The sequence below is a fragment of the Emydura macquarii genome, unplaced genomic scaffold (genome assembly GCF_026122565.2).
Source record: "Emydura macquarii macquarii isolate MOO-44397 ecotype Brisbane River unplaced genomic scaffold, CSIRO-AGI_Emac_v2 contig_705, whole genome shotgun sequence".
Lineage (NCBI taxonomy): Eukaryota > Metazoa > Chordata > Testudines > Chelidae > Emydura > Emydura macquarii.
This window is the reverse complement of record NW_027130842.1, coordinates 2,504,498-2,719,817: the sequence shown is the minus strand read 5'-3', so window position 1 is coordinate 2,719,817 and position 215,320 is coordinate 2,504,498. Positions and strand designations below refer to the sequence as shown.

Sequence of the window (215,320 nt, the reverse complement as noted above, 5' to 3'; positions counted from 1 at the left end):
AACTCTTCACCTAGTGTTCCAGCTGATTTAATAAACAGCTTGACTAGTCATAGCCAGTAAAGAAGTGGATTTTCAGCTTCCTAGCCACAAACTGTTAGTTGTAAAATCAATTGGGACATGTATTCTATTCTGAAAGCCTTTTAATTATGCAAGCTATCTTTCCCGTAAATCATGAAAATGGACAGTATCCCTGCACTGACCTTTTAGAACATAGGAATTTCCATATTGGACTGACCAGTGGTCCATCTACTCCCAATACCCTGTCTCTAACGGGCTAGCTTTCGAGGCTGTTGCTAGAAACGGAAACCCTTACTGAGTACTCAGTTGTGGAATAAGCTAAATAGAAAGGAGCTTTACCAAAACTCTCAGCAATTAATGCATGGCTTATGCCCTAACCTTTTGAAGGCTTAGTGATGGATGACAGATTTTTTCAAAGGAAATGGAATAATTTCTCTACTTATTCTAAACATAAAGTAACAAACTGCCTTATAAATATATCAGTGCATGTCTGCCTGGACAGCAGCAAACTCATTGCTATGTTGTCTGCTGACTTTGGAAAAAATCAATAAAAAAATCCATCTGCACCAGGAACAGTATATGAAACACTTTATATACGGTAGCATTTTCACTCCAAAGGGCTTTACTAACATATATGTAAATGTATACACATGGGGAAACTCAATCTGCCACTGAATTGCTGCTATGTTTGGAGCTACATAGATAATTTTAAGCAGTTCTCAATACTACAACAGCAGAAGGCAGAATAAGTTAAAAAATTCCAAGTTAAACAGTGCAAAGGCCATTTACGGGGAATATGTTGTACAAGGACAAAAGCAACATCTATTGTCACTGAGGCAACTATAACTGTTTATGTGGAAAAGTAAAATTAGAAAAGTGGTTTTGGTTCTTTTTTTATACTGTCTTAATTTAATTTGCCTGCTGGAAGCAAGATGACAACAATATGGCAACCTATAAATAGCCAATTCTCCACTGACTACAGTTGGGAAATCTCGAATTTAGACTTTGTTCAGGTTGTGCTGTGTAATTGCATTACCTTATTTCCTTTATTAGTACTTTTAAAACATAGCTTAGTGTAATAAACTGGAGGCTGGGAAGGTCCCAGATGGTCCTGGCAGTACACTGAGAGAGGTGATCTCCCTAACAGCCGGGACCCCAAACATCTCTCATCCCTGCAAGCCCCAGAGAATCCCTTTACAGTCTGCCTCTGCAGTTCACCACAAGAAATATGAGTGAGGAGTGGTCGCTGCCCATATGTTGAGAGTGAAGCAGTGGATCATATTCACTATTACTCCCTGTACCCAGCGGCATCTGATAGAAGCTTGATTGCAGAGGTATCCAGGACTCTGCTTCAACCATTCTTGCAACTTACTTGGGGTTTGCTCATACACTCAGGATTGGGGTCAGTGAAAATAGCTGAATTTCATTTTTAAAATATAGTAAGCAACTAATAAGAAATTCTTTGTTAGGGCAGTAGCAAGTCAAGATCAACTGTGGGGAGGGGGAAGGAGGAATTGATAAAAGTATAGAACTTATTTCCAAAGCTGTAGCCCTTGAATGTGTACAACACACCCGTATATGGTAGAATATCAATGTCTTTCATATACACAAGGAATACTACAAATTCTTAATATAGCATTAAGAAGCTCCTAACAAATTTATGATAGCGTTAAATACATCAGGTGAAATCCTGGCTCGGCTGAAGTCAATGGAAGTTTTACTGGTAAACTTTAAAGGAGCCAGGATCTCAAGCATATTTTTCCCTTCAATTGTGATTCATGAATATATTTCTCAATGATCATATATAATGATTAATCATTTTTCTGGAAGCAGGGATATCTGTCCCAAGTAATTGACAGCTGTGTCAGCACCAGGTTGTTCCTCTTTACTGTACTTTGACTCCAGTTTAAGTTATGGTTGATAGTCCACTCCTTTGATTCTGTTTCCTTGATTTGAAGCTTCTCCTGAGTACCTCCTTCCTCAGATAGTAAAAGAATGAGAAAATTAACAAGTTGTTAAACGAGGGTATGAGTAAAGGGCTAGAACAATTTTGGTACTGAGTAAATGATATTTTGCTGTAATATACAATGGCTGTTTGTTGTGAAGAAGATTTATGTTTATTTCATTTGTGTCAATGGCAGGGGAATTGTTTGTGTGTTTGCGTGCATGTATGAGATTTCTCTCCATTTGAATAGTGGGAAGAGATCTCTATTATGGAGATCTTATTGTCCCTACCAAAGGAGTGGGGAGAGGAAAGTATAAGGACCTCCCATTCCCGGTAGTGGAGCAAAATCTTCCTTTACGTATGCATGTGTTAGGTCCTTATTTCTAAAGCCATCCCTTGATGTTGAAATTGCCTACTATTGCTTTACCTATCTTTTTCTGGAAAAGCTGATGGAGAACGTACAGTGTGGCAAATTTGGTCCCACTTGCAATTCTGAGATTTCTTTGAAGCCTTTTTAATTTGGCTTCACTTTATTTATACCTTGGTATGATGATGAGACAAAACTACCATCTTCAGTTAACTGTCTCCTAGCAACTGGTGATGATCAGGCTTATTGGTTCGTGGGTCCTCCGTGCTAGACACTATTCAAACATAACAGTCCCTGCTCCAAAAAGTTTACTATCTAAATAATCTTTATGCTGATCTAGGTGTTCATACTGATTCTTTCAGATCTGTCAGCAGCCTTGGATATATTTTGATAATGAGGTTTTGTTGAGATATGTGGACCTTAGTAGAAATGGACAGACTGTCTGGCCAATTATATAAGCATTATCTCTTGAGTAGTTTTGTTTCTCCTATCTGAGTCCTGGAGGGAGGTTTTGGGTAATTGTTCACCTTTCCAACATGGGGCCAAGAGGTTCTGTTTTGTCCTCTTTCCATGTATAGTGCATGTTTGAGGCTGCTGAGAGAGACTGTGAGTTGATTCAGGCTGAGTTGTCATCAGAATGCCAATGAGACACAACTTGGTCTTGTTTTCAAAAGACTTAAATGGTGTGATGTTTTTGTTTTCCCAGTGTTTGGGCAAGATGGGAATGTGGATGAGTATGAGCTGGGTGAAACAGAGGAGACACTAGCAGAGTAAGGGAAGGATCATGAGGAGGTTCCTTCTCCCATTATTAAAGGATTTTGTCCCATTTTTGAGAAATTCAAAGTTTGGATGTGCATTAGGAACTCTGGCTGCTTCTGTAATCTGTGGTGCCTTTCCTACTCATCTACAGCTGCCTCTCTCTCTCAGAACAGTACTCCATTACATCTATCTATGTCTTTGTGACCTCCAGATTAAATTATTGCAATGTACTCCTTTAAAAAGGTAGAAGAACTAAGACCTTGTATAGCTGCTTCTGCTAAGTCCATGTTAGGCTCAGAATCTAAAACTGCATTAAGATTTCTGGTAATTAGGTTGGGATCCACGAAGGAACTTAGGCATTGCAGTGCTGAGTGTCATGCTCCCTAACTTTTCAGTTGCCTAGAAAATCACAGGAATAACACTGTAATCCATAAAGCCAAGCTAGGCACTAGGCTCCCTATACAATGCATGGAGAGAGATTGGTGCCTAAGAATGTGATCTACAAAAGCCAACACAGTTGGCCACTGGCAGATGCTAAGGAGAGGGGTGTATACTGAGCACTGCCCCTGTCTTGGAAATAGGTGTCCAGCTCTGCTTAGGGATCTCACGAAAGGGAACACATTACCCGGAGTCAAGCAGCTTAGGTTTTTCTTGCAGAACTGAATTAGATGCCTGCTCACTCCATGCAAAATGGCCAGAGGAGGAGATGCTGCCTACCTTATAAGCCCAGTGGTTAGAGCACTTGCCTGGGATGTGGGAGACCCCCAGGTTTGATTTCTTCCTCTCTGCCAGAGAGGGTGAATGGATTTGAAGAGGGGTCTCCCATGTCTTAGGAGAGGGCTCTAACCACTGAGCTATTGGATAGTCTGATGTTGCGGCTCCCTCACTTTCTCCTGTTGAAAAATAGTGAGAGTGATTGGAGCAGGAGGACTGGACCCTGGGTCTTCTACTTCCAAGGTAGGTGCCTAAACACTAGACTATAGAGTCATTCTCTTGCTCTACCCCCAGCCCAACCACTGTTCACTGGATAAATAGTTAGTCATTCTGCCACAGAAGAGACTGAGGAAGACCCACATCAGAATATCCTGTAGCTCAGCGCTGGAAGCCTCTTCTTGAGATTTGAACTGGGGTCTTCCCACTAGCAGAGAGGGAGTTGAAGCAGGAGCTCCCCCCATCCCATGTCAGTGCTCTAACCACTGAGCTAAAAGTTAACCAGCTGGGTAGTGGCACCACCACCACCTCCTACTGGATTTTGAATGGGCCCATTCCTGTAGGTGTGCTCAGAGTGCCTACCATAGCAGGACCTGCACCCAGGATAGCTGGCAAAATGCCTATCTTCCCTGCTTTGTGATTCACTGTAGGGGGGTAGGCAGGAGATAAACATCTGTACACCTAGAGGGAGACAGCAGTGTAAATGTCCAGAGACAGAAATTTAGGTGCGGAGGAAACTCTTACCCTGAAAACTTAGGTTCCAAGTAAGTTTAGGTGTCCACGGCATTCAATGGGAGTTTTGTGGATCACAATAAAGCCAAAACTGGGATTTAGGCACCTAAATATCTTTGTGGATCCCACCCTGCTGCCTCGACATGAGGGCAAGTAGATCAAATCAGCTTCAACCAGATTGTAAATCGTTGGGGAAGAGGGCTGACAGGGAAGCTCGTGGAACAGCCAAACCTGGACAGCAAGCTTAGGGTACGGTTTATGTTGTGTATAGACCAAACCCCAGGAAGGGGCAGAGTCTGAAGACTGGCCCAGGTCTGTGCTCTCTGGGGCGGACATTTAAGACCAGGGGGAAGTTGCATCTAACTCAGTGCCGCCATCCAGCCGCTGAGCGGTGTTTTGCAACACTGAGCCTGTCCCAGCGGCCTTTAGTCAGTTGCATTACCTTCCTCGTCCCTGCCGCGTGCCAGGCAAAGTTCTTTCTGTGCTGAACGAAGCCACGTAGCTATTGGACTCGGAGCCAGACTACCTCTCCTCCTCCCACGTCCTGCCCCACGACAGGCGCCATCAGCCCGGCCGTGGGACCGTACTCAGCCAGCGTCAATAAAAGAAATGCAAATCCCCACGCACAATCAGCACAAAGTCTGGGCTCGGCTCTCCCAAGCTGGCCCCCCGGCTCCTTCGAGGCCAAGCCCGTGGGAAAGCTGGGCCGCTGGGCTCTGGGAGCAGCTGCAGGGGGGTCAGCGTTAGGCGATCCCCAAGGGGGCTGGGTGTGGCCCCCCGCTGCCGGAGCACACGGGCAGTGGTAGGTCCCTGCGAGCGATGCCGACACCCGCCGGCCCGCGGCAGCCCTACGGGGAGGCAGCTCCCCTCTGCAGGAGATTGGCAGAGCCAGCCCGGCCCGCCCTCCGTCGGGGCCCAGAGGCGGGCTCATCCCCGCCCAGCGCCGCCGCACCTGCCCGCGAGGTGGGGCTGCCCCTCCCGGCTGGTGCGTGGCGCGCTCACCTGGGGCCGCCTGCGGCTCCCGGGGGCGGGGCGGCTGGGCTGGGCTGGGCTGTGTGAGCTCACCGAGAAGACATGGCGGAGGCGCGAGCGGCCGGCGGCGCTGCTCCCCGGGGCCCTGCAGGTGAGGCGCCCCCTGCCCGGGCGCTGCACGCGGGAGCGACGCAGCTCGGGGGCGGGCGGGCTCCCCCCCCGGAACGTTGAGGGCGCCAACATTCCAAAGATCATCACCTCTCCCCCCCCTTTCCCCGCGCGCGCCGCCTTCCCCGGGTCAGAATCCGGCTCCACTCAACGCAGCAGCCGCCTCCCGGCTGAGGCTGGGCATGGGCCAGGCGGGCAGAGCCCGTGCCTAGGGGTTGCTGCTGCTGTAGCTTCACCCGCACAGCGCCTAGGGGATGGCCTGGCCTCCGCCTCCCGCTTCCTGCTCCTGCCGCAACAGGTGCAAAACGCGGCCCCCGCTGGCTGCTCCCTGACTTCAGGAGAGGCTTTGTAAGGAGGGCCGGATCCGGCCCCGGGAGGGGGGGAAGATCCGGCAGGACTTGCGGGTGTGTGGAATTAAATTAAATCAAACCACCCCTTGCAAAGCTACGTAAGCGTCTCCCGCCAACAGCCCCCACAGGGCAGGGGAATGGATATGTTGTGCATGGATCCCAGCTCCACTAGGACTGCTCTCTCCATCCGCTTGCACTCCCACCAGCCATCTGTTGAGGTGATCATTTCCTGCTGCTCGAAGTCAGGCTCAGACTCTGCGCCAATTTAGACACACTTGTCCCTTTTTAATTAAAGTGGCATCAACTCACATCACTGCAGCTGACTTGCAGGTGTTTCTAGTCCAGAGCGGTGTATTTTAGGGATTCATTGCTCAACTAGAAAACGTTCGTTGCAGCTTTACTCTTAGCATACAGCGCTGCAGGGTGTGGGTTTAATTTACGTTGAATGGTTTCTTCTCAAAAGTAGTTGTGCGAATGCAGTGGATTGCCATTAAAACTGGAGATTGCAATTGGTAGTTGTTAAATTTACTGTGATGTTTGCAGCGTTATTCACCCTAAGCATATGTAATACTCCAGTAAAGGTATTCTAATGTAGTAAAGTGCTTCGGTTCAGTCTGTTTTTAATGGTGAGTGCTATACGTGTGTGTGTGTGTGTGTGTGTGTATATATTAATATTTAAAGATGCTATTTCCATGTCTAAAATCCAAAACCAGTGAATCTGAAGTTTGCTGGTCAATATCCCATAATGTGGACTAATACCATTGGGTATTTTAATATAAAACATTTAATATTAAAATATAGCTGTTTCCCCAAAAGTGTAGTTAGTTGCAGATGCAATAACCTGAATACTGAGCACAAGCTCCCTGTGTGATGTGATGACTTAGAGACCTAACCTGATCCTTGAATGTGTAATCACTGGAATATTGAGTGAAAGGAAGGGAGCTTTAGTCAGAACATTATTGGAATCCATTTTTGGTGTCAACACTTCATAAAATTGCAAAAGGTACAACAAAGTTACGATAATCATTGGAAATGTGAAAAACCAGTTTTACAGTGAGATACTAATGGAACTGGATCTATTTAGTTTATCTGAGGGGATTAGGAGGGGTTTGATCATAGTCCTTAAGAACCTGCATGTGGAGAAGATTCTGATAGATTAAAAAGCTCTCCACTATCAGATAAAGGCATAGCAATATCCAATGGCTGGAAACTGAAACTAGACAAATTCAGTCTAGGAATAAGGCATAATTTTTTTTAAACTGTTGGGGTGTGTTGGATTCTTCATCACTTGAATACAATCTTTAAATCAAGATTGGATGTCTGTCTAAGAGATGGTCTAGCTCAATCAGAAGTTATGGACTTGATGCAGGAATAAGAGGGTGGGGATCTTTAGCCTGTATTATACAGGCGATCATAATGGTTCCAATCTGGCCTTGAAATGTATGGATAATTAGATGTGGATGTTCTTCCCTTAATTTGTCAACTGTATACTTTGTGCAGAGGGAGGTGGAAAGTTGGCTTTCTTCTGATTAGGGTATCTCCTATAAGGAGATATATCCACCATAAGAGCATTTAAAAACTGTTCTATTTTGGTTTAGGAGTGAGGAGGATAGGACAATTTGGTTGACATAATCAGATCAACTGCTGTTACTGCTTTAGGCATAGAGGTGGTTTATAATCAGATGGAGGAAAGGGTTTGCCTCTTTCACATGTTCAGGGTGGTATATATTGAACTGAGTGAATTAAATTCTTCCTTATTTTTCCCCTCTCCAAAGCAAGTTTTACCAAGTTTGTATTCACTTTATCAGTAGGATATGGCTGAGTTCCTCAAATACTGAAGTGAAGATTTTGCTTAAAACAGTGTACAATTAGGACATTTGCTGCTTGTTGATTGAAACTGTTTGCGCAACAAACTAAATATTTTAAACAAATATTTTATGTAATGGTATGGTGATGTGATTGTAAATAAGCAAAGTGTAAATATCATTGAGACCTATTCTTCCTTCCCTGCTTTTGTAAAGGCATTAGGGTGGTGCCTCTGTTCAGAATTTTGGTTTATTATAGACTTACAGCCATCAGGCTAAAGTTCAGCTTCTGAAAGGGCAAGTATTTGTTATGGTTTCTGTGTGTAAAAGCAAAAACCAAAAACAAAACAAACAAACAAACACACCCAGTTACCCATGCCCACACGCACGTGCACACACAGCCCCTTTGAACAATTTTTTATTTTTTAAAGAATGTGTTAAAAGAAAATTCTTAATTTCAAAATGAATTATAAAGTTGCTGACACAAGATTCTCATTGCATTATTGTTGCTATTAAAACGCCTTTTTCCTCTATGTATTTTTAGAAACTAACTGCAGAGAAAGTATTTTGAAAGTAAATACATTCTGAGTGCAAATTACTTATAGCTTTTAAATGATGTTTAAATCATGTGAGTTTGCTCCTAAGTGATATTTCTGGTAGTTCTATTTACTGTTGTTTCATATTATTGTATTTAATTTGCATTTTATCATTTAAAACATTGTTTATAGATAAGTAAATCTGTTTGCTTTCCTTGCTAGAAAGATTAATCCTTAAACTTGCTTGCAGTATCGAAGTTCATCCAAAACTTGTTCATGTGTGAAGAAGTATCTGAGTTAAACTTTAGCAATTAAGCTGTTTATATTCTATCTGTCTAGGTATATGTAGGTCCCACTCTCATCATAGTATCTGAGTGCCTCCCAAGTATTTAAAATATTATAATCTCCTTTCCTTCCATCTCAATCAGTAGGAAAAATAACTCTGATAGTGTATAGGGTGTGTTTTTGTTTTATTTATGTGAGTGAGTGGGCAGGTGAATGGGTGTTGCATGTGTGAAAAATTTATGCAGGGAAAGCTGAGTCAAATAAATGAATTTTCATTTAGTTTTGAAAGTCAAATTTCATAGTTTAGGTCCAGCTCCTGTGACAGTTCTGTCTCTTGTGCTCATGAGACTCCCCCTATTGGTTGACAATTTTATTGTTTTGGTAAAAAGTAGCTCTTGTGGAGGAAGATGCAATCCATCAGGTAGCTAGGACCAGTCCCGGGTAGGGATTTGAATATCATGACAGAGATTGTGAATGGGGTGATGAGATCATAGTGCCCTTTACTGTTAAGCAGATGGGCTGCTGCAGTTACCATAGATGACCAGGTCTGGAACTGGTAAAATGGAGCATGGTCTTCTGGCCAGTATTAGATAAAAGTGTAAGTTGGGGGGGGGAAAGAGGTTTTTTTGTTGTTGCTATAGGTATTTGGTCATCTAATAGCATTAAGAAATTCAAAAGGAACCCAAGCCTGCAGACCAACATATCAATCCAAGAGGAGAGCCCCTTAATAGTGGGGGAGGTCAGAGGTGACATTTTCAGAAGCCTTTCTCTTTCTTTGCCATCATCCGTCTCATTTTTGTCTGGTTTCTGCTTAGCCAGCTGCTGTTGAACCAGGTGCTAATTTTGGCTCCCTGTTGCTAGACAAGGAGAATGGTGCTCCTTATGTCTGAGGCAAAGGAGATGCTATTGGCATTATGTTTAAATCTCTGATCTTGCAGTAAAAATGTTCTACGGTGTAACTGCTTTATTCTAACGTGTCCTCGCTTCTGTCAAGAACTGTAAACTCATATTGTTAATTTGGATAAGAGTTCCTTGCAAGTCTGGTAAAGCAAACCATTTAAACTTTCTCTCTATTAAGCTTGGTGAGAAGTCTAGTCTATTATTTATGCTGTTGTTACAGTGTGGAAAAAATACTGTGATCTAACTTGGTATGATACTTCAGTTTGACGAGACTCTTTTAAAACATATATTGTCCTATTATTAAGGTATTTTGAAAAAAATACAGTGGATCTATTCCTAAAGTGTACCTGATTATATATGGTTGCTTCCTAGGCTTCATTTATTCGCTAGTTAAAATGTTTTGAAAGATAGGTGGTGTTATAACACTATAGGATTTACATGTTATTTTGGAAATCTGATTTTCTCTTCTATCTGCACAAGTAAATCCCATTTACACTAATAGGAGATACTCTGCATTGAAGGGGAGACTGGACCCCTTAATATATCATATAGTATTGTAACACTTTCCTCAGGACACCCAGAATTGTAAGCCTCAGCAAGAGTGAGCTTTACTGGAGATCAGATTGTGTGTCAGCTTCCTGCTGCCCCAATCTGTCCACATCACCAGCAAACTCCTTGAGATTCTGTCAGTCTTAACTTTGCCTTGAAGGTAACAACAGCCAGTGAACCCCGGTTCCGAACTTCCCCAGAGACATCTCTCTGCAACGTCCAGTCCCTCTCACTGTCCACTCTTAGAAATTAAGTTCGATGCAATATAACAGCACAGAGATGGTTCTTAGTAAAACTAAGAATAAGTTTACTAATAAAAACACAGATTTAAATGATACTTAGCAAGAGAAAAAGAGACAGATCTAGACCAACAAAACACACTTTCCAGTGTCCAAGACTTAACGTTAGCAAGCTACAATCTTTGCCTCAACAGCTTTCTCTTATATCAAGCTACCACATCTTCAGCCCTCTAGCAGGGGGATCCAAGGTTCACAGAACCAGAAGGTACTGTCTCCTCCCTCCCCTAAGTGATGAGTAACTGAAATATATTTTTGCTCCCCTTATATTTCCCAAAATCCATTGTCTTTGTCTCAAGAGCCAGAAAGACCTCTTGGGGGATCAGATTTTGCGGTGTCCCCTGGCGTGCTCACCAAGCTGTTTCCTCTGCTGCTAGTTAGCTTGATTGCTTTGTTTACCCTATATGTAAATGTACTTTCATCTTTATCAAGTCTGCCTCCAAAAGGATATTTTAGGAACATACTTCCAGCACATCTATAACTCTTTACACACTATCCATACATACATCATACAGTGATACTCATGAGCAGCATGTTGCTAGTTTTGAGATACCTTATTAAATACACTTTTATAGTATAATAATATTGTATAGTCAGTTTATTTAATTGCTAATTCTTTGTGGTTCAGACCCCTTTTTCCCTTTGTGGCGTTTGGATCCTGATTGACACAAGTATCTGTCTTAGTATAAGAATCTGAATGAAAAAATCTGTTTTTGGTGCTAGCTATTCCTCTCAGTAACGTATCACTTGCTCTAAATCCAAGCTCCTCATTATTTCACCACTAGGAGGATCTCCTGCACTTCCGCTACTGAGGGTCTGTAGGAGTCCAGAATATTGGTGTATAATTATTCACAAAAATAATTCAGATGAGGCTTTTTGTGTGTGTTCTTTAATCTTGCACCAGAGATGTGAGGACTAAACCTGACACAATAGAGTGAAAGGTCTCTGAAGTGATTTACAAACCTAATCCCCAAAAGCAATGAAGTGTGAATATAGTGCCTTAGTACTAATGCAGGACAAACTTGATACGACAAAGATACTTTTAACATGGAAACTAAACAGTCACTTGCTATGAAGAGCGATTATGCAGAGGAGATTACACTCATTTTTTCTCTGCCCCAATCTTTTCAGTTTTGTAAATTTATTTATTTTTAAATGTCAACTATATCCCCATTATGAGGGCTTTCCTACCATTTCATTTGGGAATTAATTCAGGTTACTGTCATTCTTCCTTCATGTGAGGCAGGGTTTGATGATTTATCTGTATAGGATTTTTTGATGAAGAGTTTTGACTTGAGCTCATTTCTAATCAAAACAGTTGATCAGGCTACACTGAACTTTGAAATTCTGGATTTCAGATATGGCTCCAAACTACTCAGTTGGCCTCATGTTTCTAATGGGCTGAACCGAAACTCTAGTTCTGAATGCTTTAACGTTGACCCTCAGGTTCATCTGCAATGCATGGGTATTATTTTCTATAGCTGCTGATTTTCATATAATAAATTCTGGATTAAATGTAGTAGAGATTTAAAAAAAAAAAAAATTTAAGGAACCTCTCCTTCCTCCTTTCTTCCTTCCCCCTCCCCCATTTTGGAAGGTGGACAAACTAGTTCATTAGCGTTTTCTCTTGGTCAGTAATGTATATGCAGAGACCATCCACTGGGGGGAAAATATGAGGCCATTTTAGATATACATTGTGTAATGCAGACTATGCTATTGTTTATGTTCTGCCTCATACTATAGTTTTCTTCTCAAACAGGGTTAAAAAACTCTGCAGTTCATGAAAAATAATATCTGTGCCAGGTGTGGCATGGACATTTGGCCATATGTGCTTCCTTCTTCAGTGCAGGTATAGAAAGAGAAACCTGTTAACATAATTGAAGTTCCATGCACACTGTCTGTACTTTAGAAGAATACCTCCATTTTCAATGCAAAACTATAAATTATTTCCTGAAATAAAAAAATTATAGCTTGCAGTAATTTGAGAGTACCTCAGGCTGGCATTTTAATATAATTTATATATTTCTGAGCACAGATTGATGGATTATACAAGAAAACAGGAAATACACATGAAGGAGTTTAGTTGCTTTAAAGATGAAAATTATTTGTTGCATTAAATAATTAAATCTGATCACTGTAATAACTGTCTCAATTAAGCAGGCATTATGTAATCTTTAAACATTTTCCTTCTTACTTGAAAAATATGAATAAACATGAATCCAAAATGCAAGCCAAAGCTTCTTGTTAGAACTGAAGTGCCAGTACTCTTTTGCACACCCTCATCTTTTCCAAGGAAGAGAAAATCTCAGAATCCCTGACCTTTATAAAGATAGAGAACCAACCTCCTAGGAGAAAGTGTGTGTGCATGCAACCTCTTTCCCTCATCTTCTTCCCCCCCCCTGCTCCGGACAATCTGTTTCGGGGTGAAAAATGTTAGGACCCAAAGATGCATTTGTCAGCATTTGTCAAATTCACTGAGAGCTCAATCCCACAAATTTAGGCATGTGAGTCAGTGTTGCCAACTCTTGCAATTTTATTGCAAGTCTTGTGGTGTTTGGTGTTTTTCTTAAAGCCCCAGCTCCTGGAGTCATACTATTACATGAGAATCTCAGCGCTCATTAAAAATAAATAAAAAAGGTAAATTTCCAGCCCACATGGTTCGGGGGAAAAGCATGAAAACATGAATCCTAAAGGCTCCAATATCAAGGCAAACAGCACAAGCCCAAGTGTATTATTTTTTTTAAATCGTGAGATCTTAACCCCAAATGTATTATTTTTAAAGCCAATCTTATTCTTTTGCGGGGCCTGGTTTATGATTTGTGAATGATCTGGGTTTGCAATGCTGGTGACGTTACTCATGGTAGTCCTGTTTCCTGTATGTGACTACTCGCCTGAGTAAAATTACTCACATGCACAAGTAGTCTCAGGGTTGTTGTGTATGTTTGTTAGCAAGGTGAGGATAGCTATGAGGAAAGAAAAGTGTAGTCCTCAGTGCTTTAACGCGAGATTTTTTTTTTTTTTTTTAAATCATGTATCCTGTCCCTCTGAGAAATGCTGCCACCTATCCAACAGCTCTAATTGGCTTAAAGAGTTTCTCCCTAATTATTAATGCACTAGGAAGTTAACTGCTGAGTGGGTGATAGCAATTAACAGAAGGGTAAGTCATTCATAGGATTTCATGTATATGATATTATTTGTGTGGTAATGTGATGGAGAAACTTTAATTTGACGTTGGCACATTAAGATTCCTTTTGAAGTATGTTCTCATTTCTCTAAAAGGGCTTGGTACACATATAGTGCCTTTTGTTTTCAAACTGCTTTGCAAATATTTAATCCACTGTGAAGTAGGTAGGTCAACATTATCCCCATTTTACAGCTGGGGAAACTGGGATAAAAGAGGTTAATTGAAGTGCCTACGGTCATGGAGGGAAATGGTGTAAGAGCCAGGTTTAGTCGCTTATATTAGTTCAGGCTTGCAGCCCCATGCTCAATCCACACACCATGGCCTCTTTTCTTTAGTGAACCAAGGCCAGCACTCTGAAGTCAATTAAAGGACTTCTCTTGATGTCAGTGAGAGTTGGATCAGGCCCTATATGAATAAAACTATTTGACTGATGGCAATGTAATATATATTTTATGGTTAACATTACAAATTTGTGTCATTGGTGGATTGTTTAAAATGTTGTTTAATAACAGCATTGTATACTATGCACCCCACTTTAATTAAAAAAAATGTTGAACTTGATGTACAAGAACAAATGTTAATAAAATAGTACTCAGTGTCCTTGAATTCTCTGACTATTTTCTGGGGCCCAATGATCAAAGATTCCTGGTTCTTAAATTCACATGTATTTTGCACTGGTGTGTGCATAAGTAGTGTCAGAACAAGGTAGGACTTGTTGGCTTCTTCTGTTTTGACCTTTGTCCATTTGAATTGTACAAGGTTTAACCCCCTTGAAACAGAAAATAGCTAGTTCTAGACTTCTGGTTTGTTGTTGCTAGTACCTTTATAATTTTGGCGGTGAAGAGCCTCCTTTATTATTACTTAGATTGGCGTATAACCTCAAATGTTCATGGTCCTTGCCTCTAACTTACAGCTGTAAATAGATGGGTAAGGTAAAGGAATAAATGTACAATCAAAGTGATCAAGATGATGTTAGTTCTATATTTTCCTGAATGTAAATATTTACTCTAACTGCTGGATCCAATTTAAAAATATATATAATTGGCAATATTTTATATTTTACATATATACACTCTAATATTTTGTAATTCAGACCTATAGGTTGATATTGACAATTTACAGCTTAAACTGTATCCAGAGTCTTATTTATTAGAAAAGATGTGTTAGGACAAGAAATAAGAATTAATAAATATTATTTCAATCCCAACAGAGAAGGTTCATATGGTTAACATGACTTTTTTTAAAACAAAACAAACAAACCATACTCTAATTGCTCTGTGTAGGAAAGGAGACAGGATTTTGATTTTTTTTTTTTTTTTTTTCAACAAGCACTTTATCTCAATACAAATCTTTCCTATTTCTGTAAGAGGCAAACTACTTGTTTAGTATTTCACTACTTTTGAATATTACTGAATAAATTGAATATTTTCAAATGTATACAGTCTGTTAAATTTCTGTTTTTAAAGTTGTACTATGTCTTCCCATCTCTCTCTCTCTCTCACTTTACAATCTCTATTACCTAAAAATGGCTCAGGCACTTGTTTGGAAAAAATATTTATATTGTCTGCTGCTGACTTGGATCCCTGTCCTGCAATCAGTCATACACAAGCTTAACTTTCATGTGAGTAGTGCCATTGGAATCAGTCAGATTACTCACTTGTGTAAAGTTAAGCACATGAGTAGCGGATTGCAGGATTGGGGCCTTAGATGTCCAGTTCCAACCCATTGCAAATTTAAAAATTAAGGTATCGAGACCAAGATGCATGGAGCTTTATTACACAAACAGCCATTAACACTCTTGAATATATATAAGTATTGACATCTCCTAGCATAACACTTAATTTTCCTGTATTCTTTGTTTCAGTTGCTACTAATGTTTGTTATACATCAGGCAATATACTATGTAGATAATTATGCCTGTGGAATCTGGTAATGTTTTTTGCAAACAATAGAAAATAAGTATGCTAAATTATCCATGCTTTCTTTCATGAGAAGACATTACATTCAACCCAGAATCCATAAAGAAGCCTCCATATACCTAGTCAAGTGAGGGCTAAAATCTACTGGGTTTACTTATTGGAGATGCTCAGTAAGTATTACCATTTTAAAGGAGTCCAATCCATGTTGTTAAATAGTCTATTTTTAAGCAATCACGGTACTATATTTTAGCTGATAACACTGTCATACACTTATCAGGAAGAGAAAGGGAACAGAGCACGAAGTTTAGTGTATGTGATTTTACACTTTAATTATTAAAATGTTATAGTTGGTTATATTTGTATAACATGAACAAATGGTCTGTACTTCTTGCCAGAGGAGAATTTTTTCATTTCTGGATTTATGCATTTGGAGCAGAGGTTGGCAAAATATGGCCCGCGGGCCGGATCCTGCCTGTCTAAAATTTCTATCCGGCCCGCCATGCAGGAGCTCTACCCTGGCGTGTCAGGCAGCTTTCGGCCAGTCAGTACCTGAACTTCTGGCTTCTGGTCACATGACTGGAATCAGGAAGTTCAGGAAGTGACCATCTGAGAATCACTGAGCTGCCGTATGCTGCAGTTCGGGCAGCTTAGTTTCTCGGACTGGTCACTTCCAGAACTTCCTGCTTTCAGTCACGTGATCGGAAGTGGCCCAGGCCTGTGACAACTTACCAGAATTCGTGGAGTGGCCCCTCTGCAAAAATTATTGCCCATCCCTGATTTAGAGCATTTACACTATAGTTTAGTTTAGTTTTTAATTATTAGTTGCATTACAGTAGCAGGTAGAGACTGTAAGGGAGATTGGGACCCCATTGAGCTAGGCATTCCCAAACATGTAGTGGGGACAGTTTTTGCCACAAAGAACTTTGCTGTGTATATAGACAAAGCAGATAAATACTTGAAGGGGAAACAGGAGCAGAGAGATGAGGTAACCTGCCCATGGTCAAACATCAGGTCAGTGGCAGTGTGGAAATAAAGTCCGGGTCTCTTGATTTCCATTCCAATGCTCTATCAGCTAGATCATGCTGCTTCTCCAAATAATGATCATTCTCCTTTAATAATTATTTAAACAAATTAATGCACTTATGTGTGAGTTAAGTATGTATGAAAGATGTCCTTCTCAACCCTAAAGCATGCTATTTTTTCTTTTATCCACCATAGTGGTAACACATGAGAAGTAACAGTGCCAGCTTCCCCAACTTCTATCATCCCTGTGGCCCAGTCCTGACTGGAGGGAGACCACCTGTAAGAATGAAATTGTACTTAAGTCTGTATGGCCCATTCAACCATTGGTGTGTTCACTGAAACTTCCTGTAAAATTCCTGCCTTTTTAAATTAGTGGTTTCAATAGAACAGGCATTGTAGGTGGTTATTTGATGGTTGGTTTTAAAATATCTGCTAAATGAAACTGTTAAAAGGAACTGGAGTTTAGTTTTATTAACATACGTATTTATACATATGAAAGGAAGTGAAATGTTATTAACCAAGCAGTCATATAGTACAAGCAATTTTCTTATGCACTTTAAATTCTTCTGGCGTTTTGGAAACAAACCCTAGCTATGTGTGGAAAATTATGAATGGTACACAAAAGGTTACTCACATTCCAATTTATGCGAGTGTGTGTGCACACTTGCATGCATACCACAACAAAGATTTATGTATGTGGACAGGATTTCAGCAACTGAAGCTTATTTCTCTTCTCCAATACAAAGCAGCAGCCTAAATAAACACTGGAAGGCAAATCGCTGAGGTAGGAACAACTTGTGGCAAAAGATGATTATTTTTTTTCTGTTTTTTTTTTAATGCTGCTTTTGGCCAACACCTTTCAATACAAAGCCCCAAATGTTGTCAGTCTCTAACTTCCGTGACACACCCAGATAAGCTGGGATATTGCCAAGAGCAAGGGCCCTGGTCAAGAGGTAATATGGTGCTCAGCCAAGCAAGATAGTGGATCTGGCTGAAAGCATGTGCTTTTGTGAATGCCTTACTGTTTCACTTAGGTACCTTTTTCTCTTGCTTGGATACAGAGTGTGAAGGCTGTATGACTGTCCTTTCTGAGCTCAATTTATGCTGTGCCTCATCATCCACCAGTTTTTCCCTGTTAAATTATATGACTAATGTGTGTGAGAACAGAGTTGTCACCTCTTGCTCACCTCCCAATGCCCTATCCTTAGAGAGAATGTGAGGTAAGATACATTATACTGCTATTTCCAGGCAACCAATTTGGATGTGCAGTTTAAAGGCAACTCAAATTACCTTAACTCTGCCCTTTTTCTTCACAAAACCTTCATCCATATAGATGAGACACCCTTTCACCTGCATACCTCCTATCATCTGCATTGGCAATATGAGCCCCTTATTGCTACTATATTGTCTAATATCATTTACGTTGCTATGTATTTGCCATCTACATAAGGGCAGGAGGTACATTTTAGACTAGATTTCTGATTCTGAAATTTAGATGTGAAAAGAACACCTACCAACTTCTGAGAGAACAAACATTGTTCAGGATTTGGTTGAAATTTAAAAACGAGTAGTATTTGATGAGGCAACTGTGGGAAATGGTGGAAGTATTAAAGGAGGCTAAGCTTTCCTGCAAAACCAGCTGTTCAGGGCTTTGCGTATCAGAGCGATCATTGGATCCTGTACAAAAACAGTTAAAAATAAATTAGAAGATTGCAAAAGTGTGAACAGGTCCTCCATTGTGGATGGTGAATGAGAATCCAGAATTACTATGTTAAAATTTCACCATCATGATGGTGAAAACTGCTGGTTATAATTGATTGTATTTTGGCCTTTCGGCAGATGTGATTGTCATTCATTAATGACTTCTTTACTGTAAAACTGACATTGCAATAGGAATGCTCACTGTACATTAAACTTAAGCGGCCTTCTCTTTGCCCTAATCGTCTGTACAGAAACACACATGTACATTAATTTACATTTTTCCAAACAAGAATAACTCAACACTTGCCAGTAATCGTGGGTGTATGTACTCTTATTACAAAAGTATGCAATGCTTGTGAAGGTGTTAAGTGAAAAATCTCACGTTGTTTTAGTTTTGGTTAGGCTGGGGATTGTAAACTTTAATTAACAGAACAGCTGGCAAAATGCAAGCTCATGCCTGCAGCCTTTTAGGCTTTTCTTCGTTTAATATTCAGCTGCTTGTGCAAGCAGAACTCCATCCTCCTACCGCCCTGCGCAGAGAGAAGGAGCAGCCCAGTGGACTAGGTGGTTACAGCTTTTTACACTGTAACCCTTTGCAAGCATGCAGAAGCAAGCATTCTGGCAGGCTCCTTTCTGCAGCTGAGACGACAACATTCATAGACTTCCTTTGATTAGGATATGTCACTGTTGTCAGGGCAACTGTTAACGGTGGCGTATCGTATTTTTTCCTCCTGTGTTGTATGCTGAATATTTTAGTGTGCTGTAGCTGGAAGAAGCTTGGAGAAGAGGTGCTGCTGCTGCTAGAAGCTGCAGCAGCTGTGGGCTGGGATCTGATTGAACAGGTTAAAGCAGTGAAGAGAGGCATCCAAACCAATGTGCCTTTAATTAGGGCTTTTCTCGAAGGTGGGTGAAACTGCAGGCCCTCAGCTGCCAAGTGGATGTTGGTATTTGTCAGCTCCTTGCATACCACTTACCCATTAGGGATCTAGAGCAAGTGCTGAAATGAACAGGCAGCTTTTCAGCTAGCTGCTACACAGGGGCTGCAGTTTCTTTAAAATATATATATATATATATTTTGTAATAAGCAAGCTGTAGCAGCAACATGCCTGGGGCAGCTACTGCTATCCGACAAGAGAGATTGAAGAAGACAACACCAAGGACAAATCCCCCTGGTTTATTCACCATTAATGAAGAAGAGGAGCAGCAAAAGAATGGAAATTCCAAAAGACTGCAAGGTATGCCTTAGTGTTGTCTTTAGTATATATACTGCGGAGCACGCAGTACATTTTGCTAACTGTACTGCATGCCGTAAAGAGTGGCTGTGACCTATCAGAGCAGTTTGTCAATGGATGTTTTCATACTATATTCATTTATGCGTAGCACAGTATTAATGGCAGATACCTTTAAATCACCTGGATTACTGGCCAACCAATTTAATTACTACTTCTGTTTTGAAATCTTATTTACCAGAAAAATCTGACTTTTAAAGAAGTTATTCCTAATCCCTTTATCAAATAGAGATTAGGATTTTATATTATAAAGGTATCAGATACATTGCAATTCATCTTCCTTATAAAGATCCATTGGTTTGTTTGTTTTTTAATTTTCATATTCTGATGAGGTGAATGCCTTTTTAAAACAGGTTGTTGTAGGCATACGGAATAACGAGTGAGGCTATAGCAGCTAATGTGGAAGGCAGCCTTGCCGAAGACACATGAAGTTTGCTGTATTCCAGTTGTTGTACAGCATACGAAATGCCTTAGGACAGAGTGCAGAAAAACAAGTATATTCGACTGCCATAACTTCTGATAAGTTTATGACCAAAAATGTGGCAACTCCCATTAAGATCTACTTGGTGAGAAAAAAGTCTTTTTTATTTATAAAAAAAAAAAAAAAAAAAAAAAAAAAAGGCGGTGGTTGATTATAACAGAGTTTTACCAAGCATTTGTAGCCACCATATCTTCAGCCAGAACTCCTAGGGTTTAAATTCTTTTGGTGTGGCAGCAATCCTGCATCTTTGAATTGGACTGGAATTTTAAGTTTGCCCGTCACAATTCTAATTCTCTTTGCCTGCTCAAGGGATTCCCTCAATACATGAAAATTCCTTTTCCGTTCTTCAGGAAGCAAATAAAACAATTAATTATGTGCCAGGGTTTTTTTGTTTTTTGTTTTTGCTTTTTTTCTTACCAAACAGGTATTACTTGATAAATGTCAGTCACTGTATCTTGAGGGTATCGGGTTTTTTCCATTCAGCCACGCAATTGAAAAAGAGAGCGTAACAGGCAAATATTTAAATAATCAGAGTCGGGTTAGGTTGTTTGGGGCTGACCGTTATTTTCTTGTTCTTGAATGAATAGCTAGCTGGCTTCTGAAATGTCCAAGAAAAATTACCAACTATAAAACACACATTAAAAACTCGAAGATGGTAAGAAACTCTCGCACAAAACTGAGTTTCACAACAATATATTATATTATTAGTCATTGCTAGCACAACAAATGTCAGGCTCTTACACACAGCAGAGCAAATAACTATATACATGTATGTTTGAACAAGTCCACATATATTCCAATATGAACACATTTTTTTCAGTATTCTAAGAAGCCAGTTACATTTCTTATACTTGCTAGGAGAGTTTCAGAAGCAATAGTACACAAGGCTCTGTAGTAACAGTTTCCGTGTTTGTTTTCTTTGAGTGGCACTTTCTGGTTTTTCAAGCTATAGGTTCTTGTCTTCTCCTTGCTTGCATAGGGGGGATGTTTGGTACGTGTGCCCTTATTCCAAAGCGCTTATATAAGATCTTTTTTGTCAGGATTGATTGCCATTTTTTTTAATCTCACTTTCCCCTTCTCTTGTTTTCTCATTCTCCTCCTTCCTCCCCTCTTTTTCGTTATTTCTCTCAGACAGAGTGGGGTGAAAAAGTCCCCCATTCATATCTGTGACTGCTTGTATCAGCCAGCAGAGGGGGGCAGAAGGATGTTGGGACTGGCAAGTTCCCACACTCCCCCAATTTGCTGGAGTGAAAAGTCTTTCAGAGTGTATCTAAAGTATAGTCTGTTATATTCCAGTTCTGAGTACAGTAAAACATAAACCAACAAGCGTGGGTTGGTGGGGGCATAAACAAACAAGTATGTGTGGACCTGCTCCAGTGATATAAGATTTATTTTGTGAATAAATTTATTACTTGTGAATTTGTTCAGATGCAGTTGGTAAATGGTGCATGATATACGAGACATTGTTGAAAAAATCTTTTGGAAGACTAGCTCTTTATAATCATTTCTCTGAAGACACAAAATGCCCCTTACTACTTCTAAAATACAGTTTACAGCTCTGTGGGGAGGAGGGGGGAGTTGATGGCTGAATCCTTGGTTCTATGAAACACAGGTATCCAAGTTTGTGTTCTCCTGCACCTACCTGATACCCAGCAAGGCCATATCCAAATGGCTCTCAGCGCTCGAAAGCTGAAACATAAGACACCTTGATCAGTCCAGGTGGGATTTACTTAGGTTTTCAGTTACCCATTAATTCTCTGTCACCATTCTCTTAGTGCTGCTTAATCCAATTCTCTCTCTGTTTTATCAGCTATGTACTCAGCATGCTCCTGCAGCTGCTGAGATGCTTTTCTAATGCGTAGTAGGGTCAATATCATCTTCTTAATGGAGATGGGCAAAATAATTTAATAGGTTTTTTCCATCTCTAATTTCTATAATCCGTGATGGAGATCTCTTGTACAGCACTTTCCAACCCAGGAGGTCTCTCATGGACCTGTTTTTTTTAAGGAAATAATGCATTTAAAAAACTAATAAGGCTAAATAAGGGTTTTGTAACATCATTGTATATTTTTAAAATACTGTTGTGTATGCTTCAGGACTTCTCAGTAATATTTAGGTTTGCTTAGAATATGATTTCATATAGTAATTGTTCCAACCCTCTTGGAAAGAATACATGTTTAATAGAGAATCTGAAACAGCTTTTATCTGTGAGGGTTTCAGTGGGTTGACTTCAAAGGTAACTGTTTCCTTTCACTGGTGTCCTTGAGTGTCCTTACTTATTGTAATGTGAGAAGAGGTCTGATAGACCTTGCGTTTGCTCTTTCAATGCAAACAGTCACAATGAAAATGTTTAGCATGGATTTTTTTTTTTTTTTTAATCGAAGGTGAAAACACACAAAAGTCCATCCAGCTTGACGTTCCTGCTCTTATATTTTGTTTAATCTGAATCCATTTTTTTCATTTTACCCTTTAATGTCCCCTCTAGAAATAAATGTAGGGATCTTTTTTTCTTTTTTTTTAGGAAAAGGTGGCAGTGATTGACTGCTGGGTTACTGGTGGTAGCCACTACTTTTCTCTGCCCTTCTCACACTGTCAGATGTCAGTTAGCTAATTGCTGGTTAAAAGAATGAGAAAAGTGGGTTTTGTCCTTTGGTCCCTCACTGAGAATTTCCTGTAAATCCGCTTGTGCTATGTTCTGTGTTTCTGAAGACTGGTTTAGGCTGGATTATTTTACGTAATTTCTTGCCAGTCAAGAATTCTTCCTCCCCCTCCCCCCTTTCTTTAATCTGTTTGTTATTTATGTTCCTAATAACTAGTTAATGATCCAGGTACTATAATATGCTCCTTGGAAGCCCTGAATTTGTGTTCACAGGAGAGTCTCATGTCAGGAAGTATGAGTATCACCCTCAGAATCATTCAAGACACAGCTTTTCCTCTTTTCTTGTTCCTTTTGTTCTGGTGGACTTTGACTATTTCCTTTGTCTCAAGTTTTCAGTAGTTTTATTGATATCTTCAGTATTTGTGCCAGGCCATTAGTTAAACAAAGCTAGTTCTAATAAGATATAAAACGAAACAGAAGTGAACTCAAATGCATGTCTAACAGGAGGAAGTACTTTTTATTTTAAACTCTGGATATTCAGTTTGAGCTAAAATAGCAATATAAGAATTAAAGATGAACTGAATATATACATCTTCTAAAACTTGTTTTTAAAGAGATGTCTGTACTTTAACACTATAGCTGAACGAAGAGTTTTTAACTCTCTTGTTGTAGTGGCCCAGGTTCTGTGAAGCTAATCACAATTTTGTATTAGCTAGGAGTTTCCCAGGTGATAAATCTTAGGCACTATTTGCTTTAGAGTTAAAGTCTGAACTTGAATTGGTGTCAGCTTGCTACTGGGATCAGCACATATCTAAACTGAATCTTAAACTGGAACCATTGTTTCTTCTTTCCGCTACATATGGAGCCGCTGTTTCTTTATTCTGATATGTAGCCTTAGAAAATGGTGAACATTAAGCAAGGTGATTCCTATACGCCCCCTGAAGCATCCCTTTTGACATTTAGTACTTAAATTCTCAAATTGCCCAGCCATTCCTTTGGATAGAATGCAAGTCCTTAAAGGGTTTTATGTTTCAACAACAATTGTGTTAATTTTATTTCAAAAATAGTATTTTGCTGGAAGATCTGATTGTTGTAATGTCTGGATTCACTTTAGAACGAAGTCCTGGGATGCCCAGAATTGGGCAAGTTTTTCATTATTTTTTTTACTTCTGAAACATTTTAAGTGAGCTCAGCTGTAGGTTATTACAACCTGAAAATGCCTACCTTAAGCTAGAGTTCAGGGAAGGTTACTTAATCCAGGATTCCATATCTCTAATATCAAACTTGTGGAAATCCGTATTGTGTGGCATTAGTATCAGGCATACAGTGTATACTTACTCATGGTGATGTGCAGAGTACTGACACTGCATGCCCAGCTAGCACAGGTATAGATAGCAGTGTAGATGGTGAGAGTTTGCTTAAGTGAGTTGAGTAGAGAGACACCTGAAACCTAGGGTATATACCTTACACAGCTCTCTGCGCCCCAAGCAATGCTTCTCGTGACAACTCTGTGTCTTTTCGGAGTGTAGTGTCACACTACCAGAGCCTTTTACATACCCTACCCTACGCATCACCACAAGTGTAGACAAGGCCTTAGAACGTAAGCTGTTTGGGGCGGGGACTATCTTTTTGTTCTGTGCTTGTACAGCACCTAGCACAATGGGGCCCTGGCCCATGACTGCAGCTCCTAGGCACTACCCCAGTACAAAAAATAATGCACCTTCCTTCCTCCCCGCTTTTTTTTAAGTTTGGTGAATTGCCTGTTTTATTTGCTTATTAATGGCAAAGAAAAATGAAAGTTACTGATAGTATACCGGAGGCTTACTGAACAAATAAACTCCTTTCAAAAGAATTTACATATGTGAAAGGCTTATAGGAGTCTTTCTAATCAAGTTGTTTTGTACTGATCATCAGTCAGCTCTCCAGCAGTGCTTCTTAGGCTCCAACTGTATTTGCAAAGAAACTAGATAAAATGGGCACAGAACTACCCATTTGTAGCTTTATAATTCCCCTAACCTCCAAACTTGTGCATGTCTTGTATAATGAGTATGTCTGGGTGGAGTTGCCAATTTGGTTATTTTCAAACCCCCCCCCCCCTGTAAATTCGAACACCCCAGTTCACCATGTCATGTTCCATCTTTCTCCACTTTACACATTCTACATTTCTGACCATATATCCTTTTTGTGACTTATTTTCAATTTAATAAATCATTTGAGCGAAAAAGCAGTGTCAGAACTGGTCACACCTTTTAAGTGCTGTAGCTGGTATGATGTTGCCTTTTGAAACTGGTAATGTTGGAACCACCTACAAAGTTACATCCATATGTCTGGCACTTGAGTCAATGCTAGAAACATGTCAGTGGGCTTGTGCCATAAATTGGCATAAGTAATCATCCAAACCTCTACCCTATAATTTTGACATGCCTATGGTAAACGAATGGAAAGACATCTCCATTAAACTAACGACGTAATCCTTCACCTGCTCGATGTTTTAAAACTATTAAGGGAGGGTACCTTTAATCTGCTGAGTAAGTAGAGCTGCTTGTTCTAGGGCCAGTCAAGTGCTTTAGGTCTCTGAACAATAACCCTGATTCTCTCACTGGTCTTGAAAACAAAACAAGAAAAGGGCCATTTTTCCCCTTTGGTGCATGGCCGTGATGTCTCTGATGATCACAGAAAGATTTTGCATCTGGTGCCTAGATGGTAATGTTGCTATGTAATGTTTATTTTTCAACTGCAGGCTTTATTTTGTTTATCCAGAGAGGTCAGATTGATTTCCTCCAATACAACTGCTTATACTTTTAGTCTCATTTTTCTGCAGGTGCTAGGGAAAGGGAGGAATTTCTGTTACTTGTTAAATTTTTACAGTAGTCTAATGTTTAATTTCATTCAGTTTTTGTTCCTTGTTCATTGGATTTGTGTGCATATGCGCATACATGCATGAACCAGTGGGGGGGAGGGCAGCCAGCTTGAAAGAGAAGGGAATTTAATACTCCTGAAACGTGCCAAACTGATAGTCCTGGAAAGTGAAATCTAATATCCACAGAAGAGTTGCAGCATGGTGTCTTGAAATGTGAACTTATCCCACACTGCTGAGTCAATGTGCCCCTACCTGGACATGTGGTGACAGTTCAGACTTCATACTGACTGAGACATTCAGTGTTACTGCAACTTCTAACGGTGCTGCATGCGGTGGTGGTTTTTGGAATATGAACTAAAGCCACTGGTCTGAGACCTCAAACTCATTTCCCACGGGCCATCAAGCAGCTAGCAAATACTAATAATCTTTGGCAAAGCAGACAAATGTCAAACATATTGCATGGCATTCACACATTTGGTAACCCTGCCATCCCCATCTCCATAGAGTCATAGATCCTAAGGCCGGAAGGGGACAATTGTGATCATCTAGTGCAGGGGTGTCCAACCTATGGCCCACGGGCCTTGCACCAGAGCATTTCATAAGGCCCGCAGCCTGCTTCAAAACAATACGCTAACAGCTGATTCATTAGTATTTTGTTGTCATGTTTACCTCATTTTAGTTTACACAATTGTGTAAACAGACAATACTGTACATAGAAACAGCTTCTCTAAATACATACAAAAGACGCTGACCTTAAAATATAAATCAGTGCAAGTGGTTTAAATCTTATTAAAATGAGTAGAATCTGTTTGTCCCATACAAGATTATGCTTATGTTTATGTGGCCCTCCTGTGTAATAATTCTAGTCTGACCACCTGTACAACACAGGCCATGGAACTTCCCCCAAAATAACTCCTGTTTGAATTAGTTTATCTTTTAGAGAAATATCCAATCTTGATTTTAAAATTGCCATTGATGGTTATGGTAGATTCTTTGTGCTTTATTTCCAGTTTGTCTAGCTTCAACTTCCAGCTATTGGATTCCTTTCTCTTCTAGACTGAAGAACCCCATTATTAAATATTTGTTCCCCATGTAAGTACTTAGAAACTGTAATCAAGTCACCCCTTAACCTTCTCTTTGTTAAGATAGATGCAAGAAGCTCAATGTATTTATCATTATAACACATTTTCTAATCCTTTAATCATTCTTATGACTCCTCTCTGAAACCTCTCCAATTTATCAGCATCCTTCTGGAACTGTGGACACCAGAACTGGATGCAGTATTCCAGTGATGGTTGCACCAGTGCCAAATACAGCAGTAAAATTACCTTGCTACTCAAGATTCCCCTGTTTATGCTTCCAAGGATTACATTAGCCCTTTTGGCCACAGCATCTCACTTGTGAGGTCATCTTCAACTGATGATCCACCGTGATCCCCAAGTCTTTTTCAGAGTCACTGCTTCCCAGGATAGAGTCCCCCATAATACAAGTATGGACTACATTCTTTGTTCCTAGGGGTATAACTTTACTTTGTCCATATTAAAAGGCATATTGTTTACTTGTGCCCATCTTGCCAAATGATCCAGATTGCTCTGTTACCAGTAACCTGTCCTCTACATTATTTACAACCCCTGCAATCTTTGTGTCATCTGCAAACATAACATCATCAATGATAAAATTTTCTTCCATGTCATTGATAAAATGTGTAATAGGATAGGTCCAAGAACCAATTCCTGTGAGATTAGTAACACACCCACTGGATGATGATTGCCCATGTACAGTTAGAATTTATTACCTGTCAGCCAGTTTTTAATCTGTTTATTCAGACAAAGGGGAAAATGAGGAGAAGAAACAAACTCGAATGATTACCCACAGAAAACCCTTTGGCCTGGGGGGAAGGTGCATTGGGCTGGGATTCAGGAGACCAAGATTTCTGGTCTCTCATCTTCTTCTGAGTGCTGTTACTGTATTAGTGCAATTCATCACCTTTGTGTCCCTACCCCAGAAAGCCAAAAATGTCCATCGTTTTATTAGTAAATATTTAAAACAAACAAAAATCCAAGAGTTTGGGAAGAGAGAAAAGGCCTGAAACTTTCAGGCATAAACCACATCCAACTATTGGGGATTAGAAGAAAGCTTGCTCTTGAGGAAAGCTATTCCTAAATTGCCTACACTGCAGAGGTTCTTCATCTGAAGCAGCTGATACTGGCTACTATGAGAGAGAGGGTACCGGAAACCACTTGTCTGACCAGTATGACAATTCCGAAGTTACCTTATTTGTAAAATAAAAACAAAGGTTGCACAAGATCACTTCAGGCATAGCTGGGCGTAGAACACAGTTCTTTAGTACAATGGACCAAGTCAGATTCAGTCAGCCACACTAACTGGCTTTCAGAGTGAATTGACCAAATCTGTGTACTTGGCTATCCTGTCTGTAGTCACTGATCCATCCCCTAGATCACACTGTTCGCAACTAGCAAGGGAATCGAAGGACACCTGGTAACCAACATGCAAGTGCTATCTAATGAATAATCATGTAACCCACTGTCAAAGTGTGTGTTGTGTAGTCATCCTCTAGAGGCTGCTTCACACAGATACTAACAACCTACTACTGTTACATGTTAGGCTTGATCTACGCTTAAAACATATACTGGCACAGGTATGTTGGTATGGGGTGTTAAAAAACCACACCTCTAGGAACACCGCTATGCCAAAAAACCTCCAGTGTAGATGTAGTTATGCCAAGAGAAGGGCTTTTGTCGGCATGTCTAATATGTTTGGGGAGGTTGTGTTCCTGCACTGGCAGAAAAAGTTCTTCTTTTGGCATATGCTGCGTCTACACTAGGGGAATATGTGGGCATAGGCTCTGTAGTATAGACATAGCCTTAGTTTTTTAGCTCAAGTGCAAGAGTTCTGTGCTGTTGATCTGAAGGCCCTAGGTTCAAACTCTCCTGATCATCCATTTGGGGAAAAATAGTATGTGATCATGGAATTAGACTGTCATAAAGCAAGGGGACAGAACTGAAGTTGGACAGTAACTTACTTTTGGCATTTTCTAACATTTGGTTGCTTTACTTTGCAACACTGAAGCTCTTTTAATTTTAAGTTTTTTTTTCATTTAATAAATATGTATCTATAGGACTCCCCTCTTAAATTAGTGAGAGGACTTGGAGTAACTGTAATTTACTGAAATGATTTTATATTGCAAAGCATTGCATTTAGAAGTGAATTTGGATGTTGTGATATTTGTTTTATTGTTGTATTTTTATCATTTGTTATCTTGGTTAATGGGAGCTTTCCCTTTAAGAGCAGGAGGGGACAAATGTGCTTGAAGATGATAGAGAGCAATGTGTAGGATCTTGCCTGTGTGGCTGGGGAGTAGAAGACCCTGCCTATGCACATTTCAAAATGGTGTGAACCTGATTTGGTAAAGTTCAGTTCCAAGAAAGCAAGCTTTTTTCCTTGGAAGGTGTAATATCAGCACTTTTATTAGGGGACAGAATGCCTCAGGACATTGCTGGTGATCTAGACTCTCTGCCCTGTAGATCACTTATGTAATCTTTTGTTGTTATAAATTATTTTCTTTAGAAATTCTGAATTAGGAAATTGATGCTATAGAAAAAGTATTTATGCTAAAGAAATGGCTTCTAAGCTATTTTTAAGGTCTTCCTGCGCTGTTTTCTTATGTCTCTTGTTTGAGATCTGTCTCTCATGGTAGAAATCAAAGGAGTGGTAGGTAATTGTGGTCAAGAGGCCAAACTGTCTTCAGTTTCAGTCGTCTTCTTTCGAATGGATTGGGTAGATAGCAATGATTACAAATTTATATCTAGGTTTGATAGCCAACATGTTGCTGCAGCAGTGAGCTGGTGAATGTCCTTCATACCCCCAGCGAAAGAACGAAGGGGACGCTCCATCGTTTGTGACTGGTGATCACAACTGCAGATAGGTGTTTGCCTCATTTTCCATTTAAAGAGGTGTTGTCCACATCTCCCATGAGATGTCCTGATGCAGTTCAGTTCAGCTTCAGTGTAGCTGGTGTTTCTGCTAAAATGAGCAGCGGTGAAATAACTAACAGTATTGACACTTAAATTCACTTCAGTAGGTTTCAGAGTGAACACGCCATTGAGATAAATGGGGTAGTTTGCATCCCTTAGAGCCTGTCTGCACTACAATACAACCATGTAAGACAGCCCAGTTGCAACACAGTTCTGTTTTGTGATGTGGACAGGACCTTAACTATGTTCCATAATTTGGCAAAGTTTTGCAAAATGGGAGTATATTGTAACTGGGTCTCCTGACATAGTTGTATTTGTACTGCTGTTAGGGCCTCAGAAATATTGTTCCTGTTTGCAGACTCACCCAAGAAGCACTGCATCACTACACTCAGAAGGCTACCTTCACAACAGGAAGACTGCAAATTTAAAAAAAAAAATTCTAGAACTTGATGGGATTACCAGGGGATTGCCAGTCTGCACTCAGTTTTACCTCTGGGTGAGAGAAGATAATTATGGAGCCCTATTTTTTATGTAAGCCAGGTGAATCTATGCAATAAAGCCATTCCTTTTTCCACCTTAACACACCTATATGTATGCTGCTTATTCAGCTACCCACAAAGTCCTTTTTGAATCTTTAAATTTGATCTCCACCTCACATTTTAGAATAACTTGTTTTTCTGGTATTTATGAATTAAGAGTTCTAAGTAAAAGGAACTCGGGAATGGTTAGTCATGACACTGTCATAAATCTCTAAGGGACAATACCTGCAATTTTTGCATAATAGGTCTTTAATAATTCTTTAGTTCAGGGCAATCCAAACTTTACCCAACTGAAGACCATGCTAGCAGCTTGCCAGGAGAATGCGTATCATACCTATTTTTCATAAAATGGAGCAGATTGCAACTACCCATTCTGAATGGATATGAAGGCATATCCCATGATCCGCTAAAGTTGCAAGCATGCAATAATCTACTGTCATCCAAGCAGCCTTCCACTTGGATTGAGTTGGAGCACTGCATGCTGGGAACTGACTGTCTGAGAGCCAAGCCTGTATATTAAAGATGAGGGAGACCATGGGCTACGTTTTGACTGCTCTTTTACTAATTAAAGGTCAGAAAGGCTTTTAAAACTCTAGTGTCCACATTTTATCACTCAGGATGTTACCAGCACTGTAGGTGGTACAGGATATAATTGCAGCATGTGTAGACATACCCCCAAAGTACCTTTAATCATGTTAGCTCAGGTACTAATAGTAGTGAAGCTGTGGCAAAATGGGCTTCAGCACAGGCTGTATAAGCTCACCTGGGACCTGGAGTTTGTACTTGGGCAGCTGTCCTATGTGGAAGGTTGTGCTTGTGTGCGCTTCACCACTATTGGTACCTAGCTCACTAGATCAAAGCTATCTCAAGTATTTCTACATGTGTCGCAGTCACGCCCCCTGATTGTAATATCGTCATACCCTCAGAGGACAGATAATTAATCATTCAAAGAACAGCAGGCAGTTTTAGCAGTTCTTTAATGGAGATTCTCATTAAACTGCAGTTCATAAGTCCTTGCTCTCTTTACCATGTGATCTCATCAATGTACAGGTTTGGTTATGATAGCAATTGAACATCTGAATGAGTTATTAATACAGCAACAACAATCCAGTGCACAGTAGGTGTCAATTAAGCAATCTCTTAATTAAAATCCATGCAAAATTGTATATAGTAATATATGGGAAGTTTGTATTTTCTTTATAAAGTATTTGTTTTGAAGAAGAGGCACTTGAATGATTATCATTTTACTGCCACTTGTAAATAGCCAACTCACTGATTTGGCTGGACTAAACTAGGGCTCATGTGACTGTGCCCTGCATGTTCAGAGTTCATTACAGCTTGCCCAGATCATCATACTCTCTGATTCAGAGGACAGAAATTATTGCAGCTAGTTAGGGAATCCAGTCCACATCAGCAGAATGCTACACTGTCATGTCAGTGCTGGTGCAGACCTGTATCTGCCTCAGTTTATGCACCTATTTGGTATAACTACTCATTTATTTCAGGCTGTAGTAATGTCATCAGCAGCTGTAATGGAATGAAGATTCAATAAGATTCTCTCTCTCTCTCTCTAAAATAAAAATTTAGCCAGGAAACCTTTTAAAAAAATAAAAAAATAAAAAAAAATTCAGGGTAAATTTTTGGTTCCTCCTTTTTATTCTGCACAAACAAATGTCTTCCAGTAATATCAGTGCTGTTAAAGCTTCATTGTACAATGAACAGCACGAACCTCCATTCTGCAACTGTGATAAATAAGTTGAGACTTGTGGGGTCAGTTATTGTCTTCATGGGAGTAGTAAACGGAAGTACTAAGTTTGTTTCGGATTTTGGTGCTATCATTTCTTTCCCTTTTTTGTTCTGCCTCACCATTGGGGAAAATGACATCTGCAAAAAGGCTACTAATTCAGTTTTTGTAAGTAAAAGTTAATTAAAAGAAGCCTTGCCACTTCTCTAGTTCTAATGAACACACAGCTAGGCTGCAGGGAAAGCTGTGGTTTTCTTGTGGAAGGCATAATGGATTTGAGTTCAGCTGTGGGACTTCATAGGAAACTGTTTCTTCCCCTCTGCATCTGCCCCTGCTTTATCTTCTATTAAGATTATTAAGGAAAATCTACAGCCAGAGGGGTGAGAACTAAATTTAAAGCTGGTTAAATCATTCCTATAGTGAATGGCAGTTGTTCAAAGTGGAGAACAGCGAATTGGCAGGGCATTTTGGGGCATGTGTATTTGAGTCCAGTGTGTCTTGAGCAAGGAAGTGGACAACCAATTTGATGAAGTCTGTTAATATCTCTAATCTGTTTGTAAGTGAAAAATACAAACTATAGAAGATGACTCCTAGCTGGACTTCAACACATTCAGAGACTGGGAGGTACAATGGCAGATTAAATTTATACTGAGATAAGGGTGAGTAATTGCCCCCCCCCCCCCCCCCCAAAAAAAAAAAAAAAAAATCTCATCTGTGCTGCTGGGCCTTGAGCTTTGCAGGTGTGGATAGTCTGATGAAATAAGATTAGCATTAAACCTACTTACCATAAAAAGGAAAAGAAAAAAAAATACCACCAACAGAAAAACTTCCCATTGCTTGTTGAGGGAGGGAGCAGAGCAACAGAAGTTTGCGGAAGCGTATACGATTTTTGAGTGCCGATTAATGCCTTAGCCTGTTGGCTAGGAATGTGATAGCCATTGCAGTACCAGTGGTTCAAACTGGTGCATCTAATCAGCTGAGGTCTAATTTTCCCCATTTTCTCCTCCTTTAGAACACTCTCAACATCTTCAAGCATGAAGGCTGCATTTTGCATTGCCAAGTTTCAGAGGAATTTTTTTCAGTTTAAATGTAACCCCCCTGAAAATGCAGGGCTTATTCTGGAACTGCTGGTAGAACTTTATGTTGGTGTGACTCAGTGTAGTAAGCTACTGTCTTTTATTTCTGAATTCTGCTTCAGAAAGCTTGCCAGAGAGTTTCTGGAAATGCAGGTTTATCCAGTTACCTACCCTTGACATGGGAAAAAGCAATGCACATTACGAAGCAGCTCTATAAACACATACTGAGTAAATTTGCCTCTAGTGTATTACATCATTGCTTGCTTTTTGATTTATACAGCGATAAAAGGTCTGCCTCTGAAATGACGACAGTGTATGTTATGACATAATTCATTATTTAAATTGTACCTAAACAGCATAATACCAAGATGTATTTAATGATAAATTACTAATTTTCACAACAGTTGTGCACATTACTCTTAGACCAATATGCAATAGCAAGAAAGACCCCTTCTGCATACACTGATTACATAAACCTCTAATATGCTATTTGTGAGTTTTATCTAAATCGGAATCCTGGGGAAGGTGTGTGTGTGTGTGTGTGTGTGTGGTATATACATATCTATTTTTATAACATACAATTCTATAAACACAGAATATCTCTGTATACGTGGGAAGCCCCGCCCAGTTGGATTCTCCCATACACACCGTTAACTTCCCAGACTATCTGTGGAGAGATTGAAATAGACATCTCTTACCTTGCCTACAAATTAGAACTAAACTTGACACTTCTGTTTAAAGTGATGTCGGATGCTGGGGATGCCATTGCAGGAAAACAGTAAAGAGGCTACTGGGAAACAAATCATGTCTTTCTCATCTCTTACTTTTCCTCTAGAGATGTAACTCCCACTAGTTTGTTGAAAAATTTTAAGTACAGAATATATTCATACTACCTTTTTAGGTACACGGTATACTCCAGGCACACTCTGGATAGTGCTATTTTAACATTTTGCTCATTCACTTTTTTTCTTTTACTAAAATACATTGCATATTTTCCTTGCTCTGTGTCTTCTTTTGCTGGAGGGAGTGGAAAGAAGAAAAGGGTTTGCAGGAATGCTTCTCCATTCCTCTAGCTACATTATCAACATGTGTTTAGCTGCAGGCAGAACTGCATAATAAAAAAAGAAGGGGGGGTGAGTGGGAACCCCATGTAGTAGCAGCCAACTTTAAGTCAAAAAAGGACAGCAATAACAATCTGCAGAATGATATATTGTCAGGGAATCCATCCTGCAGATCCAGGGTCTAATACCACACCATCATGTCTTTTTTAGTAGGAACTTGTAGTTCCCCACACTGTTGTCTTTTCTGAAATAATTCCTCAATATATTATTTACTTTTTGTAGCAGGGTTATCTTTCATCCACTTATTTACAATTGAAATAACTAGCAAAATAGCCAGCAAGCATTTATATGATGAGAGTTTTCTCTGCCGCCTCATTCTTATGAGATACAGTGAAACCAAGGACCGACACTTCTAGGCAAACTCAAGTCTCACAGGGCAGTGTAACTGAGGTTTTCAGAGTATCCAAGGTTTCTCGGACAAATATAGTCTGATTTTTTTTTCCTGGTCCCTTGGGTACTCACTGAATACAAATATTTCACTCTATATCTGCTTTTTAATATCCCTATCCTTGCAGATTCTTAGTTCAGTGCACCTGTGCGATGATAGCCCTTCAGTGGCTCAGAAGAGGTATTAAGATTGTTGACAAGCTGACCATTTTCCTCCTCTTTCCTGACAATGGAGACCAACATCATGAAGATGTTGTATTCAGTATCTTCCTGAATGATTTGGATAATGGCAGAGAGTACACTTATAACATTTGCGGATGATACCAAGCTGGGAGGGGTCACAAGAACGTTGCAGGACAGGATTAAATTTTTGACAAACAGGAGAAATGGTCTGAAATAAATAAGCTGCAGTTCAATAAGGACAAATGCAGAGTGCTGCACTTAGGGAGGAATAATCAGTTGCACAAATACAAAATGGGAAATGACTGCCTAGGAAGGGGTACTGTAGAAAAGAATTGGGGGATTACAGTGGATCACAAACTAAATATGAGTCACCAATGTAATACTGTCGCAAGAAACGCAAACATCATTCTGGGACATATTAGCAGGAATCTTGGAAGCAGGGGAGTGCACAGGAATAAAAATTTGACCGCTTTTGGAGGGGCACGTTCTGGGGCCCTGGGGCTCTGGAGAAGCTTGCTCTCCCTGCTGCAGCCCCACTGGGGAACCAGTGCTTCCCCCTTCTACCCATTCTCAAAGGCTCTGCTCGCTGCCCTACTACTAGTGATTAGGAGGATTGTCACTCGATATTCTCAGCTGCTAATTGGTGGAGGCAGAGAAGGGGGTAGGGTAGGTGATCTCTAGAGAACACTGCCTGGCTCCCCTCTGGGCTGGCTGCTGATCAGCTATTGAGTGGCGGGCTGGCTGCTCGACATCTGATCAGTGGTAGTGAGGGGGTTACCAAACAGCTGATTGGTGGCTTGGAGCTGCAGCTGCAGCCGGGGTTGTGGGTAGATGTAAAGCAGGGAGTGCAGATTGTGGGTTGGATAGATGTTGATGCTCACAAATGAGGATCGGCTGCAGATCCACGTGTTTGTATCCGTGCAAGGCTCTAGATACAAGGTTTTGAAAAAGAGTATGCTGACCCTAAAATTTAATTCAAGGATGACTACATTAAATGCCAATAGAAAGTTCTCAGTTAATTTTTGTCTCAAAGTCAACTAAACTATTATGACTAAAACAAGTTAACTAGACTGTTGTTATATCTACTGATTTCAGTGGGTTTACATTGGAGATTAATTTAGCTAGCTTGTCTGTGTAAGCAATTACATTAACACCTACAAGAAAAGAGCCAGTAATGGAACGGTTCTTGTTCTTTGCACTCATAATAGCAGAGCCTATTACAAATACAGCTGAATAGAGATCACTGCTTTTTCTGCATTATACCATTTTTCTGCATTCAATATATTGTTTCCCAGTCTAAAATGTTATACATCTTGAATCTGTAAATATGGCATTTTCCAGTTACCAACAAACCTCCATTATCTGGCTGTGCCAGAAGGACAGCAGACACTGGATGTGGTTTAATTAGGCCAAAACCCTATTCTTAAATATCTGGGAGTTCCAGGCAGATAAAAGCATACTGTGCAGGTAATTTCATAATCATTTCAACATATACCCAGGGGGCTTCCATCAGCACTCTTTCTTACCCATCCTGATCCCCAGCCAGCATGCTGCTGGGACTTCAATATCCCCCCCTCGAATTAGGGTTATGGGCTATAAAGGAAGGGGGTGGTGGGCTCTGCCCTACCAACCATAGGAATCCGCCCCCACTCCATTTCTGGTCCTTTAGAGAATACATCCTTTTATATCTTACAAATCCATTTTATCTGATCTCTGTCTCTTCCCTACAGAGTACCTGCAGAATACATTCGTCCCATGTTTATGTAATGAGTCGTGACGACATAGCCTAATTCCTGTTTCGTGTTCGTCCAACTAGGCCCTCCCCCTGAACATGTTGTGGGGAAGGTTTAAAAAAAACAAACCACACTTCACCTTAGCCAACCTGGTGGTGAGGGAAAAATTCTTTCCCAGCCCCCTGAGGAAGGAGCAGCTAGCACAGTGTGGTGAGGTCATTATCCAAACAGAACAGGGTACAGTTAAGGAAGAGGAGGTGACATGCTGTGGTAGCTAGGTATTGACTCTGACAGTATGACAGCTAGCTTGTTTGTCTTTCTTGTAAAGGGTGGTAAAAGAAGATTTAATGCGGTATCAAGAGATGAGGAAAAAAGGGAGAGGTTACAATGCAAAATCAGGAAAGGACATGTTGAAGAATACCTACCAGTATATAATTTGAACATACTCAGATGAGCACACCTTGATGTAATTAACAATATCAAGATTACCCTGGCTGTTTTTTTTTTGAGGGAATAGAGCAGAACTAAAAACCCATTGCTGTTGTTTTTTGAGAACTAATGGAGGGAAGGTGAAATCCCAGAGGATTAGAAAAGGAGAAACATATGAACTATTTTTAAGAAAGGCACAGAGAGAAAACCCAGCATATTACATGCCTATATGTTCAACTTTTGATAATTAACTAGATACTGAGCAGTAGCTTGCCCAGAGAAAATAAAAATTTGTGAACCCTGAAGTCCTAGCTTAGGGACTTATGCTGTAAAGGCTGCCATTTGTGCCTATTGCCATGAGAACTGTCTCTATATAAAAAAAAAAAAAAGTTACTTAACATACTTTTTTACATTCTATAGGTTCTAAGAATAATTGGGACCCCAAATTGTTCATGCTGTATAAAGTACTTTGTCTTTGATCTAGTCTATGTGTACTAGTCTGTTAGTGGGCTTTAAAGCAGTGTCACACAGAATCTTGGAAACAGTTTGAATTTCTTTTCATAAACATACCAGAACACCATAGGCATGCTACTGTATGTTTTAATGCTACTTTTGTCCTGTCCCAATCAGCCCAAACAGTCACAAATACTGATTGCAATTTACTGAGAATCTTCCCACAATCTGTTCCATCCAAACCAGACATTGTTCTGTAATAGAATGCGATACACGCGGATAGATGATACTGGGTTTCTAAAAGCAATGGAAGCTGAATCTCTTTTGATTAGACATATATCTGCTGTACAAATTCTTTGGGCTGTTGATTCTCTTCAGAGCCCATGGATTCCTCTAATCTGCATAGCTTTGTTTTTGTTGTTAATGTGTCAAGTGATATGACTCAGCTCATTCTGTTCCCTGAACCTTTTTGAAACTTGAAGCTTGCTTCTAGTGCAGCACTTCCATTCCTATCCTATGCAGCACAGTAAAGCTCTACACTCGGAGTAGAACAGTGGAGGGCAAAAATTGCCTTCCGATGCTGCAGAAAATTCTCCTTCTTATAGATTCTTCTCTGGTGGAACTAGCCATTATTTTCACATGTTGAAATAAAGGTGTATTGCAAGGTGTCTCAGAGATATCAGCTACTCTTTGTGAACTGGGTATTTGATGGGAAAAAGGGATAGAGAGACGCTTTTTCTTTTCAAATGGAACAGACTAGGAAGCTTATAAATGGATTGTTCCTGAAAAAGGACAGTTGGCATGTATGCCAGTTGTTATGGTTAACTGGAGAATGCAATTGTTTGCTTCATGTTTGTATTTTGTAGCTCTCAAGTACGTACAAGTAGATGATTACTCTAGATCCTGCTCTCATTTTCCATCAAAAAGTCACATTTTCCATCTAAGTGGGAGAAACCTAGCAAGAGAAAGACTTGTAAGAACTAACATGGTATTCAAGTGTAGACTTTTGTCACTTTCTCAGCCAAATAAACACAGTAGGAAAGGCATCCAGTGGTATCCATAGAAGCCAGCATATTAAACACTTGAGCTCCAGGTCATTGACACTTCAAGAGAAGTTGATTTCAAAAGCTTGTCACAACCTCTTCAGAAGAATGACAATGGTTTGACTAGCCTTGAAGATTTTAAGGTAGCTTATGGAAAGGTTGCAGTTTCATTAAAACTTTTCCCTGCCTTGTGAGCTCCTGTCAATGTTTTGTACAATTGTAATCCCCTATTCCATAGTTACAGCTAATGCAGGTTATGCATTGTCAGTTTTGGGTTGTAAAAAGGGGTGCTGTATTTGAGCAGTACAAATTACAAACATTAGATTGCTGTAAGAAGATGCATGGTAGATCTTACTGAAATCCAATACAAAGGCTGGGCCAAATTTGTCCCTATTGTAACTTGTGAGAAGCAAATGCAGTTAGATGAAGGATGGATTCGGATTTCTGAATTTAACCCTAGAGGAATATCCCTTTTTTTTTTTTTTTTGTAATAGATTGAAAGCATCCATTAGATTTCTGCTTTGGTTTACCCAGTGAATTGTGTTTTAACATGAATAATAACTGTGCTTACTGGGGTAACTTGTACTTAAAGGGAAGTGGCCATACAAAATCACTGTAAAGGAATGAACAAGTCATTCTGGTTTGGAACTTTAACATGGCCTTGAGGAGACTGATTTAGTTCTAATTGGTCTTTCGATCAGATACCTAAACTTAATTTATGAACACTAATAAAAGAGTCTGTATTCCTTGGCATGATATACTTCTCAAAAGCAATTGGACTCTTTAAAATAATAATGATCACTTCATTCTGCAGGTGTGTCCAGTACATACAGTAGGTTTAAAAAAAAATCCTTCTTGAAAAGGTTATGCTAGAACCTATTACAAAAAGGAATACCTAAGTAGGATACTCCTAAAATCATCCCTATCTGGGTGAAGACTGGGGCACACTTGCAAGATAGCTTGTCGTGTTGCTATTGCCCATGTTTTGTCTATTTTGTGGATGAACAGAGGACTTCAGTTTTCAGGACACACATGGTCTTACCTTTCAGGAGAACTAAGTTTGCTTTTTTTAATGGAAGTATAAAATAAAGGAGTACCCTATTAACGAAAATGTATCAACATTATTATGTCTCCTGTTAGGATTTAAAGAATAAAATCTGTTTTTTTTCCACACTTCGATACTCTATTGAAATGTGCCATTTAATTACGCTTGCCTGACTATAAGCTGGACTGTTTGTCTTAAGGAAGTAGTGTGAGTTTGCTTGCCATGTAACTCTTCCAGTAATCTTTTGCATGATCAGTAGCTTCTCATAGAGGAAAGCAGCAGTTGTGAGAAATGCCGTAGCATTACTGTGATAGACTGGGTCCAGATTCCTTCAGTTTGTTCCATTTCATTGATGGCATATGACTAAATCAATAGTTTGGCTGTGGAGCATCCTGTCAACAGTGTTTAAACAGAGCAACTTAGCTCTGAAATGTTTGAGCCAAATATTTTGAAATCGATATATCATGAATGGCTGAGAGAGAGAGAGAAATATTAAGATAATGGATTGTGAACTTTTAGTATGACTAAAATGACTTTTTACCTCTAAGCAGAAAACTACTACACAGATGCAATCTATGCATACCCTAAGGAAATCATTTACTATTCTTTGTTCACAGCAAAGTGCATTAGAACATTCTCTGCTCAAGTTAGTTTTATTTCTGAATCTGGTGAACGATCTAATAATAAACCAATTTAAAAAGTTCTGGATACTGAGCTTTGTTAATGTGTTTCACCTCCTGTGATGAGGCTATTTCAAGCTATATGTTTTTGCTTGTGCCTTAAAATAGTTTTCAGTTTGTGGCATTTTAGAAAGTGTTTTTCAGTGTTGCACCTATTCTGACTTTTGAGCCAAATATCTGTTGTACAACTGCTACTCAGTTATTGTTGATGATTATCACAGTTTTAATAATTGAAGTATTTGCCTCTTTTCTGTGTGTGTGTGAATTTTCTTTATAAAAAGGCTTTTACTATATTGGTTCTCAATCTGTTTGTCAAAATGCTGCTTCCTTAATGAGCAGTTGGGCATGAATTATGCCAAAGTTCAAGTCCCTACCTTCCACTTGGCTATAATATCTTAACCATCTTATCAGTATAAAAGTAGATAGATATAAATTTATGGATTCCAAGACTAGAAGGGACAGTTGTGATCATCTAATCTGACCTCCTGCATAACACAGGCCATAAAACATCCCCAAGATCATTCTCAGAGCATACCTTTTAGAAAAAAAATCCAATCTTGATTTAAAATTGGTGAGTGATGAATAATCTACCATAACCCTTGATAAATTGTTCCAATGGTTAACTACCCTCACTGTTAAAAATTTGCACCTTATTTCCAGTCTGAATGTGTCCAGCTTCAACTTCCAGTCACTGGATCATGTTATACCTTTCTCTGCTAGATTGGAGAACTTGTTATTAAATATTTGTTCCCCATGTAGATACTCAGAGACAGTAATAAAGTCACCTCTTAGATTGAGTTCCTTGAGTCTATAAGGCATGCTTTCTAATCCTTTAATCATTCTTGTGGCTCTTCTCTGAACCCTCTCCAATTTATCACTAGCCTTCTTGAATTGTGGACACAGTATACCAGCAATGATTGCACCAGTGACAATACAGAGGTAAAATTACTGCATTGGCCCTTTTGGCCAAAGCGTGGCACTGTGTGCTCATGTTCAGCTGATTATCCACCCTTATCCCCAAATTTTTCAGCGTCACTACTTTTCAGGATAGATACCCCATCCTGTCAGTTTGCCCTACATTCTTTGTTCCTAGATATATACATTTCATTTAGCTTTATTAAAACTTGTATTGTTTGCTTCCACCCAGCGTACCAAGCGATGACTGTGTATCAGACCCTGTCTACACTTACCTCCGGGATTCAGCAGCAGTCGATGGGAGTTACGCAAGCTACACAGAAAACTTGCGTAACTCCCGTTGACTTCTCTGCTCCTCTCCTGCACGCCGTCTTCACTGCACAGGACGCAGTGCTACGCCACTTGCGAAGGTGGTCTTGGTACATCAGTTTTTGGACTGATTGAGTGGGTCTTCACTGACCGCTTAGTCGATCCAGAGAAATCGATCTGATGTGGCGACTTTGCCTCTGTCAGTGTAGCCATAGCCTCAGTGACCTAACCTCTTCATTATTTACCATTCCCTCAATTTTTGTGTCCTCTGCAAATTTTATCATTGATAAAATTGTTTTCTTCCAGATCATTAATAAAAATGTTAAATAGCATATGTCCAGGAATCTGATCCCTGTGGGACCCCACTAGAATCATACCCATTCAATGACGATTCCCCATTTACATTTTTGAGACCTATCAGCCATCTTTTAATCCATTTAGTATGTGCCTAGTTAATTTTATATTCTAGTTTTTTAATCAAAATATCATGTGGTACCAAGTCAAATGTCTTTCAGAAGTCTAGGTATGTTACATCATCACTATTATTTTTATCACTCAAACTTGTGATCACATAAGAAAATTAAGTTAGTTTGAGGGGATCATTTTTCATAAATCCATGTTGACTGGCCTTAATTATATCACCCCTCTTTAATTCTTTATTAATCAAGTACAGAATCAACTCCATTATCTTGCCTGGGATTGATGTCAGTGTGACAAGCCTATAATTACCCATGTCATCCTATCTACCCTTTTGAAATATTGTTACAACATTGGCTTTCTTTCAGTCTTTTGGAACTTCCCCAGTGGTCCCAGACTTATTGAAAATCAACATTAAGGGTCTTATCTGGACCCGCTGATTTAAAAATATTTAGCATCATCCTGAGATATTAATGGAATGGAATGGAAAGAGTGTTATCGTATGGTATGACCGCATCTGATTTTTTTTCCAGATACAGAACAGAAATATTTATTCAACACTTCTGCCTTTTCTGCTTTATTGATAATCCTTCCATTTCCAGATTCTTTTTATTCCTATTGCACTTAAACGTCTTTTTATTTTCCTTAACTCTGCTGGTCAGAGATTTCTTCTTGTGTCCCTTTGCTTTTCTTATCAATTTTCTGCAGTTCCTAGCTTCTGATTTATATTCATTGCTATCAGCTTCCCCTTTTTTTCCGTTTGTTATATATTTTTTAAATATTTTTTGTAAGTGCCTTCACTTCCCCTCTAAATCAGGTAACTTTTAACCAATATGGTTTTCTTTCTCAATTATAGGGTTGTGGCTTTTTGGGCATCTAGTAATGTATTCTTAAACAATTCCTAATTATCATTCACATTTTTCTGTTTAAATGCTTCTTCCTGCCTGATTTGACTCATAATTGTTTTCAGCTTTCTGAAATAGATATACTTGGTGCTTTAAAAAGGCCACTCACTGGTCTAGACTTTATTCTGTTTGCACATTATAAACGTTATTAAGCCATGAGCACTTGCTCCTAAGTTACCATTAATTTTTATTTCTATGATTAGTTCTTCTTTATCTGTCAAAACAAACTCAAATACAGAATTTCCCCCATGTTGGATGCAACACTTTTTGAGTTAGGAAATTGTCATCTATAATAATTAAGAAATTCCAAGGCTGTTTTAATACTGGCAGCATAAAAGATTCGGATAGGTAAATCAGTTCTGCTGAAAATTGGGCCCTTTTCAAACCATAACCCTTTCCTTGAATGGCAATTGATCTCCTTTAATGGATGAATAAATGCTCTCTCCTTACCATTCTTCATTTCCCTGACTGCAAACAAGCCATTCCGTTCCTCTCTGGATCTCCTTTAGGTTTTAAGGCATCTTTTTTCAATGCCCCATCAAAATACTCTGGCATGACCACAGGTGTCTCTTGACTTCCTTATTCTCTCACCACCCCCAACCACAATTCTTGATTGCCACTCTACACTCTGCTTCCAAGTTTCTTTTGCCTTTTTGAAGGTCTTTGCAGGGTCCAAATGATTCAGCAGTGCCTGTAGAATCCCTGGAATGCTCTTGAATTCATGTGTGCAGTAGGGCTTTTCCTGTCTTAGTGCTTTGTTTGCTAAGGTCAGGAGAAATTAAACCAATGTCTAAGGAAATGGCAATAGTCCAGAGGCCCAAAAGACACATCTGCAGACGGCTGGACTCCTCAAGACTCTTCAGAATTATGGCAGGGCAAGGATTCAGAAAGAGAGGAGGAGAGGCCTGGGTCATCCACTAAAAAAGGGGTTTAAAAAAAAGGGGGGGGAATGGGGTGGATGGAACTTCAGAAGGTTTGTATACAACTTTTTTCATGGCCTGCCTGAACCACTAGAAGTTCACACATCATTCTAACAAAAAGAGATTGGATGAAGAGCTTGTTAGTTTAACCACTGTAACCTGAGTTTTAGAAGCTCCAAAGGTGGACTGCTAAGAAATTAAAAAGCAAAACAAAACCCCAAAACTGCAAATATTTATCACAGTGTTAATGGGCTGTTCTGTCAATTCCAGTTAAATAACAAGCAAATGCTGCAGTTCCTTAGGCCTCAGTTTCTCTGAGCAGTCATTATTTGATTGCTAATGATGACTTTATCACAATGCATTGTTGTGTATGCAAACCTGTAACCATCAAGAAGCATATCCAGTGTTGCTTAACAGTGGAAGTGAGGCCCTTTCTGATAGCCACTTAGCACATGGCACATTGTTACTTCCTTGTTATGCAGATGAGCCCTAAATCAGGGAAGTCACTCCATATACTGGTCTATCCTCTTCCAGTGCCTTATACCCTTTTGTGTGGGAGAGAGGCAAGTCTGTCAGGTGCTGGGCTTAGGTAGTCATGCCTAGTAGTTGGCGCAGAGGCTGAAGCCAGACATCGGGTTGAGATTGGGCAGAGGATGGTGCTGGAACTGGGATCTGGGCACAGACTAGGGTTGGAACCAAGATCGGAGTCCGTAGACATGTCAAATCAGTATCGTAGCCAGGGTCCGGGAGCAGGCCATAGGTTGAAACTGGGAGGTCAGAGTCTGAGTGTCTGGGGGAGAGGCGGTGTCAGGAGGTCGATGCAGGGCTGGAGCGGGTCAGTAACAAGGCTGGAGCAGGTCAGAGTAGAACAGGGACAAGACTAGAATAGCGCTTGGGCAAAGGTGGGGCAGGACCAGGAACCAGATGTAGAGCAGGTTTGAGTCTAGATAGTCTGCGAAGTAGCAGGAGGATTCTGGCAAGGTACTGCTGTTGCACAGACTCAGGGCAGTCTACACTATCACTTAAGTCAATCTAACTTATGCTGTTGAGGGGTGTGAAAAAGACACTCCCTGAGTGACGCACTATGTTGACAGAAGATGGTTTCTCGTCGACATAGCTTCTGCCTCTTGCAGAGGTGGAATAATTTTGCCGCCAGGAGAGCGCTCTGCCGTCGGCATACAGCATCTTTACCAGACTCACTTCAGCACCACAGCTGCATTGGTGCAACTGCGTTGCTGTAGCACTTCCAGTGTAGACCTGCCCTAACTTGCAGGACTGAGGAAATACCAGAGCCTGGAGATCATCTGACCTGGGCTCTGTTCAGGGATTGGCTGCGGCCACATGCCTGAGGGCTGAGTCACTGCATGCTCTGCTGGAAAGGTAGGTCAGTGCAGCTAAATTGCTGCAGCATGCCCGAGTGATTACTGACTGCGATTCTGTGTAAGCAGCCCTGGTTTGGCTGCGAGTTTGCCTCTCAAAATCATAGGTTCCTTACAATGAGAATAGTTTTCTTGTGCCGTATTTTTAATCAAATTACTCGCAGAGATGATGAATGTGGTAATCAACGCGTATAACTGAAATTCAAACTCTTGTTAATTAGCATTTTTGTCGTGATCGAGCCTAGAGGCCAACAAGGTTAGGACCCCATTGTGCCAAGCACTGCAAACAGAGTTAATGCAAATCCCTTCTCTAAAGGCTACTGAATTCATAAATGGTGAGAAAACAACTTATTCAGCACATCTACAAAATATCCTTTGGTAAAATGTTCAGCACAGAGGTGTTCATTCAGAGTCTAATGAGCCTTCTCAGAATGCTAGTGTCATATATAGACCTCATCACTTCCGGCAGATTGCTCATGAGTTGAAAGCTATATTAACCCTCCCATTGGACCTGCTCCTATATCCTTCAAACAAAGTCCAGTTACCCTGGTAATATCTTTTCCTAATGGTGGTCTGCCTAATAAAGGTTCTCCAGGGCAATCCTTAAAGTGCTTAAACTTTGAAAAGGGCACGAGGGACCCTATAACATTCTAGTCCTCAGACGTCATGCTGTATAATGTTCTAGCCTCAGCCTCAGCAACAAGAATGTTGTCAGTGTTCATTATAATTTGCTCTGTTAGTAACAAAGCTGTCCTCTAGATTTTTCTGAGTATTTTACAATTTTGGACATCATCATACCATTTGGCTCTTCGGTGACAGTGCTTTTAGCTTGCATCCAGGGCTGGCAAAGTTATCTCGGCTCCTGAAAAAGTGAGGACAGAGGAAGAGCCACTGTTATCAGCTAAGGGCCTTCCTAACAACATGAAAGAAAATTTGCATTCAAGAACAAAATGTTTCTATTAACTAAGATTTGCAACATCGTCACTGTGCGGAAGGCTATTACTGTTCTCCTTTAATAGATGAGGTAAATAAAGCACAGAGAATTCACACAGTGAATCAGAAGCAAAGCTGGAACGAGTCCTGTCTTCCACTCACCTGCTCTCACTACTAGCCAGCCCTGATTCTGTGGGGGAAAAAAATTACAAATTAACTGTATTGTTTCATCATTAACGCATGCCATTTTGCCACTCATTTTGCGTTGCCCTCCCATGGCCAAGTTATAAAAGGCTTTGCAAAGGAATCTCTGGCAATGCTAAACAGTATTTTTCAAATGAACTGTTTAATTGCCAAAAAAATGCAGCTTCAGTTGACCCAAAATTATTCACAGGTTTCATAACAATTTGCTGAATAGTTGTGCTCTCTCCTCCCAAATATTTGGGCTGGATTCATGAGGAGACTTTTGGCCACATTCACAAAATGGCTGGAGGAAGTAGGCAATCTCCTATATAACTTTTAGTCCAGTGGTTAGGGCATTCACCTGGGATGTGGGAGACCCAGATTCAATTTCCTCCTCTGCCTGATGTGGAAAATAGGTTTGAATTTGGGATTCCCAAATTGCAGAGAAGTGCCCTCAACACAGAACGATGGGATATTCTAGGGCAGTTCTCTGTCAATCTGTCATGTTGAAATTGTTTCACTTTGGATAAATAATAAGTCATTAGAGCAGGAACTTGATTTTGGGTGTTGTCCCTGAGTGCTTTAACCATCGGGTGTGCCTCCATCTTGCCTGCTCAAGTTGTTCCACTTTGTATAAAGTACTTGAATAGTCATTGGGCCAGAGTCTTGAGGGGAGTGAGAATTTGACGCTGTAGTCTGGTGGTTAGGGCACTCCTGTGGGATGTCACAGTTGAAGTCCCTATTCCAGTTACTAATTACTTATGCACAGTGAAACAGCTTCAGGAGGAGAGACGGAGAGAGATCTGCCCTGCGATACCCAGGGCCCAGTGATTTGGGCACACTCCTGCAATGTTGGGAGACCCAAGTTCAAATACCTACTCCACATCAGGTAAAGGAGAGAACTGAATGTGGGCCTTCCATATCTCAGGTAAGGGCTCTCATCGCGGGGCTAGAGGTTACACAGAAGGTGATGGCACCACCAACACCTTCTTCTCCTCAGGTTATTAATGAATCTAGCACTTCTTCTCCTTGGCTTTTTATTTTAAAAAGTGCCCTCAGACAAACCAAAACATTTCATTTTGTTTGACCTGAAACAAAATACATTTTTGCTGACTTTTTCAATTTCCCAACATTTTTCAGAATTTTCAGTTCAGGTTAAAGTGTAATTAAAAAAAAATTCAGAACTGCCAGTGAACTGAAAAATCATGTATTTGCCCAGCTCTAAACTATAACAAATGTGCCATTAAAATCTGAGTTTCTGAAAAAATTAGGCTACGTGTGTACTGCAACAGATGAAAGTTATCTATTTTCGTTCTTTCTGTGGTTATATATGCAGACTGTCTACAATTTTCCATTTGCATGCCTGTAATGGATTTCAAAGGACACTCAAATCTAGGGTTGGAAGTAAGTTGTTGGGAGAGGTTATAGTCTGGCAGGTCTGATCACTTCTGTTTTTGGTAATTAGATGGCATTTTAAAAAAAGTATTTAAAAGTATTTTTAAAAAGTATGTTTTACCTCATGAATATCTGTACCTGATGTATGCTAAGTTCATTTATGCAATATAGACCCCAGATGAGTTTAAATGGTATGTACCCATTTATAGACACAGAAAGGGAAAAGAATAACACCCCAATCCATAAATACTTATGCATGTGTATAAAATTACTCACATGCTTGTTTGCAGGATAGCTGCCCAAGTTCCCAAAGACAATGCCAAAATAATGTTATTTTTAATGCGTCTTAATTTATAATGGTGAAGTGTAATATGATCAAAACTACATAGCTCACATATAGGCTTTCCTGTTTTACAGTACTTGTTTATGAAGAATATTATTTTAAAATTACATGGAGAATTTTAAATGTGTCTTGGGGAAAAAGGTGCCGTAATCATTTTTACTAAAACTTTGTTAATCTGCTAAAAACAAAAATTCCATTTTCATAACTTAAATGCAAGGTGCAGATCCATGAATTCTTCATCACAGAGTTGTAATCCTTAATTATGAAAATGAGGGCAGGTCAGAGCTATCATGTATGGGCAGCCCAGAAGACAGCACCTGCTATATAACCTTCCCACAAGAAATCCTGCCTCTGCAATTAGAGGATTGCACCATTAGATGTCAGCTTAGAATTTATGGGTTGCTCCTCCTCTTCCACTGCTGAGATGATTTATGGCAAGACATCTCTGGTATTCTCCCTGTTTAGCTTCCCATTTTGATCTCTTCCTCCTCCCCACCTGTATCTCACTGAAGACAGCTGGCAGCAGAATCAGCTTCTCTCTGTTCAGTGTGAGATTCCCTAGACATGTTATGGGCTTGTCAAAAATGAATAAAGGCAAAAGTGCCAATTTTATGATGCTGCTTGAATGACTTCCCTTTCCTTGCAGTCTCTTCCTTATATAGTTTGCTCTGGTGGTGACTGCTCATAAGAAGAGAGCTACCAAGGTCAGCTGACACCTTGGGCTACAGTGGTCATGATCACCAACTAAATATTTGCTAGTGTAAACCACACAGTTACCATAGTTATGTCCTATTATAAATATAGAGTGACAATGAGATATTGTAGAAACCATTGTTTGGGCAAAAGCTGACATTTTAAGGGTGGCCAGTGTATTTATTGCCATATGTAACAGAGGAAAGTGCAGAGAATTTGTTTTCCTCATATGCCTTCTGTGATGCTAATATAAGAAAGGGGATCATTTGTATCACTGTTGTTACCACTGTTACACTCTGTCTAAGATTTATGGAAATTGTATATCACGTAAGGTGTCAATGGAAAAGTTATGATTGGGTAAGTATGATTATCCTGGTTAAATCCATGTATCATCTTTGTATCTAAAGTTATGAATATTGGCCATATACTTGTATCTTAAACATGTTTGTTCCTGGGTGACACCCATAAGATAGCTGTCTAGCCCTAATGTAAATTCTATCTGTTGAAGGCCTATCAAGGACACTCCAATAAAAGGAATTACCTCACCTGCCTTGTCTCTCTAATATCCTGGGATCAACACGGCTACAACAACACTGCATATGACTCACACTTGGCAGTCATATAAAGCAAATTGCACTTGGAGCTGAAGTGTTTTTTTTCTTTTTTCTTTTTTCTTTCTGCGATCCCTTTGCCCAGTCTGGTACATCTTCTAACTGTTAAAACAGCGGTGGCATAGAGGATAATATCCAGTGAGACAGCAGTTGCTCACTATTGTAAGAAAATAATAATCTTTAGCTCCTGTCATGCACATATATTATTGAGAAAAAAGAATTTGTTGTAGTTGCCTTTCATAAGGTTCTTGAACCTCAAGGGATGGCCAGAAAATTAAGACAGAAGGCCCTTGAAAATCTAACTTGTCAGATAATTAAAACCTTCCAACTATCAGGTGCCTCCCACTTCATCATGTGCTTAATATGTGAATTCACGTCACTTTTCACAGTACTATAACGATCTTCTTTGGACGCTGTCTTCTAGCTTGTCTTTAGCTAAAACCTTTGCATAGAAGCCTTATATAGGACTACAGTGCCACTCTGTTTTTCATTTAGGTATACTCCTCCCTTTATTGGTCTGCTCCCCTCACCCCCACCCCCCTGCAACACAGAGTGTTCAGTTCAATTGAGTCAGCCTACCACATTTTTCAAACTCAGCTAAATCATTCATATTAATAAAGTCTATAATAAATGCCTTATGGAAAGAATATTTCCCTCCTCCTCCCCTCCCCAATTTTTTTTCAGTTCTAGCCCTTTCTAGGAGCAAGGCTGCTCATCTGCATGGTCTAAATCTATGCAGGACAATCTGCAGCAGCTATTCCATAGCTGTGTGGCTATTTTTGGCATCATACCTTCTGTCTAGTGGTGTTATAGCAGTGGGAGGCTGCATATGCTTACCGTACGGATGCTGTGCATGTGATTGTTTTGTGGTGTGATTGAAACTATTTGTCTGGCAAAATATTAACAAAACACATATACCCATAGTCATAAAAATACTTTTTAAAAAGATGACTTCTTAAAATTAATCTGCTTTATTTATATTTATTTCATGTTTCCTTTTTACTCTCTATACTTGCATGCTAAGTGGACAGTGTGTTAGATGGTGAGTTAGCAAATTAATTTTCCCTACATGTCAGTGAGAGAATAAATTCCTATGTTTGACTCTTGATGATCTTATATTGCAATATTAATAGGTAAAAATTTGCAACCACTAGTTTTTACGTCTAGTGGGGGACAGATTGGGCTGACACCTTTATAGTAAACAGGCTTTAGTGCTGAAATAATGCTTTTCATTAACCTTTAAAATAAAAATTCTGCATTATAGTGATCACCAAAGTCTTCATTCTGTCACCTTTACTCACATTGAGTCTGTACTTTACTATGAAAGTAGCCCCATTGAACTCAATAGAACTAATTGTAGAGGAAGGTATTGTTCAGTGGTTATAATGTATTGCAGGAAATGTTGTCCTCATGCCACTTGGAATGGTTATAAATAAAATAGTTGTTACAGCTCAAGAGGACATTTACTGCTCAAGTGCAACACTTTTAAAGCTCTGATATGGGAAAGTTGAGACCCAAATGCTATAGCACAATCATGTCAAGTTAACAGAATTACATTTATAAATTACAAATCCCTTATAAACTGATAATGGAAATTTTAAAAGAATTATGTGCAGTCATTTTTTCTTGAATGTCATAAAATATGAAACATCCTTTTTAAAAAAAAAATATTACTGAGACAGCATACAACTTTGTAGGATGGCTTTTTTGATGTTACTTAAAATCCATATTTTTGTATCTAGTCTTTTTTAAAATGAATATTAACTGTTACTCTAAATTACTAGCATATTGGCATGCATAATACTGGACTTCAGTGATAGCACTGCACTCAATAAAAAACACACTGTTCAATAATGATAAACCAATCAAAGAATTGAAGAAATATCCTCCCAAAATTTTACAGCCCGCAGTACTAAGATGTTACATATGCAAGAAAATGTTATATTCCTCTTTAGAAAACAAGTGTTGAGGTCCATCATTGAAGCTTAGGTGCCATGCTAAATTAAGTAAAGTTCTTTGCTCTAAAACTCTTAAATTTTTCAATATTTCAGCAAACACATTTTTTTCATTATGTAGTTAAAAGTAAAACACCTATTCTTTCATTTTAGTGAAGAGATTTGTTCAGGGCAAAAATTGGAGGCTGTGCTATGTTCCTTTTTGTTGTTGATGTTTTGTGATGTGTTAGAGCTATTAGACCAAAACATTTATTAAAAAGAGTGTGTTTTGAACTGGGAAGTGGGGCAGCGTGGTAGACAGATGCCAGCACCAGTAACCAGTTGCTTTGGGCTTAGCTTCTGTTAAGCAGCTCAACCTATTGACGTCGTGCACAAGGAAGTGCTCAGCAGACTTCTCCCCCTCCCGGTCCTCATGAATAATCTCATGTGCTGTGGATGTGACAAACTCCATTTTAATCAGATGTTGGGCCTGAAATTGTAAGAGCAAGTCAGCTTTGACCTGAAAACTGTATTGTGTTTGCATATATTTTTGCCGTTTCTGAAGTTGCACAGTAATTTTTACATTCAGCAAAGTCTCTTCGTTCCTTTTTGGGTTGCTTAATTGCCAACTTGGTTTATATTTTTTTTAGCATAAGGTGAGAACTGAGGAATGTTAGTCGTGCAGGTGTTATGAAATGGATCATGCTATGGATTTATGATAGATCCTCTGAAATACACATGAATACAATACTTGTTGTAATGGAAGAAATAGGTAAGCACCTCATTTTTCATGTTCCTTGAGATAATATATTTCCTTTAAATGTTTTTCTAATTTTAAAGTATGTAAATGGAAATATTGTTATCCACAGTAAGGAAATGAATGGCTATCATCTTTCTCCTGCAATTTTGTTTCCTAATCATGTTTATGGAGTCTAATGTAATGCATCAGTTTGTAGGATGATTTCAAATTACATTAATCTTCCGTTGATTTTATTTTTCTAAAATACATCAGCAAATCACAAGTTTTGTGCTATCAGTGATGTGAGACAGTGAGTTATGAAGCCTTGTTTTGATGTTGTAATTTGAATGGAAAACTTCATTTTTGTAAAAATTGAATGGTATCTTTAACAATTTATGATAAACTACCAATTACATAATATTTAATGTGCATAGCTTTCTCAAAAACATATTTAATACTGAGTTGTACTTTTATTCTAAAACCTTTTTGATTGGCCTTAGTCTACTTTTTGGATTTACTTTTTGGCCAGATCCTAGGAGCATAGCGTAGATATCTTCTTGTTCAGAACAGCACAGTAATTTAATTTGAAAAGATCAGACCTAAATTAAAGCAAATTTGGAAAGACTGATAAATGCAAAGAATAACTATGCAGAGCATGAGAAGATCTGCTAGTTTATTGTGAAAGATTTTATTACAATACAGCCTTGTTGGGGGTTGTTAAAGTATCTGATACATTTGGGATTAGGATGTAGAACTGACAACATCTCCATCAATATGTTTCCTTCTCCTCTGTTGCCCTATGGTGGTAATACTGATGAAAGAATGTCTAAAACATCTTTGTGGAGGCTTATTCCTAGCTAATTAATGGGGTTAACTGGTTATTCTTCTCACTTATCTCACTTTTAAAAATATATCGAGACAGCCAGGTGTATTAGTAGAGAAACTTCACTTATCTTTCTGTTTTAGTTTATCCCCTCCTAACTCACCTTCTTTCTCCCCCATGCCCCAAAATTATTGTGGAGCTCACATGATATTTTCTGCTATTCTGTCCTGTTGTTCACTTTGTTTGTGTGTTCTTCCTCTCCCACACCCAGTGTCTGTCTTGTGTATTTAGATTGTAAGCTCTTTGGGGCATGAGCCGTCTGCTTCCCTGTGTTTGTGCAGGGCCTAGCATCATGAGGCCCCACTCTTGGTCAGTCCTTAGGCACTGCCATGATAAATGTGATTAATAATCATGTCTTTTTTTATGAACAGTAGTGCATTTTCAGAATGATTTCTTTCCACCATAATTTGTATTTAGTGTGCTTAGCAGTAACCTATCCTAACTGCTATAAAATACTGGATTAATACTAGTTGGCTAGTACATGTAGCTGCGTGGTTGCTGCTGGCAAGAAACCATTTTAGATACTGTTGTAGCATTCTTAATGTGTGGCCACCATGCTGGGGTTGCCCTGAAAGTGATTTAAAGGAAGATAGTTCTTGCTAAAGTAAAAATTGAACTTTAATGCTACAGATAAATTATTCTGATTTATTCCTTGAAATTCATTTTTTTTAATGGGGATAATTAGAAAGGAAATGTAATGCTCTGGAAAATAAGGAATGGATAGCACCAGTTAGAGGCCATAATGCTGTAGGAACTTTGGTTTATTTCCCCATAGCTACAGCACCCTACTAATCTAGTCGTGAGCATAGACTTCAAATCATACCAGGTTTTATGTGTGCGGGGAGGAGGGGGCAGAGGGGGGAATCATTCAGTGAACAAACATCCCCTAGGAAGTAGGCCAAGACCACCAACCTCATTTTCATTTTTGACTTAATCCAGATTTTCAGATGTGAAAGGCTGTTGCATTCACCTCACTACACCACCACCAAACTCTTCTTTAGATAAATTCCCTTGGAATATTGATGTCACAGATAATGCTGTATTATGTTAGCTGCAACATTCCGAAGTGGAAATGGAAGTACACATTAATAGAATATCATGAAAGGACATGAAATCAGAGACGGTGCTTTTGGGCATAAGGCCTTGATTGAATTGCAGGGAAACAAATAGGTGCTCAGAGGAAATTGGGTGTATGTTTAAGATGTCATAATTTATGTCAATGAGATTTTTTTTTTTTTTTTAAAAAGAGTGAATTTAACTTCTAACTGAAGCACATGACAATAAAATTAGTCCAAATTATGTGGAAGGTCAGTGTGTTTTGAGAGCCAATTTGTACAAAAGAAAATATGTAAGTATGAGAGGATTTTGGTGGTGGTTGTGATGGGCTGTCATGAGTATATGAAAACCTGAAGGGTTTCGTTGTAGTCAGTAACAATGAGAGATCTGAGGGCAAAAGGAATCATATAACACTTTGTCCTAGGGAGTGATGGAGATCCGGAAGCAGTAAGATTGACAATTTACATATGGTGATCAGAATTCTTTATTGGGGCGGCAAACACAGAGGCTGTGAAAATGAAGGCTGTATAAAATGATATGAGAAAAAACGGATTTGGTGTAATCTCTGTTTTTGCATGCAGCAAGGAAACCTTTAAATATGTGCCAGATATTTGTGTATTCCCTAGCCAAGTTGTGAAGTAGCTGTATATAAAGTTTGAATAACCACCTGAGACACAGGTGTGTAAGGTATGGGTTAGGGAGGGGTTTCTATGAAACAGAAGAGTTTGCTACATTTATTATTTGCATCATGGCCATTCAAAGTGAAGAGGTTATGAAGTGAAGTGTATTCAAGAGAAGAATGGAGTTGTGGACAAGATAGTACTAGAATGAGAAAAGCCCATGTAGACAATCATGTGAGCACAGACAAATCATTTACCCTCTGTTTCAGTTCCCCATCTGTAAAATAGGGATAATAATATTTCCTTTCCCCCAACTTATGTCTGCCTTGCCTCTATGCATTCAGAGACCATGGGAAAGGGTTTGGTATAAAAACCTGAATAGAATATTCAGTGTAACTTTGTCACTGTCCAGGGTCCTTTCAGGAACGGGATGATGGAACTATTTTTTAATCTGTATAGAATAAGAGAATGAAAAAGTATGGGAAATATATCTGAAGTGAATTGAAAGTGCTGCCTTTTTTAGTCAGTAAAAGATTTACAGTATTTCTGCAGAAGGAAAAGGAAACTCGCACACCTATGTAAAGTGAATTCATAAGAATGGCCATACCAGGTCAGATCAATTGTCGATCTAGCCCAGTAACCTGTCTTTGACAGCGACCAGTGTGACTGACTCTTCAGAGGAAATGAACAGAACAGGGTAATTTCGAGTTATCCATCTCCTGTTATCCAGTCCCAGCTTCTGACAGTCGGAGGTTTAGAGACACCAGGAGCATGGGGTTGCATCCAACAATCCTGGCTAATAGCCACTGGTGGAACCTACCCTCCATGAATTTGTCTAAAAAATTTCTTCTTTTAACCCAGTTATACTTCTGGCCTTCACAATGTCTCATGACAATGACTTTCACCAGTTGTTTGTGTGCTGTATGGAGAAGTACTTGCTTTTGTTTGTTTGAAACTTGCTGCCTATTAACATTTGGTGACCCTTAGCTTTGTGTTCTGTGAAAGGGTTAATAACATTTCCATATTCACTTTCTCCACACCATTCATGATTTTGTAGACCTCTATCATATTTTCATCTCTTTTTCCAAACTGAATACTCACCGTCTTTTAAATCTCCGCTCATATGGAAGCTGTTCTGTACCCCTAATCATTTTCATTGCCCTTCTCTGCATCTTTTCAATTCTAATACATCTTTTTTGAAATGAGGCTACTGAACTGCATACAGTGTTCAAGGTGTGGGTATACATGGATTTATATAGTGGCATTATTATATTTTCTGTCTTATCTGTCAGCCTCCTCAGGGTTCCTAACATTTTATTAGCTTTTTTGACTGCTGCTGCACATTGAGCAGATGTTTTCAGGGAACTATCCACAGTGACTCCAAGATCTTTCTTGAGTGGTAACAGCTAATTTAGACACCATCATTTTGTATGTATAGTTGGAATTATTTTGTGCAGTGTGCATTACTTTGTATTTATCAACATTGAATTTCATCTGCCATTTTCTTGCCCATTCTCCATGGGTATATAGTAAAAATGCTTGAAGCAAAATGTAGCTTTTAGGTTTTGTATAACATTGATTTTTGGAAGAATGACCATACTGCACTTAAGTAGGGAGACGGGACATTGTCTGGCTTGCTGGGGGAAAGGATATACCTCTTTAATGGCAGAAAGGCATGGACTTTGAAGCAGATGCAGGGCAGGAATGCTGACTCATCCCCCCAGGTGTCCCAAAGAGAAGGGAGATTATATAGGTGCAAACTGGATGGGAGAAGCCGTCTTTTAACCAGACCAAGAGGAGCAGCACCCACACTCCCACACTTGAAAGTGGCAAAATACCAGCTTTGGTTAGGATCCGTTGTGAGCACTGGGCTAGCCACTCCTTTCTTAGGGATCTGGAAGGAATCTTCCCTCACTGCCAGATTGACCAAGGCAAAGGGGGGTGGGTTTTTTGCCTCCCCAAGAATGGGCTGGGGGGGGGGGGAGGGGACCACTTAGTTGGGACAAGCAAGGAATGGGAATTAAGCTATGATGTCACAACTCGTGTATGCATGAGGCGTTATCTAGTGCAGGTACTCTATAGGGAGGAGGTACGGTGATCAGATAAATGGTATGGTAAAGGATTTAAAGGAGGTGTTTGTTAAAGGAGGGGAAACCGGGGGACGGGGGGTTTCTGGTTTCCTATGACTGGAATGGCAGGGAGCCAACCATCCCTCCTTTATAGCCCATCTTAATCTTCATTCGAGGGAGTGGGATGGTGAGGTCCCAGCACTGAATTGGCTGGGGACTGGGATGGAAGGGCTGAAGGAAGTCCCACAGGTAGGTAGGATCATGGAGTTACCTGCACTATACACTTTTATCTGTCCGGTACTCCCAGACAGTTAATAAAGTTGCAGCTTAAGTAAACCACATCCAGTGTCTTCTGTCCTTCTGATACAGCCAGACAATTCAGTATTAGCTGAACAGTAACTGCAGTGTTGCATGCATGACATTTTAAGTTGTATTCTGTTAGAAACTGTTAGTGTTCGTCCATTAAAATCAAAGCCTGCAAGTGGATGAGGCTCATCCAGTGACTAGTAACTAGATATCTTTTTGTAGAGATGGTGGAAGTATTTAGTAAATAGATTATAAGCCTGAGTGGTAGCTAACTCAGCACATTAGAACTTCAGCTTTTTAAAGACCTCAGAGGATGCCGGTGAACACAGAGGATTAAGGGAGTGTACAGCTTTGACTTTCAAGGTTAGGTAATATTTTTAACCAGACTGAGCTGAAAAAGCACTCGAAACCGCCCAACACTATTTTTAACATGTCTAAAAATTAAAAAAAAAAAAAAAAAAAAAAAAAAAGAGAGAGAGAGAGAGAAAGCAAAAGCATCAGAATCTACGTAAGCTTCTTGAACCAGATGGTTATCATGGGTTAAAATCCCATGCTGCAATTCAGGCCTTTAACCAGTGTTGAAACCACAATGCAGTGTCAGGGGGATGCATCACTGACTATGGTGGAAGTTAAAAATCCCACAGTAGCTTTTGGGGAAAGAAAAAATAAATAAAGGTGGGGTCTTGGCCAAAATCCTGCTTTCTTCCAGTACAATAGGTTGTGATGTGTAATGCTTGTATGGAGAGCTACTGCGCTGAGGTGGAGGTTCCATTTCTCTGCACAGTCAATGAACTAACTCTGCTTTACATGTTAACCTGTAAACTGCTGTGAGAAAACTTGAGCATGAAAATCAGCAGCACATTTTCAGACCTTTTAGCATATAAATTGAGAGAAAGATATGTAGCCAACTTCTTTAATCTCCACTCCTGCATACACCTAAACAAGTACATACTTGAGGGCAGAATTTGAATTGTGATTAAAAATAAGAAGTCTGTAAAAAGAGAGACAGGTAAATATTTTTGTGGGTGGTGTGTTGACTACTTTGCCTTCAAAAAAAAATTAGCTCCTTGTGTATGCTAATTTGATGTCTCTAGAGATGGTGACAATGCATTGATGTTCTCAGATAACTGGAAATAATTTATTTTGTTGTTTAGTGGAGAAAGAACAAATTAATTAAATGGGCTTGCTTCCTGCATTTATGGGGGTTTTTGTTAGAGTAAATCCGGAATAAAGTAGCATACATTTAAAAAACAAAAGCAAATTATGACTGGGAAATTGAAGAGATTGAGGGCAAGTCATAAAAACCTGCAATCTGTGTACAGCCTTTTATCACTCAGCATGTTCATTTTATCCCCGGTGAAATCCAGTGGAATTAACTGGAGAGGAATTTGGTCCAACATGACTAAATGCAAGAGTAACCCTCTTTTGAGACTGGCATCTTTACTGTACTGAGATTTATTAAAATGTAGCAGTTATAAAAGGCTGTTATGATTGTCCTACAATCTGTGCTATGATTACAAAATATCTAGATTTGAAGAAAAATTGTTTGTAATTCAACAGTCACAAGAAGATTGCAGTTGTTATAGTTTCATTGGATACTGTGCAGCTATTCGGATAATGTATATTCAGACTGTGCTTTTCTCTAATGCTGGTTCTCTGTAAGAAGACTGGAGCACTTGCAGATATCCACTTCTGTTCCTCACTTTATTTTTTCTCATTGCTGTGCCAATCCTTTGTCACCTGATAGTAGGCCTACGTTATCTGAGTGCTGAGAGATGAAGAAATCTAGGAATTTTGATCTTCTATTTTCCTGCCACCAGACTATGGGGGGGGGGGAATGTTTTTCATACATATTTGTTGTTACAGCCTTTTACAAAACAGATTCCACTCTTTTTTATGGTGTTAATAATAATAAGCATATACTGCCTCCATGACAAGATGGGAAAAAAGTGCAATGTTATTGATAAGTTCATTATATGGAGGAAGCAGAGGAAGAAACTTTAATACTAAACTAGACTTTTCATTATGAGTCCCAGAATTCCTTGGAGAGTTGGTAGCTCTCACCATCCGGGTCTTCCAGGTAAGGTGACCAGATAGCAAGTGTGAAAAATCGGGACCGGGGTGGGGGGTAATAGGTAACTATATAAGAAAAAGCCCTGAATATCAGGACTGTCCCTATAAAATCAGGACACCTGGTCACCTTACTTCCAGGGCTCTTACTATAAATCTTGCTTCAGTGTTCTTAGAGTTGATTGTTCTAATGCCTAAAAATAATATTTAGAAAATATAGATAGTATAACAGATAAGTAGTTCATCAATAACATCTTGCATTTGTTTCATCACCTTCTTAGAGAGTCACTATATAAATTAAATTATTGTTTGCTATTCTGGGAATATTCCTGCTTTGTAATCCGATCCAATTATGATATCACTGGACATATTTTAAGGGAACAGATTTGAAGAGGAGCTCATTTTGAAGATGCTGCTACTGCTTCAGAGACTTGGTTTCCAAGGACCTTTAGTGGCAGCTTGTTTTGTATGGCTTTTTGTGTATGTCAGCACATGTTAGTTTTAACCTTAAAAATGGTAGCGATGTGACATGGAATCTTTTTTGGTTTTGGAGTTTTTTTCCCCCACTACTTTGCCCACCTCACCAAGGAGAAAGTGTTCCTTCCTGGCAACATGCCCAAACTGACAGCACTTTAGCAGTGACCTGATTACAATTCCTGATGTTCAGCTCCAGATGGTCATTGCACTGAGCTGCTGTGCAAGTTAAACCCAACTGTAAGAGGAAAAAGGAAAACTGAATGTGTCACACACAGAAAAGTATGGAACAAATAGGACTTCACGCTGCTGGGACTGCAAAATAAACTAATAAATCAGTCAGTAAACTATTGTCTAAAGCAGTGGTTCTCAATTTCTTTCCACCCTCGGAACCCTTGCCCGACCATGCCATGCCGTCCACCGAAAAGTCAAGGAAATCTTCCTCTTTTCAGCGGCGCGCTTTCAGGGCCGTTTTCGGCGGCCCCATCAGCTGTTCGGTGGCGCACGAGCAGCTATTCAGCAGCACCAGTTTTTTTAACATTTGGCGGCGCGGTACGTCTTTTTTGCGGAACCCTTCCGCTCAGCCCACGGAACCCTAGGGTTCCGCGGAACACCATTTGAGAACCACTGGTCTAAAGGAAGGTAAATCTTGGCAGTATCAGAGGTACAGGTTATTTATTAGTGGGGGTGGGGTTGAGGGATACAATCAGTTGTATTTGCACTCATATCTATAAAAATAATTAATAAAAAGTTGTCTTCCCTGTCTTTTTTCAAAGGCATCACTGAAACAGTGCATCTTGAGGGCTGATTTAGAAGGAGACATTAACATAGCTATTTTTAATTAACCACAGATGATCTTTACCGCACTGTACAAAACACAAATTCAGGTCTTGCCCTGCAGGCCTTTCAGTGTAATGGTTTGACTACATCCGTGATAGCCATGATGGAACACCACTGGGCCACAAGCGATTTTAGAGCACTTGTTTAAGCCTGGTTTTAAACTTGGTCATTTAGTACGTAGCTAGAATCTTCTGGGGTTAATCCCAGTTGTCCCAGAGTGGTACAGAAGAACTCAGTTCCAAGGGAGGGGAACCTTACATTTTTAAGTTTGCACACAGAGCGATTACAGTGCTGTAGCTGTGCTGTTTTAGCACTAAGCTACCTATGCCGACGGGAGAACGGTACTCAACTTCCCTGAGACGAGGTAGTTATATTGCTGGGAGAAGCCCTCCCGTTGACATAGCACTGTTTACACTGGTAGTTTGGTCGGTAGAACTGTGTCGCTCAGGGGTGTGGCTGAGCGACGTAGTTATACCAACATAAATGTGTAGCATAGACTGGGGCTTAGGTTAAGACTTTTAAAAGTGCTCAGCATTGGCTTGAAACTGTTCTCATTGAAATCAGTGGGTACTACTGGCTTCAGAGGGACCAGAGTTAGACATTTGCTGAGTGTTTTTTCAAAACCCCACCCATATTTAGTTACTGATTTAGAATCATCCACAGTTTAAAATTTAAAAAAAAACAAATGAAAGCTTCAGTTCACTTTTAATATCGTTTTACTGCAAAAAAACATAGCAATCTCATATTTGAAAAGCAGTCTCATGGGAAACTTCTTTGGAGGCAGATTGGTGTTATGAATAAGATTGCTGCTACACTTTATTATATCCCAGTTCTCAGACCCTGCAATGTGCTCAAAGCGTCCATGACAGTAGCTAACAAAAAGATGTGGTCAGTCAACGTCTCCTTGACAAGCCAAACTATAAAACCAGTGAATTGTTGCAGATGCTTTTAACAAGCACAAAGACAAAGCAGATCACATATTCACCAACTGCTATATGAATATAGAGAACTCCTTTAAAATCTGCACTAAAATGTGTACTTGTTTTTATTACAGTGTCCCATCAAGCCTGGCGTTGGGAGCCCCACATGAGGTTTCTTTCACAACTCCTGATGCTGTGTTGATGGTTTAGCAACTGTTTCTCAACCAGGCTTTCCCCTTGCCCCTCAGTTTGAGCCTGACTGCATATTTTGAAAAGAGCTCTTTCTTGGTTTGAGCTTGGTTCAGTGAACAAGGTGGCCATTTGAAAACAGTGGGGTATAGTTGTATGTCTTGTCACCCTTTGCTTTTACCCTGGCTGACCTTCAAGCTGTGTAAGAGACAATACGTAGGGTGATTAATCAGTCTTCCCTTGTTACTGGGGGTAGCTTGCCTGGTTTAGAGAGAAGGGTGAGAGAGAGAGAGAGAGAGAGAAAAGGAGAAGAGGAATATTAACACACACATTTTCTAACATTTGGTTTAGAGGGGACAGTGGGATGGAAGACGCCAACCTGAATCAGCTGCTAGGAAGCAGTAAGTTTCTGAGTTATGTTCCATTACAAAGTGCAGCATTGTTTTAAAAAAAAAAAAAAAAATCAGCTAATTGATGTGCTGCCTTTTTAACCAGAGTGGATTTAGAACCTCTTACAAGCGGTTTTCTGTAGAGAGAGTAATGATTGTCATAGAAGCAGCGAAGAGATGAAAAGGTTTGGGATTTTTCACTATACTATCTCCAGCATGTGTGTGTTAACAAATTATGGTGTGCAATATTCTTTAGCCATTTTAAGTGTTTAATAAAAATAATACTTTAAATCCCCAAAGTGCTTTTATAAACCAATATTAACATTGCATTAGACATTAAAGCTGTTATTTGTTTGACAAGCATTTTATTTACATAGAAAATAAAAGGTATTTTAAATCATGTAGTATTGAATGTTTAGGGAAATTTTTTTTTGAAAAATACTTTAGTAGTCTTTTTCATATTAGTCCATCCTTTGGCCCCACATCATTTTTCAATCTGCCTTTTTGCCAGGAAGAATTCCACTCATTTTGACCATTATTAGATACGTAGTAAAACTGTTCTTTATGCTTAAGGGCATGGTCCAAAGCCTGTTTTGTTTGCTTTAACCTTCACTTATTCTTCTGGTTTAAAAAAGTTGCATGAAACAGGACATTGATACAGGGGCACAACACATTTGTAAACATTGTACATTCTACATTATGAATACTGAAAAATTTTAACTGTTTTTAAATATCTTCCCCAGTGATTTCTTTTACTATTTTGCTGTATGGTAGTTGTGCTTCACTGTGGAGTTAATACATTTCACCGGTGCAGTTCTGGGCACTTACTTTCATCAGTACATTTGCATGACTTGTGAATATTTTTCCAATTACATCGTAATTAAAATGTGTTACAGTAAAATATTATCTTTTCTGTTAAAACATTTTTACAACAAAAATAACCAGTTCAATAGTATTACACACTATTATATTTATGAAGTATGGAAGGGCTTGTCTACACAGTGGGCTAATGCACTCTGCAGGGGTGTGATTTCCAAAGCCCACTCTCATGTGCATTGATGGATCCATGTAGACCCTGCTGGTGCACTTTAACTTAGTGCTGTTTGAAACAGACCTAGGCTGAAGTGCACTAGGGCACCTTTAGATCCTGCTGGTGTGCACTAAAAGTTCCTTAGTGCACTTTAACCTAGTACAGTTTCAAACAGCACCACAATAAAGTGCACAAGCAGGAGCTACACAGACCAGTGAATATGCAACATGTGAATGTGCTTTGGCAGTCACACCTCTGCAGTGTATTACCCCACTGTGTAGACAAGTCCCCAGTCTCTAGCTGGATTGTGTTATTGGGATTTAAAGAATTATTTGGCATAACTTAGTTAGCTAACCAGAAATTCCCCTTCACCTCACCGTATTATCTTTTATTAGAGTGGACCAATGTGATTATCTAGTCTGACCTCCTGTGTAACACTGACCATAGGACTACCCAGCAAGCACTTACGCATGTGCTTGACTTTACATTTGTGAGTAGCCCCGTTGCCAGTGGAACATATGCATAAAGTTCAGCATGTTTAAAAATGTTTGCAGAATTAGGGCCTAAATTAGCACAGGAATACACCATGTGCAATGGAAGGCTTATATAACTGATGCATATAACAGGTTCATTTTCTACATCTCCTCTGTGAAGCAGGAATTAATTCAGGGAAGTCTGGTGTCCTGTGTTATGCAGGAGATCAGACTAGATGCTGGGCTCATGTTAAATAGATCTAATCTGTTATGTAAACTTCCGCTGTACATGGTACATTCCTGTGACAATTTAGGCCCCAGTCCTATAAGCACTTTTGATCATGTTTAACTTCATATATCTATTTTATTGGCTTCAGCAAGGCTACTGCCATGTAAAGTTAAGCATATACGCAAGTGCTTCCAGGATAGAGGCCTGATATATTACTGTAAAGAAGGATAAGTTAACATATTTAATTGGAAACTAAATGGTTTAATTGCATTTGCTTATAGTATAGCAGCATCTAAAAGTACTGCGTGCTCTAGAGGCTTATTGTAGCCCATTTAATACAAACAAGAGGAAATACTTTTTCACAGAATGCACAGTCAACCTGTGGAACTCATTGCCAGGGGATGCTCTGAAGGCCAAAAATATAACTGGGTTCAGAAAAGAATTAGATAAGTTCCTGGAGGATAAGTCCATCAATGACTATCAGTGACCAAAATGGTCAGGCATGTAATTCCATGCCTGGGATGACCCTAAACCTCTGACTGCCGGAAGCTAGGAGGGGAAGACTGAGTGGATCTCTCCAAATTGCCATGTTCTGTACACTCCCTCAGAAGCTCTGGTAGTGGTCACTGTTGCAGACAGGATACTGAGCTAGATGGACCATTGACCTGACCCAGTATGGCAGTTATTGTTCTAGCATTGAACCGTAGAGCCAATCACAAACACACTTTGAATAATCATTTAAATATAATTTAACTGTCCTCCATACTGAAAAATCATCTGGTTCCCCAAAAAGAAGGTTGCAACATTATTGAAATCACTTTCTTGGGTGGGCTGATTCACGGGCATCTAATCCAGTATACTAGATCTCTTTCCAAATACAGATATGCTCATCATGCTATCCTCCACTAGGCTTGTTCTGTTCTTGTGAGCCAGTGTAGTATTGCATTAGTTTCAATACCTGTGGAGTTTATAAAAGGAAAGGAATATGCACATACATTGTGAATTGAAACAAAGTAGATTGATAGAGTTAAAACTAGACCTTTCTTAAGACCATCCTTTTAATTTCTTTCATGTCACTGTGAAATTTCAAACAAACAAGAGTTGGAGGCAGCCAACCACACAGGCCTGCAGAGAAAAGCTAGTTCTTCAGGTGATGGTCTCTATGTGTTTTTCCCTCGTGGTACGCATGTACACCATGCACCTGAATGCTGGAGTATAGCATTTTGTTTTTCTAAAAATAATCGATGTTAATATTTTTGTTACAGGTTTTCTGAATCTCTTTTGCTCCACATCTTTCTTTCTACCTATTGGGTACCCTTTTAATAAAATCATGAATGTTCATGGACTAGTCAGATAACATATAATAATTAGCTAAATGGAGATGAAGTGTCATCCAGCATACGTGGCTCTGATCTGGGATTCAGGAGACCTGGGTTCTGTGTCCATTTCCATCACTGACCTGTTGTATGACCTTGGGCAAATCACTTCACCCCTCTGTTCTTATTTCCCTTACACCCGTTGTCTCTCCTATATTTTTAGATTGTAAACTCTGTGACAGGAAATGTTTCTTGTTGTGTGTTTGTGCAGTAAGAAACATTCTTTAAAAATCTCATGTGTTTGGAGGGCCTGACACATGATTTCTCAATATTTGGGGCTGCAACACTGGTTTCAGTGTATCATTTTCCACGTTGGAGAATTTTCCATCAGTTTGTTTGTTTTTGTTTTTGTTTTTGTTTGTTTGTTAGCATAAATCTTGATTGAAATTAAAGGGATTTTACTTGTTTTTGAAGATATGTTCTAAAGATTTTACCTCCAAATTTTGCGTAGCCACACTGAGTTTCTAAATTAGATGTATTTTACTTATTTAAAAAAGAATTATCTATTCTATCCCAGTAGACCTAGATTGGCAAATTCAATAGTTCATGTATCAGAATTACCATTTATGGGGATCCAATACTATTTTATTACATTCCTTTCAATCCAAATACAATAAAACATTGTGGAAAAAATAGCATATTCAATTAACACTTTTTTCCAAATGTAATAATTGTTTTAAAATCTCTTTATAGGCAGTTTTAATAATTAAAGGTACTAGTCCACATTAAAAGATTTTGCAAAATTTTGGATTAAAAAAATGAGGTGTGTGAGTGGTTAAAACATTGTAAAGAGTCATTTTTCTCAGTTTAAAAAACGTTTCTGAATTTTTTATTTAATATTAAAAAAAAATTAGTTTATAGCTAAGGTTTTTGTATACAATTTTCAACACCTGCAGCACTTAGGTTGCTACATGATACATTGCTAGAAGTAGATGTTGATATTCTGAATATTGATATATATCATTTACTGCTCATAAAGAAAATGCAGTGATCACAAAAGGTCTTAAAGACGACAGCGTGTAACAGTGCATTTCGGGACTTCCAGTCTCATACTTTGCCATGTCCAACATACAACATGATCATTGTACAGGGTAAATTTCCAACAGATGGGCAAGTTAGACAACCAAATACAGTGATGATGATTTACTCTTAATTGGACCATCATTGGTGTAATGACAGACACACGTCGTCATCATCACATTACCACTGATATGATGGAGAAGAGTATCAAAGAATAATCTGTGCTGATATAGTTATTAGATACATTGCTTTCTTGATAACTAAATGTTGGGTTTTGTTTTTCTATCAGTTCAGTCTTGCATTTATTACTTCTCCAGAAGAAGTACTTTTGAGGCTTATCAAATACTAGGTACTGCTGCATCTTCCAAAATTGGTTGTGCATCAATGTAGCCTATTAAAATACCGGCTTGTAAATCAGAGGCAAGAGGTTTCCGTGGAGACTTGGGGGTGGGAAGAAAGCAAAATCAATCCCTCCTAAGGCCCAGAGCTGCAAATTATGGCAGTCAGACAATTTAATTACCAAGTTGGTTAACAAATAAATGCTTGGAAAAATAAAGACACATATATGCCCAAGGAACTAAAATGAAACGTGCATAGACTTAGAATGATTATGTGCTCATTATGCATAAAGAAACTCTACTGATGTAAGGATTCTCATGGCAAATGTTTGTGTATTGCAAACACAGTTAAATTACATTTGTAATAGTAGAATAAAGTGCTCTCCCTGGACATGGGAATTCCAAGGAGAAACAAGTTTTACAGTCCTTTTAATAAGCCTGCACAAATATTTGTCCTTGTCTTTCTTTTTGACAATATAAAATGAAGATAGTCATTTTATTATTGAGTATGGTATAAAAGATATGGCTTTCTTTCCAGATATTGAAACTGGAAAAAGAACGTACTATAATGACATTAATATATCTAAAGTGATGAATCATTTGTATAACAAACGAGCCACAGGGAGAAAAACTGGTTGTCGTGCTTTCAATATTTGTAGAATATTCTTATAAATAAATGGAGATATACAAATAAATGCACTGTATATACTGTGTGTGTGTGTGTGTGTGTGTGTTTACAAAAAAAATGAAAGGCATTATGCTTGCAAAGTCAAACATTCAAAGTTAGGAAATACTAGAATTAAGATTGTCTGTGCAGCCCTAGTTCATTCCCTTTGTGCATATACACTATGATACAGTCATTATGATATCACATACTATTTTCTTCATAACACCACTGCTTGTGTTCCATTAACAATAAAATTGACTTTAATAGGACTTTGTGAAAGGACCTTAGGGTATGCCCTGTTATCTTTTTGTCTCGCTTTAGGCCCTTATCCTGCAAACACTAAAGCATATGCTTAACTTCAGACATATGCTGCTTTAAAAATATCAACCATTGAATATGAAGAGCTGAGACAAAACTGCCTAGACAGGCAGTAGCTGTGTTGTAGCTGTGTTGGGTCCAAGGATATTAGAGAGACAATGTGGTGAGGTAATATCTTTTATTGGACCAGCTTCTGTTGATGAGTGAGATAAGCTTGTGAGTTACACAGAGCTCTTCTTCAGATCTGGAAAAGGTTCTATGAGTGTCACAGCTAAATACAAGATACATTCACCTTGAATAGTCCCTTAGATTAATATGTGCTAACTACTTGTGCTGTTTGATCTTGTATTTAGCTCACCCACCTTGTCTCTCTAGATTTGAACATGGTGATTTAGAAAGAATAAATGTATTTTGTTTTGATCCAATGGTCTAAGCAGTGTATCCCTCTCCAACTGTAATCTTTGGTGTGATTTTTTTGGTGGGGCAGAATATTGTTACCGGAGTTTAAATTTTCCAAGGATGCTGCGCTTAGTATCACTATTCTGGTGAAAAGGAGATGCATGCAATCCATGATACCAGTGGAGACACTTATATTAATGTTCTTTGCAACAGCAGGAAAAGTTTGTGAGAGATCCATTTTTTGTCTAAAGTATATTAATGAAAATTAGTAGGTCTCAAAAATGTAGTTTGTTGATTATTTATTTACTTGCAAATGTGTTGAATAATATTCAGGGTTGAATGTCCAAGAAATAGAAAAGCAGCAGCATTTGTTTGTTTTTGTCCAAAAATGTAATTAATTTCTACCGCTACAACCTTGCATTATAGGTGATGGTTTAAGATAAGATTTATTTTTCCTTGCTTCCCATCATCTCACTGCACAAGATAGGGCTAAATCCTTTCTGGATCTTTACCTACCTGACTAAATGATTCACCTTTCTGTTCATTCTCGTGGAGACCAGATTAGTACTTTATTTTATGTAAAAATTGAATGTCTGATGTGCTCTACTGGCAATGAATGGGTGCTTCTTGTCTAGGAGAGTAAAAAGTTGCATAAAGCAATACTGTTCTGTCATCATTTCTTGAAGATACCTTGTGATGGAGGGACGATATTGTGACAATCTGCTGGGGATACACAGAGCTGTGAGACGCTGTGTGCTACCCCACTCAGCCTCAGCTGTGTGACAAATCCCTGTCACAGGAGCTTGTCTGCATTGCCAGCAAACTCCTCAGGCCTCTCCCAGCCCAAATCTTGCCTAGCAGGTAACAATCCTTGAACTCCAGCCCCCTGGTTCCTTAGCGATATCTCTCTGTAATGCAGAGGCTCCTGTCATTGTACGTTCACAGAAAATATTAAGTTTGCTGCTCCTTTAAAGAGACAGAAACAGCAGCTTGTCATCTTGACTGGAGTCAACAATCACTTCAATGCAATCAAAGCACAGGGTTGGTTTAGATAAGAAGTAAAACAAGTTTTTATTTAATCAAAAAGTGAGAGGTTTTAAATGAGTTCATGTATAAGGTATCAAGATAGAAATGGTTACAAACAAACAGTAAAAATACACTTTCTAATGGCTAAGGTCTAAATTAACAAGCTACAGTCTTTGGTCAGGGTAGTTTCCTCACCACTCTTCCATTTCCAGCAATGGCTGACTAGCTCTTAGTCAGGATCCCCACAGAGTCCAAGGTGCTGGTTTGCCTTGTCTCCTCAGGTGAAGAATAACATAGGGCTTCTTTGCCTCTCTCTCTATAGTACAGTAAACCTTTGAAAATAGGGTAACCACCTGTCCTTCATTGGGCAGGTCAGTCCCAAAATGTACATTTCAAGTCACAGTCCCAGACTGAATGACTCTGGGACAGCATTTACCCTCCAGCTGCCCTGAGGGGCAGGGACACGGGTTGCGGGCTGCTCTTTGGTATCCCGCTCAGGCAGGTGGAGGGCCCAAGGTACCTCTCAGCAGCCCGGGCTCCCTGGGCAGCTCTTATCACACCCTGGTTGTGGCTTCTGCCCTGGCCAGAGGGAAGTGGCTCAGAGGGAAGAGGAGGAGCAGGGGCAGGGCCACGAAGTTATTGAAGTCTTCAAATCATGGTTTAAAGACTTTAAGGTACAGAGAATCCACCAGCAAGTGACCCATGCCCCATGGTGCAGAGGAAGGTGAAAACCACCCAGGGCCTCTGACAATCGGGGTGGGGGAGGGCTGGGATCCTGCATGCATCCTATTTTTGTATTTTGAAAAGGTAGTCACTCTATTTGAAAAACATCTTTCTCAAAGTTCTTTGACCCTTTTTCAAGAGGCAGGAAGGCTTCCTAGGAGGGAGGGGAGGGGGTTAGGGAGAGGGATGCAGTCTCCAACCCCCACTAAAACCAGGCGATCTCTTTTTCCCCGCTTGCTCTCCTGATGTTTGTTTGCCAGGTATGCCAATGTACTTTTCTTTGTCTTTGGTTGCCCCCTGTTTAATTTACGTGGGAGACACATTCAAGCAGGCAGACTTGTATTCCTTTGTCTGGAAAAAACAAAAACAAACCTATTTGTTAACTCCCCCTGACACGCCTGGTTTAAATACATTTTAGTCATAATTCCAGAATATCCATATTATCCTTTGTGATCAGCCATACATATATCATATAAAAATGTTAGTGATCAGTGAGTTAGTGTTTCAGCGACATATTACATGACACCTTTTAGATACAGGTTATGACAACAGTGAGTTGGGGTGCACTGAGCTGGTCAAGTCATCTTAAACTTGCTGCTAGACACCAGGGAGCCCCCCTTGCCTTTTTGCATAGGGATGCTCTTAGGGTCACAAATACCTTAGCCATTTTGAATTACATCAGGCTGAAAATTGTCCTGACTTGTAAATGGTTTACATTTAGTTTAACCCAGATTTGTCTGCACTCTGATTATTCGTTAACTTGAAAATTATCAGCAAATAATTAATCTTGAAAAACTATCTGTAAAAACAGCACATAAAATTCAGTGGTAAGAATTATAGATTACAGATTAAAGGAGTCTATAATCTTTGGAACAGGAAAAATAATATATTTCTGCTTACTAAAATATTTATTGTCCATGTTTAATTTCTCTAAGAATCAATCTTAGTAGTGATTGGATTTCAGTTTTGTTGTTTCATTGGGATAACAACTGATCTTCTGTCTCTAGCGGTTCAAATAATTTCCAGGTCCACAGTTTACTCCTGGGGGGACTGTGTTCCACAAAAATTAAAAATTCTATTCACAGTATTTTAAAATTCTGCAAAATTCTGCATATTTTGTCAAAATAACACAATATAATCTCATAGACTTTAGTTCAGAAGGGACCATTATGATCATCTCGTCTGACCTCCTGCACAATGGAGGCCACAGAACCTCACCCACCCACTCCTATGACTCTAACCTATGACTGAGTTACCGAAATCCTCAAATCATGGTTTAAAGATTTCAAGATACAGAGAATCCACCAGCAAGTGACCCGTGCCCCATGGTGCAGAGGAAGGCAAAAAACCCTCAGTGCCTCTGCCAATCTAGCCTGCGGGAAAATTCCTTCCCGACCCCAATTATGGCGATCAGTTAAGCCCTGAGCATGTGGGTAAGACCGGAAAGAATTCTCTGTAGTAACACAGAACTCACCCCATCTAACATCGCCTCACAGGCCATTGGGCATATTTACTACTAATAGTCAAAGATCAGTTAATTGCCAAATTAGGCTGTCCCATCATACCTTCCTGTCCATAAACTTATCAAGCTCAGTCATGAAGCCAGCTAGTTTTTTTGCCCCTACTGCTCATCTTGGAAGGCTGTTCCAGAACTTCACTTTTCTGATGGTTAGAAACCTTCATCTAATTTCAAGCCTAAACTTCCTAATGGCCGGATCCATTTGTTCTAGCGTCTGCATCCATGCTGAATTTAAATAATTCCTCTCCCTCCCTGATATTTATCCCTCTGATGTATTTGTGGAGAGCAATCATAGCTCCCTTTGGCCTTCTTTTGGTTAGGCTAAACAAACCAAGCTCTTTGAATCGCCTCTCATAAAGCAGGTTTTCCATTCCTCAGATCATCAGACTCCTATTGGGCTTGCAATTTCATGTGCCAGTTCCTTTAATATTCTTGGATGGAAATTATCCGGGTCCCTCAATTTAGTCTCATTAAGCTGTTTGACTTTGGCTTCTACCTCAGATATGGTAATTTCTACCTTCATATCCTCATTCCCATTAGCCACCCTGCCACTATCCCTAAGTTCTTCATTAGCCTCATTAAAAACTGAGGCAAAGTATTTGTTTAGATATTGGGTAATGCCTAGATTATCTTTAACCTCCACCCCATCCTCAGTGTTTAGCAGTCCCACTTATTTCTTTGTTTTCTTCCTGTTTATACGGCTATAGAACCTTTTACTATTGGTTTTAATTCCCTTTGCAAGGTCCAACTCTACTTGGCTTTTGGCACTTCTCACTTTGTCCCTACATGTTCTGACCTACAAGAGGTAGCTTTCCTTGCTGATCCTTCCCATCTTCCACTCCTTGTAGGGTTTCTGCTTTCTCTTAATCACCGTCTGAGACGCTTGCTCATCCAGCTTCATCTACAGCTCTTGCCTGTGAATTTTTTTCCCCTTCTTTGAGATGCAGGCTTCAGAAAGTTTCTGCAACATTGACTTGAAGTAATTCCAAGCCTCTTCCATCCTTAGATCCATGAGTTCTTCAGCCCAGTCCACTTCCCCAACTAATTCCCTTAATTTTTTAAAGTTAGCCCCTTTGAAATCAAAGACCCTACTCACAGATGTATTTTTGTTTATCCTTCCATTTAGTTTGAACTGAATTAGCTCATTGTTGCTCGAACCAAGGTTGTCCTCTACAACCAGTTCTTCTATGAGGTCCTCACTACTCACCAATACGAAATCTAAAATGGCATCCCCTCTTGTTGGTTCAGCAACTATTTGGTTAAGGAAAATGTCAGCTATCACATCCAGGAAAATCTGGGCCCTATCATGTCAATTTGGTAATTTATTTCAAAATTTCTGTCAACAAGTATGTCTGTAACATTACAGACACAAAAAAATTCAGAAAATGTTTTTTTTGATTAATAGATTCCTTACTAGGCATATTAATACAGAACTTTGAGTAATAATTCATTTAAACAGTCCAGGAACGTATTTTCCCTCACCCCTCAGAAGCAGTGCAAAAGCTTGGGGGAGTCAGGGATAACAGAGGAGCTAAGGGCGAGGGAAGGAGCCTGGGAGTGAATCTGGAGGGTTGTTGAGTGGGGTGGGATAAGTATGGAACAGGTTTTTTGGAGGGAGGGAGGGATTGTTAGGGAGTCTCCCCCAGGCAGACCTTGGCTGACTTCTAGCCTCTCTCATTCAGTCAGGCACATCTGCCCCTGTTCCCCCCTGCACCCCAACCCCATGTGGCCCTGCACCCCCACTCTCTTTCATCCCCTGCCCCAATCTGTCCCATCCAACTAGTCCTTCTGAACCACAGTCTAATTGACTCCCCAGCAGTCCCATGTGCCTTGCTGTATCTGTCCCCACCATATGTGCCTCCTCACTTGGCCCCATGGGCAGGGTGCTGTGAGAAACGCAGCTTCCTCTTCCTTCCTCCATTGCTCAGTGCTACAGCCAGTGAACAGTGAGCTGGCTGCCCTCTGTTCTGGCACCACAGTGGCCCCTGGTGGGCGAAAGACATAACTACAGTGCTTCTCTGGCAGAATTTATTTTTTGCGGAGGAAAAAAAAATCTGCAGGGGACATGAATTCTGTGCATACGCAGTGGTGCAGAATTCTCCCAGGAGTAATAGTTATTAAAATATGTTGCTCTCTGGTGGCCTACATGAAATTATTTGCAATCTTAGCCTGGTTCCTAGTGCACAGTTGTCCACCTTCGCTAAAACCAATATTGTAAATGGCAACCACATTTGTATTCACAAACAGACCAGAACTGAACTAGCCTCTAGTCTTACAAGTGTTCTCTCCAGATCTGGGTTGGGGCAGAACGGTGTGGGGATGTGTGACAGAGGCCCATTTGTTGTTAACTAATCTTTGTCAGCAACTCTTTTCAGGCCTGACATACTCATTACACCTCGCGCACTGGTGTCATGATATTTATTTGAAAGGTGACATCTGATATATTGTTTGAAATCTAATAACACACTGGCCATTAATGTCACTGTGAAATATTTGTAACAATTCCAGGTAGAATTATGGATACTCTCCGATATGTCCCAGAGACACTAAACAGACAAAAGTGATCAAACAAGTTTCTTATGTATAAAGGGAAAGAAAATATGGTGGCAGATGGCCTGCCCACTGAATAGGGCTCTGACCTACTTCCTATGGGTCAGCCAATAGCAAACCCTCCTGCAACTTTGTAAGAGGGGAAGTGCAGACGGTAGGAGCATCCTAGTGCCAGAGGGCAAGGAACTCAGTGGTGTCAGGTAATGAGTTTCAACTGGCCTGCCCAATTCAGTGTACCTTAGCTCACTATAGTTATCTTTATTTAAAAAGTGCCACGTAATATGTCACTGGAAAACTAATAATGCACTGATCATTAATATTCTTGAGTAGTCACATTTACTTCATCTGGGCCTACTTACAGAGTAAGGTACTACTCAGGGTGAGTAAGAATGACAGAATCTGGCCCTAAATAAATAAAAGGTAGGGATTTTTCCAGTGTCTTACAATGCTCACCCTGCCAGCTCAGTACAACAAAGGAAGACTTTATCCAGCAAATGAAGTATCAAGTGCTCACTGGCACCCGTGGACTTAAATTAAATAACACGTTACCGTATTAGTTTAGTTTACAACTACAGTTGGCTGGTTAGAGCTGTATTTGCCTTATGTCCCTTTAAATATGACTGTTTGCTCCTGGTAAAAGTTTATTTTTGGCAGTGAAGGGAATGGTTTAGGATGCATCATGTAACAACAGTCTCTAAATCAGTGTTTCAACATGGTTTGTCGTCATATGATTTTAGGAAACATTTCTTTTGCTCCAGTGTTTCTGAATGCATGCATTTCATGTCACATTAAATGCTTGTCTTAAGTAGCTTAAGGTGATAGGGCATATCTTTTATGTATAGGACAAGAGGAGAATCTGAAAATGGAACTTTGTACTGGCTCGAAGTGGCTATAGCATCCATTCCATTGAACTTTCATTACAAAGAAGAGTGCAGATCTAGCAGAAAATCTTTGCCTGAGGAAGAGAAGAGCATATTCTGGACTAATTAAATTGGTGGCAAGAATGTAATTCCCAAATGCCTATTGACAATTTTACATTTAACTGTTTCAGAGTAAAAATTTCCATTGACATAAACTAACCTCAATTTTTCTTAACTTCTTCCCACTATATTTACTTAAAAGAGCTTGTTGCTATAGAAAGTGGCTATCATATTATTCATGGCTCCTAGATTTAAAGTCCTGCAGGGACCACTGTGATCCCATCTAGTTTGGCCTTCTGCCTAACACTGGCTGTAGTATTTCACCCAGTAATTCCTGCAGTGGAGGGAATTATTCTTCCTCGCTACATAATTGATCATTAGTGAGCCCAGTAACTTGTGGTCAAATTAGATCATGTGTTTTAGAAAGCAGTCTGTCTCCTTTCAAAGACTCCAAGTGACAATGAATTTACTACTTCCCTTAGTAAGATGGTTCCAGTTATTTCACTCTTAAAAAGTTGCATCTATTTCCAAAAAACTTTGGAGCATGTAAAATGTAAGTCATGAACTTGCTCAGAGCTCTCCTCAACATCCTGATGCAAGGGGCAGGTTCTACTGTGACTGAACTAACTGCTGAAGAGAAAAATTTAAAGGATTGTACCCATAGTCTGAAGTAAACTCTTTCTAACTGAGGTCCAGAAAAGTTGCTGTCAACCAGTGAATGAACCCCAAAGAAAACCAACAGTATTTACTTACTAAGTAGACCTCCAGTATGCAGCTCCCCTAATAATAAACCACAGCAGGTTCCATATGAGGGAACCTTTTTGCCCTCCTAGTAGCAAACCCATCACCAGCGGTTGAACTCAGATGAGGGGCAGAAACTTCCTCCTTAGTAAATGCAGAGAGCTGGTACTCTTGCAGCTTGGGTGAATGTCTCCTGCAGATTGCACAGTGTGGCTTGCATACACCCCACCATGGATGTTTGGAGAAGGTTTGGTCCAGCACAGAAGGGTTGTGGAAAACAAGATGTGGGGAGCTCCTTAAAATGAGCTCTTTCCCCCATCTCATCTTTAAGGAGCAGTTCAACCTTGAATTTTTCAGTTTTACACCTTAGAATTTTTTCTGTCATTTGTCTCTGAGTAAACTGGGCTCTTCTATGAATAAGTCAACTGCAGAGCCAATATTGACAGTACAGATTGCATATTTGGGTTGCTTGACTCATTTATGTTGCATATATTTTTGTAAAAAGTAAAGAACATTCTCTGCCATATTGATTATTCCTTCAGTTTTGTGAACATTGTAGTCTACTGTGCTTTCAAAAATACTTCACTGTAAAAGTATAGCAGCAGTAGTTATTGGATTTACTATTTATCTTTGAGCGTGAGCTACACACAAACATTTATGGTAGTTTACACTTCTATCTATGATACTTATATGGCCCCAATTACTGTAATACATGAGCACCTCAGAATCTAGCATATTTATCTTCACAAGACCCCTGGGAGGTAGAGAAGTGTTGTTAGCCTTATTTTAAAGATGGGGAATGGGGGAAGCACAGAGAGACTAAGTGACTTGCCTGAGGTCACAAAGGAAGTCTGTGGTAGAGATGGGAGTTGAAACCTGGTCTCCAGAGTCCAAGGCTAACATCTTAGTCACTGGGTCATCCTTCCTCTGAGTCCACTTGTCTGTATGGGTACATTTATGATCTCCCCATCACCATTGTTTCTGGGTACCCGCAAAGGATTATTGCCCACAAAGCTGAATAGCTATAAACACTTGTTCTCAAATGTTTAAAGAGATTGTGTTAAAGGACAGCAAAATAGTGAGTTGCAAAGAGTGGAAAGTAAGAACTTAATTTGTATGAGCATACCTTTCCAATGGCACAGCTCCACTAGTTAAACCTTATATCTAAGGCCTTTTTCTTGCTAATTGCAAAGTCAAGTTTATGCATGAGGATTGTTTCCAAACCAAATGTATCCATATGATGAAGTTCAAAGTCTTCTAGTTATCTATAGAATAGGTATAACAAAAACAGTGGCAATGCAGGCCTTTCCACATTCCACCATGAGCCTCAGCTACAACCTGGAGTGGCAAGCTCTGGTGATGAGAAGATATTTCACATCTGTATCCATTCAGTGTCTGGCTTCTCAGCTGAATTGAGAGTGCCAGCAGAGGAACTGTGATGGATAGATTTTGTGATGCAGACACTTGAGCAATGGGAAGTGGACTGACCCTACCAACTCATTTCAAATAAGTTTATATAATTTTTCCTAAAATAAATAAATATTTGTAAGCAAATTCTTGGGAGCTATCTAGAATAACAGACCCCATGTGTTTGCGTGTGCAAAAAGCAGGAAAGGAAAATATGACAAGCAAACATATTTCAGTTTCAGGCTTCCAAGAAAACATATTTTAAATTTATGTGAAATTAATTAATGTATACATCTAAATATGGGATGATCTATACTTGGTTTTACTCTACTGCTTCCTTGAATAAAAATGCGTTGTTTAATTCAAGTAATGGCATGAACTATATAGATACTCTGTATTCCTCTTCTGTTTAGAGCCAGAACTATAATTTGTGCTAATAGCATGCAAAATGTTCTCCTGGGCTCATTATTCTCATATCTTAAAAGAATGAGCAACTTCCACTGAACTGAGGTAAACCTATGTATGGTGATAGAGCTTTTTTTTTTAATAAAAGTCTTTCTAATACAGTAGGTAAAATGACAATAACAAAGTAGGTAAAAACAACAAGCCACTCTACTGACTGCAGCCATCCTGGACTAATCATGGTTTTGAGACTGGCTGGCTGCTTAATCTACTTATGGCATCACCGTAGTATGAGTGCTTGCATTTAATTAAAATGGAAGTACTTCTCTTTATTTTTTAAAAGCTTTAAAGAAAACAAATACAGTGGGGGGAGAGGGGGAAATTACTTCAGTCTTCCAAAAGCACTAAATATGAACCTTCTTCTGAATAGATACAGCTCAAGGTCCCTAATAGATGGTGTAGCAGCATTAGATAGAACCTTGTAAAGCTTTAAATCATCTTATACTGGAATATTTCAAGCTCTAACCATTTGTTTCACAAGGTTTTATAGGTTTATCTATTTATTTAGAGGTATAAATAAACTCACTGGCTTCTGATTTTTGTAATTCCCCACCCTCAGTCCATCAGACTATCTTCAGTTCAAGTAGTAAATGAGACAAGAGTGTCTATAGTTTCTAGGATTGGAGTACATCTCCCTCTGTACAGCTGTACTGGATGGAGTTTAAAAATGATCTCCAAGGTTATGAAAGGGGAATGTTTGGATTTGGATCCAAACTTTTAGGGCTGGGCCCATCATCTGCTTACATCCAGTTACCCAGTCTATATTTATTACTGACTTGTTTTGCTAATTATTCTCAATTGCATTATGGATGTGCTGCTTCTAACTGGAGAATAGATCCAAATGAGAATTGAAATGATTCCAAATCTATCAAAGAGTTTAGGAGCAAAAGCACATTTATGCAGTCCTCACTTTAATTACTTCTCATGTGTCTGTTAGCTATGTCTCATTTCAGTAGTTTTGCTGGTAAGCATGCTACTTAAGAATAAATAATTATTAGTTTATTGTCTCAGTCCATAGCTAGGGAACGTTTTCCTGCCATCTTCTTATAAAATCATTAATATTGAAACGTTATTGATATGCTATTCTGTTAGCCGCATGGATAGGCACAGTTGGTAATATGTCTAATAAGCTATTTCCTGAATTGCATATCACTGCAAATGTAGAAAGTTGCATTCACCAGTTGGGATATCAGCCTTTTTCCACAAGCTACGGAGGTAAGGAGACAGAGACCAGCAGTATTTTTCATGTCCAGTTACTTTTGGTCCAGTGTTTTCCTAGGGTCTTGGCCCCACCAAAGTTTTCAGCCTACTTAAAGGCTTAGTCTTGCCAAAAGGGGGAACTTCATTTCTGCTTGTGGAACTGAAAACAATCAAAAAAGCTTTTCACTACCTTAGGGAATAATTAGTCTAGAAGGGAATATTGTTACACATGGGGATAACATCAAATGGAAGGACCAGGAACAAACAAGCGAAACTTACAACTCCTGAAATGAATGTATAAGGTAGACAATTGTCTGCTTACCAGCAAGCTCAGCAGCTGAGCAGACTTGAGTTTAAAGCACTAGGAAAGCATGAAGCGCCACTGCAGGGACAAGATTTTTGTGGAAATGTCAGGTGGATTCTATCCATGTACTGACTTTTATAGCTAAAAGAAAAGGAGTTTGCAGAAAGATAGAGGGCCCAGGCTGGAATCTACCATTTTGCAGAACATTCTTCTCAGAACAATTGCTCGTTTTCTTGAGGCTGGTGACCAAACAGCCCTTTTTCAGTGGATCTTATAGCACAAAGATCACAGACCCACGCTGTGTCCTGGATAATCTTGTTGTGCGCAAAGTGAGCCTCCTAGGATTCTCCAAATGAATTATCTGCATACAATTCAATTTTTAGCACCTGCTACCAAACCTGTTTAGTGCCAGCCCATGTCCATCTTTTTTATATTTCAAAAAAAGGAGATGGTACTGAGGTGTATTGAATAAACTTACATTTTCAAATGTCCCCTTTGTTTTTCTTACAGAGCTTGCTGTAATATATTGGACCATTAGACTGTAAATTCAGCATTTTTGCTTTAGAAGACAGCGAAATAACCCATGTTGTTCCTAGTTAATTTTGCAGCACTGTAAATATTTGGATTTTCTCCTGACTAGTTCCAGTGACTTTTTCTGCATTATTGTCTGGAGTAAATGTGGGGACACTGTGTGTAAAGTATCTCTGTTTCTGAACTACATCAAATAGCGACCTCAACAAGTAAAGAAGCTGACCAGGTATAAGAATTAGAAGGTAGTTTAAAAAAAAAAGTATGTATTACAACTACCAGCTGTTCTGAATTTCCCAGTACAAGACTGTTTCCTCTTCTCTCCCTGGGTGGAACTTTGTGATATCCTCTTACTGCAGTTTCCACTTATAACACTAGTTCTTTGTTCTTTTCTGATTAACGAGATCTTGATAGGAAGGAGCTACTTGGCAGGGTGACAGACTAGCTGACAAATGACGGTGACAATATTGCTGGAAGAGGATTTTCTTCTCTTATAACCTTGTCCTCTTCCCCTATTTGTCCTTGTTACATTTTCCGTACTTGCTTGCTGTTTCTTTTTGTAAACAGCACTCTTGCCCCCACGTCTACTCACAATTCAATGACTAGGAGAAATTGGAAGGGGACACTTTCTCCTCTTCTTCTCAATACCTATTTTACCCAGTAATGTAACTAACTTGTCAAACAGCCATGATATCTGCATACCCCCAGTTTACCAGCATGTGTATCTTCTCCTATCACTGAACAGCTTCTGAGTACTGTGCTGTACTGTAGTTTCTGGGTTTTGTTTTGTTTTTTTCTTGTTGGGAAGTGGACAGAAATTTATAACAGCTACTTGAGACAAAAGATTTTAACCACAGCCAATGGAAATGGAATGAGTAGTGTTCCATCAGTTACTTAAGAAACATGATAAATGACTAACAAATATTGAATTGAATTGTATTAATAAAAATATTGTTTTTAGAAATCTGTCAAGTTTTTCCACAGACTTTGCGTTTAGGTTGATAGTTGTTAAATATTATATCATGGTTATGTACACACTCTAAATACATAAATATATAAATTGAAATGCTTTTTAATTTAGCTTTGCCAAATGCTGCTCATTTAGCTTCAGTGCCGACATGGAAATCCCCAAAGGCAATCTTAAAATCTTGAATTTTAAAGCCAAAACAACTTAAATAAGAGCTAAAATGACTTAAATAAATCAACAACACAAACAAAAATTCCCTGCTGTGTATTTGTAGCAGATATGATTTCTGTGCAGGCTTGTCCTATACTCAAGCAGGTAATGATGGATTGCAAGGATATTAAAACATTGAAGAGGGGGTTTAGCAGATCTGCAACTTAAGTGTATTTGCCATCTCTCATTTTGCCGAGTTAAAATCTCACCATTGCTAACTTGGAGCTGGATATTGTGCGGAAGTGTGTGTACATGGCAATGAGTACATACTAGGGAAAGTGCATGTGATGCAGAAGGAAGAGAAACTGCACCGTGCAAGTTGTGTACAGAGGGAATTTGACTTATTTGTGGAATTCATGTTTCTTGCAGCCAGTGCAGATTCGTTCACAAATTTGCAGCAGCCTTGTCAAAGCTTATTTTTCCAGTTGTGCAAAGTATGCATAACACACAAGCTAGGGGCTGCAGACCCTTACAGTAGATCTTGAGGTGACTTGGGATGACACTCTAAATAATATTAAATACAAAACCAGTGTTCAAATAACATTAAGAATGTCACTTTAAACCCACAAATTTATGAAATGCAGAGTACAGGCCTTCCTGCTTGTTTCATTATGCCTGTATATTTAAGATCTCCCATGGATTTCAGACCCATGTAGAGGCTATGTAACTGGTGTGCTTTATGCAGGGTCTTATGTCTAAATTTATTATTATTATATTTTTAAATTGTTGGTTTTTTTTAATGAATGCACAGTGTGGCTTAGTGGATAGAGTACTTAACTGGGACTTAGGATACCTGGGTTCTATTCCTGGCTCTGATGCTGGTCTGCTGGGTGACCTAGGGCAAATCACTCTCCTCTCTGTGCCTCCAATTGTCCAACTATAAAACAGGGATAATGACACTGGCGTCCTTTTGTGGAGCACTTGGAGATCTATGGGTGAAAAGCGCTGTATAAGAGCAAGGTATTATTATTTATTATTGTTGCACTGGAAGCTGTTTGAAACAAGGTCTGGCCTTGATTCTGCAAAGACTTAAAACCTAAGCACATACATAATTTTACCGACGTGTGTAGCCATGTTAAAATCAATGGAGCTACTCATGTGGGTATAGTTATGCATGTGTTTAAGTCTTTGCAGGACTGGGCCCTGACTGGGCAAAATATGATTTGACATTGCTATTTGATGCCTCCTTTAAGGGGACAGCCATTGGGGAACCTCTGTTTGTGTAGAGGGAAGCAGCAGAGGATGTGGAGGAAGGCTGGAGCTGGCCAGAAGTCCGGGATGGGGAGCTAATTTGAAGAGGGTTTCATGAAATGGACTTCTTTATGGAGAAGTGTTGGGAGCCAGCCAGGGAGCTATTTGTTTGAAGGGGCAATGAAGCTGCTGTGGGAGCTAGATGTGAAGTCTTTGTCAAGCAGGGAAGCTGTAAAAATCAGAAAGAGAAAAAATGTTGGCAGAAATTGATCTTCAATGTGGTATACTGACTTTCTGTGTAACCTTGGGCAAGTCACCTCATCTCTCTGGGCCTCAGTTCCCTCCCTGTACAATGGAGATAATAGCATTCCCCTCCTTCAGGGGGTGTTTTGAGGATAAATACATTACAAATTGTGAGGTGCTCAGGTACTTCAGTGATGGAGGCAAAATAAGCACCTAAGGTAGGTAGGTAGTTTTCCAATTAATAAAATTCTATTTAATCTGTACATAGCCCTTTTGATTTCCAGAGTGCTTTGGATTGTGAATCACTCAAGGTCAATGGCAGAGCAAGTGTAAGAACTGTCGCAGGGTGGCTGGCCCCAGTAAATGAAGTAAGTCCAGCACCCCGGTACTAGAGCAGATGCTCCCCTTTGGCCAATTAGGCAGCACCTAAGGGCTATAAAGGATTAGAGAGAGCAAGGGAGTTGGAAAGTCTTGGCGAATCAGAGCTGATTGAGTAGGAATCGGGCAGGAGAGAGCTGTCAAAAACTGCATGTTTGGGACCTGAGAGAATGCTGAAGGAGAATAGCAAGAGAGGCTTGCTGGCTGGCAGGATTCCCAAGCCAGAGAGACAGGGCTGGAGAGGGCTGAAGGCAAGAGGAACAGCAGAGGGAGATGCCTGCTGACTCTAAGCTGCAGAGCCAGAGTCGAGGGCTGGAGTTTACCTGCTGCCATCTCCAAGGCTAGAGAGCTGGACCCAGAAGAACCATGAGAGGGGCCATGGAGAGCAGGAATACTCCCCTGGTAAAGGTGATCTCCTAGCAGAGATGACTGGGATTTCCTGCTAGGAAGAGCAGAGACACACTCCAGAAGGAAAGGCTGTCCTGGGACAAGGACAGAGGAGGACTGGCAGAGAGTCTGGGTGCACTCACAACCGTTCGTGTGCGGTTTGTGGGGTGAGATTTCAGGTGACCTTAATGACTGCTTGCACTGGAGTGAGAAATGAACTATATAATTTTGAGATTTACGTTTTGGACCATTTGTACAATGTTATGTAATAAACCAGCCCCAAGGAAGGTGGTATTGTGTCAAGCAAACCTGAAGTGGAGTTACTGGGGGCTCTGAAAGGGGAAACTGAGGCAGGTGTGCCTGTCATGCTGCAGCCTGCCAGAGGAGGGTGTTCCCTAGGTTTTGCCCTATGGTGAGAACTCAGAATTTTCTGGCTCCTGGGTCCATGTTCAGTTGCTAGACCATGCTGCAAGCAATACAGCAGTTCTGTTTAGGTTTGGAAACAGAGCTGTCTGGTTGCAGACAATCCATTTATGGTATAAAGTAATATATCTCATGTGACAAAGTCCCAACAGTGGCTATTTCACATAATGTCACTGCCTTTTCTTACTTCATGTATCGTGCGGTTAAAATTCATGGTTGTGTTGTCCTATTAATTTCAGTATCAGTGCAGTAAAATGAGCATGTATTGAAACTGCTTCTCACAAACACTGTCACAGTATAAGAAACACAGCAGCAAGGTTACTGTTTGTACACAATATCTTATTCCAAGTAAAGCTGGGTTAATAACTGATATTTTTTTGTTTTTGGCCACACTTAATAATCAATCAACAAATAAATAAAGCTTACTTTGGATTTGAAACAAAATAAAGAAAATCTGAATATCTTGGCAAAATAAGCCAAAATTGTTTGGGTTGGAATGACATCATTTGTTTGACCCAAAACAAATTTTTGACACTTTGTTTTGGGGATTTTTTTTTAAATTAATGTTTTCTTTTCTTAGAAACTTTCCAAAACGAAAGTGAAAATGGTTCATGCACATAAGAAAATTTGCCTCGCTCTAATTATACATATGTTATCTGTACTACACAGTCACAATTAAAATACTGATATGGAGTTAACAAGATGTTTCAGAGGTGTGTAATGCAGTGTGGAAAAGGAAAAGAAGTGCAAATATACAGTTCAAGATGTGTAAACAAATAATAGTTGGAGCTATTGAAAGATCAGTTAGTAAGTTTAAATTAATAAACTTAAAAACACCTACTCAGCTGTGTAAAATCAATTTGGAAAAAAAAAACTAACGCCACAAAAAAAAGAACCTAAAATGAATCTGGACTAAAGAATATGAACACCCAGTTTCAAATTGATGCAGTTCATAGGCTCAGTCTTAGGGAACACATGCACATGTTTAACATAACTTATATGAACAGGAGCATAGGACTGGCAGGGAACTCTTGGGTCACTGAGTTCAGTCCCCTGCTTTTGCAACCTATCGTATAAATCCCATTCATAAATTTATCAAGATCTGCCTTATACCTAGTTAGGTTTCCTACCTCCACGATTCCTATTGGGAGGCTGTTCCAGAGCCTCACCCCTCTAATGGTTAGAAACCTTCTGATTTCCAGCCTGAATTTATTCATGGCCGCTTTATACAAATTAGTTCTTATGTCAATATTGTCCTTTACCTTAAATAGCTCTTCTCTTGGTGGTGTTTACTCTCCTGATGTATTTACAAAGAGCACTGACATCACCTTTCAGCCTTAGCTTGACTAGATTAAACAAGACAAGCTCTTTTGTAGTCTCCTGATAAGATAGTTTCTGTTCCCCTGATCATCTGAGTAGCCCTTCTCTGTACCTGTTGGTTTGAATTTATTTTTTGAACATGGGTGTCCAGAACTGTACACAATATTCCAGTTGAGGTTTTACCAGTGCCTTGTACAATAGTATTCATACATACTTCCCAATCTCTGTGGAAGGCCTGTCCCATTGAAGTCAATGTAACTACTCACATGAGTAAAGTTAACCATGTATATAGCTGTTTGCAGAATCGGGGCCTAAAACATTCAACATGCCAAAAGAGAGTAGTAAACCACTTATCAAAGGTTGCTTTGCATGAAAGTTTCAGTACGTTGCTGATATAAATTTAAAAAGATTATAATTAACTAGAGTATATGGCCTATTTCAAATACTGCTTTCCAAATGGTGTGTTTTAGAGGCGAAGTGCTCACAAAGTTGTCTTATTGTTCTGTTGTATTTTTCAAAGTTAGTTTTGCATATCAGGGTTTGCCAAAAAGCATCTGAAATGCTGTAACAATATTTGTATTACTTATTACGGTGGGCAAACCCTTTTGCTAAATTCCCATCCAACGGGTCATTAAAATAGCAAACTCTCTGAGCAGCCTTTTTACAATGGAAATTTTTCCAGGTCCTGACCTCCATTGTCCATCTTTTTACCAGGGGAGTAAAACTGTGGATAGAGCCAGCCCCCTCCAGGTGCTACAAAGGTGACTTCCCTTGACTTTTGGGTGTGTCTACACTGCAACTGAGAACATGCCCCACCAGTACGAGTAGACAGAATTGTGCTTGCTTGATTTAAAAAAAAAAAAAAAATAGTGTGGATGTTGTGATGTGAGCCCGGAGGTCAGGCAGGCTTGTACTTCTGGCCACCCATGCCACAACATCCATACTGCTACTTTTAGTGTATTAGTGCATGTCTGTCTACCTGTACCAGGAGGCATGTTCCCAGGTGCTGTGTAGACATACCCTTGGTGGCTCCATGGTTTATGCTAATTAGAGCTGGTCAAAAAAATTACTAATTATTTTTTGTAGGACATTTTTTAGAAAAATTTGAAATCTTGACACATGATTTCTTTCCAAAAAGCAAAAAATGTTTGATCGTCAAAAAAACACCTTCAGGAAAACTCCTGGCTTTTGAAAACTGAATTTTTTAAAGGAAACATTTTCAGTTTCCATTTTTTTAATTAGAAAACCAGATTTTAGAAGCCGTATAGCACCTTAGTCACCCTCCTTTCTATTTTACCCATCCTAAACTCTGACTGATGGGGGAAAAGCACTTCATGCAGGCTGCAGGATCAGTGAAGAGCATAACAGCAAAGCTATATTGTTAATCATTCCAGATAGTGCTTCAATGATTTTATTTTTTCCCAAGGAGAGTTTATAGAGTCTTCAAGCAAACAAGACTAGGAAACCCCTTCGGGCCTCCTGAAAGTTTTTTAATTATGTTTTCAATACCATCTCTCTGATTAGTTGGGACTTAAAAGCTTCACTTAGGAGAGTGAACCTAATGGGGCAATACCTGTTAATGTTGGCAGCTAAGGCAATCAGATTTCTCTAGCTCTTATTTCGAATGAGATTTTTGGTTAACAATTTAATTTTAAAAAGTTGTACCAAAAGAAATATTAATCTCCCTTTTCCCTTGAGTCAGAATTGGTTCAAACTATTGGAAATAATTCTAAAAACCCTTCCACAAAGTCTGACCTCCTTTCTACTCTTCCCAGATTGTTTGCCTTTAGGAAATTGTATTAATTCATGCAGTAGAAGAGAAGACCACAGAGGCAAACCATTAGTTGAGAAAGGGTCATAAGATCTGACTGACTAGCTTTGCTTTCACCAAATATAAACAGAAGAGCAAGGTTACAATTTTGATTTATGCCTAAGATTAAATACACTTGAAAGTGAAGCTTTCCATTTTGTTCTTTCTGAACAGGCATAAAGGCATTTGTAGAGCCCTGAAGCATCTCTTTCTAGACCAACGAAGGGCCTGATCCAAAGTCCACTTAAATCAGTGAGAATCTTTCCACTGACTTTGGTGAGCTTTCAGCCAAGCCCTAAATTGTCATCTTAACCTACAGCAGAGGTTGATGGTGGGCTAGTAAAATATAAACAGTCTTTGAAGTGCTAGTAATGTTTTGTGCAATAAATACAGGAAGCTCGGACTTTGCATTTGATTCTTAGCAATACAAATTTCCCATTACTTCAGTGCACAGAATTTACAATAGGCGATACATAAGTTGGAGTTAGAGCTGGGAAAAACTTTTCAGACAAATAAATAGTTTATTCACCAAAAAAAGGAAAAAATGCAGTTTCAATCAACTCAAAACTGTTTGCAAATTTCACCCAAGTAGTTTCATCTGGGAAAATGTTTTTCAGAGTCAGCTTCAGAAAACAGTGTGTATTAGGGCAGTTACCTGGGTGTAGGAGACCCAGATTTGAATCCCTACTCAATAGCAGGCACTTGAAGTCAGATCCCGCATAAGCCTCCTAACCGCCAAACTATAGGCCATTCTGGAATGGGGGTTCTCTCAATTCTCCCGCTGAAGCCATTCCACTTTGTACAAATACATCAGTACTCATTGGGTCAAAGAGAGAGTGAGAGTGACTCTATAGTCTGGTGAATAAAGCACTCAGCTCGGGGGTAGGACATACGGATTTAAATCTTTCTTCTAAAAAAATCAAAATCTCTCTCTCCCTTTTCTGAAGCGGACTAGACTTTTCCAATTTGCTGATGTAGTCTGAACGTTTTTGGAACCAATCCAAATGTTTGTTCTGATTTTCTAGTTTGCCAACCGAACCGAAAAATCATTTATTTGCCCAGTTCTAGTTGGAGTGTTATGCTACTCCTAAATCACTCGGCAGCTTCAATCTGTTGTTGCTTCTGCTGCTTTGCTATTGTTAGTCTTGATTAAGAGCTCAATCCAGCTTCTTCTGAAGGAAATGGATCAGGAGCTGGCATCTGAAGGCTGATGATTTGGGGGATATATGGCTGGTTTTGGAAGCAGTGATCTCATCTGCTGGTCAGAAGTAATGACTCAACATGGATTTAAGCATCACTGAGAGGAAAGGAGAAAAAATGAGTCTTTAATAGTACAGCATAGACAATTCAAAGACAGTATTAAAAGGAGCACTCTAGAGGAGGAATTTTGCTATACACTTTCCTCAACCTGAATGGGGAGTTATATAGCTAGATAATCATACATGGCTTTGAAGTTTTATGGGGAAATTTGGAAGGACCATTTGTCTGCACCAAATGTTATAGGATACTTTTTCTAAAATAGCATGCATACCCAGAGTTGTTAATTAAATGCTATATAACACAAGTAGCTTAGTGTAAATAGAGAGTAGCCCAACTGTTTTCTAGTAGTATGGTTAATTAAGTAATCTCTTTCTCTCTTAATTTTAGCACCAGAAGACTCTAAGGTGCAAGACAAGAAAGCTGCTTCAGCGAGCCCTCCCACTTCTGCTGCTTCAGGGCAAGGTCCTGACAACTCTGCAGTTAAAGCAGGTACACTGTTATACACTTCTCACCATCACTACGTGTTTGCCTAGATATTCTTTTAAAAGCTGTTATTTTTGTGGAACCTTTTAAAAATGTTTTGGGCTCTTATACTTCCTCTGCTGCTTCAGTTGAAAATAATTATGAATGATTATTCCTATTCAGCAATGCACAAAGAAGCAAAAAAAAAACCATGTTCATTTTAGTTCTGTTTGCAATACAGGGGTGGGAAAAAAATGAAAAATGGGAAAAGTCTTATCTGGATCTGTGCTTACACCAGGAAAAACATGAAATTATTTAGTATAGGTAGGGTGACCAGATAGCAAGTATGAAAAATCAGGATGGGGTGGGGAGTAAAAGGCACCTATATAAGAAAAAGTCCTGAATATCAGGACTATATCTATAAAATCAGGACATGTGGTCACCCTAAGTATAAGCTAGGCCTCGTGTTTCATAGGATATGTGATACATTAATAGGTATCTAAAAAGAAGCAGATCTACACATACTATGCTGCACTCCTGTAGTGTACTATGCGCAATAGTTAGATGTTTGTTTATTATTATTATTGTTGTTACATTACAGTATGTGGATTTAGTTCATAATTCAATGCTACTGTTACACTGTTAAATTCCTACACTCTGAGATATGCTTAATGCCACATGTTTATGCAGGCCTAGACACTTGGGCCTCGTCTACGTTACACAGTTTTGTCGACAAAAGTCAGCTTTCATTGACAAAACAGTGGGGGTGTACAGACTACAATGCTCCACCTGCTGATGTAACTATTCTGCTATGCCGACAAAATAAAACCACCTCGATGAGAGGGTTAGAGCTTTTTGCAACAAAGTTAGAGCGATGCAGTGTCAGTATAGATGCTGCGCTTGCTTATTATGTCACTGTAAATGGCCTCCAGGAGGTGTCCCACAATGCCAATCCTAATCGCTCTGATCAGCATTTTGAACCCGCTGCCCTGAAGCCAGGTACACATGCATACGACCCTCCTGCTTTAAAGGCCTGGGAACTTTTGAAATTCCACTTTCTGTTTGCCCGGGATGGAGAGCTCACATCACATCTTCCCAGACGACCAGGGTGGCTCCAGATTCTGACCTTCTAATCTCCATGCAAATTAGAGCTTGAAAGAGGCAGCTGTATCTATGCCACTAGAATAAAGTCCCTCAAGGACCTTGCACCAATGGTGGACTGGGGATAGCAGCACTCCACTGCTTCCCAAATGCCCCCTCCCTCTTCTTTTACCAAGCCATAAGTATATGAACACTATACAAAAAACAAAAAAGAAAGTATTATCGTGTGATATCCATAATGAGTTGCAGCAATGTGTTAGTTTCAAACTTTTACATTTTTTTTATTTTATTTTATCTTTTAAGGCTGAATTCACTAGCACATTTTGGCTGTTTTGCAGAACTCTGGAGCAACACAAAATAACTGCAGCATAGTGGCCAGTTACACCAAGTTTACAATTGTTTTGTGTCAGTAGAACAATGCAAAGCACTAGTCGGAGTTTGCTGGTGAATCTGGCCCTTAACTTGCAATCACTTTATTGATTTAGTTATTGCTGATACAGTTGTTTTTCCCCCTATCATGTAAACACGCTCAAAGCATTTTCATGACATGTCGTAAGAATGCCCAAACCCACTCCTAAACAGTGTGTAAGCTGTGAGTGGGTGGAGTGGCAATGGCGATTGTGTTTTTACATTACAATTACATTTGTAAAAAAACATATAGGCACACTTACCAGGTAATCTTCCTGGATGTGAAACTGTGGAACTTGACGGTCACAGCTGAAAGGAAATAGATATTTTTATTTAAAAGTTATCTATGAAAGGCTGGAGGAAGACGAGAGCAGGACAGTGCAAGGATTAGGAGGAGAGAGTGAATGTAGATGGGCATACAGTGCAACTCAAAAGTGCCTCAACATACAGTCCTCCTTTCCCATGGGCCCTCACACGTACCAGCTTCCCCCTATCCTGTCCACTTCCTCATTCTCTCCTCCTGACCTCCCTCACTGTTCGCCTCAGGTCTTCCAACACCAGAAAGCAGCACCATGAGAGTCAAGAGGGGAAGCGGAAAGTGGTTGTGTGTGACAAGAGCTTGTGAGGATTGAGAGGAGATGGGCATGAAGAAAGGTGCATTATCTCTGATGTCTCAATGGCCCCAGCTGAGAGTGGTCTGAGCTATTGAAACTGGCTATTGAAACATAGTCTATGTAGTAATATTAATAATCAGTAACTTAGCATAATTATAACCTAACTTCTTCAAAGATAGCCTATGCAGAAAATTTCACTTAATATTAATTTTATGGAAAGTTTGACGTCTCTATTATTCCATTACTAAGATAGTTGGAGACCAAAAAAAAGTTGACACTGAGTGCTAAATTTGTTAAGGGATCCATTTTAATTATGCCTCCTAAACTAATTTCATAGATTTACTTGTAAATTCTCAGAAAATTCATTCATTCTCTACTCAAAGAGGAAGCACTGTAACTTTTGTAGAGGATTCACTGTATTTTCATACACAGCGTAGGTGTTGCATCCCTTCTTTAAGTTCTAAACTAAACTTTAGCTATGGAGCCATGACCAGCATCTCCCTGCTAACTTCAGAGAACTCCTCTCATTTGGGTTCCGGGATGTGGCAGCCAAAGGGGAGGAGTCACTGGATCTGGGACTCAACTAATTTCAAGGGACAACAAATGAGAAAACAGGAACAGGCATGAAGGTCAAAGGGCTAAATGGAGAGAACCTGAAGGGGACGCTGAGCAGAGAACCCCAGGCAGCGCCCACTGCTTCTCAAAAGTAGCTAAGGAGTCAGCAGATGCGGCCCAGAGGAACTCTGCCTGGTTATGTGATCGGACAGAGGAACGGAAACAGGCCCCACAGTTGCAGAGCATCTCCTCAGCCAACATCCTGTCCCTGGTGTTATAGATGGCCACCTTGGCCAAAGCGAGGAGAAGGTTGATGAGGAGTTCCGTGACTTTATGGGGCCACTCTGAGCACTCCTGTCAGGTAGTTAAAGTATTAGGCATTAACATATTATGCCGTGAAACTCGGAGAGGTATAATTATCTCAGTAATACAATGAAATGGGCAGCTGAGCATAATGAATACAAAGACATCGCAGCATGACCACTCAGCAGCTTCCACACCAACGGCCTGATCCTGCAACATGCTTGAGCATCTTCTACAAGAAGCTGGGCACCCTCAAATCCCATTTAGCTCAATGAGAACTGAGGGAACTTTGCAGCAGCGGCCCCTAGCAACACATCTTCCATCTCGCTGTGGGAGAACCCAGAGCACGTGACCATGATAAATAAGATTTAAGGCAGAGTTATGTTACTCTGAACACACAGATGGGCATTTTTACAAACCTCGAAAATGCTAGTCCCTCTTGGTGCCAGATATGAGTGTATTGAACTGAGTGAGACTGTCTAACTGCAAAGAGACAAGAGGGACAATGGGGGTAACAGTGACCTGTGGAACTTTTCTACCTAACCACATATTTTAAAACTATATACTCTCTGTGTCAATGATCAGTAGGATCCAGAGTGCTATTGCTGGAGATTGGGCATGAGGAAACAATGAAGAGTTGATTGCTAGGCCTAGAAAAGACATTTAATTAACAGAGTAGGATTTGCTCCATTACTCCTGTCTATTCCAACCACTAGCAGAGCAAAAGCAGGTGTGATATTTGGTGTGCCACTAATCTCTTAGGTCTCATAACCACCCTCGTGCCAAATTTTGCTTCCTTTTGCGCACACAAAAAATACAACGGAGAACTGCCTATGTAGAATGCAGACTCACCCCCTTGAACAATTTGGTAAATACTGCTGAATTCCATGAGGTTTTTCTTAGCATATCTGTCAGGATTGTTAAATGTGCAATGTAGCAGGAATAACTGGGTGTTTTTAAATTGAATGGCAGACAGCACTCTTTTTTTTTAAAATTCCAGCCACTGCTCATTGTTAGCCAATCTTGGGGGGAGACTTTCACAGTTCATCTTTCCATATAATCTTTGTGCCTTTCAGAGGAATCCCCCTCCTTCTCTCCTATGTAAACATCTTACAGAAGGTAGAAAAGAACTAGGTAGAGAATAGTGTATTCTGAAAGAAGCAGCATGTGCTCTAGACGATCCTGATGCCCGTGATCGCTTATCATCAAGTTTACGGAATGCTGAAGTTGCTGAAAACAAACTCTTTCCTGGGAGATTTCATATTTATTGCACAATGACCCAAATGTCTCTAGCCTACTTGAGTTGGAGAGATCCATGAAGTGTCCCCTCTGTGCCAGTCATCCGAATTGAGGGGTTTGTTTGCATTCCAGAAGGGAATAAACCATATCCGTGTTAAACCATGTCCTGCTGCCGGATGCTAAAAAGATTGGATAAGAGCCAGCATTTTTCTTAAATCCAATCCAAATATTGAATATCTACCATGCACAGGGCCCAGAATAAAAGCTGGTATAAATCAGCATAGTTCTATTGGCTTCAATAATCTAGGGAAATATACAATAGTTAAGAATCTGGCCTGGTGGGTTTAGGTAAAAATTACCTGTATCCTTGTCAGTGACTTTAAACTTCATTTTAGTAATATTAACCTAATTTTCAGCTGGTAGCCCAATTAATGAATTTATCTTTCATTCTACCAACATTGAGTGTGATTTGTCACTGTTACTCTAGTCTTATGTTGGTATACTCATTGAATCAGGACTGTAATCTCTAACCACTAATCAGACTGGTATTATATCATAATTGTTCACTGATAATATTTTTAAAATAACTAAACTTAAAATAGTCAGCAGCCAATTTTTTCATCCAAGATGGCAAGGGTCTTTCATTCCAGTGAACCAGCATCAATTCAAATGATTTACATCTAAATTATTTCCTGTAACTGAAATAAGCCATCATAAATCAGTTTGTAAACATCTCAACCTCACTTCAACATTTATTTTCCACAAACATGTTAGTTTTGCCTCAACTTTATTCCATGAAAGTGTTATGTTCTATTAAACCGTGGCTTTGAAGATTTCAAAACCAGATTTTCAAAGTTAGGTGCAGTCACATGCAGACATTAACATTTATGCACACACATACCTGATGTGATTGTGTAAACAAGTTTTTGTGCACTCACGTTGCATAATTGCATGTATAAATTGAGTGCCATTTGCTTTGCCTGAAAATCGATGCAGCTGAGATTCTAAATGCACAGAAGGATCTATGTTAGTAGTTACCTTGCTTACATTATTATTTAGATTCCAGTCGTATCCAGAGTGTGGTAGGCTCTTTTCATGATGAAGACACAGTACCAGACCCATTCTTTATTTTAACATGAAAACAATAAAAACCAGGGTCTAATTCTTCCCAATATCAAAAGAACACTGAATGTTTATTATACCCAAAAATCTTTCCTATCTTTCTGTTTTTCTGTTTTTAAAGTGAATTTTTCAGTACTTGTGAGGAGTGTCAAATTAACAACCCTGAAGGCCAAACTCATTTATCTAAAGAACAAGTAAAGAATAGGTAGTGGCAAAGCAAGTTTTCCCACATCTCCCCTGCCAAAATACCTTAACCTTGCTTCAGAGACTGTGTTCTAGGATGAATTGGTAGTTCAGTTTCCATGCCTGTTTAATCCTTGGCTCAACTGCTGAGTATGCCATTTCTGTCCATTATGATTACATGAACACTTAATGGCATGAACACTTGCCCTCCAGGAACTGGACAGGAGCTAGCAACTCATTTCATATATGTTACCAAATAGTCAACAGATGGTAGTTATTTTTGACATTACAGATCTAGGCTGGATTTCAGGCATCAACATAGAGAAGAAAGGCTTCATGTCTCAGTAACAGCCCCCATGGGATCCAGTCCCCTAGAAACACATACATATTGTAAAAAAGTGCAACATAATTCAGTTACAATAACTTTTAGGATCTCTCTGAAATTGATAAAACTGTCTTTTTGTCTAGCTATTGCACCATATTGTTTATATATGGTACATAAGATCCTGCACTGTTCTAATATACCTGCTATACTTAAGGTGAAAAACTAAGACTCACTGTCATGCTAACATAACTGTTACAGACCTCAGAACTGCTCAGTTAGAGCCATTACTTGTTTTTTTTCATGTACTGCACTTCTCAACAGTCCTGAACGAAAGCTATTCAGAGCTATCACCATTTCATGGTCGATGTACTGTACAGTGAGCATACTCTGTGGTTATGCGTCAAGGATGGGTTTCAGAATAATACGCAATGTCTTATTGGAAATTACAATGCAACATGAGTGGAATACTGCACACTATTTTCCTACCAGCTTCAGCAAAAAAATTCAAAATGCATGATGTATGCTTGGTGTTTTGCTTTTCTAACATAGAAGAGACAGGCTATAGACCAGTATGGACATTGATTCAGGAAAGCACTTAAACTTGTGCTTATTTTTAAGCATGCTATCATATTACCTATGTGCTTAAAGTGAAGCTCTGCTGAATCTGCCATCATTTTTTAAAATTCCAAAGATGTTCCCATTACTATACAGCATCTTACAAAATTTCATCCTTGAAATTAGTTGATTGTTTTTTCAAAACTGTACGAACGCACACGCGCGCGCGCGCACACACACACACACAAAACCAGCGCTGACTGCAAAGTGAATTTTAAAGTCTAAGTTATAAAGCTCTAAAAATAAAATCTACGTTTGTTGTAGCAGAAACAGCCAACCTTGCTAGAGGGATCAGGACTTTCACTTTTCTCTAGATTTTTCAGAGAGTATTTATATTGGTTGTTTTCACGTTGGTATAATTAGAATGGGTCCATGATTATACAAAATAGTCTTGGTTTAATATGGGGGATTTTTGGAGTCACTGGATTTTATATGTTTGAGATTGCCATTATAGCTACCATTATAGCTGGTGGTTACTGTTATAGTAAACTTGTATCCTCTAAAATAAGATCTTAATCTCTTTTCACGTTTTTGTTGTTGTTGCAGACCATCCACCAGTACTAAAAGTTGATGACAGACAACGGCTTGCTAGGGTACGGAGAGAGGAACGGGAAAAGCAATTAGGTGAGACAGAATTATTTAAAAGCCATAATTTTCAGGATTTTAATTATGCAATATTGTTCTTTTAGACATCTCATTACATCTTGAGGGTAGACTTTGTGTTCATGCGTATTCTGGTATTTGATCCTATTACATGTATTTTTACTGATCCTATTACATGTATTTTACAGCTCTGTATTGTATTGAACTAAATGGGTCAAATTCGGCTCTCATTTACATCAGTATAAGTGAAAAATAGCTCCATTGACTTCTTCCGTGGAGATTCTCCAGACTTAAACTTGTGTACCTTAGAGCAAAATTTTTCCTAATATGTTGAACACAGTTCCAGTGTTGTGCATAAAATATGATAGCAAAATATGCTGTCAATGTATAGGTTGACTTTTAGATATCAGTGTGTTTTTCTTTCTTTTTTACTTGATCAGGTTCTTTTTTTCCACTTACAGTGTATTGATTGCATCTGTTCATGACACTGAAGTAGTAATGTGTGCATACACAGTACTCATAACCAGAGTATCCAGATGAATTTTCACACCAAAGTTGATTGACAAGCAACTATTTTTTAACTTGATGTATGATAGCAAAACAAATTGCAGATTATTATCTTTGAATTTAACTTACACAAGATTTCTAATAATCAATCTTACTGTTTTCTTTTTAAAAAAAATAATCATTCCATATTCCTGTTAGGTTAAAGTCACATGACTGAAGTCCCACTTTAGTCATCAGAATGGAGCTTAAGTGGTTCATAGATCTTGGTCTGTGGTGAATTTCAGTCATTGCATATTGGCCCAATTTTGGCTCTCATTTTAGAACACTAATCTGAATGGTGTTACTCCATATTTACATGAATGTAAATGAGAGCTGAATTTGGCCCATTCATATATTGTAAAGTTAAATGGATTAACAAAGATTTGTATGGTTAGTGATAGTTGCATGTATTGACCCATTTTTTAAAGCAGCCTGTTGTCAGTCTTCTCAGGAGGTAATTCTTTCTGTAAGTTTCTGCATTTCATGTTTTCCTCTGCTAAATGAAACTCAAAGAATGATAGTTGTGAAATATAAAAGTTTAGAGAAAATCAGAATATATTTTTAGATCCATGCAAAAGTGGTAAAATATTTTGCCATTTCATTCTAGACAATTTTGCCTCCACAAAATTTCAAGAAGTTGCTTATTTTCTCATTTATGCATAGAAAAAAAATGAGAAGTCCAATTCACCATCAAATGTGGTGGTCGTGAATTCTTGAATGGAAGTGAGTCATTTATTTTCTGGGGATTTTTTGGTGTAATGTCAGAAAACATAAGTTTGTGGTACGTGCATATCAGGGTAGGTTGATAAGCAGTCGCACACCACACACCCCATTGTCTCAAATGGAGGTAGATGAGAGAAGTCTGTCAGTTATTCATCCATTGCATTGCTTCCTACGGCCTGTATAGCAGATTATGGACAATGTGTGCTTTTTTTGAAATTGCTCATATGTGATCTGATGCGCTGCTGACCTCTGAAATGCGCCCTCTCTGTAAAAAAGCCTTGATGTTGAGCAGCACTGAGCACCCACAGCTCCCATTAACTTCACTGGGTGTTGCAGATGCTCAGGATCGGGCCACAGCAAATGGAAGTCCAAATAAAATCAAGAGCCAGGATTCTTTTCAGTGTGGTGTTAAACAGAAGGACTGCAGGGAACTATGTTGGAATTTATGCCAGGCAGGACACACACAAAAACCCTTCATAGCAAACACCAGCAGACTCAACAAAAACAAACAGAGTTTAGATTAGAAAAGGATATAGACAATTGCACACACACAACCACTGCAGCTGTAGCTGGAATAGCAGCCACACAGTAAAGGTATGTCTACACTTAGAAGTGGGGATGTGATTCCCAGGGCAAGGAGACGTACCCTCACTGGTTCTCACTGAGCTAGTGCTCTGAAAACAGAATGTAGTCGTGGCAGCACAAACAGAGGGAGGGGCTAGCTACCCTGAGCATGTACTTAGTGTCTCTGAAAAGCACACAGTCTCTCCCACTACTGCTGCCATGTCTTATTTTAAGCATGTTGGCTCGATCAGAGCTAGTGTGGGTATGTCTCCTTGAGCTAGGAATCACCCCCAGCTCAAAAAGTAGACGTGCACTCTGAGGCAATGTTTTGAGTCCAGACAGTACCCTCCTGTTAATGTAAGCAGTGCTGAATGTGACCTGTATGCTTCACCCAGACAGTCACACGACTGGAGCTGTGTAAACAAGCCCACTCCCTCCAGGCTGTTGCCACAGGATGTCATGAAAAAGTGAACAGTAGCTGTAGTGGCAGCATCTGAAGCAACAGTTTGATGGTTTTTCTCTGCTTGCTGAACATTGAAGGTGTTTTCCCTGATGCAGTGTTAGGATCAGGTGGATCACCTTAACCTGTTAGCTGCCTTCTGTCCACCATTTTCCAGAGGTGGGTGTCATAGAAGCTGATATCCCACTACTGAGGGTAAACAAGGATGCAAGGATGTCTCTCCTGCATGGAGACGCTTCAGACTAGATCCACATGCTGCTTGTCTGTGCACTACTTTGGTCCCTGCACAAGAGATTGCCAATTGATGTGGGAAAGTTTCCTACAACGGGGAAGAAATGAAGTAGCTCTGCTGAAGAACCTTTGCCAGAGGATTGGCAAGTACCTCCAGGAAAGTTTCCTAGAGAACTCACTGGAGGATTCCCATGAAATCTCAGTGTGCATTAACACACTTTTACGTTGCACTGCTTACTTGCACAGGGGAATATGAAACACATGCAAACAAAGCTAGTCTTATATATTTCTATCCCTTCACCCACTTCTAGAATGTAACAAAGCAAAGGACAGCTCTACCTCATATAACCGAGCAGCATCAACTAAAAAAGATCACCTCTCCTGCATCATGTGTCCTAGAGATGGAATGCTGGGACTCTGAGGTCAAGAAGAGGTCCTGGCTCCCCATGGTACTGGACAACCTTGTCACCTGTCCCATCTCGTCCTCCAACTCGACCTTCTTGTCCACGACTTCATCTTTGGGATTGAGTCCACTGTCTTCAGCTCTGCTGATGTATCCATGGGACTCTTCAGGGTGGAGATTGGGTTGCTGCCGAAGATGGCATCCAGCTCCGTATAGAAGTGACAGGTCTTCAGTGCAGCACCAGAGTGACCGTTTGACTCCCTTGCCTTCTGGTGTGCTTCCTTGAGCTTCGCACAGCACTGATGCATGTCCCATTCATAGCCCTTCTCCAACATGCCATGAGAAATCTGACCGTAGGTATCGAAGTTCCTATGGCTGGAGTGGAGCTGGCACTGCACAGCTTCCTCTCCCCATATACTCAGCAGATCCAACAGCTCTGGTGTGCTCCAAGTGGGAGCATGTGCATGGAGCCACCATGGTCAGGTGGGAAGATGCGATGTGAGCTCTCCATGCTAAGCAAACAGGAAGTGGAATTTCAAAAATTCCCAGGCCTTTAAAGGGAGAGAGGTGAATGCCTGTGTACCTGGGTGAAGGGCAGCGGAGTTCGAACTGCTGACCATAGTAGTTCAAGATGGGCATTGCAGGACATCTCCTGGAGGCCGCCTATGGCGATGTAAAAAGCGCAATGTCTACACTTGGTCAATATAACTTTGTTGCAAAAAGCTCTATGCCTCTCATCAAGGTGGTTTTATTTTGTCAGCAAAGCAGGAGTTTTGTCAGCGGAAGGAGCATTGTAGTGTGTGCACCTCAACAGTTTTGTCGACGAAAGCTGAATTTTGTCGATAAAATGCTGTTGTGTAGACAAGGTCTTAAATCTAAATTACTCTGCAATCGCTCTTAAAGGTCTGCGGGCAGAACCATAAGGTTGTTGAGAGGCCAGTGCTCAGGATGCTGGGGTGTGTTCATGGGGCCTGTCTCCAGCTGCTGATGCTTAATAACTGTGTTTCCACTGGAGAAATACCTTTTTCTTTTGTGATTGAACCACCAATGCTGCTGCTCTTGTTGACCCCCTTTGTGTTGGGAGGTATGCCTTTGGTGCCCCAAAGAGAACATGAGAACTCTGATCTTCCTCTGTGTGCTATTGAATATTCCCTTTATAAAATGATACGCTACATCAGAATATGCTGTATTTTAAGTAGCTTAAAAAAAAGAGAGTTGTGTGGAAATTTGGCCTTTAGCTGACTTTGAACACTGCTCATTTGAATGCAAAGACCTTGATTTTTTTTTTGCTTAGTAAGAGGGATGGAAAACATAATTCTATAATCCTTTCACAATTTAATTAAAGTAACTCTCCATTTAAACTAGTAAGCATAATTACAACCGTTCATTTTGGCCAGTAAGGCTAACTCCAGTACCGGGCAGATTGGTTGAAACTATAGCAACAAAATTATTAGAGATAGATAAACATGATATGTTGGGGAAAAATCAACTCAGCTTTTGTAAAGGGAAATCATGCCTCACCAATCTATAAGAATTCTTTGAGAGAATCAACAAACATATAGTGTTCTTGGACTTTTAGAAAGCCTTTGACTAGGTCCCTCATCAAAGGCTGTTTAGCATACCAAGCAGTCCTGGGGTAAGAGGGGAAAATCCTTTCATGGATCAGTAACTGGTTAAAAGAGAGGAAGCAAAGAGTAGGAATAAATAGTCAGCTTTCACAATGGAGAGCGGTAAATGGCAGGGTCCCCCAAGGGTTTGTACTAGAAGCAGCTCTGTTCAACATATTCATAAATGATCTGGAAACTTTCTAGATGATACAAAATTACTTAAAATAGTTAAGTTCAAAGCTGACTATGAAGAGCTACAAAGGGATCTCGCTATATTGGGTGACAAAATGACAGATGAAATTCAGTGTTGATACATGCAAAGTAATGCACACTGGAAAACATAATCCCTACTATACATGTAAAATGATGGGGTATAAATTAGCTGTTACCACTCAAGAAAGAGATCTTAGAGTCATCATGGATAGTTCTCAGAAAACACCCACTCAATGTGCAGCAGCAGTTAAGAGCGAACAGAATGCAAAGAGCCATTAGGACAGGGATATACAGTAAAACAGAAAATATGCTGCTATCTAAATTCATGGTACATCCACACCAGAGATACTGGAGGCAGTTCTGGTCGCCCCCTGGAACTCGTTGCCTGTGGATGTTGTGAAAATCAAAATTATAACTGGGCTCAAAACAGAGCTAGATCATTCCTGGAGCAAATAAAAAAATAAATTTTATTGTTATTTTGACAATGTTGTAATTTTTAAGCCATTCATCATTTCTGAGGCCTGACTCAGGGTTTTTGACTGTTTGGGGTTGGCAATATTGGAACATTACACCAAGTGTTGCAATTTTTGTTGTTGTTCTGCGTGGAGTGTGATTTTAATTGTTGGGCAAGGCACATACAGGGATTAAGTAGGTTTCTTTTTGTTATGTCAAGTGAAATAAATGCACAAAGTAAACTGAAAAAAGATTGTATTGCTCTACTCATTTTGTTACAGTAATCTTTACGTGTCGTTTGTAGCAATAGTAGGTTCGGATTTGCAGAGAGGAATGTGATTTTCCAGTTGACAGTGTCTCTTTAAGAAACATCAGAATACTGTATATTTGCTGGATTATGCAAGATTTGTCTTTCTGAGATGGAAGTGTCTTCTACACTCTGGTTATACCCGGAAGATTACCCTATATACAGAATTTCACCTGAATTTTCAAAGCCAAAATGTTATAGCCAATGACCTTTCAGTTAAGGAGGACAGAATGGGATTTTTAGCAGCAGTGCCAGTCATCAGTCAGCTATCGAGGCTCACCTAGAAAATGACATGAAGTGCTCTCTACCTCTGTTTATATCCAGCAGTTTTCTAGGCCTGTGCCAGGCAGGACAGTGAGAAACTAAGCTGAAGAACCCTGCATAGCAGCACATCGATGTGACACTGGAACACTGACTCAGCTCTATGAGGCTGCTTGTGGGAGAATACATACCTCTGCACAGAAAACAATGGGATTTGCACAAATGTGACAAAGGGCAGAATTATTTATGGTGAGGATGCACAAAGCAGGAAGAAAACAGACTGACTGTCAGATGCCAGATCGAGTTTACAATTGTGGCAGTTGGAAATCCCATCTTTTAAACTTGCATAATGAGCAAAATTCATCTGGAAGTCATGAAGTTACAATCATTATGAAAGCCCACCCATGATGTCATTTTATCAGTTCTATATCATATATATATGTGCAATTTTCAGAGTAGAACTGCACTTTCAGCACCTATATTATGTGATATAGAACTGAACCTAACTTTTCAAACGTTTGATTCTAGGTGTCCATCAGAAGGCACTAGAAGAATCTCAGATTGCCCTAATGTCATTCTGGTCTCTAAATTTTAGAGAAATGTGTCAAACACACTCTCCATCTTGCTGAAGATAGAAGAAAAAGCCTTGCTTTCCCAAACAGATCCCATGTATCCGCTGTATGAATTGCTTTTACATGTTCTGCTCAACTTTTCCAAAAGCACTTTAAATGCTGAAGAAATGCTGTGTGCACTTTGGAAGTCTGAAAATAGTTCAGCCTGACTCAGCAAATTCACCAAATAATGTAGTGTTTCAGTACAAATGCTAGTTAAGAGTGTCAGCACTTGCACTCTCAACCTATATGTTTAGATGGAAAATACTCCTTTAAGGTGGCAAATAGGAAGGAATAAGAACAAGACAACATTCAGTGAAAGTGAAAGACAAAAGGGATTGAAGCCAATGAAAGCAGATAGTTTATTACTCTATGCATAAATCAGCAAGTGGAGTTCATTGTTGCTGAGGACAAAAAATTAGTAGGATTCAAATAACACTGGATGTTTAAAAGGGTGTTGAGAACATCCACGGTTACTTTGGATAAGAATTTAAAAAATAGAACAGCTGTAAATCCTCATGCACCTGTTCATAAACCAACCACTAATTTAGAAAAAAAAAACCTCTTATGAGCAGGTTCTTCTATAATTGTGTGCTATAGTATTTTTTGACTTTTCTCTGAATAACTGGTATTAGCCACTGTGAGACAGGATACTGGACCAAATGGAAGATTGGCTAGATACTGTATGGTAATTCATATGTTCTTAGATTCTTAGCAATTAAGAATTTTTTTTTTAGATGACTGCTTTCATGCTATACAAGCTGGAGTTTCTGAATAAGGTGGAGGTTTTTTGGTCCGCTCTCACAGGAGTGAGTAGCAGTAGTAGTCCAACTTGGCACTGACAAAAAAGTTAAGCCAACCATGATTTTGCTGATGTTGTTATATGAGAGGGTGGTCCTTTTGGATCCTGCAAAACTTTCTATGGCAAGTGTGCCCAAGTGCTTGCATGCTGGAGTGATAAGCACATATCATTGCTTTGAAAGATGTTGTCAGTCAGATACTGAATCAGTTAGACATCAGCAATGTTCTAGTTTTTTGCCTTTCCATTTTATCTGTTGTAGTTTGTCAGTGAATCATGGTGATCTGTGAAGAACTAGGAAAGAGGAGAGCTTTGGAGTCAGAGTATTAGTGACTGAGACAACAGAGGTCTGTAGTTTCACTAGACTATCAATATGTTAGTCTTGCAGCTTGACAGTTTTCCTCCTTATAGCAGTCTGGATCCAGGAGCAGAGCTGATCTGAAATGTTCCGGTGAAATACTGATTTGTTGAGCCTGAAATGTTCCGCCCATGGGAACCCTGCGGGGATTCCTGGTGGCCTCCTGGAGACCCCACTGCTTCCAGGGTCCACAGTTCCGGGGCAACTTGCCATGCTCTGCTGTGGAGCCAGGAGCCTGGTAGTCCTGAAAGCCCGTGGGGATTCAGCTTCAGCTGTTGTTCTCAGGACGTCCAGACACGCAGCTCCGGGGTAGGAAGTTGGAAAGCCCTAGCTGGGGTTTGGCTACTGGCTTCGCAGCTGAGAGCCTGAGAACCCTGGCTTCAACTGATGTTCTCATGGCTTCCAGGCTCATAGCTGCAGATCTGGGAAACACCATGTGGTGGTGTTTCAGAAATGATTGTTTTTTTTTTTTTTTTTAAACATTTTCTGTTTTGATTTGAACTAACAGAATTTTTCTTCAGATTTTTTGGTTCAGGGTCATCATCTCCCCCCTCCTCCCCAATGGCTTCTGCAGCCTCTGTTTCTGCTTGGAGGAAAATATAGCCAGAGAGTAGATTTGTGACATCTCCTAAACTTACTCATAGACTGGTCATCAGATTGAGTGTAGGCCTGGGTGAATGGATGGGGACAGGAGACAATCTGAGATTGCTCTGTGGTTTCCATAGTAGACGTGAATTCTTGGGCCAGCATATTGAATTTGTCATCCATGACATTTCCACCTCTAAAATGTATTTGCAGAGGTAACAGGGGTGTTAACTCTTCCTTCCTATTAATCAGACTTTTTCCAGAATGGGGCACAGTCAGGTGTTTTCATCAAGTGTTTCTGAACCCTGGCTTTCCAGCTGCTGACAAATGAACATCTGTTCCTGAAATGACATTTTACATTGTTTTGTGTTGAGGAAAGTTTCATTCTGAGTGTAACATACAACAATAATGCTTTTTGATGTGGTGTTTCATAAATTGATGTGGAATTGCTTCATTCCCAAATGGAGAGCTCAGCGTACCCCGGTAATGTGCATTGTGTATTCTTTCATCAAACATAGTTTAGAGCTTACAAGTAAATTGGAAGAGGCATTATGACTTCATCTGTATATTTGTCCATCAACATTATGATTTGAAGCAGTCTTTGAATGTTGATACTTGTGTGTTATGTTACAACAAAGCAATGACTTTTCTGCTGGCAAACAGGCTGCATTTCTTAATGCAAAACCTAGGTGAGCCATTACTTGTATCCTATAAACCTGAGCCAAGAGATGTCTAATGCTTCTCTGCTATTGGAAAATCAAGTTGCATAATGTTTTATATAACATATTTAGCTCTTACTGCAAACTGGAATTGGGATTTTATTAATACCATGGTATTATGCTCCATTGTATTATTGTACCCAAAGAAAAGACAAAAAAAAACCACCTTTTTCCTAGAGCTAAAAGTTTAAATTAATTTTAGAAAGTCCCTGTAGATTCAGGTCAATGGTCTAGCTTTCAAAAGCTTTTAAAGTGGAATTCAGAATTTTCTTCCACAAGGTAAATTATTTCCTAGCTTAATAAGATAAGGAACAACATTAGAAATGTAGACATGATGTTATCAATTGCCTTTATATTTTTAGCAACTTGAATTACAGGAGGTCACCTTAAATACATCTCCTAATGAGAATTAATCTCACTTTTTCACTCTCCTCTGCTAAGATGAAGTGAAGTATCATTTTAGTATCTTAAATGTTCTTTATCAGGGGATAATATCCTGCCCTTTCGGGGGAGGGGTTTAAGGATCTAATAAGTCTTTTCTATCTCTGAGTCTCAAGCATTTTGGTAGTTCTGTACTGTGCCCTGTTGTGACAATTATAGTCTTCCTCGAGGTATAACGTTCAGCTCTATATGTGCTGCTGCAATCAGATTGAAAGTTTGACTGTCCCTTTCTCATTAGTAATGGTGTTATTTTATGTGCTTAACACAAATACAATGCAGCTAATGCAAGTACCATGTTTACCTTATAAAACCACCTTTTAAGAAAAAAATTAAATTTGATCATATCTGACCTTTGGGCTGGAAATTTTGTCATCTTACTGTCTGTAAAACATCTAGCATACATTTGGCATAATCACAAATATCTGTCTTTCCCATCCTCTTTGATGATCAAGTCACGATATCTGTTCACATGGAACCACTCACTAGCACTGTGTTAAGTTCAGTGAGAGTTCTGCATGTGACACAAATGCATGATGTAGCCTTTCATTGTTTAGATTTGAGGATTTTCTTTAGAACATGTTGAAAGCGTACTAGATCCCATGCACATGACCTCAGCTAATCTCTACAGCAGGGGAAAATATTAAACAAAACATCCAACATGCCAGGCTGATTGAAAGAAAGGAAATTACATGTGAAATGGCAACAAACAGTTTTGAAAATGGATAAAACTATGAATGCTATGGGGATTTTTTGCACGTGACTCGGTATTGTATTTTGGACATACTCTCACTTTTAGACAGATATTACTGATAGACATGTAAAATAATTGTTAAATGGCCATTCTGCAGTTCCTTTATCCTCTCTCTTATTCCCACTACCATTTTGGTAGGCTTTGTCTTGAGTCACTTGTAGATTGCGTATAGACTTGAAAGCTTTCATTTGGGATGATCTGTGACACATTGGTGCCAGCTGGCAAAGGGCTCACTACTCTGTGTCATCTCCTGACACACTCACTGCACCTAACACAATGCTGTCCTGGTATTTATCCATAAGTAGTGTCTGGTCAGGTATCAAATGAAAGCTGGTGTCACATTTCACAATGATATTAATGACCATGGTATGCTCTGGTGTTGTTTAAAAAGTTATGTGTTTACAGTGAAAACATCCTGAGAGTCTGTATCAAGGTATGTCACCAGCAGAGACAGGTTTTCTCTCAGACCAGGAGTGTTTGTCCATCCAGCTAACTGACATGTAAATTAAGTATTGTATTGTTTCACAATGGGCCTACCATCACTAGGAGAACAGCAGGGAAAAAGAGCTTTGTTTGGGTTTGCTCTTCAAAGGTTTATTGGATTATCTGTCCAATTACCTGTCATTCTGCACCCAAGGGAAGTAATCAGGTAGTGCAATTATATTCATGAAAAATGGGACCCGAAGCTGGCCTGGCTGCAAATACTGCCAGGAAGCTTTAGGTGAGAAAGTGCTTTGGACAAGGATTTTAACCTGTTAAATTTAACATCTAAGAAACATGTTATAGTTTTGTTTTATATGTAGTTACTATTTGTTTCCATTATCCCAACTCAGGATCTCTTAATCTTAATCTTTGATAATAAATTTACGATTGCTTCACTATAACTATATCTCCATGCTGTGGTGTTATAAAGGACCTGGTCCTCAGATGTACCAATCAGGTTGTGTGTGTAGTGTTCCCTTGGGAATAGCCGACTTGCTGGTTACTGTCAGTGTCCAGTGACAGGGGCTGGGCACTACAGGGGGATGCTTCAGAGGAACTTCAGGGACTGAGGTACATCAAATATTAACCTGCAAGGCAAAATAAGAGTTGGCGTAGACCAGGGGAGATTGTAGGAGTGGCTGATAAACTGCTGTCAGGGAGTTGACACCAGGTTTAGCACCAGCAAGTCTCTCTCTCTCTCTCTCACAGAGTCAGGGGGATAACATGGTGACTCAGCTGTGGACACCCCAACAAAGTGTCACATGATCTCATTATTTTGGCTTGCTTTATAAATAATCTTGGTTGGCTCTGTCGTCTGCTGTGTCTTTTCTGCTTTTTATAAATGTTTTCCATTCTGCACTGTTTCTGCTAGCATTTTTCCACACCCCACATTAATGCAATTAATAATAGAGTTGAACTTGTTAATTATACCCACTGTGATATAAATATAGGGGTAAGGTTTTTGAGCTGGAGAGCAATGGTGATTACTGTTTTGGTACAATGAAAGGGAAGGATTAATAACTGAGCAGACCTGGTATTCTTTCAATAAGACTGTGTAAAAAGTCCTCAATCTTCATCCCCCTCATACTACTTATGACCCAGATCCTTTACTGGAGCCATGGACTACCTGGTGCAACTGAGGAGGGGAAGCACAAAGCCACCTTTGCATTCCCCTACTCATGGGGCTGTCCCAGCACTAGGCCAGTCTCTGGCATAAACAAAAGCATCCTGAAGGCTACTCTGATCCATGCCAGCTACCAAGAGCCCCCATGCTCTAGCCGTGCCCCCTGTGCCAGAGACTGGAAAGAAGGTTTGGTGTAGGATCCAGACCAGCTCTGCTCTACCAAAGGATCCTGCTATACAGGGGCCAGAAGATTGTAAGAGAGACTATCTTTTTGTTTTGTATTTATACAACGCCTAGCACAATAGGGCTCTGGTCCATGACTGTGGCTCTAAGGCACTGTCACAATACAAATGATTATGACAATCTGCCAGTGGTAGAGTAGCACTGTGGTGGGTGGTGAGTTCAAAATGCTGCAGTATACAGCAGAATCTGGACCATTGTTTCTTCTGTGTAAGCTAAAGTAAACTGCAAAGAGGAATGAAAAGTGGGTTATGCCTGGAAATAAGTGCTATATGCCTCCACTAATTAACAGCCTCCTGTGAACAACTTTTACTTTTAAAAAATTAGTATTTCTTCTGGGAATTCCTCCTGACATGTCCTACTTCCCTGAAACCTTTCAAAATGTGCCATTCTCCAGCATCACTATAATCAAGAGCCTCATTGAAACCAGGGATTAAGTGACATTAGAGAAAGATTCATTCTGGGGTATGGTCAGAAGTACCAGGAGGATTTCTGAGAGGAGAAAATAATTTTTTAAAAGATGAGTTTGAATATCTCTGTGATGTGTGTCCCTCACAACCTGGTTAGTTGGGAGCATTCAACATACGAATCTGACATTAACTCAGCTGTAATTATAACTTTGAAGTTCATCTTTAATTCAGTCAGCAAGCCAGCCACTGGAATTTACCCATGTTTAGCCACAGTTGAACCAGTGGTGCATTTTATTGCTGATGTCACAAGAAGGTGATCAGCATCTAGGAGACAAAAAATGCAGATTTTGACAGCTGAGTTCATGTGAAATTTTGTGAAGAGGAGAAGGTTTTTGTCAATCTTGTAATGTCAGAAATGATAAAAGGCTAGGAAAATGTTAAATGCTAGAGAATCTCCACTCAAATAATCTGCTCATTTAAGACGGCCACCACAACAGAAAATATTAGAAAAGACAGCCATAGGTTGGCCTGCCTCTGCATTGGTGGCAAACCAAGAGCCAAAGACATCAGCTGGGAAGCAGCAGTCCCACCCTCTGTCAGAGCCAGGAGTATATGGGTGCTGGGGACCTGAGGAGGACTGTCAGAGGACAGTGAAGTCTGGTTTTTGTTTCCAGCTGTCTCCATCCCACAGTTTATGGACAACAGGAAGCTCTCTGACCCCTCATATGCACATGCCTCCTCCACCCACACGCTGCCCCCTATGCTCCCTGAGTATATGCACACTCTTGTTGGTGTATGACCTTCCAAACAACAGGTGAGCTAAACATTAAAAGAAACCAACAGTGTAAAATAAAAAATGTGCAGGTGGCTCAGGTGTAAGTTAACCTCACCAAAATGAAATTAGGTCACTTTGGTAGAACTGACTCGTTTCAAACTGACAGTATCCCTTTAAGACCAACACGCTGACTGACAGTTTTCCCTTTCTTCCATTATGCTACATCATTCAGAACAAAGTACAATGTGAGAGTTTCTGGGGTTTGTCATTTTACAGCACAGCTTTAATGTTATGTCCACATACTTTTTGTATCAGATGGGTCATTTTAGTGGGGCTGTGGGGGGTGATCCTCCTTCAACCAAATTTAAATATCCCAAAAATTGAGCTAGCTAAATTACAAAACATCCTTATGAACCCTAGAAAAGACAGATGAAAACATTAAAGACATTGTTCTCCTGTGACTGTAATAACCAAGCCAACGTGATAATATTTGCCAAGTTAATGTTTGTCAGTATTGGAGGGGAGAAGGGTTGGGAGGAAGAATAATGGTCCAATTGTGTTCCTATGTATAATGTAGTATAGTTGTACTGATTTGCATACAGGCAATATCTATTAATAACTTGTTCAGCACTCAACCTCTGATTCATGCTTTTATGCTCTTTATGTTGCAGTTTTGCATTATATGACTTGATTATCATACCTTATCACTTAGCTTGGCACAGTCTTTAATGCAGGTTGGGTTTTTTTCCCCTCCCTCTGGCCTCAACATAAAATATTCTGCCGCTGTTTTTTCAGCATATAAACGTTGTTTGATGGATCAGGATCATGAAACTTTCCTTGAAGGGGACCAATACATTTGTGATGTGATCCCACACATTGCCAAACAAAGTCTATAAATATAATTGATATATAAATGGCTCTAATTTTTACACCAGAGTGCAAACTGTGCACTTGTCTGAGGGGTGCTATAGAAAGAAGTTTGAGAGAAGTCCTTGTATGAAGTGAGAAGAAAAAATCAAATTTTATTTGAGTTTTGAAATTGTATTAATTTTTCATCTCTTGAAATATTAATATATATCTCTGTATGTGTTTCTAGAGCCATACTTCTTTCTATGGGGGGGGGGGGAGTGATATATATTTAATTGTAGCTGAAGCTAAATTTTCTGCATCTCATGTTCTTGTAAAAAATTTCCTTTACGCTTCCAGGAAGGAGTGAAAGCAGTTGAGATAATGTTACTCTGGTGCTAATGAGAGTTAATTTAGGAACAATTACTGCTAAAGAATTGATGGGATTATTTAGAAGTAGGGTTAGATTAAATCTCTTATGGAAAAAAAGTGTGGTTATATTGCAAACATGGCGATAACTGTTTTCTAAGAATAATTTAATGTAAATTACAATACCTAGCACTTATACCTACCATTGACAAGGTAAATAGGTTATCCAGCCAAACATATAATCAGCAAACTTTCCATTAAAATGAAGAAGCTATTTGTTTTGTGAGGATTTTGGTTTTTTGGTGGTTAGTGGAAAGAAATGACTTTTTTAGTTGTTGGTTTAGAAGATTATTTTTATCCACTTCTGTTGTGATATTCCTTATTTTATTCTGACCTCATTTTTATGTGCCCTCAAAACCTATAATCCATTACTACTAAGGTATGTTTCTTTCATCTGGCAACTTTTCAGCCCTGAGAATCCTTATGAGAATTATCATGATCTTTATCAGTTCTGTTATCTCTTCTAAGGATTTACACATTCTGATGTTTAAATGCCCTATCCCTAGGGGCAGAAGGCAAGTGCTAGTGTTGCTAGCAAGTGGAATGGGAATTCTCAGTGTCCACCCAGCAGTGGCTGGAAAGTGTATATGGTAGTGGGCTTTACACCAAGACTTCAGCAGAATTTGTTTTTTCAGCCACCGGCTATGAGAAAACATATCTTAGAAAAGCTCAAATACATCATTTCACTTACTCTCTCTACAGATCACAGCAGGCCAGAGCCCACATCTGTTTTCTTACTACAATCTCCATAAACAAAGTATCCTCAGAGAGTCATGTTATCTGTCTAAAATCACACAGGGGAAGGAGGACCACTGCTTCACTCTGGAAGGGCAAATAGTAATCATTTTCTGCCTCTCAGAAATATTTTTTTTCCTTTTCACAAAAGCTACATTTATTTAGTTTAATATGTACATTAGTGGGAATATCTAGGTAAGCATGTATAAGAAGAAACTTCTTCCTTCTCCCATGATCCTCAGTTTTCTGTGAATATGAGCCTGAAAAGATAAACACATACGACACACACGATAACACAGCCTACTGTCACTATGACTAATTCACACGATGGAGCAAAGGCACCAAGTAATGTACCAGAGACATTGGCAAGTCTTTTTTTCCTTAACTTCCTTTACCTTCCAGAAGTACTTTCAAGAATACCAAATCGAAGTCTCCTCAAACAATGCACATTGTGTTGTCATTGTAAACAGACCCCAGGCACGAGGGATGAGCCAACTGATCTTGGAAGCTATGAAAGTCTTTTGTTACATAGCGTGCAGTTTGTCTCATAAGGCCATGGCTCAGGCTTTTGGAAGCCTGTCTTTACATGCTGATTGAATGAAAGCCAGCACATATGGGGAGAGAAAGAACTTTCAAATGGGACTTGTACTTCTCAGTTCCATTGGTGCTTTTAAAAATCTTTGCCACACTCTGAGGAGAATGGAAGCTTAATTTAGATAGGTTTCCACCTGGTGTGTGCAAAAGCTTTGAAACAGTGGAGAAAGTGATCCAGTAGAACACAGATTTTGAATCATGGTACTGCTGAGGTTCTTCAACTTGTTCAAAGTTGGCAGAAAAGTGAATGGATTATTTTTTTAAATTTGTATTTGTTTATACAATATCATAAGCAACAGGGTACTGAACTGAACTATAAATCAAAATCCTTGTGGAGATCACAATCTAAATTAGACACAATACAGTCACATAGCGATGCGTGAGAAGGAAAGAATCCAGTTTCACTCTTAGACCTTGTCTACACTAGCACTTCTGCTGGCAAAACATTTGTCGCTGAGGGATGTGAAAAAACCGCCTTCCCGAGAATAAATTTGGCCGGCATAAGCACTTGTGTGGTCCACCGCTATATTGGTGGAAGACGCTCTCCCACCGACAGAGCTACTGCTGTGAGTTTAGGTGGTTTTATTATGTTGGTGGGAGAGCTGTACCATAACGTGGTTGTACCAGCACTCTTACAGTGGCACAGCTGTACCTTTTCTTCTGTGACATCAACAAGTAATTAGCCAACTAATTAAGGATAGGTTGAGAGGGGGCAATCAGGGCTAGTGGATATATACTTGTTTATGTTTGTTAAAAATATAAACGTTATATAATATTTTGATTGTATCCCTCTAACCCTTTCTATCTTAGATTGTAAATGCTTTGTAGCCAGAGACTCTTTGTAAGCATTTGTACAGCACAGTGGGGTCCTGATCTTAGATTAATAGATTTTGAGGTCAGAAGACACAATTATGATCTTCTGGTCTGACTTCCCATAACAAAGGCCCAAGAAGCTCACGCAGTAATTCCTGCATCTAGCCCATAACATGTGTTTAGCTGTAACGTCTCTGACTGGGTCTTCTAAGCACTTCCACAATAGAAATGAGATATAAAATAGGGAAGAGAGTGGAAGTCTGTGACTCTGAAGTGAAGGTCAGCAGTAGACACTTCACTAGAAGTAATGGGTTATGAGAAGTGATTTAGAGACTGAGGATATATATAGAATGTTGCATTCCTGCTATTACAGGACAGCAGTATAAACAAAGAATTTGGGGCAGGAGAAGACAAAAGTAGCATTGAAATAGAAAAGGTGACTGTTAAAATTATATGGTGGTGGTCCCTGTTATCATCTCGCAATGATTTCCTGTTCAGATGTGTTTAGTTTAAAGTAAAATGATTTTTCTGTTAGCCCTACAAACTCAGCCTGAGTTCTGAGAGTCAAGGCAAGTTAATTCTTCTTCGAGTGCTTGCTCATTCCATGTCAGGTGTGTGTGTGCCACATGCACCAGTTCTGGAGATTTTTTTTTCCCTCTGTGGTATCCATAGGGCCGGCTCTAGTGACCCTGTGCACATGCGCCAGTATAAGGGGCACTGCCAGCCCCTCCCTTCCTCCAGTTCCTTCTTACCACCCGTGACAGTGCTGGAACATCCTCTTTCTTCGGCAAGCTCTTCCAACCCAGTAGTTCTTTCTTGTAGTAATAGTGTACATACTTAAAAGTTAGCTAGTTTAGCTCTTGGTTTACCTGTTATATCATAGATACGACACCACTGGGGACATAGCCCCGGTCCCTGGGCTTCAAACTCCTCATGTTGTGCAAGAAGCCTATGCCAGTGAATGACCCTCACCAGAGCTGCCTGAAGTGCCTGGGAGAGGGTCCCGTGCAAGACAAGTGCAGGATCTGTAAAGGGTTCAGACCTCGCACTAAAAATAGAATCGGCACTTAGACAGATCTTTGAGCCGGGCCATTCAGACTCAGTGCCGAGTACATCAGCATCGGTGTGGAGCGCCCCTTTGGCACCGAGTTTCTCCTGGCACTGATCACCATCCTTGGTGCCTAAGAAGCAGCACTGGAAGACACATACCAAGAGAGAGCCCTCACTGACACCAAGGAGGGACAAAAGGGACACAGGAGACGAGGCAAGACCCGTGCTGGGCCACTCATCTTTGCTGGGACTCGCGGCAGCCTAACCCCTTAGAGTTCCCAGCCCAATCCTGGACCTGCTGCTGACTCCTGGGAGCAGCAGGAGCGCCTGGCTTACATTACCGTCCACACCCGAGGCATTCCAAAAGGCCAAGGAACTCCTGTCGATTCTCATGCCACCGACACTTCGAGAAGGGAGACTCACACACCAGGACTCCATGTCAGTACTATTGACTGTGGGGCCATCCAGATGCAAGCCTGCAATGGGGCCTTCACAGCGATCTCCAACACTAAGGCGTCATTCCTTCACCCTGCACAGATCGCCAACGCCTTGCCAGCAGTCACCGGACCCCAGAGCTGCATTGCCAACAGTCAGACTCATGGCACCAGTCTCTGGACCCACAACACCGGTCTTTTGAGTCGCGGCACCGGTCCCCACAATGCTGACGCTGATCTCCAGAATCTCGGCACCGGTCCCTGTCTCGCGAATATCGATTACTGGAAGACAGCTGCCGGTCTCTGTACATGCAGCACCCCCCACAGGTCCCCAGTACCGAGACACCACTCCTCCAGGTACAGCGGGGAAGTGGAGGAATCATTGGCACCACTGTGGTCACCAAGAGAGGACTCCTCAGACTCAGAAGGGGATGAAGTGGCCCTGCCCAAGAGACAGATGACCACTGCAGCAGCTGTGAGCTCCCATATGGGAGCTTGTCTGCAGGGGCAATGGCCCATGCCATGTCAGTTTTTGAACCTGTGGGCATTTCCTCCTGCCTCAGGGTCACACACACAGCATTCACTCTCCGGGGCTTCAGAGAGGCAGTCAATAGCAGCCACTCACCCAGCACCTGACCTAGACATGGAGTCAGACCAAGATGCTGTGACTTCTGCAGTAGCCCCAGAAGGGGTCACTTCACTGAAGGAGAAAGAGCTTACTTCTCCACCCTTGCAGGCATCATCATCCTCCTTGCCAAATGAGGCAGTAGTACGCCCCCCATCACTATCCCACAGGACGACTTTAGAGCGCACCAAGAGCTGCTCAAGTGGGTAGCCTCAAACCTGGGCTTAGAGGCGGAGGAGCTGAAGGAGTCCGCTGATGAGCTCTTTGACATCCTGGCAGCAGCAGCCCTATCTAAGGAGGCCGTTCCGGTCCACAGAGGAGTGGTGAAGCTGGTGAAGGCCTTGTGGCAGTCCCTGCTCCCTACATCGGAGTGGGCCGAGAAGAAATATTATGTACCACTAAGAGATTCGAATATTTGTACACTCATTCTTCCATGGGGTCATTGTTGGTAACAACTGCCAATGAAAGAGACAGACAGGCAGGCAAGTTCGACCCCCAAAAATAAAGAAGCAAAGAGTCTAGACCTTTTTCGGCAGAAAGGTTTACTCAATTGCAACTACTCACATTGAACCAGTGAGCTCTGTTGGGGGGATATGATTATAATACGTGGCACTCCATGGCCATGTTCACAAGCTCTCTGCCTCAGGACTCCAAACAGGAGTTTGTGGCTATACTGGACAAGAGCAAGACAGTAGCCTGAGCCTCCCTCCAGGCAGCCTATGAAGCAGCTGATTTGGCAGCTAGAACAATGGTGTCAGCTGTCTCGATGAGAAGAGCCTTGTGGCTTCAGTCATCTGGCCTGTCCTTGGAAGTCCAACAATCCATTCAGGGCCTCCCATGCGATGGTGCAGCCCTGTTCACAGATCAAATGCACACCATGCTGCACAGTTTAAAGGACTGCAGAGCCACACTCCGCTCGTTGGGTCTCTACACCCTGTCGACCTCTAGAAGACACTTCAGGCCCCAGCAGCTTAGCCGGGACCAGTCAGGGAGTGAGCCTTATAAAAGGAAAAATAGGGGTCATAAGAAATGCCAGGGTTAGGCTCTTGCTGCTGCCTCTCAATTGGGCTTAAGCCATTACCTCTCTGAGAGGGTAGGCAGGCCTTTTGAAGGTGCATCCAGGGGTGACCTACCAGCCTTTACTTAGGGTCCAGCCTCCCCTTTATTTTCAGACCGTCTTGCACCCTTCTTCCCAGCCTGGACTGCTATGACATCAGACCTATAGGTGTTAAGTACCGTAGCAGTCGGGTACATCCTCCAGTTCGTTTCACATCCACCTTCTCATCCCCCCTTCCTGTCCCTCTTCAGGGACCCTTCTCAGGAGCAACTTCTCATCCAGGAGGTGCAAGCCCGGGCGATGTAGAAAAAGTTCCCCGAGAGCAGTGAGGGAAAGGGTTCTACTCCCACTACTTTCTGATCCCAAAGGGGGCTTGCGGCCCATTCTGGACCTGCTTTGCCTCAACAAGTATCTCAAGAAGTTGAAGTTTCACATGGTCTCTCTGGCTTCCATCATTCCCTCCCTGGATCCCGTGACTGGTACGCTGCCCTTGACTTAAAAGGATGTGTACTTCCATATTTCTATCTTTCAGAGCTACAAAAGATTCCTAAGTTCATAGTCGGGAAGAAGCACTATACTAGTTCACAATACTTCCCTTTGACCTATCAACAGCGCCAAGGGTGTTAACAAAATGCATGGCATTGGTTGCAGCCTACCTCAGATGATGGGACATACAGATCTTCCCTTACTTGGATGACTGGCTCATCAAGGGACACTTGAAAGCTCATGTCCAGCACAGCATTGTTGTTGTACGGGCCACTTGTCAAGCACTAGGCCTGTTGATAAATTGATAAAAATCAACAATGGTACTGGTACAGAAGATAGAGTTCATCGGGGCTGTCCTCAACTCCACCCAAGCCAGAGCACTCCTCTCCAAGGTCTGATTATTGGTTATATCGTAGCTTATAGCCCAGGTCACAGCTCACCCCCTCATCATGGCACAAGTATGCCTCAGGGCACTTAGCAGCATGCACCTACATGGTCCAGCACACAAGGTTACACCTCAGACCTCTGCAGATGTGGCTGGCATTTGTTTACTCCCCAGCCAGGCACCATTTGGACATGGTCCTCACAATCCCTACACCAATACTTACCTCTCTAGTAGGGGGGTTGAACCTGCATCATATGTCAAAGTGGGTCCTCTTTGTGGCTCCATGACCAACGCTGTCCCTGGTATCAGACACTTCGGATTTAGGGTTTGGGGCCCATCTCAGCACCCTCAGGACCCAAGGCCTCTAGTTCAGGGAGGAGCTGGCATTACATATAAACATCAAGGAGCTCAGGGCAACCCAACTGGCCTGAAAGGCGTTCCTTCCCCAGCTGTCTGGCAAGGTAGTACAAGGATTGACAGACAACATGGTTTCAATGTATTACATTAACAAGCAAGGGGGAGCACAGTCCTCAGCTCTCTGCCAAGAGGCTCTCTGCCTGTGGGACTTCTGTGTGGGTCATGCGATCCACCTAGAGACTGTACACCTCCCTGCAGTCAGGAACATGGTGGCGGATTTCTTCAGCAGGTTCTTCTCTCGCCAGAAGTGGTCCCTAAACCCGGAAATTGCCAAAATAGTCTTCCAGAGGTGGGGAACTCCACAAGTGGACCTCTTCATTCTTTCTTTCTTTCTTGTGTGTCCACCCCAGTAATAACAATTATGAAGGCTCAGTTGTGCCCTTGGTGAAACCCGTGCAACTTCTCAATCTCCAAATTATACCCATAATGACACCTGTGTATCCTCTTTGCCTTCTATAAACCTCTGCAAACCTACTGAATTTAGTAATTATTCTGTTGTTGAATCAAGAAGGAACAGAGTCCAATTTACTGTCTCTTAACTGTGTTGGCTTTTCACGATTAACAAGTAAAAACAAAATACTTATATTTGTCAATAAAGTAAGCCAGTATGACTCTGAATACCCAAAAGGTCCAGTTTAGTGAGTAATATACTGTTTTTGCATAATCAATTTTCAGAGTAAAATTGCTCTAAGCTAGGAGTAATTGGCAGAGTATGGCTTAGAAAAGGAGGCTGTAGGCACAGACAGAGATGTGGGCTACAAGTACTGAGATATAGTCCAAAACAGAATTGTACAGTGCCTTGAAGATGTGGAAAGGAATTTGAATGTGATAGGGAAAGAGATAGGGAGCCATTAAAGAGCTTGGAATAGGTGATCCCAAGAGTCATCTGTAAAAGATCAAAGAATCCAGGGTAACTATCTTAATTGTTCCAATTGTTCAGCAAACACATACTGCTGAGTCTTGCATACTATTTTGCATGTATAGGTGTTAGATTTTTTTGCACCTGTTGATATCAACATTAACCATACATCTATAGAGTTTATTGTAGCTGAAATTATTCCAGCTAAATGCCTTTGTGAAATTTCTATTCTTTCCTTGTTGCATTTTTGTCCTCATCCTTGCAGTAGAATGCTCTCAGATTGCTTGTCACAGTTGAGCAAATATCACTCCTATTCAAAGCAGTCCCTGCTATTTTGCATCTATAGTGAGATTATACATTTAAAAGAAAGTGCCACCCATTGTTCCCAATGCAATGTTTGAAAAGATGACATGGAAAGAAGCTGTTTTCATCAGGTGGAGACTCCGGGATTGACATATACTTAAAGAATATATTCTTTAGCTGTAGATCTTGAGGGGAAGGGAAAATACACGTGTGTGCACACAAAGTTTAGAATGCAAACATGATTTGTTGCTCACAGTTCCCGGGAAAACTCACAGCAAAAGTAAAAGAATTACCATACCAATAAAAAATCACAGCTTTTGTTTTGAACTCGTAAATAGTTTTTATTTTTCCTTTTGGTACATGTTCGTAACTAACAAAAATAATGTTGTATGTGCTGAGTTACCATCTGGGGACAAACTTTTGTGCAGACAGTTTCACTCTCAAATTAAATTTTAAAATTGCCTTTTCTAACCTAGAAAGAGAACCTCCTGACCCACTGGGAAATTAAAGCTCTTGTTGACAGCTCAGTGGGCTGGTCCTCTGTGTTGCCTTAGTGTTATCAGTGAGCTGCTACTCTTTATTAGCCTCCCACACAATTCTCAGTAACATTTGTTGCAGTATTACCTTCATGTATACATAGACACACATGCTCATCAACGTGAAGAAAGTCCTGAAATGTCAAATGTGGAAAAAATAAACAAATGAAAATCTTGAGATCTCTAACTTTCATGACCGCTGTAGGAAAAGTCCAGTCTTATCAGATTGTAACCGTTTAAAGCAGATCCCTGGAGGGGACATATATGAACAGTCAATCCATTGTGCAGAGTAAAGTTCAACTCTATTGCAGGTTTAGTTTGGTTAACACTTCTGAAACAAGCTGTTCAAGACTTTTCAAGACCAGTGATATGTAGCAAGTTAAGGCATGCTCACCTTATTTTCTGAGTTTCTGGTGGATAATTTGTTACTTCATAGAATAACAGAGACAGCTATTGATACAGAGCTGGTCATTAAGGGCCAGTCCAACTCCCACTGAAGTCAGCTGGAATTAGATGAGGCCCTAAGACTGCAATGCCTGCCACCTTTATTATTCTGGAGAACTATATTGATCATTCCTGCAGGTAGATAACTCCAATCTCCTGCTCACTGTTTAACTTTCTTTTTGAATTGAGTGAATGCAGAAAATTATGCATTATTATCCAGTTGAATCTCTCACGTTTACTATTTATTGCTAGTGAGAATCATGAGTAGAGTTGTTGGAAACATTAACAATGAAATCTGCAACCACGCCAAATTAGCCTTGAAACACAAAACTCAGTTCACATTTGTCAACTGTTTGTTTCATGAACTTGTTTCTCACACCTAGAGTGATCTGTAGTTTTGCATGGAACCCCTGTCAAATTTAGCTTTATTTTGAAGTGTTAATATTGCTCTGTTCTGTATCATGTGAGTCTATATGAGACTTAAGGCCTATTACTTTTACAATTTCACTTTTGCAATTTAAGGCAGCTGAGCATAGCTTTTTGCCTGCCATGGGGCCCAGTGTGTGAAACAGCATGAGACATTGCCTCCAATTGTGGGACACACTATAAATATTCGTTCAGGAATTTTTAAATGGCATGGGATCATTTGCATAGGTCAAATTTTCTGAGACCTTAGTTTCATTATTTCCAACTCTGATGTTGATATTTTACAGCAATTAAAGTCACAGCACAACTGGTTAGTGTGCAACCTAGGTAAATACACTGTGAGCATTTAATGAAGCCTGGTTGGGACATATATATATTTGATTTAAGAAAACAAATTGGTAAGTGCAATCAGTCTTGGGCAGCCTAAGCTGTGTGACACAATTCTAAATGGTACAGTATATTTACATTTTATGTCTACTTTTCTTTTAGCTGCAAGAGAGTCAGTCTGGTTAGAAAAAGAAGAGAGAGCACGGCAGCATTATGAAAAACACCTGGAGGAACGCAAAAAGAAGTTAGAAGAACACAGGCTAAAAGAAGAGAGAAGGCGAGCTGCAGTAGAGGAAAAACGAAAGCAGAGAATAGAAGAAGACAAGGTAAAAGGGCATTCCGTACAATTTTTCAGGCAACTTGCTCTCTACCAGATGATGTAGCAACAAATTGACCAGTATGTCATTTAAAGGTTAGCAATAGGGTTGGAATACGAGTCAAGGTTAATGTAGGGTACATTGCAAAAAGAAGGCTTTTTTAGTTTTTTAACTCTTTTTTTTTTTAGCTGTGTCTGCACTGATACAGCTTTTCATGGGTCTCTCCACAAAATTGATCTCTCCAGTCCAAAAATATGAGTTGTTAAAGTACATCTGTGGCAAGGCACAGCAAGTCCAAACCGACATGAAAATCAAAATTTAAAAACCTCTAGAAAAATGAATTGTGTGGTACCTATATTGTTGATTGTAGGTTGCTAGTGCATCAGTGTAAACACAGTTAAGTACTAAGTGCCTAATTCAGAAACTTTCAGGAATGTGAGAGAGTACAGTAAGTGCAGATTTAATAATACATTTATTTCCACTTAACTGCATGATGAGTGATCTGGTAGCTACTTGCTGTGTGACCTTGGGCAAGTCAGCTCACCTCTCTACTTCCCCTCCCACCTTTTGCTTGTCTTGTCCTTGTTGGCTATGTCTACTGCAATCAGAGGTGTGACTGCAGCTCACATAGCTGTTCCCAGGCTAGCCACTCTAGCTAGATAAAAGCTAAAGGTAACAGAGAAGATGCGGCCAGCATGGGCTATACAAACCAGCCCGGCGCCCCAGGTTGCTTGACAACACCGATGTTCATGCCACTGCCTCTTCACTGCTATTTTTAGCCACGTGACCCAGACTAAAGCTAGCAGAAGTACGCCTATCCAAGCTGCAATCAAACCTCTGGTTGGAGCGTAGACATCCACTTCTGTTGTAAAAAATTCAGGACAGGGACTGGGTCATGTACAACGGGGCCCCAGTTTCAGTGAGGAACTACTGTCATACAAATACTATGTGCATTGTTATTGGTCTCAAGCAGATCTCCTATTTTCACAGTTATATATTTGTAATTACCATAAAGCCCTGCTTTGAAATTAGCTCAGTTCTTTGAGTGGGATTCTCACAAAGCACTGCCCATCATTTTGAATTTTACTCCATGATGGCCAGTATCTTTTGTCCAGGTGGAATTCTATGTGCAGGCTGATGGGAAGGTTAATTAAAACCCAGCCACATCCAAACATATTCATACAGTCTCCTGTTGTGCTTAAGGAACGGCATGAAGCTGTCGTACGCCGTACAATCGAGAGGAGCCAGAAGCCCAAACAAAGGCAAAACAGGTGGTCCTGGGGAGGAGCACTTCATAGCAGCAGCAGCATTAATAATACAGGTAAAGGGGGAGACCCAGTTTCTGAGCCAAGCTTCCTGTCTGTATGATATACTTTGTTCCCATAAAGAGGAGGGTGATGCAGTGTTAATTAATTCAAGTTCTTTATTCATGATCTTAGCATTGTTTTAAAGATGAGCATATTTTTAACTCTGCTTGGCTAAGAGGGAGAAAGGGGAAATTCAGCTAAAGCTTAAACATCATTAGGATATTGACTAACCCGTAGCTCCATCTATATCTAGAACTGCTCACTTCTGCTGCTTTGCTGATGTTTCTGTGCACTTGTGTGTGTGCATGCATATGCTGTGTCACTAATCAAATATAAGTTACTGTATGGACGTGTTAGGTACCATAGGACAGCAACAGAAAATTACTTTAAGAATTTCTGGTGGAAATTATAAAATACGAATTTTAAGATAAAAATACAAATAGGAAGAGAAAATGTTCTTTGAAACCTGCTGTATTATATTTAGTACCTTAGTTTGCAAAAGACATACACTGGAACACAAAGTTTGGTGGATATTTTCTCCCCTTTGTTCAGGAGAAATTAGAAGTGGGCAAAAGTAAAGTATAACCAATAAGCTATCCCATAAATGTCTTCTCTGACTGAAACTGCTGATTGATAATATGTAAGTGCCCTGTTAAGTATGCCTCAAACTGAAGAAGAGAATTCAGATGTGTCTTTGATGGATTCTTGCACCAGAAAATAATGTATATATATTAGAAATCTATTTTCCCTTTAATGCATACACTCTAATAAGTGTATTCATTAATCATTCTTTTATCAAGAAGAAAATAAGTGTTTACCAATCTGCTCAGCAAATAAGGACAAGAAATACTCATATGATATATATTTTATTGTGTTGTAAATTCAGTAAACAATTATTTTTCCATAAAATGTTCCGCTTCTTGCTTTGCTTATCTTTGTATAACTCATTTGCTTTTTATTTTTCTTTATTTTGAAAAATCATTTGTCTTGCATTCTGTCCCTAGGTTATTTTGTTGAATCATCATTCACCTTTCTCGATTTAGCAGGCCTGGAACACCACTTCAGATCTCTGGGTGGTGCTAGAAAACCCGGTACATAAATCACTGTGGTTTGTTGATTCCTTCACATGTAGCTAGCTCCTCAAGAAATAGGACTAGTAACTACTTGTTGACCACTAAGCCAACATCACTTAGAAACAGTGCATGCTTAACATCCTATCACATAGACTAGAACAGTTGTTAGCCCCCAGTGTTTTTTGAAGTACAGAGAATTATTACTGGTTGACTTAAAGGATTTGGCACAATTCACTGAACTACTGTATACAGTGTACAGTATATTGTATTGTGTATTCTACAAAGAATATTAACCTGTTGAAAGCAATCTTCTGGAATCCAGTGAGATCTAATTTGAATACATATTTTGGGCTCTATTTTGGCTTTGTTTTACCTTTGACATACTGCGTATGAAAGATATTTATTTGTATTTATTCTGAACTTCTTCTAGGCAGCAGGTCTGCTGCAGTGGCTGATATTTTGGTTTTAAAATATGTTGCCACAACTCTTGCCAACAAATGGTGCTTGGCCTATTCTTTGTTTGCAGGTTACGTTCACATGGAATTCTTCAAAGTGAATGGCATCCATTGAAGAATAGTCTTCATGGGCTGCATGAATTTATGAGGACAGGATGGCAAGACTGATTTAAGAGAGACTTTCTCGAGTAGATGCTCTTTATGCTGCTGTTTCTCATTTCCAAAATACTGCTTCTGCTTTCTTACACATCTTATGCGGCAGAAACATACGCATCCTGTTGATGTAATGGCATACGCTCTCACATATCCAGAACAAGAAATTAGGTCTTAGTTCTCCACCCAACTCACACGTAAAGATTGTGACTGGAGACCTGCCAAGGAACATAGGAATTGCTATACTGGATCAGACCCAAAGCCCATTAAATCCAGTCTCCAACACTGACATGCAGCAAATGTTGTGGAAGAAGGTGCAAGAAATGCCACCGTAGGAAGATGTGAAGTAATCTGCGCCCTCCCACCCCACCCCGAAGGTTTTATCCTATTCCCAATGTTTAGAGAGTGTCTTAAACTCTGAAACATGAGGTTTTTATCCTTTCCAGTACAGTACTCTTTTAGTTAGTGTTAACGGTTCTAACTCTGGATATTCTTGTTTTCCATACGAACATCCAGTCGCTCTTTGAATCCCGCTAAGATTAGATAAAGCAAAAGATAAAACCAATTGCCCTGTGGTAGTGGATGAGAAATCAAATTTTAAAAAATCCTTTTTCCTTTCATTCCCGAGGCCCATCCTGTATACTTTACCATTGATATGAGGAGCCAGAAAGGAACTCTTTCATTAATGGTCAGTGGAGATTTTCATGCAAAACCAATTTGTACCCAACAACTATATTTATTTATATGTGGGTGGTAACATGCGTGTCAAATGTTGATGTACTCAGTATAATGAAAGCATTACTCAAGCGTAGATAATCTCTGAGAAAATGTCCTCTTCAGTGTTGTCAAGGTTATTTAGACATATAGACCTTGATTCAGCAAAACAGCTAAGGACATGTTAAACTCCCATTGACTTCAACTGGAAATCATTATGTGCTAAGGCCTAGATGTTTAAAGGTGTTTAGGCATTGCTACACTCAGCATTGCAATGCCTAACTGATTTTGGAGCCCAAGTCTCATTTTCAAAATGTATTTAGGCACTTAAGATCCTAAATGCCATTGACTGTCAATAGAAAGACAAAGGGGGTAAGGTAATATCTTTTATTGGAGCAACTTCTGTTGGTGAGAGAGACAAGGTTTTGGGCTACACAGAGCTCTTTCTCAGGTCTGTGTAGATCGAAAGCTTCTCTCTCTCACCAACAGAAATTGCTTGAATAGAAGATATTACCTCCTCTGGTAAGAACTGGCATGTTTAGAACAACATTGCATTGACTTTCAGTGGGATTTTGGTTCCTAAGTGCCTAAATCCCTTTTGAAAATGAGAGCTAGACTCATAAATTGGTTAGGTTTTGTAACACTGAGCTCAGCAATGCCTAAATACCTTTAAAAATCTGGGTCTAAGAGTGCTTTGCTGCGTAGAGATGAACTTAAATGGATGCTTAAAGTGCTTTGGTGAATTGGAGCCATAAGTCTAAGCAAGAACAGAACTGAGTTTCTACTAATCTTTTGAGTAGGCGTCACTATCCAAAACAAAAATCTACCTTGCAAGTGATTTAATTTATGTACTCATTTTTCCCCAAACATTTTGGAGAAGAGAATTCATATACATTGTTTGTTCTAGTTCTTCATTTTATTCTGCTATTGCCAACCTCTTTGGACTGTGCACAATCTCTTTTTCACTACTCTTGAAAAATCCATCACATTCTCAGCAGGGTGGCAATGCTGATTTTGCATCATTTGAACAGGAGGGTGAGGTAGTGTGATACTGCATTCTGAAATCCACAAAGCATAAAGAAAGGCAAAATAAAGCCCTTTGATGTCATACAAAGCATGTGCATTGCAAATATTTTTTAGCCTTCTACACAGCATTAACTTTCTTTGTCTATGAAATCGCATGCAGTTTTGGACTGACTAGCTTTGTCTTCGTACAGTGTAGGTAGAAAAATCACTCTTTTATGGAGTACACCGTCTATACAGAACCCTGTGGTTTTTTAGCCTTACCTTTGAATTCCTCTTGTGCCCACCCTCATTTGTCTTGTGTGCTAGCTTTCTTCCTCTACTTTATCTTTCATTTTTATGTTCAAGATACTGACCTCCTGGCTCACAACAGTACCTTGCCAAATATCATCTGTGATTCAAGTGATGCTAAGGACCTTCTTGCTTTATAGCATGCTCTTGCAAAGATGGATCAGAGCATTAAACATGATACAGCTTCCCTGTACTTCCTCATTTTGTCTGAGCCTAGAGCAAAACCTATCTGCAAGTGAAGTGAGGTGAACATTAAAATCTCATCTTGTTTATTAGCTGCCTTTTCCGCCCTTCCATTTGAAACCTTGGATCATAGCTTGACTGAATGAAAAATAAACTGATATCCTGGATGTTTACCTGCAATTTAAATTAAATAGTCTTGTGCCAAGTCTTTAAGTCATCTGTAAAATGTCCACTGAGAAGTCCTTTCTATTTTTAAAGTTCTGGTGATAGAGCAGAAATTATCTAGTCCTATTTTTCTCGTCCCGTGAGTATGCTAGGAAGAGTCGCATTACTGCATGTGGGCTGTCAATTTGCATTATCTCCATTTGTTTTAGATCCAGACAGGCGGTCTGTTTCAACAGTGAACCTTTCGAAACAGGTTGATCCAGTCATTAACAAGCGGCTCTCCTCCTCATCTGCAACATTACTAAATTCTCCAGACAGAGGTACAGTTTAAAGAAAGAGAGAAAGAGAGAGAAAGAAAAGTGTTCTTATTGATTCATTGTTTTTAACAATCTCTGCAGATACAGTAAGCATCTGAAGTCATTTTCTGCACGATATTTAAATAAGAATGAAAAGACTTCAAATGGTTGGAAGAAGTAAATGATGGAACATTGTCTTTGCAAGAAGAACTATATTTTTAAAAGATCAGAACTTGCTTGAATGATTTCATTTAGCAAGCAATAAAAGCAGTGCTTCTGTCAGGTTTTTAGTAAATGAGTGACAACTACAGAAACAACACATCTCTCCATAGCGCATGTAACCATTTTATTTTTGTACATTTATTTACATTGAGTCATGCTGCCTTTTTTGCTTTTCATTTGTACTTTGGTTCCAGTTCTTGAACTTCTGGCAACATGTTTCACAAAGCTTTTAAGTAGTTAGTACATTCATATTGCTGATTTATTTTCAATTTAACTAAGCAGTTAGATATGGCTCATACAATGTCTGTTTATTGATTTTCTATGTTCCTTTAGATTTAGAAGGTTGCTCTGTTGGAAGAAATGCTTTGATATTTACAGATTTGCACATGAGATTAACAATCAGACTTTTAATCAACAGCATAACATGCAAAATTTAAACTGTGAAGATTTATAAAACAAAATTGAGCTTAAATGAGTTTTATAAAATGTTATTTTGATAACTTCATGTGATAAGAAATGGACCAAGCTTTTTGACAATATGTACTATAAGGGACCATTTCCCCATTCTCAGCAAAAGACTATAAAGAGATAGCCCGCATCTCATCCCAAATGTGTCTTATTTGTTTTGATATGTATATTATTATACACCATATTGACAAGATTTGAGGGCAATAGCAGTAAACTCTTGCCTGTGGGTTAAAATAATTGATGAGATTGCTGATTTGGGGAGAAGTATAGCATAGTTTTAGGAAATTATGTAACTCTAGAACAATAGTTTCTTCCTACAGCTATTGAAACCCAGTCAGAATTAATTTTATTACCCTTTCAGATTTTTTGCGTTTACTGTTGCCATTCTTTAGAAGTGGTGGCTCTATTTTGAAGACTGTTGTTGGAGTCATGACAAAACAGTGGCAGGAATGTAACATGCGTGATAATTATGTGGCGTATTGCCCACTGCACTTGAGGAAACCAACCAGTTGTATCGGTTTGTGGGTAATAGAGCTTGTTAATTTCAGTCGTCTATCTACATTTTGAGTCAGCAATAATGTTTTAAAAAGATTGAAAAGGTTAATAAACCTTTTCAGTGATGGTTTTATATATAGTGCCACTAGTAGGCTGGATAACGAGACCATAGATTTTAACAGTGCAGATATCTAGTACTTTTGCAAAAGTTAGGACTAAGCTACGTTATCTTCATTAATAAATTTATTAAAATAAATGCAACAATGCTCTTCAAAAAGTGAGTTTTCACAGGGAATATCCAGACTTCTGATTGAGGTTTTTACAGTCCTTTGAGAATACAAAGAACTATACATAATAGGTGTCATAACTTCTGCCCCCAGCATTTACCGACAGCTCTCACATGGTGTTATCTCCAATATGACTGTTTCCTGTGCTAAGTATAAGGAAATACTGCAGTTTCTCTGATACCACTGCATGTTGTTGGCAAGCAGTTGGTAAATAGTAACTTTCCATTTGGAACCAATACACGTGCCAAGTATTACCATTACTTCAGGGTCTTGGCATATGGTTTTTAGGTCTCATATCTATTTCTCAATGAACATGTCATCAGTAGGTGCCCTTATATATCTGTTTGTATGTTCTTGCTTTCCTGTAGGCTTAGCATACAGTACATCATACAAGTTTGGAGCCATTTTACTTAAGAAATCCTCCAGGCAAGAAGGTGTAATGCTTCAAGGCTCAGGTTTGAATACCTAGACTACTTGGAACCACAGATTCAAATCTCTTCAGGGCTGACATCCTATCAGGCTAATCTAATGAGTACCATCCTGTGCAGTTTACTGTATAGGGTCTTCTGGATAAAACCCTAAACAGTGAGGCAGTGTTTGCTCTGCCTGAACACTAAAACAGCCATAGTAGTTTTCATTAGAATAGGGCTTAGCCCTCGTGCCCTTAGCCAACACTTATGGATGTGCTCAGAGGACAGAGTAACACTGGCATCCTGTATAAGACTCATTAAATGTATTTTTGAAAAGAGCAAGTGAATGTTCCACTAATGCCTGCTGTCAGGTACACAGGGCACTGGCTACATCCCAACCTTGCTGAGCCCATAACTTTAGAGTCACCAAGTGACCTCTCTAGTTAGCTCTTAGGAAAGGCTCTTAAAAGAACTGTACTGTATTTGGGTGTGCAAGGGGAAGAAGAGGCTGTTTCCTCATCTTCCTCAGTGCTTCCATGCAAATTTTACCTTAATACATGAGCACTCACTCTTACACACAGTGCCTGGAACTGGAGGTGAGTGTGATGGGCTTATCCTAGGTGGCTTACACCTGCCATCAAGGACATGACTTTTGTTGAGTAATATTTTTTTAAATGGTTGAAGAACAAAGGGAACTTTTCAGTTCATGCTAAGAAAAAGATTTTCGTTAACGGACATTGAACTTTGCCCATAATATTTTTTTTAAATATTTTATTAATTCCCTTTCAAGTTCAATATTAATGTGCAGCTGTTTATTGCAATTTTAAATCTGGTCAGGCAGATAAAATGGGTTTCATACTGTACTTTCTAGATTGTTATAAAGGTTCAGCTATTTAAATCCCTGCAACTACACGTGAATAACAAATGATTCAAACAAGGGAGTTCATACCAGAGATGCTTCAGAAAATTAGATGATAGTGTTCTTCAAGGAAAATGTCATTAACTGGATGTTATTTTAGATGCTATAGAAGTTACAGGTTCTTTGCTTTGCAAGGCCAACCTAGCAAACAATCGCAGGCTTTTTTCCCTCACTATCTTCTCTGAAACTGTTTTTCTTCAAAATAAAAAGAACCCAACATGTACAGGGTGGATTGATTTAAATTAAGGTGATTTAAACCACTGACTGGAAAGCCTTGATTTAAATAATCAATTTTAATCAACTTTTCCATTTGTACTTCAGTTATTTTCTAAAGAAAGGTGCATTCTCATTGGTTGATATAACCATTAAAACATGTTAATTTACAATTAAACAGCACCTTTATACTGGATTTGATACATCTTTTTGCTACCTAGGAGGGTGCACTGTAACTATATACATTTATTTAAGCAATTATATAGCTGAATAGTGTGATTCTTATTAATTGTACATTTTTGGCATGTTAAAAATAGAGAATAATCTATTGGCTATTTACTATATAATTAATTTTTCCACGTGGTTTGTGTCAACCTGCATTAGGTTGTTAACTGGAATTATATTAAACAGCATTAAACATACATTAAGCATCATATAAATTTAAATATTTTGGATACATAAACTTCTCTAATCAAAATATGTTTCACATTTACAACTAAATAATTTATTAAACAGAGGAATTAATTGTAGTAAGTGAATTAAACTGTTTCAGGTCAGCCTGGGATAATTTTCAAATATGCCTAAATGACTGGAGCTTAAGATTTTCTTCAAGAACTTACTCATGTTGATTCTAAATACGTGTGTGCGCACCTCATGCACAGTCACTCGAAGGTTTTTCCCCTAATGGTATCCGTAGGGTTGGCTCCGCTGCCCCTGGAGTTGCACCCTCATGGCACTGTATATAGGGCCCTGCCGACTCCCCGCCTCTTCAGTTCCTTCTTACCACCCAGGAGGGTCGTTGGAATATCCCTCTTCTCCTGTGCAGCAAGCTCTTCCCTAGTGGACTTGTTCTTACATACCTATAAATAGTTAATATCTACTGTTAGTAGTGATAGTTCATAGGTTAGTGTAGTGAGAGTAGTTAGGATCCCGCTTATCATAGAATCATAGAAGATTAGAGTTGGAAGGGACCTCAGGAGGTCATCTAGTCCAACCCCCTGCTCAAAGCAGGACTAACCTCAGCTAAATCATCCCAGCCAGGGCTTTGTTAAGCCGCAGCTTAAAAACCTCTAAAGATGGAGATTCCACCACCTCCCTAGGTAACCCATTCCAGTGCTTCACCACCCTCCTAGTGAAAAACTTTTTCCTAATATCCAACCTGGACCTCCCCCACTGTAACTTGAGACTACTGCTCCTTGTTCTGTCATCTGCTACCACTGAGAACAGCCTAGCTCCATCATCCCTGGAACCTCCTTTCAGGTAGTTAAAGGCTGCTGTCAAATCTCCCCTCATTCTTCTCTTTTGCAGACTAAACAAACCTAGTTCCCTCAGCCTCTCCTCATAAGTCTTGTTCTCCAGCCCCCTAATAATTTTTGTTGCCCTCCTCTGGACTCTCTCCAACTTGTCCACATCCTTTTTGTAGTGGGGGGCCCAAAACTGGACACAGTACTCCAAATGCGGCCTAACCAATGGTGAATAGAGGGGAATAATCACTTCCCTCAATCTGCTGGCAATGTTCCTACTAATGCAGCCCAATAAGCTATTAGCCTTCTTGGCAACCAGGGTACACTGCTGACTCATATCCAGCTTCTTATCCACTGTAACCCCCAGGTCCTTTTCTGCAGAACTGCTGCCTAGCTCGTCGGTCCCCAGTCTGTAGCTGTGCATGGGATTCTTCCATCCTAAGTGCAGGACTCTGCACTTGTCCTTGTTGAACCTTATCAGATTTTTTTTGGCCCAATCCTCCAATTTGTCTAGGTCACTCTGTATCCTATCTCTATCTTCCAGGGTATCTACCACTCCCCCAGCTTAGTGTCATCTGCAAACTTGCTGAGGATGCAATCTACCCCATCCTCCAGATCATTAAGGAAGATGTTGAACAAAACTGGCCCCAGGACCGACCCTTGGGGTACTCTGCTTGTGACCAGCTGCCAGCTAGACATGGAGCCACTGATCATTACTCGTTGAGCCCAATGATCTAGCCAGCTCTCTATCCATTTTATAGTCCATTCATCCAACCTATACGTCTTTAACTTGCTGATAAGAATGCTGTGGGGGACTGTGTCGAAAGCTTTGCTAAAGTTAAGGTATATCACATCCACCACTTTCCCCACATCCACAGAGCCAGTCACCTCTTCATAGAAGGCAATCAGGTTGGTCAGGCATGACTTGCCCTTGGTGAATCCATGTTGACTGTTCCTGATCACCTTCCTCTCTTCCAAATGCCTTAAAATGGATTCCTTGAGGACCTGCTCCATGATTTTTCCAGGGATTGAGGTGAGACTGACCGGTCTGTAGTTCCCTGGATCCTCTTTCCTCCCTTTCTTGAAGATGGGCACTATATTTGCCTTTTTTCAATCATCAGGGACCTCCCCCAATTGCCACGAGCTTTCAAAGACAATAGCCAGTGGCTCTGAAATCACATCAGCCAACTCCCTCAGCACCCACAGATGCATTGCATCTGGCCCCAAAGACTTGTCCAATCTTTATAAATAGTCCTGAACCTGTTCCTTCAGCACTGCAGGATGTTCATCTCCTTCCCATTCTGGGCCGCCCAGTGCAGTAGTCTGGGAGCTGACCTTGTCTGTGAAGGGCTTATCATGTCTTCTCTCCTCCCCGCCATGACCAGGGCATGCCTCAATCCTCTGACTTTAAGCTGGGGGGGGCCTGTAAAAAACCTATGCCATGAAATGATCCGCATTCAATCTGTCTCAAGTGCTTGGGAGAGACTCATCAGAAGAATCGCTGCAAGAACTGCAGAGGCTTCCGCCCCAGAACCTAAAAGGAAAGATGCCAGAGACTTAAATTTATTCTAATGGAGGCAGCTCTCTGACCTCCGGAGCGAAGTCCGGCAGAGCCAGGACCCAGCACTTCAACTTCAGGGCACCGACATCGGTCAGAGAAACAGCATCGAGGAAGGACTCTATGCATAGAGAAGCTCGGCATCAGCAGGGCATCTCCGGCACTGAGAGATGCTGCACATAGAGAAATGCAGCACCGCTCTCACCATCCCAGGGAAAAAGCAGAAGACAACAAACGGGATGCTTGCCAACACTGAAAACAACTGGGCGTAAGGGCTTGAGTGGGAGCGTGACCCACATTGAGCCACTCCAATCCTGGACCCTCAGATGTGGTACCATCAGCTCCAGCCCCACTGAGGGGTCTGTCAAGTCCAGTTCCCTTGGACTCCCCGCCCAAGGACAGCCATGAGGAGGAGTTGCAGCTCCCCTCCACGCCAGAGACCTTTGAGGCAGCAAGGGATCTCACAGAGGGCATGGCACTGACACCTCCCTCTAGGCAGGACCAAGACCAGGACCCCAGACCACCGGGTTCAAAAAAGCTCCCAGCACCATCCTGGGGCAAGCCATCCATGATGCCACAGTCACCCTCTCCACGGCACTGCTCTCCAGCACCATCAGGCACCACACCACACTGCCCTGGTTTTCTAAAAGTGGAGTCGTACTGCTCAAGAAGGAGCTGGGACTGTTTGGGCAGACAGCACCAGAGGGTTGAGGCAGCACAACCCCTTCCTGTGCCTTGGCCTCCCCAATGGCAGATGCCAGCCCAATGGCCATTCTGGACCACGTGAGCATTCCACCAAGCACTCCAAATGGTTGCTCTCATTTGTTTCTGAGAGCAGAACCCTACCGACTCATGCAGTTGGGAACATACCATGCAGCATGGGTCATGGCACCGAACCAGGGCCCGATCCCAGCATTGAGCCCTGCACCAAGCAGGACCTCAACCCCAACACTGAGGGTGAGGAGCTGGTACTGCAGGACCCCTTGGATGCAGAAGGGCAAGAGCAGGGCTTTGTTCCCATCAGACCTGCCACTGCTTCATCCAGGGATGAAGCAGTATGGGAGCAGTGGCTGCGCCTACTGTGAACGACCACAGGGTGGCACAGAACATGGGGCTCCAAATAGAGAAGGTCTCGGAGAGTGCAGACCCTGTGGTTGACCTCTTAGCACCTCCGGGTCCCTCCAGAGTTGCTTTGCCTTTAATAAAGACCATATGTGACACCACAAAGTCACTATGGCAAACTCCAGCCTCTTTGCCTTCCACAGCAAAGAGAGTGGAGAGGAGGAAGTACTTCGTGCCCTCCAAGATCCATGAGTATCTCTGCACTCACCCTCCACCGGGATTGCTTGTGGAGACAGAAGCTAATGAGCGTGAGAGGCAGGGCCAGCAAGCCCCAACACCAAAGGGCAGAGATGCTAAGAAGTTGGTAGAAAGGTGTACTCTACCGAGGGGCTCCAACACCACATTGCAAACTAGCAAGCAATCCTAAGCAGATATGCTTTTAACTCTTGAAGGTCCAAGTTTGCATAATCATTACCACCACGCTCCAAGCCGGAATTCACAGATCTTGTAGATGAGAGTAAAGCGGTGGCAAAGGCCTCACTCCAGGCAGCACTCAACATGGCAGACACGGCAGCCCGAACCATGTCATCCAGCATAGCTATGCAAAGAAGTTCCTGGCTACAAGCCTCAGACCTTCCTCATGAGGTCCAACAAACTATTCAAGACCTTCCAATGGTGGAGAGTTCGCAACAAGGCTCAACAGGAAATGCTTGCAATTCAGCTCTGTCCAGAATCACAGTCCGGGATCAATTGTGGACATGTTTCTCATCCCGTGGACAGGTCCGTTGTTCTACATGTTCCTGCCTACCCCCGTTGTTCACAAGGTTCTGCTGAAGATCGGAGAAGAAGGATTTTCCTGCTGATAGCCCAGCCTGGCCACGTCAACATTGGTACACCATGCTTCTCAGTCTTTCAGTGGAAGCCCCAATCACTCTGCCTCTAGTTCTGGACTTGATCACCCGGGACCACGGCAACTTTGGGCACCCCAACCTCGAGTCTGTCCATCTCACAGTGTAGAAGCTCCATGGCTGAACCCTCTGGAACTAGCGTGCGTGGAACCAGTTAGAGAGGTCCTCCTTGACAGCAGAAAACCTTCCATAAGGACCACTTACCTATCTAAGTGGAAGAGTGTGACGTTCCCTTCTGCAATCTGGACTGGTATATAGCTGTGTCTCCCCAATCCCTCACTCCTGGGCACTGTCTTGCACTTGCCCCCACTGTGTGAACCTCTCACTCCTGGGTCAGCCCACACACAGCCTCCTGCAAGCAAACGGTCCCTGACTTAGTGAGTGAGTGCTTCTGGCAAGCCACTCATGGGATTATGCAATAGAATGATCCAGCAAACCCGCCCAGTCCCAGATGCAACCCTAGGAACTGCCATTTTACAGAGTTCAGTGCTGCCCTCTGCATGCTGCAAACTCATATGTCTGTCAGTTTATCAAAGAAATTGATATTCACCAGCTCTGTCACTTTAAATGAAGTCTCTACACACACTCAAACCACATGCACTGCTTTAGATAAAACAAACAAATAACTTTACTAAGTACAGAAAGATTTTAAGTGATTATAAGATGGAGGAATATAGGTTAGATTTGATCAGGAATAAATAAAAGCAAATCACATTCTAAACTAAGCTTAACACTTCAGTAGCCTTACAGTCTTAGATGGTTCTCACTACAGGCTGCTTGGTCGCCCCCAACCAGGCTCCCCCGCTGTGAACAGTCTTGGTGTTGTCTTGTAGATGGATTGCAAGAGAGAGCTTAAGAGACCAAAATGCCTCTTCCTTTAACAGGTTCCCTGGACACCCTTTGGGGTCAGGTGATCGGCAATATCCAGCATGGTTTTTCCTCCACTTGAGTTAAATGGGAATCACCTTATCAGATACTCAGGCCAGTCCATTGTTCCTGGAAGCACTGAGTTGTTTTATGCATGCCTCACCGAGGCATGAATTACCTCTGCTTTTAGTGTTTGCCTGGATCTATTCAAGCCACGTGAGACACACATTTGGGAATATTACATAGCAGAGCTTCATAACCATACACATGACATTGCAAGAAATATACTACTATAACAATAACATTCAGCATGTCATGAGCATTCCAAAAATACCTTACATGACATACTTTGCATTAAACAATACACAGTTACACTATAAGGGCAGACATGAAGGATACATAATCACACCATAAGGGTGTACAGGGAGTGCATTGCGTCACAGAGATTTTCGATTTGGGTGGCTCAGAAGGGCATCTTGCTGTCTTCAATACCCTCTATCTTGGACTGTTTGTTACATCTGAAGCAACAGTGTCTGTCGGTGTCGTCAATTAAGGTCCACCTGGCCGCCATCTCGGCTTTTCACTCCTGGGTTGCATGCTGTTCAGTCTTCGCTAACCTCATGGTCAGGCATTTCCTTAAGGCCTAGATAAGCTATACCCTCATATGCATCAGCCAATTCCCCAAGGAGACCTTAACCTCGTGCTGTCAAGGCTGATGAGATAGCCATCTGAGCCCCTAGCAACATGCTCACTCCTCTATCTATCCCAGAAGGTAGCTTTTCTGGTGGCCATAACTTCAGCAAGGAGGGTGTCTGAACTCAAGGCTCTTACGTCGGAGTCTCCTTACACAAACTTCCTTAAAGACAAGATTCAACTTTGCTCTCACCCAGCCTTCCTTCCAAAGGTAGTTTCCCAATTCCATACAAACCAGGACATTCAGGAAAACAGCACAGCTCTTCATAGCAATAGCAGATAGGATGAAAGGTTTCCTAGTTTCTTCTCAAATAATTTCCTCATGGATCACATCGTGTATTCAAACGTGTTACGACTTGGCGGGAGTGCCTGCCCCTGCAATGACAGCTCATTCCACAAGGGCTCATGTGTCTTCGACGGCATTCCTGGCCCACATCCTGATTCAGGACATTTGTAGGGCAGCGACGTGGTCATCTGTTCACACTTTTGCTGCACGTTATGCTATTACATAGCACGGCAGAGATGTTGTTGCTTTTGGCAGAGCAGTGCTACAATCCTCGGGGCTTTGAACTCCAACCCCACCTCCAATGGACTAGCTTGGGAGTCACCTACTTGGAATCAACATGAGCAAGTACTCAAAGAAGAAAAAACAGTTACTAACCTTCTGTAACTGTTGTTCTTCGAGATGTGTTGTTCACGTCCATTTCAAGACCCACCTACCTACCCCTCTGTCAGAGTCAACTGGCAAGAAGGAACTGAAGAGGTGGAGGTTTGACAGGGCCCTATATATAGCACCATGAGGGTGTGACTCCAAGGGGCACCAGAGCTGACCCTACGGATACCACTGGGGGAAAAGCCTTCCAGCAACTGTGTATACAGCGTGCACATACCTTCTTGGAATGGACGTGAGCAACACATCTCGAATAACAGCGGTTATAGAAGGTTAGTAACCGTTTCTTCCAACTTGCCCGAGTCTCTTGAAAATGAGAAAACACTCTCCTAAGTCCCTTAGGCTGACCTATTTTGCTGTACTGATAATGCTTGATCTCCATAGTTAGATGTCTTTCCCCTGATTTAGTCTTTATATAGAAAAGCCTATTTTAACTCAAAGTTTTTGATAGAGGCTCACAAATTCAGCATATTTATGTTATTTAATTTTTTTAAGAGGTTATAAGTTTAGGCCTTAATGTATTTTGTATCAAATTCAGATTTCATTTTAAATGGGCTTACTTTTTAAAAGAAAAAACATATTATAATTTAAATAATAAAATAAAAAATGTATTTAAATCAAAACATCTGATTTAAATAAAAAAGGCTGTTTTTGTGGATTTTTTTAAAATTTAATTGATTTTGATCCACCCTGAACATGTATTTGTCTTAAAAATTATGAGATTTTAAAAATATCTCATGATTCTGTGGGGCCTGACTTCTGCTTTTTTGAACATTTGAGGTTGGCAGTACAGGACATCAGTTTTTCAATAAAAGAAGTGGAAAAATTTGAAAGATATATGCTTTAGGACTTCATCTTGTCCTACCCACAGAGTGGCCACTCTTCTTGTTTTCTTTGCCTCCCAAATAGTTATGTTTGAAAGTCTTGAAGTAAAAGTTGCTTATGCTTTGCCTGTGAAGTAGCTAACATTTGACCTCTTCTTCACGAGGCTCAGCATCTCCACCATGTATAAGTGTGCTGGCCTGTCTCCTTAGCCCAGGGAGGACTGATGCTGTGCCCTAAGTCTTTCAAGCCTTTCTTGCAGGACACAGTTTTATTAATTCAAACAAAAGTCCACAAAGTACCACTAAACTCCCTACCAAAGCAGTCTGTCAGGATTCCAAGGCCTTTCGCTCTGCTCCAGGGCTACCCTACAAAAGTCAACCTCCTTCCCACAGCCTCATCAACTGACTCTTCTCAGCCCTTTTATTGGGATCACCTGACCCCTTTCCAGATGGGTCTGGTAATGAAACAGAGGTGGGTGGTCCCAGACCCGCTGGCCTTTAAAGGAGCAGATCGCCCTATCAGAGAATGTGCATGTCTGCTTTTCACTATGGACTCCCAATCCTACAAATCTTACAACTAAGTGTAATGTCTATTTATGCATGTAGCCCCGTTGATATCAACAGGACTATACATGGTAGTAAGGGCTATACTGGAAAAGAAGTGTTCATCAGGAGTAAGTCCTGATTTTGTGTCTAGTACTTGTTCTTCTGACCACATAAGTACACTTTGCGTTGCCACAATAGTCTGGGGGGTTTTGCTCAGATTTAGTTATGGTGACAGTATTTCTTTAGGCTCAATCATTTCTTCCCTCAAACTTGTACTTTGCTAGCATGCAGTTAATCAAACTGAATTTCTAAACATAAAGAGCCAGTGAACAAATCCATGAGCTTGCACAGGAGCTAAAATAATGGACACACTGAACATACAGGCTCAGAGGGGAAACAAAATGATTTTCTGCCTTTCAGTTTAATAGTTATGCTCTATGTTTTTTTCCCCTCATTGTCAAGATGCAAGCTTAATGATAACTAGTGTGCACTAATGGAGGCCACATTAGAGTATTTTGTACTTTGTGTAATCTGTGCAAGCCTGGAAATAGTCCCATTAATCAGAAAGAGCTTTTGCTGTAGTTCATTATGTAAGGGCACTTATGCAGACAGCCTGCTGCGTTTTTGAGACCTATATTTCTTAGTGATGCCACTATTGTGTTAGCAGAATTCAGGAGAGCAGCTTTGGATACAAAAAATCAGTGCTGGGGGCAGTTTAGGAAATTAAACTCTTATGGGATAATATTTATTATTAAGATTACACCTCTTTTCACAGAACCTGGAGCACAGTGCAATAAGAGGAGTTCAGGGTTTAATTAATAGTGCTGAATCTCTACATTTAAAAATACAACTTGGTCTCCAGTTTAGGTCTGGTAACTGGTTACCATTTTAGAGACCAGGCCTAATGAATTCCTAAGTTGCAACCTTGCTTGCTACCCCCAAAATCAAATTATGCAGAGTGGATGTTTTAGATGCGGTAAAACCTGACATTACTTTACTCTATCAGTATTCTCAAATGTATATGTAATAAAATCTGATGTGCCATCACTGCAGGATCTGAGATTTGTATACATAATTAAGGGAAACATGGTTCCCATTTGAGAGTGGACCAAAGAGATTTTTGTGAAATGCTAGAGGCCTAACCAAAAAATCTTATAGGGATTATGACAGTATTATCTCTGTGCTAGCTAGCAAACAAACACATTTTTTCTAATATAATTGACAGGCTTCAGATTTTTTTTAATGTGTATGTAATTGCCCCAGTCCAGAACAAAACGCACATGTGCAAAAATATATGTACAGTAGTTGGGGCTAAGAACGTAATATTAGTACTTGGTAGCGGGTTAGCATATTATGGCAGCAAAATAATGAAAAAGAAGTGCACAGAGTAAATATTTAAAATGTATGGTTGGAGGCAGTAAAGTGGATTAAGACTAAAATATACAAGTGACCTATGCGCTCTTAATCTCTGAATCATAAATTGAAGATGCTCCGTTATGGGTGGGTGCCATATTTTGAGGTGTCTTTTGCAATGTATGGTGATTTGTAGACAGTGTCTGATCTAACATCTTGCTTATGTGGTGCCCATTCAGCTCGCCGGCTGCCGCTCAGTCCATGGGAGAGTAGCGTTGTTAGCAGGCTGCTGATGCCCACACATTCGTTCCTGGCCAGAAGTAAAAGCACAGCTGCTTTGTCTGGAGATGCAGGTAAACCTAAAAGAGTGGACGCCTAATGTTTTATCACAGCTGTTCCTTTCAAAACTTCTTTTCAGGATGTTTTTAATTGAATGGACTAATTAAGCTTATCCAGTAGCACTCCAGATTTGTATAGAGGGAGCTCGAATGGCTCTTACAACAGCATGGAAGTTCTTGGTACGCCTTTCTTTTTGTCTGCCTTTCTTTAGCTTAGTCTGTCTCTAGTATTTTTCCCAGTGCAACAAGGAAAATGCCCATAGGGGGAAGCAAGCAGCATATCATACTCCACTATAGTCTTAGGATCCAGTGCAACAAACACTTATGATAGCCTGCTGCACATGGCTAGTGCTGCTGTGCACTGTCATTGCTACAAATAAGTCATTCTGTACCATTTGTATTTTTTCCAATATAGAGCATTTTACACCCCATTTTTTAAAAAAAATCTGGTAGATTGAATATATAACATGAGTCACTTTGTTTTTCAAACTGTTTATTTTGTTTTGTTTTTTAAAGAAGAAAGACTGTTTTCTTGTGAAGTTAACGTTTTGAAGTTATAATTAATTAACTTATTTTCCAACAACAATTGTTGTTCTGCTTCTCAAGTTAGGCCCCACCTGCCAGTTCCGTGATCTACTAGCATGAGTAAAGTTAAGCACATGTGTAAACATTTGCAGAAGTGGGGGCTTAGTTGTTAAAAAGTTCTCCGCCAATCACAAAACAACTCTTTGTTATTCCACTGAGGGGCAAAAAATAACACAGAGAATATGGTAATGTCTTTATGAGGTAGTTTGAAAGCTATTCAAAACTAAGGAGAATGGCATAGGTATGTTTAAAACAGGGTTGCGATGTATATTACGATGGACAGAAGCAGGTCATTCTCTGGTGTGTTATGATATAGGGAAGAAGTAGTTACACTGTTTTTAGACTGCAGAGATATTTCATGACCACGCTATGGGATTTTAGTACATTGGTAACATACTGTTGCACCTGTTGAACGTTTAAATCCAGACAGGTTTTCTTGGCCCTCTCTTGTAAACATGCATTTATTTGAAATAAAGGCTATTGAAAGTAAGAGGGAATAATGGTCTTGCAAGATTATTTTTCAAAAATGCTTTCACTGAAGAATTGCCACTGTTGATTTGATCTCAGTACAGTTCCATGGGGATCGCTTTGAGGGGAAAAGTGGGTAATATTCTACAAACAGAATAATTAGCCAGTATGGGTCCTTATTACTGAATATCATGAAAGGTAGGAAATTGGAAATGCAGCTAGTGATTACAGTGATGATAGTTGAGAAAGCAAGGCTCTTAATTTTGCAAGCAATTACTCTACTAGTGCAGATGTGAACATTTTTCAGTTTCATGCTGAGTAATAATTTGTAAGAGGAATGGAATATTGGCAGATATTTTAAGCAGTGTGAGTGGTTAATGCACCAGGATATTCGGAGTAGTTCTCTAATAAGGCCCGCCCCATGCTAATTGGAACTGTACCACTCATTTTTAAAAAATCCATATGCCCTTTGTTTTCCAATTTTGCCCTATTTATAGCAATATCTGGATTATCTGAGTGCAGGACATTTCCTGGAGATTAATGATTATCAGGTGTTAATGGCCCATGACTGTGCCCTGAGCCATCAAGTCATTTCAGGCTGTCGTTAAGCCCCAGGAAATAACCCTGCTCCTTCATCATTATTACTTAAAGATGAACTTCAGAGCAAAAATTAAATTCAAGTTAATATGGATTTCTCTTCTTAAAATCTTTGCTGTTGGGGACACTGAGCACAGAAGTAAGTTTTAACTAACCCTCTAAAAAGATTATATGAAATCCTCTTGGTACATCTTGATTCACTGAAGATACCCCATAAAGCATCATTCGGTGCCATCACAAATAAAATGACGTGCTTGACTTCTAACATTTATGATGTCACTGTATGGGATAGCTTCAGAGAATCAGGAAGTACCAAGAGGATTGATTCAAAGAGAGGGAAAATATATATATTTTAAAAATTAGTTAAAAATTATTTCTGTGCTGATGCCCCCTGTACCTCAGGAGGGGACATTCAACAAAGAAATCTGTGTAAAACTCCATTTCATGTTTGCTCTGCAGTTCACCTTCTGATGATGGTCTCCTTTTAATGTTTCATTAAACATGCCCATCTGAAGTGATAAAGCAAACATGTGCCCTTGCTGTAGCTTTTAAATTAGATTAATTTCTATATTAATGAAGTTCATTTAGTCCTCACTCCAGAAAATGGTGTCTAGCTAGATCTGCTAGATCAATGGACTTCTGTTAGGACAGCAGTGTGCATTGTTGTGGAAATATAATGTGTGTGGAAATATTCATCCTCTGCCTCTCAGAGAGGGAACCTGGGAGAGATTTTTCCTGGAGAAAATGAGGCTACTGTTCTTTACATAAATAATACAAAGGAGAAAGTACTGTACAGAACCTGTACATTCTGTCTCTGCTATTGAGTAAAATGCTGAATAACAAATATTCTAGCTATACTGTAAATGACCATGAGAGGAGAAACAGGAAAGACACCTAAATAATTACACAGTTTGGCCCTGTTTTCAGGGCAACTAAACCATACTGCCAAGAGAATAAGAACAGAAGAAGGTCTAAGAATACTCTCTGAACAGCATTTCTGATTCCTACAAGATCCATTTTGCACCACTAAAATTGTCTTTACATGTGTACTTTAAGCATCACAAACCTAATAATGTATCATTTCCATGAGATCTCTTGTAGCAGATTTTGTCCTCTACATACCGCTAAGGAGACTTGCCATCCCAGATACTGACTTAACTAGTTACTTCTGCCACGTTGATTATGATGGTTAGAACATGCTTATTATTATAATGGGGAAAATAATTTAGTTGTGGATTAATAGAAATTTCTTTAGAGTGGTTGTTTATCTTTAAATATATTGATTATATTAGCAGTTTTTGATTGAGGAGTTCAGACAAATTTCTTACAGAAGGAACTTTGTAGAGTGCAGTGGTTACAACAAATGGCAAACATGTATGTTTTATACTATTGTTTGTAACTTTTTTGCAATGTTGATATTTTCATGTACTATGGTATATCCATTTTAGTAATAGCATAAAAATAGACATGCATTTCATGCTACAAATCTGTTCTGATTGAAGGTACAGCAAAGCAATATATTCTAGATAGAATAGAAGTATGCATTTATTTGATATCTGTTTATTTCTGAAATCTTTGTAAATTTCACCAAGAGATCATAAATTATCTTTAACACATGATGTGACTTTGTCAATTTGATATGAAAGAATGTAATTATTTTGCTAGACTGCTGAACCATATTCTCTGTGTAGAGGATGAAATGTTTTGGTCTTTGTATGGTATTCTTCTTTCTCCGTCTCTGCCCCCTGCCCCAACTATATACTGGAAACCTAATTTTAGTCTGATTTTGGTCTGATTTTTTTTCAGACCTGATTAAATTGCATGTCAATGAATGTACTAAGCTAATCAATCTCAGATCAGTAATTTTGTGTTTTTTACTTTACCAGAACCACCACTGTAAAATAAAAGGCCAGGCAACTGTCTTATGTCCATTTGTTTTTGGATTCATCCTCATCTTTGATAAATATGAAAATTGCTGAAATCTGGGTTAATTTTTAACTTTCAAATTTAAAAGTATATGAATTCCGATTAGAAATGTACCAGGAAATATTTGGGACTAAGTGAATGAATATCAAGTGATGCTTCTGGTTTAACTTCTAGAAATATTCTTTATGTATTAATACCTTCTTCCTTTTGTCTTTGTCTCATTCTCTCTCATTCCTGTTTCCTGCTGTTGGTTTTCATTTGTCACTCCTCCGATACTGTTCTGTTTTTTAAAAATAAATGAAAACAACCCACATCTAGTTATCCCCATTTGTCCTCGTTCAGCATCTTGCAGCCCCATCAGCCCTCTGTCCTACAAGGCCATGAACTGTAGAAATCCAGCAGACCGAGCAAAATTATTTGTCACAACAACTGGACATAGAAGGACTACACACTCAGCAGGGGTAAGCATGCTAGTTATATGAAGTCTAGCATCTGTAGCAGACCCATCTGGCATACATACACATTAGAACATAAAAATATTTTCTTCAGGAGATGTGGATGGTTTAGAAGAATGGTAATGGAGTCTTTCACTTCTGGGTCACAAGTTAACATCATGCTAGATTGGTAACAACTATTTAACAGTAGCTTTGTGGCTTTTGTGCATTCATTTGTTTTTGGTTCAGTTTCCTAAAGGGCAAACATCAAACTCACAATCAGCACCACTACTATTGACATTGTTCTTGTGTTGTATGCAGTGTTATTGTAGTTGTGTTGGTCTCAGGATATTAGAGACAAGGTAGGTCAGATAATATCTTTTCAGTTGATGAGAGAGACAAGCTTTCAAGCTACACAGAGTTCTCACCAACAGAAGTTGGTCCAATAAAATATATTACTTCACCCAACTTTTCTCTCCAATTCTTCTTGTGGGTAGTCTTAGCTAAGAGTAATACAAAACATCTCAGCCTTCGAGATGGTCCCTTCAGATCAGGATTACGGCACATTACCAGGACACTGAAGAAGCTTTCATTGCTGCTGCCCTGTGCTAAATATATTGTATGAATAGAGTATTTCAGTCTCCAAGGTTATCAATCGGGCACGTTTTATTAGGTTTTTTCATTATATTTTTTAATTAATTTATTAGCAAAATAGCTGAGTGAGCAGTTATTCCACTATATTGTCTGTGTAATGGAGAAGCTGATGATTGTGCTCAGATTTATTTTTTAAATGTGTTTAGAAAGTACATTGTTGGTTTTTCTAATTGACTGAGAATAACAGACCTATTGAGGCTCTTTCCATCTTCAATACTGCTGGTGTCGCTCTCACACACACAGTTAAAGACATTTCACTAATGATCCAAATCCTGCATTTTTTTTTTGTGACCCCAACAATTAATGGACTAGGTGCTCAGAAGGTGTAAATCAGTATAACTCCATTGAAATCAAGGGAGATATGGCGATTTACACCATCTGAACATCTGTCCATTGATTTTTAAGGCAAGTTGTCATTGTGCCAAGAATTATACCTGGGCTCATCACTTGTGAGCATTTTAAAAAATAACCTTTCAATTAAAATCTTGTTGATGTTAAGCTTAATTGCCCAAAGAATTTCAGGATTTATGGAGGTTAATAGGAAGAAATAAAGGGATTGCACAAGTCTGAGTAGGATCATGAGATTCCTGTTTCTTCAACTTTCTTTTCCCCTATTTTATAAAGTCAGTTTTCAGTTCATGGCTGAGATAAACATTATAGATATCTTTTAACTAATCAAATTCCAGACCAGCAATATGTAGTAGTGCCTTCCCCACTGCCAGTGCTGTGCTTGATACCTGGCCATGGTAGCATAATATTGGTCTCTGACAAGATTGTGCTGCTCCATGAATGGCAGGATGCTACCTGAGAAAGACATTTGACACATACCCATGCACCAGTCTTGTTTCCTCTACAAATTACCGGCTATATTTTGAATTCAATATCCCTAAAAGCTGAGGATATCATATTTAAAGGAACTCTGTCAAGTACATATGTAGCCCCAAATTTTAATCTACTTTGAAACTTACTATACTCTACTAGGAAATATGTTCTCTGTTCTCATGGAGATATCAAAAAAATTGCCATGAGATAAAAAATTAAAAAGAAAAAAGAAAGTAACTATTCTGCGTAAGATTGAGCAGTTTGTGCTTTTTGGCTGCTGAGCCAGCCAGAAGAGAAGAGGAGGAGGAGACTATCAAACCATATTTCAAGGCATCTGTGGTGCTGGTACATAAACAAGGAAACAAAAGAAATAGAGCCATGTACACTTGAGCTCCATAAGCAGATTGCCGGGGATGGGGAATGGGAAATTGCCGTTTGCCAACTGGAAAAGGGCAACATTTGTAGGGAATGAAGTGTTAATTTTAAGAATCTCAGTGAGTATTGCAAACAGTGGAGAGCAAGAGCTACTAATATGGATGCATACAATCAAATGCTCATTTCCTGGCACAAAACACCATCAGATTCGTTACAGGAGTCATGTTGGTACACTTACCAGGCAGGCTGTAGGCAGGGCTGACACAGCACTGATATCTCCTTTTCCTGTGCTGAATGTGTAGTATAAGGTATGTGCTTCCTTTGCCCATGTGAATTACTCTTGGAATGTGATTTTCTGTTCATTTGCTGATCCTTAGGCTGACAAAAAAGAAAAGGACTTCTCCTCCAGCAGAAAGAGACTTCATTCTCCTTCCAACCCCAAAACTAGATCACTAGCTCTCTCCCCAGTGTGGTAAGTGAAGTACAGATGCTGGGGTTCAGCTGTATTAAGCTTTAATTGTTGTGCTCAGTACGTGTTTGACTCAGCAACAGAAAACATGTATGAAAATGGCAGTTAAAAGAAATTATAATTAGCAATGACCGCACTGCACCTTAAGTGGGGGCATTGTTTGGCTTGCCAGTGGAAGGGGCATACCACTTTAAGTGGAGGAAGGGGTAGTGAGGCATGGATACTGCTGCAGAAGCAGAACAGTTGGGGATGCTGACTCATCCCCCCCAGGGACTAGAAGGGCTGGGGAGTGATAAAAGGCAAGCCCAGCAGGAGAAGCCCCCTTTTCCCTGGACCAGGCAGAGCAGCATCCACCCTCCCACCCTCGAAAGTGGCAAAATACCAGGTTTGGTCAGGATCCGCTGTGGGCTCGGCACTAGCCGCTCCTTTCTTGGGGGACTGGCCAAGGCGAAGTGGGGGGGTTTTGTCTTCTGACAGCGGGTTCACGGGGGTGCTTTGTCAGTGTGTGTAGGAAACGGGAGGAGATGGGGAATGGTGAGGTCCCAGCAGCGGGTTGACTGCGGAGCAGGTTGGAAAAAAAGACAAGGCTGACGAGGAAATATTGAAATGAACACTTTCATCTGCCGGATACTCCCAGACATCTAATAATAAAGTCGTGGCCTAATTAAATCATTACTTAATTAAAGGACAGTGTCTCCTGTCCTTTTTCCGGGATAGCCAGACAATGAACAAATATTTAAAAAGGAAACAGTTCAGTGTCAAGGACAGGGGAGAAAGGAAGCTTATATCCCGTCAGTGCCCTTCTCACAGGAGTGTATTGAGGATTAATTAGTTAATGTTTTGAAGATTAAGTTCTGTGTAACAGCTAAATGTCATTACTCTGTCCCAACATGTTTCAGGTTTCCTATTGGTTGGGAGGCAGATGAAGTTATGATTGTTTTTGAGCTCACACACCTTTTATTTATAGAGGGAATATCAAAGGACCCAGCATATTACCATCTCTCTGTTTTCTTTCTGGTTGAACAGGCAGGCATCCAAGTCCTTGCCTTTTTTGCCTGGCACACCCAAACAGATAACCTCCCCACCTGGCTCTTCCAAAGTGCCCTCCACTCAGGCACGCCCTCCCTCTGCTGGCAATATCCGACCAGTCAAAAAAGAGCTCAGACCAGAGAGTGAGAAGAAAGAACCAGAAAAGGAGCCTGCGAAGAAGGCAGCAGAGGAACAGACAGAAGAGGGCAAAGCAATTTCAGCAGGTGCTGCAGAATCTGCTATTGGGGAGGGACCCTCTGTCAAATTAGAGCTGCCTCAAGGTAAGGATCATGATATTGGTCTCAGGGATGTTTGTGAGTCCTTCTCTTTTCCTCCTTCCTTCCCACCCGGTTTATTACATCTTTATCAGTCACAACACTTCCCTTTCAGTAATTGGTTTGTTCTAGGCTGTCATTCAAGTCCTTCAAAAATTCCTTAGAACGTGTGATACATCATTAATTTGCATGACTAGGATCCTTTACATGGCTTTGCACAACTTACACCTCAAAAATGTGATTCATTGTCTGCTCTTTATGTCCTCAGACAACTGCTTTTCCAAGCTCTGTTAAAGTGGAACAACTATTGCGTGCCACTAATGTTAGGGAGCCTGTCCCATGAAACCATCACGTGAAGTAACACAGGCAATGGGAATGTCCAGCTCTGCTAGTTGCTTTTTATTATTTCCCTACTGGAAATTCAGTGTCATGCAAAGAGGCATTGCTCAAGGCAGGAAAATGAAATCATAAGATGACCTCATTTTTTATTTTTAATTGTAAGGAATTTGTTGGTAAATTAATCTCTACAGTATTTTACTGCTGCAGATACAGTTCTATCTGGGTGCAGCAAAACACAGCCAAAAATATGTAAGTAACTATTCAAGTGACAGATACAAAATTATAAGGAAAACAGGATCAGTAATGTTTTGACCATTGGGGGAGGCTGGGGTTCTATTTCTGCTTATTGTTTTAAGGGACCATAATAGTGAATGCTGAAATCTTTCCTAGAAAGTCAGAATAAAACCAGAGGGTAAACTGTGAAATAGGGCCTGGCTGATGAACGAACAGTAGCATAGATGCCAACTGCATTAATTAAACTAGAATTGTACCAATTTAGCCATGCTGGTACCCATGTCCATGGGAGATACAGGCAGGATAAAGTAGAGATAATGGAATACAGGTGAAAACCAAGATGGGGAACAAGAAGAAACAGGCAGTTATAACACAAAATACAGCAAGGGACTGGACAACCATCAGAGAGGAGAGAGACAGAATACGATGAGAGGTTGATGCTGCTTTTCAGAAAAGAAGAGGAGAGGTGAAAGAAGAAGAATTAAAAAAGAGAAAATTAAGAAGAGAAAAAATAATACGGAGATGGAATGTATAAATCAGTGATAATGAAATGGTGGAAGGGCAAAAGGAAGAAAATATGCCCAGCCCTTTTATGACAGTAAATCATATTTAGGAACAAATAATTTTTGATATTCCCCTGACACACATTTTATATCCTTGTCCATTCTAGGAACAGAGCTGGAATGGTTGTTATGATCACTGATATTCCTGTTCTTCGTTACTCTGGATTCTGTATTTAAATAATCAAATAAATAGATAAGGGGGAAGGGAGAGAATGCTACAACTTCATCAGAATACACCCAAAACTCAGATCCCTTGAGGATTTGGAGGCAGGTCCATTGAAAAATGTTTTAAACATTAGCAGCCCTGCATGAAACCCCTGCACGTGCAGCTGGGCTCCACTAGTTCTTTAAAAAAAGGAGCTGGTCCTTGGCTTTTATTACTATAAGTGTTTGTACTGAGGTAGCCCCTAGAGCCCCAATCTTGTCTAGGATCCCATTATGCTAGGCACTCGACAGACACGGAACAAAAAGACAGTCCCTGCCCCACAGAGCCTACAATCTAAGTATCAGACAAAAGACGACAAATGGATACAACAGACAGTTGGAACATAGGGAAAGGATGAGACAATTCTGGTCAGCAGCTGTGATGTGCTGAGACCATTCCTTATCTTTTAAGTTCTTTGTAGGCATCATAGCAAATGAGAATTTTAAGAAGGGATTTGAAGGAGGATAATGACTGAATTTTGCAGCTGTTTATGGGGAGCACGGGAGGAAACATGAAGGTGCTTGTTTGGAAACTTAGCAAGTGGGCGATGGAGGCTGATGTCCTTGGCTGAGTGGAGGCAGGAGTCAATAGCATATGAGATAATCGGTCAGGTGGGAATAGACTGTGAAGGGCCTTAAAGGTGAAGGCAAGTAATTTGTGTTTGAGGCAGCAGAGAAGGGCAGCAGCAGTGGGTGTAAGTGGGGTAGGATTGAATTTGTCAGGCCCAAAGAAGAGGATGTAATAGTAGCTGAGATGCAAGATGATGAAATCCTGGACAAGAATTTTAGCTGTGTAGGTGGAGAACAAAGGCCCTACATTAGACATGCTATGCAGGAAGAATCACCAGGTTTGGACACACTTGGGTGTGAGGAACTAGAGACTAGGCCAAGTATAAAATGATGCTCAGGTTATGGGCCTGAGCAATAGTGCTATTGTGATGGTGGTGGCGGTCATGGTGAGTGGTGGAGGAGGGAAGGAAGAAGAGCTTAGGCAAAACGATTAAGAGCTCTTCTAAGTGAGTGGGCCACTCACCAGCCAGCACATCAAATAAAGCTTCCAAAAATGACAGAATTTCAGTTCCTTTCTTCAGGGATGGGTTTAGTTCTCAGAACAAAAACAGTACAACGTAAATCAAACAAATAAACCAGATCCTTCCACCTGGCCCCTTCCCCGGCAAGCGAGGTAATGAATTAATCATGATTGGGGCTAAGCCCAACTCCCTTAAAGAGCTGTCCTACTCTGTTTTGGCCATGTAGAGCTTAAACTGGACACCCACAAGGAGATGTCCAAAATACAGGCAAATATTTTAGTTTGGACAGGAGGAGAAGGGTCCAGAATGAAGAGGTAGGTCTGTGAGTTGTCATCATAGAGATGGTAGTTGAATTTGTGTTTGCCCAGGAGATTACTCAGAGGGAAGGTGCAGAGGGAGAAAGGAAGGGGGCCAAGGACAGAGCCCTGTGGAACCCCCACTGAAAGCAGGAGTGGGGATGAGGAGGATCCTCCTAATGAGAAGCTGAAGAAGTGATTAGAGAGGCTGGAGGAGATCCAAAAGCCTGTCATGGGCTCACCTCAGCCGCTGGAGCATCTTGCAAAGCGAGCTCGCCACATCTTACATTAGTCAAATCAAGGCTCCACTCAGGATAGCCCACAGGGGCCTGACACACCACAAAGTAAACAAAAGCCTTTCGTTGACTTAAGCAAAAAGGTGTAATCAGAATTAGGCTCTGACCAGGCCTGGCTTCTTGGAATAAGACAGGGGAAAGACCCTTCCTTCGCTGCCCCAGAAGTGGCCTAGGCTTTGACAGAAGCAGCCAGCCTTTTTTATCTGGTCTGCTGGCACTGATTGGCCTTTGCCTGCTCCTGGCACTACAAGCCGCTAAAGGACCAAGTCTCACTAGTTCCACCAGCAGTTGACTCTGAGAGGCTTCTCTAGGCAACCCCTGGAAGTTTGGACTCAACTGCCTTTCTCTTGTTAAAGACAGCTTCCTGGGGGAGGGTGCGCCAAGGCAGCGGGGTCTCTGGCGGGAAATGCCTAGCACAACCCATCACAGAGCCTTTCCTTTTTTTCATTTACAATGAGTCAGTTACATTTAGGAGAAGTCAGGCAACAATTCATCACCCCCAGATCCTACCGCTGGCTGTAGTTTTCCACAGTGTTTATCAGTCTAACCACCTCCCTACACATGTCACCAGCACTGCCAGAGGCATTGTGTTGTGTGTCTGGGTGTGCTTCCTTCAGTTTAGCTAGTGTATTGATAGCAGTCCCTGAATAACGTGTGCTTGGCCTCTAGAGGAAAACGTTCAATTCATCTTCTCTACAGTTTGTTGGGGGAATGACAGATGTTTAGAAGCCAGGCAACCTAACAGAAATGTGACCTAGTATTTTATTTAAGAAAAACTACACAACAGTAATAAATGTTATAAGACACAAATCAGAACTGTCAGTGTTGTCACTGGTTATGCTATAGGACCGAGACGGGTCAGGGTTGCACCTGCAAATTGTCCTCTGAAAACCGTATGCAAGATCAAACTCCAATCCAGCTTTCAGATTGAGGATGGGGTGCACATAACAAGCATGACATCGTGTTACAAGGAAGGAGGGAGATGGCTTGTCTATGCAACTGGCCGTAAATGGACAGTTGACCTCAAGGAGGCTACTCTCTCAACATTTTTGGAATGAGAAAAGGAGTGATTTGACTGGAGAACTGGGAGTCCAGACTCCTAAGTTCTGCTCCCAGCTCTGTCAATTGCTCACTGTGTGAACTTGAGCAAGTTACTTTATGCTTTGGTGTCCCCATCTGTAAAGAGTGTGTAATATCAATGTCCTGCTGTGTTTTGAGGATGAGTTAATTAATGATTGTGAAGCTCTTTAAGATTCTAGGATAAAATGTGCTAAGCATGTTTCAAATGTTGTGATCTTAAGCCCTGATCCTGCAGGTTGCTCATTATGGGTGAATCTCTGCTTCTGCATGGAACAGCCTGCAGGATCAGTGCTTATGTGGGTAACAGCCGAATAACTGCAACACCAGTGCTGATCGGTGAGCTAAAGACCTCACAAGACCTTCCTTAATTGGAGTGCACTTTCAAAAATGAAGGGCCTGATGGCATTAGCAGAAGCCCGGCTCAGGACCCCGATGGCAGACAGTTGGCCAGAAGTGAGGACACAATATTACAAACTGCCCCAACCCCTGCACTGCAGCCAGGACTCATACAAAAATGGGAGAGACCAGCCCAAGCGGTGTCAGGCCACCTGGGAAATGGGCTGATTCAGAAACTCTCCTAGACTTTTTCCACCATCAGAAGTCCTGTTTTGCCGCAGTCTGAGTTTAAAGCTGCTCCCTTGCCTGGCAGAATTCCATCTCGACAGCAACTACTCCTGCGGGTGCATGAGGGTAAAATTCCCTCCAAAGAAATCTGGACCTCTGGAGATAATGATTTCTACTCCTTCTAATGTATCCCTATAGGCCTGAAAATATTTTAGAGTAAAAGCTCTAGTACTTGAAATTGTATTCCCCCCCTCTCCCCTCCCCCGGGAGGTTTATTAAATTATACACCTTTTAGGGTTGTTTTTGATATAGCGTTGTATGGATGAATTTCCCTTTCTGCCTATTTCGGTAGCAGCTCCAGCTTTGCCCCCCACTCCACCAGCTGCTTCACCATCCCCTGTTTCTAGCAAGACTTCGGCAGGTACTACTGACCCCGAAGAAGCAACGAGACTGCTTACTGAAAAGAGGAGGCTGGCCCGTGAGCAGCGAGAACGGGAGGAGCAAGAAAGGAAGGAGAGAGAAGAGACTGAAAGGTGACATCCAAATCTGCTCAGTGGAGAAGATAGATTTTAGTCTTTATGTCATTTTGGTACCTACTGTAATGTTTAATATTGAGGATTCAGAACCAATCCTTAAGGAAAGGAAGCATGAAAATCCAGACTGAAGGAACTATTGTATCTTGTCAAGATTTGCTTACATGAGTCATGCAAGCTGAAAAATAATGAGGCTAAAATCTGAAAAACTGCTTAACAAATGGGTCCCATCTATTCATATGTGCATTTAGTGCTTTAAACATGGGTAATGGAGGACAGATCCTCAGTTGGTGTAAATCATTGTATCTCCATTGTAGTCAATAAAGCTATGTTGATTTATACCAGCTGAGGATGCTGCCCATGGCTGTCTTCATCCTCATGGCTATAATAGTGTCCATAGCTATATATAGTAGGGTCTTCATAGGAAGTGTTTTTACATTTCTAATAGCTGTGGTTTATAGACCTCTACCTTTTCTCATTTAATATGAAGTATTCTCCAGTAGTTCTGGACATAAATGATGCATGTCTCGGGCCATGTCTACACTAGTACTTACGTCTGCAAAACTTTTGTCACTCGGGTGTGAAAAAACACCTCCTCGAGCGACATAAGTTTTGCCAACATAAGCACTTATTTGCACAGCGCTACTCTCCCGCCAACATAACTACCGCCGCTCATTGAGCTGGTTTTATTATGTCAGTGGGAGAGCTCTCTCCCATCAGCATAATGCAGCCACATGAGTACTCTTAGAGCGGCACAGCTGTGCCACGCCATGGCTTCACTCACCAACTGAATCACTGCCTTGGTCACTAAAGCTCGCCTGTGTTACATTTTATTCATTCAGAAGCTGAATAAAATAACAAAATGACATCTCATTGTCCCCTGACCTGGACTGCTGTTGCCATAGCCCTGCATCTACCACACTCTTACACTTGTCTTTCATGGTCACAGGCTAAAAAAGGAGGAGTTGTCGCAGAAGATAGCTGAAGAGAGAGCTCGCCGGGAGGAGGAGGACGCTCGCAGGCAAGAGGTGGAAAGAAAGCAAAGGGAGACAGAGCAGGAGCGAGAAAGGGAAGAAGCGCTACGCCGGCAGGCAGAAGACAAAAACCAGAAAGAGAGGGAGGAGACGGAGCGCATTCAGAAACAAGTATGCTTCTCTATGGAGTTTTTATACCAGGCTGTGTGATGATGATTTGGATTAATAATGTCATGGGTAGCTCTAGATTTTCTTTTGGATCTGAAGATTATATTAAAAATTTAAGGTGACATATAGACTGACTCTTACGTTCATAGATGGTACAGAACAGCAGGGATGTATTTCTCCCTGGAAAAATCTAGCAGGTGGTGGAACTTTATCTGTAGAACTTTTGGTTTGTTTTTAATTTAAAATTAGCCCCTGGGTACTATAGGCCAAATTCTCTAGTGGCGAGACTCCATTGAATTCAGTGGAGTTATAACAGAGGAGAATTTGGCCCTACAGTTTTAACATGCTAGATGCCAAGGTAACTTTAATTTTCAGAGTTAATTCTGGAAGCCTAGATGAGAGAAGCTGTGGTTTTAGCATAGGGAAGGAAATCCAAAACGAATCCTGACTCCAATACTGCCTCTATGGGGCTCATGATTTAGGAACAGATGTTGGTACTCTTATGTTGAATAACACCTTACCCCTCAAGTAGTGTTACTGAAATCAGCCAGACTGCTCAAGAAGGAAGGTGTACCACTCAATGTAAGAGTATCACAGTTGGGCCTTTGAGCTTTCTGCCCCCATTTCCCATCTGTAGAATGGGAATGATAATGCTGATTTACCAGGGCTGCTGTGAGGCTAAATTATTTAATGTATGAAAAGCATTTAGATCCATCTTTTCTCTATCTACATACTTAAAACTTAACCTTCATCACTTTAGTATGTGGGTGCCACATAAACATGAATGATATCATCCTCTCAACAAATATATAAATGTAGTCTGACCAGAATACATACAAAACACACGTTATATATACTTGCACTTAAAGGACTGTATTAAAGTGATTAAACGTATAAACTAATGAAGACATTTACTTGAAATTTTTCATAAAATGTATTTTGTACTCTGAGTATGGGTTGTAAATTGAGGCATATGCTCTACAATATTCATCTATAAAAACAGGATGAAACCTCTTTGATAAAATGCAAATCTCACTGCACCCTTAACTAGGGAACCATTATAGTGCCTCCAATAAAACAAGACAGTCTTATCTTATAGAGAAAGCCCTTCACACAATACTTCCCAAGGGAGTCTTACATTTAATTTAAAAAAACAGGAAATGAAAGCCTGTTCTATATGTGCATATGGCTATTTGTCCTTGCTTTCATTAAGCAATGACAGTGTCTGGAGAATAGGAGGGAATTCTGCTGTTTGCTGTTTTCTTTTGACCCCATCAAAAGCATCCATCAGCCCACTACATTAGTCTCATGAACACTTTTGCTAGCTTGTAGGTTAGAAAATGCATTTTCATTAGTCATCTTCTGTGCATTCATGCATGCATCATAAGACAGATGCAGAACCAAACAATATTACCAGCTTTTTAATTTACATAAAATTAGGAGAAGAAAGAGGAACACAGACATTAATTAAGAAACCTGCATTTGAGTCTGAAAATTTTGTTGATGACATAACCCCAAAGTTCCTTGTTAGATTGTTGTAAATGAAAATGTGATACAAATATTGACAGATGCCAGTGTGGATCAGCCATTACATTGTGGATAAATCCCTATTTCTTTTCCTTTCCCACTATTCAGAAAGAAGAAGATGCTCGCCTGAGAGAACAGGCAGAGCGGATTCGGTTAGAGCGTGAAAAGCATTTCCAAAGAGAAGAACAGGAGCGCTTAGAGAGGAAGAAGGTAACTGAATGTATACAGGGAATCTTAGTACTGTACATCTCGGCAGTTTGTTTATTTGCATGTGCATTGTAGAAATACTGACAGAGTTATTGCAAATGTTGCTTCAGAAATTCACTAAGGGTCTGATACATGCCTAGAGAAGTGAATGGAAAGACTCCCATTGAGTTAATGGGATTCGGATCAAGTCCCAAGAGGTTATAGAATAGAAGCGATTTGCCTTTTTTCAGTAAATGCAGTTTTAATATATTACCAAAGATTATGCGTTTTAGAGTGAATTTTTAGTCAATGTCAATAAACATTTTCCTTTGTAACTTTCTTTGTAGCGACTTGAGGAGATCATGAAAAGAACTAGGCGCACAGAAGCTGTAGATAAGGTATATGCAACATCTCATCATCCATATAAACAGCCGGGCATATTTCACTTTCCTCCAGTGCTTCTTTTAATTTACAAAACTGTGTTTCCTTTATAGAAATCTAATGAACAGCAAAATGGAGAGCTATCTAAGGCAAATGTTACTGGAGAAACAGGTATGGCATTTGACTCTGCTCTTAGCACAATACAAGAACACACATATGAATCGAAGTAGATAGGATTTTGGAATTTTGCCATCCAGCCTAACTGAAACAAATGTCAAGGGCACAAAGGACTCACTCAATTTTTTGGAGATTTTAGTTATTTTAATTATTTAAAATTTCTAAATGAGATATTTCTCAGATTTTTTTTTTTTTTAGCTATAGGTATGTAGAAAGATATTTCTATAGCTATGTAGCTCAGCGCTTAGCAAGAAAATGTCTGTTTTCTCTTCGCTTGTGGGAATGTTCCTTATAGTGAAAATGAACAAGTTCATTATGATAGTTAGATCGAGCTTGACAAGTGCTGATTCTACCATTTTACTATAGTGGTGTTACAGCTATAAGAGCCTGTTCTTTCAGGATTTTCCATATTAACCCCTATTTTTAGGATTTTACTTTATCTCAGTCATTAAAACAAATTGCTCCTGGCTGAAATTTGATATTAGTCATAATGTTTAATAGCACTTGTCACTTATCGATACCTTCATAGTTCTGAATAAGTAATAGTTAATAATATAGGGTATATAAAATATCCAAAAGTAATTACCTGAGACTACTTGATGAATTTATTTAGAGCCCATTTGTGACTAGTCCCCCCCAGTCCCTTTGCCACTGTGCAGAGCTTACCCATATTGTGAGTCTGAGTGCAGGCTGCCTATGCAACGTGCGTGGGCTCTGTTTTCTCCTCCTCTCTCAGCTAGTGGAGTTGGCTGGCTGGGGAGGATTCTGCATGTGATGCAGCATACATTCTCTTCCTTCTCACCATGCAAAGCTGAAGCTCCTGAGGAATCTTGACTCTGAGGAGTGTCCCTGAAAAATAATCCCTTCTGGAGATGCTCTGACACAGGCCTGAGAGTAAACACCCAGTCTAGTCAATAATAAATAGTAGGTTAAGCACGCTGTCAAGATCCTCAGAGGGAAGGTGCTCTATTACAGCCAACTATAATTATTATTAATAAAAATAATAGGAACTTAGGCCCAGATTCCTAAAGGAATGTAGGTGTTGCTGCGCTCAGCAGCACAATCCCGAACTGACTGAGGAACCTCAATCTCATTTTCAAATGGGATGTAGGCACTTAGGAATCTAAATCCCATCGACTGACATCTAGTGATGAGCCTTCTGGGTCAGGAGTGGAGGCACACTGCTAGAACAGTGTGGAGAAGCTTGCACTGCTTGCTTTTTGGATAAATTTAGAACTGTCAGGCCAACACCTTCCCAGGCCACCAGTTACCTATTGCGTTTTGATACAGTTGTGGGGCGGGCACTATTTCTTAATTTCTGAGGGGGATTTTCAGCATGTTTTACAAAGCAAAATGAGTCACATCTATTTATACAACACTGCGTCTTCAGTCAACAAAAGCCAGAGTTAAGATTGAAAGTTTATCCTTCTCTCTCAAAAACTTGCTTCTTAGGTTTTACAATCTTTGGTAAGATTGTGCACAGTTGTGGGATAATGGCAGTACCTGTCCTAGAAGGCATGAACTACATCCCTAATTGCTCCCCCACCTAACTATATAACAAAAAGTTGTAGTTTCTGCTTTTGTTGATTTCAGGTGGGGCAGTTACATTTGTCATCCTGTTCGTGTGTGTCTGTGGAGTGAAACGTGAGAATATCACACTCTCCCTAAATGGAAATAAGTTTGTTTTATGTGCAGCATTTTCGTAGATTCCAAGACTAGAAGGGACCATTGTGATCATCTAGTCTGACCTCCTGTGTAACACAGGCCAAAAGCTGAGATTTACTGCTATTCAAAAGAAATACATTTCACTTTGGAATTTTGTTTATTCATTTGTGTCTGGGTTATTTGAACTTCTTAAGAGGGAACCCAAACTTGATATGTATTATTACAGATTGAAGTGTTCTTGACTGTACAGGATTTAATTGTTTTTGGGTTGTTTTTTTTTTTTTTTTTTAATCCTACTTTCTGGATTTTCTTTAAATTTTTGTGGATTTCTTTTTTTTAACTTTCTCCTTTTTTCTAGTAACCAGTCCCACATCTCTCTCAGACTCTGTAGTGGCATCTCAGCTTCAACATGTGACAGAATCACCACACAATGGGGAACCGGTAACCCACTCACAAGTAGTCATTTCACATCAACCTACAGTAAATATGGACAGGTGAGAATAATCAGGAGGATTATAAAGAGTTTAGAGGATGAGGGATGTTAAAATAACATAGTTTATCTCATAGTCTCATTTATTTAATAAAGTAAATTAAAGCTAGACCTTATTCTTTTTTCCACTGTTTTGTTTTTTCTTCCCCAATGCTCTGAAAAGGAATATATTTTATTTAGAAATTACCCATTTTTATCTGGTTGTAGTGATGAAATTTGTAAAACCATAGCACTTTTACTCTTCACAATATTATTTGAAAGTAAATTTGCTCTTTGCCAGAAAATACTGTAGTTGTTAAATCTTAATGGGGAAGGACAATGTTTCTTTCTTCCTTTCCAAGAATTGAAATATTATTGAGAGAGAGAGGCTGTGCACACCTAGTTCAGAAAATGCTTTCTAAAACAATTTTGCATTCACCACAGTGGTTTTCTTGTGTTTATGGACTGCTTTGCTTTTAACCAGTGAAGTTGTCTTTGTACTCTACAGAGTATTAACCTGTTTTGATCAATTGACAATTACTTGATGTGAGTTAGAGAATTATCCTGTGTTGATTAAAAGCATTCATTCCCTGTAAAGGTAGTTTTGGAAACCAGACATATATCATTGCAGGTCTCTGTTGCCATGGGGCAAGTTGTGCACATTTTGAAACATCGCTTTGAAAAAATGCTTGAAAACATTTGTATTTAGTCAAGTAAAGGCTGGTGTCCTGTAGGTTTGAGCTGTCAGTTTTTCTCAGTTTCAGTATTTGCTCTTCTCATGTTGCATTGCAGAAAACCTAATTACACCATTGTGAGTTCATATTTTATGCAGCAGGAGCCAAAATACCAATGAAAAATCAGAATGTAAGAAGCTGGCCAACAGACTTTAAAGGGCAGTATGCTCTGCGGTATGATTGGCTCTAATTAAAGAAGGAAATCATCCTCCATGAATATCTCTACATGCCTGAGGGATACTTAGTCTCTTGTCACACTGACAAGGATGCCTTTCCTGAGAGAAGCTCTGTCAGTGACACTGAACATTGAACTGTGTTAGATGAACTTCACAAAGCCGTTTCATAATTGTACAAGGCAGTTATTAAATTCTAATTATTTCTCAATCTTAAATGCACCTTGATGTTTGTCATACAACATATGACTCTCTAATAATTACTGTCATGGAGCATCATATGCAGAGTAGAAGGAACCTCAGAGCAGGGTAAGAAATAAATCAACATGACACAGCTCCAACAATAAAAACAGAACATATTACTCTATATAAAGAAAGGCAGCAACATGGTAGCTTGGGCTACTGAGTGACTGTGAACATTTACTAAATGTCTACACTGGATTATACTTCAGGATAAGATTGTGTCACAGAGGTCCTGGAAGTCACTGATTCAGTGACTTCCAGGACTTCTGTGACATTTTCTGCTTCAGCCCTGGGGTGGCAGGGCCCAAGCTGTAGCTCCCAGCTGCCATAGGTGGCAGGGGACCCCTTAGCTTCAAGCCACCACAGGCAGTGGGAGGCTCTGCAGACCCAGAACTGTCAGCCGCCGGCCCCACAGCTCCCAGCCTACAGGTGGCAGGGTGACCCAGAGTGCTGAACCACTGGCTCTGGAGCTCCCTGCCACCATGGGTGGTGGGGAGACCCACAGACCCGAGCTCCCTGCCGCAGCAAGGGGCTCCTCACAGCTCTCTGCCATGGTGAGCAGCTTGGGACCCCACAGCTCCCAGCCACCAGCCCCAGCGCTCAAAGCCACTGCAGGTGGCGGGGGTTCCTGGAACTCTGAGCTGCCAGCCCCACATGGCGACAGGGGGCCTTCGCAGACCTGGAGTTCCCAGCTGCGACCCTGCACCTCTGAGCTGCAATGGGGGAGGCCCAGAACTGTCAGCCCCTGGCCCATCCGGGGTTTCAAAATTTTGGCACCAAAGCTGGGCTTTGCTTTCTTTTTTCCCCTTAATTCACTGAACGGTATCCATAAGCAATACCATAGAATCATAGAAATTGAACTTAGATAACTCCTGTTGGGTTACCTATTCCATCTCCCTGCCAGGAAAAGATTGTTGCCTACAATATATTTTCTAATTCTTTACCCAAATTATGTCCTATCTGCCCCTTATCTTTGGAGAATGTTTCACTGTCTAATGAACTATGTTGTTAAGAATGTTTCTGAAGTTAAGCCTTTTGTTTTTCTTAATTTCATATCAGTACTCCTACTTCCACCTTCCTGTACCATCCGCAAATATCTTTGCACTGGGCCCGTGCTTGGTTCTTACCATGTTAAGTCCAGGCCAGTCTCGAAAAAGGCACTACTAGGGACCAGTGACAGTGGAAAGGGTAGAGTCTTGGGCTGAAAAAAATGCTGCTGGGTTACCAATGCTTATACAGTATTAATTTCTTGGGCTATGTCTACATTGATGGCAGCAAATTCTCCACCGTCAGATAGATTTATCTAGATCAGTTGAGCAGAAGTGGAGACCCGCTCAATCGACCCGGAAAGCGGCACTACTAATCCACATCGGCCAGGTGGAATAATGCTGTGTTGATGGGAGGGCATTTCCCGTTAGCGCAGTGAACTGAAGACACTGTGATAAGTAGGAGTTAGGAAGTGGACGGGAAATATGCAGGCTACGTAGAGTAGCTTGCATATCTCCCGTCGACTGCCACTGAATTTCATGGTGAGTGTAGATATAGTCTCAGTCTGGCGTTCTGTGATCTATCAGCCTTTAAAACTCCTTTACTCTGACTATTTTGCCTTCCCCACAGCTCCACTTCTTCATTACTGCCCTGGTTTTAGAGCCTGCTATCTCTGGAAATGGTAGAGGTACAGCCTTTATCCAAAAGCCTGGAATCCTGCATCTAAAATTAAGATCTAAGGTTAAGCATTAATCTCTACTTCTGATGGCTCTGCTAAAATAATGTTAATAAATCAGATGACAGTCGTTATTTAAGGTCCAGCATCTCCTAAGATCCAAGAACAGCCAAGTATAGAAATACTTTGACAGATCACTACAAATGCTTTAAGGACCAGTAAAGTTTTCCAGGCACTAATCCTAGATGAGTGATCAAAAAAATTAATTCTTCATTCATGTTTACTCCTTTCATATACTTTTAAGTATCTATCAGGTCCAGCCATAACACTGTAATCATCACTTAGCCAAGCAATATATATATTATACTTGCTCTTTTATAGCACTTTGCAAACAAGATTAGTATCATTATCCTGATTTTATGGATTGGGAAACTGAGACACAGAATGGAAGTGACTTGCCCAAGTCTTCCAGACAGCCATTGGCAGAACCAGGAATAGAACCCATATCTACTGTGTCCAGTCCAATGTTCTATCCACTAGACTACATTCCCTGTCATTTAAAAATCCCACCTAGCATGTCAACAAAGTGAAGAAGGGGGTGGTCTTCTGAGAGGATGGATAATTTGTGGCTCAGGCACTGGCCTGGCACTCAGAAGACCTGGGTTCAAATCCCTGATGTCCAGATTTCCTGTGTAATCCTAGTTAAATCCCTTAATCTCTCTGCCTCAATTCCACATGTATAGGATAATGATACTTCTTCACTATTTCATGTGGATGCTGTGAGGATAAATTCATCAATGTTTGTGAAGTGCTGAACACCATAGAAAAGCCAGTAAATAAAAATAAACCATGTGCCAATTAGAAGTTATTAAAAAGACTCTCAAACCTACGATCAACTGAAAACTCACCCTGTAATACCAAACCACCTGCTCAGAAATGGCCTGAGAAAATCGATATGCCCTGTCAGACCTGGGTGGAGGAAAAGAAATTCCAGAGATGTCAGACCCTGACATACGAATCTGGACACTCTCAGCTTGAGCATTCCAGCTGATCTCAACAGCTGTGGTATGGTCCAAATAGAAAGGAGGTGCTTTAGGTTGCCAGGACCCAAATTAAGGGTCTTATTATTTATGTATACGTTACTGTAAGTTTACATAATGCTTTATGGACAAATAAAGATCAATGTCTGCCCCAAGGATCTTAAAATCTAAGCCACAATGCTGCCGTTCTCACAATGAGTAACACCATAATCCTCCTACATGGAATGAGGGACCACTCAACGGAAATAAGTGTAGCAGAATCAGATGTTGAAAACTGGGGTGTGTTAAGCAGGAGAGAAGTTATAAAACTAAGATAACATGGAGGTTTAGGATAGTGATTCATTCACAATCAAGGCTCATCAGGGCTTTTTGGTGTTTTTAATACTTTTGCTTAAAGGGAAATATTGGGGTTTGTTGGCCTCAGAGAAGAGATATTTTAATGGGGGACTTGGAGGAGGAGAGGGCAGACGGTCAAGAAGGGGGTGCCAGAAAGACATATGGGGAAGCAAGAAAGAAGGCCCAGTTCTGAGTGAGAGACATTGAGGATGTTGGTATTGGCTTGGGCAGAGTGAACGAGGACAAGGGCAGAGAGGTTGGATGGGGCAAAGATGAGCAGGCCTTGAAGGTAAGGACTAGGAACTTGCAGAAGGTGATGAATCTGAAGGAGGACTGGATGGTCAAAGTAGCAGACACAATAAATGAGTTTCACATCTGGAAGGATGTCAAATAGGTCAGAAAGAGAAGGTTACAGTAGTCAAGGCAGGACGAGCAGAGCCTACAAAATTAGGAATGGCGAGACATATTGAGATTCTGCAAGCCTTGTAAAGGAAAGTACTTGACATTATTAAGAAGAAAGACACTTGCAGTCTTAAAGAATGTCAATCTCAAGATATTTTAGAAGTAAAGAGCAGAGAAAGGTAACAGATGAATGCCTTAGAAGTACCAAAGGTAATTAGGTACATACATAGGGTTGTATTACCTTTCTCTTTCTTTTGTTTCCTTTTTGTGTGGGTCACTTGCCATAGCCATGATATGTCCATTGATACTATGGTGCAGCAAATTATGTCATACTTATGAGTAATATAGGGGTATAACATCAGCAGGCTTAATGGACACAGTCATATTCTGAAATAGGACATTTATTGAACAAAATTAGAGTGTAGATTATCTCTAAATATGGCTTGTGTAACATGATAGCTCTGTAATTAATGTTTAATATAGCATACAGAAAATCACTGTAGATGAACGCAGACTTCTCTTCTACTTATAATGTTGCTTTTACTTAATGCATTTCTTTCAAAGTAATTATTTTGGTTCTGACAGATCAACAGAAAGACATACATGTAAGTGTCGTCTATCTTCAACAGGCGGATATGTTAGATAGTGGGGAGTCATTTTCCAAATTTGGATCTGGACTTAAGTATTTTCCTTAAAAAAAATTTTCTTAGGGAGAAAAAAATGTGATTGCTCATAAGGATGAAAACGAATGCAGAGCTCATTAGTTCGTTGCTACTCCAAATACTGTACTGAATAATAATACAGTATATGAAAACAAATGGTCTTTAAAATGTGAGGATTGTTTTGTTTCAGCTCTTGACCAACTGTATTCCAGTATGCTTAGAATGTGTAATAGCAAGATATTTATTTCTATTTTTTCTTCCAGTAATCTCAATCCTGGAAAACAACCAAATGAAAATGGAGTGTCTATGCAGAATGACAACTTCGAAGAGATCATAAACTTACCCATTGGATCTAAACCATCCAGATTAGATGCCATGAACAATGATGGAAGCAATAGCCCTGAAATTCCTTTGAATCCAATTTTAGCCTTCGAAGATAAGGGGACTCTAGGGCCATTGCCTCAGGTAGATAGTGTTCAAACACATCAAACAGCAGGTAGGTTTTCTCTGGACCATTAGAATTTGTAACCTTTTTGTAAATGAGAGAAACCATGAAGTACTTAAGCACTTCAGATTGTAAGATCTATGGGGCAGGGAACATGTCATACTATGTGTTTTCAAAGCCATATGTACATGCGTAGTGCTATGAGAATCATGAATGTTAACCTAATTTCAGGAGGAAAAAGGGGTTCTTAGTTAATATTTGCCTCATGCATGTAGGTGTGTGAAAAACAGATGTTTCAGTTCACGGGCAATTCTGAAAAAAAAAATCATTTCAGTCACAGATCCACAGGTCCAGTGCTTTGGAACAGTCCCTGGGAGGACTCCTTCAGTATGTCAGACTCTCACTTAGGGTCACACACTCACTTCACTGCCTCCAGGGGACTGAACCTTGGAGTATTCAGCACCCCCGCTTCACACCATTAGCTCCCTTCAGCAAGTCCACCTGAGTTGGATACCTGAGAGAGAGACTTGTACACCTAAAGGGCGCAATGCACTCCCAGCTCCCTTAAACTGGAGTGACTCTTAGCCAGCATTGTAAAAGCTGAAGCGTTTATTAGATGTGTGGAACACAGTGTAGAAAGTCCTTAGTTAACATAGAGAACAGAAAGTTAGAACATAGTCCATCTGGGTTAATCCAGAGCCCTTTGACCCCTCTTCAGTCTCAGTCCAGGATCATCTCCTACTTCTAGCAGCCCACACTAAACAACCTCACCTGGGCTCTCCTTTGTCCTTGTTCCTGGACAAATATTGTCACCTGACTCTCCTAAGCCCTTTGGTCTCCAACTGGTCACACCCGGCTGGCTTCCTGCAGAGGATGGACCATCCATGGTTGTTAGTTGCTAGGTGCCAAATGCCTGTGCAATTGAAGTGGCTATTGTCTTCTCCGACTCTGCCTGGCCATGGGGGCCCAGGCCTCAGGCAGCTAGGTGTCAGTCACATCCAGCTCTCTTGGTCTCTGCAAAGAGTAAACAACCTTTTCCCACCCCCTAGTTAAGCATACACCTGAGGCATACACCATGTTCATACAGAATATTATGAAAAATTCTCGCTCCGTCACACAGATTGAAGAAGACGTTTTGTTTTGACAAAATTGAAATGTTTTGTTTCAATAAAGCAAAATGTTACATTTTTATGTTGACCATTTTAAAATGTTTTTGATGGTGTCTTAATGCAAGCCAATGCATTTTTGGAAACAAAAAGTTGTTTTGACCCAAAAAATCAAAACATTTCAATTTTTTCAGATTTTTTTTGCTCTTTTTTAACTGAAACAATTCAGCAAAAGCAACATAAATTCACAAAATGTTGTGTTTCCGTATCTGCATTTTTTTTGCTGAAAAAGGTTTCGAATGAAAAATTTCACTCAATTCCACTCATGAGAATGTTTTATAATGTTTGCACAAAGCTTTTCAGCTGTTGCATGATCAAGAGAACTCTGCTGTGACATAATTAGTTGCCACTGTATTACCAGCTTGTGATTCGGCACTATGTTCCAATTATCCAAATGTAAAGTTGTGCCCCTCTTGTGGATGTTCTCTCCGTGGAGCGGGGGAGAAATAGTTACTGCCTTGTACATAAGAATCCTGAATACCCTTCCCTAGAAGAGTCTCCTGGTCATTGAGTTATCTCTGACATTGATACGGAAGGTTTGGCTGCAGCATGAATCACTGTGAATCTCTGTAAAGAAGCAGACTAGAATTTTTTATATATTGGGTGTGAACTGAGTAATAAATATCTGAAGTTAAATCTGCTGCCTGCATTATTTCCTTTTTCCATGTTTGAGTAAAAGGATCAGCCAATGAAACAGCTCTTTAAATTGACTTTTTTAGATAAAAATCACTGCCATCTGCTAATCTGTCCTTTTTACTGCCTTTCATTATAGAAGTTATCTGATCGTTTCTTCTGAAGAGCCAAAGATGAAGTAAGCATCTCTGCTGCCTATGGAGTTCCTTCCATACTATGAAGGAGTGTTTTATTTTCTCTCTCCGGTTTTCTAAAAAGTTCATGGATATCTTTTTGAAAGGACCTTCGTAGAACCAGCAGAAGAAGTGATGGAGAATAGATGTGGATTATCTTTCTATCTAATAGTTTTCACCACTAGAAAATCATGCTTCACATGCATTATTTAAAATGGCTTTTTTCCAACAAGCTCTTTTTCACAAATCAATATTTTCCGCATTCTTCAAGACAAAAGGCACTGGAATCTGACAGTAATGGACTGATTGGGGTAAAGGGCCTGATTTTTTTTTTGAAGATGGGTGTTTGGTTTAAAAAGGTATAATGTAAAATTGGCAACTAATCTTTTACATTTTACGGATCTAATACTTGAAAAATAAACATCTCATTGCTCTACAAGTAGGGCTCATGGGAGGTTTCATTTAAACCTGTGGGTTTAAATATTATTGCAGAGAACTCTAATTATGGGGGCAAAATATAGGCTTCTGTATCAGGTTCTTGTAAATGTAGCTTCTATGTGGACATTCTGTAAATTCAGATGTCACTTCGATCTTCTTGCATTTTCTTTAAAAACATGAAACAACAGGTTTTAAAATGTGAAAAATTGAAAGCATTATTTTTTCATGGACAAGACGAAAACCTGTTGTTCTCCTAGATAATGTATTTATGAATTTTGTTCAGTACAAAAATAAATCATTTAATTGAATAAATTAGAAAAATGTGGCAAAATAACATTGCAAAACTGATTTTATTTGCATTCATGTTCACGGTATGATAAAAGATAAACACACATGCAGACACACAGAAAAATCCGTTTTGAGCCCTGTAAATTGCTGCTGTTCTCAGCAATGGAAGGATCTTTTTTTGCCTTATCAGATTGTGACAGTGTGTGTGTGAACCTGAATATTGATTTTGTGGGAAGAAAGGAAGGGTTGTTTTTGGAAGGGTTGCTCATTTCAGAGCAAATGGAAAATGGTGGGTGTTTGTTCTTTTTATTTGTTTGTTTAATGCTCACTTTTAAAATGCGGTACACTTTATTACTGGGTAATGACTTGAATCTTATCATTCCTCTTTAGTCCACTAACATTGATTTTTCACTTTCATCATTCCACATTTGTCACTTTTGCTGCTACTGAGGTTGACTGTAAAATCTTGCACTTTTTTTTTTTTTTTTTTTTGCTTTTGTAAACAATGCTATTTACTACTTAAGTGTTGTGCGTGAGACACACTGCCAGGATACTGGTTGAAGTCAATGGGACAGATCTTCAGGTGGGGTAAGCTGAGGTCCATGGAGCTATGACTCTTTACACCCACGGGGATCTGCCCCAGTGAGATTCCTTTGATTAACTCCTTTGGGCATTGGATCAGGCCATAATGAGCAGCACTGCAGCAAGCCTGTTATCAAAGGAAAGCTCAATTTAGGATAAGAGTTGAAAGAATTCTGTGAAGAATGTTTGAAGAGCTGACTTTCCACAGCTACCGCGTGAGTGTTTTCTCAAAAAGGAGATTGGATAAATCCACTGGAAATTTAATGAGATGATGATACTTCATCTACCAGATTATATGAGGAGGGAAAAAGCCATTCAGTCAGAATGTTTAAAAATAGTTTGTGATATAGTAAAATTAATTGGGTTCGTTTTCTGCTTTCTTTATAGTTCTCCATGTACATAGCCATTATATTTAAAACTATGTCCAAAATGTGTAGGTTTTATTTCTTTTAATCTATATAGTATAAAAGAATCAAATAAAATTTGTCTGAAATATTTGTACCTTTTTATATTTTGGTTATCTTGTTATATTAGTTTTATCCAGGGAGCAGTTTATACTTGAAAATTGATCTAGCTACTCTTCACTTATTTGTGACTCTTTGGTTTCCTCTAATCTATTTATCAGGCAAGTAGCACAAAATCATTTACAAGTAGGGATAGGCCAAGGAGTTGGTATTTAGATCCAGATTCAAATTATGTTTAAGTCAAGGGTTGAATTAGGATTCAAGTTTGATGGCCTGGAAATCACATGAATGTTCTCATGAGATTTCAGACCAAAAACTCTGATTCAGCATTGAAGTCAACAGGACTTCAGAACATACTTAAAATTAAGCACGTTCTTAAGTACTTTGCCAAACCTGGACTATAATGAGAAGGGTTCTCATGAAATTATTCTATATCTAAACCAGAACTAGGAAAAAAAAAACCCTTTCTAACTTGGAACCAATACTATAAGGGTGAATTCAGATCTGGGCATTTGGATTAGAATTACTGACAGAAAATTCATAGATTTTGAGATTTGAAGTCCTGGTTTTGACCCACCTTCATTTGGAAACGAGATTTTAAATGGAGGAAAAATTCTGCTTTAAAACATTGTTTTTGTTAATTGACCATATTGGTTTTGACCCACCTTCATTTGGAAACGAGATTTTAAATGGAGGAAAAATTCTGCTTTAAAACATTGTTTTTGTTAATTGACCATATTATCAGATGGAGGTGGGCATGGCCTATAATGGTGTCCACTTTGTAGACAACTACTGTATCTGCTTTAACCATCTGCACAATCAGAGGCTGTTTGACTATTTCAGGAGGGTGAATTAGGCGTTGTAAAAGTGTCAATTTCATTACAATAAAAAAAATTATTATGAAGTGAGAATCAGAACTTTTCATATCAATTAGATTATTGTTGGGAATTGAAAATATTCACCTCGTCACCTCAGTCAGACATTCATAATGCCGTAGTCAAGTGCTCTATCGCAAATTGTTCATTCCATTAAGCACAAATGCAGGTTGATTCATCAAGTTTCAGTTTCTTAGATTCTTCTCTCTTCTCTTTGTCATCTCACTCCTGACAGGAAATGACCTATTTTACTTCTTACCAAAGTCTTAAACAATGTTTGCAGTTAGAGAAAATTCCTAATAAAATAGAAAAATACTGGTTTGGGGTTCTGTGGGAGGCTATGGAATCCCCCTCATTGGAGGGTTTTTAAGAACAGGTTAAAAAAAACACCTGTCAGGGATGGTCTACGTATATTTGGTCCTGCCTCATCATGGTAGACTGGACTAGATGACTTCTCAGGCTTGCTTCCAACCCTATATTTCTATGATTCTATGAAAAACAGATAAAAGAACAGATTCTAATTTTATCACAAGTTTGCAAAGTGAACTATTTTTAGGGTTGGAAGGATTAAATTTTTATCAGTAAATTCTGGAAACGTCGATTTCACCATATGCAGTGTTGTTGTAGCCCTGTGGCTCCCAGGATATTAGCGAGACAAGATGGGTGAGATAGTATCTTTTATTGGACCAACTTCTGTTGGTGAGAGAAGCAAGCTTTCAAGCTTTCACCGAGCTCTTCTTCCAGTCCAGGAAAGGTACAGATCGTTTAGCAAAAGTAGTTAGCACACATTTCAAGGGACCATTTGAGATGAAGTTAACACCCTTCTACTCATTAGAAGGAAAGGAAGGGGCGGTTGTTAGTGGGTTACAGATTGTTGCAATAAGCCATAAATCCAGTGTCTCTGTTCAGTCCATGATTTTTAGTATCTAGCAAAATTATGAATTGAAGCTCTCAGGCTTGTTTTTTGCAAAAAGTGTTGTGCAGGTTTCCTTTGAGGATGAGGATTGATAGGTGAGATACAGAGTGACTGCTCTATGAAAGGTGTCCCCCACAGATGATATGGAGTTTTTGTCTTTTATCGTTTTCCTCTGTGCGTTCCTTTGAGAGCATAGTGATTGTCTGGTTTCACCCACATAGTTGTCCTGGAGCATTTAGTGCACTGGATGTGGTACATCACATATTGTGATAGGAATGTTTTGGACCATGGATCTTGAAAGGTGTGTTGTGGGGGTATTAGTGGACATAAGTCTATAGGTTTTGCATTTGTTGTTTTGGCAGAGTCTGGTGTCACTTTGAGTTGGTGTGTCCTACTCTGAGGGGAGTTTCCTGTTGATGATGAGCTTAGAGAGGCTAGGGGGTTGTTTGAAGGCCAGAGGAGGGGGTTAAGAAAAGCTTTCTTTCAGGATGAGGTCCTTATTGAGTATGGCTTGTAGTTGTTTGATGATACCCTGTATGGGTTCCAGTGTGCTAGGTCATAACTAGGAGTGTGTGGTCAGGGGAGGATTTATTTCTGTATTGAAGCAAGTTCTCTTGGGGTATTGGGGTGGCCTGTTTCATGATGCAATCTACTTCTTTGGTGGAGTGCCATTGTTTGGTGAAGGCAAGTTTGTGTGTTAAGGTGTGTATCCTGGGCTTTCTCCTCAGAGCATGTTCTGTGGTATCTGAGTGCCTGGCTATCGATAACAGATTTATTGGTGTGTTTGGGGTGGTTAGTGGATCTGTGAGGGTCGGTGTGGTGATCCATGGATTTCTTGTAGTTGTCTGTAGGGTTCCATTGTTGAAGCTGATCATGGGATCCAGGAAGCTGATGCTGGTGTGGGAGGATTCCAGAGAGTGTTTAATGGATGGATGGTGGTGGTTGAAGTTGCGGGGAGGAGTGGAGTTTAGAACACAAAGGCTGTAGTAATGGTCACAAGAAGGAAGTCATGATGGGTGGGGTGATTCATCCCAGCACTGGTGCTAGGGTCATCATAAAGACGGAAGCGGGGTAGCTTGCACTTTCTCATTCAGAGGCTTCTGGATTTGGTTCAGCTTCTGGTACAAGTAAGGCCAGCACTCTGGGGTGCTTTAAGTATTACCCGCACTGCCATATCCTCCAGGAGCCTTATGGCAGTGGAGAATCGCAAGGGGCCAGGGACTGCCCCAGCCACACCTACTTCCACCCCAGGTCTCTGCAGAACACTCCCAATGCACCACCTGTGCCAGGTGCTCCTGCAAAGGTGGGTCTACACCTGCCATATAGGCCCTTGCACCCGTGGTATTTACTACAGGGACTCATGCTTGGCATTGCTATGTTTGGCTCGCAAAAGAAACAATGACAATTCAGGCCCACATTCTTCAGAATTTGGTCCAAACCATATCCTAAAGTTAAGAGCAAGTCACAAGCAATGGCAATGGTTTTGTTCATACTTCAGCTAGCACTGACCATCAAAAAGATGAATAACTTTGTTGCTTCCTTTTACACAAACAAATTGGGTTGCATGAAATCCTGTTCTTTAGGAAGCCTGGTTCGAGCGTATGCTTCTTAAAGCTGGACATCTTCCAGGAACGTCAACAGAGCCCGCTTTCTCAGCTGAATTATCAAACTGAGTTGATAGGAATTCATTCAAGAGCAATGGCAGCTTATGTGATGCTTCCAGAGCTGTGAGGCACCTCTCCACCATTTGCCTTTAGCGTGAGGAAGCCTTGTCGGTGTTTGCTAGGGGTCAAATCCCCAACTTCGCCAGCCACTGGGAACACAAACACTGCCTTTTGAGCCTATGCAAACTCTGCTGTCCCTCTGCAGGTCAGTGATAGGCACACTTCAACCCCTGAATACCTCACTGGAGTGTCCAGTCCCTGTTCCACGGGACACTCACAGAATTCACAGATCCACTGCTCCCAAACAAATGGTATGCCCCAGTGTGCCAGTTTTGTCTCAGGATCACCGCTCTGCTAAACACACAGCACTTAAATATGTTTATAATGAAAACAAGTATAAGTTTATTTAACAAAGCAGAGAGATTCTTTACAAGATTGCACTTATACTATATATATATATATAAATGAATCCCAACTGAAAAAGAAACATCCCCGCATTCATGGTAAGAAACTTTGCTGAAGGCACGTGGGAGCAGATGTTCAGCAGGACAGTGGCACAGAACTCTTGTATCCTTCCTTCTCACACATCCCTCCATCCTATATATAGTTATTTCCACCACTTAAACAATTAAACAAAAAGCTCTGGTACCATTTAGCCTTTTTTAAATCTCCGCGTGTGCACAGCTGCTGAGAGGTGGTCCAAACAGGTGCTAGATATACTACAATCCTTTTAAAGAGTACATCAAATGGCATTTGTTGCAAAATTTATAAATGCAGCCTCAAAACCTATAGGAAGAGGGGATGTTTTCTCCAAAATTATACTTTAAGAACTTTCAATGTTGGAGCAACAATTTTGGAATTGTGGTTCTGTTACCCAAAGCATGTCATGGAAAACTACTATATTCACTAAATGTAACACTGACTATAAACCCTCTAATACCAACTGTCTGTATATTTCTGTTTGCCTAGTAAATGCTTAACTGATTTACAATCACTAATTTTATGACATGCTGAAGCATGGACATATTTGTAAAACTCCAGATTTTACGTAACCACTCAGGTCCAAATTCAGCCTTCACAAAGACTTGGGATTTATACACAATTATGTGAAGGCATGATTTAGCCTTAAATCATAACAGTTAACTATCATAAGGTCACTTGAATTCTGTCAGAGATCTCCAATATTGTTTTTAAAGCTCTCCATGCCCGTTTCTTTAAAAGAATACACACACACACACACACACACACACACACACACACACACACACACACACACACACACACACACACACACACACACACACACACACACACACACACACACACACACACACACACACACACACACACACACACACCAATGCCTTTGGTGCTCCTTTAGTGCAATAAATAGACTAGCTCATGTGTGTTACAATTTCCTGAAAAAGTTCTGTTTAGAGTTGCTACAAGATGGGTTTTTTAGGAGGAAGGGGAAACAAAATGTTCATGTTAACTGCTATATTTCAAACACAACCCATGCAATGGGCATGATTGTTATTTACCTAAGTCCCCTTTATCCTGCCACTATAGTATGAAAGTGCAATAGTTTAGATGACACCCAAACCCAATGAGTTCATCACTCCATATATTATGGATGTTTTCCATTATTTTTCTCTTCTGAGTTTGCTGTCCTTCACTAGTGAACGTGTTGCCCTTTACATCTTTCATATTCTAATTCCAGTTCCTTTTCTCTTTAGTTAAGTAGCTCCAGGCACTTTAGTAACATGGGTACTATGAAATAATAAACATGGACACTGAATACTAATAGAAAATTGTTAATATCAAAGTGCATGGTATAGTTTGCATATACAAATATTTGTTAGGAGGAATGTCTGTTTAGTAAAACCAAGTTTTTACATGAATAAAACCTCACACACACAGTGCTTACTGAGAGTTCAAAAAGATATACAGGCAAGGTTTACTCAGTATTGGCTATAAGAAGTAATTTAAAAAAAAAAGTCCTCCTTTCTGAGGGATCAGGCTGTGGGATGGGATAGCATTTCATGACGAGTAAATTAAATGTTAACTGCCTTTGTGGCTGATAACCATCTTAAGGAGCTCCTGAGTTTCTTCTGTCTGTTCACGGACTTGCTCAAGATGCTCCATCAATTGACTCTGGCTGAATGCAGATGAAAATTCTGGATCTGAGAACAAAGGAAAACCAGGATATGATTGTCCAGCTGCCATCACCAAAGAGCTCTGTCCAAACATACAATCTCCCCTTTAAATTTCTTTAGAAATTCGATTTTTTTTTGTTTACACGCTATATAGCAATGTACACAATTGACTCTTTATCCATGATACAAATGAGCTGTAGTAAAAACTGTACTATGTAAACAATATTTTCTTACCACAGAAGGGATAATGATGACTCATTAGCTCCTCACCTTTGTGGGAAGGTTTGTGTGCTGTCACCCCCTGCTCCAGAAGGCCCAACACTCAGATGGCTGAGTCCAGTGTTGAATACAGCCTTCCACGTAACAGCCAAGAAGGAAACAACTTAGCCACTGAGCTGGCCAACAGTTTCTGCTTTGTTTTTGCTATTTTGGAAGCAACCCTTTAGTCTTCTTTCTACTTCCCCATCCCCCTAAAATACTATGGAAAAAAAAGGCTTAAGGGGCTCAGTTAAAACCAGTAGACCTAAAATCTGAGCCCTACCAGCTTTGGTTTGGTTTGGTAGGTGTGCCTGATCAGGCATTTGAGACTAGAACAGTGGTATCTTCCAGCAGTCTACATGCCAAGTAGTTTGAATTTTCTGCATATTGCAGTCCTCATTTTGCATCAGTGGGTGGACATTGTGGAGAAAGGTTTGTTGCTGAATCAAGTTATGTTTTAGGCCAATCAGCCTGGGAAAATGTCCTTAAATCAAAAGCAAAATGATGATATGGACAGACCATTATTCATTCTCTGATCTCCTTGTGCTAAGGACAATAATCTACTGTTAATGAGTGACAATTTAATGAACAAGCACTAACCAGGATGGTACTGGTGTGTTCTTTGTACATTTTGACATTTTTCTAAGACAGAGAGCAAGTCTAGTTCTATTTGGTGTTGGACAAACATCCATGCACAGAGCTTCTATTTCCCATTGGCAGGCTGTACTTTCCCGATAAAGCCTGTACCATTTTCAGAAAACAAAACTGCATCAGTTTGCCTTAATCTTAGGCTATGTCTACACTACAGCCTATATCAGCTAAATTTACATTGCTCAGGGGTGTGAATATCCAACCCTTGAGCGACATAAATTACACCGACATAAGCGCTCATATGCACAGCGCTATGTTAGCAGGAGAGCTTCTGTTGCTTGCAGAGGTGGTTTCTTTATGCCGATGGGAGAGCTCTCCCATCAGCATAGAGCATCTACACCATACATGCTGTAGCGACACAGCTGTATGGGTACACGCTGCAGCAGCGCTGTACATATAGACATAACCTTAGAAAAAGCCTTTTTGGTAAGCGAGTCTTGAAAAAGCCAAGGTAATTGCTGCCCCTGGGTATGCTCTCTCTCTCTTTGTTAAGGTGAGTAGAGCTAATCCCCAGTAGGCAGTAGCCCTGTCAGTTACATTTACTGCATGTGAAGCTTTTTGGCAAGGCAGTGAATGTATTGCATTGATATGAATAGGCTTGGTATTTTTGGTAATGTTGACAGATATCAATCTTTATTTTAAACGTATTTTAGATTATCGATTTATAGTTTGAGTTGTGCAAAATTATGGGATTTAAACACTTTATTTTTATTGATTTACATTTTCACAGTTACAGGAAATTATGAGGGTGGGGGTCAGACAACAATTATTTAATGACAGTAGCCATTGAGATTCAAAGAGTTAAAGCTTTATGACTGTTAAAACACACATTGTCAGCATCACATGTCAAAATATACAAAGTAAAAATCCTTAAACTCCAATTTCTCAAACCGCATTTTTCTTTCTTTGTCTACCTGCAAATTTTGATTATTATTTCTGGAAATATTTTTTCATCTGTTTGTGTGTGTGGCAAAATTGATGCTTATTGACATTTACTGATAAAACGCTAATCCTTCCAAGCCTGGATATAAGAAATTAAGACTGAGCTGTGCCTTGCAGTTTAGGAACTGGTACTTAGCACTGATGAATCATGGGACATACCTTCCTGTAATTTGCCCAACGTAGAAATACCTAGCTGCTGAAAGCGAATCTCTCGGTGGCTGAGAAAATTCATGAGGTAGCGTTGAACTTCCCCCATGTGGCATTTCAGCAGAGACATCACTTTGTCTACAATACATCAGTGGGCAGAGGGTAAGGGAGAGAGGCAGAAACAATTTAAACATTTATTTCTTACAGGTTTCATAAGGCAACATTTTTAACCAAATGAGGAATTTGATACTATTTCAAAATGTGTGTTGACTCAGCTATTTCCTCTCCCCTACCCAATTATATGATGTGTTCCAATTTTAATGGACAATAAAAGGGACTCCACATGTTATGAAGAACTCATTAGTATCAGTGATGTTGCAGTTAAATTGTATGCAACGTTTCTACTGACCAGGCTGCTGCACTGCAAGCCTGATCCACAATATTTGTATGGTAAACATGCTGTTTATGGACTTCTCAAACTAGTGATCAGCCTTTCATACTGTCCCATCTAGTCTGTAAATATTTCAAAAGCTCTGTGCACTGTTAGTGCCTTGAGGTAGCATTTGTTTCTCTGGATAAGGTTCTTCTCTAGTATAAAATGTTTGATGTTGGGTTTGAAGAAGCTCTGATTTTTTTTTCCTTTGCTAAAACCTTTCATTTCAGACACTAATATCTCTTAAGTCAGAGTGGGAGAGAATTTGGAATTTAACTACCCCTTTCACTGGAAAGAGGTGTCAAATAAGGCTGAATATTCTTTCTCCATTTCTGTTTAATTTATACATAAATCCTAATTTGCAAGTGGAAAGGATCTTTCATGGAACAAGTGTATTGGACACAGAGGTATCTATTCTTTTTGCAGATAATGCAATGCTCCTTTCATTGTCCCTCTCTGGAATTCAGAGATTACTATGTAAATTCTCAGCAGTCTGCTTTTCTGAGTGTTCCAGTTAAGTTATTCCAGAACTAAGGTAATTTTGTTGGCTCTGTTGGTCAGTGGATGGAGTTAAGTTAAACCTTCTTGAGTCAGATCGTTTCTGATATAATTTATTTGTTTTAAAGTATCCAGCCTCTGCTACCTACCCTCAGCTATATTGTATGGACAAAGTACTTTTGTTAGGTGGGGCAGGGAGAAAAAAGACTGATGATATTTCCTGTCTGTAATATGCTCAAAATTATTTCTTTCCCCCGTTGGTGAGAAATAATGTGTGCTATCCCATCCTCTTGCCCATCTTGCTTCAAGGTCCTTGATCACGTTTCTCACAGTGAGTCTCAGAAAACCACTGCAGAATGTGCAAGACCAAAAAGCAACTGGTTGCAGTGGTAAGAATAGGAGACTAAGCACCAGGGTCTCTGCTGGTGTAAATTGGTATATCTCCATGAAGTAGAGCCTATGCATCAGTACCCTGAGTTCTATTCCTGCCTCTGCCATGGATTTACTGTTTGACCACAGCTGAATCAATCTCTTGGAGCCCAAGTTTCCCTATCTATAAAATGGGGGCAGTAATACTTACCTAGCTCACCAAGGTGTTTTGAGGTTCAACTGTATTTGTGAAGTGTTTTGACATCAGATGAAGCATGCGATGGAAATGTTAATGATTATTTAGTGACTGAAGGCTAAACCCTTTTTGAAAAAATGCAGTCGACATTTCACTTTAGACAGATATAAATGTAAGTAAATTCCATGCATAACATTTACCATGACATATCATGTATCGGATAATGGAAGCAGCTTGAAATGATGGCTCTGTATGTTCCTGTTGGCCAGCCAATCTCACTAGGCACTTTATATGGGGTTCATTCATCCATTCTAGGAAGTGTAATGTGGCACCTTCTGGGAGACAGGAGGCAACAAAAAGGCTACATAAAGACATGCGAGTAAGCTGTAAAAAACCCAGGACATTAGAAATGTATCATCCAGCAGGCCAGAAGCCAGACTGTCTAAACAGGACAGCCCAAAGCCCTTTGCACAGCCGGAGGACCAGAATGAATGCAGTATTTTTGAAAAGCATCTTCTGGGACCTATGATGGGGCCACAACCTCAGGCTGTGAATTCAGTGAAGATTTGGCCTATAGAAAGGCTGATAATTTTTATAATGTGATTCATCTGTTCAGAACACATACCACTTTATGTGAAACAAAGCCATTGGGCATGGAAGTCTCAATCTGCCCAGTCACCACTGGGCAAGTGTCTGTCTCACAAAACTAACCACCACAAATCAGCAACCTTGCTGGCAGTCACTGCAGGGAGGCAAAAAGACTGATTGGTCATGAGACTGAAATACCCTCCCACCCCCAAGATGATCACTCCAGTCATGGCTGTGGCCTAGTGTGGGACAGCATGGAAAAGCTTGCACCGCTCCTCTCACATCTACCCTGGCCCTTCTGAGGATAAGGGGAGGATTTTCATCTCCAGGACTGTCCATCTGGAACTTTTGACCAACACAAAATCCAAGTGCAAAAATTAAAAAAGCTTTTTCCTCTTTCTACATTGGTCTTTGCTGCTATAAAATTAATTCCCTGAAATTAATGGGAAAATACATCAAGGTCACAACTAGTGGAATCAGAGCATCATTACAATTAAAAACGGATAATCTACATAAGCAATATTAGATAAAATGAATTTTGATCAAAGCAGTTTTTAAAAGCTGAAACAGTTCAATAAACAAGAATTTAAAAAGTAGGGCCTATTTCTCCCATCAGTGGGATCAGTCTACTCTTGTTGACATTAATAGCAAAACTCTCATTGACTTTATTGGGAGCAAAAATAGGCCCAGTGTGTGCATGCGCATCTCCTTTTAGTAATAATGAGAGATGTGTGCACATCACCAGATTAGGCAGCTTGCTATGTGATTGCTCCCTTACCGTGCTTTGCCAGCTCAGCAAGAGAACATGTCACATAATGAAGAGATTCTTCTTGAATTTCAGGAGACAGGATAGCCTGGAAGAGTCCTTCCACACATGGACTTTCAGTGATTCTCTATGATGAGAAAGAGATTATATTTAGCTCTTTTACAGTGCTCTGTAATTTCCAAGGACTTTACAAAAATTAACTAAATCATAGGAATACGGAGGGTAAAGTAGGTCACTGGTAACAATTATCACCCGCTTCCCCATAATAGACAAGATGTGTTATGTTGTTGGGGGAGAGGAGAAGCTTGACACTCATCTTAGATTTTCTGGGAGCATCCTGATTTCTGTCACACCAGCACTGCCTATGGGATGTTCACAGGACCTCAGATCATTTATAGAGCCAACAAAATGTCATGTTAGGAGTCATTGTGTCAGGATTTGTTTTATTGCAGTCATTGTGTGCTGATGTTTTGATGCGGACCCAAAAAGTCAATATGTTGCATCACAATGCAACACAGAAGTTTATTATTTTTCTTATAATTACCTCACATTTTTCACAACTTTTTGGTTTTTAAATGCTCAGATATTTTAGGTATGGTCTTACCAGAGCCAAACAGCACGGGAGGGTTACCTCCCTGGGGTGTGACACAATGGCTCTCCATATGCAGCCAAACCTTGCAATGTCATATCACATTGCGAATTGCTTAAACATATGTTTTGTGCATCTATTTTCTTAAAGCATGGGGAAAATATCTTTTAAAAAACTTAATACATTTATCCAGTCATCCATAACTACCTCCGAGGTGTCATGGCCATCCGGGTTTAGAAGGACTTGGATACACACAGTTCTCTGCAATAGAGAACTGTGTATATCCAAGAAAAAAATTATATTACAAAGTGTCATAGAATAGTAGTGCTATTGTGATGTTTTTTAATATGCTTAGGCCACAAGGACAAGTTCAGACTACTGGAAGAGGGTTGAGAAACCATCATTCCAACCTTCAGGTCCTGGTCAGATCTGGTGGGTCCTACAGGGCGGAGCTCCTGCAGTGTGAATGGGCAGTTCTTTCTCTCAGTTGAGAGAAAGAAAATAGGAGAACAGCTGGAACCTAAAACAATGGTAGCAGGTGAGAGCTGTGATGGTTTGATATTTGTCTGTACATGTCTGTAATAAAGTGTAACTTTCAACTGACATCATAACTACCATTGTGAAAAATGTGATCTACATTTTGAGCATGTTGGTGTAGTTACCTAGATATGTAAAGGACAGATCAAGGACATCTGACTGTAATGCTTGACACCTCCCTGAAGAGCTAACACAAAAGTCATCAAGTGTGATTGTCTTCCAATCCAGGGCCTGACTGGAGCGCTACAGCTCATGAGTTAGTCACATGATAGAGAACACAGAAAACTTATTTAAGGGCAGATCTGCTCCAGCTTCCCTCTCTCTCATGACCACTGCCAGACAACAGAAGGACTGCAGGAGAAGCCTACCCATCTGACACACTGACTGGTCTAGGACTCAAAATTAGGTGAGCATAGACTCAGGGGAGAGAGTGTATGGGATTTGTGTTGTTTTTTTCCCCTAAAGATCTGTAATTCCTGTGTGTTTCATGGATAAAAGTTGCTGTGATTTTTAGAAACTCCTGTGCAAAGCCTGGGTTCCTTGCTTTAACTGCCCTGTGTTTCCTGGGAAGTTAAACTATAAACTGGGGTGTGCCCATGGCAAGGTGGAATTATGGGGGAGCATGAGTCAGTGACTGGGGAAGTTTGAGATGTCTCAACACTGGTTTTAGGGCCTAGGGCAGTTGCACTGTGGAGTCCCAGCTCCCAAGGAATGGTGACAGATAAGGAATTTCCATCTTTGAGTGTATCTTAGCAATCTGGAGCTAGAAACAATGTCCGCCTTCCTCTGCAGCATGGGCATGGGTCACTTGCTGATGGATTCTCTGTCCCTTGGAATGTTTAAACCATTATTTGAAGACTTCAGTAACTCAGTCATAGGTTAGGGGTCTATTATAGGAGTGGGTGGGTGAGGTTCTGTCGCCTGCATTGTCAGACTGGATGATCATAATGGTCCCTTCTGACCTTAAAGTCTATGAGTCTGAACTGTGCCTCAACCCAGTTGGCTTGGAAGCAGATGGGATCTAAAGATTGGTTCCATTACAACAAACTGGTGACCATGCACTAAGATGATTCAGCCAGGTCTGTAACAAGAGTTATCATCTAACTGGGAACTCATAAAAAGGGCAAGCACCCTTTCAGGTAGAAAGACAAGTATTTGGTGATCCTGTGTGTGTGTCACTAATTATAATGGGAGTAAGTATAACTTATTTTTTTCCAGTGCTACTAGACTTACTACAGTGTGTGAATGGGTTGAATTATGTGATGGGTTGAGGTGTTATCTGGGCTAAATATATAGCTGTTTCTGTTAGCAGAGGACAAAGTTGGTGATATTGTTTGAGAAGATGACAATACCTTACATGGAGAAAAAGCTAGTATCTGGGATTATGTGAAGGCTGTCTGAGCTGATAAAGTAATTCACAGTCTGAGTGTGTCCTTAAGGGCATGACTTAGCTGTTGTAATAGAAAAGGAGAAGCATCTTTTAGCTTCTACCAGGTCTGTGGTGTGGGGTTTTAGGAAACTCTCTCTCTTGTTGGAATTGATCTGCAGCTGACTTTCTTTCCCCTAGCATAACTTGAGTTATGGTAATATGTCGGGGTTAGGGGCATGTGATTTTTGCTGTAGTGGAGTGCCAGTGTATCTATATGGCCACTGAGATATAGTGTCTCACCAGAGCTTCCACATGTTGGCTTTACAGTAGAGAGAGCTTTTGTGAGGGAAACTCTAGAATTTTACTGGGTCCATGAGCTCATGAGTGTTTACTCCACAGTGACCAGTGTAGTGTGTTAGCAGTTGGTTTCTATTCCCTCTCATCTCATCATGCAATGGGGTAATTTTGCATTAGCTCTTTTTATTTATGAGCGTAAGCAATAGCATAGAGATAGGTCTTGCAATTGGAGAGTATAAATCTTACCACTTTCAGATCTTCCTGATCCCTTTAGGAAAGGAGTTCCACAAAGTGGGCCAGTTGCCAGGGAAGTTCTCTCCAGATCTCATGAATCCTAAGGGCTATCTACACAAAGTTGCAATGGTCTGACTTAAGATGCAGTTTTAAACAGTTTTTGTTAAATCAGTGCAAAAGGCTGAGTAATTGCTCTTATTTCCATTTAAACCATCTTATTTTGGTTTAGCTTAAAGCAATTGGTTTAAATTGAACTGAAATAAGTCACTCTTAAATTGAAATGAAAGTCTACACAGGGATGTGTGGTGGTTGAAAACAACTTAAGTTAAACTGGTGCAACTTCCAAGTGTAGACAAGGCTTTACTTGTACTATGGATCAATATGGAATCAAAGCCCTCTCTTCCTGAATGCATGGGCATATTTGTATGTGGTACACAGATACCATACTATGCACTTTAGAAATGCATTGGCATATCTTTCAGAATACATCTAATCCTGTTTACTGTCTTACTCTCCATTGTGAGCTGTTATATTCTCTATCTGTAACATTTCTAAATGACTCACTGAGCAGTGCATAGATACAAATAATAATTTGATCTTGAATTCAGCCAAAGGCTAAATATATTTAAAGAAGCTTATGTGTAATGGATCTAAGAACAGATCCTTATAGGGCTTATAGGGTTTTTTAAAAGGATTTGCTATAGAAATAAAAGCTGCTCTTTTTCTCTTTTTAGTTGTCATGGGAATACCAATATTGGAAATGAATTGTAGAAGAAATTTTTTGAATAATTTAGATTTTATAACAGAATATAAGTGTAGTTTAAATGCATTATGCGCATAAACATATTTTAGGATTTAATTAAAATAATGCTTGTGCTTTTTAAAAATATTGATGTGCTTCTGAAGATTGGCTAGCTAAATCCGTTATATACTTGCACTTAAATGTTGCTGTGTCATTTGTTGGCATGTAGCAGCCTCCCCGGAGTAGTAATAGAAGTAATATTTGGTTACAAAAAGGGAAGCTTTCATTTGCTGAAGGGTACAGAGTGTACCTGAGATTCTGTTTCTGAGAGTATGAGGCCAAGTCTACACTATAAACTTACATTGGTACAACTATGTTGCTCAGGGGTGTGAAAAATCCACACCCCTGAACGACACAGTTATATCGACCTAATCCCTGATGTAGACAGCACTATGTCGATGGGAAGGCTTCTGTCAACATAGCCACTATTCTTGTGGAGGTGGATTAACTATGACATTGGGAGAAGCTCTCCCATTGGCGTAGTATCGTCTTTACTGAAGTGCTACAGCAGCACAGCGGCACTACTGCAGCATTTTAAGCATAGACCTGCCCTTAAACAAGCAAGTATTTTTCTTTTATCAGGTGACAATATGTTTTAAAATGTTTTCAAACCAAAACCTGTCACAAACACTTAGCAAGCTCATTGCAAGTGTAGCAGATAAACTGTGGTGTAATGGCTGTCCTTCCATAGTTCTTAATTTGAATCTTTCCTGCTTCATCAAATGTTGCTTAGAGTCTGAACAGGACTCTGCCATCACTGTCTACCCTGGGCCATGACTCTTTGCATTTCCTCTGTTGTTATGTCTCATAAATGTTCCTTCTCTAAGTAATGTTTCATGGAGGGATTATTTCAGGTGGCCCCCTTATATTTTCCTCGAGCTGCCCAATGGTACACCTGTCAGACAGATGTTATGACTTGTTCTTAATATATGCCCCAAATGTTTCCATCTTCTTTTCTGGGTAACTTTGGAGATAGGAATTATTGAACTCTGACGGATCATGGCATTCCATTATAAATCAGTTCTGTTTAATATCTAGTATTTTCCTGAAGTATTTGCATTTTAAGGCATTTAGATGTTTGTCTATATCTTTGGTGAATTTCCAGCTTTCACATCTGTATATTAAGGTAAAAATAACATTTTTTTTTTTGAGGATTCATAGTTTTGTAGTTAAGTTGTAGATTTTCAATGACTAAATCTTGTACAAGCTGGTGAATGCAGCTTCTGTCTTGCCAATCCATGACATTATTTCCTTCTGGATATCTCTGCTGGCTTGTATGATGCTAAAGTATCTGAACTGACTCACATCTTGTATTCTTCTAACATGATGCTTGAATTGGCAACTGCTGGGGTTCTCTACAGATTTTTGCAGAACTGTAAGCAGCTACCTATAGATGATCATAATGGTCCCTTCTGACCTCAAAGTCTATGAGTCTGGACTGTGCCCCAACCCTGTTGGCTTGGAAGCAGATGGGATCCAAAGGTTGGTTTCATTTCAACAGACTGGTGACCATGCACTAAGATGATTCAGCCAGGTCTGTAACAAGAGTTATCACCTAACTGGGAACTCATAAAAAAGGCAAGTACCCTTTCAGGTAGAAAGGCAAATCTTCTGCAGAGTGCAGAAAAAGGCTGTCCAGCGGGAAGCTCTCTACAGCTCAGTCAGGGAGCTGGGTTATATTCCTAGGCAAAGCAAATGTATATTTAGCCTTTGAACATAAATTATTCTATAAATTGTTTCCTGGTTGCCCTTAGGGTGAGGGGGATCAGACTGATGGAAGACTGCTGCTTTTCAAGTTCAGCCACAATATGTTTTTACCCTGTTGGCACAAAGGGGATTTTTCCCTTGTGACAAAGACCCATAAGTGGTTCAGGGCAATTCCTCAGGCTGGACAGTGGAGTCTTGACACACTATCATTAAGGTCAATGGGGTTACATGTGTCTTGGGGCAGAAGAATAACACTTTAGCTTACATGGTGAACTGCAAAGTTTTTATAAAATTAAATGATCCCCTATTCATCATAGAACACATGCTTAGACTTAAAATTATGAACATGTCTATTTTTAAAATGCAAACTTTGAAAATGGGGATCTTTCTTTACTCTTCCTCCAGGGCTTCAGTTCAGAGGAATGTATTTGCCTATCAGAGGTGATAGCGCAACTGCCAAGAACAGCTGTGGCTTTGGTGATGTGTAACTTCAATGCTTGTTGCACACACACTGAACTATTGGACTCTGGTCTGGCTGGGTTCTGGTTCATGATAAGGAAACTGATTTTCATAACGTGAGGTTGGGGAAAATTCCCTTTTTGGCCCTAACTTTTGATCAGTTTTATGCCCTGAACCATGAGGATTGTGAAACCTTACAATTTTTATCTCAGATTCTGTATCTGAAAAGGTTGTTGTTAGACATTCAGATTTCTAAAGTGTTTGAATCGTGCTAAGATATTTATCCCAATGTTCAACAACAGTGGGTTCCACTGGTTTATATCAGTCTTTCTTTCGCTACATTCAAAATTAGCTTCCAATTTTAGCGAGTGCTGTCTTGTGTTATGGAAGACAGGAAAGAGGAATGCAAGACTAATCCAACTTTATTTTATATGGCAGTGTTTGTCTCATACTCTATTTTACAAAGTTAAATGAAAAATGAAAGCAGCGGGAAGGAGAAATTAAGATGCAGAAAAGCAAGGTTTCCAGGTTTGAAATGAGATGAGTAAGTGAGGCAGAAAAATGTATCCAAAGTTCAGAAGATGCAGAGAAGAAGGCTCTTGCACTAGTAGTAATCAGATTATGTGCAGAGACAGACAGGAAGCTAGTGCAACACAAATGTAGGAAGAAGGAAGGATAAGAGAGTAAAGCAGGTGCAGGGAGGTTTTTCAAAACCAAGGAGAAAAAATTGAACTGGATCAAAGGGGAAGCCAGTGGAGTTGTTTGTTGATGTGGATAATGTGATTGTATTTCCTTGTAAAAGTAGGAAGGTGGCCAGAGAGTACTGAATCTCAATAGTAAAGGGGTGAGGAAATGAATGCATGCTGAAGTATTTCATCAGACTGGAGATACATCAGGCAACGCAGATGGTTATAAGTGTCTTGGCAGTTATAAGTAATTCACTACTTTATATACCTCTTCTTTTCATCCAAATCATCAATGCTAGCCTCCTTTTAATCTCAGACTTTTTAATCTCTCCTTGTATGGATGCCAACACCCCAAATCTGCACTTCTAATCTTCAACTCCTCATATCTTCAGCTGTCAAGAAAGAGCCTGGCTAATAAGTATGAAACCATGGAATTTGAAGGGGCCTGTGGGATTTGCTATGTATAAATTTATACTGTATAATTAGAAGACTTATGGGCTACAGGCTTTTCCAATCAGAAGAGAACAAATTATACTTGCCTACTTAAAAGTAATGGATACAGAGTAACTCTAAAATTGTATGCATTGAAGCATCCTTCATCTCATGGGAAGGGATCAGTGCGTTTAGAAGAGTGGCGCAAAAGCTTTGCAAAGCACTGAAGGACCCCAGTAAGGTATCATGATTTCCTAGTCTAACTTTGTTTCTGAATTTCCACAGTCATCAGCCTATGAGACCTGCAAAGTCTTGGCTTTGTGTGGGCTTTTTGACCAGGAAGGAGGACTTAGGAAAGTTTCTGGAAGGAAAAAACAGGACTGAGAAGGGGTTGAGAGGTATGAAGCTCTTACTTTTTTTTTTTAAACTGGGGCTTGTGTACTTTTTTGGTCAGGCAGAAGGGCAGTGCATGAATGGAGGGCTGGAGTTATGTTATCCAAATGCCGGGTGGGATCAGATAAATGTTGGACCCCACAAATATTTAGCCACAGACGTCTATTGTAAATCCGCTGGACTGGGATTTGGAAGATGAGGATTCAATTCTCACTCAGCCTCAGACCTTCTCGGTGACTTTGGCAAGTCACTTAATCTCTCTGAGCCTGAAATCTCCCTGCTACACATATCCCTAGCTGAAAAATATATCTATTAAACCTGTGAGCCTCTAGAACTGGCTTGTATGACAAGTTAAACATTTCTTATTTTCCACAATATTTAATCCTGTGTAACAAAGGAAACCGAGATAAAAGACACAACTGTTAGTGTGGCGCATCGGCTCCTGCCCGTTGTATACACAGGGTGTTTTGCCATTGACTTCAATGGGAGTTGGAGCAGGCCCAGCATGTAAAACTTTTGCATATGATTTTAAAAACCATTCTTTTGTGGGAGTAACTCTTACCTGATGTAGGTGGAAATACAGCCTTCCAGTGTGTAATCCTGTGAAGAAAAACTGGTACTCACCTCTATGTTTTTGGAAAGGCTCAGGTTTTTGATTACACAAGCAGCGTGGCCAACAATCCCTGGGTCTGTTTTGTGAGTTAACAACAGCATCCCCAAGTTCTGCAGCACCTCGCCACGCACTAGAGTGTCCTGCAAAGAGCAACAAGCCGTTCAATCACTTCTGATCATGACTGTGATAAAGCACTGCGCTGAGACTCAGTGGTATGCCAAGGGTAGGATTACCCCAGCTCTGAAAGCTGAGTGCTGCTTCCAATTGGCTGTGCCGCAGCTGCTGTCTAGTTACATAGTTCTCAAACTGTAGTCCACTGAGCATGCCTGTTTCACAGAAAACAAGCTGGTGTTCTGTGTAGAGGTGGATGGTCCCATGGTGCTGGCTGGTATTCTTCATTTCCAGCTGACAAATCACATCAAACACTTTTGAGATATTACTGTGCCAGCTAAACATTAGCTGTAGACGCCAAAGGGATGGCATGTGATTGTGATTGAGAAGGGCAGTGCTCTGGGGTAATGGTGAATGGGAGAGGCAGGTCTTTAAGCAATCTTTACATTAGATAGAGACTGTCAGGTTGGCTTGTTTAAACAGACTAATTGTTTTAATCAGTTTGTGATCAGGCACTTTTTAAAATCACGTTCCTGAAATTCCTTTTAAAAAGATCCTTTTAAAAATTGTATCCTGGTTGCTCTGCCCACCTATTGATATTTAAAGGCCTTTCAGCAAGTTTATCCCTGACTGACCTTCCAGTCTTCTCTCATTCCTACTGATGCCAATGGGATCGGACCCTAACTCCAAGTTTGGAATTTATGGCCACCAAGTCTCCCTGGTATTAATGTGAACTTGTGGAGCTCAACCGTATGTTGTTTTTCAGTAAGGTGAGCTGTGAACTGGGGGGAAAACTCTCACTTCACTCTAACTTCAGTGTGCTTTGGATTAGACCATTTTGCAAGCAGCACCTAAGACAGTGGTCCCCAAACTTTTTAGGTTGCACCCTCCCCTTTATCCTTGTCATCATTACTGCCCCCTCCAAAGTGAGGCTGCGGCTGGGAGCAGGGCTGTGGCAGCCAGGAGCCAAGTCAGGAACTGCGGCTGGTGGCCAGGGCCAGGAGATGGGACTGGGAGTCAAGGAGGGAGCCAAAGTCGGTGGGCGGGGCTGGAGCAGAGCTCAAGGCAGAGAGGGGTGGGGTGGTGCTCTCTCCCTGTCCCCCATGGGAGCTGGCCTGGGCCTTTCTGTGCTCCCCCCTGAACATTCTCTGTGCCCCCTAGAGGGGCGTGCCCCACAATTTGAGGATCTCTCACCCAAAATCATATTGTAGCTGAAAGGTTAGCAAAGAAAACATTTCTCTGTTCTTTGTCTGTTTGCTTCGGGCATTTGACAGTGCTTTGTATAGAGTCAGTCATGTTCTTCTTTGTTCAGACTGTTAGAAACTGAGGCTTGCTAGCAAGGATGTACTAAATCTTCAAACTCGCATACATGCCGAGATGAAAGATATTACTCTAGAATTTTGGATATGTCAGACTCACTGAAGCAGCATCAAAGTTAGATCAGTTAAAAATCAGTTTAAATTGCATCTTTCTTGATTTGTAGGTTAAGTTGCAAAAGGGGTATTTTGTTTGCACTTGCTATTGCCTAACATTTTCAAATGCATCCATTCCAAACACAGTCACAAGGTGAAATGCTGAAGCAAAACATGAAAGAAGACCATTCCAAAGTACAGCACAGTTGGTAAACTCAGGGAACAAAGAATGGCTTAACAAGCTCAGATGTCTACCTGTTAGGTTTCAGGGTGTGGTATATACAGAATATGCTTGTGTATTTCTCTAGTGATGTCTTTCCCTTCCTTCATAGACACAACTAACCTAATTTTAGCTAGCTAGAATGTGTTCAATTAACTGTAAAGACCATTTTGTATACTGTATGTTTGAGTCTCTTCTTTTAACCTCGGTAACTCCATTGACTCCAGTGGGGCTACTCCCAATTTGCATCAGCACGAGAGGATGCTTGGGCCTTTTAATTGACAGCAGACTAAAAATGAACTCTTACAGTGCATGATGGTTCCACTGCCAATCTCTCTCATATATGTAGGTCATACATTTGATCACTATCCAATCTGATGGCAGGTAACAGAACTCTAAATTCGGATGGGCCCAGCCATATTTTGCAATTATATGTGTGAGACCCAAGTTTCATTCCAAGTTCATTATTGTGATCCCCTGTTCAGTGAGGGAGAATCACAGAGGCAGCATTCTCAGCAGAAGATGGGTGAACAGATTCAGATGAGTATTGGCCACACTTTTTCTCCAGACTCAAACAGTTTGACCTGAAAAAAAATCCTAATCTGCACTGGTCAGGGAAACCATTCTAGCAGCCACTATTTTCATCATTTTAATACCTTGCTTTTGTAAAGCACTCTGAGATCCTCAAGTGAACCGTGCTAGCAAGGTTAAATGTCACTCCCATTTTACAGATGGTGAAACTCAGATGCAGAGAAGCAAAGTTACTTTGTGTCCTAGGGCAAGTAAGTCAGTGGCAGAACTGGGACTAGAACCCATGTGTTCTGAGTCCTGGTCCCTTGCTATAACAAGCCTGGCTTCATCTCTTTCATAGGGCTTTGGGATTGGATTGCTCGTGACAGAACTGAACAGAATTCTCTTTGCAGAGGGGAAGGTAATAGTGTTCTGTTGCATGCTCACCAGAAGTCAATGCAATGGCCAACCCAGTGAATCACAGAGAGGCTTTTTGTTAGGGAATGAAAGCTCCATGAAACATTCCATCTGATCAAATCCACGGTAACCAAAGGCCAGACGAATTTTACCCTATTGTGTACTGGCTAGTATTCGTAATGACTCAAGCATTACTTCATTTATTTGTAAATGTTAGCTTTGTTCTGTGGTTTATTTTCCTATAGCTGTTTCCAGGGAACAGTCCCTCTCTAATTCACTCAGAATTCAGACAAGGCCAGAGAAGGAAACCTTGAAAAGAGCTGAAAAATAGGCTAAAACGAGGTGTGTGTGTGTATGTGTGGGGGAAGAGGAATGTGGGACAATGGAACAGAGCCTTGTCTAGATACTCAGGGTTTAATCTCACAATGCAGCAACATTCAACAGACAGTGACAGTGATGTTTGCTCACTAAAATAAATTTCAAAATGCAAACACGTCTCACCAGAGAATAAACCCTTAAGATGACATTTCACTTCCAAGTTTCCTATCACAGACCCACATATTACCCTTCCCCTCCTGGATGATTTGACTGTTTCATTGCTGATGTAACCCCTTGGAACTTCTGGTCATGTTGAATGCTCCAGCTATGTGCAGACAGGAGGTATCTTTCATGTGACTGTAGTTTGGTTGAAATACTTGACAGACACACATTTTAGAAGCTGTGAAGAAGATTGGCTGTATGCATAGTTTGCAAAGGAGGGGCGGGCTGAAGTGCAAGAGGTGCTTTTTCTTGGCAAGTTAATAGCTTTATTACTGAGGTAAAATTCTAGCATGCTTCCTCACATTGAGTAACACCTTAGTAACCACATTGAGTTCACTTATTTAAATGGTAAACTCTTTGAGGTGGGGACCGACTTTTCATTATGTGCATACAGTGCTCGCACAGTGGGCCCTGGTCCATGCCTGGGACCCCTAGTGCTAATGCAATTCAAAAAAAAAAAAATAAGCATAATGCCTTTGAAAGGCATTATGCCTACAGCCACTTCTGCTTGTGCAGTGCATCATCTCTCCTTTCCCAGCACACCATTGAGTTGTAGGAGGCATAATTTTGCCCATACTGTGCTGTATGTGCAAGATCAATTGATGTACAAAGCACCAGGTCTGCAGTTCCCAGTGGGAGTTTCAAGCCAGCATGAGTTTCTTTCAATAATTGGCCACTAAAAGCCCCTAAAACAAGCCTTGGCTAGTCAGATTATCTTATCACTACGGTATAAAGCTACATCATGATAGGCTTTCTCTTTTTTGCTTGACATCCTTAAACTCTAACTGCCTTAAGAGGTTGTTAGCTTAAAAATTCTATTTTAAAATTTCCTTACTCATATTACTAATGACACAATCAACTATTGTTATGGAAATTATTTTAGAGATGTTGCCTTTCACCATCTTATACTTCGTTAATTTTGCATTTTTTTTCTGCATGGACAAAGAAAATACAGTGGTCAGTGTTTTGTTTGGTTTGTTTTTATAGTCTATTTCTAATCAGTTTTGCTTTCAGCTTCTCAGGCATTAGCAATTACATTTCACTGTTTGTGATGCTGCTTACCTAGCCAAATCCTAACTAACGGTTTGTCCACAAAGGGACAATTAAAGCACAATTAAACCCTGGTGTGGATGCTTTCATTCAGAAGTAGCCGGCAGCCAGGGCTGGGAGATGAGACTGGGAGTCAAGGCGGGAGCCAAAGTTGGTGGGCGGGGCTGAAGCAGAGCTCAAGGCAGAGCGGGGTGGGTTGGTGCTCTCTCCCTGAACCCCCATAGGGGCTGGCCTGGGCCCTGCTAAGCCCCCTCTCCACCAAACATTCCTCTGTGCCCCTTTAGGGGTTTAGTTTGCTTCTTCAAATCTTAGTGCTTCTTCAAAGGAGATTAGTTCATTTGAACTTTTCTGAGTGTCCCTGTATGGACAAACCCTAAGAAATCACTATGCCAAGCCCTGTAGATAAGAAGTAGCTTCCTTTCTCTGACCCCATGGTTTCTGTCTCTCAGCACACCATTCTTGTGTCCTGCCACTCATCCTCCTTCCTGGAAAACCCCTTAGCCCTAAGTCACTAGCCCTGAAACACATGGAATGTAGTCATCAGTAGCGCGTGGGCTGATTCTAGTGGCCTTTTGTTTATGCAGCTGCTCTACAACACAAAGGATTAAAACTCAATGTCCGCTGGATCTTGTTTACCTGCTAGTCTCCATCCCAACAGAACAGTGCTCAATTCACACAATCCCCTGATATTAAATGACTGTCCAGGTGCAATTGCAGTAGATAACCCTTCACCCTTGATCCCTTGGCCCTTTCTGTTTTTCTTTGGAGATTTGCACATAGAGTATTTATATCACTAATTCATGATAGGCAATTCATTAACATCATTGCCATAATATTACTTAGTAAGGAGCATTAAAAGTTTTATCTCAGGCAGTGGCAAGAACTAGTCTCTCAGGCCTGCTATTCAGAAACTATCATCCCCACCTGGTTGGCTGGGTGCTCGGATAATATCCGGAGGAGTGCGATAGAAGCTTCTTGAACGTCTGAATTTCTAGCTGCAAGGAGAGAGAGAAGCTTGGGCAGGATGTCCATAGCAACGATGCCAGCCTGAATGTTCACTGTTTGGAAGAATGACAAAGCAGCTCAGAGTATGGTAAAATGTTGTTAGAAGGTTCATGGCACAATTATGGTGCTGTCTTCATGAAAGTTAGACTGACTTACGGCTGAATGGTGAATATATATTAGCCTCTCCAAACACAGCCAAATTGTGCTTTGCCAGATTATAAAAATGGTGCTTTTTCTGTTCTGTCTCCCTCTACCAACACTGTGTCCAGACAAGTAATATGTATGGACCCAGATTTGAATATAGCTTTGAAAGCACTTTGGCCTTGTCTGCACTGGCCAACGAAACCATGTTTGAAATGAGTTTAGCTGGAATGAGTTAAAGCTCATGAGGACTGTGTGTGGAGAGGTGGAGCCTAAGACAATTTTCCCATTGCCTTTGCGCTACCTGCCACTGCTGGAGTTGTACAAAGGGATGGAGTGAAACAAGGTTCTGATCCTTGATTCTTTGAAAGAACACTTCACATTTTCTGATTCCCATTTTGTGATTTTAAATCAACAGACTGTCTGTTTGAAGACTCTGGACAAGGACAGGCCTGGTTTCTGTCCCAAAGCATCCAGAATGGTATTTCTTTTCCTCCTTTGAACGGAAGCCAAGAAACTGCTCCAATTCGGTCTTCAGTCTGGTAAATAACTGAAGAATGTCTCGTCCCAAGAGAGAAAATAATTTGGGTGGTGTGGTCATGTGACTTTAAACAAATTGACACAGAAGGGAAAGGGCTTATTTTTATATCACAAATAAACCCACATGGCTTGGCAGCCCTGGAGTAACAAACTTGAAGGCAGGAGGGAGAAAAATGAGTAGATCAGGGAGGAGAGCACTTAAAATTAGTTCCCAACCAACTGAACTAAATAGCATAGTACTAAATAATAAGTACTAATGAAATACCCATTCTAGATGTACAGTACAGTGGAGATGCATAAGCAACTACTCATGAGAATTACCCTAAAATATTGTAAAACTAAATTAAAATGACCCGTTTATGATTTAGAAATCTAATGTGGCAGAATGAAGATTGTCATAGGGCATGACTGGTGTAGGAACACTAATTGCACTGGGGATGTTTGAGTGAGGAATGGGAACAGGCAGCATTTCAAAAGGAGGAGGGCGGATGGAAACAGTTGTGATCTACTAAGATACATGTACAACTGAGCGTATACCTCTGCACTATCACAGACCAATGCTTATTTTTAGACAGCTAGTTACAGTGATTAACTGTTGCAGAGAAAGTTATAATTAAAATGTACACTTACACAGTGGCTTTCATCCTGAAGGCTACAAAACTCTTCATAAACTATACATAGTGTGAATGCCATCAAAGAAATACAGCTGCTTTCCTGTCATAGATTCCCAGCTATTCTTTAAGGTGAAGGACTAATGGAAATTGTCACTGCATCCTTCATTGGCTAACAATCTTGTGGCCTTCTGCCACACAAACAAAAGCAACATGTAAATGTTACAGGATTCAGAGGTAAAACTCCCGTTAACCCTGGTAAGGAAAGTTCTGTTCTGTTTAGGGTTTTAAACCTCATTTATCATCACTGGTATCTGTTCTGTACTAGTACTTTTCTGGCGGTGTGGGTGTCTTCCAAACAGCCAGCAGGTGGAGTCAGAGCCTCTACTGAAGCCTTAAAAGAGAGTGATACTTTTGGACAAGTACAAGCAGAGCAAAAGGCTCCCATGAGATCTTAGTAGGTTCTTTCTGTATGTGAAGAAGCCCAGCTAGGCTTTCTAGACCAACAGGCTTGCTCTGGAGCACATGGCTGTGCAGCAGGGCGTGAGGCTCCCTGTATTGTAAAAACATGTAACTAGGGTTTGAATGGCAAATGCATAGGGCTAAATTATGCTTCGTGAGAGCAAATCCATGCTCAGGAGAAGGAGGCGGTGGCACATGACCCAAGCAGAAGTCTCGGTACATTCTGTCTCAGGGGACGGCAATCAAGGGGTGTGACTGCAGCTCAGGTAGATTCATCTGAGCTAGCTTGAAGCTAGCACTGGTACCTGAGAAGTGAAGCCACAGCAGGCTGTCCTTCAGCAAGGGCTAGCCCGATCAGTAATTACCCAGAGTTCCAGGTAGGCTTGTATAGCCTGGGCTGACATGCACTGCCTTGGCTCCACTGCTCCGGGACCCAGGTCTGTCTACTCCAGCTGCAATCACAGGGTGTGACTGCAGTCTACACATGTCCTTATTTAGGCTCAGTGCTTTGGAGATGTTGGTGGGAGCATAGCTAGCAGTGGGACTTACTACACTTAAAAAGTCAAAGGTGATAATCTGTTGCTAGTATACAGGAAGAGCTGGGCCATCTCTCTCTCCATCTCCTGGCTAGATATTTTCTCTCTGGGCCTGTGAGCACGGAAGTCAGGGTAAGCTAGCACAACCCCCTCCTCCCCCAGCATTCACACACATTATAGGTTTCCCCTACACAGGTGTGCTGGAGATGCAGTGGGACTCCCTTTGTCCTTTATTGCACCCAGGTGGGGCAGCCTTAATTGGGTTCCTAACCAGCAGGAAATCCCCCAACCTGCTGTCCTCTCCCAGAGAGAGGAAGAAGGAGGAGAAAGGAGGGAGAGAGGAAGAAAAAGAGGTTTTTTCCCAAACACATTACTCACCACTTGTAGCCAAGTTCCTCAGACAAACACATGCCTGGCTTGAAACCTGGTTGTGCCAACAAAAAATACAAAATAAAACAAACAAACAAACAAAAAAGTGAGCTCTCCAGTAACTGATTTTGTTGGCTAAAATAAACCTGTGAACACAGTCTACCAAGTTTTATTCTAGGGTATCATTTCCAAAACCTGTTGCAGAAGGCCAGTACATACAGGTGTGAATAACACCAGCTTAATTTTCAACCACACAGTCCTGTTAATCAGTACTAATTACTGTAGAGCTGGTTAGAGATATCCAGTGGATTTCAGCATGCTGCCCCGAATCTAACAGTACAGTCTCAGTGTTGATTTACCTCAGGAACAGCAAATGAAATGTACAGATCTGAAGGCACTGAATTTGTTTGCTTTGCTTTTTCTCTGCATTCCCCTGAAATAAATCAATATTCTGCTGGTCTAAGAAAATAAGACGTTTCCAAGTAATCATCAGCAACATCTAAAACTGCAGTAGCTGGACTGGGATAGTGATGTCAAAGGTGAGATGAGATACAAGGCAAAGCTAGTCTCAAGGACGAGGCTGACTTGGGGTTATTGTCTTATGTCCCTTATAGGCTTCTGCTAATTTTCAGTGCCCTGAGGATTTATTTTAAAAATCTTGAGAAGCATCACTCCAGAAACACCCTGGGGATCCAAAGTGGCAGAGGCTTGGCTTCCTCTCACAGCAGTCCTAGTGGGGTAGCCGGGAAGGGGTGCTCACTAGGATCTGTGATAGCTATAACTCTTATAATGAGCAAAACCAAATCTCTGAATGTGAACACCCCTGATGTTTGGGAACAAATGGCTCCAGATCTGAACTCGGCAGCTCAGGCCCATCTTTGTTTCTACAGCAGTTTCCATCTTCAGAGCAAAGTGCAATCAATAATTATAACTTTGTCAGAAACGTGCTGTAATTTCCACATCTAGGAAGATGCCTCAGTTGCATGCTATGGGATCTCTACAGCAGTATAGTGCAGTTTGGGAGCCTCCCTTAAATTTGCCTGGGGCTCCCTCATTATCTAGTTTCATCATAGTTTCTTCACACTGAGTGTAACAGATATTAAGAAACATGAGGAAAATGATCAGCAAATCTGCTGTACAATAACACACCTTCCTCCCCCACCTTTTTTTACTTTACCTTGTCCACAGATGAAGACAGGAGAGAAATGAGTGTCCGCAGAAGGAATCTGTCACCAACTCGCAACATAGCTTCATGGTGCTGAGAATTGGCTGCCACATTGCTTAGAGCAGTACAACTATAATACTGAAGAGAACAGAGGAGGGGGTGGAGAGAAGATGTCACTGTGACAGTGTTTGTTCAATAGAGTGAAAATAAATAGGAGAAATGCTTAGATTTGTATTTGACAAAAGTGTGTACTTTTCAACTTCAAGGTGCTTTACAAAAATTGACTAAACCCCAGAACATCTTTCTGCTGTTAAGTAGATATTAACACTCACATCTTGCAGACTGGGGAAACGGAGAGAAGCTGAGACAGAGATTAAGTGACATGTCCAAAGCCACAGGAGAAGTTGGTGGCAATGCTGGGATAAGAATGCAAAAGCTCCTGGCTTCTAATTCCATGTGCAGAACACATGTCTCTCTCTGTTTTTAAGAAACGAAGTATACAGAAAGTGAGCTGAATGTCCTTTTGGGCATGTATTGTGGAGAGCATTCATAAGACAAAAATTCCCCTTTCTATTCTATTACAGCTCACTCTCAGTGGGCCACCTTTTTTTTCTGGCCGCACCCCTGGACTGATGTCGAGCCTAGTTAATAGAGAGCTCTAAACCGGGCAATAAAGGTTCAAAATATAATCCAGGTGTGAACAAGAACTATTTTGTCAGAACCCACAGATACTGTCTCAGAATGGTCCCTCTTCAACTGACAAATCCCAACATTCAGGACGTCATTTCTGCAAAAATGGTAGTTCAGGCATGACAAGGTGACTTCCTAGTGCTCTTGCTGTGAAAAGATGCATGCAGGCAACAGCATGACCAAAAAAAAGCAGTATGCAGACACTGACAGCATGGCATCGCCACAGAGCTATGAAACATATTTACATCTCTCCCCTCAGCCAGTGGTATGTGACCAGAGCTGCTCACGCCATAGGCAGAATTCAAAGGAGAGCTAAGAGTGAAGGGAACCAAAGGTTACTTAGCCATTGGCCCAATAAAACTCTCTCAGTCCTGGGCTACATAGATGTGTGTCTAAGGGCATGTCTACACAGCAGCTGGGGGAGCGTTTCCCAGCCTGGACTGACAGGCGCACACAAGCTCTCCTTGAGCTAACGTGCTAAAATCAACCATGTGGCCTGGCAGCATGAACTACGGCTAGTTTGTTTGTTTCCTGCCAGACATAATGGTACATATTTATATAGCATCCACCATACAAGACCCTCAACTGTCCTTGCAAACAGAGCTAGGAACAGAGCTGAAACCACCTAACTCAGTTCTGTGCTTTAACATGTACGCTGTGCTTCCTTGCCAAAACATTTATCTGAGGCTGAAGACATTCATTAGCAATTACTTATGTGAGAAGTTTGAGTGGCTAGCAGTAGCTCTGTTTGTAGAAAAAAAGAACAGGGATGAAGATGGTGGAAGAGGCAGATCTCGGAACTTTGTTGCAACATATACTAGGGCGAGGCGGGCTTCTATGAGACTGTATTTGGCAGGCATCAGGAAAATTCCAGGACTCATGCCTTCTACATTCAATAGAACTCTTCATGGGGTGAGGTTATATCAGCCTGCACTCCTCTTTGAGGAGGCTAACTTGTTTTGTTTCATTAGCTTTGAATGACTGTGTTGATCTGTCAAGAGAGATCACTAGGCTCACAGCTATGAGAAAAGCATTTGCTCCCTGCCAAAGGCATTAATGCCATTATTGAAGGCACTCATCTTGCACTGACTGACTAGACAGGTACAGCCACATTCAGCAAAGAAAAAAATAACCACATTCAAGCCAAATTATGCAGTATGCTCTACTGTCCCAAAGTGAATTTATCACAGAGACGCTCCCTGAAGGCATGGCAAAAATATTTTGGCTGTCATGAATGTCAATGGACCAGATTAATCTCTGGTGTAATCTGAACATACTCTATGGTGTTGCAGACAGGATAAATGTCTGTATAATATAAAAAGGGGGGAGGGGGCAGAGAATAATATAAAAAGATGTCTGTATAATATAAAAAGGGGGGAGGGGGCAGAGAAATTCTCTCCCAGAAGAAATAAATGCATGTGGGCAGACTTTGTGGAACGGAGCAACCCTCTTATGTTTTTCCTTTTTCTTGAGTGGTTGTTTGTTTCCACTTCTTGATCAGGAAAAAATAATGTTTGACTCTTAAAAGGGCTTTGTCTTGTTCAAATGCCTCCCTGAGCATAAGTAATGTTAAGGGCAGTGATACTGCCTAGGGGGATGCGGAAGGTCAGTCTCACCGAATCCACCCTTTGATGCTCCAAAACAGACTCTCAATACATGACTTTGGGAAGGTGGGGTATTAGTGCTCAGACTGTATTTCCCAAAAATTGGGCCCAATTATGTGGTCAAGGGTTTGAACTGACATTCATGATTGGAAGACAGAAGCTTGTGGCAGGCATTTGGCCACATTGACTGCCTCCCTTCTGTTCAAGCCTCTTAATGTTGAGAATGCATGGCCAAAAGCCATCATGTACTTGACTGGCAAATGAGGAGTACAGCATCAGTTATGAGCAAAATCCTGTCAAGGAATACCCCAGCTGGCATCCCTTTCTCCAAGAGGGCTTCCATAGGCTAGCAAATTAAACCAAGTGCTCTCATCTGCCCTGTTAAATTTTTATTTTTAGCACTAGTAGGAGCCAATTTGATAGAATTACTAATACGTGGATGAAGGACGCATGCCAGAGGTGTAGGATGTTTGGATTTTAGTAAGATATTGAAAGAATGGCTCATGAAATCTTAATTCAAATTGGCTTGTGGTCTGAAAACTAGGTGCAGGACCTTAAATGCACATCCTGTACACACCAGGAAATTGCACCACTGCTCCAAACATAATTCTGAAATGGTATTGAAAACAATGTTGTTGGGGCTATTCTGGCCCTTAAACTGTTTTCATTTCATGTCCAAGGGGACACAGTACAAAAGAAAATTGTCTGTGATAGTTCCGATTCCTAATGTAGGCGTAGATAATGATAACCATCCGTCTGTCTAAATTAGGTATTTGTAATGTGCCCAGCTGTGTGCTATCTCAATGCCTAATGTCCCAAGCATGTACATATATTGCTAGGAGCGGGTAACCAGTGTCTAGTATTAGTGAGGTATTGCAGGAACTGGGGTTGGGTTAATGCTTAGTCAATATCTTTTTTTAAGTATCTGGAAGAAGGAATAAGAGACACATTCATGACACATGTAGATGCCAAGCAGAACAAAGAACTAATAAAATGGGTCCTGACTATGGGCAGTACAAATGTGGCTTGAAGCTACCCCACATCCTTTCCTACGTCGAGCATAGATCAGCCAGAAGGGAGTATGCAAAATTTGGCTAAGAGGTCACTACAGAGGATGGTGTATAACCATTTGCAGATATTGAAAGGGTTTAATTACCAAGGCTTATTTAGTGAGATACGTGAAAGTATAATTTGGAGTAATGGGATAAAATAGAGAGAGGGAAAGTTTAAGATGCATACCAGGAAAAACCTGATGTTGAATGTTTGTGGAAAGTAGTTGTAGAGGTCCCATAACTTGGGATCTCTAGAACAAGACTGCATGAAGTACTAAAAAATATATGTAAAAGACCATCCCGAGTTGGCCAGAAGACAGACTGGATGACATAACAGATCCTATCCATCTTTAACGTCCATGATTCTGGTTGTTGGCTTTCTCCAAGTTATTTTAATGCAAAGGAACTTCATAGGTGTGCATAATCACGAGAAGCTCATATACAGCACCCATTGTGTGCAAGTATGTCAATCCCCATTGCGGGATATGTACCCCACACGCATAATCAATTAAAAAAATAATTTTTTGCAAATTGCACCTTCCAAAAATATTGGAAAACTTTAAAAGGCAAAATAAAAATGTGGAGATATAAATAAAGAGGGGCAGGCTTATTTGTAAGTGGTCTGATATATGTCCGATGTTTTCAAAGATATATCTGATACCTACAAAAAAACGGACAACCGATTGGCAGCTGGTGTTCTGATACCGCTGATTATCTTGTTAACCTGTACTGTCTCATTGTTTTTTTTTTGTGTTCTCCCTATCTGTTGTACCAGCCTATTGTCTCCTGTGTTATACTTAGCTGATAAACTCTTTAAGTTTTTGCACAATGCCTACAAAATGTACTGGTCTTAAGTGCCACTGTAATATAATAATTCATAATAAAAATAATTAATGGTCTCCAACGCTAACATCTTCAAATGCAAAAGGATAACACCGGAAAGCATAAAATCTATGATTCTGCTCAGAGAGAAGAAAGGGACTTTCACAACAGGGGTGGGTGTGTGTGTGTGTGTGTGTGTGTGTGTGTGTGTTTGTTTTCATATCAGCTTTCTCTTATCACAGCTGGATCTATACTGCATGCCCAAAACAGTGTTTATACAACTATTCAGCATTTCACTATGACACCATCACTTATTGGTTCACTGAAGTTAAAAAAAAAAAAAAAAAGTCAAAAGCCCCGTGTGTCTCTTATTTCTCCTTCCTCTCCCCTACTCCCAAAACCCCAGATAATCCCCCAGTCCTTACATTGTATTTTGAATTCTACTTGTTATGCTTTCTCCAGGATTGTATAATTTGCTTTTATTATTTAAAAATTCTGACTTGTTTTAACTATACCTGTACTTCTGAGTCAGGAGACTCTAACAGCAGGGTGAGAATGGGGAGGGCTCCTTCCCTGCACAGGACTTGCTGGATCCGTTCTGAAAGGTGAAAAAGAGGGCTCATTTTAGTATGTGGAAGGGGGTAGAAGGGTCACCTGGGTAGATCACCCCTCCTCAGCATACAGTCAAATGAATGCACCATAGCGAAGGTTTTCTGAGAAAACGGGACTGTTGGGCAATGCTGAGTGATTTAGGTTCATCCAGAATTGCAATGAGAGAAACTTGCAATTAACACTCCAAATAAGACAAAATCTGTGCAAGAGCTAGAGGATCACTTGTGCAGAACAGCCATAATGACCTGAAACCACCTGAGCAGGCTTTTCTTCATTATTCTCTTTTTTAAGTTAAAAGATTGACAGGGCTAGGCATGCCAAGCAAAGATCAGATCAATGGTAAAAGCTGTTTCTGCCTATTTCATATAAAACAGCTTTTTTAAACAATAAACTGAAAATGTGCAATTGTAACAGTCAACTGGCAAAGATTTCATCCTCCCACCTAATGTAAAGGGGACAGGTCAGTCACAGCTGATGCATGGGATTCACCTCTCTGACATAATGTTTTTCCATTGCTTTTGTTTCAGAATTAATGGACAATAATATTGCCCTTTAGCGGAGAGAGACATATCATGCTCCCACTGAAGTTCATGGGAATAATCCCATGAAACAGAATCAGGCCCATAATGTTTATCCTTATGTATACCCTGCAACACCAAGTTTGGGATATAAGATACACATTAAAATCTATACCATAGTTCACCATTGTTAAGTAATTTTCCATTTTAAGAGATTACCCCAAAGTATCTGTAAGTGTACTGAGTACAATTCTCCAGTGGCGTACCATGGGTCTCCAGCGCTCAGGGGCAATACTTTCTTTTGTGCACCCCCCTTGTCAGCGGCAGTGGCAACAGTGTCCTGTGGGGGGAGAGGGAGCGGGTGTCTGTGGGCCCATTTCCTGCTCTCTCCCACTTCTCCACCCCGTGCTGGGGACGGCTGGGAGCAGGAGTGACAGGCCGCCAGGTGGCAGGGTAGGGAGGGCATGATGGGCTCTGCTCTCTGTAGCTTCCTTGTTGCACCCAGCAGGGAGGCGGAGGAGCCAGGAGAATGCTTGCTCCCCCCCCCGCAGCGAGAGCCCTTGGCCTCTGGCAGGCCTAAGCTGGGGTCAGCATGGCTGCTGGGTCCTGGCTGCCTGCGACAGCGGGGGGGTGGATTCTCCTCCAAGGACCTGGACGATGACCTCCCACAGGCTGGGGGGCATGGCCCGCCCCGCCCCTTGGTACACCACTGCAATTCTTCTTTACTAGAGTGGTCACATCTTTAAGCCACTGATTTTTGTCAGGTTCCTGAGTGTCCCTTAATAGCTTGCACTCTAATTCAACTGTGTTGAAAATGAAGCCCTTGCTGATTGCAAACTATTAATATGTGGGTCTGTATTAGCTCCCATAGGCCAAGCTTTTTGAACTTAGAAAATCAGCCAAGGTCATCATCATAAATGCTATTTACCAAGAAAATGACATACATTACTAGGATTCCAAAGTTATCCCATCTTATCCCTCATAAAATTAGGCAGTTTCTAGGTGCAGGGCAGTTGCTATTAGCAATTTGTAGTTAAATCATTAACCTGAAAGTACCTGATTGTGTGAGGTTAAGAATAGCTCCAACTGCATTTTGTTGGACTCTAGGATCATAGGAGTTCGCAAGTGCCAGTAAGGGTATAACTCCTGCTGAGCTGATGGCCTCTCGGTTGGACTCTGGGGAAAAACATACCGTGAGGGAGAAATAGGAAGAGTGTCCTTTCAGTATGGCTTCATGTTATTCTAATAAGCCCTCAAAAGGAAATCTAAAACTAGCTTTATTTGGTATCTTTGAATTTTTACTATATGTCAAAGCCCCTTTTGTATCCTCTGTGTTAATCTGATGTGCTCAAAAGGAGAGACGCAAACTGCAGACATTTTAATTTGGTGATTTTTTAATTTAATAATGGTAATTGATTTGCTGATTAATCATACGGTCTATGATTTAATGATTGTGAATATCTGAAACACAAACTCCTAGACTATTGAAGGCAAAAGGTTAACCCCATATGTCATTTGGAAGATAAAAGTACCTCAAATGTATCTTAAAAACCTGATGTGCTCTAACAAGATATTAATGATCGCCTTGTAAGTATTATATTAGCAAACAAACCTTTATTTTGTTTGTAGGTAGGATTTAATTAATTTAACAGGATAAATACAGTGAGCCAAATTCTGTTTTTGGATTACTTGTGCCACCCCAATGATGTACAAGGGAGTGGCATGGGAGTTTGGGAACAGAATTTAGCCCAATCAGTGGAATTAAGTAAGGTGACCATTCTCTGAGTGGTGTTTCACTGTACTTATATTTACCAGTCTGTAAAATAAGTACTTGACCTATCAGGAGAACCGTGAGGCTTTAAAAAAGGATTGTGCAATACATTGAGATCCTTGGATGAAAAGCACTATAAATGTGCAAGAGAGACAAAGTAAGTGAGGTAATATCTTTTATTGGATCAACTTCTGCTGGTGAAAGACACAAGCTTTTGAGCTTGACAATTAAGACTCTTCTTCAGGTGTGTGGAGCTCAAAGTTTTGTCTCTTTCACCAACAAAAGTTGGTCTAATAAAAGATATTACCTCACCCAGCTTGTCTCTCTCATATCCTGGGACCAACACAGCTACAACACTAAAAACGTGCAAGGCATTTATTATTAATTTATAAAAATTCTACTTTGATGGCTAGGTCTTATGGCATATTTAATCACTTCATATTCATACACTAAATATTTTGGGCTTTGTTCAATGTTTCCTCAACCCAAACTTGAGTGAAAATAGTAGCTCTCCTTTGCCATGATGCCTACAAAAAACTTGACAATAGTTATGCCACTGTTGTGCTGAGACCATTGCCTATCACACTGATCAATATTGTTCCATTGTTACTTGTACTCCCCCCATAAGTCTATATCCATCTGTTGTTTCTTGTCTTGTACTTAGATTGTATCCTCATTGAGATAGGGATCGTCTTTTTATTCTGTGTTTGTACAGCACCAAGCACATTGGTCCTTGTCCATGACTCGGACTACCTCAATATAAATGATAAGTAATAATAATAACCCATGGTGTAACTTGATTATAAAATCTGGCTGTCTAGAACTAGATAGCACACAGTGATTCCTCATGGAGGGAAGGGGCAAGAAAGTTAGGATAGAAGTTGTTCTTTGAATTGCTCTGGACTCAGCCTGCAAAAGAGTAGATATGAGTTTATTATTCTGTGTCTGGTGAATATTTTGCATATTAAAAACCTCTAGGGCCCACCAGCTTTATAAAGAATTTTCATGAATGGAAAAACACCTAGCTTATTGTGTCTACATAGAGGAAGTGAAACCATGTTACAGACCAGATTAAAAGTTTAAGGTGTGATTCATTCATTCATTCATTCATTATTGGCCTCACTCTCCTCCCAGCAAAGTTGGTGGGAGTTTCAAAGGGAGCAGAGAGAGGCCAATATTGAATGCTTTTGAAAATAGCACTCAATGTTTCTTTTGTTTCTCAGGATATTTTGTACAAGAACAAAACTAAGGCCAAATCTTGCACCCTTTACTCAGGGAAAATGCCCACTGAAGTCCATTGGAGTTTTGTTTCAGTAAGGTCTGCAGGATCTGGCTAGTTCAAAGAGTGGCTAATATGGGAAAGGAGGCTGAGGACTCTCTAGCATGAAATATGTAGTTCCTTAAAGGTGAGAATAGCTCTTCATGTCCCATTTCACCCAAAGGCTTAAGAGGCCAAAAATATTCTCATTATTTACACAGTACAGTCTGCATATATGCTATTCCTGCACCTCAATCAGGAGAAGCAAAATCCTTTCCTATACTTTTATCTGATGGCAAACAGTGAGGCATGATATATGCTCTAATTAGTTTGGCAAAAGAAAGATTTAAACAGATTAGGAATTTTGATACTACCTCCTCCTGATTCTTTCACACACTACTGTGCGAGCAGTGTCTATGAATGTGGGAAAGAAATTCATGTTTGGCCAAGGTAATTTTATGAAATCTTTTTCTCTTTTTTTCCTGTAAGAGAGGCTCCTTGGGACATTTTTCAAATCTAGATCCCTTGCTGGGAGGATTCCTTAGAAAGCAATGGCATTAACACTGTATCAGATTCACAATGCATTGTTAAATCTTTGTCTCTTTAAAGCTTTGTCTTTTTAAAACTTTCTGTTACATGATTTGTAAGGGCTTCAGATCCATGATGGCTCTGACTGAGTGTTCAATGTTCCTAGCCAGTGCTTGGACCCTTGATCACTCAGATTGTCTTAATCATCATTCAGACAGAAGATGAATAGCATGAGGAGATTAACCTAAAAGTCTCCCACTTGGCTGAGAATGATTGGTGTTTTATCTCTCATAATGGAAAGATAGAAAGATCATAGTAAATGCCTATGATATAATTACCCCCAGAACCAAGAAAGCCCTGTTTTCTTTTTCCATAGGGTCATTCACTAACTGACAAGTTCCTCCACTGAACTGATGCTGTGCAATTTTGGGTGAAGACTATAACTGTGAGCTTGCTGGATGCATTTTTATATAACTCATTCTCCTCGCTCTTCTCCTGTCCCCACTCCAGTGCTGGTATCACTCATCCATTGTGGCTGATCTCTAGCTAAGAGACAAATCTTATCACAAGAATGGATGGAGATATGCAACCCACTGAGAGAGAATTCATTTTTTATTCTAAACTCACAAGAGCTGCAGCTGAATAGATTGTTTTTATTCTGGACCACCTGTTTACCCAAGTAATTTCAGTCTCTTTATTGATGCCATTGCTCAGACCCCATTTAGTGTGCTTTTAGAAAGGGAATATGGATCCAGATGTTCCTTCACGCCGAAAGTCCCATCCTCCCTGCCGCCGAAAACGGTCAAACGGCGGCAGGGCTTCGGCGGAGGGCAACGATCCCTCCACGCAACCCCGCCAATTTACCGAGTTCTACTCGGGCCAGGTACAGTCAGGTGAAGCAGTACTTGACCTGACTGTACCTGACCCGAGTGGTACTCTGTAAAAAAAAAAGGTTGAGAACCGCTGCTTTACATGAATGTGACTGGGGTATCTCCCTTATCCCACTCCCAAAACAGTGTTGTATAGGAAATCTGCAATTCCCCTAACTCCACAAACACCTCACTTTTGAACTTATACCCAATTCTCTATTTCCGTAGTCTAAAGCCATACCTGACCTGAAATGCCATAGAAATTTGGGCCACATGGTAGAGAATTTTGGGCTTTGCAGTGAGGGTCCCAAATGAATGAATTCAAGGGGATGGGCTGATTTGCTTGAACCAGCCCCGGGTGCAGGACTGATTAGCAGAGCTAGCTGGAAATTTTTTGACAGAACAGTCTTTCGTCAAAAAATGCTGTTTTGCTGAAATCTAAACATTTCATGGAAACATTTCAATTTTGAAAATCTTATGAGACTTTTAAACACAGTGCCACAGTGTCAGTTAGCACCACCATTGTGGCGTGTTTTGTGAATTCCGCCATCTTGTATCATATAGGCCACTGAAGAACGAACAGATGTTAGCAACTTTCAAATACTACCAGCTAGAACTGAATACAAATCAGAATCCTTGAGGTAAAAACTATCCTATTGCCATCCCCCTGAGCAATCTAGTTCTCCACCTCTGCCATTTTTGAGATTCCTGGTTAGTAATCTTGTGCCATATTATGCTGTCACTTTTTTAGAACTACATTTTGGAATCAATGAAGATTTCCAGCTCAAAGGTTTAGTAGCTTCCAGGACTGATTACTCCAAGCCACTGACTGATAAGCTGGGGGGTTGGGGGGTTGGGAAAGAAACTGGAGCATCTGCAGAGGACTTCAGATGTGGCTTCAGAGGGCATTTATGTATCTTCGTCTTGTCACTCAGAAATCCTATGCTGACTTTGGAAAGAACTGACCATTTGTTCTCTTTCTTCTTAATGGATTTGCTTTCTGCTTATGTTTCTGGCTACACTTTAAAGCTGGTAAATGTTGGCTATCTCAACTTGCTTGAGTGTCATCTGCTGTCATATTTATAGACAGTTTCATTTTGCTTTGTTGCTTGGGAGCTTATTGCCAGTTGAGGGAGAGTGCATTACAGTTCTTAAACTTAGAATTCTCAGATTTAGAATTTAGTCATTTTTTAAAACGTTAAATTATTCCATTGAGGGTTGACTGTGCTTCCATGCTAATTTTATTTTTTGATTGTAGAGCACAGTAAGCGTCTTACATGAAGAGTGTTATTCAAAGGGAAATGACTACATGAGTTTCTCTCAGATAAACCCTTTAAGACATTGGATGTCTTTGAGCTAGAACTAGGTTATATTTTAGGTACTGAGTTCTTATACCAACCAAATCACTATAATATCTGAGTGCCTTCCAGATGTGCACTAACCTTGGAAGTCTAAAGGATTAACTTTATCATGGGTGAATATTGAAACTTCTGGATGCATCATGTGACTACTCTACTCACAAGTGGTTATTTCACATGCAGGTGTGACATACATATTGAATCTGTTCATTACAGCAAAAAAAGGGAAAAGATATTGTACTGACCTGAGACAGCCAAAATCATTATGCAGGAACAGGAGTTGCACTGGACAGTGGAGTCCCCTGACTCGAGCAGCTCCAGAACTGGCTCAAGTAAACCCATTTGGACAACTAGTTCTTTATTTACTATTCAGAGACAAATAAAACTGTGACTAACCCACACATCTTTTATAGGTGCAAAAATTAAACCTTCCCTTGGATTCCTTTGGAGTATGTAGCATAATTTAGGCAAACTGAATTTAGCATTGAAATAGATTGGAATTACACCAAAATGTACCTAGCTATGATTTGTTTTATTTGAGAGTTCATTTGATCAATTTTTTAAAGATTTCTTTATTATTATTTAACTATATATAAATCTGCCACTGTATTATTCTTCAAAGGGTCTTCAGATAAATGAAAAATTGTAAGAGATCCTTGTTATAGATTCTAGTTGAGCCTTGTAATTTTTATTATTCGTGTACAAATAGTGGCACTCCATAACTTACAGCAAGTCACTAAAGATAATGAGCTATATTCATTTTAGCTTAATGCTGGCTTCTGCTGGTGCAGGGTAGTGTGATGGAATGTCTATTCTGGCACGGCTTCCAGAGAAGGCAGCAACAGTACCACTGCCTGTCTCACCTTGCGGATGAAATTCCTGTCCTGCTAATCCAGGGAGCATAGTGAGCTTTACTGGTGTAGGGCAATGTCACCTATAATTCCCTGGTTTAGCCAGGATGAAGCTAGTCCAGTTTTATAAAGAAATAAGTGAACCTTTCAAAAAAATAAATCTCCCTCTTTCCCCCAAGGCAGATTGAGAATAAGATCCAGTTAGCTGTAACAGAAAAAAATAAGCATTATTTAAAAGTCAGAGTTTGATTCTAAAAATATATATTATGGCTGAAAAGATAGCTGCAGCAGTTTTCTCAATCACGTGGGATGAAAATCCAGTGCTAGTACAGTTACTCCCAACGTATATTGGGTCTTGGGGAACAGAGAAATCTGTTTCCACTAAGAGCAGAGATCTCTTGTTAATTACTCACTGTTTCCTTCCAGCAAAAAATTTACAAGGGACAAGGAAGACATGCGCTGAACCTCCATGTCACTGGACTGCAGTAAAGCATAATAGGATTCCAAATGCTCCTCAGGCAGCTGGGTGTTCACTGTAGAAATGAGAGGAAATGCTGAAGAAGTCTCTCCAACTTATACTGGTCTGTCATTTCTTCATGTACCTTCAGACTCAGGTGCTACCATAGTCAAGTATTGTGCATTTATGTTCCAGTGCCAATAAGGAGAGCAGGCCAAGTTGCTGACTAGCACTTTTACTAATCAGATATTTTAGAAATATTATTGGTCAAACATGGGGAAGGAGAGGAGAAACAGAAATTACTGTTAATACCAAGCTATCATATCAGATCCTAGAGTGGATGACTGCTTGCGCTTTTTGGCAGTACATTGTAAAGACATCAGGCCAAATTCTCTACTGCTGCAACTCCATTGGAATCAAGGGAGTTACAACAATGTATCCAATGGAAGAATTTGACCCATTTCTGTTGTACAAACCACTAAATACTCACCTTATAGAAAAAATATTCACCCATTGTTCTCCACCACTTTCCCTACTTCGTGTGTTAGCTCTCAGATAGTTTCCCTCCCCATATTTTTAAAGCACTACTCAAAATCCTGATCTCCTTTCATATCAAGCCTGACCATGCCGAGAAACCTCAATACTCAACTTCCAGCTGGAAGGCCTCTGCTGGACACCTGTGTGCTGACTCCTACTGCCTATTCATGGACCATCTCAAAAACTTCCGTGGAACTGCCATTGCAAATGCTTTGTTCCTGAATCTTCACTACCATCCGGCTTCTAGGTAGTTGTCCTCTCCTGGGGTTCTACAGTATAGCCCTAATAGGACACTTCCTCTGCTCTCTCTCATGATATCCTACACTGTGTAACTGATAGAGGGGTTCAGGGTACACACAATTCAAATGTAATGGGCATATCCTATAAAGGCTGTGCTGAAATTCTACAGAATTGTCATAGTTATGCAGGTGACATGATGTCTCTTGTAGCACCAGGATTATATGCTTATAATAAAACCATATGACACTGGTTCCACAAATGACTCTGCACATATGAGACTAAGACAGCATTTCCATTTTGCACTAATACATGATGCAGCAAAAGATTTAAAAAAAAAAATCTTAAATTGATTAAGTAGTTTAACAGTTTGGGAAAAACACTTTTTGTTTAGTTATAATTATGACAATCTTCAAATGCACCGCAAGGATCTTACTTACTGTGCTGACTCATATGCAAGTAATATAGAGCAGCAGACTGCTGTAAACCAGGGTTTTCAGAAAATGCTAAGGTCCTCAGAGCTTCCAGGGAGTCCTTTCCAAATGGTGACATTTCAAAACCTGTGGAACATACAATGACAGGACCAACTTACTTAAATCTGAAAAGGTTTAGTGTATGAGGAGCTCAAAATTCCCAGGAATTTAAACCAGCAGCAATCCTAAACACAAACATAAGGCCTGCCATATTGGAATGGATGATAGCCAGTCTCCTCTGGTATAACATCTCCAACAGTGGCTGGTAACAAATGCTCCAAAAGAAGGTTTGATAAACCCCATAGTGGATAACCTGGAATAATCCGTCCTAGAAGCTTCTTCCAAATCACAGGTAGTTAGTGGTTGGAAGCTAAAATAATTTATATCCCTTATACATTTTTTACCCTGTCTAATGTAAATGTGGATGTTCTTTTTATAAATCCTTTCTTGAATCATTCATACTAGGCCCCTAGTGAAATTATATCTTCTGGTAGTGAGTTCCAGATCTTAAATATGCATTGTATGAAAGTATTTCCTTTTCTTGATTTTAACGTTCATTTTCATTAAGTATCCTGTTAGTTTTATGAGAAAGGGGCAAATAGAATGAAGAACAATAGGACTTGCCTCACACTGAACTTTCACCTGCCATCAAATAGGATGGTTGCCCCTAAAAATAAAATTAGTGTTCTACAATTACCTCCTCAAATATTGCAATATCATAACTAATGCAACCTGCAGCGGTTTTGCACCACTCCTGCAAAATACTATAATACATTTTGATAAGGCTGGCATGGAAAGGAGGAGAATAGTAAAAGAAATGTCCACTAATAAAAACTGCTGAAAAGGAAATACATTTATAAAAAATGCATACTTAGTCTGTGGAAGCCACTGCCCCAAGATATAGTTTTAGCCAAGAGATTAGCACAATGAAATAAAGGATTAAGTATTACTATGGATAACAAGAACCAGCTAATTTAGGCAGAATAGAAGGGATATAAACTCTAAAGTTTCAGTGCATAAACCAACCACTTACTCACGTCATTAGAAGCTGTTGACACTTCAAGTATAACAAACTCCTACCTTCTGGATTAAGTAACTGGGCTTTAGACAAGCATTGATTGTTATTAATTAGCAACCATTATAAGAATGAAAGATTAACCAATATCTGTAGATAAAAAAAACATTAAATTCTACTGTTGGAAAGTTGAGTGGCTGAATCTCCTAATTATCTACGTATCTTTGGAGAGGAGGATGGGGAAGTGAAAACCAGTCCAAGCCGCCTTTGCCCATAATACAGATCTTGTTATGATGCTTGGACTAATGATAGAGTTTTGTAACTTCATTATCAAATGGGAAGTCCATACTCAGGCCCAAACTCTGCCCTCAGACACTGACTCATGGCTCTCAGTGAAGATTATGGGATTTGTAATAGAGCATGTGAGACAGACGTTTGGAATCATGAGCCTTTGCAGCTGCTGGCTCAAACAAAGGTGTTGCAGTAATCTTTGTTTGTGGTGTTAGTCCGTTGCTGAAGCAAAGATAGCATCTTTCAAAGAAGGGATTAATATTTACTACACCAAAAAGAACAAGGGGAGTATTATTATAGTGGAAGTCGTTAATGCAAATTTTATTATAAATCATTCTTTCTCTTTCAGCTATTTGAGCTGAAATATTCCATGCTTGGTCTCTTCCTAGAGATGATTGAGGATGAGACTCCAGTAGAAAATAACCCTGACAATAATAGCAATCTCTAACTTTATTTTGGAGAAAATGCATAAATCATCTGATGTACCCAATCGCTCTCAATTTTTTTTTATTCCTGTAAGAGTAGGTTGGGCTTTTGAAGGAAAGCAGCATCCCATCTGACTTTGTTATTCAAAATATACAGGACCTTATTCCTCTCTAATAGTTGGCTGAGGCCATTTATACTTTATGGAGCTGGTTGTACTCTCACTTATGCCAGTTTCACTCTGGCATAACACTACCTAAATGGATATTTGACTCTGTAACAGTGCAACGACTAGTCGGAAACAGCAAGCATTTTTAGAGTATTCAGTCACCATCATCATAAATGTATTTTCTATCACTTCCTTCACTAAATGCTTCAAACTTTCAACTATGCACCTTATGGGTTTATAACCCCCTGGGTCTAGTTCTCCATTGCCTTGAATGTTGAATAGTCATTTACACTTGGGCAATGTGTCACCTTTCTGACTTGGCAGCATTAGACATCTACTTTGCTGAGGTGTAAATGATTACATCAGGTGAAAGGCAGCAGAAAATCAGGCCCTTAATGTTGATTGTGTGGGTAATTTTTGAAGCATGCCCTAAAATATTTTAAAATCCCTGAACTCCTTTTAAGAATAGATTCAGATTCAGATTCCTGCATCGTGCTTTGGTCAGTTCTGGGCTTTGCTACAACTGTAATCACGTGAGGTTGATGTGTTGTAACATGGTTGTCTCTTGACCATCACAGTTAATTCATAGTGCTTATGGGAACATCACCATCTTACCTAGCTGGGCTAAAGACTTTGACATGTCTTAATAAACAGTTTTTCAATGTTTTCTGTCAGTCAGTCATTAGCATGCTCTGTAATGTTCCATTCTGCTGGAAAAACATACAAGGCTTTGTGAGTAAGCAGGAGTATGGCCAGTGGATCCACAAAGGGTTAAGATCCACCAGCTAAATTCCCAGTGTAGATTGGGCATAGTGGGCTGTGGACACTATTGCAACATAGATTGCAGCAGCTGCTGTTGGCTGGCTATACAAATAGCCTGCACTTTATCTCTCGTTTGGGGGTCAGGAGAGGACTTTTCATGTAAAGACTATATTTAAAGTTTTAGACAAAGAACTGGGATCACCCATACCAAATGAAGGAGACTTAGGGGGTTCTAACACTATTTTCCACATCTTGTCTGTGACAAAAGGAATGTCATGATAAATCTGAAGCAGCTTGGTTCTGCTAAAGAAGAGCAGTAATAGACATACTTTTATTAATGATTGAAAGGAAGCTGTACTTGCATCTGTCTCTTCTCTCTTTGTGTCCACATTGGCCAGGGGATTTTAAAAAGTGCAGTGAAATTTTGAAAGTGTGGACAGACATTTTAAGGCAATGCACTGCACAAAGAACCATCTCCACTGTTTATGTAGCTGCTATTGTCTATAAGTAACCCTTCGTTATTTCTGTATTAGATGCATTGTCTTCAAAATTTAAAAAGAGGTTGGGTCCTTTGGATCCTTGCCTTTTCCTCAACATTTATCTCCTACAGTAAAGTTTGGATGATTCCTGCATTTAGTAATGCTTGTCTTGGTATTGAGTATATATGCCTATTTTCTCAACAAAACGTCCTCCTCTTTTTATCCCACTCTATCAAGGTCAGTGGAAACTATGCTTTTGTGGGCTTGATCCCATGAGGTGCAGAGGCCCCTCAAGTCCCACTGAAAGTCGAGCCGCTTCAACACCACACACAAAGTATCCTCTCAGAATCAGGCTGCCTTTGAGTTGTTTCCTAGGGGCACAACAAGCTCAAAATAGACTCGGGGCAGAGGAATAGGAATGAGCATATTATGATAAAGGATAATTCTTATAATAATATTTTAGTGCACAAATCCAACCCTGTATGTAAAAACCAAGACCCTCACTGATATGACAACTGTATCTGGTAAATGAATAAATCAGATAAAGTATATGAGTACAAAGATTATGTGTAAACATATAAGAAAATTAATGTGAATCTAATAGAATACAGTGGATCTGTAAAATGAATATGTACTGAGTACCAAAGCAAAACACATTAGCACCCTCTAAAATCCTGTCACATACCTAGACTTAATTTGTAGTTGTGTGATTAAGGAGCTGGATGATTGTTTCCAGCACTGTAACTCCAGTAAATGGGAACGGGAGACAAGGCAAAGATTCAGATCCCTCCCACTAAGCAGATAAACTTTCGTCTTAAGTTCTAGAAGGCTCTTTACTATGAAACATGATTTTTGTGTACAAATCAGGTTATACATTTGCAGCTCTGGCACAATAAAAAGCTATTGATCATTTTGATGCAGCTCATTATTATGCCACTTAAGCCCTCAGTTTCCCAAATACAGCAGGAAAAGCACTGTAGCTGGATCCCTGTACCACAGCACTGAACTGCACAACCCCAAGTTGGAACAGCACAGTTTCATCAGTAGTCCATTGTCATTATGTAGAAAGAATCACCCCATCCCTTGCCATTCCCCAAACAACTCCCCCTCACCTGTTTCAACGTGATGCAGAAACTCTTGCACAGTCTCCTTTTCATGTGGCTGAAGGACAGGTTTATATAGCTGTCTGGCTTCAGAGCTGTTTCGTTTTAGGCAGGAGCATTCACTTATCAGAATCAAACACTCCTTAATGTTCTGTATCAGATGGGAGGACATCCTCTTCACAAGGGACACAAAGTCCAGAAGCAACTTCACACACTTTTCACACAGCTGGCTCATTTTTAGTTAATTTGTTCTGGTGCCAACACAAGGCAAGAGAGAAAAAGGGAGAGATATGGGAAGAGCAGCTTCTTCTCACCTTGACCACCTTTCCACTCCTGTGTTAGTGTTTGTTGCAGATCTTGATTTACCCAACACTCTCATAGTACTCTACAGCCACTGCAAAACTGCTAAGTTATTTCCTATGTGCAAACAAACTGCATGGCACAATAAAATGTAACTGCCAACTGTACGTTGTAGGTCTCCTTTGTGAGGTCTATAAAATGTTAGTATAAAGGGTTGGAACAGAGCCACATACAATCACTCTTTCTCTGCTTTGGTTGAAGAAAAATAAAGCGAGCACACAAAACTGTTCCATAAAGAACAAATTAAATTTATTGAACCAACCACCAAAGCCTTCACAACCCAGAGACCAGTAAAAGCCTCTGGGACATAATAATGGACAAAGAAGGCTGTGGTTATTTAAAGTGACATCACAGATGAAGGTAAGACACCACCCTCTCAATACATCTTTTGCCAATAGGAAAGGTAGACCCAAATAAATAAATCAAGCAAGCAAGCAAACAGGTTTTTCCAGTTTCTGCTGAAGTTTAGACAGGAACAAATGCACAGTCTGGCTGGCAGACAATCATAACTGCTTCAAATAAAATGTCCTAGTCATGAAGAATGAAAAAATTGGGAAAATGTGTAAATACAGATACCAAAAGTGTATTTAGAATCATAATTTATAGCCTGACAAATAAAACTTGGGCAAGGTTATGAGCAAATTTAGACGGTGTGTAAATCAAAAGTGATCAAGGCGCATACTAAGGGGAAGCAATTTTAATAAAATTAACTACTTATTTCTCTGTGCAGGCAGAGAGAATAGAGAGGCAGGAGAGTGCTTCCCCCTCCTCTCTGTCCCTTTATGCAATTTCATCACTGTAGGTGCAAATGCCTTCTCCTCTGCAGATACATTTTTATGAAAGACACCATTCAAAACAGTGCTATAAGGTAGGATATTTTAAATATTCCTGAGGCTTCTTGTAAAATCCAGGTTGACTCTAGACCTCTTCATTACACAATGAATTTGTGCTGGTGTCCGGAGTGGTCATTTAGGCCAGATTTCCTGTGTCAATGTATTTGCTACAACTATCATGGATACATATACCACTGAATTTGAAGGATTTGCTTGTAAAATCCCTCCCTTTGTCTATTATGCTTAAATCTAGCAATAATATCTCAGGGATTTTATTTGGATATTTAGGGATAAGCTATTTGGGTGATATTTAGATCCCTTAAATATGTATACCATTCAGTCTAAATCAAGAGCTATCCATGGCTCCCTATATCCCCAACAGATGTGAGCCTCCCTCTTACCTTTTAGTTATCCTTTATGAGGAAGACCTACAGGCATTCTACTCCTTGCTACTCAAACCAGTGATGTCTTCTGGCTACTTCCCTGCAAGATGTTCAAGGGGCTGGCCCATTCTCTTCATACTATTTCCTAGGGGATGGGGGGAAGCAGGGCTAAGAATGTCTGTCTGCTTCCTCCTCACTTCCGCTAAATCCACCTTTTAAGGATCTTCTAGGAGATGGGCAGGCTGCCCAGTAACATATTCTGCCGTAATAGAACTCAGAGACTCTCTGCTATGTTCTGCTGCTACCACCACTGGCCCTTCAAACTATGCTATTAGGATGGATGTCCAAGAGAGCAATGAGGGATAAAAACCTCAGAATTTACCAAGTTCTGCTTTTGTATCTAATTCAATCCTGGTGAGCAGATTCTCATTTCACTCATTTAGGATTAGTTTTAAGGTAATTTTTAAAGTTTCTCCCTTATGTGAGAAAAGAAGCAGGACTACGTTTCAAGGAGATACAATAATGTATTAATTAATATTTGCTTTTCTGTAGCCCCTTTCACCTGAAGATTTCAAAGTGGTTTACAGAGAGACAAGGTAGGTGAGGTAATATCTTTTATTGGACCGATTTCTGTGGGTGGAAGGTACAAGGTTTTGAGCTACCCAGTGCCAGTGGTGTACTGTGGGTCTCTGGCACCCAGAGGCCAATGCTTACATTTGTGCCCCTCCACTCCTATTGGCAGCAGCACCCTGCAGAGGGGGTCTGCGGGTCTGTTTCCCGCTCTCCCTAACTCCCCCTCCTCGCTGTGGGGACAGTGGATGCAGCGGGGAGCGGGAGCGACAGGGGCAGATGCCCCCAGGCTGCCCAGCAGTGGGGCAGGGGACATATGATGGGCTCTGCCCTGGAGCCCCGCCTTTGGCTGCCTGGCCCCTGCACAGCCGGGGTCCCCACGGCTCCCTCCTTGTGCCCAGCGCAGGGGCAGAGGGGCCGGAAGAACATTTACTCCCCCCCGCAGTGGGAGCCCTTGGCTGCCGGCAGTCCTGTGCTGGGGTCAGTGCAGCCACTGAGGATGTTAAAGTCCAGAGCTGCCTGTGATAGCAGGGGGCGGCTCTGAGGAGGAGGGCCCGGTCGGCACCTCCCACGAGAAACGTTTGCCTGTGGGTGATATGTTTTTTTTGTCTTTTGTCATTTTCTGTGAGAGTTCATTCGAAAGCATAGTGATTGTCTGATTTCACCCACATAGTTGTTATCGGGGCATTTGATGCACTGGATGTGATACATGACATTGTGATAGGCATATGTAGGACCCATGAATCTTAAAAGGCGTGTTGTGGCTGGGTGTTGATCATCATAGCAGTAGAGATATGTCTGCAGATTTTGCATCTGTTGTTCTGGCAGGGTCTGATGCTGCTTTGAGTTGGTGAATCCTTGTCTGTGGGGAGCTTGCTTCTGAAGATGAGTTTGGGGGATTGTCTGAAGGCCAGAAGAGAGTGTTCAGGAAATATTTATTTCAGGATGTAGTCACCATCAAATATGGGTTGTAATTGTTTTAAGATGCCATGTACGGATTCCAGTGTGGGCTCAGAGGGTTTTTTGTTTGTTTGTTTTTTTCCTTTATTGAAGCAGGTTCTCCAGGGGTATTTGGGTGGCCCATTCCACGATGAAATCTACTTCTCTGATGAAGTGCCCTTGTTTAGTGAAGGCAGTTTTAAATGTATTTAGGTGTGTATCCTGGACTTTCTCTTTGGAGCAAATTCTGTGGTACCTGAATGCCTGGCTGTAGATAACAGAATTTTTGGTGTGCCTGGGATGGATCTGTGGAGGTAAGGGTGAGCTGTGGGATCTTGTATATAGTCGTTTGTAGGATTCCATTGTTGAAGCTAATCATGGTGTCCAGGAAATTGATGCTGGTGAGGGAGTGTTCTAGAGCGAGTTTGATGGATGCGTTGCTGGTGGTTGAAGTTGTGGTGGAAATCGCTGAGGGAGTTTAAGTCATCTGTCCTGAGGATGAAAACATCATTGATGTATCTCAGGTATATCACTGGTTTTGTGGTGCATTTTTCCAGAAATTCTTCCCTGAGGTGGCCCATGAAGACGTTGGCATATTGGGGAGCCATCCTAGTACGCCTGGCTGTTCCCATGGCTTGGACGAAGTGTTTGTTGCTAAATGTGAAGTTGTGGTGAGGATGAAATGAATGAGTTTGGCAATGTTTTTGGGTGGATTTCTAAACACTGTACATTATCTTATAGGTATTTGAGGCAGGCAGTGATGCCATCATCTGAATGACATTGGTGTATAGGGAGGTGACATCCATGGTGGCAAGGATGGTGTTCTGGGGGAGGTTGTTAGTGTTGTGGAGTTTTTGGAGGAAGTCAGTAGTGTTTTGGAGAAAGCTGGCCCTTTGTGTGGTGAGTGGATTGAGGATAGTTTCTTGATATTCCTTCAGACATGATGGGTCTGCCTGGGTTCCCTTGTTTGTGTATCTTGGGAAGCATGTAGAAAGTCCCTGGGGTGGGTTTGTGGAGGATGAGATTGTAGAGTTTTTCTTGGAGCTGTTTGGGGAAGGATTTGATGATATCTTTAAATTCCTAAGTGAATTATGGTGTGGGGTTTTCTTTTTAGTAGGTGGTGTTAGAGAGTTGTCTGTTGGCCTCGTTGATGTAGTCATAATTAAGGACTACATTAGCGCCCCCTTTGTCTGCTGGTTTGAGCACCATCTAGTGCTTGGAATTTAGTGTCTGTATAGCTATTCTCTCAGTGGCAGAGAGATTGTGGTGGATGTACCTTAATGGTTTACAAACATTAAGGAAGCTTCCCAACATTTCTCTGAGGGAGGTAAGCAATACTATTATCCCCATCTTACATAGAAGGAAACTGAACCACACAAAGGCTAAAGGCTTGATTTTTTGGAGGTATTGAGCACTCAAAACTCCTTTTGAAACCAATGGGAGTTGCAGGGGTTCAGATCACCTGAAAATCAAGCTTTAAGGCCAATATCCCCAAAGGTATTTAGGTGCCTAATTCCCATTGATTTAGGCACCTAAATATCTTTGAGGATCTGGGCCTAAGTGACTTGCTCAATGACACATCACAAGGCTGTGCAGCTATACAAACCCGTCCTTCAGCCACATGAAAAGGAGACCGCGCAAGAGTTTCTCCAGCACATTGAAACAGGTGAGGGGCAGTTGTTTGGGGAATGGCAAGGGATGGGGTGATTCTTTCTACATAATGACA

At 40.4% G+C, this 215,320-nt stretch overlaps 2 protein-coding genes and 1 long non-coding RNA gene across 4 annotated transcripts; 2 read left to right on the top strand and 1 right to left on the bottom strand.

The window, feature by feature from the left end:
* Positions 1 to 14,934: 14,934 nt before the first annotated feature.
* LOC137149041 (uncharacterized) lies at positions 14,935 to 18,446 on the top strand. The gene is made up of 2 exons (XR_010918651.1): positions 14,935 to 15,666; positions 16,715 to 18,446. It is a non-coding gene; the product is annotated as an uncharacterized lncRNA (long non-coding RNA).
* An 876-nt stretch (positions 18,447 to 19,322) lies between these two features.
* On the top strand, positions 19,323 to 164,982 carry MAP7 (microtubule associated protein 7). 2 transcript variants are annotated; one of them, XM_067542294.1, is made up of 20 exons: positions 19,354 to 19,455; positions 51,465 to 51,586; positions 87,176 to 87,277; positions 94,262 to 94,339; positions 118,310 to 118,473; positions 119,668 to 119,785; positions 120,776 to 120,862; positions 124,038 to 124,148; positions 137,103 to 137,216; positions 141,096 to 141,238; positions 143,440 to 143,534; positions 144,558 to 144,841; positions 149,795 to 149,975; positions 150,925 to 151,120; positions 152,753 to 152,854; positions 153,178 to 153,228; positions 153,325 to 153,382; positions 155,412 to 155,547; positions 161,039 to 161,271; positions 163,159 to 164,982. In XM_067542294.1, exons 2-20 carry the CDS (start codon positions 51,505 to 51,507, stop codon positions 163,167 to 163,169), a joined length of 2,346 nt encoding a protein of 781 aa, XP_067398395.1. In that variant the 5' UTR covers positions 19,354 to 19,455; positions 51,465 to 51,504; the 3' UTR covers positions 163,170 to 164,982. The 2 variants fall into 2 exon arrangements, with proteins under 2 accessions (XP_067398393.1, XP_067398395.1); XM_067542292.1 differs by lacking the exon at positions 51,465 to 51,586 and having other exon boundaries at positions 19,323 to 19,455; positions 141,120 to 141,238.
* A 4,715-nt stretch (positions 164,983 to 169,697) lies between these two features.
* Positions 169,698 to 210,913, bottom strand: LOC137149148 (uncharacterized). Its single transcript, XM_067542522.1, has 14 exons — positions 210,519 to 210,913; positions 206,235 to 206,354; positions 204,977 to 205,096; positions 203,958 to 204,077; positions 198,985 to 199,104; positions 197,314 to 197,396; positions 192,643 to 192,768; positions 191,475 to 191,520; positions 188,726 to 188,859; positions 183,553 to 183,681; positions 175,436 to 175,550; positions 174,270 to 174,404; positions 172,586 to 172,711; positions 169,698 to 170,602 (listed from the first exon to the last, which is right to left on the bottom strand). Exons 1-14 carry the CDS (start codon positions 210,742 to 210,744, stop codon positions 170,481 to 170,483), a joined length of 1,722 nt encoding a protein of 573 aa, XP_067398623.1. The 5' UTR covers positions 210,745 to 210,913; the 3' UTR covers positions 169,698 to 170,480.
* Between the last annotated feature and the right edge of the window lie 4,407 nt (positions 210,914 to 215,320).

Bases quoted from the DNA above. Each gene is read 5' to 3' on its own strand.
- MAP7 (XM_067542292.1), top strand. From the start codon at position 19,323: ATGCCTGGGGCAGCTACTGCTATCCGACAAGAGAGATTGAAGAAGACA. The intron at 153,383-155,411 runs GTATGGCATTTG...CCTTTTTTCTAG, and splicing joins AAATGTTACTGGAGAAACAG to TAACCAGTCCCACATCTCTC. The intron at 155,548-161,038 runs GTGAGAATAATC...TTTTTCTTCCAG, and splicing joins CCTACAGTAAATATGGACAG to TAATCTCAATCCTGGAAAAC.
- LOC137149148 (XM_067542522.1), bottom strand. From the start codon at position 210,744: ATGAGCCAGCTGTGTGAAAAGTGTGTGAAGTTGCTTCTGGACTTTGTG. The intron at 191,521-192,642 runs GTAAAGTAAAAA...TGGCACAACCAG, and splicing joins TGTCTTCATCTGTGGACAAG to GTTTCAAGCCAGGCATGTGT. The intron at 170,603-172,585 runs GTATGTCCCATG...CTTTGTTCTCAG, and splicing joins GTTGGGCAAATTACAGGAAG to ATCCAGAATTTTCATCTGCA.